General features: G+C 29.6%; 7 protein-coding genes across 8 annotated transcripts; 2 read left to right on the forward strand and 5 right to left on the reverse strand.

Moving 5' to 3' along the window:
• The first annotated feature begins 42,032 nt into the window (after nt 1-42,032).
• Nucleotides 42,033-218,830, forward strand: stw (straw). The gene is made up of 9 exons (XM_065513470.1): nt 42,033-42,166; nt 184,750-185,224; nt 193,804-194,088; nt 194,183-194,658; nt 209,357-209,541; nt 213,316-213,511; nt 213,579-213,791; nt 218,334-218,564; nt 218,639-218,830. The coding sequence occupies exons 1-9, from the start codon at nt 42,055-42,057 to the stop codon at nt 218,785-218,787; spliced, it is 2,322 nt and encodes a 773-aa protein (XP_065369542.1). The 5' UTR covers nt 42,033-42,054; the 3' UTR covers nt 218,788-218,830.
• Nucleotides 117,801-118,309, reverse strand: LOC135960599 (chymotrypsin inhibitor-like). Its single transcript, XM_065511922.1, has 2 exons — nt 118,177-118,309; nt 117,801-118,101 (listed from the first exon to the last, which is right to left on the reverse strand). The coding sequence occupies exons 1-2, from the start codon at nt 118,244-118,246 to the stop codon at nt 117,932-117,934; spliced, it is 240 nt and encodes a 79-aa protein (XP_065367994.1). The 5' UTR covers nt 118,247-118,309; the 3' UTR covers nt 117,801-117,931.
• On the reverse strand, nt 122,236-122,782 carry LOC135960598 (chymotrypsin inhibitor-like). The gene is made up of 2 exons (XM_065511921.1): nt 122,624-122,782; nt 122,236-122,478 (listed from the first exon to the last, which is right to left on the reverse strand). The coding sequence occupies exons 1-2, from the start codon at nt 122,697-122,699 to the stop codon at nt 122,306-122,308; spliced, it is 249 nt and encodes an 82-aa protein (XP_065367993.1). The 5' UTR covers nt 122,700-122,782; the 3' UTR covers nt 122,236-122,305.
• A 24,742-nt stretch (nt 218,831-243,572) lies between the features above and the next one.
• IFT20 (intraflagellar transport 20) lies at nt 243,573-244,060 on the forward strand. Its single transcript, XM_065513799.1, has 2 exons — nt 243,573-243,851; nt 243,919-244,060. The coding sequence occupies exons 1-2, from the start codon at nt 243,573-243,575 to the stop codon at nt 244,033-244,035; spliced, it is 396 nt and encodes a 131-aa protein (XP_065369871.1). The 3' UTR covers nt 244,036-244,060.
• A 39-nt stretch (nt 244,061-244,099) lies between these two features.
• On the reverse strand, nt 244,100-245,346 carry LOC135962062 (INO80 complex subunit B). 2 transcript variants are annotated; one of them, XM_065513797.1, is made up of 2 exons: nt 245,222-245,346; nt 244,100-245,155 (listed from the first exon to the last, which is right to left on the reverse strand). In XM_065513797.1, the coding sequence occupies exons 1-2, from the start codon at nt 245,241-245,243 to the stop codon at nt 244,122-244,124; spliced, it is 1,056 nt and encodes a 351-aa protein (XP_065369869.1). In that variant the 5' UTR covers nt 245,244-245,346; the 3' UTR covers nt 244,100-244,121. The 2 variants fall into 2 exon arrangements, with proteins under 2 accessions (XP_065369869.1, XP_065369870.1); XM_065513798.1 differs by having other exon boundaries at nt 245,218-245,339.
• A 1,431-nt stretch (nt 245,347-246,777) lies between these two features.
• LOC135960489 (BTB/POZ domain-containing adapter for CUL3-mediated RhoA degradation protein 3) lies at nt 246,778-248,764 on the reverse strand. The gene is given in 1 exon segment (XM_065511791.1): nt 246,778-248,764. A coding segment is annotated over 1 exon segment (981 nt). The 5' UTR covers nt 248,391-248,764; the 3' UTR covers nt 246,778-247,409.
• A 22,460-nt stretch (nt 248,765-271,224) lies between these two features.
• LOC135961401 (uncharacterized) lies at nt 271,225-275,288 on the reverse strand. The gene is made up of 5 exons (XM_065512900.1): nt 275,204-275,288; nt 274,846-275,138; nt 274,601-274,772; nt 271,674-271,814; nt 271,225-271,601 (listed from the first exon to the last, which is right to left on the reverse strand). The coding sequence occupies exons 1-5, from the start codon at nt 275,286-275,288 to the stop codon at nt 271,225-271,227; spliced, it is 1,068 nt and encodes a 355-aa protein (XP_065368972.1).
• Nucleotides 275,289-282,502: the final 7,214 nt, after the last annotated feature.

Below are 282,502 nucleotides of genomic sequence, written 5' to 3' on the forward strand. Positions count from 1 at the left end.
TAATCCAACATCCAGTTTCTAATATTACAGCTGAACCATAAGGCTATCAACATTTGAAAATGTCCGTCCATCCGTCCTTCCGAATTTAGAAAATATATACAACATTTCACTATTTTTAAAAAAAGGATATATGGCAGCTATGTAAATCCTTGCTAGAATTGAAATGTTAATAACTAAATTAATGCTTGGTTCCAAAATATAAAACGATTTTTACGAATTTTTAAAAACAAAATTAGATGTTATACAGGATATTGAAATCTTGATGTCTTGGAATTATGAATATCCTTCCGATAAAATTTTCATAATTTTACATCTAATATTATAAGAGAACAATAATTTCTGAAAATTAATAATTTTTCAGGTTTATATGTTTTTTAAGGAGAAGGATGTATGGCACCTACCCGAATCCTTGCTGCGATTGTAATAACAATTTTCAATACAATACCTTTATTAAAATGATTATAACCAAATTTTAAAATGTTAGGAGTATAACTGTGAATTTTATTCAAAATTATATGTTCAGGATATATGGGAGATACCCGTGTCCTTGCACGGATTTTTTCAAGAATTATATTTTTTTCTTAATCTTACCAAATGTAATATTCTACTAATTTTTATTCGTCTGCAATAACTCCTTCTATTTTTGTACATTGCCTATATGAAAACAAAGCACTGTGCGTTAGCTCGTCCATTAGCTAACCTTTTCAGCACTTCATATCGTGTCGCTGTATTTCCAGTATGTTGAAAGGTTTCTCATATCACGCCAATTCCTGAAAAGAGAGAGGCTAATAACCTTGAAAATTACCGTCCAATAGCTGGTAAATTATTTGCAGTTCAACAATTTATTTAATGACTGCCAGTATTGCTTTTGTAGAGGACGCGCTACGGGAGTTCCTATCGGAAAAATTCACCGTCTTGGCGAAACTAAAGTGGTGGGTCTAGATGAGGGGTGCCGTAAGGTAATTCTCTGTATTTTTTGGGAGCTGCTGAAATCTGACCAGATCCTCACAGAAAACCTGTTTCGAACCCAACTGATTCGTTTGTAGAGAGCATTGACCGAAAAAAGCCCATAATAAGAGGTCATACACGAAGCCGTAATTTTCCATCATGACAACGCTCGGTCACATGTTGCAATACATTTTAAAATGTATTTAGAATGAAGTGCTTTGGAAGATATACCTCACCCGCTTTATAGTCTAGACAGTTCTCCTTCCGACTACTATTTGTTTAGATCGATGCAGAACGCTTTCTCTGGGATACGCTTTACTTTAGAAAAGAGTATCCGATATTGTTTTGATTCGTTCTTGACCTCAAAACATGAGCAGAACGCTCTCAATGGGATACACTTTACTTTGGAACAGAGTATCCGATATTGGCTTGATTCGTTCTTTGCCTCAGAAGAACTGTTCTTTTGGATCGGAATCCTTATGTTGCCAGAAAGATGGGTTACGGCCATAGTTATCAATGGTAAATAAACTTATATTGTACAAATGTTTCAAAATAAAAGCTAAAATTAAAAAAAAAAAAAAATCAGCTTTTTTAAGTCAAGACAGCAAAATAAAAAACAGAAGCATTTTAAGTGAGTCTGTTTTAAATACTGTAGGCCTCATCATAATCAATTTTTCAATTTATCAATTTGTTTAATAAATTTAAAGATTAATTATGAATATGGGGAATACAATTATAAATTTTGGCACTCATTGCTTTACAAAATGCCCCCCAAAATATTTTTGCTGATTAACTCCAAGACCTTGTATTTAGTCTTCTTTGTGAGGACCTTTGCTTGGCCATAACGGCATTAGACATTCATTATTTTTTTTTTTTTTTTGTTTGCCTACAAGTATCTATACCCTAAAACAGAGCATGCCAAAACATGATTTATTGTGTAAACTTATTGAAAGGTAGACCAAAATAAAAATACAAAAAAAAATAACGTATTTAAGGCGGAGTTTAATTTTAATTGTTAGTCGTCATTACGAAAATTCCCCAAAAAAAAAATTAAAACACAAACAAATGGCAATAAACTTAAAATTTAATTAAAATTTCAAATTAAAGCCAACTTTAAATAAATTGAATTTAACAAATCAATATTCTCGGGGGTAAGACATAGCTGGGCTATCTATGTATGTACAATATGTTACTTGTTTTTGTGTTTTAATAAATTTTGCACACATGATTAATTAAAGAAAAATGCTTCCGTTTGAATATCAAATAGAATTGAACAGAAAACAAAAATAAAAAAAGAGTGATTGAAAGGAGTATGTGAATATTTGACACATAAGCGAAAGGTACACACATAAAATTGGCCTTGTCTTTGGGAATAAATACGAAATAGAAATAATAAGTTTTAATTTATTACAATAAAGTTTGGAATGTGTTCAAAAAAATAAACTTTTCATATTTACAAACATTATTTACAATGACCCTTTCAAGTTCAAATGAAACATCTGAAATGAAGTAACAATTTTAACAATTTTATCTAATTTTGAAGTAACTTTTTGTTTGTTAAATTAACAATTAAATAAAACATAAACCGTTATATAGTTATCATTAAATTACAATTGTTTAAATTAAAAATATTTAAAAAAAATTGTAACGGAAATTATGATCTTTTGCTAGGGTTCAATTTATAAAATACTTTGATTTTCATATCAGCATGTTTAAATAACCAAAGAAATAAAACAAGGTTATTTTATGATAGCCACAAAAAGTAAATAATATTTATTGTTTAGTTGAACACAAAAAAACAACTTGTAAATTATAAAATTTTTACACCCCTGCCCCTTTCATTTAGAAAAAGGGCGTTGGCTTGAAGCAGCAAATGTTAAAATAAAATGTTGTATATTACAATTACTGACAGTTTGTTACAGCATACTGTTGGTTTTTTTTATATTATTTACCACAACTACTTAATATTATTATGAATTTATTCGAAATAGTTTTCAAGTGTTAAAAGTATTGTTTAAGTAGCTGGATAAACAATTTTTTGGCTACTCCACTGCTTAAAATAAGTTGTACATAAATATGTAGAGTTGCTTGTTGTTATTTGTAAAACCATTCTTGTGGCGTAAGTCTTTTGTTTTTGTTTAATTTTTAAACAATATGTAATGATTGTATGTTTACCACAAAAATTTTAATTACATTTAATCATGTGATATTAAGAACAAATAATACATTCAAATTTCAGCTGAATATTTTAAAATGTGGAATTTTAGTAAAATAATATTAAGGCTTTAACATTGCAATAGATTTATGTGGCTCTTATATTGGGCTAGCAAGATTTAAAATTATTCTCCATCATTTATAAATCGAATACTGAAAATTTTAAGAAAATCGAATAACGTTTAAAGGTTGTACCTTTTATTTGAAGTTCCAGTTTTGGATCAAATTACAAATATTTTCTGAAATATTTAGAAAATTAAAAAATATCATATTTTCAGTCTACTACTAGGTGGGCTCATAGCCTCTTGCATGACACACAGATTTTTTTATAAAAAGTGATTTTATTTTTCTCCTTTGAACTCTATGCACTTGTCCAACGTTTCTCCAATTTTGTTATCCATTACAAATAAATAATATGTCGAGGTCATCAAAATAGATATTTTTGTCAGATCGTTGGAGTCAAATCTTTTTCTGCCGAGATATTTCTTCAGGTTTGGAAAAAAAAATAGTCACTCGGTGCTAAATCCGGACAATAGGGCGGAAGAGGGGGCATTTCTTAGCCAAATGCATTGATTTTTGCAATGAAAACTTAACATCTGTGTACCCTTTTATCTACCCGATTGTTAGCAAATGCGGCAGCCATCTTGCGGAAAGCCAACTCATACTCAAGTGATCATTCAAAATTGAAACCACTGAGCCATTTGAGATGCCTGTGACTTCTACCATCTATCGCACTTTCAATCTCCGATCGACCAACATCATCTCGTGATATTTTTCAATTGTTTCGGGTGAAGAGACATCAACGTTCGGTATCCGGCCACAACTAAATTGAAGAAACCAATATTTTACAATTGAAATTGATGGTGTAGAGTTCCAATAGTATTTATGTACCTTAGGCCTTATTCAAATCAAGTATTTCACGTTTTTCCAAATTCGCCTCAAATCAAGAGATACTCTACTATCAATTGCTGTCACACACAAACTAACTGACGCAGCTTGTTCAAATTTAGACAGGATTCAATTGACAACAGTCTGTTGGCAGGACTAGTATTGCCCTTGCAGTTTAGAGCAGGGGAATTCACAAAGTTGCGGACTTATTGAGCCAACCTCGTTAATATTAAATAAAAATTTAAAATTTAAGAGCATAGTCTCCAAAACTGGCGGATTTCGAAGAAACTTATTTTTTTTAACTTTTTATTTATTTATTTATTGAATCTGACTATAACATTAGGCCTAACAATAAGTATTTAAATCTTATAGCTAAAATTAAACTAATTGCTCTCTAAAGAGAGCATTGCTTGATGCATGGACCTCATCTTAGCGGGGTGGTAGATCTCCTCTACAAAGTCTTGATCTGGTTTGGCTCTGTGCGAGAAGCCAAGCAAGCGGATTTGGGTGGGATTGCAGTTTCAGTATATATTTATCGCGGACTTTCTTAAACTCATCCTTCACTAGTGGCACTTCCAAGTCCCTGTGGATGTTTTCATTTCTTATGTAGCATGGTGCACCCGTCATGGTCCTAAGAATTTTCGACTGGGCGCTCTGTATAATCTTAATACTGGAATTACTGGCTGTTCCCCACAATTGGATTCCATATGTCCAAATTGGTTTTAAATTTTTTTTTTTAACCTCATGTGAAGTCTCTTGGTTTCTATATGACGGCGCCAAGTAAGTCTTCTATCTAAGTGAATACCTAGGTATGTAACATAATCGGACTGAGGTATATTAACATTGTTAAGTGTGACAGGTGGACAGCATCCCCTCCTCAGTGTGAACGTAACATGTTTGCTTTTTAACTCATTTACACGTATTCTCCATTTGTTTAACCATGTTTCCACACATCTTAAGTAGCCATCTAGTAAACTAGATGCTATATATGGGTTATCATGCGAGCTAATAATTGCGGTGTCATCAGCAAATGCAAAAAGGATTTTCTTATCTCTCCGGTTATACGATTAACTTGTTCGATTGTTCGGTGGCGTTCCCGGAAACCAAATTGATGAACTGGGATTATATTTTTCTCATTTAAAAATGGTATGATTTTCTTTTGGAACACTTTTTCGAACAGTTTCGATAAGCAAGGAAGCAAGCTTATTGGTCTATAGGAGGATCGTACGGTCAAGTCTTTACCTGGCTTTGGTATCATTATTATCTGAGAAGTTTTCCAATTTGTCGGAAAAACTCCATGTTTTAAGATCGCATTAAATATTGTAGACAGCACACTTAGTTTTTGATCACGAATTTCTTTAAATTATTGGATGTAAGGCTTAAAAATGCGTAATGTTTTAATATTTTTAGCTTCTCTTTTGCAACATTTGTACAATATAAATTTATTTTAAATATTTTCCATTGTTAGCTATGACATTTTCAATCTTTCGAGCAACATATGGATTCCGAGCCAAAAGAACTGCTCATCTTTTGAGGCTAAGAACGAATCAAGTCAATATCAGATAATTAGTTCCAAAGTGAAGCTTATCCCAGAGAGAGCATCAATGGAAACAAATAACAGATGGATGGGACACGGTCTGGACTATAAAGCGGCTGAGGCAAAACATCACAACCACTTCATACTTAATACTTTTTAACAGATATTGCAACATGATATGATAGAATATTACGGTTTCAGCAGCTCAATTTGTACCCACCAACTACATAGCATTACCTTAGAGCCATGGATATTTGGCTTTGGTGTCGATTCGGCTGGTTAGCCGGGCTTCACTCTTCGGGTTATCATAGTGGATCCATTTTTCATCGCAAAAATTACTTTCTTTTGTAACGTTCAAGCAGCATTTCAGATATACAAAATCGTCTTTCAAAGTATCTCAGCTTCAATTCGAATGGTACCCAATTCCCTACTTTTGGATGAATTCTTCTGCTTGCAAATGTTTTGAAATTGCTTATTGTGTAGGTCCCAATTAATTTTCAAGTTCTTGTTGAGTTCGACAACAATCTTCATGGAGTAGTTCCTCAAGTTCTTGGTATTCAAACTTGTTTGTCTGGGCTGGGCGATCTTTGTCTTCCGAGTCAAAATCACCACTTAGAATCGATGGAACAAATTCGCCATAATCTTTAATGAGCAGCGGACCTTTTTTCAAATAAAAGAAGTAACGCAAAACTTCCCGCATGTGACACTTTTTTAGCACAAAAAAAACCTAGTTTTTACACTATAATGTTCTATAACTAAGTGAGAATAAATTACAAATATGTATCCTTCATGACATATAAGTTATTAAAAACAAAAACTTCGTTCAAAAGATACGCCATCTATTTTAAATCCCGCATTTTTAAAGTCATATAGCCAATACTTAGAAATCTATGTGGCTACTATAAAATACAGATATTATCCTAGAAATAAAACAACAACCAGTTTAGTAGTTATTTTTATGTTGCATTCAGCAGCTTCAATTTGTGACACTGACAAATCGATTTAATTATTTATTAACTCTAAGATAATTTGATTCAATTTATTATAATACCCACTCCAAATATGGGGGTATATATTGACTTTGTCATTTCGTTTGTAACATATCGAAATGGAACCAAAAAGTATATATATTCTGGGTCCTTATAAAGTTCCAAAAATGTCTAACTGTCCGACGGTCTGTCCGCATCACTGTCTGTATATCTGTTAAGGGCACGAAACGGACCACAGGAAAGACATAGGAATAAAATTTGTCTCAAATATTCTATGTTGATAAAAAAAAAGTTTTGTATTGAAAACGGTAGAGGTATGATACAAAATGTGAGACAACATTTATTTGTCTCATTTGATATTTTTGTTGATATTTTTTTAACTTATGTAAGGTAATAGTAAGGCCAAGCTCTGTTGAAAATGGTAAGAATCGGTGCATAATTTCTACCAGCCCTCATACAAATTCCTTTCCGGAATATGGCTCTATGGTACATACATGCCTATAAGTATATTGTAGTAGTATCTGCACAACATTTACCAGAAATTTGTTTCATGTAAAAAGAAAACACAAAACGATATTTTGGATCGGTTCATATTTGCATATATCCCCCATATAAAGTCCACGAAAATCACTTAAATCTCTTATAAATATCGTTATCAGGTTAAATTTATACAGATCGGCCCATAATTGGTGCTAGCTGCCTTATAAGGACCACTTTCAAAAACACATTAGTCTACATAAATATCTTACATAATATAACCCTAATCAATTTTCGTGTAAATTTCCCACATTAATAGCAGGAAGCTTTTCTCCTTCTATAATTGGGGTAAAAATACATGTTGTGTGTAAATTCAAATATTTTTTGATAACAAATGGTTTTTGTTTACTTTAAAATTAGTTTACACACTTTATGTGTAAAATTTCCATTTGTGCACAATATATGAAATTTTAAACATAAAATGTCTATTATATTATAAAAATTTAAAATACAACATTTTGTTTATATTTTTGCTGAAAAAAATATGTTATTGATTTTGATAAACATATTTGGGGGATTCAAACTGCCTCCTATTAGGTCGTATTGTCATAATGCCATAAAATATTTTTTTAGTTTAAATAAATTTTTGTTGGGTTTCAAACAAAAAAGTTATAAACTAATAAGACTTTTAGAACTATGTTTATTGGTTTGTTATAAAATAACACTTTTTTTGTTTGCAGCACAACAAGAATTTGTTTAAATTAAAAAAATATTTTACGACATTATGACAGCACGACCTAATAGAAGACCGTTTGAATCCCCCAATTGTGCTTAAATTTACGCATATTGTGTAATTTTACATGAAAACTTACTTACTTTATAGTAGTAGATTTATATGAATTTTTTAGAGTGTATGTAAAAATAAAATTTTGTGAATATTGGCTCAAATATTAGCTAACTTATGTATCCAACAATAGGTTGAATCATTAATAAGTTTTGCATCGAAATATATGAAAAACTTTATACGATATTAATAGAAAATATAAAACCAAAAAAAATCGATGCCGTTTTACATTGGTGGTGGGTATATAAGTTTCGGCACAGCCAAATATTAAAACATCTTACTTGTTTTCTATTTAGTTTATAACTAAATATACAGGTCTGGTAAATTTGCATACACTCGTAAATCATACAGATCAATTCACATGCAATCTATCACAGCAGTAAATCAAAATAATTAAATTTCTAAATTTCAAACATTATTTTCTATCATTCATCTAAATACTTTGGTGTATTGCAGCTACAGCTGTATTAGACATATTTTCTCATATCCATAATAATTTGATACTAAAAAATAACAAAACTTCATACAAAACTTCATCTCAAATCCATATTTTACATTATCAAAATTTCTTTTTAAAGAAATTTCCAAAAAAAAATTATTTTAAAAAACAATTTAAATTTTGGTCACAAACTTGTTAAAATTATTTCTTAAAAATACATTTCGTAGCCTATTTTCTATACTTTATTTAAGATTCTTTATTTAGGTTGCTTATTTATGATTTTGTAATTTTAAATTTCTAGGACATTGTTAACACTTTTAAATCTGCGATTAAATTTACCAGACACCACCAAGACAAATTATTAAAAATTAAAAATTTATTTAATTTCTTTGATCAAAATCAACAACAAACTGAAAATTATAAAATCTTGCCGTTTTGTAATATATTTCTTTGCACTGCCTTGCCGACTGCTGCATAACCAAATACCGGTGAGCACTACAAGATGAAGCTAATTATTTTGAGTTATGTATTTTGAAGTCATTAATGAGACTAGTGGAAAAGAAAAGATATACATATTATATATCAACGTGTAGGAAATTATGCCCTCTTTTCAAAAATGTACAACATTTTTATGAATTAAAAAAAATATAGAAGACTTTTTTCAAAAATCTGGGAATAAAAAATGATTTTTTTGGAAAATTTTAACTTTTAAAATGCAATAAAAGTTTTTTTTATGAATCGCTTTTAATGAGATTTTACACTTATATAGAAACTTTTTATCTCACTCCAAAAGTGAAAAAAATATTTGTAAATTGTTAATGACAATACCACAATTCAAAAAAACTTTCCAAAAATCCCAAAATTAGGATTTTTTGATTTATTGAAGGCACCAAGCTCGGGGCTATGAAATCCCTTTGCATAATCTTGAAGAACATATTATGTCCCAAACAGGTCTTAATTTTTTAAAAGCAGCTATGCGATTTGAGAAAATGTTTTCTAAAGGTGAAATTTATATAAAAAATAGGTCTACTTCGGAAAGCTCTGGACCACGTAATAATACGAATTTTGATATTATTTTGCTTTTATAGTATTTCACGAAATATTGTCTTTCAGAAAAATATAAATACACTATTTATCTCTTTCTTGTTTTCTGTATAATTTAAAATTAATGTAAGTACTTTTTTCGAAAAAAATGGCGCAAAAACGATTTTTTATTTTTTTTAAGTTTCAATGCACATAACTTTTGACTACGTAGATGTTTTTAAACAATTCTTTCATACTGTTATTAATACATGTCTTGCTAATTCAAAAAATTATATTTCAAGAAAATCGGGAAAGAATTAGATCTTAGCAAAATTGGTTATTTGCAAAAAACCAGACTAAAGTAGGTAAATAAAATAAAATTTTACTTTTCAAATGCAAATAACTAGTAAACTATAAGCAATAGTATATGTAGATCTCGTCTAGTAGATTCCATATATATAAAAATCTTTCATATCGGATCGCAAACAAAAATTTGGCATCATTTTTAATTTTTGATATACCTGAGGTGCCCCACTTTGGGGCATTGTGGCTCGGACCCCCCCCTGTTGTTATAAGCCCAAATTGAAAACTTAAACTTATCAATACCTGCTCTATAGCCACGGGGTTTTATTAAAATCGGGCAATTCGTTTAGAAGTTACAGATTTATTTCCACTTTTTTTCTCACTTCCCCCTCTGTGCGATAGTGGCCCTAGGATGGCGGTATGTCTCAAACGGCGACAGCAGCCATTGATTTTTTGAAATCAAAATATGACGGTAAACCGATTTCGAGTAATAGACCTGTCAATTGACCTCCAAAGTCATTTTATTTGACACCTCTCGATTATTTCCTATGGGCTACGTGAACCAGTTTATGCTGATAAACCAGCAAAAATTGTCCAAGGTGTCAACCAAAATTGTTCTTGTTATTTGCGACATACTACCAGCAATGCTCAAAAAAGTTGCCAAAAATTTGACATCCAGAACAGCAGCGGTGGCCATATACCTGAAATAATTTTCAAATGATAATGTATTGTAGTGATCTATCGAATAAAATATTGTTTTGATTAAAATTTCGCATGTTTCAATAAATTCAACGTAATTTCATATTTGATTTCAAATTATCTATGTTTATAATGCAGTTTATTGCAAATAATTTGCAAAGAAAGTTTTGTTTGTCAATCTTATTTTGTTCATGTTAAATTTTGAATTAACTTGAAATTAAAATAAACAAAAGTTTTTGTTAATATGTGGATTTTTTTCTTTATACCGATACATAAATTAAAACCCCGAAAATATTTTGTTAATCGTGAATTGTGTTTATTAATGATAATCATAAATATTATTTGGGGTTTTGTAGTCTTATAAAACAACCCAATTAAAGTTATTTATGATTAGATGACGAGTTATTTTCGAAATAAATTAAATTTATAATCCTTGACATTTAAAGGGAATTAATTAAATTGGTAAATTTATTTATAAAAAAAGTTGAAAATAAATGTTTGCTGCAATTAGAAATTTCAGGTGATTAAGTTGATTTGCAATCAACTAGAAAGTGCATACTTGTTTAGAAAACAAAAGAGTTAAAGAACACAATAACAAATTGATAACAATAAAATTAATAAACAAAAGCAACTAAATAATAAATAACACTTTGTCAATATGCGTGGGTTTAGCAGGAAATGTTTGTGAGCATTAGAAAAATTAAAATTTAAAACTTCTTCTATTAAATTGCAATCAATTAAAGCTAAATATATAATTTTTTATAATAATAAAAACTCTACACACATTCCGCCCACCCTCCACCCTCCACTCTCCCCTTCCATCTAAAGTTATTGACACACTTATCAAGTTTGTCGCTTAACTTTTTCGTTTTTGTTTGTTCATTTGTTTTCGATCAGCGCCTCTGCACACATCAGTGTCATAAAACATGAGTTTATTCGATAATTAAACAATTTCTTAACACCTTGACTCAGGCGCTATTTTTAAAGCAGTTTTTTCTTTTATTTCTTTCTTTCTTTATTTATTTTGTAATTTTCTTACTCGTGCAAATCTTTGTGCAAATGAAAAGTTTAAATAATTTGTAGCTAATTAGCTAATGCTCAATAAAAATAACATCGAACTTTGCAATCACAACATTTGTATATAATTAAACATATTTTTACCTGAGAAATGGCAAAAATTTTAAAATAATGACGTTAATATTGATTAGAAACATGTGATACAGTAAAAAAAGGCTGTTAGTTTTTGTAATGAAAAGAAGAAAAAAAGAGGCATTTTAATTGTTATTGAAGACACGAACAAAAAGCAGTTGGTTAGACAAAAAAACTTCGTAGTGTGACAGATTTGAAATAAGACGTTTTATACGCACTAAATTACTTGGGCTGAAATTAATTTTCAGAAGCCCTTATAATCAACAATACATATGTTCTACCGAATTCGGCCCACTGCATAGTGTTTTGGAATCAAAATATTTCGAAAATAAATCTGACATTTTTAGCTGACATATCCAATTGAAATACAATTTCGTATAGACGTTGTAGAGCAGTATCCCAGTTTAAGCTTTGAAAACGGACTCCAAATACTTCTCAGAAGCCGAACTATGGTTTTAAATTAGAGCATCGGACATGCAAAATGTTTAAATGACTTTTTGTGGTTGGACCTTAAAAATCATGCTTGCGTGTGCTATTTACCGCTTATGTATTCGCGACTTATACGTATCTGGAAATTCAACATACAATAGTGGGCACAATGTAAAACCGATTTCATTTGAGTTAAATAAAAAAAATCAAAAAAGAAGACCAAAAATTAATGAAAATTGGTTTAGCATATTATTTAATTATAATGCACATTCTTAAATTGAATAGAAAACTGCTAAACTCTTGTTAGTCAGTTGCTAAATAATCGTCAAGATGTGAAAAAGCTGTTCAATGTCAACATTTATAAAAACACTAGTTGACCGCATCTGCTTCGCCCGGTAGCAACCCTGCCAGTTCTTATTTATTTGCAAATAAAATATCTAAATTTGTGCTGCATACTTTAGGGGCTTTTTTATTACAGTTGACTGGATTCAAAAAATCCGGTTTTAGCCGTAATTATTTAATTTTTTTTTCTTTACAAACCATCTCCTGAAAATTTCGAGTCGAATAAAAAAAATAAGCCAAATCCCTTCAGCCGTTCTCACGTGATGACATTACATACATGGACCATTTCATTTTTATATATATTTTTTTTTCTTGGACCAGCACTCAGGGGATGACCCCTACTCATGCAAAGCATTGTGTTGGAACTAGGAAAATAGGTTATGGGAGGGAGGATACAGGGAGTAGTGTTTGTGGACATATGATTTGAATTTTCCTATATTGAAAGTAACAGGAAATACTTCAGGAGGAAGCTTATTCCACATACGGACAGTACGGCTAAAGAACGAATTTTCCCTGTAATGTGTTGTGCGATCTACTGTCCAGTCGACAACGAATTGATGTGTCCTTGCCGAAGAGCGTGTGTTGCGTAAAAATCTACGGGTTTCGGGAACAAGTTCCCTAAAAAAATGTGTTTTGTCCAGAGGACATCGCACTGAATACTCATGCCTAGGACATAAAGAGCTTCTGATTCCTTAATATTTACACCACCCATAAAAACAGATAGAGCAACATGATCTATTGTGCGTTTGTGGGTTAACATACAACATTGAGTCTTGCGTGCATTAAATCGACTCTATTCGCACAACCCCATTCAGAGATTGTCACAAGATCTTCGTTGAGCGTATCATTCATATTTTGCCTCATTGTCCCAATCTCCGACAGGCTTGATCTATAATTGAATGCATATGAATGGCAAATGTTGCTTTCATCTGCAAAAGAGTAGATAGGGTTGGTAGTTTGACGTAGAAGGTCGTTTATAAAGATAAGAAATAGAGTAGGAGAAAGGACGGAGCCTTGCGGTACCCCTGAATTGATCTTGAACTCGTTTGATGAAATTCCATCTATAACAAGGAGAAATTCCATCTATAATTAGGAGTCCGTTATCGGTTAAAAAAAAATTAGAAATTTCCTGAAATTTTACTTTCATTTCAACTAACAGTATCTCGTTGTTGACTCTATAATTTTCTTGAACTTCAGCTAACAGTTTCCCGTTGTTGGCTCTACAATTCCCGTGAACTTCAGCTAACATCTTGTCGTTGTTTGTCTAGAAGTTTCTTGAAATTTCTCATTTGTTTCTCTGTTATTTATTTAAAGTTTTTCCATCATTAACTCAAACATTTTGCTTAAATCCATGGTGTTTGTTAACGCATGGGTACAGACCTTCATTTATTCCTTATACTCAAATTCATAAGTTCCGATGTCAATAATACGTCGCTTGAATTCATCTATCAGCCTCTTTTGCAATTCTGCTTTATTTCCTGCTGCCGGAAACTCCAACTTAGACACCAATACATTTTAAAATAAACATTATAAACACTTTATTTTCAATAAATAAACCGTATTATTTTGATTGCAAATAAAAAAGTTTAGTAGTTTAAAATTGTAATAACTCCTTATTTATTCAAATTTATAGTCACTTTCTTTTAATACACACACTTTATAATGTACAAGAATATACTGGTAATGCAGTTGATATTAATTCTAGCCTCGCCTATGATAAACTAAACTGATTGCAATTTTCTGTTACTATTTATATACACAGTGCCATCTTCCATTAGTTTCATGAATTATCTATCTAATGGATAAAATCAGAATGTTCTATTTCTTGAGCTTTTAGCAAGTATGTTCATTAGAGTGTCCTTTAGAATTAAATTTTTCGAAATGTTGAAACAGTACCCGCTGAAAACTTTCGTAATGACCTAAAATACCATCAAACAAAATTATTTTTGGGTATATTTTGGTGAATGCGCCCAATTTCCTTAATGTTATTAATTTTAAGTAAAATCTGTTCTGAATATTATATTTTAGGAAATTCTAAATATAGTCTAAAGTTTTAACAGCACAAAAATGGAAATTAACACTTAAGAGCAATTGGGATTAAAATGACCCTCAACTTTTAAAATCACGAAAAACACTTTGATACTAAGTGCTCTTAAGGGTTAAATTCCATTTTTGTGCTGTTATTGTAAATACCATTTTTAAGAAAATACTTTGTTTTTAAAGTTTATTTAAAAAAGAACAGAATTAATAATTCACGAATAAACAAATAAAATTAAATAACAAATAATTTTTCAGTATTTTTGTGTTCTAATTGGATAGTTATTTAAAAAAAATAAAACAAATCGTTCAATTACATTTAAAACCAAAGAAAAATGTTCTTTGTTACTGTGTTAAAAATAATTGTACAAAATAAATAAGCTTTGAATACTTACTTGAATAATTAAAATTAAAAACTATTTTTCTTCAAATTTCAATCTTAATTTTTTCTATTCTTAGGATAAGTTCCTTATCCAAACATTGTATTTCCAATTCTTTCTGTTTAATACAAAAATTCAATAAATTTAGAATTTAGGCCAAAACTTCTAAAATAGCAAAACAGGCATTCCAAAATTAGTCAATAAGTCCACGACTTTTTTAATTTAATGTCTCTTCACTGAATGGATAACACGGCAAATGTTAACTGGCTTCCATCAAAATCTGCTTCATTTAGTTTGTGTTTGACAGCCATTAATAGTTGTCGAGACTTGATGACAAATTGGAAAAAGGCGAATTTCGTCTGCGCATTAGGCATTATTTTCTGAGAAAAAAACATTGTTCAAATAAATGCTAAGCTTGTTAAATACCATAGGACCTCTTCACCATCGATTCCAATAATAAACAAGTAAGAAAGTATGGTCGGTCAAGCCCGACCATATAATACCCTACACCAAGTAAATGAGTAAAAATATTGTTCTTTTAAAATATCAATAACTTATATTCATGAGTGATTTTCGGAAGTGGGCCTTATATGGGAGCTATGACCAATTATGGACCGGTCACCATAAAATTAGGTCGTGTGATTTATGTCTATATTAAAGTTAACTATGTTGAATTTTGTGTGTATACCAACATTATTAAGTGATTTAAGCACGTTAAAGTGATTTTCGGAAGCGGGTCTATATGGGAGCTATGACTAATTATGGACCGATCGTAACAAAATTTGGTGACATGAATTGTGCATATACAAAACTTATTTGGAGCGAAATTTGTATAGATACATAGATAAATTAAACATTTATGACCAATAAAGTCCAATTTCGAGGGGACATTTGTATGGGGGCTAGGTGAAATAATGGACCGATTTCAGCCAGTTTCAATAGGCTTGGTCCTTGGGCCGAAAAAGTAATATGTACCAAATTTTATCGAAATATCTTCAAAATTGCGACCTGTACTCTGCGCACAAGGTTTACATGGACAGCCAGCCAGCCAGCCAGCCAGCCAGCCAACCAGACGGACGGACGGACGGACGGACGGACATCGTTTAATCGACTCAGAAAGTGATTCTAAGTCGATCGGTATACTTTAAGGTGGGTGTTAGACTAATATTTTGGGCGTTACAAACATCTGCACAAACGCATAATACCCTCCCCACTATGGTGGTGTGGGTATAAAAAGTGGTTCAGTGAATTCCATTGTGGCAGTAAAAGCACGGAAGGTGCCGACCCGAGTTGAGGTATCTAAATCCAAAATAATTGAAAAACATCACAATATAATGTTAGCCAATCGGAGATTGATAGTACGAGTGATTGTGAAAGCCATATTCATCTCAAATGGCTCAGTGGTTTAAATTTGTGATTGATCACTTGGATATGAGAAAGCTTTTCACAAAAGTGTACACACGTGTGCAGTTTCCATGGCGAAAATCCATGCATTAGGCTACTGAATTCTCTTATTTTCGCATTATTCTCCGGATTTAGTCCCGAGTGACTATTTCTTGTTTCCAAACCTTAAGAAATGTATCGGCGGAAAAAGATTTAACTCTAACGATGAAATCATCTCACGATGAAATCATGACCTCGACAAATCTTATTTTTTGGAAGTGATAAACAAATTAAAGAAACGTTGCACAAAGTGTATAGAAAAATAAAATAATTTTTTATTCAAAAAAACTTATGTTTCTTTCAAAAACGCATGGACTTTTTGACCCACGCTCGTATATTGTATTCCAAATAAATTATATTATTATTTTACCAGCTCCAAACCAAATATAAACTTTATTGTTTATAATTATTATGATTTATATTACTAAGTTCCACTATCACAAATCTAGAAACACAACCTGAGTATTATAATTTATTATAAATTTAACCCTCTAAAACCCACCCAAGATACTCATCGCAAAAATGACAATAAATGCAAATATAACTGATTTTTCATTTCAAAAACTCATGTAGCATTTGTTAAAAAATGTAATTAAATTATTTTAAAAAGCTTTCAACGTTTTTGAAATGAAATATCAGTTATATTTGCATTTATTGGCATTTTGCGATGAGTGCCTTGAGGTATGCTTAAGCATTAGAGGGTTAAAAATATTTCCTCTCAAAAAGCTAAAAATGTCTACTCCTTGTAATAAATTTGTATCACTATATCTGTTTCCTTCTGTATACTGCGTCAGCTAGAAATGATGACAGGCAATGATCGAAATAAGTTTTATTTTTAACAGTTTATGATCTACTTGTACAAACTACAAATGTGCATTAGTAAAGGCAATTAACACCAATATTATTTAGAAAATTTACAATATTAAGTTTTTTTACCCCAAGTTATATATAGTTTTTTTTATTATTATATGCTATTTTGATTTGATTTTTATATTGCAATTTGTAATTATTGTTAAACTTGCTACAAAATATGTAACATAAAATATATAAAAAAAACTTATACATTTTTTTTTTTATAAAACAAGAAATTAAAAAAAAATATCTAATAAAAATTACAAGAGCAATAACTTGGTATGTTTCAGTTTACAATAATAAACGGAGGCAGTAGGAAAATATTGTTGAAATCTTAAAAGGACTATAGTTGTTAATAATTAGACTTACATGCGTCATTAATTACCCACTCAGACTTACCCACCTACGACTATTAATAAAATAGATCAGCTTAAAGAGATTTGGCTAGAACGAATCTAATGTAATTGTTGGTCTATTGCTATCAACAGTTTGAATAATTGTAACATTTGGATGAGAATTGTAATAGCTGAAGTTATTTTAGGAATTCAATACTTGTAGTGCAGGATTCGAACCCGCAACTCTCAGACTAATAGACGATCAACTTGCTTGAAGAAGTTGATTAAAAATTAATATTAAAAAGAGACTTTAATTCAAAATAATTCTTCAGTTTGGCCTCGTATTTAGTACGTCATTATGTGAATTTATACGTGAGTTCGTGTGAGTATTTCTATACACACTGACACATACTCTAACGTCTACACGTTAGTTTTTGTTATTGCTATTGCAGCTTATGAAGAAAGACATCAACCGACAACAAGAAAGTTGCAACATGCGTGCCAATTTTATTATTTTTGTTATTGTAATGTTTCTTTTATGTTTTCAAAATTCAATCTTTTTATTTTTACTTTATTTTGATTTGCAACAACCAAGTACTATTGTTACTGTTGCTGGTGAATGCGTGAGCAAGACACATATTTTCACATTGTGCGAATTATTAGTGACTTGAGAGTGTCTTACGAGTGTCTTTGTTTAAGATTACTGACAGCAGCGAATAAATAATTTATCGATTTATAGCTAGATGTCGATAAAGAGTCTACAGACATTGTAAAGTTGGAAATATTAAAGTAATAGGTCGAATTTGAAATGCCTTTTAGAAAAGACTAACTTAAACAAAAATGGTCATTGGAAATTTTCATTTTAAACACGCACAGTAATAGATTTGAAAATTTGACAGCAATATTTATGTATTATAAAATCAAGAGCAAATATGAAGTCACGATGAATTCTAAATTAATATAACAGTCTGAATTTCATGAGAAATATTATTAAAATATCCTATCGATGATTTTATAATACTCAACTATATGTCTCTATGATAATGCAACAAGTCGTAAGCTAAGGCTACAAATCGTCTAACCCATTTAATATACCTTTCTGTTATGAAGTTAAACCTCTCAATCAATGCTTGTGAATATAGAAAAATCGTTATTGCTTTAATTAAAAACAGTTGGTATTAAAATAAATTGAGGTGCATATTTGTTTTTTTAATGGGTCATACGTAACAATAATGAAGTTTTTGAATTGATAATTTCTTTGCTATTATCATACTTTGGTGAAGATATTTATAAGGAATTTTTTTAGGTTTTTGCTAGCAAGGCATGCATTTTTGGTCAGCTAATAAAAAATATATGAAATAACAATAAGTAATAAGACAAAACTTTTGTACACTACACAAAAAAAAGCAATTTCAGCGAACATTTTTAGAAGTTCCCAATAAGCATTTATACTGGAATTCAAGTTGAATGCAAGTGTAATTCAAGCCTTTAATTATAGTCAAGCAATTGAATTACAGTTATATTTCAATAGCATTCTCCAGGAAACATAAATTCAAGCCATATATTTTTTTTTGTTTGAAAATTATTTAACCCTTAAATGCATGATTTTTACTTTTATTTTTCTATAAATTACACTAGTTTACATGGTTTTTGCTCATGAATTGACACATAAGGGGATTTGTGTATTTAGGTCTTCTAACTTCGGAAAAAATATTTAAAAAAATCCTGGACGTCAAACTTTTGAGATATTTATTAAAAACGAAACATAAAAAAATGTGCATTAAATTAGGACAAAACAATTAAAAGTGAAGTGTTTAGTCCTCTTTTTATAATTATTTTTATTTGTCTCCCTCACGACACTTCAACAGTAGTTTCCTAGCATATTCTGATCCCAAAAACCTTGATAATTCCTCTCGAAAAACTTCAAATCTTGATGGAAACGCTCTCCATGTTCGTCACTCATGTGTCCTAGGTTTTCCGGGAAAAAATCCACATGAGAATGTAAAAAGTGAATTTTGATTGATATATTTACATCCATCAGTTCAAAATTATGAAATAAATTCGCAACAAAATCTCTGTAATTTTGACTTTTCTTATTCCACAAAAATTCTTGAACAGCAAGTTCAAAAGAATTCCATGCTGCATTTTCAACATCTGTTAATAGAAACTCAAATTTGGTATCAACCAAAATTTGTTTTATTTGAGGACCCACAAATATGCCTTCTTTTAATTTAGCCTCAGAAAGACTCGGGAACACGCTGCATAAATATTGAAATGCTCGTTTTGTCTTATCTAAAGCTTTTACGAAATTTTTTAATGTAAATAAGCATTTTGCAGTGTTTGTGTTATAGGAAAACCTCGATTTGACTAAATAATTTTTCCGCAAATAAAACAAAAATGACCAGGTTTATTTTACACTTTCTAGAAGACATTTTAAAATAGTTTTTACTTTAGAGTTTTGTATTTAATAGCGATTTATTAACGTTTATCTACAGGAAAGATGTACCTTTAAAAAGTATTTATTTTTTCCCCGTTATTTTTTTTTGGAATTTGTCATAAGAATACAACTCTGAATGTATCTAGTAGCTTTTCCAGAGTGTTGAGTACGCAAAAACGATGTAAATACTGAATTACTACAATTCGGTACACTACAGTATGCATTAGTAGTACTCAGGGCAGGTGAAAAATAAAAACCCATTTATCTCAAAATTTTGACGTATAGGTGGGAAACAAAAAATGGTCAATTAACTAGCGTCCCTAGCTCTTCTCAAAAATATAAGTTTCATTCCATGAGCAAACAAAAATGTTTGATTTGTAAACTAGTGTTATCAAATATTTAGTTGGTTTTTATTTATTATATTTAGTTTATCTTTAGTTTGATTTAGAATTTCTTTAAATGAAACTTTTCGTACTCCATTTGATTTTTCTGAATTAGAATCTGAAGTAGTATCAAGGTTATATTCGTCTAAAATAATTGGAACTGGAATGTAGACAATTGGCAACAATATGCATTAAAGGGTTAATATTTTGAAATATCTTTCAAGTTTAAAACACAATTACATTTGCATTCAAGCCAAATTCCAACAAAATGTTCAAGCGCTTGAATTTTTAAAGCTTTGGTGCTTATTGGGTTATTTCAAAATCTCAAGTTCTAGAACGTTTATAATCAGAACCAAATTAAATTCATAATATGATATGATAAAATCTACAGATGTTGCAACATCCAAATTAATCAAATTTCTGGTTAACAAATTTTAGTATAACTTTTTTTCTTTTTTAATAATTTTGAACATAAATAATTTTTGCCAAAACATTTATTTTGATATATATCCCTATCGCATCCCACTAAGTGTAGGAAAAGACCTAAGCTTTCTTTTGAGAAAAAAAAGCAAAACAAAAATTGCCCATTTTGTAAAAAAATCAAAAAAGCTTTTGCTTCCGGAAAAGAATTTATAATTATACCCCTCACCTTCGTGAGAAGGGTATATATAAGTTTGTCATTCCGTTTTTAATTTCCACAATATAATTTTCCGACCCTATAAAGTATATATGTATTTTCCGGAACCTAATAGATAGCGGAGTCGATTAAGCCATGTCCGTCTGTCTGTCTGATGTTGAAATCAATTTTCTGAAGCCCCCTGATATCTAAGGGATCCAAATCTTCAACAATTCTGTCACACATGCTTTGAAGAAGTTTCCTATTTAAAATCAACAAATGGCTGAGATATGAGGAAAACATTTTTGACCTATATCTGGATTACTAAGTCATTAATATTGACAATATGGATATCTAATGATAGATATTTCAAAGACCTTTGCAACGACGTATATAAAACCATAGTAAGTTGACCTACAATGGGTCAAAATCGGAAAAAATATTTTTTAACCCGATCTTTTTTTATCACCAAAAAATTATTTAAAAAAAAATATTTAAATTTAAGAAAAAAAAAATTATAAAAACAACTTTGGGAAAGCAAATAAATTTTGTTTACGTAAAAATATTTAAAATTTGTATTTTAAAGTATAATTTGGTGAAGGGTATATAAAATTCGACACAGCCTAATATATAGCTCTCTTACTTGTTTAATTTACACTTGCTTTAGTAAGGTGATATGGATGAAAAATCTTGACACGTATTCTTTTATAAGAACCATATGAATTTGCAGTAAGAAGTTTTTGGATTCTGTTGATATTATGCCTAAACTATTTAAAGATCTGTGGTACCAAACATCCTTGAGTTGTCGAATGTCCATAGAAACAGATATGATACAAACTAATAATATTCGCAAATCAATTACCATTACTAACAGTTAATAATCATTCTCGAGTTCTTCTAAATTTGTTTGTGTTTTTCCAAACTAATATTTATAAACCGTAAAATTAAAGAATGCCTAACATTTCCTACTAATCTACTAACTTAGAAACCACTTAATTATTTCACTTTAACAACTTTTTGTACTTTTGTACAAGTATTCATTCATTCCTATTATTTCCAGTTTTCTCTAAATTTAATACAATTTTTCTATGAAACTGAAAGTTATTTATGTGGTTCTTCCATGTGAGCTGTTCGTTCAGATTTATACACAAACTTGGTTTTTTTAGTAATTTTTTTTCTCGTTTTTCTCTTAGCGTCTTCATTCTTTAAGTGCCATCAGTTTAAATCTGTTCAAGTCACGTTCTTGTCAGACGTCAGTCAGTCAGCCAGCTAGCCAGCATGTGTTCTAGGTCAAGTTGCCGTGTGAGTCTCAGGCTGTATTTAAACATTTAGTTGTTCTGTATTTAAAAGGTAATCTTTGATTTTGTCGAATATTAAACGTTTTGTACAAGCGTATTGTATGTGTTGTTAATAGAGAATATATTAAAAAAAAGTAATAACAATCCGTTTAATTTATTATTATTTAACCTATTTAACTTGGTTTTGATGCGTGTCTGTTGATTTACAATCAGTTTTTAGATATGTAGTGAATGTTTATCTATTTGTTATTCTCAATTAATTACACTTTAAAAAGCTACATATTTAGTATAGTATAGAATCCACTTTACTTAATTTATATTTAATAAACTACTTAATTTTGAAATAACTCTGTTCACAAACTAACGGATCTTGTTGGTTTGTCTCAAGTTTCATTCGGAATAGTTTTTTTTTAAATTTAAGCTCGAATTTATTGGAAATTTAATTACTTACCAGAGTTTTGTTTGATATGGTTCAAAAGAAAATTAATACCAAAGTTTAAAAGTCAATCCTTATAATAGGAGCCAACGAAGTAGCTTTTTACGATACTGAACTTGATTGCGGTGGATCTAATGGATAGAAAATTTGCTCGATCGGCGCAGGTAGGCATCGTATATGGAAATCGGGATGAGGATGAAAGTATCTTTCACTTTCCTTGCCATTGTCCGGCACGTGACATGTTGTTAGGTCATCATTCCATCACATGGCAACACATAACCAGAATAGTAAAATATGAATTATATTTTTATTTTCAAACATATGTACAATATAAATTTATTTAAAGTATTGACTATTGTTAGCTATGACATTTTCCCATCTGTCTGGCAACATATGGACTCCGAGCCAAAGGAACTGCTCGTATTTTGAGGACAAGAACGAATCAAACCAATATCAGATACTCTCTTCCAAAGTGAAGCGTTCTGCATCGATCGAAACAAATATTAGTCGGACAGGGCACGATCTGAACTATAAAGCAGGTGACCCAAGACTTCCCAACCACTTCATTTTATAAAAAATGTGATTTTTGAAAATTTGATCAGAAGTAAATTATCATTACTCGCAAACTATTATCGATAATTCGATTCGAATTTTTTTTGTTATGTTGGTAAGATAATGGTCTTTAAGAACTGGTATGATTTGTTACTGTACCGTTTACACCTGCTGTGTTATTACATTTTTTCACAGGTACTATAATTTAGTCAAATTTGAATTTCAGTGGAATAAAAGTGCTTAGGGTCAAAAGGGGTTAAACAAAGTTTACTACCATGAGCAAGGCCAAAGTATCCTCTTTAAGCCCATATATACTTGTCGACCTGTTTTGACCTGTTTGTTGAACACTTTTTTCATTTGAATGAAATTACTTCCAAATTTTTATACCCTTCACCTTCGTGAGAAGGGTATATAAGTTTGTCATTCCGTTTGTAATTTCAACATTTTTCATTTCCGACCCTACAAAGTATATATATTCTAGATCCTTATAGATAGCGGAGTCGATTAAGCCATGTCTGTCTGTCTGTCTGTCTGTCCGTCTGTTGAAATCAATTTTCTGAAGACCCCAGATATCTTCGCGATCCAAATCACCAGATATGCTTTCGAGAAGTTTGCTATTTAAAATCATCAAAATCGGTCCATAAATAACGGAGATATGAGCAAAAAACCGGGACAACCTCTATTTTTGATCTATATCTGGATTACTAAGTCATTAATATAGACAATATGGATATCTAATGATAGATATTTCCAAGTCCATTGCAACGATGTAGATAAGGCTATAGTAAGTTGGACCTACAATGGGTCAAAATCGGGAAAAATATTTTTTAACCCAAATTTTTTTTTATCAAAAAATTTTTTTTCAAAAAAAAAAAATTAAAAAAATTTTTTTTAAAAAAATTTAAAAAACAATTAAAAAAAAAAATTTGTTTACTTAAAAATATTTAAACAAATTTATTTTAAAGTATAATTTGGTGAAGGGTATATAAGATTCGGCACAGCCGAATATAGCTCTCTTACTTGTTTTTTCTAATTTAATTTTACCTGTTCATATGACTGGCGCAAAGTACAAGTCGCAATTTTGAAGATATTCCGATAAAATTTGGTACATAAATTTTTTTTAGTCCGAGGACAAAGTCTATTGAATGTGACTGAAATCAGTCCATTATTTCACCTAGCACCCATACAAATGTTCTCCCGAAATTATACTTTATCTATCGTAAATGGTTAATTTATATAGGTATCTACACAAATTTTGCTCTAAATATAATTTATATAAACTCTATTAATATCACCTAATTTTATGACGATCGGTGCATAATTAGTCATAGCTCCCATATAATGCCAATTCAACACAAAATTCAACACAAATATATTCCATTTGTATATAATTAGTCATAGCTCCCATATAATGCCCTCTTCCGAAAATCATTCACGAAAATAAATTATGGTGTAGGGTATTATAAGGTCGAGCTTGACCGAACCTACTTCCTAACTTGTTTATATCAGCTTATAACTTTTTTATAAGTAAACCTGATACAAAAAATAAAAAAATCCGATATTTCATACTAAATGCTATAAAAAATTAAAAGTTTAACTTTAACCTTAAATTGCTCAACAACTGCTGAACCGATTTTAATTAAATTAAAAGTGGAGAAAAATTCAAGAAGTCCATCAAAAAAAAATTTCTAAAATATCTCTATCGGTGCAAAAGTTACAGAATTTTGGCCGATGAAAAACGATAATGAGCCACTGTGCGCGTTCACCATGATGCCTAAGTTGAGTTTTACCTCCTTCGTCCAGGTGGTGAAGCTGACATCGTTGGTGATAACTGCAGATGAAGATATTATGGATTTCGTTGAGATAACTATTTACCATTTACGGCTTTGGTGTCGAGTCGGCTGGTTAGCCGGTCTTCACTTAAGATCTGCTAAGCTTCGGGTTATCGTGATGTATTAATTTTTCATAGCAAGTAATGATTCGGTGCAAAAGTTTCTTTTATAGAGTTCAACCATTCGGCCATGCAAAATCGTCTTTCAAAGTCACTCGGCTTCAATTCGTATGGTACCCAATTTCCCAGCATTTGGATAAATCCTGATGCTCGAAATCTGATGTTTCAAAATCACTACTTCTGAACCTATCAAACCATCTCTGGCACGTTGGAAAGTGCTTCAGATGCACTTTTTTCAAATTAAAGAAGCAAAAAAAACTTTGCTGTAAATTTTAACATTTTTGGCCAAACATGTGTTTTTTCTCATTCATGTAACTTATTACCTATTGTTCATATCCAAATGTTGTTCTGTCCCAAATAGTATAGATAGCTATTTCTTCAGTCTTTATTTAAAAAATATTAAAAAAAACAAGTAAAAAATCTATATTCCGAATCTTATATACTCGAATCTTATATACCCTTCACCAAATTATACATCAAAATACAAATTTTAAATATGTTTAGGTAAACAAAAGTTATTTTCTTTTCCCAAAGTTGTTTTTATCATTTTTTTTTAAATTCCAAAAAAATTTTTTTTTAATTTAAAAAAAATTTCTTTTTAAATTTTTATTTGGTGAAAAAAAAATCAGCTTATAAAATATTTTTTCCGATTTTTGCCCATTGTAGGTCCAACTTACTATGGTCTTATATAAGTCGTTGCAAAGGTCTTTCAAATATCTATCATTAGATATCCATATTGTCTATATTAATGACTTAGTAATGACTTGGAATCCAGATATAGGTCAAAAATCGAGGTTGTCTTGGTTTTTCCTCATATCTCAGCCATTTGTGGATCGATTTTGCTGATTTTAAATAGGAAACTTCTTCAAAGCATGTCTCACAGAATTGTTGAAGATTTGGATCCCGAAGAAAATTGATTTCAACGGACAGACAGACAAACATGGCTTAATCGACTCCGCTATCTATAAGGATCCAGAACATATATACTTTATAGGGTCGGAAAATTATATTGTGGAAATTACAAACTAAATGACAAACTTATATGTCTATACCCTTCTCACAAAGGTGAAGGGTTTAAAAAAGATGAAATTTTAATTTCGCTTCCATTGAAAACTTAATTTCCTTTTAAAGCAAAAAATATCAGGAGATGAAAAACTATATGAAGTGTGTATGTACTGTAATTTCAATACGCTAAACAAATATTGAAGAGTCATTATTTTAAAAAAACAAACACAATTAGCCCCTATTTAAAATTCTATATAGATTTCTTTAATTTTCCTTCAATGCACGCTTCATTCTAGCCATAAAAATATTATTCTTTGTAGCCATAAAAACCAGACTTTATGATGACATCTTAGGTAGTAGTGAATATCTTAAATCTTAAGATGACTTAGAACATTTTGTTAAACTATAAAACAACTAAGAAGATCATACAAATCACTCGTATCATTAAACTCTATAAAGATCATCAACATGCACACGTCACATGTGTTGCTAACAGCAAACAAAAGACAAAAAACCCACACAATACACGTTTGTTTGTCGTCTACGTCTAGATATTTTGTTCGAATATAAAATAAAACTAATGATTTTGTTTAATGTTTATAGTCTAACAAAGTTAGCTGTGATCTTTTGTTTTCTCGTTTGTAATTCTTCAATAAACTGGAAAAACTGAATGAAAATCATCAAAAATTATCATTATAAGTAAAACATCATTATCATCTTCAACGTCAAGTACGTTTAACTTGGGGCAGATAATAACTAGAAAGCGGAGATGGAAAAGTAAGGCTTTATTTATTAACAAAAATTAAGTCCACAATCATAATAAAAATAATAAAAAAAAAGTTGTTGTGCCAACAAAGCGTCATATGCGGGAAGTTTTACTTTACTTCTTTAATGTGAAAAAAGTACCACTGAAAAACACCGATTGCTCACCAATGTTTTCCATCGGTTTAAACGTGCTAGAGATGGTTTGTTTAATTCAAAAGTCCAGACCCGCCAAAAAAGTTTGAAAACCAAGAATTGGAGGCAATACTCCATGCAGATTGTTGTCAAACTCAACAAAAGCTTTACAAATCATTGGACGCTAATCAAGCAGCAATTTAAAAACATTTGCCAGCACCAGGATTCATCCAAAAACGAATTGAAGCCGAGAGACCTATTTTGCATGACCGAAATGATATTTAATCGCTATAAAAAATAATTTTTGCACCGAATTATTACTTTCGATGAAAAATGGATCCATTACGATATCCCGAAGCATAAGAGATCATATGTGAATCCCGGCTAACCAGCCGAATCGACACTAAAGCCAAATATGCAAGCTGCTAAGGCAATGCTCTGTATTTGGTATATGACCAAAAAGGTCATATTTATTATGAGTTGATGAAATCTGGTCGGTCCATCACAGGGAATCTCGGCCGAAAAACGCTCCGAATATGCGGCCAGACATGAAAACATAATATTCCATTATGACAACTATTGTTTCGATCGATTTAGATTGCTCTCTCTCTCTCTCTCTCTCTGGAATAGACTTCACTTCGGAACAGTATATACGAAGTTGGCTTGATTCGCAGTTTTTTGATGACCGTAATTCCAAATATTTCCCGATTTTCTCCATTTTTCTTTCATAGGATTAACAACAGATTAATATATCAAATAAAGAAAGACTGTTTAAAAATCATGACAGAGTCCAAAGTTACATGCATTTGAATTTTAAAAAATAAAAAGGCGATTATTCGCTATTTTTTGGGGAAAAAGTATTTATTTTCTTTTTAAGTTATCTAAAAAATTTCTAAAAGGATGTATAATGAATTTATACATTTTGAAAAGCTAACTTTACGCCAAATATTTTAAATGAAAAAAAAAATTATAATTTTTGATACCGAGGGGACCAGGTCCATTCAAAAAACGCCTATTTTTTCTTTAAAATTCAAATTTTGACCAAAAATTCTCAAATCGCATAGTCGATATCAAAATATAGTAACCCACTTTAGATGGCCCAATATATTCTTAATTATTTTGTAAAGGGTTCCGCTAACCCCGCCCCTGGTATGGATATTATAGCCAAAAAACGAAAATATCCCATTTTTGGAATTTTTCAATACTTTTTTGGGAATTGCGGGATTCGTGATTACAAATTTTAAAATTTGTTTTTATTTTTGCATTTACAATAAAAAAATCTACATATACATATAAGTGTAAAATTCAATTAATAAATATTCATAAATGAAAATTTTATTACGATTTGAAAAATTTTTATCTATGCAAAAACTTAATAAAAAGCATTTTTGTCATATCTTTCAAAAAAGTATTCCATGAATTTTTTAATTGTCAAAAGTTGTATACATACACATTTGAAAAGTAAACAAAATCCTCTATCCATTGATATATAACATGTATACCTTATGTTTTTTACGTGGCAAAATAATTAGGGAAAACTTAACAACTGGCAGGTGACTCAGTGACGACTAAACAAAATAGAATAGGAATGTGTGTATTTGTGCACTTTTTTATAAAAAAAAAAATATTTGAAAAAGCTTCTATTTTCTAATGACCGCAGAGCTAAAAAAAAGTATTTTTGGAAACAAAATAGTAGAAACATTATTTTTTGTCAATTTTTTTTATAAAAAAGCTGTATGTTGTTTAAAAATTTTCTTTTTTAAAGACAGCTCCTCATTCATTTTTTTTTATCAAAAAATATTTAAAAAGCTCTTTTCTTAAAATAATTGTTTATAAAAATTATTTTTCAAGCTTTTTGAATAGGTACTTTTTGAACAAAATGACAGTAAAGCTCTTTTATGTAAATAAAGCTCACCACAAAATCGTTTTATTTTTTTTTTTACTTTTTTGTTATAAAAAAAAGCTTTAATCTACCTTCAAAAGCTTTCTTTTCTGTAAAAACATTTGTCACAAAATCATGTTAAGCTACGTACACACGGTTGTCAGATCTTACAATATTGTCAGAAAAATTTTCAGAAAATGTCTAACAACCGTGTAAACTTACAATTTTTGTCTTACAACGTTGTCAGAAAAAGTATTGTCAGTACATTGTTGGACAATAATATTATCAGACATCTGACAATCGTGTAAACACCTTACGTTGCCATTGCCAGATCATTGTAAGATCATTGTCAGAAACTTTTTATTGTCATATTTGCGAAGTTTATGCATCTGACAATGGCATCATTGTCAGTGCAAAAAACACACGATCATGGCCCTATACTCAGTTTGTCCATTTTGTTGACCAATTTTTATTTGTATGGGCCCCCAAAGATTTTGAAAATCAGTGGGCTCTCAAAAAATGGTGTCATCAATTTTTGGCCAAAAGTTAATTCAGACTTGGTGATACCGCTTAACTTTATACGGTAAATCTGAATAACTCTTGTGCACTATGAACGTGTCTAGTCCCTCTAAATAGCACATTCGTTTTTACTATTTTTTGACGCTAAAACAAAGATTGTTTGTTGAAATAGTATGATCAAGTCCACACTTCTATGTTGTGCTGTATTATTTAGTCGGCTGAGGTGTTCGGAATGGGGATCAGTGGGAGGACCCTTAAAATAACACATTTAAAAAAAAATCGCCAAAATTGATCAAATTGTTCGGAGACCATTCGCAATAAATTATGATACAACTCCGGCTCGTCAGTTCGTAATTGGATGAGCAATGTAGCGTAAAATCCTTCCTACTGATGGCGAAGTACCCAATCCTTTACCCAAACTTTGCGACGATTTTTTGCTATTTTGCCTTCATCCGTCATGCAATGGCTTTTTCTGTTCCATAATAATACTTTAAATTTCCGACTTTTTAATAAATACACACAGATGACAATTAAAATTGTTTGTAAAAAGCAAGGCGTATTAACAAGGTGAGTGCGTCCCGGCAACAAATACAACAATGCAAAAACAACAGGCAATTTGTTTTTGTTAAAATGTACGGTAAATGTCAAAATCAAGGCGAATTAAAATATTACTATGTTATTTACAATAACAAATGTAAACATAAACAAAGTTTGACATATAGTGTACATAAAACCACAGCGAATTAAGAAACAGCTGATTTTATGCACTCACCTTGTTAATACGCCTTGGTAAAAAGATTTGAATTTTCTTCTGACAATGTCTAACAAGAGATCTGGTTACCTTTGCCATACAACAATCTGACAACCGTGTGAACTGACAATTTTTGTTGGCATATAAATTTATTGTTTGACAATTGTCTGACAATGAAATTGTAAGGTTTTCTTACAATCGTCTAAACTGACAATTTACCTTTTGGTAATAATATTTCATTGTCAGTACATTGCGAGCACATTGCCAGATCTGACAACATTGTAAAATCTGACAACCGTGTGTACGTAGCTTTAGCTTTATTATCATTGCGAAAAGGGAAAGTTTTCTTTAAAGAATTTATTTTTTTCTGTGAAAGAAAAGATAAGTCCTAAAAGCTCCTTATGTAACATGCTAAAAATTTGTTTCGCTTTATATACAGTTTATCCTATAGAAAAGACTGTATTGTGAAAAAAATATTTTTTTTGGACAAGTCTTTAAAAGACTTGTTACGCCTTTTTTATCTGAAAAAGTTTGTGAAAAAGCTTTTTGTCATGGAATCGCTGTTATTAAAAGTTAGTTTTATTTATTTTCAAAAATTTGTTTGAATAAATTGTTGAAATTGTTTGGATGATAAGCTAGTTGCTCATCGGAAAACTTTTCCAAAAATATAGGAAAACTAGAAATTATACTTAAAAATAAATATTATTATTAAACAAAATTTTTTTTCAAAAAGTAAAAAAATTTTTTTTTTTACTTTTATTTTTTTTTTACTTTTGATTGCAAATAAAAGCCGTTTAGTAGTTTGAAAATTGTAACAACTCTTTATTTCTTTAAAATGTACAACAGTATTAAATAGCCACTCAATGTTTTTTATACACGTTTATAAATTCTCAGGAATACAGACACAATTTATAATGTACACGAATTTACTTGAAAAACACAACACACTTTAAGGTACTTAGTTGATGTTTATTCGAAAAGCGTCTCTGATAAACTCACTAACGACTGCAACGACTGCAACCTCTGCCACTATTTATAACACTGCCATCTGCACTCTAGATTGCTCTTTAACTGTCAAAGTTCATATATTCTAGAGCTTTCTAATACATACGCCACACAGTGCTTTGTTCAATGGACAAAAATTAAAAACAAGATCATGTCTTTGATGTTAATGAAATTTATATTTTTCAATAGACAACTAAATAACTCATTCGTGTAAAAAAGACTTTTTTATAAATATCTCTTTTTGTCGTCACTAGAGGTCGCTAAAGTTAGTACATTTTCAACATAAATTTTATGGAGAAAAATATATTTTTTTTAAGGTTAACTAAAATCATTGTTAAAAGTTCGTTTTAAAAGATATAAACTCGCGATTAGCTGCAAATGAAAGAATATGACTGTGGAATTATGGAAAATTACTGTTTTTGTCAAAAAGGTTTTAACAGTTTAATCTGCGCAATTTTTAATAATTAACATTTTTTTTATTGTAAGCCTGAAATTCTAAAACTTTGTTGGAATATTAGTAAAATACGTGTTAATCTATTTTGATTATGTTTTACTATAGAATAGCCATAAGTATTATCTATAAGAAAATGTAGTCATTAGTTGTCCTTTCGTATGAAAACTATTAAAATTTTGTTTTTGTTTAAATGTATAAATTACCATTTCGTAAATTTTCAATTTGATGCTTTGGGGAAAGAGCTCCAGATTTTTGGTTTTTTGTAAAATAATACCGTTTTTTCTTTTAAATAACTAAGAAATATTGCATTATTTAACAAAAGTAGTTTAATGGCATAAAGTGTATTAATAGGTCTTTATTTGGTTCTTGATGTTGTATGTTTTTTTGCTGAAATCAAAAAAAATTCCAAAGTTTGATTTAATTTTGAAAAAAAACATGTTAATCAATTTTAATTTTTCTTTAATTTTATCTAATGCCTATCTCTTATTTATTATAATGTGAAATCATTATTTGTCCGTTTTGACTAGAACTTTAAACAAAATTTGTTTTTGATGGCACCCATAAATAATACATTTTTACCGTAAATGTAAGTAACTCAATAATTGAATATAACCTACATATCCTTAGATTGAGATATTAATATGAGCTTCTGCTGATATTATGAACACTTAAAGTATAATCCAACATCCAGATTCTAATATTACAGCTGAACCATAAGGCTATCAACATTTGAAAATGTCCGTCCATCCGTCCTTCCGAATTTAGAAAATATATACAATATTTCAGTATTTTTTTTAAAAAAGGATATATGGCAGTTATGTAAATCCTTGCTAGAATTGAAATGTTAATAACTAAATTAATCTGATATTATAAGAGAACAATGATTTCTGAAAATGAATAATTTTATTCAGGTTTATAGGTTTTTTAAGTAAAAGGATGTATGGCAGCCACCCGAATCCTTGCTGCGATTGTAATAAAAATTTTCACAAACAACAATAACTTTATTAAAATGATTATAACCAAATTGGTTCCAAAATAAGAAACGATTTTTACGAGTTTTTTTAAAAAAAAATTAGATGTTATACAGGATATTGAAATCTTGATGTCTTGGAATTATGAATATCCTTCCGATAAAATTTTCATAATTTTGCATCTAATATTATAAGAGAACAATAATTTCTGAAAAAAAATAATTTTATTCAGGTTTATAGGTTTTTTAAGGAAAAGGATGTATGGCAGCCACCCGAATGCGTGCTGCGATTATAATAAAAATTTTCACAAACAACAATAACTTTATTAAAATGACTATAACCAAATTTTAAAATGTTAGGAGTATAACTTCGAATTTTATTCAAAATTATATGTTCAGGATATATGGGAGATACCCGTGTCCTTTCACGGATTTTTTCAAGAAGTATATTTTTTCTTAATCTTACCAAAAGGTAATATTCCACTAATTTTTATTCGTCTGCAATAACTCCTTCTATTTTTGTCCATTGCCTATATGAAAACAAAGCACTGTGCGCCATCTGTGGTGTACTTTCTACAATGTTCTTTAACTGAATATTCGAATTCGAATATACGGTCGCAGCAAACAGCGTTACCATACTTACAATCAATGGTCAACTGAAAGCTTTTATTCAATGTTAATAATGCCCACAGCTATGTTACAGTTTGCTATTACAGCACTGCTATTTGAAAGCATTATGCTACTTTTAAATCAGCCGTTATAATCGTTATATTTGAATTCAAGTACAATTTCGTAACAATATCCATATTGTCTATATTAATGTCTTAGTAATCCAGTTATAGATCAAAAATAGGTCAAAAATCGAGGTTATCCCGGTTTTTTCCTTATATCTCAGCCATTTGTGGGCCGATTATGTCGATTTTAAATATCATCCGAATCGGAAGAATTCCCGATATATTGATATATGAATCATGTATCTAAGTAATTTGGGGGCTACGGAAAGTTGATTTCAACATACAGACTGACAGACGGACAAGGCTATATCGACTTCGTTATCTATAACGATCCAGAATATATATACTTTGTGGGGTCGAAAATGAAACATGTAGAAATTACAAACGGAATGACAAACTTATATATGGCGATGGGTATAACAATAGTTTTTCCTTCCTCGAATAGCTTTAATAACTGCGTTATTTGTGAACAAACCTTATTATTTTTAGTAGCGAAATCAACAAGAACATTTGAAGCAAAACTTAAGCACTTCCTTTACACTATCCAAAATTACGTTTGAGTTTAATGTTAAAAAGCCCGCTTAGAAATATCTGACATATCATACAAATAATTTCTGAGTTAGCTGTGATGTAATGTATAAAAAATATATTTATTGATTTCTAAAGACCATATAAAATCATTTTGGATTTGTGAATTTGTAGCAGTGAATTCAAAAGTGAAATATTTTACTTTAGTTTCCTTATAATTTTGAAGTTATCCAACTCTGACAGAGACTCTACAATAAAAATACTAAAAATCCGTCATTATTATTGTTATTATTATTTTCAACAAACTAAAGTTTATATACATTTATATTATTACATATTACATACTTGCTTACACATTTACAAAATATACAGACAGGCAGACAGACAGACGATAAAACAGCCATTGACTTGTCGGCTTTTGTATTTATTTATTTAAAATTTATAAATTTAATTCGTACGATCGTTAGAGATCTAAACATATGTGTGTTCGTGCATTTGTATATATCTACAACAATAAACATCTCGTAGTAAAATAACTGTTTTAGTTTTCTTTATATGTGGACGACTAACTACAACAACACTATCATATTACATAGCTAGAAAAAGCTTTATTTTATTTATTCATATTTTATTCTTTACAAGCTGCTAAATTGTTAAAGAAACGAGCAAAGACAAATCTTTGTTTTATCGTATACGTGATTTTAATAAAAAAACTCCATTTTTGTCTCTCTCTTTAATGCTCCCATAATAAAGAAACACAATAAAGCTTTTGTGCTCAAAAGTTGTGTTTAAAAGAAAATGAATTTAAAACGGTACTTTATGTATGTTGCCACATGTGAGAGTGAGTTGCTGCTATAACTGGAAAACTAGAAAATAGTTTTTCTGGAAAGACAAGAGCGTGGAGAAAAACTGGATTTTACTTAAGAGACACATTGGATTTGTTTTGTTTTGGAGAGGGTTAAAACGAAAGACTTAAGAAAAATGAACATGGAAATCAATATTAATAATAATAATATGCAAAGATCTTAAGGATAAGAGAGATATGGGAAAATAAAACATTATAGCTGAAAATATATTGAGAAGAAAATCCAGGATTTTTCTAAACTCAATTTAAATATTTCATATTGAAACCAGCCATAATAAATTCTCATATATTTTGTGAAAAGTCAGCAGATCAAAATCTTGAGGTTGTGGTTTCATTTTCAGGTCAGTTATGGAATGAAACAAAAAATCATGTTAAAGTTGAAGACTTAGGAATTTACTTTTATAAAGGGCAAAACATTTTTTTAGAATGTCTAGAAATATTTTCCAAATTCAAATGTTTGGGATGTAACTAAAACACCTGCTAAAATTTCAGCTACCTACAAATACAGCTAACAGACATATTTATTTGAAAACTAAAAACCACACAAATGTATTGTATATTTAACATTTGTTTGCTTTCAAACATCATAAACACCTTTTTTAAAAAGCCAAATTATGAACATTAAAAAAACACATTCATAAAATCTTAATCTTCATTTGGCTTTTGTAGTCAATAGACAACACAAAGAAGAAAAAAAACCAACTTACTACACAAAATATTATGAATGAACATGTATAGAGTTGGACAGCATCTAATATTAATATTTATTGTTTTAATTAATCATTTTTTAAAAGCATTTATTTGCAAACTTATTTCCATACATATGTTCAAAAATTGACCCCATTAATATTCAAATGTCTGAATATGATTCTGAAAACAAAAACATAAACAAAAACAAAAAATAAAAAACTTTAGAAGGGAGTTAAATAATAATAATAATAGACTAAGCATATTTATCACTTTCTTTTAAGCGATTTAACGGTAGGTTTATACAAATCGAAACACATTTGCTGCTTTATACTTTTTTTTTATTATTTTATTTGAAATAATATTAGTTTTATTATGATTTGTTAAAATATTTTATATTATAATACATAAGAATTGTAATATACATATTAACTAAATTTATTATTAGCTTTTGTTTTATTTCCTTTCTATACAAATTGACTTTGAATTATCTATTGTAGCTTTGGTTTTTAAATATTTTTGAAAAGAATAAACAAAAATGTGTTGAGGCATTATATATAGCAAAACTATTTTTAGTCAAAAACTGAATTTAATTTTAATAACTGGCTTTGAAAAGAAATTATAGAGAACATTAAGCAAGAATTATAGATTCAAACTAGACGAATTCCAAATATAAATATCACCGGCTAAAGTTATAGAAATGACAATCGAACTATAGATTTATTTGCCTCTATATAGATCCACTAAGAAGAGATTTTGAAAAATTCAAAATGCTTAAAGTCCGAAAAATTTCAAATACTAGAAAAAAAATTAAATTTTGTTCTGCTCTTTGCTAATTTTAAATTTAAACATTTTATAACTTCTTAATATGGTCTGAATTTGGTACTTTTTTCAAAATATAAAATTTAAAAATTTTATATTTTTTGATAGTATTAAAAAAATCGACTTAATTAGAAAACCAGTTTTCGGGATATTCGAAAAATTACATTCTCAAAAAACAAGGCTTCGAATACGGTTTTAGCTGAAAATAATCAATTAACTGGTTTTTCATTATATGTAGTATTACTCTACATCTAGTTATTATTGACATTAAACTAACTTCATTTAAAAAGCTAGTTCTTGGGTAACTTCGTGTAGTTATACCCGTAATTTCAACAAAGAGATATCTACGGTGTAAAATATTCAGCAGATAAATTTCCCAAAAAAGTAGCTTAACATCAATTTCAAATTAATATCTAAGGGATAAAATTCCCAAATATTTTTACTCCATAAGTACTAAGCTCTAAGAGATATCTATTTGTTGAAGTTTTTCTGATATTTGTATTGCTTTTGCTGATATTAGTATCGCTGAAATATAATGGATCTTAAGGATCAATCAATCTGTTGGCTGGTTGACCATGAAAGCCTAATTTTGTAAATACTTAACCCTTTAATGCAGCGATCGGCAGACATATTCTACTACATTGGTAGGCGTTCAAATTGTTGAGATTACGAACATTTTCGTGAATTTACACGTACACAACCCGAAAGTAAACAAAACACACAGCAAGAGCGTAAAAAATACAAATAACTCATTTAGTTGCAAACAATAGAGCGTAAAAATACAAATATTTCATTCTGTTGCTTGATGTTGTTGCGGATTTTTTATTTTTAACCCATATATGCACACAAACTACAATTTCTCTTTTTGCGCATCCCTGTTCTACTACATTTTGCACTTGTATAAGTGTAAGAGCGAAAAAACAAGAAATGAGAAATAGTTGTACTCTCATCTTCACTACAAGACAGGCATGGAAAACTGAAATTTAGATATAATACTAATCTGGAACAATAATAATACTGTTTTAGTTCAAATGTAGTAAATAATTCCGAAAAATTAAATGGATTACGAAAAGTTTCAGCTAAAGAAATTCTAAATCAAACTAAAGCTAAAGAAAATATAATAAATAAAAATCAACTAAATATTTGATACTTTATAGAAAAATAAATGTAAAAATCATGCATTTAAGGGTTAATTTAATATTATTTTGGAGCAAAGACGAAGACTATATTATCTCATCTACCCCTATATAATTATTTTAAATTTCTTGTGCACAATTACTAACCGCATTCGAAAATCGTATCTCTAACTGAGGTAGCGGTTTTAGAATAGATCTACTATTTCTATTTTCAAAAAAATAAAACTTTTTCAACTATTTAAAGCCTTGGTCCACAAGGGATTAAATAACACACAAACCATATCATCCAGAGAGAATTTGTAGAAACTTTCAGACAGCTAGCTCCTTTTATTTTAGGCCTATCATGCTTTTTTTTGAACAGTCAGACAGACGGACGGACGAACACAGCTAGATCGTCTTAGAATCTTGAGGACCCAGAATATATATACTAATACTATTGATGTGTTACAAATGGACCATCTGTTTTGATGGTGGGTATAAAAATATTGTGTTTTAATATAAATTAATAAAAGTTTTAACAGTTTTTTTGATACCAAATTCGAACACATTTTTTTCTTATTAAAGCTCTGTAGCATAACATAATGATATGGTAAATATGCATTTACCAGATGATTGAAATTTTAACAACGTGTCTCTATCAAATGATCTATTGAGTATGCACTACAAAAAGTATTACAACACATTGAGATATCATTTCATCTGAAGATATATACTATGGCTAACAATATCGCTATCTGACCGCTTCTTAAATCAATACGCACCAGGACTTATTAAACCGGATCATGTTAGAGAGCCAATGGAAGAATTTACGAATATGTCGAGAAACTTCGGATAAGGGTATTGGACTATGAAGGATTTGGACCATGATTGATTCTAGACTGTCTTCTAATAAGGAGAAAAATTTATATTATTTAAATCATAAAGATTGTAAATCCGGTCAAAAAGGAACAAAGGGGTATAAGCAAATCATATCTTACACAACAAAACAATTTAAATATTAAACTTGGTCAACGATAGTCACACCTCGGAATTAACAATTTATTTCCAAGTTTATATATCATTTATCAAGCAAATTTAAAACTCCTTGCTTTCTTTGTTGATAAGTTTCGGGCTCCAGAAATAAATGGATCCGAACTTAAAATGAGCCTATTTAAATGATATGTATTTGTAGCAATGCGCGATGTTTTTCATGTATGTTGCAATCTAAACTGTTTTATATCCTTATTTTTCGGTTCAGCTGCTTCCTCCGATAATTCACCTATTGAGACTAATGCATGCTGGATCACCTCAGCTCCATGGATCAGATGGAGGGAGGTAGTACCAGGAATACTTCTCAAAATGTTTTCTGGCTGTCTTTACAGCATATTAATCATACTTTTCGGAATCAATTTCAAATCCAGATTTATAGCTTGGAGAATTGTGGCGCATCTTTGCAAAATGCCCTTATCGATTCCTGTTATTTTTGATAAAAGATCGCCATTTTGAAAAAATCTCTTCGCTGTGTTGCCATCTTTCGAATTTCCAAAAGTCCCATTTCGGGCTAAAATCGTTGTTGTATAACTTGTTTTCTCTTCAAAACACTTGAATTTTCGTTCTTATTGGTCTTCCATTTTGTTAGCTCTAATTTGTACGATTACACAGTACGTTAAACAGTAAGTTTAAAAGAAATAGTACAAAACAAAATTCGATTATTCATTATTTTTCGTCGGATGACTATGCAAATCACATCCATGTGCGAAAATATGCAAAAATCCGCGGCCACAATATTTTTTAATTTAAAGAGGGGAAAAAATCCACAATTTGGTGTATACGAAGTTGTGGGCAGATGAGGGCCAAATATCTAAAAGTCTACATGAAAAAGTAGTTTTTAAAAAAAGTGTGTTTTGAAAAGGTCAAAAAAGTATTCTACAGGGATTATTAAATGGGCTTATATTTTTGCAGCTTTTATTATTTAATTTGGTAGAAAATAAGTTAAAATTTAATGTTTTTAGGGTTTTTGAAGACTTCTGCCACAATATCGCGAAAAACGTTTTAGATAAACTTAAGTTTTCTTTTATGATAATATAAAAATTTTATATGCAATATAAACATACCTTCACTTTCAACGGACACAAATATTAAATCTCGCAAAAAAAACAAAAAAATTTGTTAGATTCATGAAATTTTGAGTGTTTCCAATATATTTAGTGCAATAAAGCTTAGAAACAAAAAAATTTTTTTTTTGGTTTTTGCCTATGAGGGAAACCACTGTGCCATTTATGGCAGCTGTGACTAATTATGGACTGATCGCCATGAAATTAGGTCGCGTGAATTCTTATTATATAAAACTTATGTGTGTTGCATTTTTTCTGGATACTTAGCTTAGTTGTGATTTATTTGTATATAAAACTTATTTGTGGAAAAATTTGTGCGAATATCCATAAATCAAGTATTTATGGCCGATACAGTCCTATTTCGAGAGGAAACTTGTATGGTGGCTAGGGAAAACAATGGACCGCTTTTCACTTCTTTCAAAAGGCTTCGTCCTTGGACTGAAAATAATATATGTATGTACTAATTTTTTTCAATATGTCGTCAAAATTTCCATCTTTATTTTTTGGTTTAGTAAAAACCAGTAAGATTTTTACTTATATTTGGCAGTGCCGAATCTTGTGCATTTGATTTAAAAACATTTGCCAAATTCACAAAATTTGGTTATTTAAATTTAAATAAATAACTATTTATGCTAAATTTTAGGTTTCAAAGTCTCCTCGTTTAATTTTTTTCAAACGTTGGACAAATTTTGATCTAACATATCTTTTTCTTGTGGGTTGGGTGTGCAAAATCTGTGTCCATTTTCAATATCAAACATTTATGATCAGCAGAGAATATTTGGAAATATATCATCCTTATAGGTCATTCCATCTAGGCCCTATCCGTACTGACATAAGCAAGGATATAGCTAGATAGTCATAGAATTTTATAAGTATCCAGAATATATAATATTTTGTGGGTCTACAAACGAAATAATAAAATCAATATCATCTTTTTGGTGGTGGGTATAAAAATGTTATCACTACTAACCTCATATGATAAACATAAGCTTAAGAGATACTAAAAGAAAAATCTCTTCTAAATCTCAATTTTCCAAGAATGAATTTTCTCTCCAACCTCTCTGCAAAAGCAGCATTTTCTTAACATTCATTTCTTCCAAAACATCATCAAATCTCTGAGTATTTGAAGCTAGTAGCGCATAGATTTCGAATGTTTTACTCATATTTGTATAGATTTAGTTGGCTTGACTCCACTTTATATATCGTACATGTATTACCTTGTCTTTCCCCAATTCAAGTGGTGGCAACTGCGTTAGTTGCTGCTGCGTCTGCGTTTGCCACACCACTAAAAAGAAAAGAAGTACATACCACCAATAACAATTACAACAATAATAAGAAAAACATGAAGAAAAAAAGCTTTTGTTTTCAATAGCATAAAACGAGCGTAATAATGTGATTGCAGCAAAAGCAGCTAATAAAATAAAATATGAATGAGTGAATGGCTGCTGGTGTGGATGGAATGGCATGGATTGAATTGGATTGGCTTGGATTTTTATATGTTTTTATAACTCGCTAAAGTAAACGCTTACGTTTAGCAGCAGCAGCAGCGGCCGCAATAAATGACTTAACCAGGGATTTAATATCATATTTATTTGTCGTTGTTGTTGCTTTTGCTTTTGTTTATTAACAATAATAAAAACAGAGCAATAGCAATAACAATAACAACAATCAAACATCATAGCCTGTTTAAATAACAACTTTTTCTCTGGCTCTAAAACAGCGTTTTGTTTTTGTGATTCATTTTCTTTATAACTTTTTACGTAGTCTTAGAGTCTTGTGAGTTTTTTTCTTTGTAGCTGTAGCTGTTTGTATCTGTGTGTTTCTTTTATATGAATATTTTATTGTTGTTGTTTTTGTTTATAAAATTAAAAAACAAATCAAACCAAACCAAAGGCATAAATGTATCCGTTACTGTTACTCTGATTTTTGTTACTGCCTCTGTTGCTGCTGCTGCTATTGTGTTTAGCTGCGGCCGCAGCAGTTTCAGGCGTCAGCCTCACTTTAACGCCAACTGCATGCAGTTGGCCATTAGATAGAGCTCTAATGTTTTACGTGGTGGTGGTTTGCTTCAATTCAATTCGTTATTTGGAGGTTCATTCAGAAGGTTTTATATATCCGTTCGTTTAACGTTTGGAATTCAGTTTGGTGCTTAAACGCGGGGCGCGAATTTCGTTCTCTGGATAAGCTGAAAAACCGTGGTCTGGCGTTTTTTCTTCTACACACATTGGATTATTATTAATTATATTTTTGTTTGAAATTAATTTAACTAAAGCAACACAACCAACAAAAATTGTGCACTCCAAAAATATATTAACAGAAATACAAAAATACAAAAAAAAAAAAAAACGAAACAAATTTTGAAATTAAAATTTTCAACTTGAATGGTTACATGCATAAGTTTTTAACCATTTTTATTTTAATAATATTTGTTGCTTACCAGCAGCAACACACCACTGTAGAAAATAAAAACAGTTTCATAATTAAACTGCAACTGTTTTTTGCGAAATAATTGTAAAATTCATTTGTTTAAACAAGAAAAGAAAAAGCAGCAATAAAAAACTAAATTTATATTCAAAGTGTTTATTGGAAAAGCAGGCAAAAATTTTTTAATAAATTATAAATAAAAATAAAAGTGATTTTGTTTATAATTCAAAAAGTAAATATCTAAAAGGATTGTCCAAAAAATTATAAAAAAAAAATACAAAATGTCGGTAAAGTGGACATTCAATCTACTGCTAGTAGTGTTCTCTATATTTGTGGATTTACAATTGACAGCTGCAGTGCGTGTAGCAGGGCAACAGCCTCAACGTTTAAAAGGTAAAAAATAAGGAAATAACTAGTGTTTGAAATATAAAAAGGATTTAAGAAAAAAAATTAATAAAAAGGACCTTTCAGAGACATTTTAAAAGAAAATATTATTTAAAAAAATCCTTGAAACCAAGAAAAAGGACTCGTTTTATTAATCCAAATATTTGGGCCAAATTTGTAACAAAAAACAAAGCAACCCAGCCGGTTTAACAAAAGTTAAAAAAAAAATAGAAACTTTATCAATTTAAACAAAATCAAAAGAGCTGAGAAACAAACTCTCGAATTAATTAAAAGTTTAAAAAAATTGTGAAATTTAAATTAAAAGATTTGTTAAATCTCCAAATACTCGCATATGTTTTAAAAAAAATGTGTCACAAAAATGATCAGTTTTTCGATTACAATTTTGTTTAAACAATTTGTGAAAATTTTTGTTTTATTCGACTCTTTAAAAATGCTGCAAAAATAATCTTAAACATTAAAGCCAGAAAATCCTGAATCCTGTAACAAATAAATAAATGTCAAAATTATGTTCAAGATAAAAATTTATACGATATAGCGAATAAGCATTTTTAATGGAATTCAAGTGTATTTCAAGCCTTGAATTATAGTCAAACAATTGAACTACAGTTGCATTACTCTTTAATTCAATAGCATTCTCCAGTCAAATTTTTCAAATATTTTTCAAGTTTAAAACATAATTACGATTGCACTCAAGTCAAATTCCAACAAAATATTCAAGTGCTTGAATATTTGATGCTTATTGTTTATTAGTATTATTGATTCATTATGATAAAATTGTTAGTGTTTTTGAAAAGAAAACTTTGTCTTGACAACAAACTTCATTTATTGTTACGATAAATATTTGTCAAATGTAGACAGAGGGAGGTAAACTATTTAAAACTTATCAATAAATAAAATCGAACAAAATTGATCTACATATGTTCATACATATTGAATTCACCTATCTAGTTGTCATTTATGGTTTAAAAGTTTATATTCAAAATTGTGTTTATGTCTTGTGTCTTTCTTATACCAGAGACGTTTGAAGATTATTATACAAATACACTTTTATTTCACTAAAAGTTTAGAGTCATGAATTTGAAATAAACAAAAGACCTATTGAATTAATATATTATACTTTGTCATTGTCAAAAATTCCTGTGTTTCCAACACTAATAATTCAGAAAAGATCTTACTAAACAAACAAAAGATTTAAGAAATAAAATTCATAATTCAAACTCTTCTGTTCTAGTATTAAACAAAACTTCTTTAAAATTCAAAAAAGGAAAAACTGGTTATTTTTCAGTTAAGCAATCTAAATCAAAAGCAGCATCAAATACATTTTTTTAGAAACAAACTGAAAGGAATTAGAAATGACTGGAATTATTAAAAAAATTCTTAAAATTACACTGATCATTTAAAATATATTAAAGAAAAAATCTTAAATATTTCTCTGAAGATTTTGAATATCCTGAATAGTTTTTGAAGTAATAAAAATGCCAAAAAAAATAATCAGTAATCAATTGATATACAAATGGTTGTAGAACGTCAAAATAACCTACGGTTCGATATTACTTTTTTGAGAACTGTCATTTGTTTCATATCTATAATATAAAATCAGTCGAATTAAATATTCCTAGTTGCTTTCGTTTATGTCAGAAAATATTTATTTTTCTATTGTTTTTTTTTTTTACTTAATTGAAATATTTAGTTAAAAATATAAATCAAATTAAAAAATATAGAATCTTCGGTGATTTCAGTGAGTAGGTTCGTATCATTTTAATTCATAGTTCAAAAATTGAACTATATGATTTGAACTAGTTTATTTAGTTCAATCAAGTGAATCGTTCAATTGAACTAGTTCGTTCATGAACTACACAAGTCTTCTTTAGAATTCTTTCTATAACACTCTGCTACAAAATGACACTTTTTGTCAGAACTTGAAAAGCGATCTAATGGGGGTTGTAGACCTAGGTGAGGACATACTAAAACCGTTTTCAAAGATTTTGAAACACCCTCAAAATTTTGAGGTTAAAGGTCGTAGTACTTTAGTACCTCTAACTCACACATTTTTAGACCGATTTCAAAATTTTAAACAATTATGGATAGACAAAGAATTAAGCTTTCATAAAATGTATGCACAAAATGTATATAAAAAAAATTTCGTAAGTTTTTATAAACATTTTCGCTTAATTTTTTATTTTTTTTCGTAATTTTTCATATTCAACAATAGTTAATTTAATTTTTTTCTGTAAAAACTTATTATTTTTTGCACAGCGTTTTAAAGACAACTTTATATTTGAAAAAATGAGATATTGCTTGTTAAAATCGGTTTATATTTGCAAAAGTTATTAAACTTTTTTGAAAAAAGTTCGAACAAATTTACCTTGTAATTCAAAATTTTACAAATATTTTTTTTTTCTACAGTTTTTTGTTTATTTTTATTTATATACGCTGGAGGAGAAAATACTAAAAATGGTGTTAATTAAAAGTTGAATAACTTTTCATCCGATTTGAATAATTAAAACCATGTTTTGTTAAGAACTAAATTTCCTATGTATGTTGGTATAAATTTTTATAAACTTTCATATCAAAATAAACAATGAAAAGCGACTAAAATCAAAAATGTTGATAAATTTTGTTTTTCATTTAGATATTCTTAACAAAAACAAGTTTTCCAAGTTTTTTTCCATCGTAGCACCGTGTAATTAAGAAATATTTTAGATTTTGGTTATTGATAACTTAGAAACCTTCCCATCGGAACATTTCTTGAGATTTAATATTTACGAAACTTTCCCTTTAATAGCTCTAATGTGTGACCCCATGCATTGCATGTGTCTTCTTCTTGTAGAAACCACATATCACTGATGTCTTGTCCATTTAATTTTGCCCAAAAATAGCTTTACGCGAAAGTCATTGAACTTCACTTGGTGATCATTATTATTAAAGAAAAAAATACTTTTCAATCATAACTCCGGCTATAGTTTTGCATACTTTTCAAACATTGATCGTTCGAGAACTTTACCATGATAGACATTTAAACATTAATTGATATTTCGACATTTCCAGATCATAAAAAAGTATGTTTTTTAAATGGTACTTTTAAAAATATGATTTTTTAGAAAGGTACTCTTAACAAATTTCTCCTAAAATTAGTTTTAAATATAAATCATAGTATTATTCTAGAGAACCGTACCCTTTTTTAAGGTACTTATCTGCATTGGCTTGTACTTTTTCACATAAGTCATATAAGTGAAAAAGTATTTTCCTACAAAAAGTACTTTTTCAGAAAAGTACTTTAAAAAAAGAGAAAAAAATATATTTTTTTTTGGGAAGACACTTATAACAAATCAATTATTTTCAAAAAGTAAATTTTTAAGAGTTTCTCTCTATAAAAGTCATATTTTTAAAGTATTATTCAAGAGAACAGAACCCTCTTTTAAGGTTCTTTTCTGCATTGGTTTGGTACTTTTCCATATAAGTCTCCTTATGCATATAATTAATGGATTTTAAATAAGGGATATAATCAGGAATCAAGCTGGCAGTACTCGTTATAGATTTGAGTGGCTTAAAATCCTCTACTTCTATAAAAGCATTGGGGTTACCCAACCGCTTTCTTGGTATCATTTTGGAAGCATTCATCAACGATTTTAGCTAGAAATTGACACCTTTGGAACTAATGCTACACAAGCTAGAACAAGTTCTGGTAATCTACAAATATTATTCCATTTTCTTTATCTCATTGCAGAGAAATTATCTACGTAATGCAATTCTAAGTAGTTATTTGGAAAAATTAATACATTTTGTAGAAAAAGCATCCTAAAATATATTAAAAAAATCCCTAACATGTACATTTTGGAAGGTACAAATCACTTTTGTAAGCATTCATTAAAAAGGAACAACAAAAAACACAATTCAAAAAGCTCATTCAACCTTAAACGTCATTCAACAAAATGTGAACTATTGCTCTTATCTTCAATCGATTCAGCACACTTTTTTCTTGGAATACGTATACGGTTCGGGTATTCACCCATGCAACATTAAAGAGTTGTTAGAGTTTGAAAATCAAAAAGGGACTTTCTCACAAACAGAAGAGTTAAAAATGTTCTGATAAAGTATTATTCTAGAGAAAGTACTTTATAAAGTTTGAAAATTAAGTTTAGTTTTTCTTCAAAAAATGTATATCTACTACAAAAATAAAGGAAGTTGAAGTGAAACTTAATTCACGAAGGTAGTGATTAAATATATTTTAGAAATACTACCTTTAGAGAGATAAAATGGGGTAAAAACTACGTTTTGGTACTTTTTCGTACTATACTATTGTTCAATTCACAAGGTCTCTCTCTTGTCAGTCATAATGTCCTAATATTTCAGCATTCGGCGGCTCGGCTTAACCGACTCTTAGGCGTTCGGTGCAGGTCTCTGCTGGTTGATTACGATAACACAATAAAAATCGCATACAGAGTTGTATTATTTTAAGATACATTTTGCTTGAATGGCAATAACAACATTTTCAAACCATTGTGAAATATTAGGATATTATGACAATATGACATGATAAGAGACCTTGTGAATTGACATTTGAATTGAAATTTAAGCCAGACGGTACTAAAATTGGTTTATTATTCTGTTAAAGGTACTTTTTGAATTTTCTAAATATATAAACATAGAACTTAAATTCATGATTCGATTCGATTAATTTAGAAAATTCAAATAATACCTTTAATAGAATAAATAGGTACCAATGACTCAATTTTTGCTCCGGTCAAACTTAAATTTATAAAAGTTATTTTGGATTAATTAGTATATTCCTTAAATGGACAATTGATGGTATTATTTCATTCTTCAGATGTTACTATTTGAAATAGTACTACACATACAAATGTATTTACGAATTGGCTTAGTCTGTAAAGCAAACGTTCACATCAAATTTAAAGAATGTATGACAAAGATCATAGAATTCAAATTTAAGGTTTGAAAATTAATTTTATTTAAAAAAAAAAAACATTCTTTATTCTTCGTTGCCTTTAGAAAAAACATGATAATATCATTCGATTCTCTGTAAATTGTTTGAAATAACAGCTAAATAAAAAAACTCGTGGTTCTGTAATATTTAACTTAGGTTACCTTTCATTCAATACTAGTGACAACCTAGTGATTTTTATCTCGAGACTTCAGATTTATATAGAGACACATCCTACATCTGACATCCAATAATATTTAACATGCAAGAAATCTTCTTAAAATCTTTACTTTTTTTAATTTAAAAACTCATTAATTCATGTTGTCGTCGTCAGCAGCAGCAATTTCAATAACAGTGACATTTTATTATTCCAAAAAAAAGCTAAAAAAAAAAATTATATAAAAAATGAAAGTTTCGTTTTTCATAGACATTTCAATTGATAGTGACTGAATTGTTTTTGAAAATACTAAACAATACATGTACGAAGAATACAGAAATATATACATATTTATTCATTTTCTTTTATAAATGAATGAAAACTTTGTTTTGTTTTTCAAAAAGTTCATAAACGTTTATATTTCTATTATTTTGCTGGCATTATTGAACTTTTTGTGGCATTGTTTCTTTTCGATGTTTTGTCTTAGTTTTGTCTATGAAAAGGTGAATTGTGAAAGATTGTAATGAAATATTGGCAGGGTTATTTAAATATTTAAATTGTTGAGTGTTATATAACTTAATTTAAAAGGGATTAGAGAGTAAAAAATGTATTTAAAATCATAATTTATATTAGTTCCTTAATTAAGAGCCATTAAAAGTCATAAACAAACTTTAAACAATAATTGTCGGTGGCTAAAAGTTTTCGCTGGGGTTGGAAACAAAATGATTTAAATTTGAAACGAAAGTAGTTCAATAAATAATTCATGTAATGAAAGAGTTTTGAAAAATTGGTTCAAAATTTCATTTTTGTAACCTCTTGAACCTAAAACCTTGTTACTAAATAAGGCAGTTTATCCGGAGACTTATTTAAACTAAACTAATTTTATATTGCAACCGAGAAATGTTAAGAGTTGTTAGGTCTATAATTTTGTTTTGGTAGCCTAGTGTAATTTAAGATAATTTAACAATAGTTTTTTTTTATAACTACAATGCATGTTAAGAAAAATATGAATAATTCCTTAACCATATTCCATGCATAATTATGATTACTGTTGTCTGTATTTACAATATTCGTATTCGATTTTCAAACCAGTTCTACACAGATTTTAAAGTTATTTATTTCTTAATATTCGAGCGTGCTCCGTTAGTAGTTGCAGCATTAAGAAAATTTTTGAAATTTTTGTTTGTAATTCAATTAAATTAACTTATTATGTGTAATTTACAATTCATATACTTACTTACATACAGATGTATGTATAATTTTTCACAGCTATTTGTTTTATAATTATAAATTTTTGCTTTGATTTAACAAAAAAAATAAAAGACTGCCAGAGACCTAGAATGAAACATAAATTTATGTTACGGGAAATAGTAATTTAAATTAGAATTTATGCACATTCTTGGGGTTTTAAATTTGTTTCTTATTAAAGCTGCAATATAATTGCTTTAATTACTAAACTGGTTTACACAATGTTGTTCAAAAAAATGCGTAAATTATTATCAAAATGATTTTATTAAATAACAAGTCTGTCTGTATTTTCATAAGCAATGAATTATTTACACCAAACCATATTAAAATTATCAATTATCAATTTAAAGTCTCTGTAGGAATATTATTATTTGTACACAGAGAAAACAGATTCGTGATAGCAACCGAATTTGTTGCCAATCGAATGATTCTACCTTAGTGTTTTACAGTTCTGGTTACAACATTTTAGAAGGAGTATCAAAAGTTTGTTTGCTTTAACCGAAATTCTTCTTTATCAACTAACTTTCTGTTGATATAACCGAAAATAAGGCATATACTCAAGAAAACCGATACCACATCCAGAACTAGTCCTCTAATGCAAACAGTATACGTTATAGATTTGCGTTGCTTGAAATTGTCTACTTCGGAACAAGTTCTACGAAAGCGTTGTGTTCACACGACCGGTTTTTTGGTACTGCTAAGGAACCATTACTCCTTGCACATTAATGAATGGAATTTAAATAAGAAATGCACTCAAGCACAAATATATTAGTTCCTGGAACTAGTTCTCTAATGCAGGCATTACTCTCTATAGATTTGCGTTGCTTGAAATTGTCTACTTCGGGGAACAAATTCTACGAAAGCTTTGTGGTTATACGAACTCTTTCTTGGTATGGTTATGAAACCATTTCTATAATCAATGATTTGGAACTAACTCTGCAGAAGCTAGAACAATTTCTAGTTATCTGCAAATATATTCATTGCAAAGAAATTTTCTACTTAATACAATTATAATTATTGGTGTATGACTTAAGAATACGGGATTTACAGTAAATGACGTATCTTTTGAACGCCGTTTTTTTTAATAACTTATCTGTCATTTTGAAGAGTAAATATCTGTCATTTATTCTCACTTGGTTATTGAATATTATAGTGTAAATAACAACGTTTTTTTTGCTTTGAAAATTTTGGATTTTGTGCCAACAAAGCGTCATATGCGGGAAGTTTTGCTTTACTTCTTTACTTTAAAAAAAGTGACGCTAAAGCACACCGAAGATTATTGTGAATGTGATTCATCGGTTTCAATGAGCGAGAGAGGATTTGTTCGGTTTAGAAGTGGAGATTTTGACACGGAAGACAAAGATCGACCAGGCCAGCCAAAAAAGTCTGAATATTAAGAATTAAAGGCATTACTCCATGAAGATTGTTGTAAAACTCAACAAGAGCTTGAAAAATCATTGGGAGCTACTCAAGGAGCAATTTCAAAACATTTGCGAGCAGCAGGATTCATCCAAAAGCAGAGAAATAGTCTATCATACGAATTGAAGCTGAGAGACCTTGAAACAAATGTTTGAAGACCAAGAATTGGAGGCATTACTCCATGAAGATTATTGACAAATTCAACAGCAGCCTCTAAAATTATTGGGAACTATTCAAGCAGCAATCTCAAAACGTTTGCTAGCGGCAAGATTCATTCAAAAGCAGGGAAATTGGGTACCATACCAATTAAAGCTGCGAGACCTTTAGCATGTACGAAATGCTGTTTGAATGCTATAAAAGAAAATCACTTTTGCACCGAATCATTACTTGCAACAAAAAATAGATCCATTACGATAACTCGAAGCGTATGTGAAGCCCGGACAACCAGCTGAATCAACAAGAAAGCCATTTACCATGGCGCTAAGGTAATGCTCTGAATTTGGTGGAAGCAAAAGGGTCCTTTTTGTTATTAGCTGCTGAAATCTAGCCAGAACATCACAGTGAAAGTGCACCGAATGCAACTGATTCGTTTGAAGCGAGCTTTGTCCGAAAAACAAATCGTAATATTCCATCATGTCAACTCTCGGCCACATGTTGCACGTGTTAAAAACAATTTAGAATGAAGTGGTTGGGAATGTTTGATTCACCCGCCTTATAGTCCAGGACATGCCCTGTCCGACTACTATTTGTTTTGATCGATGCAGAATGCTCTCTCACTTTGGAACAGAGTGTCCGAAATTGGCTTGATTCGTTCTTGGCCTCAAGAGATGAGCAGTTCTTTTGGTTCGGAAAGATGGGAAAAGGAAGGCAATTTTAGGTCAGTTCCTTAAGAAACTTTTTTTCTAGGAATCGATGAGTAATTTATAAACAAACACAAACCGCCAAGATCTTGAGGCTCTCTGGGTGTAGAGCCTCTGGCGGGAATCGAAACCGCAACCCTCAGATTGATATCCCAGCATATTATCGCCTGGTCTATCGGGGCACCCATTGCTACTAGTCGGTTAAAAAGATACGAAAATTCTATATTTTCCCAATTTTCAGATTTTTAATGGATTAGTTTCGGTTTCTTAGAAGATGTTTAATTAACAGGAACTAACAGGAACAATAAAAATTCATGACCTGATTGTGAAATTATAAAATTTAAATATTTATTTGTCTATAACTAACTATGAGAGATAAATAGCAAACAAGCATGTTTTCATAGGCCTAATCGAGGGCTTTGATTTTGGTCGAATTATGCATGTCTCTACTTTGAGACCCCATTGAGCCGCCCTTTAAGTACTTGTAGAGCACGTTGCCAAAACAGAAACTTCAATATTCCTTTGCTATGTCTGTGTGAAATTTCATATCAATCGAATCAGCCAGTTGGAAATGACAGATTTATTGACACAATTTTAGAGCTAATACTACAATAATTGTATTAAATATTAGACCAATTTATAAGTAATTTAACACCTTTAATCTTTACAAAAGGCATTGACTTAATAACCACTTAATGGCTTTTAATTGTTAATATTTCAACAAAATATTACTTTACTTAGTTCTATACAATATTCATTTTAATCAAAATTCCATATGTGATTTGCCAAAATAATTAACTGCACTTTTGAAAACTTTATTCTAAATGAAAATATGCTTCATAAGAAGTAATTTTTCTCCATCATATGTTTCAATGAGTTAATATATTTCGCATTTTTTAATATTTTTCACACTTTTTAATCCACAACGATTAAAATCAGTAAAAAGTAGTAATTTAGTCAACCTGCTCTTTTTGCCTTGACAACATTTTTTGTGCGTATTTTTTTTCTCTTAAAGCTTGAAAAACATTTCATCGTCTGGTTGTAAGGTGTTAACAAAAAAAAACAACTTTACCAACATTTAAACTGGATCAAAGATAAAAAAAACCAAATGACTAAATATTTTAGTTACACTTACTAATCTAGTTTACTTATGAATACTTATAAGAATCCATAGATGATAAAAAAATAACAAGCAATAGATGAATGTAGTCGGCTGTGACTAGACTTAAATACCCTCCAGTTAAAACTAAAAACTGCACAAATTACAATATTTTCAACATTGATACTCATTTCTACACATGCAGGCGTTGCTTTTACTTAAACTATGTTAAATATTCAACAACAGCAAGCATTGAACTCATGTTTTCAAACATATAAAACTTATAAATCCTAAATTACAATTGCGTGAGCCAGTTCCAGTAACAGTTTTCCGAAACAGCTGATATTTTAAAAAGCAAAGTTACTTATTGTATCAATTATAGCAGCATTAGCTCTATTTTTTGCACAATTTCCTAACATTAAACATTTTTTTCGAGGTTTCGAGAATTTTGGTTCATAACTTTTTTTTAAATAAATCAGTTTTGTTAAAATTCAATACCAACAATTCTAGGACAATGCTCAACATTCCAGAAAATTTTCACTAACTTCGGTTTTGTAGTTTGAACGTAAATGTGATTTACACATACAAACTTAACAAAATTATCTTTGAATTTTAAAAGAATCCCTAAAACTAAATATGTGAATATTTCTTAAGTGTCACTCATGGAATGATAAACCTATAATAAATAACTTTATACAAAATACTTTAAAATATGCGTAATTTATGCAAAAATAAATGTAATTTATGCCTGAATACAAGCTGTTGCTAAAACATACCTACATAAGCATTCAAGCACAGTTTGCGTAAGTGGTTTTACGGAAAATCTTGTAAATAATCCACTAACAATTAGCTTTCAACTAATAATTTACAAGAATGTTGTAAAACAACTAACTAATAACAAGATGGAAATGCAGTAACAAATTCTTATCAAATTAAACTAAAGCAATAAAGTGAATTTGTTGCAAAACATTAATAGCAACGCCTTCTAATTCTATATTTAAAATACATATGCATATAATTAAGATAATAATAAAGTAAATAAATGAATGAATGACTGAAACAATTTGAAACATTGTTGTATTCATCAGTTTAAAACAGTGGTCGGCAGTTAAAGCTACCAGGGTCCGAACATGAAGCTGAAGACAACTGGAATATCAAATGAAATTCATTCATTCATCATCATTTGAAAACCAGAGAAAGGAAGTGCTTATCATGTTATTATAATTCATGTTCGATCTCTTTATAGCCACCACTGGTTTAAAAGCATGCGCCACAACATTATGAGTGTCAGCTATAAATTGTTAGCTTTCTTCAAGAAACACAAACTTTGATAAAACTTCATTAATTTGATTAATTAAGTGGCTTCATCATTTATGATAAAGTTAGGAAAGAAAAACCGAAACACTTTGGTTTCTTAATATTATTTTGTTTTGCGAATGCTCTTATTAATATCTTATCTAGCTGCTAAAGCTGGCTAGATAAAAGATTAATGATTGTTGTATTATAAATAAAGAAATATTTTGAGTGTTAAAAGAGGTTTTGTTTAATATATTAATCAAAAATCACTTGAAATATAAATAAATATTTTGCCAACTCATTATTGCTGAGTGTCAATTATTTAAGATGATGGTTTTTTAGTATTGTTAAATTAAGCTTATTAAATTAAATGTTAAATTATTTATTTTTTTTTTAACAATAAAAGTATTTATTTGAATTTTCGTCACATGCTTACCCATAAAACGTTTAAATGACCACCCATGTTAACCTGTTTATTGGCTAGCACAAGAAACATCAAATTATATTAATGGTTTTAAGCCACTAATTGACAACCACACTAATCTCTGGTATTAAAATAAATCACAGATTAAAGTTACAAATTTACTTGTTAAAGATAATTGTTGAAATCTTAAATGCTGTTGTAGCAATATAAAATTTGTATAATAGGTTTGTTTCAACCTAGTTGTTGATATTAAAACAAAGTCATTACAAGTACCGACGTATTAAACATAGGCTAGGTTAGGTTAAATAGGCAGCCGCTTTATGGAGACAGGAAAGAGAGCAGTTCACTTGAGATCAATCAACCTTTGAGTTCCCTGAAAATAAATATAAAAAAAGATATAAAGGAAAAAAGAGGGGGACAGTCAGATGAAATAAATAGGTAGAAGATGTGAAGAGGAAGGAGGTCAGAAGAAGAGTGGAGAGGAATATTATGCCCCAGTCAATTGACGGATATTAAGTCTCTTCGTGATATTATGTCTCTAAAAAGAGGGACAAATAGAAATGAAAAGAGCAGGGATCAGTCAGATGAAATAAAGAAGTAGCAGAATTGAAGAGGAAGGAGGTCAGAAAAAGAGAGGAGAGGAGAAAATTGTACACCAGTCAATTGAGGAATATTAGGTCCCTCCATGTTTATTCCCGTGTCTGGCTTGATTAGCCAATTGCTATTCCTGATAAAGGCATTCATGCACACTAACTACATGTCCGAAAGCTAAGGAAGTCTCTTTAAGAAACTAAGTCCCAGAAACCTTAGGTGCAAGTCATAAGTTCCTTTGTGTTACCTGAAAATAAATATAAAAAGAGGGACATATAGAAATGAAAAGAAAGGAAGGAGGACAGATGAAGAGAGAAGAGTAAATTATATGCACCAGTCAATTGACGGATATTAGGTCTCTCTCTTGGGCCAATTGCTATTCCTGTTAAAGGCATTGATGCACTCTAACTTCATATCCGAAAGCTAAGAAAGACTATTTAAGGAAAGATGTTCCAGAAATCTTGAGCGTAGATCTCATAATGCCGGAAGATGAAAAATGTTCTCATCATTCTCCTCATTTTGATAACTTCTACATAAGTCGTTATAGGGCAGACCAAGTTACCGCGCATGGCTGTCCGGTTATCACCGCCACTGCATTACTAAATTGTGGGCATGTCAGACCAGGAAGATATGTTGTCCGCCCTAGCACAGTGGGGCAGAATTAAATTTTTTTGGCATTTTTAAAGGGCTGATCGGAATCAAATTTGATGTAGGCGTAGACAAGGAGTATTCAAGTTTAACATAATAAAATGGACTCTACAAATGCTCCAAGGGTGGCGCTATGAGTACTCAAAATAGGGTACTTCAACATGCAACATTTTTAAACACGTGCCATTTTCTTGTTTCCCATTCGATTTCAAGGATTTTTATATTTTTGGAAAGCTCTCGGCTAGGTCTTGAAAACATGCTTGCGTGTGCTATTTATCTTCTATAATTTCCGAGGTATTCTTAGTTAGACAACTAATTTACCAATAATATACAAAAGACTTCAGAGCAATATCAACTATGGATCCAAAGATAAACGTTTTTCAATTTAAAAATTAAAAAAATAGTAGATTTTTGCTGGTTTTTTTGGCGAAAAGGTGACTTAACTATTTTCTTATTAAAAGAAAACATTCTTTAAGCACATATAACAATTTTATGTTTTTCTAAAAGGCATCTTTACGGAGAACATTTTGAAGTGAAAAACAAGTCCTATTTTTCGAATACGTTGCACTTACGCCCTTCGGAATTTGATCTATTTTTTTTTTGCAAAATTTCAACTTTGGGTCACATGTTCTAAAATCCCAAAGCTGAGATAAGAAAATCAAAAGCAGCTTTGGAAACCTTGATGTGTTCCCTATTTATTCCCAAAGTATTTTCTGGGCCCCAAAGGAAATGTGGAGCAAAATTGTAGAAAATACTATTTTTGGGATTTTTGCTCCAATTTTTAGGAATTGCGATATTCCCTTTGATCTTTACACTGTTAGATCTTTACACTTTTAAGGTCTATATTAAAGTTTTTTTAAGCAATTTATGCACGTTAAAGTGATTTTCGGAAGCGGGTCTATATGGGAGCTATGACTAATTATGGACCAATCGTAACTAAATTTGGTGACATGAATTTTGTATATATAAAACTTATTTAGAGTGAAATTTGTGGAGATATATATATAAATTAAATATTTATGACCGATAATGTCCAATTTCGAAAGGACATTTGTATGGGGGCTAGGTGAAATAATGGACAGATTTCAGCCTATTTCAATAGGCTTAGTCCTTGGGCTAAGCCTAATTCATCGAAATATCTTCAAAATTGCGACCTGTACTCTGCGCACAAGGTTTACATGGACAGCCAGTCAGCCGACCATCCAGACGGACGGGCGGACGGACATCGTTTAATCGACTCAGAAAGTGATTCTAAGTCAAACATCTGCACAAACGCATTATAGTCTCCCCAATATGGTGGTGTAGGGTATAAATATGTCACTTTAAAACTCCGTCCTTCAAAAATATTGCACTAGAATCCTGCATAGGAAGTCTATGTTAGATCCACCGGGATACAGTTTAATATAGTAAAGAGCGACTTTGTTGCAGTCGTTCTTAGGGCTCCTAACAGTGTTTTACACAGACCGATATAATTAAAAAAACTTAGAAAAATAAATATCAAATGTGTACAAGCCCATCATGCCCTTATTAGCATCGACTTTCAATGCTCCTGTTCTCCGTCAATATAAAATGCAATTCTGACAATTTTAGCCAAATCGGATAGCGTTAAGAGGATAGGGTAGAAACAGAGGCGCATCTGAGAGTATGCTGAGAGTAAAAATAATTAATCTTTACCTTGGGAAATCCAAGGTAAAATAAGGGCCCCTGTTATACACATTATACAACAAGTTAGGCAAATATAATTTTTTTTTTTGAGGTTGTGTCATATTTTGGTCCATAAGTTTTTTTTCTTTTCAAGCGATCTTGCTGATTTTGAAAAGCAAGATACTTAGAACAGTAACGAACATTCTGCATGAATTTCATTAATTTTGGTATTATAAATGGCAGATGAGAGTGTTTTACACACACCAACAAAACTGAACCCACTTAGAAAAAAAAATCCAGAAAAGTTATAATAAGTATGTAGGTGGAAAACTAGACAAGGATTGATAACAATTTCCCTGCTATTCCACTTCGTAACTAAAAGAAACCCATTTATTCTACAGAACCAATTACTTCTACAGAAAACCCAATTTCCCTTTAAATGCTACCTTCATTTTTAAACAAAGAAATCTTTAAAATAGTCTTATTTTAATTGTTTTCTAAAACAATTAAATTTTTGAAATAAAAACACATTTCATTCTATTTAAAATGTTAAAAAAAATGATCACAAGAAAAAGTTATTTTAAAATTTGTATGAAACGTGACAATTTGACACTTCAAGTCATCTGTATTTATTGACATTATTTATTAATGAACATGTTTAAACAAGAAAAGACATGCTTACATATCACCAGATAAGGATCAAAGCATACAAGCAAACATAGTATTTATCTAGATTTTTAAATGAAAAACCAGTTAAAGAAATTGAGAACATCTAAGATCTCTTTGTTTTCTACTTCAGGACAAACACTTAAAGACACATTTAAACAAAAGTGTGTTAGCCAGTTTTGCTAAACGTTTAAGAAATCAGAAGTAATACTCGTACATAAACTTTCTCATATACAAAGTACCAAATAAAAAAAATCACAAAAAAAAATCTACTTGTTTAGCTAAATATAAATTGCATTTTAACAATTAAACTTGTTTTCATATTGACATTTAACAGATTGTTTTTTTTTGTAGCTTTTTTCCGTTTTCTCAGAGATTGAGTTTTATTTCTTCTACCATTTATTTTTAAAGAAATCTAAACAATGAGAGAAATAAACTGTTAAACCACTTTATAAAGTTTGTTAATTAATTAAAAAATACCATACAATACAATACAGAAAAAAAAGTATTTTTAACCTTGTTGTTTGAAACAAAACACTACAACTGCGTATAACATGAATAAGTGGCAATAATGACAAAAATAGCGCGGAAAAAAAGAGAGTAGAAAGAAATACAGTTGCAGATTTAAAAACAATTTCAAAAAAAAAGAAATAATGGCTAATTAAAACAATTTAATACTTATGATAACGTGGTAACAGTGGCACGTGTGCTGACGATGTTGGATGCCGTTATGGATTTTAATTTTGGTTTAATATATTTTTTTTAATAACTTATATTTATGATTTAACCGTAAATGTTGAGTTTTATGAATTTTTGTGGAATTTAATTAAATAGTAAGAAAACTTAGTTAGAGGCAGATGTGTTTTAAATGATGTTTCTTAGAGCTAGTTTTTTACTTATTAGTTATACGCAGTTTAACATACTGTTACATTGGCACCTCGATTATCCGTATTGGTCGGGACCGGAAGCAATCCGGATAATCAATTTTCCCGGTTAATTGAGTACTAATTTTGAGTAGTTCTTTAAAGGATTTTATGTACATGTTTAAATAATATAAGGATTTTATTAAATTTCGGACGTATGTATGACCACAGCATTTCATTTTCTGGGCAGAGTAAGTTATTCTACGCATTTTTCAAAACTGCAGAAGTAACAGCGTTCCAAACATTATTAAATGACAAAAATGCTTTCTTAAATTCTTATCTATTGATTGACGTGAATAGTTTTTGCACTATAGTTTTTCGATGACATTTAAAGCTCCCTATTGCACCCTGATCTATCGGCTGGATCAAAGACGTCACATTTGGTTTGGAAAATTGTATAAATCGTTCATTGCTAAGTTTTTCTATTCTATTGATATGAATTGTGGCAGCTATATAATCAGCTGAAGATTTTTGTCCTAAGTTTGTGAATTCCATGTCGCTTTTTTGTTTAATTTTGAGTGGAATATTTTAGCCTTTTCATTCACTATTAATCCAGAACTTTTGGTTCTTCAGCAGTCTTTAAATATTTTCAGTTTCGAATGGGGAATTCCTCTTTTTCGTTTTATTCACATTGTGTTTGTTGTTCAAAAATAATCATGCTTATAATCCCGGATAATTGAGGTAATTACGGTTAATCGATGCAAAAGTTGAAATCGATCCAAAATTTGTTTCTTTTTCTTTCACGGATAATCGAGGCCTCACTGTAAGATAAACTTGAAACAAATTTAGGCAGACTTAAGCCAATGATTGCATTATATCATTAATGGATTATGAACTGTCGTTTCTTTATATATTGCATTTTAATCGGCTCAGTAGTTTCGAAGTTATAATAACCAATTGAAGCAAAAAATATATTTTTTATGTTAAAATAGCAAATTTTTTTTGTTTTAAAAAAATCATGAAAAATCGAAAATGTTAAAAATTATTCAGATTTATTGCTTTATCGTAAAGTCACGTGTATTAGCAACAAAATGAGATATTGATCATAAAAATCGATAAATTCCTTTCGAATTTGTTCACAATTAAGTGAATTCGCTCATTTTCACAAAATGTTTGCTTTTTGTTTGATATACATAAAATTGAGTAGTTAATGTTCTTCTTTCGATTAATTGAATTTTGAAAACATTTTCCCATGCTATGTACAGATTTTCACATATATATTATGTTTTAATCGGCTCATTAGTTTCGGAGTTATAATAACAAATTGAAGCAAAAATATTTTTTTTTATGTGAAAAATGCTAATTTTTTTGTTTTCAAAAAATCATGAAAAATCGAAAACGGCAGAAATTGTTCAGATTTATTACTCCGTCGCAAAACCTCACACAATAGGAACAAAATTAGATATCGATCATAATAATCGATTGATTATTTTTTAATTTATTCACAATTAAGTGAATTCGCTTATTTTCACAAAATTTTAGTTTTTTGTCTGATGTACATAAAATGTAGAATTCGTTCGATTGATTGAATTTTGAAAACATTTTCCCTATTATATAATAATTAGTGAACTAATCACTGATCACATGATAGCTTTCCAGGCAGAGCATTGAGTAAACAATTTTGCAATTGATACATTTAATTAGTTTTCGTAATAATTTTTTTTAAATTAAACCATTTTCTGTAAATTATTTACTAATAAATTTTATTATTTCTTTATCTTTCAGGTATGTACCAAAATTACTAATGAATGAAAATGAAAATAGACATGTAAGTAGCCAAATTTTTGTGTAGTGAAAAAGTTTTCACTAGAATCACCTACCAAAATCATACATATATTGAAATGTTAAATTTCCCATGACCCTATTCTGAGCACACGTAAATTATTTTTAACTTATTGAGCAATTTATTAATTTTTTCATAACCGTGCTACTCCAGTCATTACTTAACTACTTCCAAGTAATGCAGATGATGTATACTAGTCACTGAAAAGTAATCCAGCAGTTTTAGGAGATTATCCTAATTTATTTATAATACTTGCTCAGCTTCATAACTAGTTATTTTAAAATAAACTGTATGAGAATTTTATCAACACAAAATTGTATAAAACCAGTTTGTACAAATTACTCACAAAACGTTTAAAGTGACTACATTATAGATTACTTAAAGGCACTTAAGTGGCAATTGACTTAAGTGTCTCTAAGTAATCTATGTATAAGTAATGTATAAAGTAACCAATTGTCTCTCTATACTACACAGGGTACATACGATTCTAATTACCCAAACTATATCACTTGGAGTTAGCCAAATGATCAGACATTAGTGACAATTACTGTCTATAAGGGATATATGGATTACTTACTTGATTACTGGGAAGTTAATCAGTAATGACATAACATAACATTAGCAGGTTTTTAAGTATTAACATAAGCTGGAGATGATTAGTCACTAACTTCAAAGTACGAATGAAAAGATTCCAATTCAAATGATACCAATAAGTCACAGTTCAGTTTACACTATGTATTTTTTATTTAACTAAACTATTAATATCATAAATAACAATTTATAACTTTGTATAATTAATAATCGTTCAATTATCTTTGCCGTAAAATCTCATGAGATTTAAAATACAACTTGTGTAAACTTCTTAACATGGCACAGCAGTTACCTTGAAGTTTAAACGTCCTTGCAAAGCAATTAATCTTAATTGCTTTTGCACCTAAACGCTTTAACTAAAGTGTTTAATTTCTTTTACACACCACGCCATTAGTTGCAGATTTGCTTACTTGTTAAACTTGTTAGATTGTCAGAGGTTTTAAAAGTCAGATTAAAATTTCTTTTCTTTGCTCATTGAGAAAAATGTCATGCTAATTGAAATGGCTTTTAAACAACTAGTAATTAGTTAGGAAATCTAACTAGATAAGGGGTCAAAAAACTAAATGGAAAGTTAATAACATGAAGTTAATAACACGACTTAAGTACAATTTAATAAAAATAATTTAAGAGTTATAATTCAAAATTATTTAAAAATATTAAAAAAATATGGGCTTATCTAACTTGCTCTAGTTTTTGAGATCTTTTTTTTAGAAATTTAACATTATTGTTCTTTGTAAAAGTATTTGCCTCTAAGCAATTCATATAATAAATGGGGATAGGTCCAGGTTTTCAATTCATTCAAAAATATAATAATTTAGTGAGTGAGTAAATTATTCAGCCTAACTATAAAACTAATTTTGAAGTTAATTTTTGTTAAAAAAGCTTTCAAAACTTTTTCCAACTCATATGTTCAAATAAATGAAAATATTTTTCAATGAATGTAAATTTCAAAAAATTAAAACAAAAAACTTATTTTAAACTAATAAAACGACATTTGAGGAGCCTCTGAACGAAAGGTACTTTTTCGAATTTTTTATTTGGGTTGAAATCTTCTAGAAAAAATCAACTTCCCAAAATTTTAAAATTTTCAAAAAAGTACCTTTTTAAATTATATTTGAAATTTGTTTTATGGTACGAAATTTAGAATAATAGTCAACTTTATGGACTTAAAATCGACTTTAAGGCTTTTGTGGTTAGGGTGATTGCATTTTTGAATGAATTGAAAACAAATTTATTATTATATGAAGGCTTGGATGATTTCCGTATAGATTATTAAAACATTTTTAAAAAATATTACCAAATTTCTTTTAATTTTTCCCACCGTTCCTTGCATTTTGAAACTTTGCAACTGCAGTATTGTCTTCTCTAAGCCATTTACTTACACATTAAAACTATTATTTCATATTCGAGACATAAAACGAGTCATTGACATTTTATTTATAATTACAAAATGAACAACAACTAAAAAAAAGAAAATGAAATAATGATTTCTTTTTATTTTTTCATTTTCTTTCAATTTCCATCATCATTTAGCAACGAAACATTGAAGCGTGAAAAATCTTGACAGTATTCCATTAAAATTGAAATTAAAGAAACAGCTGAAATATAGTAAAATTAAGAGAAAATTTCATAAACTTTAAATGAACTTACAGGTTATGCACTTTTAAATAGCTGCCTAAACACTTATCCGTACTTATGTATAGCTGTCATATTTCTTTTTCATATGATGAATTATTATTTTTGTTAAGCTCCTGTAGCAAGAAATATGATAAATATTACTAAACAAATGGGTTTAAATGGTCAAGAGTAAATGTGGAAATATTTTTTTTGATTGTGTAATTTTAAAGGAATGGTTGGTTTTTGTGTAAAGCCAGCAAAACTCCCATTAAAATTACGTACTTTGTGAATAAATGGTAGCAGTAATAGAGGGCGTATACGTTATAATAAACTATAGTTTTGTATTGAAAAGGAAATGAAAGTTTAGATATTCTCTCTGTAATATTAGAAAACTTTATTTATAAATGTACCTTTAGAGTGCAGGTAAATTTGTGAAATAACAGATGTACATATGAACATATTAATCTTACCAAATGATAAGACTCATTACTTTAGACAAATTATCTATTGGAAGAAAGAAAAAGTACCAGTAACTCCCTTTTTGTGTGATGCCTACATCACCCAGCAATATACAATACATGATAACTTTTGTAGTTTTAGATCTGACCAATTTATATATATTGGGTATTTTGACACGTATGTGCTCTTTGTAGTGCAGAGTGAAGACAATTGGTTACATTATACATCCAATTGTCAATTGTCACTTAAATATCTCTAAGTAACTTACAGTGTAGTCACTTTAAAAGTTTTGTGAATAATCCCCCAGCAGTTAAGCAAGTAGATAATGTATCCCTTATAGACAGTAATTGTCACTAACGTCTAACCACTTGGATGACACCAATTTATAAATTTTGTGTATTTTGACACGTATGACCTCTTTGTAGTGCAGAGAAAAGTCAATTGGTTACTTTTTACATCCCAGGTAATCTAGCGTGAAGAGAATTGTCACTTAAATATCTCTAATTAATCTAGAGTGTAGTTACTTTAAACGTTTTGCGACAGTAATTTTTTTATAGACAGTAATTGTCACTAATATCCGACCACTTGGCTGTCTCCAATTTTTATATTTTAGGTCACTTGACACACATGCGCTCTTTGTAGTACAGAGAGAAGTCAATTAGTTGCTTTATATATCCCTGGTAATCTAGCATGAAGTCAATTGTCACTTAAGTGTCTCTAAGTTATCTAGAGTGTAGACACTTCAAACATTAGTTGTGTACTGCATGTTTTTATGATCAATTCGTATAAACTGGTTTTATATAATTCTCATACACTTTATTTTCTTTTAGCTCAAGTATACTGACATATCATGTAACCTTGCGTGAAGTCAGTTGTCACTTTAGTGTCTCTAAGTAATCTAGAGTGTAGTCACTTTAAACATTGTGTGAGTACAAACTAGTTTTATTTAAATGGTGTTGATATGAAAATGGTAAAATTTCAATTCTACGATAGATTTTTAAAAAAAAATTAAATTAAATTAAATTATAACTTTTGTTAGAGGTTCCTCCACATAATTAATAAAAACTCAAAAAGGGTTAGTCCGATGTTATTAAAATGAACTAAGAAAATATTGAGACTTATACAACCTTTAATCCGTTTATATATATTGCGTTAGAATCGGCCCCAGTTTCGGAGTTATAATAACAAATTGAAGAAAAAAATATATTTTTTAGGTGAAAAAAGCAAATTTTTTGTTTTAAAAAAATCATGAAAAATCGAAAACGGCAGACATTGTCAGAGATATTACTTTATTGCAAAGCCACATGTAATAGGAACAAAATGAGATATCGAACATAATAATCGATATATTCGTTTCGAATTTATTCACAATTAAGTGAATTCGCTCATTTTCACAAAATTTTAGTTTTTTGTTTGATATACATAAAATTGAGTAGTTAATGTTCTTCTTTTGATTAATTGAATTTTGAAAGCATTTTCCCCATGCCATGTACAATTTTCACATGTATAATGCGGAGTTATAATAACAAATTGAAGCAAAAAAATATATTTTTTACATGAAATTAGCAATTTTTATTGTTTTAAAAAAATCATGAAAAATCGAAAACGGCAAAAATTGTTCATGTTTATTACTTTATTGCAAAGCCACATGTAAGTGGAACAAAATGAGATATCGATCATAAAAATCCATTAATTATTTTCGAATTTATTCACAATTAAGTGAATTCGCTCATTTTCACAAAATTTTAGTTTTTTATTTGATATACATAAAATTGAGTAGTTAATGTTCGTCTTTCGACTGATTGAATTTTGAAAATATTTTTCCCATGCTATGTATAAATTTTCACATATATATTGCGTTTCAATCGGCGCAGAAGTTTCGGAGTTATAATAACAAATTGTAGCAAAAAATATATTTTTATGTGAAAATGGCAAATTTTTTTGTTTTAAAAAAATCATGAAAAATCGAAAACGGCAGAAATTGTTCAGCGTTATTACTTTATCGCAAAGCTACATGGAATAGGTACAAAACGAGATATCGATGATAAAAATCGATGGATTATTTTCGAATTTATTCACGATTAAGTGAATTCGCTCATTTTCACAAAATTTTATTTTTTTGTTTTATATACATAAAATTGAGTGGTTAATGTTTTTCTATCGAATGATTGAATTTTGAAAGCATTTTCCCCAGGCTATGTGCAATTTTCACATGTATAATGCGTTACAATCGGCCCCATAGTTTCGGAGTTATAATAACAAATTGAAGAAAAATATATATTTTTTAGGTGAAAAAAGCAATTTTTTGTTTTAAAAAGATCATGAAAAATCGAAAACGGCAGACTGTCAGAGGTATTACTTTATTGCAAAGCCACATGCAATAGAAACCAAATTAGATATCGACCATAAAAATCGATTAAATATTTTTGTTCTTATTCACAATTAAGCGAATTCGCTCATTTTCACAAAATTTTAGTTTTTTTTTTTGTTTTTTTTTGTTAAAATTGAGTGTTTGAATTTTAAAAACATTTTCTCATGCTATGTACAAATTTTCACATATATATTGCGTTTCAATCCTCTTAGTAGTTTCGAAGTTATAATAACAAATTGAAACAAAAAAATATATTTTTTAGGTGAAAATAGTAAATTTTTTAGTTTTAAAAAAATCATGAAAAATCGAAAACGGCAGAAATTGTTCAGATTTATAACTGTATCATAAAGCCAATTGTAATAGTTACAAAATGAGATATCAATGATAAAAATCGATGGATTATTTTCGAATTTATTCAGAATTAAGTGAATTCGCTAATTTTCACAAAATTTTAGTTTTTTTGTTTGATATACATAAAATTGAGTAGTTAATTTTCTTCTTTCGAATGATTGAATTTTGAAAACATTTTCTCCATGCTATGTACAAGATGTCTACCAAAAAATGTTTGTAGCCAATTTTGTTTTTTTTATCAAAATAAATTTTTTTCACCAACCTTTTATTCTAAATTTTTTTTTCTCCAAAAACAGTTTTTAATATTTATCTAAAGCTTTCTCACTTGTTTTTATATTTATTTTTTGTGGATTAAAAACTAAAAACTGACAGTTATCTTTAGTTTTTATTAAGCTTGTCCGCCATTAAATGATTATCATCATAATAAAAATTGTATTTATACGCAATTTAAAATGTCCTTCCGGTAACTACTCATAGTGTTTATTGGCATAAATCTTTACTCAGAAATCGTTGTATTTAACACGAATTGACCGAAATTACCAATTTCTTGTTTAAATTAGTTGTAAACGTTTTTGTAGGCTACTGAAAAATTCATCTCACTTGCAACATTAGCAGCAAACAACTTGTTTCAAGCAATTAAATTTTAAATTGCCAGCAAGATATGAGCGTAAAACACACAAAATAGTTAAATAAGTTTGTTGGTAATTGTTATAATAAATGCTTAAATTTTGTTAGAAAACCGCTTTATGGTAAAAGTGGTCTTCTTTTGACTAAAAACCTACTTACATAATGATGCACTAACAAGGAAATCTGCTGAACAAATGCAAAAAAACACTTTCTCAAAACGGATTTCCATACATGAGCGTTCGTAGTATAGTTTTGCCGCAAGTAAATAATGTTTAAGCAAAAAAACGTGTTCGCTGCCAGGTTACGCCAGCGAAATAAAGGCGTAACTACTACAGGAAACTGGGTATTGGTTAGAGTCACTTGTTTAATAATAAATTCCTCAATTGGTATTTGTTTATTTTATTTATTTATTCATTTATTTATTGCTACTATTATTTTGCTCTTTCTCTCTCTATATCTATGTGAGTTTTAACAATTATTTTCTCAAAACAAAACAAAACCTATTGCTACAACCCCACCTTTAAATTAGATTCGTTGTAATAGTAATAATATTACATACAACGTGCCCCAGCTAGTGGCATGTTCAGATTTTAAGTAAATACATTGTTACCCTTAGGTTTTAAAGCTAAAGTTACCTGCATTAATATTTTATTTACTTTTGGACCAATTTGCTGCAAAAAATAATCATAAATAATGTAATTTCTTCTTTTGAATTTTCAATCAAGTTTCTATTTACAAACAATTTGCTCCACTTTTCATTCAATTTTTTTTTGTTTGCTTCTTTTAGTTTTTCATTATTTTTTTCACATTTATTTGAGTCTGTATTGTGAACTTTTGTATGTGTGTTGATTTGTTTGGTGCTTATAAACACATGTTGTTTTCAATTTTATGTTGCATGACTCGCTTGGCTGTTGTCAACATGTTGGCAATTCACTATCAGTTTTTTTTCTACTTATTTTTATTTGTATGAAATTTTGCTTTTATAAACTTGTCTTTTTGCTACTTTGCTAGTTTTTTTCTCTTGGTTATTTTTGTTGTTGCAATATTAACACATTCTTTGTTGCTATTGTTGTGTCAAAGTACAAGTATTACATTTGTTGTACGTTTTTTCTTCTATGTCTTGTCTATTAACAAAAGCTATGTTACGTTAAGTATTTGGTTAACAGTTTTTTTGTTATTCTTCTATTATATCGTTTACTAATAATGTCTTACTTATTGTTAAAATATATAGAGCATATAAGTAGAATGACATAAAACATGTACTTAGTAGAAGAGACTTGCCACAAGTGGCAAGAAAAAAACATAAACGTTTAGGAATTCGCTTTACGTTTAAAATATACTTACTATGGGTACATTTTTTGCACACTCATTAGTATGTATAACTTTTTTAAGTATTAGCTGGCAAAAGCGACTATCTGTTTCCAACTTTAGACACAAACATGTTTTCAAAAGACTATTTTTTCATATTTGAAGACAGAATTACTTTTTTAAAGCTATAATTACTAAAAACAAATATTAACTAATCAAGGATTCTACTTTAAAAATATATTATCCCGCATTTAAACTTATTTTCGCAACTCCAAAAGATCGTTGATCGTTTCCCTAAGAGCCAAAAGCTTTAAATCTGATAACTCCATACCATTCGATATCTTCAGTTTTTTAATATCACTTGCCGCAACACATATTTTCGTTGTGACTTAAAATCCTAGCTTTACGAATCCCCTGTATCCAAACACTAATGATAACTGATCATGTATCTCATAAATTTAACGATTTTTCGTAGTATGGCATAAATCGAATGACTGCAACATGTCCAATTTCAAAGGTCTTCATACAAAAACAATTTATATTAGATTTAACTCGTCATAAAACGCTTTGCTGACGAATTTTCTTAAGATGCCTCCATCTTCCAAACTAGATCTTCGTCTTCGGTTTTAATCGAAACCGAAATCGCGGTTTATCAATGCCGAAAACCGACAATTATTCTTCGGTTTTTACTTTTAAACTATTTTCAGTAGAAAAATTCAAAATTTAGAAATGACAAACAAACATTATATTTGTATGGAAAAAACAGTGAACAACAGCATTTTAGATTCTGATGATTCATCCAATTTCTCTAAAAACATATATTTAATAAATTATCACAAATCCGAAACCGATCGGTTTTCAATTTTTTAAAACCGAAACCGCGGTTTTGAAATTCTTCGGTTTTTTGGAAATCCTAATCAAAACTATTATTAGGATTGATAACCAATTTTGAAAAATAGAACTAGAACCTGAACTAGAACCTGAACTAGAACCTGAACTAGAACCTGAACTAGAACCTGAACTGGAACCTGAACTAGAACCTGAACTAGAACTGAACTAGAACCTGAACTAGAACTGAACTAGAACTAGAACTAGAACTGAACTAGAACTGAACTAGAACTGAACTAGAACTGAACTAGAACTGAACTAGAACTGAACTAGAACTGAACTAGAACTGAACTAGAACTGAACTAGAACTGAACTAGAACTGAACTAGAACTGAACTAGAACTGAACTAGAACTGAACTAGAACTGAACTAGAACTGAACTAGAACTGAACTAGAACTGAACTAGAACTGAACTAGAACTGAACTAGAACTGAACTAGAACTGAACTAGAACTGAACTAGAACTGAACTAGAACTGAACTAGAACTGAACTAGAACTGAACTAGAACTGAACTAGAACTGAACTAGAACTGAACTAGAACTGAACTAGAACTGAACTAGAACTGAACTAGAACTGAACTAGAACTGAACTAGAACTGAACTAGAACTGAACTAGAACTGAACTAGAACTGAACTAGAACTGAACTAGAACTGAACTAGAACTGAACTAGAACTGAACTAGAACTGAACTAGAACTGAACTAGAACTGAACTAGAACTGAACTAGTGAACTAGTACTTTGTATTTGAAACAATAGAGATACTGTTTCCCTCAGCTAGATGGAAAAGTTTGGATTTCCTGAAGTGCTCTCAAATTAGTTTGGAAAAAACTTCGAGAAAAAATAGTTTTTATCGGCAAGACAACCATACAATCCATGTTTCCACATCAACTAAGAATATATATTATATGTTATTGAATCGTTGATACTTTTACGAAGTCTTAATGCTATGGAGAACATGTAAAGACTACCATTAGTATTATTCGGCTAAATAGCTGAGAAAAACACAAGAACATTTTTTAAATTATATGCATAATCGCATTTATAAAACAATAAAGAAAATTACTCAATGGATCAATTGAATAATAAATCAAGATACGTTGTTTTATTGCAATAAAGTACACATAATATGCATATGATATTTTGGATTATAAATAGTACCAAAGGTCGAAAGAAAACCGATTCGAAAGAATTTAAAAAACTGAGTGTTTTTCATACAAATTTTTTCGACTCATTTTTCTTTCGACATCATGGAACAGGCAGTAAAACTAATCAAATTAGACATGGGGTATCTACCCTTTTAATTGATTAAAACAGGAAGGATTTTCGAATAATAATTTGTGACTATCTGGTCATTCACTTCATTTGATTTGTGTGAAATTAAATTATACCATAAGTAATAAACTTTATTATTATTCATAAATAATTTGATATCTACAACAATAATGGCAAATTTTAAATTGAATTTTACATTAGGACTTTGCAGCACGAATTGAGTACTAAATTGAAAAATATATACTGGCGGTCACATGTTGACACCTTGTAGCTGACAACTTTCTCCTCTAGAGATAAAGATGACAAAAAATATTGTAAAATTATTGTCATTTACGTGGTGTCAACATGTGACCCTCGATATATTGTTTGCAATTTAGCAGCAAATTTAGTACAGATGAACCAACTTAAAATAATATTTTTTATAACATCTTAAATATAAAACAATAGTTTGCTTTGTATTGCAAAAGAATGCATGTATGTATATAATTTTGTTTATATTAGTTTCAATTTCAATGGGATCAGCAACTGGATTTTATAATAATAAATAAAAATAAAACTAATTAAACCAAATGACATTAAATAATAACATGAATAACTAGTTTGTCAACAATAAACATTGTTTATGATAAATATGTGTAGAAAAACATTAATTTAAAGAAGATTAATGGATTATAGAGAAGAAGATTTTAGAAGCCATGGAATAAAAATAACTTAGTATTTGTGGTTGTGTTAAATCATAATAAAGGTCATATTAATAAGAGAGTTTTTTAAATGTTTTAGAAACACTAAAACGAATTCGATATCAGCTAAACTTTCTAAACTGTCACATAGAATTGGTAAAATTTTCCATATATTTTTCTCAAAGAGCAAGCATTGGAGGCATTTCTCCATGAAGATTGCAGTCAAACTCAAAAAGTGTTTGAAAAATCATTGGGAGCTACTCAAGCAGCAATTCCAAAACGTTTGCAAGCAGCAGGATTCATCCTGAGCATACGAATTGAAGCTGAGAGACCTTGAAGGGCGATTTTGTTTGTCTGAAATGCTAATGATCGCTATAAAAGAAAATAATTTTTGCACCGAATAATTACTTGCGATGAAAAATGGATCCTTTCCGATAACCCGAAGAGTAAGAGATCGTATGTGAAGCCCGGCCAACCAGCCTAATCGACACCGAAGCCAAATATCCATGGCGCTAAGGTAATGCTCTGTATTTGGTGGAAGCAAAAGGGTCATATCTCTATTATGAGCTGCTGAAATCTGACTAGACAGACTCGTTTAAAGCGAGAATTGGCCGAAACACGTCAAGAATATGCGGCCAGAAATGAAACCGTAATTTGTACATAGCATGCGGAAAATGTTTTCAAAATTCAGTCAATCGAAGGACGAACATTAACTACTCAATTTTTTTGTATAGCAAACAAAAAAGAAAAATTTCGTGAAAATGAGCGAATTCACTTAATTGTGAATAAATTCGAAAATAGTCAATCGATTTTAATGATCGATATCCCATTTTTTATGCTATTATATGTGGCTTTGCGATAAGTAATAATCCTGAACAATTTCTGCCATTTTCGATTTTTCATGATTTTTTTAAAACAAGAAAATTAGCTTTTTTCACGAAAAAAAAATATTTTTGCTTCAGTTTGTTATTATAACTCTGGAACTACTGAACCGATTGAAGCGCAATATATATGCGAAAACTTGCACATGGCATGAGGACAATGTTTTCAAAATTCAATCAATCGAAAGAAGAACTTTAACTACCCAATTTTATGTATAACAAACGGAAATCTAAAATTTTGTGAAAATGATCGAATTCACTAAATTGTGAATAAATCAGAAAATAATCAAACGATATTTAGGATCGATATTTCATTTTGTTGTTATTATATGTAGATTTGCGACAAAGCAATAAATCTAAACAATTTCTGCCGTTTTCAATTTTTAATGATTTTTTGAAAACAAAAAAATTTGCTATTTTAACGTAAAAAATATATTTTTTGCTTCAATTTATTATTATAAGTCCGAAACTACTGAGCCGATTGAAGCGCAATATAAATATAAAAGTTTGTACATAGCTTAGGAAAAATGTTTTCAAAATTCAATCAATCGAAAGAAGTACTTTAACTACCCAATTTTATGTATATCAAACAAAAATCTAAGATTTTGTGAAAATGAGCGAATTCACTTAATTGTGAATAAATTAGAAAATAGTTAAGCGATATTTAGGATCGATATTTCATTTGGTTGCCACTATATGTGGATTTGCGATAAAATAATAATCCAGACCAATTTCTGCCATTTTCGATTTTTCATGATTTTCTGAAAACAAAAAAATTACTTTTTTCACGTAAAAAAATATTTTTGCTTCAATTTGTTATTATAACTCCGGAACTACTGAGCCGATTGAAGCGCAATATAAACATAAAAATTTGTACATAGCTTGGGGAAAATGTTTTCAAAATTCAATTAATCGAAAAAAGAACTTTAACTACCCAATTTTATGTATATCAAACAAAAAAATTAAATTTAGTGAAAATGAGCGAATTCACTTAATTGGGAATAAATTAGAAAATAGTCAAGCGATATTTAGGATCGATATTTCATTTGGTTGATACTGTATGTGGATTTGCGATAAAGTAATAATCCAGACCAATTTCTGCCGTTTTTGATTTTTCATGATTTTTTTAAAACAAAAAAATTACTAGTTTCTTGTAAAAAAATATAAATTTTGCTGAAATTTTTTATTATAACTCCGAAACTACTGACCCGCTTGAAACGCAATATATATGTGAAAATTTCTACTAGCATGAGGACAATATTTTTAAAATTCAATCAATCGAAAGAAGAACTTTAACTACCCAATTTTATGTATATCAAACAACAACCTAAAATTTTGTGAAAATGAGCGAATTCACTTAATTGTGAATAAAATCGAAAAGAATTGATGGATTTTTATGATTAATATCTCATTTTTTTGCTATTATATGCGGCTTTGCGATAAAGTATTAAATCTAAACAATTTTGCCGTTTTCGATTTTTAATGATTTTTTGAAAACAAAAAAATTGCTATTTTCTTATAAAAAAATATATATTTTGCTTAAATTTGTTATTATAACTCCGAAACTACTGAGCCGCTTGAAACGCAATATATATAGACTTGTGTAATGAAAGCTGTTGTAGCTTATTTAATTGTCTCACATTTACTACCTTTTAAGCAAACTGCCTAACTCTCATTATGTAGAGGGCTTGGCATGAATATAAATTTTAGATAATATTTAAATTTCTTAATTATTGAATGAATAAACAATTTTAATTTGTTTTTCTATCTTAGAGAAATAAAAAAACCTGATAATATTGATCATTTTTATACACTGCTTTTTTATACTTCCTGTTTCTCTTTTTCTGAGTATTTGTATTTGCCATATAAAACATTCTCATGCATTTATTATGACAGAAATACATACAAATAAAATAAAAATTCACATAATTAAATAAGACTTAAACAAAAAAAAGAACATTTTCAATATGTTGTTGAGCGAAAAACAAATACAAATATGCATTAGTACATTTTAAGCTTTAAATCACCCCAGCCAACAAACTAATAATTCGCCAGCACATTAAAACTGAAAAAGATTTATTAAGTAGATCAAGATAAAACTGGAAACATATTAAAATTGCATTAAAATCAATTTGAAAATTAATTACACACACAGTTAACGTGGCTATTTAGCAGGTTTGAGAGTACAGAGTGTGACACAATGTATAAAATATTTTTGTGTTGAAAATATTTTCAATATTTTTTTTTTCATGTTTTTGTGGGATTGCTAGATTTCGTCATAGATTTTATTATGTTCAGGTATTTAGTAATTGAAATAGTTGTGTTGTGGTTACTCTAAGACTTAATGACATATGTATATCAGAAGAGGGAAAAGAGGTCTAATAAAGTACACTAACTTCTTCTCTAATCAAATTTTACATTTCTATATAAAAATCCGAAGCTTGTGTTCCTACCATTTTAACATATAACCTAAAATTGGAACTTTTAACTCCCCAACTCCTAGACAAATTAATACCGAAAGTAAACAAACTCTTAAAAACATATTCCCGCTCATATTTGCTAAAATATTTAATTAAACATTACTTCACAACAGCAGCAGCCACAAATATATGTCTCAATCATAATCTACCATGGAAATACATGTTAAATAAATGAAAAACTAACAATTTGCAACCTGTTTACAAAATTACCAAATGGTGTGATTTGATAAAAGCCACAAAAAAACAAAAGACATAAGCTGCAAACTTCAATATAAATATGTAAATTGTTTTTTATTCGCCATGCTTTTCACTTTTCCTCAACATTTGACCACACAATATATGTATCTATGTGTGATTAAATCATTTTATTTTCCCTGCTTCTTTTGTATTTCATATAATAATTATATTATTTGGTAGCTGCTTTAATGCTATTGTCGCTAAGCTGCAATTAAGAAAAATATAATAAAAAAATTACGCAAACTTATGTGTTAAAAGCAAAATATGAAAACAAAATGATACAAGAAAGTTTAAAAAAAAAATAAAGTAAAAAGAAAAATGTGTTTTTAATTTAACATATCATTTATAAACTATGTAATAATTTGTTTATTTATTATTAAAAACAACATGTAAAGGGGTAATTATAGTCTATAAAGTGACAGTGTTATGAGAGTTAAGAAAAACAAACACAGTACTTTTTAATTTCATCATATAAAATGAAATTAGAAAATTAAGTGAGTCTTGAGTTTTTGAAGAATTTGTGGAAATTTGAAATTTGGAAAAATTTCATAAGAGTTTAATTTAATTTGTGAATTTAGTAGTAACTTAAGTTATTACTAAAGGACGGATTTATATGCAAATGCTTGTTATTTCACCAACATCCCAATAATATGAAGACTAATTAACAGGAAAACCAGAATCATGCAAACGCAGGTTATTTTTTATCGATTTGTTAGTGCATATTTTTGCTTTTAAAAGCATATTTTTTTGCATTTCTTTGTTTCTACAGAATAGTTATGTCATACTTTGACTTTTTAGATCATACTTGGCCTCTTTATGGCATATTTTTTTAATTCTGTATATTTTTCTCGAATTTAAAATTTAAATTTTTATATTAAATTTTTTTCATCAAAATTTATCATCAAACATTTTTCATCAACATTTTTTTTTCACAAAATTTTGTTACAGCTATAAATGGTTTCTAATCTTTATCTTTTGTGTATAATATTTATACCCTACACCACCATAGTGGTGGTATTTAGTCTAACACCCACCTTAAAGTATACCGATCGACTTAGAATCACTTTCTGAGTCGATTAAACGATGTCCGTCCGTCCGTCTGGTCGCAATTTTGAAGATATTTCGATGAAATTTGGTACATATTATTTCTTCGGCGCAAGACCAAGCCTATTGAAACTAGCTGAAATTGGTCCACTATTTCACCTAGCCCCCATACAAAGTCCTTCCGAAATTGGACTTTATCGGCCATAAATGTTTAATTTATATATGTATCTCCACAAATTCCGCTCCAAATATGTTTTATATATACAAAATTCATGTCACCAACTTTTGTTACGATCGGTCCATAATTAGTCATAACTCCCATATAGACCCGCTTCCGAAAATCACTTTAACGTGCATAAATCGCTTAAAAATGTTGGTATACACACAAAATTCAGCATAGTTACCTTTAATATAGATATAAATTACACGACCTAATTTCATGGTGATCGGTCCATAATTGGTCATAGCTCCCATATTAGGCCCACTTCCGAGAATCACTCAAAAATATAAATTATTGAAATTTTAAAAGAAAAATGTTTTTGCTGTTTTACTTAGTGTAGGTCGGGCTTGACCGACCATACTTTCTTACTTGTTTTCAAATTAAAGAAGTCAAGCAAAACTTCCCACATATGAAGCTTTGTTGGCATAAAATTCGACAATTTCGAAGCAAAGAAAACTTAGTTTTTTACACTATAATTTTCAATAACGAAGTGAGAATAAATGACAGATAAGTACCATTCAGAATGACATACAAGTTATTAAAAACAAAAACCTCGTTCAAAAAATACAACATCTATTGTAAATTCCACCTTTTTAAGTCTTACACCCAATAGTACTACGGAGATGCATCGAGTCCCAGGACATGTCTTGTTGGATCGATAGTGAGGTCACTAATGTGGCTGTGATTTAAACCCCAAAGCGGGTCGAAGATCGTTAGTTAAATGACTGATGTTTGTGCTAGTGACAAACTTCGGTCAACCAATTGTATCTTACTAGTTGCTGTTTGCTGAAACAACAGGATATGTATTGGAGTGTTGCCATTAGGGATGTACTGATTGTTGGGCTTAGTTCTCGATCGTGGTTTATTGTGTGTGGAGTCAGAACAACATATCGGACTGGATTAGCAGGCCGGATTTTGTTGCCTTCACTGACATTGTCTCTATCCGGTGGTCTCATCAACAAAAGCCCTTTTTATCAACAGCTTTTTATAATATTGATCACATATTGATTTTGGTTTAAGTATAAGGTACATACGATTAGGTACAACTTCCCCATTTGATTTTATTGTTTCGTTACACTGTTAATAATTGTTTTATATTTTAGCTGAATATAAAAAAAAGTAATCACAGTAACTTATGTTGTTATACAGCAAATGCAATTAATTGAAGTCAACGATCGTACTCAGACTTTAGACATTAATATTAATATGTTTATATACTAGCCATGTGTGAGTTTTAATACAATATTTTCTTCGATATTTTTCTGCTAAATAAAATTGTTTAATATAAAATATAACAAGTATTGAAGTCATTGTAATATTATTTACATAATACTTATGTATAATAAACAGGGTATTTGTAAAAGTTTTTCATTTGATTTGTAGCAAAATTAATACAAATTTTGTACAATTAACAGTAATTTCGGGAGTCTTTTAAATATAACAGTATCTTTCTGTGTTCGTCTTTGTTCTCAAACTAAAACCGTGATAGGCGTTCAAATTGTTTAGGTTACGAAGATTTTCGTCAATTTACATGTACATAACCCGAATGTAAACAATAGAGCGTAAAAATACAAATATTTCATTCCGTTGCTTGATATTGATACATGCACACAGATTAAATACCTCTATTTGCCTAGCAAGGGACTAAAGCAATGGTGGCCAACGAGAGAGTGCTTAAAATGCATATGTAGTAGTGAAAAAATAAAAGAGTACACAAATGGAAATGCGTGTGCTTTGCACTGAAAAAATTGTATGAAATTGTTTTTGTTTTGAGTTTACTTTGTGTTTTTACTCAGAACATTCGTATTGCGTATGTTTTAGTGAGAATAACATAACTATCCCGGGGTCAAGGCGAATTTATACAAGGTGGAGTCAGTCAAACAGCTGATAATTTTTTTTTTCGCTTTTTGGTTCTAACAACTGTCAAAGCTTGTTTTTATATTTAAATATGTACATATACTAAGCTTATTAACAAAATATTTATTGTTTACATAAATAAGTAAAGCCCTCACTATTCAATTATATACACTATATTAAGTTTAAATATTTATTTGTTAATTTTTTTATTTTGGTTTTTTGACATTTGTTAAGACCAATCGTTGTTTTTGTAGAACTGACACCACCTTGTATGAATTCGCCTTGCCCGGGGTAGTATTTGGCCACCAACGAACTAAAGCATTAAGATTACTGATGGGCATTCATAGCCTTCGGGTCGAATGATATCTGCAGAAGAGTATCTTTCTGTATTCGTCATTGTTGTCTGACTAAAGCACTTACATCAGTGATGGGCATTCATAGCCTTCGGGGCCGAATGATATACACGATTACAAATTTAAATTTTTTTCTCTAACTTTTCAATTTGCTTGTTTATTAAACTCTTAAAATCTCTATTAAAAGATTTCAATTGAATATTAGATTCCACCTAGATTATGGCATATTTTTTGGGGTATTTTTATCAAAGTTCCAAACCATTTTATGCAATATTATATATCAAGCTTTATTTTTAATGGTTATATTATTCAAGCATTATTTCTTTATTATTTAAGTTAAATCCTAAATTCTACATGTTACCTGCACTATGATTAATTTTGTATATTCTCCACATATACCGCCACTCAATCTCCTAACCGACCAAATTAAGTGTTAATTTTATATTACGAAATCCACATCCAAGTCTGTCTCTAACTAAAAGCAATAAATAATAATTTTCTTAAAAGATTTTCCATAATCAAACCATAATTTTCCAAAGCTGTTTTATTTAAGTATATTTTGTTTGTAGATAGATAAACGCTAAATCTGTTTCCCCAAACAAAATCCATATTTGATTGGCCATATTATTATCTCAATTTACAAATTGTAACCTATTCTTTACGGGCAAAATACAAAGAAAAACAAAACAAAATTACCATATTGTAACAAGTACATAATGTGTAGATAATAATCGACTAAAAAACACTTTATGTTAAATTAAAACCATAATAAAAAAAAAACCAAGATTTTGTAAATAAATTATAAATGAAATCAATACATAATTGGAATTTCGAGAAGCATTAAAATGAAAAACGTAAAAGATTATTGTTTGATTTTATTATAATTTAAACTTAATAATGAAAATCTTTAAGTTTAAATCTTTTTTTTGCCAAGCAATTGTATGGTTTTCTTTTTATGTTAAAATCTTTATTGTTTTGTGCTCTATACCAAAATTTGTATAAACTTTTTTAAATGTCAACTTTTGCCTTTAACCACAAGCGTGTCATGCACGCGTTGATGTGGCAGCTAAATTGTTTTGAAGAAGCTTGAATTCTCTTAAACTATTGAATTTACACAAAAATATGCAATCACGAAATGTCATAAATTTCAACTGATTGTCAATGACATTAGGTTGTTTTTGCCAATATGTTGGGTTTTTGTTAAATCCACAATAACAAAATAAACTTGATACTTGTAAAGAAACCAAAATAGTATGTGTTTTACATAAAACTTAATTTATATTTATTTTTTGTTTAGTTTTTTTTTTTATTTGGAACTTGAAAATCATCATGTTTAATTTTTAGTTATTAAAATGTCACGAAAATTATTATTTTTGCTGGAGTTTTATTGAAATAGTAAATAGTTTTTGAATTTTAACCCTTTTTGTTAGTAAATACAGGTGAGGGTTTAGGGGGTCAGTTTGTAATTTTTTCAGCTGGAACATTTTTCAGTTTAGAGTAAATAAAATTAAAGAAAGCTGAAAGTAAACGAGGTTTTAAAAAGGAATTTTGTATATAATGCTCTGAAACCATCTCTTAATTGAATCGTTTATTTCAAAAATCAGTCAAGCAACAAATTATTGTTTTTAAATAAACCAAAGAAAATTTCCTAGCAAACAAAAAATTACTTTTACAAAATTGATATTTTTCCTATGAAACTTATCCATTTGTGTAACTGTTTGATAAACATATAACCTATTTTATCTATATTAACATATATTTAAATACGAATATAAAGTTTGCACTTGACTGGTTTCTGCAACAAACAACCATCACACTATTGTAAATTTTATACGACATATTCTAATTTTTAAATCTTTTAACATCATATTCATAGTTGTACAATGTAATTCTGCTACCATTGTAGGCCATTTAAAAATATTCCCATAAAACTGTTCAAGTAGAGTTTTAGAGCTTATAAATCTTTTATTTTTTCACATTTATTGAGTATTACACGGTATAAAATAAATCACTTGACTTCTTTCTGCACTAAACACTGATTTCTCGGCTTTGCTTAATAGTCCAATAACTCAACCAGTCAAGCAATGTTTTGTTGCTTGACTGGTTTTCGAAATAAACGATTCAATTGCTATCACCATTGTCTTCTTGTACGAACATCAATTTCGAAAAATACGATGAAGAATTCCGGCTTCATAATTGTAAGTTTGGAATGATTTAATGATACCCGTCTTAGAACATTACTACATCTCGTGAGATTATTTTTTGTGCATTTCGAATCTCAAATTGCTGCTTTTTCGAATTCTATCGTTGTGTTTGATAACTCAAGAGTGAATTTCGTAAATTAGTGACAAATTTTGTCACTATATTGACCCAAAAAATTACTGTTTTCGGTAGTAACAATGATAATTTTCAATAATTTCGCGAGAGAATGTAATAATATCAAATTCTAAAATGAGGGTTTTTAGAAGATGGTTCTTTGCTACCTTTGTTGTGGTATTTTGCAATAAAATAATTTCTAATGAAACTGGATATGGAACTGTTGAAATTTTCGGGGCAATATCTGGAGAAAATCTGTATACTCTCTGTCAAAAATTGGGATCGACATAACCAGAAGTTGACTCTGAACTTGTGCTGTTCTCGAGAATATACTCACCCTAAGTACTTTTACAGCTACAGACAGACTTCAGTAATGATAATCGTATAATCGGATAGTCGTATGATAATCTTATGGGTGGATGATAACGCTGCCTATGGTACTGGAGAAACTTTGATCTGGATGAACTCCAGATAACACAGCTTATCGTTCATCCAAACTCTTCGCGATCAATTTTAATGTGTTGATCGCGAATGGACAAACTATCTTCCTAGGGAATCCATTTGAGATCTTCATTCACGGTTTGAAATCGGTTTTTAAATGACTGGAAGATATACAAATATATATAGGTAATCAGCCAGCCTTGAATATCTCCTAGAATATCAAGCATCTCCAAACGAGATAGCGAGTAGTTTGACTCTATTTGATATGAGGGCATTTCAGATTTATTGACTCATATTCAAATATGAGTTCGACCGATTGATCTGTTGGAAAATGTGGGCTCCAGCTGGAGACTACTTGTTTGGCGAGGACTGGTTTTGACTGTCGTCGATCGGCAACACTTATATGTAGATATAACGCTTTGACAACTGCGGAATATTGTATCGGTAGTCACTGTAATCTGCTTGTTCAGTGGGTCCAGTCTAAATTCCTTATTAAATTAATTTGGTAGATTTTATCATGATGAATTAACAGAGAAAACGATGAGCTTCCTTTTATACAACTACTTAGCTCTACATGACGTGATATTAGTGAATTTACATATTTTTTCTTTGTGATCTATCGAAGATATACTTCGGAAGGATAAAGGCATTCATTCGTATATCGAAATGGTTTAGGGTAGGGACTCGGACTGTTTGGATGGAAGGCTATTTATGACTGTCATCGACGATCGATACTTAAATATATTATGCTCGATCAACTACAGTAACTTCCTATAAAATTATTTTGGTAGAAACAATGATACTTCATTTCATTGAATACATGGTTTTTCCAAAATGATCTGTCGGAGACAAACAACGGAAGAATATACCCCTTCATCCATGCTTCGGAATGTATTGGTTATTAAGTCGGACTAAATGATTGGATATTAGGGAAACTACATATTTTTTCTGCATGCTCTCTCGGAGACATAATTCGGAAAGTTAAATGTTTTCAACCGTGCATCTGAATGGTTTGATTTAGAACTCAAAATGGTAGGATGGGATGCTGATAAGGCTATTTTTCCTATTTCCCACTTATCACAACGAACGCTATGAGAGACCCTAGTCCATGCAGTTGATTTGCTGCTTAAGCAGACCTAAACTTTTTACAATAATAATTTAAGACCTTTTGAAAAAGTAGTATATAAGTACTTTTTTTAATTATTTACAAAAGTGTAGTTAAAAAACTAACAACTTAGAGCGTTTATAAAAGCATTATTTTAGTACTATTTAAAACAGTAGTATTTTTGTATTTATATATAATTTTTAGTTCAGTACTATTTAAAAATGTAGTATTTATAAACCATAAACCAAGTAATTTTACTACTTTTTTAAAATTTCATTATTTTGTTATGTTTTTGGGAAATTAATGTTAAATTCTTTATTCAACTTCTTTGATTTAAATTCATAATTATTTAAATGTGTTATTTACTCAAGAATATTAAGCTAGCCTAAGAAATTTACAAAAACAATCTACTTTTGAAAAGTAGTATCAGTACTATTTTTTAAATTGCTATTTTTTAGTACCTTTTGATAATGTGTAGTTAAAAAAGTACTATTTTAGTACTTTTTTAAATATTTTAGAACTTTATAAAAAAAGTATTTTTGAATTTTTTGAATCTTCTCTATAATCTCTGCTTTTACGTTCTTTTTATAAAAAGTAAATTTCAAACAGTAATAATCAATTAGTACTTTTTAAAATTTTATTACATTTTTGGAAAATTATCTCTTTTGTAAGCTTCAGAGTTATTCAATAGTGGAATTTTAATAATTATTAAAATCATTTGTTCACAATAAAAAAACATTACAAAAGTGTATATGAAATTTAATCACCCTAACCATAGAGAATTATACATAGAGACGACCCACTACTATTTGTCAAACAAAAATACAACAAAAAAATATGTTTGATAAAACAACAAAATACATTGACTAGCATGTATTTTGTTGTTGCGAGAGATAGGTTTTTGACAACAGACTTAGGTTTTTGACAATTATGTCTCGTCTCTATGACCCTAAATATGAATGAAATTTAAAGTTAATTTTTTTTAAAGTCGACTTTTTTTTAAAATAGAACTTTTGTTTTTATTTAAAAAAAACTTCAAAACTTTTTCCAATATATACATTCAATAATTGAAAATATTTATCAATGAATGTAAATAAAAAAAAGAAATTTCAAAAAATGAAAAAACAATATGTTCATAAAAGTTCAAAACATAGAGAATAGACATAGAGTGTAAACTCTGCTGTCAAAGACCTAACTCAGTTGTCAGAAACCTAAGTAGTGAGAATAATCACACTCGTATGTGTGATTATTTTGAGAAATTTTTTGTTTGAGTTTTTTTCTAGTTTCCGCTCTATGTTTCTCTATGGTTCAAAACAAAAAGCTTTTGTAAATAATAAAGCAACATTTCAAATTATATTTGAAATTTGTTTTATGGTACGAAATTTAAAATAATAGTCAACTTTATTGACTTAAAATCGACTTTAAGGCTTTTGTAGTTAGGCTGAATGTTTTTAATTTTCCTATTTTGCTTGTTTTCTATACAAAAATTATATTAATTTTCATTTTCTTTTTTTCTTTACAGGTAATAAATAATTCTAAAGAAATCATATAACTATTTTGGACATGTAGGTACATACATATGTTAATAATTAAAACTCTTTAAAATTTACCAAATAAGATCAATATGATAAACAAAAATTTGCTCTAAAACATTTAACTTCCTAGATCTCAAACTAACCTTGATTTTTAATTTAGCAGTACTATTAATTAAACACAAGCATTTAAATTTAAATGAATATTTTAAATATTTGCACACGTTTGTTATTTTTTAAATAAAATTTAACATAAAATTGGCAAACTTTGTATTATACAATAATTTATTATTATATTTGCAAAATATTACAAAAAATAAAAGGCAAGGTTACCTAACAAATGCAATTTTTATGTTGATGACCATAAAAACGTATACAAATCTTAATAAACTTCAATTTATGGCAAAACATTTATGGTCGTATCTTAAATATTTTGCACCAAATGTTTCAAACAAACTAAATCATTTAATGTCACTTTGTTTCACGCACACCCAAACCAGGGTGATGATGCTAATACAATGATTTAAATATGGTGAAGATATTTATAATTATTAACATATTTGCAAAAAATTTTGCAAATTTTAGTTTGAAACAAAAGTCGGTTTATTTGATATTTTTAAATTTTTTGCTTCAAAAGATATTGGACTGGTTTTTATGTTACACTTGACCTAAATGTTGATGATTTTGTCAAAGAAATTAATTTTTTGCAAATTTGTTTCTTAATTTTTTGCATTCTGTCATCATAGTAACGATTTCTTTTTTTTTGGTTTGCAAAAATTTTAATAATTAATTAGTTTGTTTATGCAAACATTTAATTACTTTGCAAACTTTCGTTTTCTTTTCGGTTTCAAGTTTTGAATTATTTATAAATTTATGGGGGGAATAGAAACTGAAACTAAGTAGATGCTTAAACACATGAATTGTTGATTTAGGACAGTTTATACCTCTAAGCATAAAACTTGTATTAAAAAATTCAGCAAATTTTTTTAATGTTGCTGATTTTGAATTCATTAATTTGACTAGTGGAAACACAAACTAAACATATTATATACCAAAGTGTAGGAAATTGTGTCACCTTTTTAAAAATATATAAAGTTTTTAATAATTAAAAATTGCACGGAATACTTTTTGCCAAAAACAAGACAAAAATGCTTTCAGTTGATTCGTTTTTATTATACAATAAAATATTCAATTATAAATGTTTTTGAATAAAATTTTGCAGTTTTATAGAGTTCTCAGTTCTCAATGCTATATTTGAAATAAAGTTTGAGATGTGTAATTGCAAATCCAACAATTCCCAAAACAAAATTTTCAAAAATCCCAATAAAGGGATTTTTAATATTTTTGGCAATATTTTCTACACTAAAAAGGGGAAAAATTCTGTTGTTAATTAATTAATTGGCCACATAAAAAAATACTAGGTAGACATGTTATATATCAATGGATAGCGGATTTTGTCTATTTTTAAAAAATATATATAAATTTTGACTTAAAAAAAATTCATAGAATACTTTTTTGAGAAATATGTCAAAAAATTAGTTTTTATTTAGTTTTTGCTAAGATACACATTTTTTCAAATAGAAAATAAATTTTTATTTATGAAAATTTTTTAATGAAATTTTACAGTTTTATAGATTTTTATACTGAAAATTAAAAAATAAAAACAAATTTTAAAATATGTAATCAGAAATCCCAAAAATAAATTGAAAAATCCCTAAAATGTGATTTTTTTTTGTTTTTTCGCTATAATATCCAAGCCATGACCAGGATTAATGGAACACTTTACAAAATAATTAACAACATGTTTGGCCTTTTAAAATAGGTTACTATATTTTGATAGCTCCTATGCAATTTGAGAATTTTAGCCCTAAATTTGAATTTTACTTAAGAAATAGGCGTTTTTTTAGATGGAACTGGTCCCCTTGATATCATTAGTTTTCAAATTTGTTTCCATTTGGAATAATAAATGTAAAGTTGGCTTTTCAAAAAGTATAAATTCCTAATTCATCTTCTTAGAAATTTTTTAGATAACTTATAAAGAAAAAAAGTACTTTTTTCCCAAAAACTAGAGAAAAATAAACTTTTCTAAAAATGTTTAAATTCAAAAGCACATAACTTTGGACTCAGTCACGATTTTTAAACAATTCTTTTTTGTTTGACATATATATTTGTTGTTAGTTTAATAAAAGCAAAATTCGGGAAATATTTGGACCCTCTGTTATCAAAAAACCGGAGTAGGATGGGTGAAAATGTTGAAAATTTAATTTTCAAATGCGAATATCTCCTAAGTTATAAGAGATAGTTGATAATATTTGTAGTGCTCGATATATGAGTTTTTTTTTCAAATCGGAACACAGACGAAGAAATATTTTTGTTTTAAAAATTTAAAAATTAAATGTTGGGCCCATGCGATTAAAATTCAAAACTTAAACTCGACAACACTTCTTCTTTGAGCTCGTCAAACTTCATTCAAATCGAACTAAGGATTTACAAGTTACAGATTTCCCTCTTTTTATACCCTACACCACCATAGTGGGGAGGGTATAATGCGTTTGTGCAGATGTTTGTAACGCCCAAAAATATTAGTCTAACACCCACCTTAAAGTATACCGATCTACTTAGAATCACTTTCTGAGTCGATTAAACGTTGTCCGTCCGTCCGTCTGGTTGGATGGCTGGCTGTCCATGTAAACCTTGTGCGCAGAGTACAGGTCGCAATTTTGAAGATATTTCGATCAAATTTGGTACATATTACTTTTTCGGCCCAAGGACCAAGCCTATTGAAACTGGCTGAAATCGGTCCATTATTTCACCTAGCCCCCATACAAATGTCCCCTCGAAATTGGACTTTATCGGTCATAAATGTTTAATTTATCTATGTATCTACATAAATTTCGCTTCAAATAAGTTTTATATATACAAAATGCATGTCACCAAATTTTGTTACGATCGCTCCATAATTAGTCATAGCTCCCATATAGACCCGCTTCCGAAAATCACTTTAACGTGCATAAATCACTTAAAAATTTTGGTATACACACAAAATTCAACATAAATAACTTTCATATAGACATAAATCACACGACCTAATTTTATTTAGATCGGTCCATAATTGATCATAGCTCCCATATAAGGCCCCTTCGAAAAATCACTCAAAAATATAAATTATTGATATTTTAAAAGAAAAATATTTTTACTCATTTACTTGGTGTAGGGTATTATATGGTCGGGCTTGACCGACCATATAATACCCTGGTTGGATTCGGCTGGTTGGCCGAGCTTGACATACAATCTCTTATATTTCGGGTTATCGTAATGGATCTATTTTTCATCGCAAGTAATTATTCAGTGCAAAAATTATTTTCGCACATGCAAAATCGTCTTTCAAGGTGTCTCGACTTCAATTCGTATGGTACCCAATTTCCCTGATTTTGGATGAATTCTGCTGCTCGCAAAAGTTTTTAAATTGCTACTTGAGTAGCTCCCAATGATTTTACAAGCTTCTGTTGAGTTTTATAACAATCTTCATGAAGTAATGCCTACAATTCTTGGTCTTCAAACTTTTTTGTCTAACCTTGGCGGTCTTTGTCTTCCGTGTCTAAAAAAGACACTTCTGAAACTCACAAATCATCTCTCGCACATTGAAACCGTTGGAACACCATAAGCTTTGGTGAACAAGCCCTGTGCTTTAGCATCACTTTTTTTCAAATTGAAGAAATAAAGCAAAACTTCCTGCATATGACGCTTTGTTGGTACAAAATTCGACATTTTCGGTTCAATAACTAGATAACTGAAAATAAATGACAGATATTCAAAAGATACGCCATCTATTGTAAATCTAGCATTTTTAAGTCATACAGCCAATAGTAAATTTTCATAAAAAATGTGTTTTAGCACAATACAAAACAAATTAATTTAAATAAAATTTATTGAAAAAAATCTACTTTTATTTATTAGTTTGGCAATTATTCTCTAATCAAATTGTTTAAGGAAATCAAGTTTTTGCATTCTTTTTTGAGCCTCTATATTTAATAAAAAACATAAAATTCCAATTTACTATTTCTTCATAGTAATTGCATATTTTTCTGTTACTCTCCTAATTTATATGAATTTTCTATACATAATTTTAAATTTAAATATAAGAATATTTGTAAATAAATAAATATGTATTAGAAATATACAATTATAGCTCAAAATATTAGCAAATTTCAATTACTTAATCGTGAAACTGGTACAACTTGTATAACTGCTCCTTAAACAAACATGTGCAGCGTTTGGCTTTTAGAAATAAAAATTTTTAGCTGTTGGCAAAAAAATATTGGCAATTCCACTAAATTATAACGGCTCTACTAAGCACTTCTCCTAACAACAAATATTCTAAATTGATTTTTTTTTTATTTTTGTATCTAACTTCAACTGTTTATTTAGCAGTTTATAAGTTTTATATTTATTGGAATTTGTGTTGACATTTAATATGCATAAATTTATTAGATGGCTGTAGCGAAAACAAAAACAAAAAATAGATTTATATATAGAAAACTTGATAATAAAATCAATCTAAATATCTCTTTCTCTCTCTATCTATCGTTGTGTGTGAGTTAGTCAGGAAGGCACGATCGAATGCAAGACCACCTTGCAGCATATCCAAATCAAATATTTTTGATATCATTTTAAACATCTCGTTGGCAAGACGATCATTTTTTTTGGCATCGAAATACTCTATAAAAATACAATTATTTTTATTATTATTTTTATTACTAACTATTATTTGATTTCCAGTTTCCAGTGTTACATATCTTTGTTCTCTTATGTTTATTTTGCAGATAGCTACACATTCATATTCGTATATACATAATTACCATATTGGTCAAAACATGACAACCACAATTTGGGTCATTCTAAAAAGCAAAAATTTTAGTCTCGTTTTGCTTTTTTTTTTTGTATTGACCAAACTAATATGTTTTAAAGAAAACCAAAATAAAATTTACTGCATTAAGAACAAACAACATAACATGTTGCTACAATTGAATATCTTAAATCTCTAGACTTATAGAGAAATATACTTAGGAAAATCAACAAAAAAATAACAAAACGACAACCACACTTTTATCTAAGTGTTTAGATACTAGACATTTTATAGAGTGGTCGTTGTCTAGTGTCGACAACCAAACCAAAACCACATTTTATATTAAGTACCCTACAAGCACTAAGCTTGTTATAAAGTTAAATGTCATTTACCTATAAATACCAAGTTTGTTTATTAAATTAAGTTATATTTCGTCCCAATAACGTAACGATATTTCAATTTTCTTTTGGATTTAGGCTATATTTGGGCAGTAAAATGTTGCCAACCACAAAAACGATTTGACAGCTGACAGTTTACGGTTAGCAGCAGTACACAAGAGAATAACTCATATTCGTAGTTGAACGATATTTCAAAATTAATGGAAGTTTCACGAATAGTAAAAACTTTGTTTGAAATTTCGAGCATAATCAATCTAAACGATGAAACGCATCAGTTCGATTTGGTGTTCAGAGAACCTACAAGTGATTGTCCAAAAACAAATGCATTCACAACTTGTAACTTTTTGGTGCAAATATTGGGCTGGAGGCATCATTGCGTCTTGCTTCCTCGAAAATGATACGAAAATGTACTGTTTCATTTCGACGATCAGAATTGACCTCCATGATCATGAGATTTAACACCACTGGATGTCTTTTTATGGAGCTATTTGAAGTGAAAAATCAATGCGAACTAGTCATAAATCCCCCGTGTTTTCATCCATATTTATGCAAAATGATCAGAAAAAATGTCCACAAAAGACTACATGTGTCAGCAAAGCAATTATGGTCAGTGTCCCGATGTGTTAATTGATACATAACCATATCCATGATCTAAAACTTGATGGCTATTTACGTGGTTATTGATAAAATCATAGCGAAGTCACAGCAATGCCAAGAGGCATTATATGGGGCTTAATCGGTCGTCTCGAAGACCTGTACCTATGATATGCAGTCGAAATTGAGAGACATGGGAGTCGAGGTAGCATCATGTGCTCTTAGGATAAACATTCCTTAAACATGATAATCAATGCGACAAATTCGAATAACTTCACGTAACAACTACAGCATCTCTGAGGCCAGTCGTTTTTTTACTTGGGCAGTATAATAACAGCGAACGGAGACTATGAATATGGGCTGGCAAGCATATGCCCAACTAAATCACGTGTGGAATTCCCTAAATATTTCCAGAGCCACCAAGTTGAACATTTTCAGTTTTGTGAAATCAAATGCCTTGTACGGTTTCAAGTCATGGAATGCAGCTGGCTGTGATCTCAAAATAATGTATGTTTTCATTAACATTGGCCAAATATTATCAGCAATGAACTACTTTGGCACAGACTGGACAGACACCGTTCAGTCGTAGGAGTAGCCGACTCAGCCATACATGGCGCCGATACTTGTATAAAGAAGCAAAAATCCAATAAATCGTGGAATGAGTTAATGAATATAGCAACAAATAAATGAGAAAGGAACACAATCGTTGAGGTTCTATACTCCTCAGAGAAACAAGTTTCAAGAACAAAAATATTTGAAGACCAAGAATTGAAGGCATTACTTCCTGAAGATTGTTATAAAACTCAGCTAGCAAAATCATCACTCAAACAGCAGGATTCTTCCAAAAGCAGGGCAATTGGGTACCATACGTATTGAAGCCGAGAGACCTTGAAAGATTTTGCATGTCCGAAATGATGCTTGAACGCTGTAAAAGAAAATAATTTTAGCACCAAATCATTTACATGCGATGTGATGCTCGGCCAACCAGCCGAAGCGATACCAAAGCCAAATATCCATGGCGCTAAGGTAATGCTCTGTATTTGGTGGAAGCAAAAGGAAGCTGCTGAATTCTGACCAGACCAACACAGGCTACCTGTACCGAACGCAACTGATTCGTTTGAAGCAAGCACTGGCCGAAAAATGGCCAGCCTATGCGGCCATACATGAAACCATAATATGCCATCATGACACGACAAAAGTTATATATAGTCCAGACCGTGTCCCTTTCGACTACTATTTGTTTCGATCGATGCAGAACGATCTCTCTGGGATACTCTTCACTTTGTAACAGACTATCCGATTTTGGCTTGATTCGTTTTTGGCCTCATAAGATGAACAGTTTTTTTTGGATTCGGAATCCATATGTTGCCAAAAAGATGGGAAAATGTCATAGCTTAGAATGGCTAATACTTTGCATATACTTATAATGTACAAATGTAAAAAAAAAACCAAAAATTTTAAAATATTCCATATTTTTAAGTCATACACGCAATACATTTTTCATTTAATTATAGATAGCTGACTTGATATGGTCATGACCGTCTGTTTGTTGAATTCAACATTCCGAAGCCTTACATACTATACGATTGATACATTAATATATCCGCTATAGTCCTGGATCGGTTTCTATTCATAAATTCGGAATTTTTTTTGCACCAAAAAAATTTTGCACCATAAAATTTTGTTACATGACCATAACACTTATTTATCTATAAGTATACTTTAGTCAAGGGTCTCGTATTTATTATACCCTTCACCATCGTAAGAAGGGTATATATACGTTTGTCATTTCATTTGCTATTTCCACAATATAATTTTCCGAGACTAAGTTTATGGGGGATTTCACGTCAAGTGAACCAACTTTAAAAATCGATGTCTTCCGATCGGGATGAAATTTCCATCCCGGCACAATTTTTCAACAAGATCGGTCAAGAACTCTCGGGGTTAGAGGGAGTCAAAATTTGACATTTTGGCCAAACATGTGATTTTTCTCATCCATGTAATTTATTACCTATTGTTTTTAGCAAAATGTGTCCCAAATAGTTTACATAGCTATTTCCTCAATCTTTCGAAAAAAAAATATTTAAAAAAAAAATTAAAAATTTTTAATATTTTTTTCCCGAAACCAAAAACTTTTTTGATTTTGTTTTCAAAATGGGCACTTTTTTTCTTAAAATAAAGCTCAGATATTTTCCTTGAAGACCTATTTAGACGCTTAGTGGGATGCCAGTGGGATATCTATCAAAATAAATATTTTGTAACTCAAAATATGCAATTTTTTAAGTTTGTTTTTGCAAAATCTAACTTTTTTTTAAAATGGGGCCTTTTTAAAATTTTTTTTTGCTGAAAAGAAAGCTTGTGTCTATTGCTTTATCAAAATAAATATTTTGTAACTCAAAATATGCAATTTTTAAGTTTGTTTTTGCAAAATCTAACTAAAATTTTTTTCGCTCAAAAGAAAGCTTGGGTCTATTGCTTTAAAACCTATTTGGTTGCTTAGTTGGATGCGAGCGGGATATATAGCAAAATAAATGTTTTGTAAATCAATATATACAATTTTTCCAAATTTTCTATAATCCAAATTTTCTATAATTCTATCAGACATGCTTTCGAGAAGTTTCCTATTTAAAATCAGCAAAATCGGTCCACAAATGGCGGAGATATGAGGAACAATCCAGGACAACCTCGATTTTTGATCTACAGTCAGAGACTAAAGTTTAAATACACCTCAAAAATATTTAAACTTTAGTTTTCCTTTAAAGTAAACAATCAATATTTGAGATTGTATTTAAACTTTAGTCTCTAACTGTATATCTGGACAACTTTGGAAAAAAAAAATTTTTTGTTTACCTAAAAATATTTAAAATTTGTATTTTGAAGTATAATTTTGTGAAGGGTTTATAAGATTCGGCACAGCCGAATATGGCGCTCTTACTTGTTTTTATTTGGTTTTATCTCAAAAGATACTATTATGCATGTAAATGTTTCTAATAAACAAATTAAATTGGTAGCGCACTTGGTGCCGCTGCATGACGATATTCTATTTATTAATAGTTGAGATCATTGCTGTTTGAAATTTAAGGAACATTTCGTTGTTATAGTTTTTATTTTTATTACTAAATACATTTCCCAATAAGCATTTTTACTGGACTCCAAGTTGAAAGCAAGTATAATTCAAGCTTTGGATTATAGTCAAGCAATTTAATTACAGTTGTAGTACACTTTATTTCAATAGCATTCTCCAGTGAAAAGGAAATTGAAATTCAAAATGAAAATTTGCATTCAAGTCAAATTCCAAGTGTTCAAAGTGCAAGTGCTTGATTTTTTGGGGCTTTGATGCTTATTGGGTTATAAAATTGTTGTATTCGTTATTGTCATTGACTACTGTCAACCATAAATTTAAAGCAAAGTATTTGTTTATATGGCATTTTATTTAATTTTAATTTTTTGTTGGTTTTTGGTAGATTGTTCTTTATGGTGTGTTAGAAATGCTATAAAAAATTATAAATTTTTATTAAAATTTTTACTAGACATAGCACCACTCACCTCATAAATAAAACTTTTGAATTACATAGGGTGCTGAATAAAAAAGAAACGATTGTAAATTTCATTAGTTCCTCTAATTATACGAACAGACAGCTTCAAAAATATTGTAATTCAAAATATTTGTTTATAAATTCTACTAACAAGTTCCAAAATTTACCTTAGCTCTGCTATAAAACTAAAAAATTCTATCTGTTCTTTAATTCAAATTATTATGGCCAGATAAACTAGACAATAGAGCTGGACTATCAATCTGAAGGTTGCGTGTTCAATTCCCGCCAAAGACTCTGGGTGTATCAGCAAATAAGCCTAAAGACTTCGCAGTTTGTGATTGTTTAAAAAACTATCTATTTCCCAATTCATTAATTTGAACATTAGTAATGATAATGATCTAACTCTTTTGCTACTTATATGCCATGTATTGATTAACTAATTAAAATGGTTAAACAAATCTTTAATATACAACTGATATTTAATTAAACCTCATTAAATCCACTTACAATTACCTTAAATATTAAACCAAATCATACCAATTATGAAGAAAATCAACAAAAACAAAAAAATAAGACAAAAACTCCTTTAAACATTTGTGAACAAATAGATTTCGATTCAAAAAACAAAATCTAGTTTATCGAAAAAACTCACATGACGAACAACATGGTTTTACTGTGTTTAAGCGTTGACACAGCGTCATGTTGGCTGTCACAAAAGAAATACTGAAAAAAATAAAACTATTATTGTAATATAACTGTGGTACGAATGAACATTTTAAGACAAATCTAAAGTTATGTTGACAATGCTCAAATATTTGATGGAATAAGTGGGATCACTTAGAAATCGAATCTTTGAGCAAATATTACATAGTTGCCCCTACAGAAAGTCATATGTGTAATTTTTAAAATTTGTATTATTCAACCATCTGAAAGATTTATTGTTCCTCTATTTACTTGCTAAACTATTCTGAAATATGCCCATTGATTCCAAAGTGCTGCCCCACTGTGCAGAATAAAAAATTTTTGGAAATAAATCTGGCATTTTCAAACGGCTAGTCCGATTGGGATACAATTCAACGTGGTCATAGCCAAGGAGTAATCGAGTTTAAGTTATTGAAATTAGCCTTACAAATGCTCCAGGGGTGGTGCTATAGGGGCTCAAAGTAGGATATGTAAAATGTTTAAACACATGGCATTTTGTTTCCTATCCTATATTAAAGATTTTTATATTTTTGGAAAGTGCTCGGCTAGGTCTTGGAAAAATATCTGTGTATGTGTTATTTATCTCTTATAATTTCCAAGTTATAGGCTTTTCCAAATAGATATTTTAAAATTTTGCCATACTTTGATCCGCTTTCGAATTTTTTTTCGAAAGTTAGACAACTAAATTATCAACAACAAACAAAGATCTCAAAGCAATAGCAATTATGGATTGAAAAATAAACAATTTTCAATTTAAAAATTCAAAATAAAAGTAGATTTTGCTGATTTTTGGATGAAAACAAAAAACTTTCTTTAAGAACTTAAAATAATTTTATGTTTTTCTGCAAGATATCTTTACGGAGAACATCTATATATATAAAAGAGTAACGTTACTGACTGACTGACTGACTGACTGATTCATCATCGTACAGCCCAAACGGCTGAAGCTAGAATGATGAAATTTTAACTGTGGGTTCCTCCCTCCCCAAAACGATCCGATAAGAAGGGATTTTTGGAAATTCGAACGTTTAGGGGGTAAAAAAGGGTAAAAACGGGTAAATTCGGTAACCTTATATCTTAAAAACTAATAAAGATACAAAAAAACGTAAAATTGCATGTTACTCCATTCAAAAAATAAGCTGACAGGTGTTTCGTACTTTTTCGAAATTCGAAACTTTTAGGGGAGAAAACGGGTAAAAACTGTATTTTGGTACTTTTTTGGCACCCTATGTATCTTTTAAACCAATAAACATGGAATCAAATTTTAAATCGTGTTCTTTACTTATCAAAAAATAAAAAATATAAGTTTGGTACTTTTTGGAAATTCGAACCCTTAAGGGATAAAAATTGTGTTTATTTTTGGTACTTTTTCATAAAATATGTTTTTCTATAATTTGACATAGACATACGAATATTTTATTATGAGCTCCCACCACGTTACAGAAATTTATTTAAATAAAATTGTACCACCTCAATGGGGATAAAAAAGGTACCAAAAAGGGGATAAAATCGGGAAAATTGAAATTATTAAGCCAATTTTGATAATTTTTTAACGTTGGTTCCTGGATTCATACAAAAATTAACTAACAGGGTGTTATTTGGAACTCGAGTATTGGGCCAAATCCGGGTAAACAGTTTGGTACTTTTTTTAAAACATATTTATTCTTGGGCACATTAACACAGATTTTAATATTTTGAGACATGCCTATAGCATAAACAATTTTGGCAAAATGGAATATTTTTAAATTTCAAACTTGAGGGGTGTTCAAGGAAGAAAAGGGAAATTGGTACTTTTCTCCTAATGGTACTTTTTTAACATTTTAAATTATTTCAGTTATTGACATTAAAGTTAGCTGATATGTATCTGAGTGAAGTTAGTGTTAGGAATAGGGGATAATATTTAGGTACCAAAATGTGTGAACTGAACTATTGGTACTTTTTTGTTCTTCTAATGGTACTTTTTTGAAATTTCTATAACAATGGACTTAGAAACATGAAATTAAACATATATGGTCCTAAGTGAGTGAGAATTCTAGGAGGAGACTTTTTGGTACTTTTTCTTTATTGGAATGGTACTTTTTGTTATTTCTTCACCAATGAACCTAGAAACATGAAATAAAGCTTATATTGGCCGAAGTGAGCGGGAATCTACAAGTGACTGCTTTTTGGTACTTTTTCTATATTCTAATGGTACTTTTTGAATTTTCTGTAATAATGGACATAGAAATATGAAGTTAAGCATATATGGTCCTAAGTCAGTGAGAATTCTAGGGGGAGACTTTTTGGTACTTTTTCTTTATTCTAATGGTACTTTTTTTGAATTTTCTATAACAATGGACTTAGAAACATGAAATTAAACATATATGGTCCTAAGTGAGAAGTCTAGGGGGAGACTTTTTGGTACTTTTTCTTTATTCAAATGGTACTTTTTGTAATTTCTTCACCAATGAACCTAAAGCCATGAAATTAAGCTTATACCCGAGTGAGTCGGAAACCACAAGTGGAGGATTTTTGGTACTTTTTATATATTCTAATGGTACTTTTTTGAATTTCCTATAATAATGGACCTAGAGTTTCCAAAAAATCGAAGAATTTCAAAACCACGGTTTCGGTTTTAAAAAATTAAAAACCGATCGGTTTCGGTTTTGTGATAATTTATTAAATATGAAGTATTATAGAAACAAAATTAGTTGATAATATAGGAAATGATATACAAATCTAAAATTCAAACTTATGGTTTAGTGAATGCGAATTTAAAAGTGATAATCGATGGTACTATTTCCTTATTGCAATGGTACTTTTTGAATATTTTAAATAATAAACCTAAAAATTTAAAATTAGGAACACATTTTGCATTTTCTATAATAGTGAACCCAGAAATATGATTCTAATTGGGGTGGCGAAGCGCACCGGGTCAGCTAGTCAATAATAAACAATGATCTGAAACAATGATCTTAAAAATTCAAAACAATATTTGATGTTTTGCTGATTTTTGGATGAAAACAAAAAACTTTCTTTAAGAACTTAAAATAATTTTATGTTTTTCTGCAAGATATCTTTACGAAAAACATTCTATATAAAAAAACATGTCCTATTTTTCGAATATGTTGCCACTGCTTCCTTCGGAAATTGACCTTTTTTTATAAAAATTTAAAATTTAAGCCCCATGTTCTAAAATCCCAAATCTGGGATCAAAAAACGGAAAGCAGCTTTGGGAACCTTGATGGGTTCCCTATTTATCCCTAAAGCATTTTCCCAGCCCCTAAGAAAATGTGTACCCTATGGTCAAAATTGAAAAATATAACATTTTTAGGAATTTTGGGATTACCTTTGATTTTGTGACAAGTTTTTTTATACCTTGTTATTTAGAATGACAAATTTTAGACAATTAAATTGTCAATAATATATAAAAGATTTCAGAGCAATAGTAATTTTTGATCCAAAAATAAACGATTTTGAATTTAGAAATTAAAAAAAATAGTAGATTTTTGCTGATTTTTGGATGAAAAGATGACTTAACTCTTTTTATATTAAAAAAAAAACTTTTTTTAAGAAGATATTACAATTTTATATTTTTGTGAAAGGTATTTTTACGGAGAATATTTTGGAATTAAAAACACATCGTATTTTTCGAATATGTTGCCTTTACTTCCTTCGGAATTTAACCTATTTTTTTATCAAAATTTCAAATTTGGGCCGCATGTTCTAAAATACCAAAGCTGGGATCAGAAAACGGAAAGCAGCTTTGGAAACATTGATGTATTGCCTATTTAGGCCTAAAGCATTTTCGCAGCCCACTGAAGGAAATTTTGACCCTATGGACAAAATTGTAAAAAATACCAATTTTGGGATTTTCTCTACAATTTTTAGACATTGCGGGATTCCCTTTGACATTTTGACAAGTTTTTTTAGACATGTTTATTTAGAATAACAAATTTTAGATAATTAAATTGTAAATAGTATACAAAAGATTTCAGAGCAATAGCAATTATGGATGGAAAAATAAACGATTTTCTATTTAAAAATTAAAAAAATAGTAGATTTTTGCTGATTTTTAGATGAAAATATGGCTTAACTCTTTTTTTATTAAAAAAAAACTTTCTTTAAGAAGATATTACAATTTTATATTTTTGTGTAAGATATTTTAACGGAGAATATTTTGGTATAAAAAACATGTCCTACTTTTCGAATATATCTCCCCTACGCCCTTTGGAATTTGACATATTTTTTATAAAAATTTCCAATTTGGGTCACATGTTCTAAAATTCCAAAGCTGGAATCAGAAAACGAAAAGTAACTTTGGAAACCTTGATGTGTTGCCTATTTATCCCTAAAGCATATTTCCAGCCCACTGATGGAAATGTTGACCCTATGCGCAAAATTGTAAAAAATACCAATTTTGGGATTTTCGCTCTAATTTTTAGGAATTACGGGATTCCCTTTGACCTTTTATTAAGAATTTTACACCTTATGTTATTTAGAATAATAAATTTTAGACAATTAAATTGTCATTAATATATAAAAGATTTCAGAGCAATAGCAATTATGGATCCAAAACTAAACGATTTTCAATTTAAAAATTAAAAAAAATTGTAGATTTTTTCTGATTTTTGGATGAAAATATGACTTAACTCTTTTTATATTAAAAAAAACTTTCTTTAAGAAGTTATTATAATTTTTTATTTTTGTGTAAGGTATTTTTACGGACAATATTTTGGTATTAAAAACATGACCCATTTTTCGAATATGTCGCCCCTACATCCTTTGGAAATTGACCTATTTTTTTTATCAAAATTTCAACTTTGGGCCACATGTTCTAAAATCCCAAATCTGGGATCAAAAAACGGAAAGCCGTTTTGGAATCTTTGATGTGTTCTCTATTTATCAGTAAAGCATTTTCCCAACCCCAAAGGAAATGTGGACCCTATTGGCAAAATTTTTAAAAAATTTAATTTTTAGAATTTTCTCTCCAATTTTTAGGAATTTCGGGATTTCCTTTGACCTTTTTATAAGTTTTTTTTTACTTTTTTGTTATTTAGAATGATAAATTTAAGAAACGTTGAAAATTTCATTGAGTTTTATTAATAAATAAAGATTTTATTGCATATTACATATTTATTGAGTTTCTAAAACTAAAATTTGTATCAAAATTTCAATTGGATTGCAAATATTAGGAAAAATTTCATCCACATTTATTCCGAATTATATTTTTTGTTAAGATCAGTTAATTTTTGGTCTTACAAAACAAATTTCAAGTCAATATCTCAATTAGATTCAAAAATATGCCACTTTAAACTCCGTCCATCAAAAATATTGAATTTGGCCACGTCAAATTTTATCACGATCGGACCAAGCTGAAAAGAACTATTGAAAAGAATCTGTTGGAAAATGTAAATGTAAACAAATCTCTACATGTTCTCACACAGAAAAAAATTACGACAAATTAATTGTCATATTAATTATTAAATTCGTCAATACAATTAATTTTTTAATTAAAAAGGCACCAACAATCATTTTTGTAAATACAAAAAGTACACATAAAAAACTATTTCTTAAACCGTTTCAATTCAAATATTTGTCACATATTGAACTGGTTTCAATTATTTCATAATTAAATCAAGTACTCATTTGCTCAAAAACAAAATTTCTTGATATTTTCTATTGAATTTTGAGTTTTGAATTTGATTATTTTGACAATTTCGAATACAAAAATTATTGAATAGATAATTTTCGTAATTGAAACACAAAAAATAACAAAAATGTGTTTTCAATTACGAAAATTATCTATTCAATAATTTTTGTATTTGAAATTCAACCAATAACGAAAATTGTATATTCAATTGTCAAAATAATCAAATTCAAAACTCAAAATTCAATAGAAAATATCAAGAAATTTTGTTTTTGAGCAAATGAATACTTGATTTAATTGTGAAATAATTGAAACCAGTTCAATATGGGATAAATGTTTGAAATGAAATGGTTTAAGAAATAGTTTTTTCTGTGTACGAAAAGTATATTTGTTACTTAAAATTGTTAACACCCAACCATTTTTTTAATAATGAGTTTGTAATATTGAATAAAAAAGTTGTTAACAATCAACTAATTATATCTTAACAATGATTTTGTGATATTGACCAATTATATTCTTATTAGTTTACATTTTTTCTGTAAATTTTCCACCCTTAAATACTAAAGTAACGCAATCAACATTTTGTTTAAATATGTAGCTTTATTTATATTTTATTTAAAATATCTAATGTTAACAATTCATTATAGGACAGAAATTATTGAAATTGTTTAATTATTTCTCTTTGAGAAAATATATCATTAGCAGCGAACCTTCGTGAACCCTCACTTTGCGAGCTCTCTGAGCTTTACAATGGAGGTCGGCAGCCTGCCCCATGTTGGCTAGGAGAGCCTACCACTGGTCTAGACCCTAAACTATGTACTTTAAATTGAATATTTCCTCTTACTACCAACCACATAGCAAACTCATTATAACTCTCATGTTTTTCCTTGGTGGACATAAAAATGTGACCAAAACTCTGCTATAAATAATGAAAAATATAAAAAAAAAGAATTTGTGATTTAATGTCTTTGTCTTGTCAAGACAAAATGTATGTTGCAAATCTCTCAAGACATTCAGGCATTTGGGAATTTTTTTGTTTATAATGACACATAAAAATGTGAATTTTGTATGTTGCATTCAACATGCTTAAAATTTAATTTATATGTTAGTGGGTTGTAAAATAGTAACAGGACACAGGCCTATAGACAATACAAAAAAAACATATTATTTTAGATACTTGGAGGTATTTGTAGAAACATTTGTAATATAAAACGATATATTTTTCTGTTTGAATTTAACAATTGTTATAAATTTATAAAATTGATTGATTAATATTTTTTTTTCTTTTCTTTACAGGTATGTTGCATTTGCCATGATTGGTTTAATTTAATGTATGTTTTTAAATAAGTTTCCATTAATTATATTTTTATCTTAATTTAAGTAAAACTTATCTCTTAATTGTATTCATTTTTCTATACAAAAATAAAAATAGTTTCCTATAGAAGTTTGTTTTGTCAAAGTCAGTTTATTTCTAAATTACCTTACAACCACAATTATTTTACACAATATGCTCTCATGGTAATTTAACATTAGTTTTTTTTATTTATTTTTACGATTTTAGTTTTATTTTTATCTCAAGCTCATTGTTAAATTGTTATTTTTATTTTGTTTAGAAATGCAAAACTAGACAGTTTTTCTTGGTGGTTTTTTTGCACAATCTACATGAAATGCAGAATTTTTTGTTACACAACATTTGTTAGTTGTCTGAAATTATCTACTACAATACTACTACTCGAATATGTATGTAGTTTATGCAAAAATCCAAGACAAAATTAAATGTATAATACATATAAATATAAATAAAATACAAAACATTTGAAATAGTGTAAAGGTTATTAAAATTATTTTCTGTTTAAAGCTTGTTGTAGCATTAAATTCACACTGATTTTGTTGAAAGCAGTTAGTTAGTTTGTGGTTGCCACAAAGGAGAACAAACAGCCACTTTGTTACTTTGAGAAGGTCATTTATATCTTTGTCAACTTATGTTGTAATATCTGTAAAGTCTGATTCCTGTTAGAAAAAGTTATGATATAAACACAACTATGGCTAACATTAATATAAATGTATGAGTAATTTAGCAAATTGATGTATTTAATGTATCAAAAGTAATTAAAATGGTAATAAAAATAGAACTTGCTAACTATTAAATAAATGTACTAGGGTGGCTACCAAGGTCTGACGTTCTTCGTCATACATTTTATTTGAAATTTTGAGATTTGGATCAAAGTTAAAATGTTTTCTTAAAAATTTTTAAAACTAAATGTCAAACTTGGTACCAAAAAAACTTGATGACAAAGTATATTTTAAGAAAAAGATTGAAAATAGTTTTTTGTGAATTTTTTTTTTCTTTAATTTGAGAAGAAACCTGGGACCCTAAATAACGGTTGTCCTGAAAATTTAAATTCAATAAATCTCCATGCTAAAGTCAACAGAGACCCATACTGTCATATATTTACCAATAGATTCGTACTGAAAAGAGAGAGCGGTCATAAAAAAAACTCATTTGAGTAATTTTATTTTTCCCGTCTAAAATAAGTACATTTCAAGAGTTTTATTTTTCCCGTCATAAAGTAAAACTCATTTGAGTTTTATTTTTCCTGTCCTTTTTTCAGTATCTTTCTTTATAGTATATTTAATAGGAATCAAACAATAAAATATTAAAATCCCACTTGTTTTTATTTCAATGACAATTTATTAAATTAAATCAGAGTTTTATTTTCTGACGAGAAAAATAAAACACCTTAAATGAGTTCTATTTTATGACTATAAAAATAAAACTCCTCAAATGAGTTTTATTTGATGCAGGAAAATTAAAACTCCCTTTTTAACAGTTTCATCCCAGCTTTTATTTTTACGTTGAAAATAAATAGTTTAGATGGATTTTTATTTTTAAAGTTACAAAATAACTTTTACTTTAACCGTTACGGTCCCTGGGAGAAAAATTTTTTTTTTAAATTTATTTCCTCGATTTTAAATGGCAACTGAACCGGGAGTATTACGGATATATTGATGTATGAATCATGTCTGTAAGTTATCCGGGAGGCTAGGGAATGTTGATTTCAATATACAGACGGAATACGAACATGGTTATATTGACTCATCCTTTCAATAACTATCCAAAATATGAACTTTATGAAGTCGCAAATGAAAAATGTAGAAATTATAAATTAAAAGACAAATCTTATATATACCGTTGCCACTCATGGTGAAGGGTATAAAAATGTCATGAAATTTCATGCATATCTCAAATTCCAAATTTTACATTTAATAAAATTTTATTTAACGAAATTTCGAAAAATTTAAAAATTTGTCTTTGATTCTAATAAATGCTAAATTGGGATTAAAACCACAAATTTTAATTATTGTTCCTTTTATTGGTCAGCCTGAAGACCGATTTGAAATTGGTCAACAAAATTTAGTTTGTTAAAATTATTTCTTTAACACATATTTCGTTTCTACATTTTCTACTGTGCAAGATTTTTGAAGAACGGAGTTTTAAAGTGGCATATTTTTTAATCTAATTGAGATATTGACCTGAAATTTTTTCTTGCAAGACAAAAAATTAACTTATCTAAACAAAAAAATTAGCTCGGAATAAATGTGGATCAATTTGTTCCTAATATTTGCAATCCTGTTTACATTTTTATGCAAATTTTAGTTTTAGAAACTCAATAAATATGTAATAAAATATTTATTTATTAAGAAAAAAAACTCAATTAAATTTCCAACGTTTTTTAAATTTGTCATTCTAAATAACAAAGTGTAAAAAAACTTGTTAAAAGATCAAAGGGAATTCCTAAAAATTGGCATGAAAATACCAAAAATTTTATTTTTTACTATTTTGCCCATAGGGTCCACATTTCCTTTAGGGCTGAGAAAATACTTTAGAAATAAATAGGAAACATATTAGGCTTTCCAAAACTGCTTTCCGTTTTTTGATTCCAGCTTTGGGATTTTGGAACATATGGCCCAAATTTGTAATTTTGTTCAAAAATAGGTCAAATTCCGAGGCCAACATATTGGAGAAATAGGACATGTTTTTTATACCAAAATGTTCTCCTTGAAGAACCTTACAGTAAAACATAAAATAGTTATATGGTCTTAAATAAAGTTTGTTTTTTAATAACAAAAGAATTAAGTCACCTTTTCGTCCAAAAAACAGCAAAAATCTAAATTTTTTAATTTTTAAATTTAAAATCGTTTAGTTTTGGATCCATAATTGATATTGCTCTGAAATCTTTTGTATATTATTGATAACTTAGTTGTCTAACTAACAAAAAAATCGATTCGGACCAAAAGTACGATTCGGACTAAAAGTATTTTTAAAAAAGCGGACAAAAATATGACAAAATTTTAAAATTTCAATATTGAAATGCCTATAACTCGGAAATTATAAAAGATAAATAGCACACGCAAGCATGTTTTTTTCAAGACCTCGAAATCGAATGGAAAACAAAAAATGGCATGTTTTTAAAAAATTTTACATGTCGAAGGTACCATACTTTGCACCCCCATAGCACTGTCACTGGAGCATTTGTTGGGTCCATTTTAATAACTTCAACTCGAGTACTCATTGGCTACGACAAGGTCAAATTTTACCCCGATCGGAGCAGCCGTTTAGAAATGCCAGATTTATTTTAAAAAAAAATTTGATTCTGTGCACTGTTATTTTCATTCATAAAAAGGTCGTTGAACATATTTTTTTTATAAATTTCCATGTTAGATAAATTCTCTGCGAGACATTAAGTTTTCCCTAATTAAACATAATGGCCACTCTAATGCTCATGTATGTTTTTAAGCCTTAGAATAAGGAGCTAAACAATATTTTGTGGTCGTTCAAGTTTTGCGCCTTGGTTTAGTTTGCAATTCAAAAATTTGGATGCTGACATTTTGAATGGAATTTTTTGTTTCTAAAGGCTTTTGTTTGGCTGCAAGAACTTTCGATAAATAAATTCAAGAATCTTTAGGTACTTTATTATAATATTTTACTTCAACATAAATATAAAACAAATTTTATTGAATTCTAAAAAACGCGTTTGTTTTCCAACTCTTTTGTTTTTAGGTCATGTTATGTATATTTTTTCTATTTAAACCGAATCGTAGTATACCCCGAAGACCCCAATCGAATAATACTGCCTTAGTGGCTGAATTGTGCAGTTGTGGCTACAAAATTTTAGAAGGAGTAACAAAAGTTTGGTTGCGTTAACCGAAATTCTTCTTTATCAACTGATTTTCGGTTGATAGAACCGAAAATTTCTATGTGTGCAAGCGAATCATTCTATTGGCAATAAATTCGGTTGCTAATACGATTCTGTTTTCTCTGCATAGAAACTAATGATTCCTTTATTCCTTATAAAAATATTTATGTCTATATATTTTCTAAGACTTTTGACAATTAATGTCAAAACAAGTTTGGTTTCTAAAACTTTTTTTTTGCAATTTTCAGCTGTTGTTTAGATTTAGTTGTAGAGTTTTGTTTTTTTTTTAACTTAATGACATAATTATGTGAATAAAATTTAATGTTATTGCATCACTTTAATAATAACAAAAAAATACCTAAAGCAGTAGTAAGTAACATTGGGTTTTTTTAATGAAATTGAAAGACATAAATAATCAGTTCATACATATTTGTGGGTATTAAAGTGGTCATTAAGATCATCTTGCCGATGACCCCAAAAGTTGTAAAACGGTTAAATGTATGTCATTTCATATGTAACAATTTTCATTTCATTTGTTGTGTGAGATTTTTAGTCTTTCTGTTTGTTTTAATGTTTTTTTTTTTAAACAAATTGCTGAGAACTACATTGCTTGTTATGGCTGTTTAAAGTTATTAAAAGTGTAATTACTTAATTTATATGTCTGTAATGTTTAATGTACATACATATGTTAAGTAATTGTGTTTGAAACTTTGAAATAATAATGTTTAAATAAGGTGCTATAAACGAATTATAAAAGTGTGAAATACCAACCATAAAAGTGAAAATTATTATTTTTTTCTATTTAAAATTTGAAAACTTTAAAATATTTTATCAACTTAAACATATTCCACAAAGCAGAGAAACATACCTGTTCAAAATTTGTTAAAACTTGGTACACAGGCTCTTTATAGTCATTTAAAATTAGAATTTGCTTAGAAATTTTAAATTCGATTTGGTTTGACTTTTATCAAACTAAAACAAGTAAGAGAGTATGGTCGGTCAAGCCCGACCATATAATACCCTACACTAAGTAAAAGAGAAAACATTTTTCTTTTAAAATTTCAATAATTTGTATTTTTGAGTGATTTTCGGAAGTGGGCCTTATATGGGGGCTATGACCAATTATGAACCGATCACCGTGAAATTAGGTCGTGTGATTTGTGTCTATATGAAAGTTTACTATGTTGAATTTTGTGAGTATACCAACATTTTTAAGCGATTTATGCACGTTAAAGTGATTTTCGGAAGCGGGTCTATATGGGAGCTATGACTACTTATGGACCGATCGTAACAAAAGTTGGTGACATGAATTTTGTATATATAAAACTTATTTGGAGCTCAATTTGTGGAGATACATTTATAAATTAAACATATATGACCGATAAAGTCCAATTTCGGAAGGACATTTGTTTGGGGGCTAGGTGAAATAATGGACCGATTTCAGCCAGTTTCAATAGGCTTGGTCCTTCAACCGAAAAAATAATATGTACCAAATTTGATCGAAATATCTTCAAAATAGCGACCTGTACTCTGCGCACAAGGTTTACACGGATAGCCAGCCAGCCAGCCGACCAGACGGACGGACGGACATCGTTTAATCGACTCAGAAAGTGATTCTAAGTCGATTGGTATACCTTAAGGTGGGTATTATACTAGTATTTTTGGGCGTTACAAACATCTGCACAAACGCATAATACCCTCCCCACTATGGTGGTGCAGGGTATAATCATGGACCGATATTGCACATTTTCAATACCGAACAGACCTTATAAATAGTGAGTATTTGTGAGAGTATTTCAGCCAGCTAGCTCTAATTGTTTGGACCCTATCATCTTCGAATTTCATACACAGAGAATACATATTCGTAATAGCAACCGAATTTGTTGCCAGTCGAATGATTCGGTTGCACACATAGAATTTGTCGGTTCTATCAACGGAAAGTCAGTTGACAAAGAAGAATTTCGGTTATAGCAACCAAACTTTTATTACCTCTTTTAAATTTTTGTAGTAACAACTGTAAAATTCGGCCACTAAGGGAACAAATTCGATTGGCAACAAATTCGGTTGCTACTACGAATCTGTTTTCTCTGTGTAAGGACCCAGATTATATATACTTTTGTGGGTCTGTGACAAATTTTTTGATGAGTTATACAAAATCAATCATTTTTGATGATGTTTATAAAAATATTTTCTTAAATTGCACACAGAGAAAACAGATTCAAGAAAGCAACCGAATTTGTTGCCAATCGAATGATTCTACCTCAGTAACCGAATTTTACAGTTGTGTCTACAAAATTTTAGAAGGGCTAACAAAATTTTGTTTGTTTCAACCGAAACTTTTCTTTATCAACTGACTTTCTGTTGATGGACCCGAAAATTTTATCTGTGCAACCGAATCATTCGATTGGCAACAAACTCGGTTACTATAGGAATCTGTTTTCTCTGTGCATTAAGCATTTTTCCTGGAATTCAAGTTGAAAGCAAGGGTAATTCAAGCCTTGAATTATAATCAAGCAGTTGAAATACAGTTGTATTACATTTTATTTCAATAGCATTCTCCAATAAAAAGGAAACATAAATTCAAGCCGTATGTTTTTTGATTGAAAAAAATTTAAGTTTTCAAATATTTTTAAAGACAAATTCCAACAAAATGTTCAAGTGCTTGAATTTTTGGGATTTTGGTGCTTATATGGCTACTATGATGCAAATATAAAATTTTTATCAAGCTTCAAAAATAATTACTTGTGTAAACACAATATGAAACTGATTTAAATATGAAGGTTTCTATTTAGATTTAGAGCAAATGATAAATCTCCAACATAAAGTAGCAGTAGTTTCACAACAAATGTTTTGTTAGAAAATAATTACATTCCGCAATTGTCAAGAAAACACCATGATCATATCAACCCCAACTGGGCAGAGCCAGAGACAGAGTGTGATTGTTGCCTGAGCAAAATCCAGCCCCAGAAAACAAATGTTAAAAAATCAATAACATGACAATAAACATGACTTTTTAAGGAATTTTTTTTCCAACTTTTAACCTCTCTGAAGCCGGTTGCTGGTTTGGCTGGCGGTTACCAGCTTGTTTTGCCCAAAACTTTACAATCATTTATAAGATTATTTGTTCAAACTTACCAAATACTTAGTTAATAAAATAAAACTATGAAATAAATTATCGCTTGCCAGTCGCCTTAAGTGTAGTTGCTTGGTTTATTGGTTTATTTATTCGATTTTTTTTATTTTTTGTGTAATGAAAACAAAAAAAAATAAAAAATTGACATGACATGAAACGTTACGTGGCAATATGGTTATGTTATAATATGGCTATGGTCATAATGACAACTGCCTTGAAAATGTCAAACTCAAATGTTTTGAAAAACAATTTTTTTGTTTTTCTTTTGTTTGAGCTAGAATAAAAAAAAAATTATTAGAATTTTTGTTTGGCACCGCCAAAAACAATAACACACAGTAGTTGTAATCTTAAAAAATTTAAAAAAAATAATACATTTTTTTTTCTAGTAAAAAAATTTTTAGAATTCAAGGTTAAACAAATGATTTTATTTTACATTTTAAAAAATTCAAACTATTTTTTTTAAATAAAAACAACTCAATTAGAAACAATGCATGTGAGAAAATGATTTAGAGTACGAGAGCAAACACTTTTTATTACAGAATTTTTAATTTTATTTCAATATTTTAGAAATAATTTAACAAAAACTTGCATTAATATTCTGGTACTTCACTACTTACACATTTTTTTTCTGTTGAAACATACAAAATCTAACAAGCTTTTTGGCTTGTCTGCAGAAAACACCCAGAGTTTTTGGTGGGAATCGAACCCGCAATCCTCAAACTGATATATCAGCACAGTATTATCAAGTCTATTGGGAAAACGAAAGTGCTAATAAATCTATGTCTTGTAAACTACTGCTCCAATTGCAAAATAATGTACCATAATGTACTTTCATAAAATAAAATGTATGACTACCCTGTTAAAGTGCAAGGCGAGTGACTGGGTGTTAAAATCGAACACCTCTAGAGTGCAAAAGTTCTCTGCTAGATGTTAAGTTTTCCCTAATTAATTTGCCACATCAAAAACACAAGGCAGACATGTTATATATCAGTGGATGATGATTTTATCCGTTTTCAAAAATGTATATAACTTTTGACTATTTAAAAATTCATGGAATAATTTTTTGACAAATATGATAAAAAATTATTTTTATTGAATTTTTGCAAAGATACAAATTTTTCAAATTGAAATAAAATTGTTATTTATAAATATTCCGATCGGCTAATAATCACTTTCTGAGTCGATTAAACGATGTCCGTCCGTCTGGCTGGCTGATTGTCTGTCGCAATCGCAATTTTGAAGATATTTCGATAAAATTTGGTAAATATAGTTTTTTCGGCCCAAAGACCAAGCCTAATGAAACTGACTGAAATCTGTCCATTATTTCACCTAGCCCCCATACAAATGTCCTTCCGAAATTGGACTTTATCGGTCATAAATGTTTAATTTATAAATGTATCTCCACAAATTGCGCACCAAATAAGGTTTATATATACAAAATTCTTGTCACCAAATTTTGTTACGATCGGTCTATAATTAGTCATATCTCCCATATAGACCCGTTTCCGAAAATCGCTTTAACGTGAATAAATCTCTTAAAAATTTTGGTATACACACAAAATTCAACATAAATAACTTGCATATAGACATAAATCACACGACCTAATTTCATGGTGATCGGTCCATAATTGATCATAGCTCCCACATAAGGCCCACTTCCAAAAAATAGTCACGAATATAAATTATTGATATTTTAAAAGAAAAATGTTTTTGAACATTTACTTAGTGTAGGGTATTATATGGTCGGGCTTGACCCACCATACTTTCTTACTTGTTTTCCTATACCACTGTGCAGTGTAGAAGATTTTGTAAAAATAGTAAATTTTCCAGTAGAATTTTATTCAATTGCATCAAAATTAATTTTTTCAAAATTATTTTATCTTCTATTCATTAAAAGCATACCTTAAACAGGCATTTTATTATAAGCATTCAAAACCTCTACAAAGTTTTACAAGCCATGGGTAATCGACTTTGACACCCTGTATTTCACCATGTTTTCTAACAGACTTGTCATAAATTTAATATTCAGAAAGGCTATGTTCTGCTCTAGGACATATTTGCCCAATTCACAATCGGTGTCGTAGCGTTGTATCGTTGTATGTCGTAATTTTTTTATTAATATTTTGTTTTTGTTTTGGAAAATTTAGTTTGAAAAATATTTATGACAAACAACTTACAACGCTACGACACCGATTGTGAATTCGGCAATTGTATGTACGATAATTGAATCGTTTATTTTAAAAACCATTTAAGCAACAAAAAAATTCAATAATTGAATCGTTTATTTCAAAAACCAGTTAAGCAACAAAAAAATTCAAAATTGAGTTAGTGGGCGATTACAATTTTGTAAAGGTAAATGCATCGTTTAATGCTAAAACAACTAAATACTGCATCCTATTATTGTAAAGCTAAGCTGAGAAATCTATGCTTAGTGCAGAAAGAAGTCAAGTGACAGCGTTTGATTGGATCTACTAGGCCCTAATAATAAATGTGAAAAAATAAAAAATTTACAAGCAGAGTTTTATGGGAATATTTTTTAATGGCCTACAGCGGAATCAGAATGCACTGTAGAACGGGTGAATGATGACGAATAGTTATTTCAGAACAAATATAAATATGATGTTAAACTCTTTAAAAAGTTCATTTGTCATTTTACTTCTGAAATTCCTAATAAAATTAGAATATTTCGTATGAAATTTACAATAGTGATAGTTGTTTATTACAGAAACCAGTCAAGTCAACACTTTATATTATTTTTATATCCTTCACCATCGTGAGTTTGTCATTCCGTTTGTAATTTCCACAATATAATTTTCCGACCCTATAAAGTATATATATTCTGAATCCTTATAGATAGCAGAGTCGATTAAACCATGTCCGTCCGTCTGTCTGTCTGTTGAAATCAATTTTCTGAAGACCCCAGCTATCTTCGAGATCCAAATCTTCAATAATTCTGTCAGACATGTTTTCGAGAAGTTTCCTATTTAAAATCAACAAAATCGATCTACAAATGGCTGAGATATGAGGAAAAAACCAGGACAACCTCGATATTTGATCAATTTTTGACCTACATATCTGGATTATTAAGTCATTAATATAGACAATATGGATATCTAATGATAGAAATTTCAAAGACCTTTGCAACGACGTATATAAGACCATAGTAAGTTGGACCTACAATGGGTAAAAATCGGAAAAAATAGTTATTAACCCGAATTTTTTTTCACCAAAAAAAAAATTTTAAAAAACAAAAAAAAAATTTAAAATTTAAAAACAAAAAATTTTCAATTAAAAACAAAAAAATTTAAAATAAAATTCAAAAAATTCTTTTATCCAAAAAATTAAAAAAATAAATTTTGTTTACCTAAAAATATTTTATATAAAAAAGATTCGGCACAGCCGAATATAGCTCTGTTACTTGTTTAAATATATGTTAATATAGATAAATTTATGTTTATCAAACAGTTACACAAATGTAAAACTTTCATAGCAAAAACTATCAATTTTGTAAAAGTAATTTTTGTTTTACTCAAAATCAATAATTTGTTGCTTGACTGGTTTTAGAAATAAACGATTCAATTACAAAGTCATCAGTATATTTTCACTGGAATGTTAAAAATAATACAAACCATCAAAGCCAAAACTTGTTAATTATTCGAGATTACTGCTTAACATACTTTTGCATTATTAGCAAGTAGTTTAGTAATTGCTGGCTTATAATCTCCTATTTATTTAACATAATATGTATTTACTAAGCTTCATTTATATTAATCAGTATGATTGCTTATTATTTATTATAAATGTTTATTTTGCTAATAAATTCCTTAATCCAGCTGTATTTTTCTAATCAAATCATAACAAATATTTAAGCATGTATTTTAAAAATAAATGAAGGGGCTCTTCAAACACTATTGCTAACAATAGTTTTGCTTCATTTCAATTTATTTTCAAACACTTTTTTGCTAAGTTGCCTTTTTATTTAATTTTAAATTAAGTTTTTTTTCCTTTGTTTAATTAATTCGCTCAAGCCTATAATTTGTTTGTTGGTTTGTTTTTTTTTTTTTTTGGTTTCAAACAATTTCGAAATTTCATGTTATTTTAGGTTTTTTTTTAACTTTTTCTAATTAAAAATGTCTCACGCGATTTTTATGTTTTTTGTTGATTTTTTTTATTTCAATTTTTTGATTGATTGGAAACTTCTAAATACAATGAAAAAGGCATAAAATATTTGTTGTTTTTTTTAGCAATTTACGTAATTTTAAAAGCTTTAAATTAAATTGCACTTAAACAATTATATTATTAATTAAAATATGTGTTAATTTTATATTAAAAGTTCCATGTACAATATATTTTCTAAGTGTTAAAATAAATTAAATTAAATTGTGTTTAAAATTTTAAAATTTAATTATTTATTTGAGTAACTAATCTCAGGGTTTAATTTAATTTTATTATATTTTGTATATTGCATTTATGCTGATAATTGTAATGGCCAAAACATCACTTTCTAATACCTGTAACTTCAAAAAATAGATAACTATAGTGTAAAATACCTAGCAGTTACCTAATTAAAATCTAAAATCAATTATTTATACTCCATAAGTAACTAGGCTGTGATACATATATATTTGTTGAAAATACGGGCATATGTCGATTTAATATACGTCCGTTCGTCTGTCTGGCTTTCCATTTATACATTGTGGCCAAAGTAGAGGTTACAATTTCGAAAATATTTCGATAAGATTTGGCACATGGTCATGAAATCGCTGAATTATTTCACACTCCCCAAATAACACTTTATTGCTTATACATAAATGAGTGAGGTTCGATTATCAATTCTACAGAATTGATAATGAATTGATATGCAACAACGCAATGCAAATAATTGAATAGTGAAAACTCGAACTAAATGAAATCAATTCGTCTTGACTGTGTGATATTTTAAAACTGCTCAGGAGACCCAAAAATAGTTAAATGAAAGCCAATATATATTTGGGAGTAATTGAACAGATGACGAACAAGGTTTACAAATGGGCAAATTATCTTCTATATAGTTGGTAAAGTTAGCATTTGAACGGAATTATATTAAAAAAAACATTAAAAATTAGATTTTGGATTATTTAAAAGCGCAAAAAGCGCTAAATTGACCTCATTGCCCAGAAGTTCTGATGACTGTCCCCAAACTAACGAATTCAATGATTGTGCTTTGCTTTTAGACTAGACTATAGTGTGCTGGACTATCAATCCAGGAGTTGCGGGTTCGATTCCTGCCAGAGACTCTGGGAAAATTTTACACATTTATTGGCGTAAGCGAATGCCAAGGCCTATAGATGCCAATGTGCAAATGTCCGCCGGCTTCGCTGGGTGGAACAATGATTCATCTAATTCAGGCCAAAATAAATTGGACATCATCGTTCTCAAAATCCGCACCAAACAATGACTTTTTCGGGATGCATAGAATGAGTTGTGTAAATTGTTGTCACAATCACTTGTTTTGGAGGAATATAGAAAATAATTCTTAAACAAATTATTGTTTTCAAATACATTTGTCAGTGTTTAGTTGGATCAATTATGACAAAACTACAAACTTATTACCTACTACCACAGGACTATTCGAGCCAAGTGTTTCAATTCCAATTTTATTTGTTTTATAAACTTTATTATCACATTATTCATTTTATTATTATTAATAAAACTGTTCATCATTAAAATCAACATTCCGCCGGTGTTACACACTCATTTTGATTATTAAGCACAAAACCTGGTTTACACCGGCAACCAGCAATACACTGTAAAGTACAGGCTTTTGGGCCATCATCATTGCAGTGGGGTGAACAGGCCGAACCACAATTTGTGAATTCCTGATTCTTAGGACAATATCCTATTTAAAAAAAACAATAACAAATTGAAACGGTATTTTATTGAAAAACCCAACTCCCATTAAGCCTTTTAGACACACCTTGAGATTGTATGGCCACCACCATAACAACTAATGCAAATAGCAGGAACATTTCTCTGGATTTAGTCATATTTATGTTTTATTAATTTTTAAAATAAAAATTTTGTTTTTTATATGACAACTAAACAATCACAACTAATCTGTTGCATTGCTAATTCTATAGTTTTTATACAGCAGCAATTATTTGATGAACAAATTAAATATTTATTAGTTTTTTTTATACGTTAGTAATTAATATTAGAGTCATTGTGCTAAAATTACAATTTTATTATCTAACTATCACTAGCGTATCCAAGTGGAGGGGTTTAAACAAGGAAAAGTGTGCCAAAACAAAAACAAATTATTATAAATGGGAGGAAGCTGGTACCCGTTACTGTGCTTAATATATCTTCTTAGTACATATACAGAAAGAATTATATTTCAATTCAAATATTTGTCACATATTGAACTGGTTTCAATTATTTCATAATTAAATCAAGTATTCATTTGCTCAAAAACAAAATTTCTTGATATTTTCTATTGAATTCTGAGTTTTGAATTTGATTATTTTGACAATTGAATATACAATTTTCGTTATTGGTTGAATTTCAAATACAAAAATTATTGAATAGATTATTTTCGTTATTGAAACACAAAAAATAACAAAAATTTGTTTTCAATTAAGAAAATTATCTATTCAATAATTTTTGTATTCAATAATCAAATTCAAAACTGAAAATTCAATAGAAAATATCAAGAAATTCTGTTTTTGAGCAAATGAATACTTGATTTAATTATGAAATAATTGAAACCAGTTCAATATGTGACAAATATTTGAATTGGAACGGTTTAAGAAATAGTTTTTTCTGTTTAGTTAAATATATTTTTATATTTTATTAAATTTCTAAGAACATCTGTGTTACAAAACAAACTTCTCACACTATTCATATCTAAAATAACTTCTTGAATTTATCAAATTTAAACCCTGGGTAATTTTGATATTTTTCCAAATTTTCCCTTTTAAAATATTTAAGTTAGCCACGTTTCTGTTTACAATCAACCGCAAATCGGCATAAGTTATTACATTCGGGATGATTTGTTTTTTAGATATTTTTAAAAGTGTATAACAACATGTAAATATGTATAATAATTTTACAACTTGTTTCTAATTTATTGCTTAAACAAAATACCCTATTTAATCATTAAAATTTGTAATTTCTTACAATGAAAATCCCCTTTAAAAATTATAGAGTTCAATTTGTTGAAATTCATGAGATTTAATTATTTTCTATTTCGATTATGCCGAATCTTAATGCATCTTAGTTTGCAGTAGACATGTTAACGAGTCAGGTTCGATTCTCAATTCATAGCAGTACAAAACAACTAAATGAAAATAATCGAGCAGTGAAAACATTAACGTACGACATTGCGAAGAGTAAATTAAATGCAAATTTACAAAAATGTAATAAAAGCCGGCTCATTGATGCTTTTTGCTTTTACACGATCAGTATGATGTAAGTAAGATAAAGGCTGTTAGTGTTTCTAGTTTTGTGACACTAATCTAATAAGACTTGCTTGTCTTTTGAAAAATTTCAAAAACTAATGAAATTTTTAGCAGATTTCCTGTTAAGGACTTTTTGATCCTTGTATTTTTTTTTAATCTGCATTAGCTTTAACTTATCTTACCAAATAGTCCAAGTACAGAGCTAACCGGACTGCTTTCCTACAGGCTGTTTTATGAAAGTGTTTTCCATTTATTGGCTTTAGAAACATCATGTGAACCATTCCTTCTACCTGAACCATGGTTTCTATCAATGGACAAGTTCTCCCTATACTGTTGAATAACATTGGAATAAGTTTGACGGCAGACCTTGGATTGTTTTGCCAACTTTTTATAGGACCAATTTGGGTTTGGATGAAAATATTTATTTATTTTAGTACACACTTTTAGCTTGTCACTCATTTTAATCATATTAAGAACAAATGAACATAATTGACATTAAACATAATAACTGACATGCCTTACAAAGGTAAATTGATAAAATAAATCAAATAATACTTGGGTTAAAAGTTTTAATGAAAAACGTGTGTTAAGAATTTTTCGATCTCAGTCCTTATCTGGAAACAAACAGTTCAATAGTTGCTTCTTGGTTCTCTGGCATTGTAGTTTTTATCATCACATTTAGGACAATATGGGGAAGATTTATGCCAATTTTTACTTTATTCCTCATTAAAACTCCAATTTAACTAAACTATATATCTATGGTCTTTTCACAAAACAACTTATGTGGAATTTTCACAATTTTCAGGAGAACGCAAATAAGAATTATACAAAGCATTTTAAATTATTTAAGGACAAATAATATAAATAATTGTCGATCAATTCAACAGTTTTTAGGCTCTTCTGAAAAATTTTTAAAATTCACTTAAGTTGTTTTGTTAAAAGTCCACATTTATGTACCAAAAAACCTAAAATGCACTACTTTTCATAGCAAATCGCAAGTTGTAATAGAAATACTGTCATAACCTTTGAAGCCAAGGGAGTCCCATTTTATAATTTTCGCTCAGTAATTATAATTCTATTGTCTATTTGGTGAAAACAAATTAAGAAAATAAGAAAAATCCTTTTTTGAGGTATTCAAGGATAAAGGATATTTTCCAATTTTTGAGATTATTTTGATATAAAATATTATAGAATATTTTTAAAGATAAAAACGAATCCTTTCTAAAGACACCACGTTTACTAAAATCGAATAACGCCTTCCACATTTATTCTATACTGAACATTGCTAATTTTTCACACTAATGTCCGAGATGTACAACTTTAGAGGTATATCAAATATGAACCATATATGAAATGGTCCTGGACATAATAAAATCAAACAAGAGAAAATTTTAAAACTCGAAATATTTTGGAATTACTCAGATGTCTAAAGCAATACAATACACATAGAGCGGAAAGTAGAAAAAAACTCATACAAAAAACAAGTAAGAAATTATGGTCGGGCTTAACCGACCATATAAAACCCTACACTAAGTAAATGAGCAAAAACATTTTTCTTTTAAAAATATCAATAATTTATATTCGTGAGTGATTTTGGGAAGTGGGCCTTATATGGGAGCTATGACCAATTATGGACCGATCACCAATCAAAATTTAGTGACATGAATTTTGTATATATTAAATTTATTTGGAGCGAATTTTGTCTTTATACATTTATAAATTAAAAATTTATGACCGATAAAGTCCAATTTCGGGAGTACATTTGTATGGGGCCTAGGTGAAATAATGGACCGATTTCAGCCAGTTTCAATATTCTTGGTCCTTGGGCCAAAAAAATAATATGTACAAAATTTTATCTAAATATCTTCAAAATTGCGACGTGTACTCTGCGCACAAGGTTTACATGAACAGCAAGCCAGCCAGCCAGACGGACATCGTTTAATCGACTCAGAAAGTGATTCTAAGTCGATCGGTATACTTTAAGGTGGTTGTTAGACTAGTATTTTCGGGTGTTACAAACAGCTACACAAACGCAAACGACTCAAAATAATCACACATACGAGTGTTGTTTTTGTTTTAACATAGTTTTTTATGAATACATTTTCAGCACATAGGTTTTTGACAACTGAGTTAGGTTTTTGACAAGAGAGTTTGCGATCTATGCGTATTTATCTATGACAAAAAACTGGTACCTTTTGGAAGCAAAATTATTTAATTGCGCTAGTCTAAATAGGCAGTACAAATTGGTATAAATCTGGGCAGTACAAATTGGTATAAAATCACCTTTCCAATATCAAATAAAAATTATTTAAACATTATTTTGGAGGCATAGAGCTCTGGGAGATACTTCTCAAACAAATCAATGTTTTCCAATGTATTTTTCAGTGTTTAATATAAGATTAATTATGACAAATTTAAATTTAATTTGTTTTATAAACTTTATTAACACATTTGGGGGATTCAAACGGTCTGCTATTAGGTCGTATTGTCGTAAAATATTTTTTTAGTTTAAACAAATTCTTGTTGTGCTGCAAACAAAAAAAGTGTTATTTTATGACAAACCAATAAACATAGTTCTAAAAGTTTTATTAGTCTATAACTTTTTTGTTTGAAACCCAACAAAAATTTATTTAAACTAAAAAAATATTTTATGACATTATGACATTACGACCTAATAGGAGACAGTTTGAATCCCCCAATTATTTCTTTTTGTTATTTTAAATAAAACTTTTCATATTTTTAAACTCAACATTCCGACCGTGTTACACACTCATTTAGATTATTAAGCACAAAACCTGGTTTACACTGGCAGCCAACAATACAAGGCCATAAAGGATCATCATTGCACTTGGGTTGACAGGCCGAAACACAACTGGTGAATTCCTGATTCTTAGGACAAATTCCTATTCCCAAAAAAAACAAATTCAAACATTATTTTATTGAAAAACCCAAATCCTATTAAACTTTTAGGACACACCTTGAGCCTGTATGGCCACCATCATAACAACAACAGCAAATAACAGCAACATTTCTCTGGATTTAGCCATATTTATGAATTATTAATTTTTAAAGTAAAAATTTTGTTTTCTATGTGACAACTGTATAATCACAACTCATCTGTTGCACTGCCAATTCTATGCTTTTTATACTAAAGCCAATATTTGTTTAATTAAAACCGGCGAAGAAAATAAATATTAAATATTTATTAGTTTTGTTTACATTTTCTTTAATATATTTGTTAGTAAATATTATAATATGGATTGTGCTAATTTATTGTCTACGAGTGGAGGGGTTTAAAAAAATAAAATTGTTCCTAGCCAAAATAAACTGCTAGAACATACTCCGCGTTGCTACTACTAATTATATTCTTAATATAATTTTTTTTTAATTTAAAATCAAAAATATCAATATTTTTTTAAAACAAAAGTTGCCAAATTTATTTGTACGAAATAGGGTATCTGTGGGATATAAACAGAACTTCTCACACTACTCTACACCACTACCTACACCACCGTAGTGGAAAGGATATAATGCGTGTTTTAATTTCAATTTAATTTGTTTCACAAACTTTATTATCACATTATTCGTTTGGTTATTTTTATTGCCTACGAGTGGAGGGGTTCAAAAAAATAAAATTTGTCCTAGTCAAAATAAACTGCTAGAACATACTCCGCATTGCTACTCCTAATTATATTCTTAATATAATTTTTTTTAATTTAAAATCAAAAATATCAATATTTTGTTAAAACAAAAGTTTCCAAATTTATTTGTACGAAATAGGGTATCTGCGGGACATAAAAAAACTTCTCACACTACTCATTATACCTTACATCACCATAGTGGAGAGGATTTAATGCATGTTTTAATTTCAATTTAATTTGTTTCACAAACTTTATTATCACATTATCACTTTTCGTTATTTTTAATAAAACTTTTCATCATTTTTAAAATCAACATTCCGATGGTGTTACACACTCATTTTGATTGTTAAGCACAAAACCTGGTTTACACTGGCAGCCAATAATACACTGCAAAGTACAAGGTCTTGAAGGATCATCATTGCACTTGGGTGGACAGGCCGAACCACAACTATTGAATTCCTGATTCTTAGGACATTCTCCTATTCAAAAAAAATAAAAAATTTAAACATTATTTTATTGAAAAATCCAACTCCTATTAAGCCTTTTGAGCACACCTTGAGCCTGTATGGCCACCACCATAACAACTACAGCAAATAACAGGAACATTTGTCTGGATTTAGTCATAATTACGATTTATTAATTTTTAGAGTAAAAAATTTAGTTTTCTATATGACAACTGCACAATCACAACTAATCTGTTGCATTGCCTATTCTATAGTTTTTATACTTTAATTATTAACCGGTAAAGAAAATAAATATTAAATTTTTATTAGTTTTGTTAACATTTTGTTTAATGTATTTGTTAGTAATTATTATAATATGTATTGTGCTAATTTATTATCTACTTTCACAGGCGTATACAAGTAGAGGGGTTTAAAAAATTTTAATTTTTCCAAACCAAAATAAACTGTTAGAACCCAGAATCCTAATTCTATTCGAAATACATATTTTTGTAATTTAAAATAAAAAATTTCAATATTTTTTTAAAACAAAAGTTGCCAAATTTATCTGTACAAAATAGGGTATCTATGGGACATTTCATTTTCAATATAAGTTGTAAGTTTATGGGATTTTTTATATTTCTTCTCTTTTAAATATTTAAGTTAGCCACGTATCTGTTTACAATCAATCACAAATGGGCAGAAGTTATTACAGTCTGGATAATTTTTACAAAAGGGTATGTAACGTGAATATATTTATGATGATTACTTAGACAAGTCTGTAACTTAATAAAACAATTTTACAACTTTTTTTGTATTTATTACAATTATTAAAAAAATTATAATTTATTAGAACAAAAATCCCCTTAACAAATTAAAATAGCAATTTGTTGCTATTTGTAATGCTAAATTATTTTCTGCTGTTGCCGCCTTCATCTTAAATTGCAGTAGATATGTATATGAGTAGGTTCGATTTACAATTCACAGCATTGTGCAACAACTAATTGCAAATAATTGAACAGTGAAAATGCGAAAGACTTGGAATGAATTCGTGTGGCCTACAAAAAGTCCTATGTGTTATTTAACAACTTTTCAGGAGACCCAAAAGCCATATATATTTTCGAGTATATTCGTAATTGAATAGATGACGAACAAGCTTTTCAAATGGTGAAAATTATCTTCTAGAAAATTCAAACCCCACGTTTCAAATCACTTACATATCCCAGAAGTTCTGATGACTGTTCCCAAACTAATGATTTTATCTACCATTTTGGGTCGCCTCTAGTTGAGGTATGAATGAGCATTGCAAGCAATTATTTCAAGTAATATGCAGAAATCTGCATAGATTAGAATGATACTGTATGGTATCTGGTTCGATGTAGTCTACGCATGGCTTACTTGTTACTAAACTACCTATTTAACTAGTTATTTTAACATAAATGTATCCTAGGAGGAAGCAGATTGACTTCAATCTAAGAGATTCAATATAGAAATTTCCAATTTTCCATGGCATACATATTGGCTTTGATGGCCTCTGTGGTTTGTGGCTTATTCGCATATACCTGAGACTTAATACAACCCCACAAGTATAGGTCTAACTGGATCAAAACAGACGATTGCGGTAGCCAATTCACATCACATCTACGTGAGATGACCATGCCCTCAAATCGATCATGTAGACTGTCCAATGTGGCATGAGCTGTGTGGCACGTATCACAGTCCTGTTGAAATCACATTTCGTTGGTGTCCATAACATCCAATTCAGGTCAAAAAAAGTTGGTAATAATGGGCCTATAGCGCTCGTCGTTAACTGTGATGGTTTCAACGTCGTTCTAAAAGAAATATGGACCGATGACGCCATCAGCCATAAATACACACCAAAAAGTGCTCTGGATCTCTTGGATTGGTATCATCCCAAATTCTACAATTTTGTTTGCTGACGTACCCATTCATCCTGAAAAATTACTCATCGCAAAGGATGAATTTTTGATGAAAATTAGGATCAGAGTAGATAACCCATTTTTATAAAACACTGTTATCATTTGCATGTGCCTTTGAACGCTGTATTATGCTGAGTTGGCAAACAAACTGAAAAAATTACAACTGATTCGAATGGAATATCAAGTTTGGAAGTCCCTCTTGGAAGACCCTTTATAATGCCCTAAAAGATAGCTCATCCTATAGTATAATGGACAGTTCCTAATGATATATTTAACTAATGTTTCTAACTTTTTACTTCATTGTTTACTTACACAGAGAAAGATTCGTAATAGCAAACGAATATGTTGCCGATCAATTGATTCGGTTGTACACATCAAATTGTATGATTCCCTCAACAGAAAGTCAGTTGATAAAGAAGAATTTCGGTTGAAGGAACCAAACATTTGTTAACCCTTCTAAAGTTTTGTAGCCATAACTGTAAAATTAGGTCACTAAGGAGAATAATTTGATTGGCAACAAATTCGGTTGCTATCACGAATCTATTTCTCTGTGTAAGAGAGCTACAAATAATATGGTCCTCGAGCTTTAATTTCCTTTAATTTTAGACGTATATTTACATTCATATGAGCAGATTTGTAGCTTCTTGTTTCTTGAGAAAATACCCGTCAAAAATGATCATTACCTAGTAATGTGTTTAAATGCTTATATTTTGACACTTCACTACTTATGCAGTAGCATTTTAATTCATTATTATAATACGGCGATGTCATTGGAGGCATCACAGCAGCTTATAAATAAGTCAACTGAAACTAGTTACAAGTAATTACTTTAATAACCCATTGTCCGTAAGATCTATAAAGTTATCAGCAAATGCAGAATATTCTAATCCATATGACATTATAAATAAGTCATTAGTCGACTACTTCTAAGTAATGTAGACTGTAAGTGGTAGACATTGAAAACTATGTTATTCAGTAATTGAAAGTCATTACCTAGTTTATGCTGGGTAGTTCGTATATTTTCATGATTCCTGTTTCTCTAAATGGAGTAATAAAATTTAAAACAATTGACTTAACAGTAGTAATTTATCTCTTTTCACTAATGAGTTTAGCTCTTTTGCTATTTTATGTCTCTAAGTAATCTAGAGAGTAGTTTGTAAAATTTTGATTTTTATTACACGAAGTTTTCTATTGTACAGCCAATTGCATTTAAGTGGCCTTTGGTAATTCAAAATGTAATCTATATAGGGTCAATTGACTTCCTCCTTAATCTTATCATATCATCTTACTCGTAATCTTACTCAAAAATCTGAGACCCTGCTTTCAGTTTGTATTGTGTGCTTTAAGTACAAAGTTAATAATGTAATTAAAAATATTTTTTTATACACATAGTAATGAGAAATGTTATTTTTAGATATTTATATACTTTAAACGTGATAAATGATAAATAGTTATTTATTATTAAATACACCATTTCTAAAAATGAATTAAACCGTACATATAGCTCTAATTTAAATGTTTTATTTTTGGAAATCTACAATATTTTTCTGTTAATCATTCCATTACCCTAAGTCTCCACGTTGCAATATTTGATTGAGTCCATAAAAGTTTACAATGTGTAGACCGCAATTGCTAAATGTAGGAATCCATTGCGAAATGATTGCTATACTGATTGATTGAGCAATAATTGTTAAGCAGTAAGCTGTCAGTTCAGCTTTCATTAATGTAAAATTTCTTCTTTATATGATTCGGTGTAATTAATCATATAAAAGTTTTTCATACAACTTTTCGCGTTGAAAATTCTGTATTTGAGACGAACGTTTTCTCTATCTAAAGTAATCGCTGCCCTGTTGTTATCCCGATGTTTAAAAAAAATTGTTACGTGGAGACCTAGGGTTAATGAATTCATATTTCCATAGTACTTCAAACTTGCTGAATTCATTACTTTGAGAGTTAATTTCAAAACAAAACTTAATGAATATACAAATATTTTTGTTCAATTTGTTCAATTTGTCTAATATTTGAATTAACATAAATTGAATCATTCAAAGGTTGAATGAATTTTGTTATGAATTAATTCAACAATGAATTATATTTGAATGAATCTAAAGAATTGGTTTGGGAATAGTTATATTGAATGAATTGCTGAAATAATTCAGGAATTCTTAATTAAGATTTAAGTGAATTAAGCTCTATTTCAAAGATAAATTTTGGTTCAATATTGCCCACAACATTTTAAACTTTTCATAATAACATTTATTTTTTTTTTTAATTTCAATAACAATTCAATACAGTTCCATTAATTAACAATCTCTTGTGGCCACACATTGACCATTGGACTTTAGCATAAAGCCATCCTTGCACTGGCAGCCAACAATACATTGATAAGTACAGAATTTGGGAGCAGGTTCACCACACTTAGCAGGACAGGCAGTGCCACAGGTTTTCCATTCTTGGTTAGGGGGACACTGTTTGCCTGAAAATGAAAAACAAAATTTAAAAAAATTTCTTTATAAATTAAACTGATATGAAAACTAACTTATAAACTTTAATATTATATGTTTAAAATTTAGAATTTAATTTTTTATAACAGCTTTGAGTCCACTTCATTCCTTAATTACCTTGAGCTTGTATGGTCACCACAAAAGCCAAAACGATGGCGAATACTAAGAAAATTTGTTGAAATAATTTTGCCATTATTTTATTAAAGCAATATAATAAGTAAATTAAGTAAAGTGTTTGATTTTAAGTTTGAATAACAACTAATTTGTTTGTTATCAATACTGTGGCTTTTATACTTAGAATTTGTATTTAAATATTCATATTCAATATTATTTTTCTATACACAAATCTGTATACATTTTACGAAACCACTTTTTGTTTGTTTGTTCTATTTCTTAATACGATTCTGTGGAACTTGTTATTTGTAGATTATTATTTCACCGAAATATCATGTTTCTAATAAATAAATTCTTGATAATGTGATGATGTTCTAGGCGAAACAGTGTGAAAGAGAATAATTTATACACAAACTGTTAGATCATAGGGGGATATACATATTAAACTAAAACCTGAAACAAACAAATTATTATCTCGTGATGTTTTTCGTCTTAACCCTTAGTGGTAAAAATTTACTTTTTTATACATATTCCCCCCACCAAGTACACTTTAAGATAAATATTGAAAACTAGTTTTGAAAAAAATTGGAAAAAAATTTGGGTGAAACAAAATTTTTTTTCAAAAAATTGTTTGATGAAAAAAAATGTTGGCGAAAATAAGTGAAAAACGTGGTAGTAGTGGCTTCGTGATGATTGCTTCTTTAATTTCCAATTTTGTGCTAAAAATTCTATGCTACACTATAATTTACTTGCTCATTTTGAATCTCTCAGATGATTATTCAAAAGCTTTTAATTATACTTTAAGCGATAAGACTTTGATTGTATGTGTAAATAAGTACCTAGCTAAGATTCAATTCATACTTGATCCAACCTCAATAATTTTTAACAACTAGATCCAAATAAAATAATTGATATCCAAAAAGTTATTTTACAACAGTAATTTTGTGACTTTAAAAATAACAAGTAAGATATAATATAATCTTATATACCCTTCATCAAATTATACTTCAAAATAAAAATTTCAAATATTTTTAGGTAAACAAAAATTTTTTTTCCAAAATTCTTTTTTCATTTTTTGCAAAAAAAGGTTTTTCGAATTGTTATTTTAAATTTTTTGTTTTTTAAATTTGAAAAAAAAAAAATTTTTTTCCAAAGTAGTTTTTTTTAATTTTTTGGAGAAAAAGTTTTTTCGAATTGATATTTAAAATTTTTTTTTTTAAATTTGAAAAAAAAAATTTTTGGAGAAAAAAAAGTCGGTTTAAAATTTTTCTTTTCTGATTTTGACCCATTGTAGGTCCAACTTAATATGATCTTATATACGTCGTTGTAAAGGTCTTTGAAATTTCTATTATTAGATATCCATATTGTCTATATTAATGTCTTAGTAATTCAGATATAGGTCAAAAATCGAGTTTTACTGGTTTCTTCCTCATATCTCTGCCATTTGTGGACCGATTTTGCTGATAGGAAACTTCTCGAAAGCATGTCTGACAGAATTATTTAAGATTTGGATCCCGAAGATATCTGGGGTCTTCAAAAAATTGATTTCAACAAACAGACGGACGGACAGACTGACATGGCTTAATCGACTCCGCTATATATAAGGATCCAGAATATATAACTTTATAGGGTCAGAAAATTATATTGTGCAAATTACAAACGGAATGACAAATTTATATAAATCCATCTAAAACAGTTCGCATGAAACTCTTTAAAAAAGAGTTTTAAATAGCCGTCATTATAAAAACTCATTTGAGGAGTTATATTTTTCCCGTCAGAAAAAAAAAACAAATTTTAGGAGTTTTATTTTTTCCGTCATAAAATAAAAGTCATTTGAGGAGTTTTATTTTCTTATCTTAAGAAAAGAGTTTTAAATAGCCGTCATTATAAAAACTCATTCGAGGAGTTTTATTTTTCCGTCAGAAAAAAACTAATTTTAGGAGTTCTATTTTATTTCCGTCATAAAATAAAATTCATTTGAGGAGTTTTATTTTTCCCGTCAGAATATAAAACTCATTTTATGTGAAGCTTGCCGCTGATCAGATCATTACATTTTGTAAATCACCTTCATTGCAATTGAATAAATAAAAATAAAATCAAGTGGAATTTTAATTTATTATTGTTTGATTCCTATTATCAAATTATTGTTGTTTTTTTTTTCTTAAACAACTAAATTGCTACGAACATTGTATCAGATAGACTCAATAAAGAAAGATACTGAAAATAAACGAAAAGAGTTTTATTTTCTAAAGGGTAAAATAAAACTCCTCAAATGAGTTTTATTTTATGACGGAAAAAATAAAACTCCCCAAACGATTTTTTATTACGGGAAAAATAAAACTCTTCAAAGAATTTTAATTTGTTATTGTTTGATTCCTATTATGAAATTGTTTTTTTTTTCTTAAACAACTAAATTGCTAAAAACATTGTATCAGATAGACTCAATAAAGAAAGATACTGAAAATAAACGAAAAGAGTTTTATTTTCTAAAGGGTAAAATAAAACTCCTCAAATGAGTTTTATTTTATGACGGAAAAAATAAAACTCCCCAAACGATTTTTTATTACGGGAAAAATAAAACTCTTCAAATGAATTTTTTTTATAACGGCTATTTGAAACTCTTTTTTTTAGAGTTTCATGCGAACTTTTTTTTTACGTTGAATAATAACTGTTAACTGTGAAGTTGAGATCATTTTATCACCATAGATTCTGAAAGAGCACAACAAAACGAATCTATTGGTATATAAAAGTATAGGTCTCCGTTGACTCTAACATAGAGAGTTCTAGATTTCAAATTTTCTGGATAACCGTTATTTGTCCATTAAATAATTAAAATGGAAGGTTTAGGATTAGAAGGCGTGGCACCTCCCATACAAAGTAAATAGTTATTCTTGATTATCTTCAGAGCTATTTATATAACATTTAAAGGATTTCAACTTTGAATTTTACAGATTTTTGATAATTATTTAAACTTTTTATTTTGAATAGTTTGAAAGTAAATTTTTAATTTTACTCAAGTTCATTTATTATAATTACGCTGTGATAAATCAAAGAATACCACAGTAGAATAATATTTAGACAATTGGCTAATTGGCAAATTGTATGACGCCAATGGCGTCATACAATTTATTGTCCAGGACTTTTGTAAATATCTATTTAACATACTATTTCTTTGAATTATAATATGGGAAGCCAAATTAATGTTCTTTCATATGTTTTTTTTTGTAATTTAGAAGAAATTTCACTTCTTGATAATTGTACGTACTTTGGCTGAAAAGGGGCAGGATTAATGGGCATGGTTTATAGCTTGGAAAGTAAATAGTTATATTTCAATATCTGCAAAACTATTATAATTAAAGCTTCAAAATTTGACAGCAGTTATTTTCTTACTATTGTATTTAAATGAAGTGAAAATTGGTGGGATTATTACAGTGGGCGTGGCACCTCCCACAACAAATATATGGTTACTTTAATTGTGAGAGTTTTTAAACTTTTTGTAAATTATTTTTATGCCAGTTAAAATGAGAGGGGTGTGGGTTGGCCCCTGTCAACACAGAATATTTGGAGAAAATTTAAAAATATATATTTAAATACAATTAAAAACAACTTACTTAGGGTTTGATATAAATTTTCTCAACTTTGGAGCACTTTTTCAGTTTTTTTTTTTAAATTTTCCAAAAGGTCGCAGACAATTCCCATAGTTTGTCATATAAAATTTAAATCATAGCATTTCCAACTGTTTTTTTTTACATATTTTTATAACATTTTTAAGAAATTTGTATGAATTTTTAATAAGTTTTAACTGGTTATATTAAAAAGTTAATTTTATTGCAAAAACTTTTATAAAAATTTGCAATTTCATTATGCATATTTAGTAGTTTGCATTTTAAACGATTAAAATGAATCATTAATTAATTTAAATTATTTAAATTTAAAAGAGAAGTTTATAAAAACTTTCACTTTTTAAGCAAATGAATTACTCATCAATTTATTGCAAAGCAAGAACAAAAACCTTTAATAAAACTTTATGGCGGTTTTTTAGGATCAATAAAAACAAATCACAAAATGTTGCTAACAGTTAATAGCAACATGTTGCTAAAGCAAGTTAATAAAATAAACTTTCCTTTGTAAAGTTATTAAATAGAAAAATTATAGTTAACTGTGATATAAGTAGTGAAAAAATGTTTATAAACATTTATATGTTTGAAAACATAAATGTATATGTTTGAATAAATTTCACATTTCCGATGGTTTTTTATATGGATTTTAACATAGTTTTAACTTAACTTAAAAACTAAATTTATTAATTATTTCACTAACCATAAGGAAATTTACTGATGCCAAAACAAAGTCCCTGCTTTTAGTAGTGAAATTTTATAAACATGTTGCCAGCCACACAGTTTTTACATTTGTAAGGACAATTTAAAAAGAATAGCCAAAATAAATAGTTTGTTGCTTTGTTTTTTATGTTTTATAAAACTTTTTTTTAATATTATGTATCTCACGTAACTCTTAAAGTATCCAAAACAAAAGCAACATGTTGCTTAGTACAATAATAACAATATTTATCATTATTTCATCGTTCTTCTACTTTTCATAGTTCTTAATTACAAAAACTTGTTTAATTTATACAAATTAACAGAAATTTGAAATTTTATTTATAATGCTTTAAAAAATTATGTTGCAGCAACATGTTGACAAGTCTTAAGATTCTTTATTTTCCATCTAGAATAGTATTTTAGCTCATAATTTTTAATTATTTAAATATTTTTGTTTTTGGCAACAGTGTTCTAAAACTCATTTAACTATGAGCATGAGAACTGAGATTTAATGCTATTTTTACTGCTTTTTTCAGTTCATTAAAATATTAATTTTGTTTGCATTTAATTATTTAAAATAAAAATTTCAAACAAAATTGTGGCAAATAAAAACAACACCTTTATTAACATGATGGAAATTTATGGTATTTTTTTAACACTTTATATTTTTTTTTTGTTTGTTTGTTAAACAAACATACAATTACGGCTAATATTTGTTGAATAATGACAAGTTTAACAAGTTTTATTTAGTTAATTTATTTAAATATTAGTATGTGCAACTAAATTTAAAAAAAAAAAACGAAATAATAAATAAAATTTATTCTCGTACACACACAAATTAGATTTAATTAATTCCTAAAATTTGTTTGGGTAATTCCCTGATGTCTGGTTGCTAGATATTGCTAGACTAGACTTATTATTGCAACGTTTTTTTTAAATGTAGTAGTGTAATTATTCTGATTAAACAATAACAAAAATAAAACAATTTGATTAAACAGATGTTGTCAGTACATTTAATCACCGCTACTGTTTGTGTTATCAGCTTAAAATAAGTCAATTCAAATGAATTTGTTTTAAGGTTCAAATGAACTTTATTGTAATTAGGTTAGATTAAAGAATTTGTTTGTTTTATATATTGTATTTGACAAAATTTCAAGGTCTTTCATTTAACATAGTGGGAACGTTAGAAAAACAACTTATGTTAATGAATATACAATAGAACGTTTAAATTAGAGATTGAAATTGTACAAAACTAAGAGTATCAAGAGGTAAATATTTAAAAAATAGCTTGAACTGTATTAGTATTTTAAACATGATCAGCTTTGTTTTAGAACAAGTTATGTACTCTCTCAACATGTTGCTGCCGTTAAATTCATGTTTTTTCAAACATATACCCACTATAATTGTATATTTTAGTGTTTTAGTTTGTTTTTTTGAAAAAATCTTAGATTCTGGTAATATTTATTTCAAAAAATACTTTAGCAACATGTTGCTTATCATTAAATTGCAATATTTTTCAAAAATATCAAATCATGTATATATAATTGTATATTTTTTTGATTTACCTAAAGAAATGCGAAACTATAGAAGGCCATATTAATAGATTTACTAAAAACCTGCCACAATATGTAACTAAACACTAAAATCTAGCAACATGTTGCTAAAGCATAGAACCCATTTCCCATGAAAATTTGTATCAAAATCCATAAAAGAAATAATATGGTTTTGTCCAGATATTTTTCCATCAAACTTAGTGCTTTGGGATTCATCTTAAAATGACTTAAACATGTTGCCAGCAACATAGTTTTCACATTGATTTCAATTGTACTAACAATTTAGATTTGTGTGGAATTTTGACAAACAAAACATAAAGAGAGTAATAAAATTGCTTTTTCATGTTTTTTAAACAATGTTGATAAGCATTTTTCGACAATAATCAATACATTGAAAAAAGGACTACCATAACAACATGTGACTAAACACGAACATATAGCAACATGTTGCTATAGTATTTCCAATGAAAATTTATATCAAAATCATTAAAAAAAATAATATGGGTTTGTCCAGACATTTTTTAAACATTTAAACATAAAAAATTCATTCAAAAGATATTATTCAAACAATATGTGACTAAACACGAACATCTAGCAACATGTTGCAACAGCATAGAATCATATTCGATTTTCCATACAAACAAATTTCAGACAAACAAAACACAAAGAGAGTAATAAAATAGCTTTTTCATGTTTTTTAAACAATGTTGATAAGCATTTTTCGACGATAATCAATACATTTGAAAAAAATACTACCATAACAACATGTGACTAAACACTAACATGTTGCTACAGTATTTTTCCCATGAAAACTTATGTCAAAATCATTAAAAAAATAATATGGGTTTGTCCAGACATTTTTTAAACACATTTCATCAAAGTTAGTGCTTTGTTTTTCATCTTAAAATATCTTAAACATGTTGCCAGCAACATGGATTTCATGTTGATTTTAATTCTACTAACAATTTAGATTTGTGTGGAATTTTGGCAAAGAAAACATAAAAAGAGTATTAAAATAAACATTTTAAACATTTAAACATAAAAATTCATTCAAAAAATATTCATGACTATTCCTGTTTTCACTTTCACCATTCACCCTATTTTTGAAAGCATAATTACAACAATATGAAATAAAATTTCGAAAATTATATAACTAATCTTAAAAAAATCACGTGTAAACATTTATAATTAGAAGTGCAGAGAAAATTAGATACTATTGTTGTAAATATGCTTCCAAAAATAAAATGAATGATGAAAGTGAGAACAGGAATAACCCTGATTATTCAAACAAGATGTGACTAAACACGAACATCTAGCAACATGTTTCAACAGCATAGAATCTTATTCGATTTCACTTACAAACAAATTTCAGAGCCAGAATATGCGGCCAGACATGAAACTGTAATATTCCATCATGCCAACCCACGGCAACATGTTGCAAGACCTGTTAAAAAGTATTTAGAATGAAGTGATTGGAAAGTTTAGCATAACTCGCTTTTTAGTCCAGACCGTGTCACGTCCGACTACTATTTGTTTCGATCGATGCAGAAAGTTCTCTCTGGGATACGCTTTACTTTGGAACAGAGTATCCGATATTGGCTTGATTCATTCTTGGCCTCAAAAGATGAGCAGTTCTTTTGGCTCAGAATCCATATGTTTCCAGAAAGATGGGAAAAGGTCATAGCTAACAATGGCCAATACTTTGAATAAATTTATATTGTGCAAATGTTTTATAATAAAAGCAAAAAATATGAACAAATCTCGCATTAGTTTAGGTTAAGATTTTAATACTTAATGTAAATTTCTAAAAAGAAAGATTCAATAAAGAAAAAAAGATATAAAAAAAAAATCGCTTTACTAGTCATACACCCAATATTTTTCTTAAAAGGGAAGGAATTTTAAGTTAAGTTGTTAACACTCTGCAGGAGGTTTTCAGCTTCAGAAAAGTTTTTGGGAATTTCGTTATATGATACTTAGAAATTTAGTTTTAATAATAAAATTTATTAAATGATCAACTTTTGATATTAACATTTCAATTTGAATTCCATTGAAATGTAACTGAACATTGTTTTTTATTGAGTTTATCGTTATTTTTATTTTTTATCAATTTTCACATGTTGCTTAAAAAATTAGAATTGTTGCTAAACATTTTTTCGCCACTTCGTACAGAGAGAGGCGTAAGTACTATGTTTTTCATCGTGAAATGTTGCTAGCTACATTGTTTTCATACAAATTAAAATTGTAGCAACAATTTATAACAACTTATACGGATATGAATCAGCTGGTTTCATTTGATTCATATCTGTATTAATCTCTGAAATTTATATTTGTGTGGATATTTGAGAATTAATTTTTAGAAATTAAAAAAGTTTTCATTTCATGTTTTGTTTCTAAACATTTTTTCACAACTTCGTACAGAGTACGTGATGTAGTTTGTACTGTTGCCAGCAACATTGATTGCTTGTACTTGATTTTATGTTGCGAATAAATGTTTATCCAGCAACATTGATTGCTTGTACTTGATTTTATGTTGCGAATAAATGTTTATCAACATTACTCACAATTTTGTGAGACATATGTGAAAATTTAACATCAATTCTTTTAATTTTTGTATTGAGACTGTCAAATAAATGTTCTCACTAAAATCAACCAAATACTTTAAGCTTTAAGATTAGAAAGAACTATTTGTATTATAAATAAGAATTTTTCTAAAAAAAAACACAAAAAGCTATTGTCGGTATTAAGCAACAAACATTAGCAATTTCAAACTTTAGAATAAAAATCTATAATTTTATTGACAGTTTTTGAAATTTAGTACAGCAACATTGTTGCATGAAATAAATCTGAAATTCAATTTGCAAAAAATAATTAAAAAACCAGCAAGAAAAAATCCAAAATAAATTAAAAAAAAACAAAAGTTAGAAAAACTCTAAAATACTTTCAATAAGTTATAATGAATTCATTTAAAGCCTTTATTAAAGACACAAATAAAAAAAAAACATGTTAACAAACTACTTAAAAATTTGGCTTAGATTTTGTGGTTTGTAACTAATTCTTCAACAAAAAAAAAAGAATTGAAAGATCTTAATCAATTTGTTAGATTTGAGTTGGCGATAAAAAATAAAAAACCGCAATATTTTGTATTATAAATAAATAAATTACAACAATATTAATGTATTTATTCTTAAGGTGGCACTTAACATGATCAACAACAGGGGTATTGAAAATATTGTATGGCATATTTGTGGCAATTAGCGTGAGAAACTTTTAACAATATGAATCTTTCAAACCTAGACAACCGTTTAGTTAACAATTTAATATGTTATGAAGGTCAATTGAAACTTAATATTGCAAAATTTAATATAAAATATAGGAGAACATGATGTAAATATAAATAGGGAAGTTGTGGTGATTACATGTCATGTTTTTAAACACTTGTAAAATTTTATTAATTATGGAAATTGCTTAGAATTATGTTGAATTTTATAAATATTTTAAAATGTAAAAAGAAATTTGAATAAATTAACATTTCCTTTATTAAGCTGGGTATTCTGTTCAAAGTCTTGAACAAATGTTTAAAAAAAAGGCAATTGCTGTGAAATTTATTGAAATTATTATTCGGTTTTTCATCTTGAAATATTGCTAGCAACATGGGTTTTAAACAAACTTAAATTTTTAATAAATTTCACAGCAATTTCATGGATTCTGACATATTTTTTCACATAAAATCGAAATAGAATATCGAACTTAAAAAAAATGCTGTTTTAAATTCAAAATTTTATTTAAACTACTTTGTAATAAACCATTTGTTGTATAACATTTTACTAATTTCTAAATTTTTCTATTACTCTTTGCAGGTAATTTCCACAACCATTAAACTAGACCACCTTGTTGGTTTTTTTAAAACTCCTAGCCAGTGACATGAAACCAAAAATGGAAATTTACTTGAAAATAAAAGCCATACCGCTGCCAATTGACAAGAGAATGCCGCAGACAAGTCTAAAGTTTATATGTCATTGAGCTAAAATGCCACCAAAAATTACAAAATAACTTCAATTAAGTTTGGAAAATCGAAACGAATTTATTTAATTTAAAAAAAAATTTTATTTTATTTTTATTTTTGTTGCTCCAGCTAACCGAACAACATCAATCAATTAAACTGAAAAAACTACACGGTAGCAATTAATAAACATAAAACTCTAATAAGAGCTAAATATGAATGAATTAAATTGATACATGTATACCGCCTTAAAGATAAATACAGGCAATAAACCTACATTTAGATAGATTTAGTTAGATGTTGGTATGAAATGTATCTATGAGGCACACACAGTTTAAAATTGTTTATAACTAATGACACGTTTTGGCAGCCAACTTTAAATTTATATGGGTAAAAACTAAAACATTATAGCTGTTAATTAATTAAAAGGGAATGTATAATTAATTGAAATTATTATGACAGTCATTTGTTTCTTTGGTTTTTTGGAGTGACTAGACAGTTAAGTTGTTAACACTCTGCAGGAGGTTTTCAGCTTCAGCAATGTTTTTGGAATTTCGTTATGTGTTACTTAGTAATTTAGTTTTAATAATAGAATAGTTATAATTTGTTAAATGATCAATTTTCCAATTTGAATTTCATTGAAATGTAGCTAAACATTGTTGCTAAACATTAACCACAAATGTTTAACAACAAAAACGTAAACATTTGATGATATAAAACAATTAAGCAACAACATTTATCACTGAGCTTAGGGTAGAACTAGAGGAGCAACTGAGAGTAAGCTGAGAGGAAAAATAACACCAGACAACAAAATCGAACAAATTTTAAATGCAATTTTGATGAATTGTACTCCAGTAGAACAAATATGGACCAAATTTTAAATTCTATGAACATAAAAATTTTTAAGTAAAATTGTAAAATTTTTTAGACGTTTCTCCACATAATTAATGATAACTCAACAAGAGTTAGTCGGATGTTATTCAAATAAACATTTAATCCGTTTTAGTCGCCTCAATAGTTTCGGACAAATTAAAGCAAAAAATATATTTTTTATGTGAAAATAAAAAAAAATTCGTTTTAAAAAATTCACGAAAAATCGAAAGCGGAATAAAATGTTCAGATTTATTGCTTTATCGCAAAGCCACATGAAATAGGAAAAAATGAGATATCGACAATAAAAATCCATGGATTTTTTTTCGAATTTATTCTCAATTAAGTGAATTCGCTAACTTTCACAAAATTTTAGTTTTTTGTTTAATATACATGAAATTGAGTAGTTAATGTTCTTCTTACGATTGATTAAATTCTGAAAATATTTCTACATGCCATGCACAAATTTTCAGTAGATTCGGAGTTATAATAACAAATTGAAATAAAAAATATTTTTTTTAAGGGAAAATAAAAAAAATGTTGTTTTAAAAAATTCATAAAAAATCGAAGATGGCAAAAATAGTTCAGATTTATTACTTTATCTTAAAGCTACATGTAATGGGAATAAAATGAAATGTTGAGCATATAAATCGCTGGATCATTTTCTAATGTATTCACAATTAAGTGAATTCGCTCATTTTCACAAAATTTTAGTTTTTTGTTTGATATACATGAAGTTGCGTAGTTAATGTTCTTCTTACTATTGATTGTATTTTGAAAATAATTTCTCCGTGACATGCACAAACTTTCATATATATATTGCGTTTCAATCGGCTCAGTAGTTTCGGAGTTATAATAACAAATTGAAATAAAAAATATTTTTTTTAAGGGAAAATAATTTTTTTTTTTTGTTTTAAAAAATTATGAAAAATAGAAAACGTCAGCAGTTGTCCAGATTTATTACTTTTTCATAAAGCCACTTGTAATAGGAACAAAATGAGATATTTGTGATAAATATGGATTGATTCTTTTTGATTTTATTCACAATTAAGTGAATTCTCTCATTTTCACAAAATTTTAGTTTTTTTGTTTGATATACATACATGAAGTTGAGTAGTTCATGTTCTTCTTACGATTGATTGAATTTTTGAAAATATTTTCCCCATGCTGTGTACAAATTTTTATATATATATATTGCGTTTTAATCGGCTTAGTAGTTTTGGAGTTATAATAACAAATTGAAGAAAAAAATATATTTTTTACGTGAAAATAGCCAATTTGTTTCTTTTAAAAAATTCATGAAAAATCGAAAATGGCAAAAATTGTTCAGATTTATTCCTTTATCTTAAAGCCACATGTAATGGAAATAAAATAAGATATCGATCATAAAAATACATTGATTCTTTTCGAATTTATTCACAATCAAGTGAATTCGCTCATTTTCACATAATTTTTGTTTTTTGTGTGATATACATAAAATTGAGTAGTTAATGTTCTTCTTTCCATAGATTTAATTTTGGAAACATTTTCTCCATGCCATGCACAAATTTTCATTTATATATTGCGTTTCATTCGGATCAGTAGTTTCGGAGTTATAATAACAAATTGAAATGAAAAATATTTTTTTCAGGGAAAATAAAAAAAAAATTTTGTTTTAAAAAAATCATGAAAAATCGAAAACGGCAGAAATTGTTCAGATTTATTACTTTTTCGTAAAGCCACATGAAATACGAAAAAAATAAAATACCGAACATAAACATCCATGGGTCATTTTCGAATTTATTCACAATTAAGTGAATTCGCTTATTTTCACAAAAATATTTTTTTTGTTTGATATACTTAAAATTGAGTAGTTAAGTAGTAGTCTTTCGATTGATTGAATTTTTAACACATTTACCACATGTTATGTACAAATTTTCATATATATATTAAGTTTCAATCGGCTCAATAGTTTCGGAGTTATAATAACAAATTGAAGCAAAAAATATATTTTTTACTTGAAAATAACCATTTTTTTTGTTTTCAAAAAATCATAAAAAATCGAAAGTGGAAAAAAATTTTTAGATTTATTACTTTATTACAAAGCCACTTGTAATAGCAACAAAATGATCATATCGATCATAAATATGGATTGATTATTTTCGAATTTATTGACAATTAAGTGAATTCGCTCATTTTCACAAAATTTTAGTTTTTTGTTTGATATACATAAAATTGAGTAGTTAATGTTCATCTTTTGATTAATTGAATTTTGAAAATATTTTCGCCATGCCATGTACAAATTTTCACATATATATTAAGTTTCAATCGGCTCAATAGTTTCGGAGTTATAATAACAAATTGTAACAAAAAATAATTTTTTTAAGGGAAAATAAAAAAATATTGTTTTAAAAAAATCATGAAAAATCGAAAACAGCTGAAATTATTCAGATATGTTACTTTATTGTAAAGCCATTTGTAATAGACACAAAATGAGATATCGGTGATAAATTTGGATTGATTCTTTTCAAATCTATTGACAATTAAGTGAATTCGCTCATTTTCACAAAATTTTAGCTTTTTGTTAGATATACATAAAATTGAGTAATTAATTGATACAAATTTTCACATCGAATTTACAATTTTAACAAATTCCAAGGTTTTTGCTTTTTTTAAATTAAACCATATCCTTATTCATAAAACTCCCAGCTGTGCGATGCCAGGGAAACCTTGAAAACATTAAGTTGCTACTATTTCTGATGTATTGCATTCAAAACACAAGAATGCATTAAACCATGACAACTGTGCACTAGATATTGTAGTTATATCTTGGAACTCAAATCTCCTCTGCGTTAGATAACATGACAATGACGGCGGTATAAACACAGCAATTCTTGGCAAATTTTAATTGTTTCAAATCAGATTAAACTTAAAAAAATGTTGCCTTAAGCATCATTTTAAAAAGCAATCATTCTCTTTGCTGCTGCTGCTGCTGTAGCTGTTGTTTAGCAGCTACCATATTAGTAAAATATTGTATTTAAACTGCTAATAAAAAAGATTATTATGATTTAATTTGAAAGATTATAATTTATTTGAAAAGTAATTTGTGTATAAAAGATTTAGAACACACCTAGTGGATGTTAAATCAAAGACACGAAAGATAAATTTAAAGATTTATGATTTGTCATACAATGAGAAATAAAACCATGGGGTTTTTTTCAAAAAAAAAAAAAAAACAAATTATTAATTGTGATTGGTATTGAGTTTTATTGTTATTAATTTGTATACTATTTATTTATTTGTTTGAAATATTTCAAAAGTAATTAGCAAGTTTAAAAAGTTGGTCAGTTGTTTTGTTATTTTTTATTCTTTTGGTTTATTGTATAATTATATGGCCATTTCATTATATATAATTAATTTTATATATATAAATCGGTATTTAAATTTCAAACTAAATGTTTTTGTTTAACTGTTCGCGGTTAATTATAAAGAAGAGAATGTTATTAAATGATGTAGGAATTAGATATGACACACCTCATTGAAATATTCACTGAATATGTCATTATTAATATTAAGTTATTAACATTTGGTAGCTGTAAGGTGGCTGGCAACATGTTGCTGATTAATTTGATAATCAAGGGTTTGTCAAAACCTTTATTTAAATATCAAACACTAAATGAAGCGTTAAAATTTTAAAGATTTGTTATAGTTTAGCAAAATGTAATTAAGGAAAGTCAGTAAAAATGGATTTTACATTATTTAGCAACATGTTGCAATGAAACATAATCCTTAAAGCTTGCGTATTTGCAACATGTTGATGTAAAAATGTTGGTAGCAATGAATCAACCACAATTCATTACATAAAAGATAGAGCAACTTTGCAACTGAAATATGTCATAATTTTTAATTGAAAATAACAAAGCAAATTTTGCCTGATCTTGCGTAATTGCAACATGTTGATATAAAATGTTGCTAGCAATGAATCAATCACAATTCATTACATAAAAGATAGAGCAACTTTCCAACCAAAATGTGTCATCATTTTTAATTGAAAATAACAAGACAAATTTTGCATTTGCAATTCTGCCACATCATTTGCATTAAGCTCTGAATAATATTGTTGTATTAATAACAAAGTAACATGTTGCCTGAAATGTATATATAGTACTGCTAAGATTTATGGGAAATTCAATATTAAAATCAAAACCATATAAAGCAGTAATTAAATATAATTAGCTCACAAATTTCCCATGGAAAAAAATACACACAACTTTTTAAAAAACTAATCCCTTTAAACAATAATTGAATATGATTTTTAAAAAAATCTAATAATTACAACCTTAAACCAAAAATTAAAATAACCAACAACCAAATTCAAAGCTAATATTAATCAAGTTTTCTTTTTTTTTTGCTAAACAACCTTTAAGATACAGCACACAAATGCTACGCTTGACTAAACTAAAAGAAACTCTTAGAAAATCATTGAGTTTTCCCAACAAATTACTTGTTTTAAGGCAAATATTGTTTAATAAATTTTATTAACATCTTTTTGGCAAAAATGTCTAGAAGCTACTAAACGTCTGTGAATGTCTTAAAGCTGTCAGCATAGACACCACTGGATGTTGTATAAATATTTGAAATAATTATTTAGCTTCAAATCAAAAAAGTAATTTTCTTGCCAATGAAGGAATTTCATTGGCAACATTGTTTTTATTTTTATGGCTTTTGACAGACTTCGACAGATGTACTTTTATGTCTATGACAAGGTTGTATTCATTAATAGATTATTTTGTTAGAGAAAAAATAAAAGCATGAAAATATTTATGATAATAATGATCATTGATAAATGCTGAGAAATAAGTTTCCAAATATAAAATATTAAAAACATAACGTTTAAAGTTGATGGAAAATGCCTGTGAGTGGAAAAAATTCAATTTTGTGAAAATGAGCGAATTCACTTAATTGCGCATAAATTCGAAAGGAATCTATCAATTTGTATGACCAATATCTCATTTTGTTCCTATTATATGTGGCTTTACGATAAAGTAACAAAATTGAAAAATTTCAGCAGCTTTCGATTTTTTAAAACAAAAAAATTTGCTATTTTCACATAAAAAATATATTTTTTTCTTTTATATGTTATTATAACTCCGAAACTACTGAGCCGATTAAAACACAATATATACGTAAAAATTTGTACATAGCATGGGAAAACGGTTTTCAAAATTCAATCAATCGAAAGAATTACATTAACTACTCAATTTTATGTATATCAAAAGAAAAACTAAAATTTTGTGAAAATGAGCGAATTCACTTAATTTTGAATAAATTCGAACAGAATCAATCGATATTTATGATCGATATCTCTTTTTATTTCTATTACATGTGGCTTTGCGATAAAGAAATAAATCTGAAAAATTTTTGCAGCTTTCGATTTTTCATGATTTTTTCAAACAAAAAAAATAGCTATTTTCACGTGAAAAATATATTTTTTTTATTCAATTTGTTATTATAACTCCGAAAATAATAAGCCGATTGAAACAAAATATATAAGTGAAAATTTTTACATAGCATAAGGAAAATGTTTTCATAATTCAGTCAATCGAAAGAAGATCATTAACTACTCAATTTTGTGTATATAAAACAAAAAACTAAAATTTTGTGAAAATGAGCGAATTCACTTAATTGTGAATAAATTCCAAACCAATCAATGGATATTTATGACCGATATCTCATTTTATTTCTATTACATGTGGCTTTGCGACAAAGTAATAAATCTGAAAAATTTCTGCCGTTTTCGATTTTTCATGATTTTTTTAAAACAAAAAAATTTGCTATTTTCCCTTAAAAAAATATATTTTTTTCTTTAATTTGTTATTATAACTCCGAAACTACTGAGCCGATTGAAACACAATATATACGTGAAAATTTATACATAGCATGAGAAAACGGTTTTCAAAATTCAATCAATCGAAAGAAGAACCTAAACCACTCAATTTGATGTATATAAAACAAAAAACTAAAATTTTGTGAAAATGAGCGAATTCACTTAATTGTGAATAAATTCAAAAGGAATCTATCAATTTTTATGACCAATATCGTATTTTGATCCTATTATATGTGGCTTTGCAGTAAAGTAATAAATCTAAACAATTTCAGCCGTTTCCGATTTTTCATGATTTTTTTAAAACAAAAAAAATTTCTATTTTCACATAAAAAATATATTTTTTGCATCAATTTGTTATTATAACTCTGAAACTACTGAGCCGATTGAAACGTAATATATAGACGGCTTAAAGGTTATGTAAATCTTAACTTTTCTAAATTTATTTTATTAATATCGGACTAACCCTTTTTTAATTATCATTAATTATGTGGAGAAACCTCTAAAAAAATTATAATTTTAATTAAATATTTAAAAAAAGCCTCTCCATAGAATTTAAAATTTGGACCATATTTGTACTACTGTAACTACAGTACGTCAAAATTGTGTAGTGGTTTAAAAAGTTTTTAAAATTTTTCGATTTTGTTGCCTTATAATTTATGTAATATTTATCATAAAACGTAGTGTTTACTAAAAGATGTAGTCTTTACTTAAAGAGTGGTAGTAAGTAGTCTTTACTTAACCCTTTAATGCATATTGTTGCCCATTGTCTATATTCCAGTTCCACTTAATTTTAGAAGAATATAACCTTGATACTAATTCAGATTTTAATTCAGAAAAATCAAATGGAGTACGAAAAGTTTCAGCTAACGAAATTCTAAATCAAACTAAAGCTAAATGAAATATAATAAATAAAAATTAACTAAATATTTGATACTTTATATGGTTGAAAACGTAGTCTTTACTTAAAGACGTAGTCTTTACTAAAAGATGTAGTCTCTATCTGAGATCAATTCTCTGTGTACTACGTCGTTAGCTAAATACGTAGGCTTTACTTAAAGACGTAGTCTTTATTTAAAGACGTAGTCTTTATTTAAAGATGTAGTCTTTACTTAAAGACGTAGTCTTTACATAAAGACGTAGTCTTTATTTAAAGATGTAGTCTTTACTTAAAGACGTAGTCTTTACTTAAAGACGTAGTCTTTACTTAAAGACGTAGTCTTTACCTAAAGACGCGGTTTTTAACTAAAGACGTGGTCTTTACCTAGAGATATAGTCTTTACCTAAAAACGTAGCCTTTGCTTAAAGACGTAGTCTGTACTAAAAGCTATATCTGAGATCGCTTCTCTGTATACTTTTCATTTTTCCCAAATCACTTATTGTAATATTTCATGCATTTCATGTCTATAAAAATTTATAATTTGTTTTCACATTACAAATGTGCACTAACCATTTTCTCTTAATTTCACTTTTTTTTCTTCGTCTTTCTTGAAATCTGCATAAGCTAAAAACACTTGTCATGTAAAGTAATAGATATGTATGATTATTGTTGTCAAATGTAATATGAATCGTGACCTATTTTGTTTATTTTTTTTTTTCTTCGTGCAACATTGTTTACAAACACCATGTTGCTAGCATGACGTTGCTAATGATCATCATCATTATTATTGTTTGGAGCATGAAACAACATCTGTTATAAACTGTATTTACCCCAGGGAAAATTTAAGCTAATAAATCATTAAACTAAAGTCAGTTTTAGGCAACCAAGTAAATGTCAATTAAATGAAAACAAACAAAAAAATATATATATTTTGTTCAACAAAAACTAACCAAAATAAAATGTAAATATCAAATCCTAAACAAATAAAATCTTGGTATTACAAAATCTAAACAAATATTAAAAATAAATTAAAATAAAAACAAGTATTATTTGTTTATATGGACTTCTGCAAAAGAATTCAAACTATTTGTTTTGAATTTAATATAAATTCAATTTTTCAAATTCACACCTTTATCAGCTGAGTTGTTTATATAATTAATGACTTGGATTATTGTTGGCTTAAAACATGATATCTAAGGATTATACAGCAATTTTTTCCTTATAATATTTAATAAATTATAATGGCTAATAATTTGTATTGTAATCTATTTTAACATTAAACTTGCTTTTGTTTTGTTGCTACATGTGTTTGAAGCAAATGTTTCTAAACATTTTAACATTAGTTTTTCGTTGGTAAAGTTGTTTTAAACTAACGTTTTGTTTAGTTTTTTTTATGATTTTGTTTACATGAGTTTTATTTAAGGTTGGGCTGCAAAATTGCTTTATCTTAGACCTTGACTAGAAAAGTTAAACTGCATGTTTGGTTTACATTAAATTCTATTTATATTTATGGTGTATTAAAATGGCCAAAAATTTTAAAACAAAACAAATGCTATTAAATTATTATCATGTATGTTTTGTGACCTTTACAAAAATGTTAGATTTAATATAAAAAAAACTAAATGTTACTTATAAAGAAAATGTCTATTAAAATTTATTTAATGGGTTTGTTTAATGATTTATAGTGTTAAAGGGGAAGTAAGTCGTAAAAGTTTTATTTTCTTAGTTTTAAAAATATATAATTTTTAACAAACAATAACAACATAAGTATTTATCAACACACTATTTGGTCGGGCAGTTGTTCATTTGCCAATTAGGCTCCATTTTCCATCTGAGACCCTGGCACAATGATACTAAAAAGTTTGTCACTTAGCTATGCTGATTACTACTTTCATACAATATATAAGATTAATATCAATAATGCATTTTTGAAATGCAAAAATACAATTAGAAATATTCAAAAATGCAACCGGATGGATTAAAAGAAAACCCCAATCAAATTTTTAATAGAAACTTTCTATATAAGATTCAGTAAACTATATGTATGTTTAATACCCAAACACTAAATTTCTTAGAAAGCTATTAAACAAAATAGTTTTTTTTAAATCTTAATTGGAATCATACACACTTAAAGTTTTAAAGGCTAAACTTATCAAATAAAGAAAAAAGTAAAAATCTTGAATTTGACACAAATTTCGCAAACAAGAGTATTAAACAGAGAGTTATAAGTATTAAATCTACAAAAAATAATTAATTAATTTATTTTTATTTACTTTGAGCTCTTAAATTTCAATATAGTTTATCCCCAGAACACACATTATCATAATTATCAATTACTCTAGAAAAATTCCTAGAATTTCCTTTTGTTTCAGCAAAACAACAAAGTTATTAATTTTCATATACCCAGACGTATGATTGATATTAATTATTGACTTTTTATATAAAAATCTTCATAACTTTTTTAAATTGACAGCAATTAATTAAAACTAAAAGGTTTCTTAATAGCAACACAACAAGCAATTTAATGGTTTTATAAAAAAATTTCTAATTATGTTTAAAACCCTGAAAAAATGTAGGTTTATAAAAACCAATTATTTTTAAAAACTTTAATTTGTTAGTGCTATTGGAAAATTCCTAAGATTTGAAGTCTAACACATAAATATTATGGTATATATTTAGGCAAATTTCTTCATTCTATCAGATATATGATTTTGTCCTTTGAACTCTTTGTAAATCCAATAGTTTCAAAACTTATTGCTATGCAAACTGTCCTGAAGATGTATTCATTGCAAGACATTGTAGTGATGTTTAATTAACCAGAGAAATTTTTTAAGAATTTCCCTTTATTTCATTCAAATAAGAAGGTTTTTACATTTTTATATACTAGAGCGTATGATTAATATTAATTATTGATTTTTTAGTAAAAATTATCATATTTTATATAATTTGCCAGCAATTGAGCAGAACTAAATGGTATTTTAATTATAACACCACAAGCAATTAATGGTTTTATAATGAATTTTCAAATTATATTTAAAAGTTTTGAAAAATTCAATAAAGTTAATTAAAAAATAAAAAAATATTTAAATCAAATTTATTTTTTTTGTACTTTTGGAAACTTTTGGAAATATTTGAAGTCTTTAATATTCTGCAAATTAATACTTGATTTAAATATGAAATAATTGGAACCAGTTCAATATGGGATAAATGTTTGAATTGAAACGGTTTAAGAAATAGTTTTTTCTGTGTATATGTAAATTAGTAAGATGACATAGAGTAGAACAATTGAAGTAGGAAAAGGACTTATAAAATTTCAAAATTACAGACAAATTAAGGTTTTTAAAATGGTTTTATTTAATTTTTTCAGTTTTTTTTTAATATAATTTTAAAATATATTATAAAACCATAAAACTCCTATACTGTTGCTGTTAGGATTTCATTTAGTTATATTCCATTGCTTTCAAATTAAAAAAGTCATAGTAATTTTTATGTTTACAAATCAGTAATTAATATTAATCATACGCTCCAGTATATAAAAAATTTAAACCTTTTTATTCGAAAGAAATTAAGGAAAATTCCTAAAACGTTTCTCTAATTAATTAAACATTATCATAATGTCTTCGAATACACATATCTTCATGCTGATAATACTGCCATTGTAATTGTGGAATAAATAAGAAATTGAAATATAATTTTTTCTGTATATAAATAACTCTTATTAAAAAATTTTCAAAACTAATGACAACAAAAACTGTGCAGAAGATGTGTACATTGCAAGGCATTATAATGATGTTTAATTAACCAAAGAAAAGTTTTATGAATTTGCCTTTATTTCATTCTAATAAGACTTTTATTTTTTTATATACTAGAGCGTATGATTGATATTAATTACTGACATTTTTCATAAAAATTGTCCTAACTTTTTGAATTTGAAAGCTATTGAGAAAAACAGAATTACATTTTAACACAGACACTATACACTAGAACGTAACTTAAACAAAAATCACCGTACACACTCTTATATGAAGTATTTTTAGAAGGCAGTTTCGATTTTTTTTTTTGCCTAACGATGGTATACTTATATCATTTTCATTTACAGTCTGATCTTAAACTATGATATATAAATATTTTTGTATCGAAAAGACTAATGTTTTGCTCTAAGGGCCATTGACTTCAAATATCACATTCTAGTATTTATCCACCGGTTGTCTGTTTCTACCACCCTAATGTCAGAAAATTAATCTGGTAGATAAATAGTGGAACAAGCACATTTTTTTTGCTTGTAAGGTCTTTTGCTCTACTGTACACAGTTAATAATTTAATAACACACACAAGAGATTTATGATAAAAAAATCAACAAAATTAGACAGAATACCTACAATTTTATAAAGACAAAAATATAGATTATGGAAGTTTAAAGAAGCAAAAAGTTTATAATATAATTAACAAATTCGAAAAACTTATATTTTATACGCAAAACAGTTTCCTTAAAAAACACTTTTCTGTTCAAGATGAAAATTAGCCCCCTAATGTGAAGTTGCTGCTGCAGGATATCTGAAAATCAGCTTAAATAAACATAATTAAATTATTTCGGAAGTTAATAGTACATTTGAAATGTTTGTTTGGTATTCGACCGAATATTAGGTTCGATTTTGGAATAAAATCGGACTCTTTTGAACTCTTTTATGATAACTCCAACCAAATAAATATCAAATGCCAATATAAATCATTCCAAAGATATATAACTCAAAAACCCTGTATCGATAATAAATTAACAAAAAAAAGTCTTTAAAATTGTCTTTGTTTTCAACAAAATAAAGAGATTTTAATTTCCATGTACCTGGGCGTATGATTGATTTTAATTATTCACTATTTATATAGAAATAGTCATAGCATTCTTAATTTTAGTTGGATATTAACATTTTAAATGTCATTTTAATAAAAACACCACAAATAATGATTTTGTATAAAAAGTTTTAAAATTATATTTAAAATCCTGAAACAAATTAACAAAAATCTTCAAACAATTTAAATTTTGAAAATTTTTTTGAGAAAAATAATTTCTTTCTCACCAAGTTTTTGCTAAATTTTCTTAAAAAATATTAATTACTTATAGTGTTTCTAATAAAAATTCCTTGAAATTATTCAAAAATTAATGATTAATTTTTTTACGTAATGGAAATACCCGATATTACAGTTTTTCGTTTGTTTTGTTTTTCCAAATAACATAATCCGTGGTTCATATGAGTAATATTTAAAATTGTTGTTAAAATATAATAAATTTGATATAAATCAACTTAAAGGAGTAGTAAAGAAAATACAATAAAAAACTGGTATTCAAAATCTTCAACGTTTGACTATAATTTGAACTGTTAAATACAAAAAAAAACAAGTAAGAAAGTATAGTCGGTCAAGCCCGACCATATAATACCCTACACCAAGTAAATGAGTAAAAATATTTTTCTTTTAAAATATCAATAATTTATATTTTTGAGTGATTTTCGGAAGTGGGCCTTATATGGGAGCTATGACCGATTATGGACCGATCACCATAAAATAAGGTCGTGTGATTTATGTCTATATTAAAGTTAACTATGTTGAATTTTGTGTGTATACCAACATTTTTAAGCATTTATGCACGTTAAAGTGATTTTCGGAAGCGGGTCTATATGGGAGCTATGACTAATTATGGACCGATCGTAACAAAATTTGGTGATATGAATTTTGTATATATAAAACTTATTTGGAGCGAAATTTGTGTAGATACATAGATAAATTAAACATTTATGACCGATAAAGTCCAATTTAGAGGGGACATTTGTATGGGGGCTAGGTGAAATAATGGACCGATTTCAGCCAGTTTCAATAGGCTTGGTCCTTGGGCCGAAAAAGTAACATATACCAAATTTGATCGAAATATCTTCAAAATTGCGACCTGTACTCTGCGCACAAGGTTTACATGGACAGCCAGCCAGCCAGCCAACCAGACGGACGGACGGACGGACGGACGGACATCGTTTAATCGACTCAGAAAGTGATTCTAAGTCGATCGGTATACTTTAAGGTGGGTGTTAGACTAATATTTTTGGGCGTTACAAACATCTGCACAAACGCATAATACCCTCCCCACTATGGTGGTGTAGGGTATAAAAAAAGATCTTGAACTTGACATACGTTTTTGTAAACAACTACAATAGCAAGCCAAATCATTATAACAGATATGTAAAAGAATTTATTCATTTATTGATAAGAGTATTGTACTTTTTAAGAAGCAACTAGTACTTTTAGGTTTGCACTGCCAATTGCATGTTCTTTTCAAAATGTTGTCATTAATGATAAGAACGTATTTATTCGTATCCTTGTGTAATAATAGACTTGTTATGATTTCTTTTTTAAATAAAATTTCTTTCATTTTAGTTAGTTTAAACAAAAGGTCTATTAATTAGATCTGTGCAACTCTACACCAATATAAAAATAGGCTTTTTGTTTGTGTAAAACTTGTCAAAAAAACAGCTGGCTACAATACCAAGCCAAATATATATATTGAGGCGAATTCAATTTAAGGTTAAACGATCACCTGCTTAGTTGAACAAACTTTATTAATAGACCTTTGTTTAAACATATCTAACAGATAGCTGCAGTTTATAGTTCCGTTAGTACTCTAGGCAATTCTTGTGATATAATTATGTATTTTTCTGACTTTAAATAACAATATTGTGACAGATCATCTTTGAACAAGTATTTGATCATTCTTGAGCAAAGAATCTACATAAAGTGGTTAAAATTTTTATTTCCACATCAACATTAAAACCTAAATCAGGGGAAAATGTCTTATTCGATATCGAATGCCATGATCTCAAATAAGAAAATTACACAGAGAAAACAGATTCGTAATTGCAACCGAATTTGTTGCCAATCGAATGATTCTGCCTTGGTGACCGAATTTTACCATTGTGGTTACAAAATTTTAGAAGGGCTAACAAATGTTTAGTAGCTTCAACCGAAATTCTTCCTTATTAACTGATATTCTGTTGCTAGAACCATAAAATTCTATGTATGCAACCTACTACGAATCTGTTTTCTCTGTGTACGATAATTTTAACTCTATATCTAATGCTGTAATTCAGCTTCAGGTTTAGGAAGATTTATTACATTAACACTAGAACAATAATTACTTATTGTGCTAAAGAAATAATTCATTTCCAACCTGTACCAACAAACATCGTTTGAACAAGCGAAACGAACAAGTTCATCAACAACAACTAAAAACTTGTACAGCATCAACAGCAACATGATCATCATTTTCGAAAACAGTAGCAACCAAAACTCATCCGTAAACAAACACACAACAATAACAAAACAACAAAAGTCTTAAGACAACAACAACAACAATCCAATAGAAAACCAAATGTGTTGTAGTAAATGATCAGTTTGGTTTTTAATGTTATTTGTTTTTTTTTTACTTTTTTCAAGTTTAAAATCATTGTTAAACATGTTGCCCACTTTAAGTCAATGAACTTTAAGCTTTGTCTAACATCTGCATAGAGAAAAAAGTATTTAAATATATACAATTTGTTTTAAATCAACTAGAGCTTAACAAAAAAGAAAAAAACATTAGTGTTAAATGTTTCAGCTAAACTGTAGGCTTGTCCGTCTGTTTTTTTTTGCCTGTCAGCCTATTAAAAGGTGTTAGAGGCATGTTGTATCTATATGTATGTTAAATTAATGTGAAACTTTAGTGCGTAAATCTTGGCTCAAACAATAGAGCAAAATAAATGTCAGTTATCTCTACTAGGCGTAACGCTATAAATTGTTTTTAAAGTATAGATTTACATATTTTAAAAACAGCAAATTGAATTTGCTAAAAAAATATATAAAACAACAAACCTTAAGCTGTTAACAGATAGATGTTGTCTTAAATGATAGTGGTAATTTGGTGGAGACAATTTTTTTCATTCAAATTAATATTAAAATATAATAATACTGAGAAAACAGATTCGTGGTAGCAACCGAATTTGTTGCCAATAGAATGATTCGACTTTAGTGACCGAATTATACAGTTGGGGATACAGAGTTTGGGTGCTTCAACCATAAAGAATAGACATAGAGCGGAAACTCTCCTGTCAAAGACCTAACTCAGTTGTCAAAAACCTAAATGGTGACAATGTGTTAGTAGAAAAAACTATGTGAAAACAAAAACAAAACTCGTATGTGTGATTATTTTGAGTAATTTTTTTGTTTGAGTTTTTTTCTAGTTTCTAGTTTTCTGTTGATACAACCAAAAAATTCGATGTGTGCAACCGAATCATTCAATTGGCTACATAATTCGTTTGCTACTACGAATCTGTTTTCTAAGTGTAGAAAATATCAATATCATGTTTTCAATTGTTGGTAAGATGTGCAGAAAAATTCTTTAATATTCTTTAATTGGCAAAATTATTTTATAATAACTCATGACTCTACAACAAAGACCACTGATTAAACATGCCTCTTATGGGGGGGTCAAATAAACCAATCTATATATATATATATTGTAAAATTAAAGCGAATTTTTTAAATAATTTCTGGTTTTTTAAACACTAAAACAAGAATGCATAAACATAAAAATATACTCTGCAAACACACTTATCCAATTATAACAAACTTGAATTGAATTGAAGTCCAAATTTGGCAAATACTTACATACATTGATAATAGAGATTGTTTAAATGTTACTTTTTCAGTACACAAATCAACTTTAAGTAAAAGAAATTTACGTTTTGTAGCAATATTATATGTTAGTGATAATGTTTGTATCGCCTAATAGTAACACACCCACTTTCAAGTAAAACAATCGACTAAGAACCTATTTCAGAGACGATTTAGCAATGAAGAAAAATTCAATTCTATAAGAGATTTTGTCTAAAATGACCAAATGGGTAAAAGACTTACATAACCACTATACAGGAAATGTGCACAAGGCACACTGCTACACATTTTGTTTGTGGAATTCCGAAATTAAATTTGTGATAATTTTAAAATTTCTTCCAAAATTCAACATTGACAATCTTGAGTTTTATGAGGGATTTTGGAAAAATAGGCCAGACCCCTACATAACCACTATATGGGAAATTTGTAACAGAGCCACTGCTATGACATATTTTTTATGGAATTCCGGAATCGAATTTTTAAAAATTTAACAAAAAAAAAAATATTGAAAATTCAATATTGACAATTTTGGGGTTCAGTGAGAGATTTTATCCAATGTGAGCAAATGATTTAGTGACAACTATATAGGAAATCTGTACAAGGGTCACGGCTATGATATGCTGTTTATATAATTACGAAATTGAATTTGAGAGAATTTGAAAAAAACTTTTGAAAATTCAACATTGACCATCTTGAGTTCTATGAGGGATTTTGGTCACATGGGCCAGAGACACGCATAACCACTATATGGGAAATGTATGCAAGGTTCATCGCTATCAGATGCTGTATTCCGGAATTAAATTTGAAAAAAAAATTTTGAATTTGAAAGCTATCGAGAAAAACAAAATTACATTTTAACAAAGACACCATACACTAGAACCTAACTTAAACAAAAACCACCGTACATACTCTTATATGAAGTATTTTTGCAAGGCAGTTTCGATTTTTTTTTTTTTGCCTAACGATGGTCTACAGTCTGATCTTAAAGTATGATATATAAATATATTTGTATCGAAAAGACTAATGTTTTGATCTAAGGGCCATTGACTTCAAGTATCGCATTCAAGTATTTATCCACCGGTTTTCAGCTAGCACTTTTTTTTGCTTGTAAGGTCGTTTGCTCTACTGTACACAGTTAATAATTTAATAACACATTTTCCAAAAAATCAATAAAGAGATTTATGTTAAAAAAAATCAACAAAATTTGACAGAATACCTACAATTTTATAAAGAAAAAAAATAGATTATGGAAGTTGAAAAGACCAAAAAGTTTAGAATATAATAAACAAATTCGAAAAACTTATATTTTATTCGCAAAACAGTATACTCAAAAAACACTTTTCTGTTTAAAATGAAAAATCCAGATTAATAGCCTCCACAATGTAAAGTTTCTGCTGCAGGATATCTAAAAATGAGATCAAACAAACATAATTAAATTATTTCGGAAATTAATAGTACATTTAAAATGTTTGTTTGGTTTGTTTGTATTCGATAAAATCGGACTCTACCGACTAGGTGTCTTTCATATATATCTTTTGAACTTTTTTATGATAACTGATACCAAATGAATATCAAATGCTAATATAAATCATTCCAAAGATATATAACTTAAAAGACCTTGTATGGATAATAAATTAACCAAAAAATGTTTTTAAAATTGTCTTAGTTTTCAACAAAATAAAGAGATTTTAATTTTCATATACCTGGGCGTATGATTGATTTTAATTATTCACTATTTATAAAGAAATAGTCATAACATTCATAATTTTAGTTCGATATTAACATTTTAATTGGCATTTTAATAAAAACACCACAAATTATGATTTTGTATAAAAAGTTTTAAAATTATATTTAAAATCCTGAAACAAATTAACAAAATGTTCAAACAATTTAAATTTTAAAATTTTTTTTTTTGTAAAATGTTTTCTTTCTCACCGAGTTTTTGCTAAATTTTCTTAAAAAATATTAATTACTTATACTGTTTCTAATAAAAATAACTTGAAATTATTCAAAAATTAATGATTAAAAAATGGGAAATTTTTGAAATATCGTTAAAAAAAATTTTGAAAATTTAAAATTTGGGATTTGAATTATGAATGAAAATAACCCATTAGTTTATAAACTTATAAACTAATGGGTTATCGATGTCATAAAGTGTTTATATTTTATATTTAAACATCTAATAAATATTGGGTGTACGACTTAAAAATGCGGGATTTACAATAGATGGCGTATCATTTGAAGGTAGTTTTTGTATTTAACAAATTATGTGTCATTTTGAAGGGCACATATCTGTCATTTATTCTCATTTAGTTATTGAACGTTACAGTGCACAGTAGTGGCAGAATCAAATTTTTTTGCAAATAAATTTTTCCTTTCTAAACGGCAGGTCCGACCGGGATCAAATTTGACGTCGGCGTAGGCAAGTAGTATTCGAGTTTAAGAGCCGCTATTTGGGCTCAAATAAGGATACTTTCGACATGTAAAATTTTAAAACATGTTCCATTTTTTGTTACTATCCGATTTTAAAGATTTTTATATTTATGAAAAGCGCAAACCTAAGTCTTGAAAAAACATGTTTCCATGTGCTATTTATCTCCTATAATTTCCGAGTTATAGGCATTTCAAAATTGAAATTTTAAAATTTTGCCATACTTTGGTCCGCTTTTTTTAAAATATACGGCGTACTTTTTGACCGAATGGAATAAAATTTTTTGTTGTTAAATACACAACTAAATTAGCAATAATATACAAAAGATTTCAGATCAAATACACAACCAAAAATTAACGATTTTCAAATTAAAAATTCCAAAAAAGTAGATTTTTGCTGTTTTTTGGGCGAAAATGTGACTTAACTTTTTTTTATTAAAAAAAACTTTCTTTAAGAACATATAACAATTTTATGTTTTTCTATAAGGTATCTTTACGGAGAACATTTTGGTATAAAAACATGTTATTCTTTTCGAATATGTAGCCCCTACGTCCCACAGAGGGATGGCTTCATAAATTTTTTGGCAAAAATTATAAGGAGTGGTCGTAGAGCGCTGAAATTTGGCAAAACTAAGAAAAAAATAAAATTTTATCAAAATCGACCACGCCCAATGCCCAATGCCCACTGCCCATACAGTCCAAATGGATTTTTTCGCGTAAAATTGTTCCTATCCAAGTAAAAGTCTAGAAATGTGGAACATATATTTTCTGAAACAAAACAAGAACGTATGCCGAGTTTCAATAAAATCGGCCCAAATGCAATACATTTTTGTATAAAAATTATAAGGAATGGTCGTAGAGCATTGAAATTTGGCACCGAGAATTAGATAGACTAAATTAAGAAAAAAAAAAAATTTTATAAAAATCGACCACGCCCAACGCCCACTGCTCATACAATCCAAATAAATTTTTTGGCGTAAAATTGTTCCTATCCAAGTAAAAGTCTAGAAATTTGGTACATATATTTTTTGAAACAAAAGAAGAACGCATGCCGAGTTTCAATAAAATCGGCCATGCCCACCGCCCACGAAACCCATACATAGATTAGAATTTTTTTGATATTTCGTTTATTATTCGACAAAAAATTTTAAGTTTTCATCCTGTTCCGAAAACTTCCGAAAACTATTTTTTCTTTTAATCGAAACAAGACACTTCCAACTTTCATTTTATTAAAGAAACAGCTTGGGAAATGGAAAATCAAAAATAAAATAATGTTTAGAGACTTATAGATTTGGGCATATCTTCTTAACGGTTTATGATATCCCTATAATTTCTTTTTGTTTTTATGGAGAAATGTTATATTTTTAAAATATGTTAAAGGTAAATAGTATTATTAGGAAAATTATACATATATAAACCACTGAATTGAGTGAAAATATAAGTAAATTTTTGCTAACACCCTTGCATGGACTTTACTTCAATTTTTTAAAAATAAAATAAAATTTTTCTTAAAATTATAAGTGTACATTTCATCTTTAAACATTTCTCTACAAAACTGCATCATTTGATTTTTATACCCTACACCACCATAGTGGGGAGGGTATTATGCGTTTGTGCAGATGTTTGTAACGCCCAAAAATATTAGTCTAACACCCACCTTAAAGTATACCGATCGACTTAGAATCACTTTCTGAGTCGATTAAGCGATGTCCGTCCGTCCGTCCGTCCGTCCGTCCGTCTGGTTGGCTGGCTGGCTGGCTGGCTGGCTGTCCATGTAAACCTTGTGCGCAGAGTACAGGTCGCAATTTTGAAGATATTTCGATCAAATTTGGTACATATTATTTTTTCGGCTCAAGGACCAAGCCTATTGAAACTGGCTGAAATCGGTCCACTATTTCACCTAGCCCCCATACGAATGTCCTCCCGAAATTGGACTTTATCGGTCATAAATGTTTACTTTATATATGTATCTCCACAAATTCCGCTCCAAATAAGTTTTATATACACAAAATTCATGTCACCAAATTTTGTTACGATCGGTCCATAATTAGTCATAGCTCCCATATAGACCCGCTTCCGAAAATCACTTTAACGTGCATAAATCGCTTAAAAATGTTGGTAAACAAACAAAATTCAACATAGTTAACTTTAATATAGACATAAATCACATGACCTAATTTCATGGTGATCGGTCCATAATTGGTCATAGCCCCCATATAACCCCACTTCCGAAAATCACTCAAAAATATAAATTATTGAAATTTTAAAAGAAAACTTTTTTTTGCTCTTTTACTTAGTGTAGGGTATTATATGGTCGGGCTTGACCGACCATACTTTCTTACTTGTTAAAATTGAGTGTTTGAAAAATTGACTTTTTGACACCAAAATCCCTCTGTGCGTCCTTCGGAATTTGACCTATTATTTATAAAAATTTCAAATTTAGGCCACATGTTCTAAAATCCCAAAGCTGAAATCAGAAAACGGAGAGCAGGTTTACAAACCTTGAAGTATTCCAAATTTATCCCCAAAATATTTTCCCAGCCCCGAAGAAAATGTAGACCTTATGGTATTGTAATAAATACATACCATTTTTGGGATTTTCTCTCCAATTATTAGAAAATGCGGGATTCCCTTCAACGTTTGACAAGTTTTTTTACACTTTGTTATTTATAATTACAAATTTAAACAACTAAGAAAGTATGGTCGGTCAAGCCCGACCATATAATACCCTACACTAAGTAAAAGAGCAAAAAAATTTTTCTTTTAAAATTTCAATAATTTATATTTTTGAGTGATTTTCGGAAGTGGGGTTATATGGGGGCTATGACCAATTATGGACCGATCGCCATGAAATTAGGTCATGTGATTTATGTCTATATTAAAGTTAACTATGTTGAATTTTGTGTGTTTACCAACATTTTTAAGCGATTTATGCACGTTAAAGTGATTTTCGGAAGCTGGTCTATATGGGAGCTATGACTAATTATGGACCGATCGTAACAAAATTTGGTGACATGAATTTTGTGTATATAAAACTTATTTGGAGCGGAATTTGTGGAGATACATATATAAATTAAACATTTATGACCGATAAAGTCCAATTTCGGGAGGACATTCGTATGGGGGGTAGGTGAAATAGTGTACCGATTTCAGCAAATTTCAATAGGCTTGGTCCTTGAGCCGAAAAAATAATATGTACCAAATTTGATCGAAATATCTTCAAAATTGCGACCTGTACTCTGCGCACAAGGTTTACATGGACAGCCAGCCAGCCAGCCAACCAGACGGACGGACGGACATCGCTTAACCTTCGCTTTACCAATACCCACCCGGGTGACCACATCGATTTTATTGGTTTAATATTTTTTTTAATTTTGTTTCGATTTAAATGAAATTTGTACTCACTGAACAAATTCTAGAGTTCTATGGAATTTAATAGAACCATTTTAAACTTTTTATAAGGGTTTTTAAATTTTTTAAAATTTCGTTCATCGCATATATTTATAGAAGTGTAGTGTCACCCGGGTGGGTATTGGTAAACCATGTACATAAAAAACCTTTGGTAAAGCGAAGGTTAATCGACTCAGAAAGTGATTCTAAGTCGATCGGTATACTTTAGACTAATATTTTTGGGCGTTACAAACATCTGCACAAACGCATAATACCCTCCCCACTATGGTGGTGTAGGGTATAAAAATGTTGAAAGTTTCATTCAGTTTTGTTAATTAATAAAGATTTTATTACATATTTATTGAGTTTCTAAAACTACAATTTGTATCAAAATTTTAATAGGATTGCAAATATTAGGAACAATTTGATTCATATTTATTCCGAACAAATTTTATAGTTTATTTGTGGTCTAACAAAAAAAAAATCAAATCAATATCTCAGTTAGATTCAGAAATATGCCACTTTAAAACTCCGTCCTTCAAAAATATTGCAATTTTAAAGCGGATGCCATTTCGTCCAACAAAAGTACAATTTTAGCAAATTTGAAAAAATAAAAAAACAGTATCAATCTCTTCTTACCCTACAATACTGCATTTAGAGAATATAAAAATTTTTCCTCACTCAATTTTTATATACATAAGAAAATGTAAGCAAAAATAAAAAAAAATTATATGTTTGTATTTGAAAATCACAATTTGTAATGCTATGAATAAAAACTATCGAACAAAATGGAAATGTTGTTTTAAGAAAGGTTTAGGAAATTTAATTAGCTTTCTAATGCATGTAATTAGGTTCAAATCCGTTAAGAACTGCTTGAGTTACAAGCAAATTACTAGAGCAAGATTTTTTAATTGTTTGGAAAAAATGCATTTTACGTAAAAAACGAAAAAAACTATTTGAGAGACCACTTCCCGTTCATCAATCAAGAACCAAAATTCTTGTTATACACCAAAATTCTCTTAGAGTAGATTAAGAAAATCGATGTGCCTGAAGGAATTTCGTGTAAAACTGAGACGGTCTAGTCAACACCTCAATTGGATTAAAAAATATGCCACTTTAAAACCCCGTCTTTAAAAAAAAATTCACTTTTTCATATTTTAATGTGACTAAGTCAGCACCAATGAATTGTTATTGAATATTATTAATAAAATTTATACAATTTTTTTTAGTATGAAAAAGTTCAATAGTTTTAATATTTCATCATGACAATGTTGAAATACCTATTAAAAACTATTTATAAAGAAGTTGTTGGGGGGTTTTGTCTCACCCGCCTTATAGTCCAGACCCTGCCTCGTCCGCATACTATTTGTTTCGATAGATGTTCAATGCTCTCTCTGGGATAAGCTTTACTTTGGAACAGATCATCCGATATTGGCTTGATTCATTATTGGCCTCAAAATATGAACAGTTCTTTTGGCTCGAAATCCATATGTTGCCAGAAAGATGGAAAAAGGTCATAGCTACAATGGTCAATATTTTGAATGAATTTACAATTGATAGATGTTTCAAAATTAAAGCCAAAAATTTTAAAAACTCTCGCATTTTTAAGTCATATAAACAATAAAAAAAACTATTTTTAATTGGATTTAGTTTTCAGCATTTAATTTTTTGAAAAATATTGTTGTTTTGACCCAAAACACACAACTTCAAATAACATATGCAACCGATCGTGTTAAAATATTCATCATTTGGTTTCTAGATGATGGAGAAAAATTTTACACCTTGGCAGCATCGAAAATTCAAAAAGTGCAAAATAAGGGCCACCTTAGTATATAACTCTATTTATGAACTCAAAAATTGTATGTTTCCAATAATTATTTTATTAAAAATTACACATATAGGGTACTGAATGGTCAGTCTTACCCGCCTATAATCTCTTACTGTTGTGTTACAATTCTATTTAACGGTGCATTGGAAAATGAAAACATATAAAGCCTGATGTTTGGATTATTTATAGACTTCAAATTTCAAACAAGTTTGTGGCTTAGCTCTTTTGTTTGTGCATACAAATAAAACTAAAAAAATATAAGCAGCCCACAAATTATGTTATCGGTTGGTTACCTTTCTATTCTCTCACAGTTTGCCAGCATCAATTGTACAGCTACATATATTATGTATTTGTTTTCTTAAGCCATAAATTTTATGTCTAGGCAACCTCAAGGGACATGTGTAACATAAAGTGCTCCATATTATTATGTAACAACAAGCTGTATGTTAGAAAAAACCCCTTAACACCAAAAAAAAAAAGAAACAATCATACGGGTATAAAATATTAAAAATGAAACTATCATATCTCTATATAATTGCTATTATAGATAACTAGATCACTACAATACAACAAAAAACACAATTGTTTATATGTAACCGTGTGAAAATTTACAATACTTTAGGGATTATTAGATTTAAAAAAAATAAATAAAAACATAGAAAATTTAAACAGAAATTGTATAAAAGGTGTTGATTGCAATTAATGTTATTTTAACTTCTAAATATTTATTTACTACCATGATTAAGTTGTCTTTTTAGTAATGCTTTGCTATTATTTATTGCTTTATAGAAATTTGAAATTAATGATTAATAATAATTAAATAATTGTTCGCTAGCAATTAGTTCTTGCAATTGTTGTTGTTGTTTTTGTAGTTGTTTTCCTTAATAATAAATTGTTAAATTAATTGTGGCAATATGATTAAGAAAATTATATATAAACATGTAAACATACATACATATTTATATATGTATGTATGTACCAACCTACCTACTTGCAGTTGCATAAATATTTATATATTTCATTTTATTGGTATAATTATATTACACAATTTGCTTGGCTTTTTTGTTTTCTATATTAAAGAAAAATTAAAAAGCTAATTAAAGTAAACAGAGTAAGTTATGTTAGGTGATGATGAATACTGTAATACCCTTTTTAGAGAATTAGTCTGGATATTTGGAAAAACTACTCATAACTGATTCAAATCTCGAAATTTACTGTAACCTTTTCATCATTTTTAACGATCATAGTACTATTTACATCATTGTGATAATCATACTATGGTTAATTTACGAGTCACATGATTGTATCAAACATATATATGTTTACAGTAGACAAGTATATGTTTGTGACAACCATTTTTATGATTTATCTATTTGAGTACTTAAATGTCCACCCAAATATTGTATCATAAAAAGAGACCATATAATTCTCATTTAGTTCAGAATATTTAAAGCATTAGTAGTTCTAATTTAACGAAATACAGTGAAGAGTTTATTTTTTGTCCCACAGAGAAATACAAATAGAGCAGAAACTCAAAAAACAAAATAATTACTCAAAAAAAATCAAAAAATCACACACATGAGTGTTTTTTTTTTGTTTTCTCAACAGTTAGATTTTTAGCAACTGAGTTAGGTCTTTGAAAGGAGAATATCCGCTCTATGTTTTGTCCGCCGTTTAAGGTTAAGTTGATTTAATTTACTCATCATTCTATGCATTTCGAATAGTTTTACTACCTTCATATTTCAAGTTCTCTAGATTCTGCAAGAAAAAGAAGAAAACATTTCCTGTTAGTGATGCGAATTCTCAGAAGAAGTGATTGGTGATCTCCTCTTTGTCAGCACAGCATCTGCAAATATATTCTGTACATAGTTAAATGTTATGTAATAATACCACATACATCCTGAGGTTTTATCATGCCTAACATTCTCTTCGATGTCCTGTTGCCCATAGATTTCCACAAGAAATTTGTCTATATCAAGCCAGAATTAATACTTTAATATCTTGTATGCAAAGCTAAGGCCGAGTATATATCAAACGCCACTCCGAACTGTACTAATTTATTCGCTATTTTATTACCTCCAACATTAAAACAAAAATTATTCATTCGATTAAAAAATATATTTTTTTCCACGATTATTCGAATAAGAAATATAATATATCACGCAAATATTTCAGCATGAGTCTCTTAATCTAGAGCAATGTATAATCCTCAACCTCTCAAAATAAACTTCACTTCCCTTGTCATCTCTTTCCATCCAACGTCAGTAAATACTTCATTAACTTCAGTATTTATATTTAGTTATCTACTGGAGGAGTACTATGGCGATCTCCACTGAACTGCAGATTTTATATAATCTGTTTTTATGTTCTCAAGATTAGTATCCAGATCTTCCAATATTGAGTTTATCATTCTGTTTCAGTCTGATTTGAGTTCTAAAAACATAACCCTGGACGTATAAATGCAATGTATCGATTTCCAGTATGTGGGAATATACGTCTATAATCAGCCATGTGTCATTATTGGCCTAATTATCGCCGTATATACATATAATCATCTAAAGCTCCTTCCAAATCCGTTAACATATCGATCCATAATAACTAACTTTCAATTACTCTGCCGCATAGATTCGGTTGAATTTTAGCGTTGGTTTAGGTTATTTTTATTTTGATCACAACACGAAAGAACATAGCAGGGTCAAACCTCACGATCTTGTTGGCCAATTTACGTCACCCCCGCAAGAGATTACCATACTCTCAAATCGACCACCAATGTATATTTCATTTAATTATTTAATTACTTTTATAAAGTTACTTTTTGTGGATGGATTGCCACTTGGGGAACCTCTGTTTTTTTTATGGAAGCGATCGTCTAGAAGTTGCCGTCATACGTTGGAGAATTAAATGGTCATAACGCCCACAACTTTTGTACTAGCGAATACTCATTTTGATTATAAATTTCTATCAGTTTTGGACACGGTTACTCTCTTTACTTAAAATGTACTTATCTAATTACACAACAAAATGATTATTTTAACAGGGAGCTGTCAGTGGAGCCAAGTGCTTACCACAATTGCTTATAAATACTTATAAAACTAGTTACAAGTAGTGACTTAAATAGCTTATTGATATTTAGGTCTCATAGAAGCCGTTATCATTAACAACAGATAACAAATAAGTCATTATACGACTACGAATGCATGCAGACTGTCAAAAAAAATATTTCCAACAAATTGTTTAATTGCTTTTATTACGTCCTAAATATTTTATTAAACGTTCTTATTTAATCATTATTTTTTTTCTTTCCAGGTATGTTTAACCAAAATCGATTTATTATATCTTGGTTGGTAAGATTGTAATATAAAACTTTTAATAACATTTCATTTCATTTATTATAAATTAAATGAAAAAGTCCTTGGTGGGGTGTTTAAAATTGAAAATGATTTCGGACATATGGCCACTGCGGCTGTTCTTGAGGAAGAGCATTCTGGACGTCCAATATTGGGCCACTTTTTCGAGCATTACTGGCAGTATGTCACGAATAACACGAACAATATTGGCCTACAACACTGGTTTATTAGCATGGACCTTGGAAACCAATTGACAGACCGATTTTCGAAATAAATTTTGATTTCAATAAATCGATGGTGGCGATCGCTGTATGGCTCGTAGTGCCATCATATTGTAACCACTTCTCGCCCGGATCAATATCATTGATATTTCCAAATAAAAACGATCACCATTTGACCATAATGCCATCTGCGAACTTCGGAAAGCTGACTTCAATAGATAAGACAACATACGAACTTCCTAAATGATTCTCCTAACTATATTTTGTAGGAAAGCAAATTATCACTCATGGTGAACATAAATTTATGTAGAATGTATAATTTTGTTTAGTATTATCCAGAATAGCATCCACTTCAACTTTTGAACTTGGATTTTTAAAATACAGTCTCGCCATGATATTTTCATGACAAATCTAGTCACTAACTTAAAATACCTTTTACTGTACATTCGAGTAATAATATAAGCAAAAAAGTTGTTTTTAACAATTAAAAAGAGAGAGAGCGGGAAACACAGAAAAAAACTTATTAAATTGGTATTTTTAATTAAGCAAAAATTACCAAAGCGTTGAAGCATGAAAATCCTTATAATTTTCAATTAAAATAATAAAATATAAATCAAATTTAATAAATAAATAAAAAGAATAACCAAATCATATTAAAATAAAACTGGATTTAAAAAAAAATTCACAGTCTGTCAACGCTTCTTAAATAAAAATTAAAATTTATCATGGGAAAATTTTTGCAATATTTGAATATAAATTAAAACACACCTTAAATTTTAATACTTATTACTAATAATAAGTATAAACACATGTAATGAAACTTAATATCATCTTGTTTTATTAAAATCAAAAATTAATCTCATTTTATAGGCTGTTAGATGATATTGTTATTATTATTATTAACATTTGTCTTATTTAATAAGTATGTGTTAATGTTAATTTGCAATTAATTTAAAACATATATTTTTTCAAGACGACTCTCTTATATAAATGATGTAAACGTGCCTAAAAGTATTAATAAATTCAAGGTCTGTTTCATAATCTTTTGCAAATAATAATTGTAATAAATTGAAATTTGTTTTAATTAAAAATTGCTTAATTTGTTTTGTTATTTTAATGAGCCCGCATACAGTTACTTTCTTAAAATCATTTCAATACAATTTTAATGAGTTTGCTAAATTTTTTCTAATAATTAACAAAACAAGTAACGATAACAGAAAATATTGTATTTAAAAAACAGCCTACAAGAAATAATTATAATAATAACAAGTTTAAAATTTCAATTTCTATTTAAAATTTTTGTTGGTTACTAGGTTAAGTTCAGTTTGTTAATAGAATACTGGTATTTGGAATTGCTAAATTATGTTGACTTGCTAAATAACTTATTAGATAATTAGAAACAAGCTTTGTTATTTCTTATTTAATATTTTTTAGGGTGGTAATGTTTTGGGGGAGCCGAATTAAGTTTTCAAGGCTCCTAATTGAAATGGATAAAAAAAATATTTTTCAAAGATATTACGAGCTTATTAAATGAGTCGTTGGTCCAAACTAATAGGCAGATCATTACCAACAAAAACACCATTACCCAAGAAAATTTTAAGAACTTGTTTCAAAATCTCTAGTTCTAGAACAACCATAACCTGAACTACTTCAGATTCTTTGATAACATCCATAAAACTGATCATATAACAACTGATTCTAGAAACCGTTCTGAGGAACAATATTGTGATTCTTAAGAAATTCTATAGAGTTTTATAGGAACTAGTAACACATTGGTTCTAGACTTGTTCTATGGAACTAGTTCTGAAAAAACTTCATGGAACCACTAGAAAAATTTTTTCGAAACAATGTATGTCGAATCTTTTGGCAAATATTTTTCTACAGCATTTCAATTATGGAAATTTATAGAAATGAATGCAACAACAACTCAATGTAACTAAGAATCATTAGCCATTGTTTTAAAAGACTTTTTCTTGTAATCTAATGAAAGAAACAAAGAGTTTTTAACTGCTTCCCAGAACTAGTTCCAATTATGACAATTTTGAATAAAAAACATTTATGACAGAACTAGTTCTAGAACCCGTTCTTTATATGGTGTGTTAGTTAATTATCATTTCCATTGAATTAGTTCCAAAGTAGACAATTTCATGCAGAAATAATTGATGAAAGAACTGGTTCAAAACCCATTTCAAGGAAGGATTGCGGGCTTCGTAACGATTCCGTAGATCAGTTCCAAAAGTGGGAATTTCAAACAAAAATCATTTGTATAAATCAATTCCATAGAACTAGTTCCAAAGTAGACAAATTCATGCAAAAAAGAACTGGTTCAACAGGATTACGGGCTTCGTAACGATGCCGTAGATCAATTCCGAAGTTAAGAATTTCGAACAAAACACATTAGTCGCTACTCCAACTAGAAAGAGTACTGGCTATATACTTGCGTTATACTCCCGTCAACAGGCATGTGTCAGTTCACTCTTGTCAAAATTTAAACAAGCTGCTTCACTTAGTTTGCGTTTGACATCTATTGATAGCAAATTTAATTTTTGCGGAAAAAACAATCCTTCAAACCAAGGCTAAGCTTGATAAAAAACTATGGGAACTCTGCACCATCAATTTCAATGGTAAAAAAGTGGTTAACTGAAGATGCCGAATGTTATGGATGCCCAGTTGGGGTATATATACCCAAAATAATTGAAAGAAACGATATAGTGTTGGCCGATCGGAGATTGAAAGTGCGAGAGATTGTAAAAGCCATGGGCATCTCACATGACTCAGTAGTTTCAATTTTGAATGGTCACTTGGGTATGAGAAAGCTTTCCGCAAGATGGCTGGCGCGTTTTCTCACAATCGGGTGCACATGTGAAGTTTTCATAGCAAATGTCCATTAGAGTGTCCCAAAAAAATTTTGGGATTCTCAAAAATCGCAAAATTTAAATCGAAGGTACGGACAAAACTATAGGAGGTATTGACATAATTTTTCAACATTTTTATTCTCTATTTTGTTGACAATAAATTCCCAAGTGATGATCAACAAATTCTGAAATTTGTTTAAAAAAATTTTTAAAAATTTTAAATTTGAGTTTTGAAACTGCCGTTAAAAAAAATATTTTTTTTTGGTCATACCTGCGAATAGGTTAACGGTATCCTATGAGGACAAAAACTCATTTATAAATAAATATGGATATATTTTCTTATTTTAATATTTCTCAAAATATGTTAATTTTGTTCCTACGTTTCTTGTTCTAGTGGCCTGAGACACGTTAATGGCCTGGCGATTTTTCAATAACTTTAACATTTTTTAACTATAGTTTTATATATATAAACAAATTAGAGGGTATGGGTTCCAAAATTCCATGGACACTCTAATGTCCATGAATTGGCTTACGAAATGCTCCCTCTTCTTCCCTATTCTCCGGCTTTAGACCCGATTGACTAGTTTTTGTTTCCAAATCTGAAGAAATGTTTCTTTTAAGCTGCTACAAATAAACTCTAAAGAACTTCACAAATTTTCCAAATATTAAACAGCAATGTTTTATAATTGTAGAAAATAAACAAATAGAAGAAATAACTGCCTTTGTTAATAAATTAATAAATAAATAACTTTAATTTAAAGTATTTCTCAGACTTCTACAAATAGTTGTACTGATAAGTATAACCCTCTAACTGGCTGCCTACCTGCATGTCTGTCTCCCTAACTGTCTGGCTGCTTAGTTTAAACGCTTAAATGTCTGTTTTTAAAGTTTTTCTTTTCTTCTATTTTATTTAATTTAATTTAATTTAGTTTTTTGTATTCTGTTTTAATGTTAATAGATTTTTTTGTTTTTCATTTTCGGTTACGGTCTCATTGTTAACAGACCATATTGCTGTTTTTCTTTATTGTTTTTTTCGTTTGTGCATTTTGTCTGTTTGTTTTACGCTACTATTATTGTTATTATTAAATTTTTAACATTTAATTTAAGTAAAAATTTATAAACAATTTTACTACTGTGTTGTTTAATTTTATGTTTTTATTATAAAAATATAATTTCAGTTATAGTTTTTCCGCTATTGCCTCCATCTACTATATATATTTACTTATATTTCTTATATTAGTTGATTATTTATTTTCAATTTATTGAATATGACCAGCCTGGGCTATTGTAGAATTTCTATGAAATATTTATTGATGATTTCACAATTATTTTATTGTAAATAGTTTACGTTTGATTGGTTTTTTATATGAATTTCAAATGTCTATAGCTATTAATATTATATTTTGGCATTTTAGTATGTTTGAATCAGTTATCTGTTATTTTCAATAGACATTTATGAGTTGTTATTACTGTTTAGCTTTTGGGCCTAGAAAAACAGCAGGTGTAGAGCTTGTGTGCTGATTTATGTTGCAGCCTAAACATGAGAGTTTATAATTTTATACGAAGCAGCGGTTGGCACAAAGAGAACTATGTACATATGTGTCCACTGTTTATGTTCAATTGCATGCTGTAAACTTCTACACATTTTTGTTAAACTTCTAACATTATCAAGCGGTTATTAATGCTAATAAACTTTTTATTTATTTATTTTTTTTTAATTGCTGAGTTTCATTGATATTCGGTTTATTCACTCATGTACAAAGACAACTGCTCCAGCTCATATTGCCTATAGATGCCAACCTCTGATATTAAGCTACTTTTACACTATGTGAGTTAAACAACTGAGACAAATCCGAGCATTTCTGATTTTGATAAATTTTGGTCAACGTTTAATATCAGTTACGAGGTGTCAACTGCTAAATAACTTAACTGAGTAGTAGATAATTACAAAACAAGCTTTGTCATTTCTTATTTAATATTTTTAAGGGTGGTAATGTTTTGGGGGAGCCAAATTAAGTTTTCAAGCCTCTTAATTGAAATGGATAAAAACAATATTTTTCAAAGATATTACGAGCTTATTAAAGTCGTTGGTCCAAACTAATAGGCAGATCATTACCAACAAAAACACCATTACCCAGGCAAATTTTAAGAACTTGTTTCAAAATAACTAGTTCTAGAACAACTATTTTTTGATAACATCCATAAAACTGATCATATAACAACTAATTCTAGAAACCGTTCTGAGAAACAATATTGTGATTCTTAAGAAATTCTATAGAGTTTTATAGGAACTAGTAACACATTGGTTCTAGACTTGTTCTATGGAACTAGTTCTGAAAAAACTTCATGGAACCACTAGAAAAATATTTTCGAAACAATGTTTGTCGAATCTTTTAGCAAATAATTTTCAACAGCATTTCAATTATGGAAATTTATAGAAATGAATGCAACAACAACTCAATTGAACTAAGAATTATTAGCCATTGTTTCAAAAGAATTTTTCTTGTAATCTAATGAAAGAAACAAACTGCTTTTTAACTGCTTGCCGGAACTAGTTCCAAATATGACAATTTCGAATAAACAACTGAGACAAATCCGAGCATTTCTGATTTTGATTAATTTTGGTCAACGTTTAATATCAGTTACGAGGTGTCAACTGCTGACCGTTAGAAATATATAACAATTCTGCAAGGATATGTTATTGAGTGTATGCTTAAAAATGGGGTATTTTCAATAGATGGCGTATGAATGCGGCTTTTGTGATTTTGACATGGTAGACAAAGATCGTCCAGGCCAGCCAAAAAAGCTTTGAAGACCATGAGTTGCAGGCACTACTCCAAGAATATTGTTGTAAAACAACAAGAGCTTGCAAAATCATTCGAAGCTACTCAAGCAGCAATTTCAAAACGTTTGCAAGCAGCAGGGTTCATCCAAAAGCACTTACTATACAAACAGAAGTCGAGAGTCCTTGAAAGACGATTTGGTATGTCCGAAATGGTGCTTGAACGCCATAAAAGAAAATAATTTTTGCACCGAATCATTACCTGCGATGAAAAATGGATCCACTACGATAACCCGAAGCGTCAGAGATCATATTTTAAGCCCAGTCAAGTAGCCGAAGCGACACCAAAGCCATATATCCATGGCGCTAGGCAATTCTCTGTATTCGGTGGGATCAAAAGGGTCCTATCTATTATAAGCTGCTGAAATCTGGCCAGACTACATCAGGAAACCTGTATCGAACGCAACTGATCCGTTTGAAGCGATAATTTTCCGAAAAACGACCAGAATATGCGGCCACACAGAACGCTCTCTCTGGGATACGTTTCGCTTTGGAACAACGTATCCGATATTGGTATGATTCGTTCTTGGCCTCAAAAGATGGGAAAAGGTTATAGCTTACAATGGCCAATACTTTGAATAAATTTATATTATGCAAATGTATCAAAATAAAAGCTAGAAATTTGAAAAAATTCCGCCAATAATTTAGAGAGAATTTAGCCCTATTCCTTTAAAATGAATTTATTGTTCTTAAAACTGTATAAAAACAATCATATTTAGCACAAATTACATATTTAGCGATTCACAAGTTATTCTATCATTTCCCATTGTCATAATGTTCTAATATTTCAAGACTCGGCGGTTCGGCTCGGTTTATCCGGCTTTTAGGCGTTCGTCGCGGCGCTGGTCTTAAGTAAGCAAGAATGTGTCGGCGCAGAGTAATATTATTTTAGGATATATTTAGCATGAAAGGTATTTATAAACCATTGTTAAATATTAGAACATTATGACAATATGACATAATAGGATAACTTCTATTCTCTTTTAACTTAAACAGGAGTTATAAATCATGAAAATCACATAGTATATTAAGTATAATTGTGAATTTTCGTTTGTTAATATTCGTTATAGCCTAATATATCACTCAAACTGGTTTATTTTAATTAATTGTTATTATTTATTTCATTATCATTTAATAATTTAAAAATTAAATTATCCAAAAAAATACAATCTTTTTATTTAAACCCGTTAAATATAAAAGTAGATTAAATTATAATTTCACATTTCAGTTATAATTACTAAACAAGAAAGAAATTTTCAAATAAAAATAACAACAGAAATTATTAAATTATATTTCTCAAATGTTAAAGAAAACAACAACTTAATTAAATTTTACATGAAATTATTTAATTAAATAATTCCCCACACACAAATTCAAATTTTTCTCACACAAATTTAATGGTCTGTACAGAAATAGATCAACGGTTAGTGATTTATATATAAACAGCTAATGCTTTAATTTTAACACAGTCATTCAAAAAGTTTCTTTCAGTCATTAAAATTTTGGTCATCCTGGTGTCATTAATTGTATTAATGCGTAACAACTGTCAAGTTAAACAAGACATAAATTGTAAATTTTTTTTAACCGAATTTTTTCATGGCTGCTTTATGAAGATCTGTAATTTAAAGAAGTTGTGAGAAAAATATATTTAGTTTATAAATATTTTGAACATGTCTTGTGTGGACTCTCTGGTATGTTTAAAAAATCAGCACCCATTCATTAGTTGTTGAAAATAATTTATGAAGTGTTAAGAAAAACACGTGTTATAGAGCATTTTAAAATGCTGGTTGAGAGTGCTAATGTTTGACCAAAAAAAATATTTAAATATAATACAACAATACAATAAATACAAGTAGTAAATAAATTTAAAATAATAAAAAAAAAATAACCTTAATACAATTAAATGTCCGTCTGTCGGTCTGTCCGTCTGGGTAACGAATCGTTTGCATCTATTGATTGCAAAAGTCATTAGAGTTTTCTTTTAACAATTGTTTTGCATTTTGTCTTGTTTTAAAGTTGCATGAGATGTTTTGCTTCAGTGTTTGAATGTCTAGCTGCCATTTAAATGTTTCACATACAAAATTGCATGTCCATGCAGGTCTTGTGATTCGATAAGTGTAGGAATAGAAATACGTTTGGGGAAAATAATACGAGACAAAAAAGCCAGTCTTGTTAATGCACTTTTTTGTCGTATTGAGCAAGTTAATCTGGCATGTTATAAAAGCAGCTATTTGAAATTTGTCTTCGACTTTTTTTGTCTTCATTTCACTGAAGAGCTGATTTTGTAAAACAAAATACAAAGCATAAGAAAACAAGTTAGAATAATTGTATATTCATCTATGACGAATCTTAAATACCCTTTATCCATTTCGATGGACCCCTTGGGGTCCATGTTTCCCTCACTTAAGGGCCAATTGAGCTAGGTGATAGTGAGCTAAAATAAAGTTTCTTACATTTCAATAAGCGATTACCTATAAACGATTAGCAGGGGCTAATATTTACGAAACGTGGACCCCAAGAATTATTTTTCGAACCCCCAGTGGTCTATGTACCCCCTAATGAGAACCATTTAGCCAACCAATAGGGAACTAAAATAAAGTACCACTTATAATTGTACATTCATCTACGACGTATTTTAAAAACCCTCCAACCGTTACTATGGACTCCTCCTGGACCCCAAGAATTTTCTTACCAACCATTTAGCCAACCAATAGTGAACTAAGATAAAGTACCCCTTATAATTGTATATTCATCTGTGCCGAATTTTAAATACCCTCCAAACATTACTATGGACCCATCGGGGTCCATGTTCCCCTCACTTAAGGGCCAATTGAGCTAAGATAAAGTTTCTTACACTTCAATAAACGATTGGAAGGGGCCAATTTTTAAGAAACGTGGACCCCAAGAATTTTCTTACCAACCCTCAGTGGTCTATGTACCCCCTAATGAGAACCATTTAGCCAACCAATAGTGAACTAAAATAAAGTACCCCTTATAATTGTATATTCATCTATGACGAATCTTAAATATCCTCCACCCATTTCGATGGTCCCCTCAAGGTCCATGTTCCTCTCACTAAAGGGCCAATTGAGCTAAGATAAAGTTTCTTACACTTCAATAAACGATTAGCAGGGGCCAATTTTAACGAAACGTGGACCCCAAGAATTTTCTTACCAACCGCCAGTGGTCTATGTACCCCCTAATGAGAACCGTTATATACGGGAAAATGTCCAAGAATTTTCTTACGAACCCCTGGAGTCTGTGTACCCCAACTAATAGTGAACAAAGATAAGGTACCTCATATGTCCATGTTTACCTTCTATTCAGCTACTTTGTTTTTGCAAATAAACTTTTCTTGCAACAACTATTTTTCTTAAGTTTCCCCCTTGTCAGCTATTGCAACTTTGCTAATAATAAAACTTAACTATTGATTAGGCCAAAAAAAAGTATACAAAACCAGCTCAGCTTAAAAGTAAGAATGACTACATAGCAAAAGAAGCCAAGAAAAATGTGTCAGAGCATGTTGCTGCTTAAAGTAGGTTAAATTTAGCAAATGTTTATTAAACAACAATCGAGTAAGTGTCTGTCTGACTGTCTTTCTCTGAGCCTCGTTAGCTGACTGCTTTTTTCTATTGCCATAGCTTGTGATTTTTTCATTGGTTCATGTAATTTCAAAATTAACCATGCAATTGTCGTCTAATGACTAGAAATGGTCAATGAGTTTTGGTTTTGAAAGACACAAGACACATCATTGAACTTATATTTTGTTTAGTAAAAGTTAAAGCAATTAGTAGTAGAATGTTTAGCTAGAAGAAGTGGTTACATGTTTCTACCAACTTGGCAAGTGGAAATGCTGTGGTTTTAACAGAAAAAACAACAACTCATTTTAAATAGAAATTCTTGAGTATGAAATTTTGTTGTCACACTTTCAGCGTTAATTGCCGTTAAAAATTTATGAGTTTGATTTGAAGAAGTGGGATGGTAATTGGAACGGTTATATTTGAAATTTAGTTGGACTTAAAATTTCAAGTTGTGTTAAAGAAATTGTGATAATTTTAAAAGAAAATATAAGAAATGAAAGATGTTTGTACACTTTCTTGTCAACTACAACCTTCGTCATTATTTTGTGGGTCCTTGTAGACCAGTGGTGGGCATAAAGAGACCTTGAATCTTGGATTATAATAACATTTTATTTACATTCTTTCTTAATTTATAATTGTTATGATCTTCATTGACATTAATGTTTTTTACATATAAAAAACGATCATAGTGAGCCCCTGATGACTATGAGTGCCGACCACTGGTTTAGACCAGAGTTATGCAAACCTTAGGCTCTGTGCCATTTATTTCTCTTGCTCTCACACTAACGTATTAAACGAAACTTAGCGAGAAAAGTGGCTTATAACCCCCTTCTACTCCACTTTGTTTTTTTTTATGAAAAATGATTTTAAATTACTGCCCAACTGTAAATGAAATGTTTTTCAAAATAAATCGGCCTTTAAAGATAGCAATTAAGTTTGATATGGCTTTCATATAAAACTAACGTTACTGAGTGACAGACTGATTCAACATCACCCAGCCAAAAAAACGCCAAAAGGCAGTAAAATGAAATTTGGAATAAATTTGGATCCAGGGGGAATGAAAAAATGGAAATCAACTCCCCCCCAAAACCGAAAAGTTTTAATATAAAAATGGAAAAAAATGTAAAATAAATTTTACTTCATTTCCCTACCCCCAAATCCGTGATCCGTGCCTTGGTTCCCGTCTCTCTATGAAGATGCACTAAGAAGAGATTTTTGAAAATTCAAATTTGAGGGTGAAAACGGGTAAATTCGGTAACCTTATAGTTTCTCAAATAAAACAGATAGAAACAACATTTAAAATACATCTTCATCTGCTTAAAAAATCAGCAGACAGGTTTTTGGTACTTTTTGAAATTCGAAAATTTTGAGGGAGGAAATGGGTAAGAACTATATTTTGGTACAATTTTGACAATTTACAATTTAAAGCAATAAATATAGAAATAAATGTTCAATCGTATTCTATACTTATCAAAAAATACCAAATATGAATTTGGTACTTTTAAGAAATTCAAACCTACAAGGGAATAAATTTGAATTTATTATTGGTACTTTTCTTCATAAAATACGTTTTCATATAAATTGATATCAACACAATAATATCTTATTATGAGCACTATGATACTAAAATTTATTTGAATAAAATTTGTATCATCTCAATGTGAACAAAAAAGTACCAAAACGGGTAAAATGTCAATTTTGTATCCAAAATTAGTATAACAATTTTCATAAAATTTTAAACGTTAATTCCTCCAGTCATGCAAAAACTAACTAACAGGTTGTTATTTAAAACTAGAGTGCGAAGGTGTAGATTGTGCCAAATCCGGGTAATTTGGTTTGGTACTTTTTTAAAACACATAATTTTCTTGAGCAAATAAATACAGAATTGAATGGTTTGAGACATACTCGTATCTGTGCCACATACAAATTCCTCCAAATTTAGTAATTTGAAATTTAAGGGGTGTTCAAGAGAGAAAAGATAAATTGTCCTAGTGAGAAGGAAAATATGTGGCATAAATGCTGAATTTGTTATTTGTCACTGGCAGCTTTTGAGTTTTATATTATTCCTTACAGCACTTTTCTATTGGGTGTATGATTTAAAATGGAAAATTTTTTTAAATTTTTAACATTTATTTTGACACATTTATACAGTACTAGTTATCGCCGCGGCTTCGCCCGGTAGCATTTACTAATGTTAGTTCTTCAAGTTTCTTCAACCCAATCACTCCATCCAGCCTGTTGTTATTTATTTGCAAATAAAATATCTAAATTTGTACGGCATACTTTAGGGAGCTTTTTTATTACAGTTGACTGGACTCACAAAAAAAGAATTTCCGAGTTTTAACCGGATTTTTGGAATTTTTTTCTTTACAAACCATCTCCTGAAAATTTTGAATCGCATAAAAAAATATCAACCAAATCGCTCCAGCCGTTCTCACGCGATGACATTACATAGATGGACCATTTCATTATACCCTACACCACCATAGTGGGGAGGGTATTATGCGTTTGTGAAGATGTTTGTAACGCCCAAAAATATTAGTCTAACACCCACCTTAAAGTATACCGATCGACATAGAATCACTTTCTGAGTCGATTAAACGATGTCCGTCCGTCCGTCCGTCTTGTCGGCTGGCTGGCTGTCCATGTAAACCTTGTGCGCAGAGTACAGGTCGCAATTTTGAAGATATTTCGATCAAATTTGGTACATATTACTTCTTCGGCCCAAGGACAAAGCCTATTGAAACTGGCTGAAATCGGTCCATTATTTCACCTCTCGAAATTGGACTTTATCGGTCATAAATCTTTATTTTATATATATATATATCTACACAAATTTCACTCCAAATAAGTTTTATATATACAAAATTCATGTCACCAAATTTTGTTACGATCGGTCCATAATTAGTCATAGCTCCCATATAGACCCGCTTCCGAAAATCACTTTAACGTGCATAAATCGCTTAAAACTGTTGGTATACTCACAAAATTCAACATAGTAAACTTTCATATAGACACAAATCACACCACATAATTTCATGGTGATCGGTCCATAATTGGTCATAGCCCCCATATAAGGCCCACTTCCGAAAATCACTCAAAAATATAAACTATTGAAATTTTAAAAGAAAAATGTTTTTGATCTTTTACTTAGTGTAGGGTATTATATGGTCGGGCTTGACCGACCATACTTTCTTACTTGTTTTTATATATATACTAGTTGATCGCCCCGGCTTCGCCCGGTAACATTTACTAATGTTAGTTCTTCAAGTTTCACCAACCCACGCACACCAGCCTGTTCTTATTTATTTGCAAATAAAATATCTAAATTTGTACTGCATACTTTAGGGAGCTTTTTTTATTACAGTTCCAGTCAACTGTAATAAAAAAATAATTTCCGAGTTTTACCCGGAATTTTTGAATTTTTTTTCTTTACAAACCATCTCCTGAAAATTTCGAATCGAATAAAAAAAAATCAGCCAAATCGCTTCAGCCGTTCTCACGTGATGACATTACATACATGGACCATTTCATTTTTATATATATAGATATAAGATAGATTAGCTGACTGTACCAGCTTCGCTCGGTAGCTATTAATAAATTTGTACTTCGTATGGGAGGTACCACGTCCATTGTACCTATATAGGTCAATTGTGAATCTAAACCATCCAACCACCCACTTAAACGCACACAAAAAATTTCATCGAAATCGGCCCAGCCGTTAAGGAGGAGTTCAGTTACTAACACACGTACAGAAGAATTATATATATAAAGATAAATCTATTCAAATTATTGGTCATTGTTAACTATGACCTTTCCCATCTTTCTGGCAATATATGGATTCCGAGTTCAAGAACGATTAAAGACAATATAGGATAATCTGTTCGGAAGTGAAGCGTATCCCAAACAAGGCATTCTGTATCGATCGAATCAAATAGTAGTCGGACGAGGCACGGTCTGGACTATAAAGCGGGAGAAACAAAACTTCCCAAACAAGTAAAGATTCGGTGCAAAAATTATTCTCTTTTCCTACATGCAAAATCGTCATTTAAGCGATCTCGGCTTAAATTCTTATGGTACCCAATTTCACTGCTTTTAACTGAATCCTGCTACTCGCTAACGTTTCGAAATTGCTGCTTGAGTAGCTTCCAATGATTTTGAAAACATTTGTTGAATTTTACAACAATCTTCATGGAGTAATGCCTCCAATTCTTGGTCTTCGTTGTCAAAATCACCACTTCTGAACCTCACAAACCATCTATCGCAAGTTGAAACCGATGAATTACATTCACCAGAAGCTTTGGTGAGCAATCGGTATGTTTTTTTTTCATTTTATTACGATTGACCGGCGAAGTGCACCGGGTTAGCTTGTATAACATATTTATTTTCATAAATTGTTATCCCACGTTTATAACTTTTTGCTTAACTGTGGCAATGAAAACCAACTTTTATCTTTTCTTGAATTACATACATATATATTTCTTTTTATATCCTGCCATTAATTTATAATTTCCTTTGGTTTTTTTTTTTTTTTTTGCTACAGCCCCAAAACTGAAACCTTTTATTTTATTACCATTGATTAGTTTTAATAGCGTTTTATTAAATTGTAGCAAAGTTTTCTCCCAAACCTAAAATATATAAAACACGAAAACCTCTTATTTTTCATTTTCACTTTCGTTTAACCAAGAGGAAGGAAAGAAAAAAAATGAAATGAAAATTTGACTGGAAATAAACTAAAAACAAAAAATGTTTAACTTAATTTAACCTTGATTATTATCGCATTTAAATGATAAATTATGGTTAATAAAATATGAGTGTTATATTATTTAAGGAAAGAAATAAAAAAATTAATGTTAAACTGTCTGTTATTTTTTGCATTTAATTTAACTGGTTTTTAAGTTTTTTTTTTAATGAAATTGTTCAACAATATCATTATGGGAAAATTTTTAAAACGTTTCTTATATATTTTTGAATTTAATATAATTTCATTTGTTATACTTTCACTCTTTTTAAACAATTTCATTTCGCTAAGGTATTTTATACTAAGTATATTGTTGTTTAAGGCCTACAAAAGCAGAAAAAAGAAGATTTAGTTTCATGGCTTGTTAGCATGACTGACCAAAAAAACTAAAATAAAAATAAAAATATTAAAGTAAATAAGTTTTCTTATTATTGTTAACAATATTAAATAGGTTTTAAGCATGAAATTGTAGTAACAAAAATTTAAACAGATAAATTTGTGCTTCCGTGTGTAACACTTGTAGTTAAATCTATTTAAGATATACATACATATGTGTATAATTCTTAGTGTGTGTAAAACATGTTCATGACTAAAATATACAATCGAAATTAATGAGAATTATCTAAAATATTAGCCACTGTCCTAAGCAGTTTGCTATTGAAAATTAGCCAAATCTAATAATTAGAAAAGAAGTTACTAAGTAAAATAAGAGCCCAGCACTTTCGGCATAAATAAACTTATTTAGTCAAGATTCTCTATCTCTCCAGCAGTTTCAAAAATCAACTTTTCCAATATGGAGTGTTTTTCGTAAAAGCCAACGAAATACTTTTATTCATTGTATTTATCTGTTTCTTTTTCTCGATCGTTCCAACAAAGTGTATTTTTGAAGTCTTTCGTTTTTCTTTTAACACATGCAACCATATTTCTATTTACATTTCACTTCAAATCCGTACAGCTAATTTGATTTTAATTGTTGACAATCATTCACATTAGGATGGTTTATAAAAATAAAAATTTAACTTTTATAAACAATAGACAATAATAAAATATACAAATTTTGTAAAACACTTCACCTTGAACGCGGTTTTTGTTTTTAATAACTTATATGTAATTTTTAAAGATACAATGACAAATTTTGTACCAACAAAGCGTCATATGCGAGAAGTTTTGCTTTATTTCTTTACCTAACATAGAAATTCATAAAAGAGTATGTTGCCTGCATTTCTCTGCGAGTTTTTAAGTTTTCCATAAATAATTTGCCACGTAAAAAACATAAGGCAGACATATTATATATCAATGGATAGAGGATTTCTACTTTTCAGAAATGTATACAACTTTTTCATGGAATACTTTTTTGAAAAATATGACAAAAAATGGTTTTTATTGAATTTTTGCATAGATAAAAATTTTTCAAATTGAAATGAAATTTTTATTTGTGCATAGTTTTTAGTGAAATTTCCCAGTTATGCAGAATTTTCTATTTAACATGGAAAACTAAAAACTAATTTTGAAATTTATTATTAACAATGCCGCAATTCCCAAAAAACTGTTGAAAAATCCCAAAAATTGAAATTTTTAGTTTTTTGGCTATAATATCCATACCAGGGTCAGAGTTAACGGAACTCTTTACCAAATAATTAAAAACATATTGGGCCATCTAAAATCGGTTGCTATATTTTGATATCGAATATTCGATTTGAGAATTTGTGTCCTAAAGTTGAATTTTACATAAAAAAAATGGACCTGGGCCCCTGGGCATCAACAATTTTAAAATTTTTTCTCATTTAGAATATTTAATGAAAAGTTGGCTTTTCAAAAAGTTTAAATTCTTCACATCCTCTTAGAAATTTTTTGCGATAACTTAAAAAGAAAAAAAGTACTTTTTTCCCAAAAAATTAGCAAAACATCGCCTTTTTTAATTTTTTAAATTCGAATGCATAGGCGGGCAATGTGGTATAGCTACTTATCTCTAAAACTAAGAGCATATAAGTAACGGTACCAAGCTTAAGAGTTTTGTGATCTCAGAAATTAACATTGGTTGAGTGTACTTCATTTTTGCAGGTCATGGAAATAGTCAGTTGTAAAAAATCAGTGTGATCTTGTGGTAGACTTTTTTTTGTGATTTGTTAAAAATTAATTTTTTTCCAAAATCACGTAATTTAAACATCATTAATTTAATTTTAAAGTCAAATTGGAATATTTTGCTATTGAAAAACACATTCAATAATATAGCATATTTAGTGTATATGTATGTTTAATTTTATAATAATTTCAACAAAATACGTGGTCGGCAAATGTTTTATAGCTAAAGAATTTCAAACAAATAATATTCCAAAGAAAGGTGAAGTAAGAAAATGGGTAGCGGAAGATTTGAAGAAAGCTATCTTAGCTATTAGAAACAACGAGATGTACATTATTTTCACATCAGTCATTCAATGTCTCCTACGAAGCGAAGATTCTATTAAGGAGCTTCTGGTAAGCTTGGTCAACCGCCATTTACAAACTAAAATAAAAAACATCGGTTATGTGGTTTAGTATACAATATTAAAAGAACATGGTATACCACATTACCCGCCAATTTTTTCAATGGCTTGATTTTGGGTTTTTTCTCTTTTTCCCAAATTAATCTGAAACTTGAACTTAAAATATTTTTTTTACTTTCAAGGATGTAAACCTAACAATTGTAGCAGAACACCAGCTGAGAACTGTTCCAATCGAATTAAGATTCTAAAAATTATAGTCAAATAAAAAATAGGTATACCACATTACCCGAACTTACTCTATAACTTTGGACTTACACATTATTTTTAAACAATTCTTTTTCTGTTTGACATATACGTGTGTTGGTACTCCAATAAAGGAAAACTGAAGAAAATTGGGAAATATTTGGATCCGCTGTTATCAAAAAACTGGAGTAGGGTGGGTAAAAATGTTGAAACTTTAATTTTCAAATGGGAATATCTCCTAAGCTATTAGAGATAATTGAGGTTTTTTGTAGTGCTAGATGAAGAAATTCTATATGTGTATTTTTTTGAAATCGGAACTCAAACGAAGAAATAGTACTGTTTTAAAAATGTAACATACCCGAGGTGTCCTACCTTGAGGACCCTTTGTAAAGCACCTGGTGGGCCCATGAGGCCCAAGATCAAAACTCGACAATATTTCCTCTTTGTGCTTGCGAAATTTCATTCAAATCGGACTTACCGTTTAGAAGTTATATATTTATGTCCCTCTATTTATACCCTGCACCACCATAGTGGGGAGGGTATTATGCGTTTGTACAGATGTGTGTAACGCCCAAAAATATTAGTCTAACACCCACCTTAAAGTATACCGATCGACTTAGAATCACTTTCTGAGTCGATTAAGCGATGTCCGTCCGTCCGTCTGGTCGGCTGGCTGGCTGGCTGTCCATGTAAACCTTGTGCGCAGAGTACAGGTCTCAATTTTGAAGATATTTCGATCAAATTTGGTACATATTATTTTTTCAGCCCAAGGACCAAGCCTATTGGAACTGGCTGAAATCGGTGCATTATTTCACCTAGCCCCCATACAAATGTCCTCTCGAAATTGGACTTTATCGGTCATAAATGTTTAATTTATATATGTATCTACACAGATTTCGCTCCAAATAAGTTTTATATATACAAAATTCATGTCACCAAATTTTGTTATAATCGGTCCATAATTAGTCATAGCTCCCATATAGACCCGCTTCCGTAAATCACTTTAACGTGCTTAAATCGCTTAAAAATGTTGGTATTCTCACAAAATTCAACATAGTAAACTTTCATATAGACACAAATCACACGACCTAATTTCATGGTGATCGGTCCATAATTGGTCATAGCCCCCATATAAGGCCCACTTCCGAAAATCACTCAAAAGTACAAATTATTGAAATTTTAAAAGAAAAATGTTTTTACTTTTTTACTTAGTGTAGGGTATTATATGGTCGGGCTTGACCGACCATACTTTCTTACTTGTTTTTAATTTGCTATGTTGCACATCTAGGTTTAAAGTGAAGTACTTTACATATAAACATTTCTCTAATAAAGGGCAGAAAAAGGGCAAAAAGGGTGCAAATTTTTTCTTTTTGAATTATGGTTTTTAAAGTATTCTTTAAAAAATTAATTATAAGAGCTATCCTAATGGATGGCTTCAAGACGAATAAATATGCTTCTCAAAAAGTAGAAAAACTACTTATTATTTTTTGGGGAAATTTTAAAGAAAAATTTCATTAACAATGACTTGTTGAATTTAATTTAATATAAAGCTGTTTGCTTAGCATCAACATAAAATTCATTAACAATATAAATTTTTTCAAAAACTCCAAAATAACTTTACATTTTAAAACCAAAATATAAAAAATAAACAAGAAAACAATTGTACAAGTAATAGTTACTACTTTAAAACAGACATGACAATATAATAAAACAATTTATACATGCCAGCTCTCGTTTGTTGTACTCGTATTACTATGATTATTACAATTATTTTATCTTTTAACATTTTAACTGGCCTCAGGCAAGGTTAACTGGAATTGTTGCTTATTTTCACTTTTTTTTCAATTTTATTTTTTATATTGTTTCATTTTAAAATATTTTTTTACGTTTTAACTGATCTAATTTTGGTTTTCGTTTGTTGTTTGTTTGATAAGTTTATTAAATGTTTGTTTTCATTATGATGCTGACTAAATAGTTGTGGTGTCATGTTGCATGTGTTTTTCTTTTTTTTATTTGTTGTTTTGTTATTGTTTTGGTGGTATGTTGCCACTCTAAAATGTAATGAAATCTGGGCATGTCTTGTTTGATAAAGTGTTTTTACAATTTGAGAGTTACATACATGTTTTGGTTAATTTTTTTTAAGAAGTTTTGAGTTTTATTTATTACTCTAATAGTTAAACTGCTGTATAGATCTAAATGTGCAAAAATATTTTAAATAATGACTGGTAATTTATATTTCTTAGGATTTCTTGTATGCTTAGATTTTTTCAAACGACATGACTTTTGAAAATATTTGCGAAAATTATGTCAATATCAAGTAGTATTGAAAATGAATGGGTTGAACAATACATATATCGCTCATTTGTGACAAAAGGTCATAACTCAAAAAATATAGCTGGGAATAAAATAGCTTGACACGGAAGACAACGATCGCCCAGGCCAGCCAAAAAAGTTTAAAGACCAAGAATTGCCGGCATTACTCCATGAAGATTGTTGCCAAACTCAACAAGAGCTTGCAAAATCATTGGAAGCTACTCAAGCAGCAATTTAAAAATGTTTGCGAGCAGCAGGATTCATCAAAAATCAGGGAAATTGGGTACCACACGAATTGATGCCGCGAGACCTTAAAAGACGATTTTGCATGTTCGAAATGCTGCTTGATCGCTATAAAATAAAAAAAACAAGTAAGAAAGTCGGTCAAGCCCGACCATATAATACCCTACACTAAGTAAAAAAGCAAAAAAAGTTTTCTTTTAAAATTTCAATAATTTATATTTTTGAGTGATTTTCGGAAGTGGGCCTTATATGGGGGCTATGACCAATTATGGACCGATCACCATGAAATTAGGTCGTGTGATTTGTATCTATATGAGAGTTTACTATGTTGAATTTTGTGAGTATACCAACATTTTTAAGCGATTTATGCACGTTAAAGTGATTTTCGGAAGCGGGTCTATATGGGAGCTATGTCTAATTATGTACCGATCGTAACAAAATTTGGTCACATGAATTTTGTATATATAATTCTTATTTTAAGATCAATTTGTGGAGATACATTTATAAATTAAACATTTATGACCGATAAAGTCCAATTTCGGAAGGACATTTGTATGGGGGCTAGGTGAAATACTGGATCGATTGCAGCCAATTTCAATAGGCTTGGTCCTTGGGCCAAAAAAATAACATGTACCAAATTTGATCGAAATATCTTCAAAATTGCGACCTGTACTCTGCGCACAAGGTTTACATGGACAGCCAGCCAGCCGACCAGACGGACGGACGGACATCGTTTAATCGACTCAGAAAGTAATTCTAAGTCGATCGGTATACTTTCAGGTGGGTGTTAGACTATAAATACAATAACCCAAACTGTAATAGATCATATGTGAAGCCAGACCAACCAGGCGATCAACCAGACATCAAAGTCTTCCGTCTCATTATGCCCTACACCACCATAGTGGGGAGGGTATTATGCGTTTGTGCAGATGTTTGTAACGCCCAAAAATATTAGTCTAACACCCACCTTAAAGTATACCGATCGACTTAGAATCACTTTCTGAGTCGATTAAACGATGTCCGTCCGTCCGTCCGTCTGGTTGGCTGGCTGGCTGGCTGGCTGTCCATGTAAACATTGTGCGCAGAGTACAGTTCGCAATTTTGAAGATATTTCGATCAAATTTGGTACATATTACTTTTTCGGCCCAAGGACCAAGCCTGTTGAAACTGGCTGAAATCGGTACATTATTTCACCTAGCCCCCATACAAATGTCCCCTCGAAATTGGACTTTATCGGTCATATATGTTTAATTTATCTATGTATCTACACAAATTTCGCTCCAAATAAGTTTTATATATACAAAATTCATGTCACCAAATTTTGTTACGATCGGTCCATAATTAGTCATAGCTCCCATATAGACCCGCTTCCGAAAATCACTTTAAAGTCCATAAATCGCTTAAAAATGTTGGTATACACACAAAATTCAACATAGTTAACTTTAATATAGACATAAATCACACGACCTAATTTTGTGGTGATCGGTCCATAATTGGTCATAGCCCCCATATAAGGCCCACTTCCAAAAATCACTCAAAAATATAAGTTATTGATATTTTTTTAAAAGAAAAATATTTTTACTCATTTACTTGGTGTAGGGTATTATATGGTCGGGCTTGACCGACCATACTTTCTTACTTGTTTTTATATGAGCCAGATAGATAACTATTTTTCCTAGAATATTTTAATCCTTAAATGTCCTTTTTTGATTTTCTAGAAAAAAGGGTCAAAGAGAGAGGACTAAGATCTTCCACAAAAATGTTCCCCATAAAATTCCACAATGTAACGCGGCCTTTCTGATTTATAGAGTCTCTATCAGAGCTGTAAATGAATCATTCTTTTTTGATTTTAATTCATTATGAATTAGCTAAATTTTGAATTAATTCATTGAATTGAAAAAATTAATTGAATGAAATTTGAATCAATTCAAACGAATTAGGCAGAAATTAATTTCAATTCATTTCCAATTCAAATGAATTTGTAAAAATGAGTTGCAATTCATTTACAATTCATTTGAATTGAATTGATTTTGAATTAATTCAAATGAATTAGAAAAAAGAATTAGCAATTCAAATGAATGATTCAAAAATGAGTTGCAATCAATCAAATTCAAGAGCAGATCTCTAGGGGGAATGAAAGATTTCTCCTACCAAAATGAAAATATCCAGTACAAAAATTGAAAAGCCTTGTCCTGTATACGCGCCTGATCAATGAAAACATGGTCTTTGGAGTTTATTTCTTCAAGAAGAGCTGATTTTTATTTTGAAATACGCTGAACGACAAAACACATTTAATATTCAAGAAGCAATTAATAATTTTTGAAATTTTGTGACCCACGACCACCCAACAACAAACTTTATTAGATTTAATTAGAATGCATCATTCACCTTAAACAACAATAGCTTTTCAAAATTATCATCTGAAAGAAATCCACGTTTAGGGATGTTTAGAATAGAGGCGTACGAAAATAATCTTTCAACACCAGCTGCCGATGGTAACGGCGCATTATATGAATTGAATTTATTCAAAATCAATTCAATTCATTTGAATTGGAAACGAATTGCAATTCATTTTTACCAAATTCATTTGAATTAATTCAAAATCAATTCAATTCATTTGAATTGGAAACGAATTGCAATTCATTTTGACTCAAATTTCATTCAATTCATTTTTTTGTGTGAATGATTCGCGAATTAATTCAAAAATGAGTGATTCATTTACAGCTCTGGTCTCTATTCTGTTCCAAAAATGCTGTTGAACAGTGTTATGAACCGATCATCATAAAATTAGGTGACATGATTTTGTGTATATAAATATAAATAAAACTTTTAGGGTGGACATTTGTATGGGGGCTAATGGACCGATTTTAGTGAGTTTCAGTAGCAAAATGTACTTTCGGCATATGTACAGCCAGCCATCCAGATGGACGGACGGTCGGACGGACGGACATCATTTAATCGACTCAAACAGTGATTATGAGTCGATCGGTATACTATAAAGTGGGTTTTAGATTAAGTAATATTGGGGTTACAAACATCAGCAGAAACTCCCCACTATGGAGGTTTTGAATATAAACATGTAAGCATGCGTTTAAGTGAAAAATAAAATTTTCTAGAACTTAACAAGTTTATGCTGTTTTCTAAAAATTGCTAAAACTTAAATGCGCAATTAAAAACACCCAAAAATTCCTTTGACATTAAATTTTAATTTAAAAATGCAGTTTAAAGCTCGTTTTTTTGGCTAATATTTGCAAACAATTTGTAGGTTGTCTTAAAGCATTAATTATTCAACTAGTTTTTCACTTTTAAAGCTTAATTTAAACGATTCTAATTAAATATGCTAAATATAAACTTTTTTGCGATAAAATAAAAACAAAACAAAAAAATGCTTTCTTAAGCTGAATTTTTAATATTTCGTTTAAGTCAATGAAAACAAAAGAGTTAAGACACATACTTTTTTATATCTATAGTTTTTGTTGTTGTTTTTTTTATAAAGCAAAATTTTACTAATGTTTGGACTGATGTTTTTAAGCTGTTTAAAGCAAACACTTTAAAGCCTGACAGTGACTAATAGTTTTAAAGCTACAAAAATACAATTTTCAAGTAAATATTTGTAGAGCTGCTAAAATTGTTGCACCTGCTGTTTTTTTTGTTTGTTTCAGTTTGTGTAAAATTGTTTGTAAATATAAACAACAAAAACGAAAGGTAAATTTGCTGCTGCTGTTGTTGTTATTGTGTCTAAAACAACAATCATTTATTTCATTCAACTGCGTTACTGGGTTGTTTTGGTTTTGGTTTTTGCTGTCCGTCCATCAGTCTGTCTGTGTTGTTAGTTTTTGCACTCAAGTGCGAAATCATGTTACAAAGTCAAGTTTATGCAAATTGTTGGAAAACAGTGAATGAAGAGTGAGTGTTACTAATTGTTAATTTTTCTATAATTTAAAACAAAAAAGAAAACAACAAATTTCATTAAAACCACATTAAATTATATTGTTAATAGCAAACGGAAATTAATATCCTTTAAATATTATTAATTGTTGTTTTTTGAATAAGTTATGGTAAAAAAAACATTTCCTTTTGGTTGGTTTTTTTTGTTTGATTTTATTGCTAAATTATGTTGGCTGTAAATAATGTTGACATAAGTGTTATTTGATTTTGTAATTGGACCAGTTCCAATAATTAAATATTGCACATTTCGCCTCACCTCTTCCATTGTTCACAGAGAAAGTGATTTATGATGGTTTGTTGTTGAAATTGTGTTGGAATTTTCAAAAATTTTTATTATTATATTGATGTTTGAGAAAACAGAAATGACGAGTTTTTGCCACCCCTGGGAGTAATATTAAAAATGAATTAATTTCGAACTGGATGTGAATGTTGCAAAGAAAGACTGGTAGTTTTTATTAGATTTAGTAAAAGTTCAATGTTGGGAAGATGATAAGTTATTATAATTTTTATACCCTACACCATCATAGTGGGGAGGGTATATTGGGTTAGTGCTGATGTTTATAACGTGCAAAATTATTGTCCTAATACCCACCTTAAAGTATACCAATGTGCCCAAGATCACTATCTGAGTTAAGCGATGTCCGCCCGTCCGTCCGTCCATGTAAACCTTTTAATAAAAGTAGAGGTCGCAATTTTAAAGATAATTCAACAAAATTTGGCACAAACATTTACATTGCCCCAAGGACTAAGTCTATTGAATTTGGTTAGAATAGGTCCACTATTTCTCCTTGCCTCCATGCAACTGTCCTATCTTAGTGCATGCACAAGCATGATTGTAGAATTTTTTAAAATACTTATTTATGTGAATTTGATATATTGATAACTTTACCTAAAATTGTCCTAGGGTGCATCTAAGATTCTTTAAACAGTCTTAAATATTTAGCTTTAAAACTTAAATAAATTTTGTTAAAACTTAAAACATGATCTTATTAATAAAGTATTGTTAAGTTTTTATTTATTTTTTTTATTTCAAGTTTGATACATAAACAATATAAAATAAATCAACTAAGAAAAAGAACCCAACCCAAAACATAATGTTTAATAAGCAAACAATAAGCTAAAAAAACAACACTTTAATTAACTGTTAATTTAAAAGAATTAAACAAAACAATGAAATAAGTGTTTAAGAAAATCAAAAATTAAATTTCAAAAAAAAAACACTGAAAATAAAATAAAAGCTTTACAAATACATATTCAAGGTAATAAATGTTGATTTTCGACATTTAATTTTCTGCTCTAAATCATAAAATTGCGCAATATTTATTGAAACTAAACAAAACAAATTTTTAAATAAAAAAAAAAAAACTAAAATACATTTAACACCTTTTAACTATTTTTTATCAAACCAATATGAAACCAATAATATAACAATAAAATTTTAACTTTAACCTTCTTTTGTTAATTTTGTTCACCTTTTGTTTTTTGTTACAGATAAACTAAGCGATCAAACGCCAGCCAGTTCATTTTGGCAATCTCATGTAGTCACACCCTCCTCCAGTACACCCTTTGAATCACCCTTCTTTTCGGCCACTCATGGCATTGTACAAACACATCCCTCCCTCAATGGCAATATACCAAGACCGGTGCCTTTGAATGGCAATAGTTTGGGTCCTGGAAGTAAACCCACTTTAACAGCTGGCAGTGGATATTTGAATTCTCGCGGTAATTTCCCTTCCTCGGCTCGTTATCCCAATGTGCCAACACCCTCGATTGCGGGTACTGTGGTGAATCCCAATCCCAAGTCACCATTTAGACATTTAGATTTCTCAACCAGTGCCACGGCAGAATTGAGACGTAATCCAGCGCTATCGGCTCCGGATGAGTGTGCCAGAGCTTGTCGTGAGGGCGAACCACCAAGAATCTGTTACTATCATTTCACTTTGGAATATTATACCGTTTTGGGAGCGTAAGTATTAAATTAATGATGTTTCTCTACTCAATTTGAAGTGAAAGGAAATGTACATTATTTATTTTAGGAAATGTCTTCACTTTAAATAGCTAAACTAATATAATTTATAACTCTTGTCTGTAGAAAATCATCCTTATAATTAGCTCAAAACTTTCGCTAAAAATTTTCAATGAAATCTTGTTTCTTTTGTGGACATGTAAAAATTGTTCATAAATATGTAAATAAATCATTTATTATTATGATTATTTTCATATAAATCTTACATTCATTAACATCAGTTGATTATCATTATGATCATCTATATAATTATATGATCATTTATTAGCATCAACATAAAGACTTCCTAAAAATAAAACAAATATGCGAACAGACAATACAAAGGCTGGTAATACACCTGTTACAAGCTATACCAACACAAACTTACATTTAAACCAAACCAAAAAAAAAATCTGCCAGACTTTAAGCTGTCAGTTATCATATTGTTAAATGTCATAAATTATAATCTTTGTTATACATTTTAACTTGTTTTAAATACACATACGTCGACTATTGTTTTGTTACACTGTGCTTAAAGTTTATTTTCATACAAAATCCAAACAAAAAAAAGAGCATTTTTCTTTCATTTCTTTTTGGCTAACTCTATATTTATTGCTGTAACAAAAGGTGTTACAACAATTTGCCAGCAATAATAAATAAATGTTTTGAAAATAATCGTAAATCGTATAGAAATGTAAAGAAAAGAAAAAACAAAAAGAAAGATAGCTAGAAATATTGTTATAAATATGAACAAATAAATTATAGAGCAGAGACCCATGCAAAGTGGATGAACAAATACAAATATCTATTAAAGAAGTATTAAGTAGAAACAAAAGCATATATTTTGTAGGGTAATAAAGTTTTTACAATCCATTGACTTTTTCTTTTCTTTGTTTGTTAATAATTGTTTAGTTGATGTTTTATATTGTATTTATACATAATTTTAAAGAAATAAAATAACCAATTTATTGGCTATTAACACAGCTGTTTAAAATTTTGATTGTGCAAAAATGCCAATGTTTATCGAGAGCATATATTCAAAAAATGTTAACTCAAGAAAATAGTAATGAAAAAACATTTTAATTCGCAAAATATTGTGCAAATAAATAGTTCCTTTTTAACTCCAATTTTAGCTTTAATCGTTGATCATTTTAAACTCCATTTCAAGCTTTAATCGTGGTTCTTTTTAAACTCCATTACAAGCCTTAATCGTGGTTCATTTTAAACTCCATTTCAAGCTTTAATCGTGGTTCTTTTTAAACTCAATTTCAAGCCTCCATCTTGGTTCTTTTTAAACTCGAATTCTACATTTAATCGTGGTTCTTTTTAAACACCATTTCAAGCCTTCTTAAACACCATTCAAGCCTTCTTTTTAAACTCCAATTCCACATTTAATCGTTGTTATTTTTAAACTCCATTACAAGCTTTAATCGTGGTTCTTTTTAAAGTCCACTTCAAGCTTTAATCGTGGTTCTTTTTAAACTCCATTTCAAGCCTTAATCTTGGTTTTTTTTAAACTCAATTTCAAGCCTCAATCTTGGTTCTTTTTAAACTCGAATTCTAGATTTAATCGTGGTTCTTTTTAAACACCATTCCAAGCCTTCTTAAACACCATTCAAGCCTTCTTTTTAAACTCCAATTCCACATTTAATCGTGGTTCTTTTTAAACTCCATTTCGAGCTTTAATCGTTGTTATTTTTAAACTCCATTACAAGCTTTAATCGTGGTTCTTTTTAAACTCCACTTCACGCTTTAATCGTGGTTCTTTTTAAACTCCATTTCAAGCTTTAATCGTGGTTCTTTTTAAGCTCCATTTCAAGCTTAAATCGTGCTTCATTTAAACTCCATTTCAAGCTTTAATCGTGGTTCATTTTAAACTCCATTTCAAGCCTTAATCTTGGTTATATTTAAACTCCATTTCAAGCTTAAATCGTGCTTCATTTAAACTCCATTTCAAGCTTTAATCGTGGTTCATTTTAAACTCCATTTCAAGCCTTAATCTTGGTTATTTTTAAACTCCATTTCAAGCCTTAATCTTGGTTATTTTTAAGCTCCATTTCAAGCTTTAATCGTGGTTATTTTTAAACTCCATTACAATCTTTAATAGTGGTTCTTTTTAAACTCCAATTCTACATTTAATCATGGTTCTTTTTAGACTCCAATTCTACATTTAATCGTCCAATTCCACATTTAATCGTGGTTCTCTTTAAACTCCAATTCTACATTTAATGGTGGTTCTTTTTAAACTCCATTTCAAGCTTCCATCGTGGTTGTTTATAAACTCCATTTCAAGCCTTAATCTTGATTATTTTTGAACTCCATTTCAAGCCTTAATCTTGGTTATTTTTAAACTCCATATCAAGCCTTAATCTTGGTTCTTTTTAAACTTGAATTCTACATTTAATCGTGGTTCTTTTTAAACTCCATTTCAAGCTTTAATCGTGGTTATTTTTAAACGTTAATTTCAGCTTTAATCGTTGTTATTTTTAAACTCCATTTCAAGCTTAAATCGTGGTCATTTTTAAACGTTAATTTCAGCTTTAATCGTGGTTCTTTTTAAACTCCATTTCTAGCATTAATCGTGGTTCTTTTTAAACTCCATTTCAAGCTTTAATCGTGGTTCTTTTTAAACTCCATTTCAAGCTTTAATCGTGGTTCTTTTTAAACTCCATTTCAAGCTTTAATCGTTTTTCTTTTTAAACTCCATTTCAAGCTTAAATCGTGGTTCTTTTTAAACTCCTTTTCAAGCTTTAATCGTTGTTCCTTTTAAACTACCTAACATTTGTGAGGGAGTAATTATTTTTACTCTCAGTTGCTTTCTTTTGAAATAAAAAATTTGGTTCATAAAACATTCAGTTGTTGACTGGAAACTAAAAACCATAATTATCACCTGTTGATGGGTACTTGCGGATTCATCCATAAAATATGTATGGTTTTTTTTTTATTTGGATTTTTTACCACACGTGCTATTGTCAGTTACACACATTATTTAGGAATACATAATACATAATGATGGTATATAAAACAATTTTTTTTAGGAATTAATCTTATGTCATATTTAGTAATTGTTGCATTGCAACATTTGCCTCAACAATATTGAAAAATATAAAAATTAACCAAACAATAGTAATAATAATATCATCTAAACTTAGTTTTGTGCAAACTTTTGTAGAGTGGAAAAGTGTGGAATGGAAGATGATGTGGTTTTAGCTGAAGACATAATATTACATCTATTTAATGGCATGTCTGCCAAAACAGAAAGCCAGCCAGTTCCGTTGCATTTATGTCTTACAATTATGTATCTTCAGTTGTTTATATTGGATTTGTTGAGGTACTTACTGATGAAGATGATGATGCAGTTAATTTGTAATTATGCGGTTTTATAAACCAAATTTATTGCGTTTTCTATAAGATGCCTGCGGGAATGTTTGAATAATTTTTTTATAGCTATTCGTACTATTTTCATATAAATTGACAAATAAATATGTATATATGTATATTCAAGCTTCCGCAGTGAAGGCTTTTGTTTAAAAAATATTTCATATAGACATGGAAATATTCACTGTAGTTTGAAAAATAAAATAAAGTGCAAATGAAAGTTTGTTGGTTGACTTATAATTTTTATTGTTATTGAAAGTAAAACGAAAAGAAAAGGCATCATAAAAACTATATAAACAAATGTTTATTAAACATAAGTTGGTTTAGACACATGTTGGTTAATTGGAAATAAGTGCTCGAAAAAGACTTTAAACACTTTTTTAAATGAAACTAAAGTTTATATTTTTATAGCTTTATATATTGTAAGTCTCGCAGTTTTATAGAGATGTGTTCTGTATTTGAACTTTAAAGATTTAAAGTTCAAAAAGCGAAAAAACGAAGGATTTATAACACAAACATAATTTTTTAATTCATAATTTTACTAACTCCAATTTTATCTTTAATCGTGATTCTTTTTAAACTCCAATTTTAGCTTTACTTTTGGTTTTTTAAACTCAATTAATTCGTGGTAGCTCTTTTTAAACTCCAATTTTAGTTTTAATCGTGGTTAATTTAAAACTCCATTTCAAGCTTTAATCGTGGTTCTTTTTAAACTCAAATTTTAGCTTTAATCATGGTTCTTTTTAAACTCCATTTCAAGCTTTAATCGTGTTTTTTTTTAAACTCCATTTCAAGCTTTAATCGATGTTCTTTTTAAACTCCATTTCAAGCTTTAATCGTGGTTTTTTTAACTCCATTTCAAGCTTTAATCGAGGTTCTTTTTAAACTCCATTTCAAGCTTTAATCGTGGTTCTTTTTAAACTACATTTCAAGCTTTAATCGTGGTTTTTTTAAAATCCATTTCAAGCCTTAATCGAGGTTCCTTTTAAACTCCATTTCAAGCTTTAATCGAGGTTCTTTTTAAACTCCATTTCAAGCTTTAATCGTAGTTATTTTTAAACTCCATTTCAAGCTTTAATCGAAGTTCGTTTTAAAGTCAATTTCAAGCTTTAATCGCGGTTCTTTTTAAACTCCATTTCAAGCTTTATTCGCGGTTCTTTTTAAACTCCATTTCAAGTTTTAATCGTTGTTCTTTTTAAACTCCATTTCGAGCTTTAATCGTTGTTCTTTTTAAACTCTATTTCAAGCTTTAATCGTTGTTCTTTTTACACTCCATTTCAAGCTTCAATAGTGGATCTTTTAAACTCCAATTTTAGCTTTAATCGTGGTTCATTTTGAATTCCATTTCAAGCTTTAATCGAGGTTCTTTTTAAACTCTTTTCGAGCTTTAATCTTGGCTAATTTTAAACTCCATTTCATTAATCGTGGTTCTTTCTAAACTCCAATTTTAGCTTTAATCCTTGTTCTTTTTAAACTCCATTTCATGCTTTAATCGTTGTTCTTTTTAAACTCCATTTCATGCTTTAATCGTTGTTCTTTTTAAACTCTATTTCGAGCTTCAATCGTTGTTCTTTTTAAACTCCATTTCAAGCTTTAATCGTTGTTCTTTTTAAACTCCATTTCAAGCTTTAATCGTTATTCTTTTTAAACTCCATTTCGAGCTTTAATCGTGGTTCGTTACTTGATCAGCTACATAACTAGTTACTTTAATATATACGGGTACTAATTAACCTCAAATCGTCAGTGAAAAACCTCTCGTAGACAATACAATAACCGATTTCTTATAAACAAACCGTCCTCCGACAACTATCCAATAGCTTACTTCTGGTGCGTAAAATAACTACTTTTAATAATGTAAACATTTAAAGTGACTACACTTTAGATTACTTAGAGACACTTAAGGGACAATTGTCTTCACACTAGATTACCTGGGATGTACAATGTAACCAATTGACTTATATCTGCAATACAAACAGCACATACATGAGAATTGAGCCAAAATATATAAATTGAAGTCAGCCAAGTGATCATATAAGGGATACTTTGACTACTTGCTTAACCACTGGGTTATAAATTACTCAACAACACTTCATTTCATCTCTGGTATTAACCAAAACTACATTAGTAATCATCACTTCAATGCAAATCACAAGGAAAACCATATTTCCTGTTGCCAAAATTAGCAGCAACATTAAAATATTTACTTCTACCACAAACATTTTTAGTGTTTTTTTGTTTAACAGTTCAAGTTAATTAGATATGTTTAATAAACATTAGTTAATTGCAAATATTTTGCTTTACCTTTAATGTTTCAATGCAGTAAAGATGTTTACAAAAGCAACATGATAATTTTGATTGCAAAAATAAAAAGAAAAATACCCATCATCATCAGTAACAATATTGATAGTTTACTTTCATGCATTTAAAGTCTAGTTAAGTAAATAGTAGTCAGTTATTTAGTTATAGGCTTTAATCAAATAAACCACAAACATATCGTTAGACAGTCGCTCAGACAAAAGAAAAACATTCACTTTTCACAAAGTATGTTTGTGGTTAAACACGAGTGTAGAGTTTTCCAAAACATATTTCTGTTTAAAGCGTTAAGTAATAAATTAACTTGTTAAGTTTTTTTTGTTTTTCTAAACTAATATGTTTAAATAAATATAGGTTTATTGTCTTCTATTGTTTAACATAAATGAAAAGTATTACGGCTGGTAGTTGTGTTTATACAAAATGCTTTGTTTTTTTAATCGCCCCTTTATGGTTAGAATATAAAACAGCTTTTATAGTTAATTTAGCTCATTAGAGTTATGATGCTTTTAAGTATTTTTACTTAATTCAAATTCGTCCTTGTCAAAAGCAAAGACAGCCAACATCCAGTCTCTTGAACTAGAACCCGAACTAGTGATTTTACCCAACTGACTTTCTTTTGTTAGAACCGAACAAAGCTGTGAATACAATAGAATCATTAAATTGGCTTCAAACGGTGGCCCTGTGACGGTCTGGTCAGATTTCAGCAGCTTATAACAGATAGGACACTTTTGGTCCACAAAATACAGAGCATTACCTTAGCGACATGAACATTTGCTTTTGATGTCGATTCAGCTGCTTGGCCGGACTTCACACACGATCTCTTACGCTTCGGGTTATCATAATGGATCCATTTTGCATCGTAGGTAATACTTCGGTGCAAAACTGATTTTCTTTTATATCGTTCAAGTAGCATTTCAGACATATAAAATCTTCTTTCAAGGTTTCTCCACTTCAGTTCGTATGGTAGCCAATTTCCATGATTTTGAATAAAGTCTGCTGCTTGCAAACGTTTTGAAATTGTAATGCTTCCAATTCTTGGTCTTCAAACTTTGTGGCTGAACTGGGCGATCATTGTCTTCCGTGTGAAAATCACCACATCTGAAAAGCACAAACCATAAGGTTCGGTGAGGACGATGTGTTTCACCTGCACTTTTTTGAAATTAATGAAGTAAAGCAAAACTTTCTGCAAATGCATCAGTGTTGGCACAATTTTTGAAGCAAACGAAACTTTGTTATTTTATTCGACTATTCGATTAATTGACAATTATTGATAGAATAAATTTTTATTCTAAATTGAAAAAATTAATTCATTTGAATAAAAAATATATATTTTTCTCGATTATTCGAATAATTTTTATTCGAAAGACAATCCTAAGTTTTTATTCGATTAAAGATCCTGAGCTAACTATTTATACCAACCAAATTACTGCCAGAGCGTTATATTGCAATGTTTTTAAATGTCACATTATTATAAATTTAATTCCTTTCCGCCGATACCAAATATAATCGGTCAGATAGCAGAGGGCAACAAATTCGAAAAAAAAATTAGTGTGAAAATGAGCGAATGATGCGAATAAATTCGAAAAGAATCAATCGATATTTATGATCGATATTTTATTTTATTCCTATTACATGTGGCTTTGCACAAAGTTTTCGATTTTTCATGATTTTTTTAAAACCCAAAAATTTGCTATTTTCAAGTAAAAAATATATTTTTTTGCTACAATTTGTTATTATAACTCCGAAACTACTGAGCCGATTGAAACGCAATATATGCGTGAAAATTTGAATATAGCATGGGGAAACTGTTTTCAAAATTTTATCAATCAAAAGAAGAACATTAACTACTCAATTTTATGTATATCAAACAAAAAACTGAAATTTTGTGAAAATGAGCGAATTCACATAATTGTGAATAAATTCGAAAATAATCCATCGATTTTTATGACCGATATCTTATTTTATTCCTATTACATATTGCTTTGCGATAAAGCAACAAATCGGAACACTTTTTTCCATTTTCGATTTTTCATGATTTTCTTAAAACAAATTTTTTTTTTATTTTCACGTAAAAAATATATTTTTTGCTTCAATTTGTAATTATAGCTCCGAAAATAATGGGCCGATTGAAACGCAATATATGTGTGAAAATTTGCACATAGTATAGGGAAAATGTTTCTAAAATTGATTCAATCGAAAGTAGAACACTAACTGCTGAATTTTATGTATATCAAACAAAAAACTAAAATTTTGTGAAAATGAGCGAATTCACTTAATTGTGATTAAATTCGAAAGGAATCAATCAATTTTTATCACCGATATCTCATTTTGTTGCTATTACATGTGGCTTTGTAAAATAGTAATAAATTTGAAAAATTTTTGTCTTTTTCGATTTTTCATGAGTTTTTCAAAACAAAAAAATTTTCTATTTTCACGTAAAATAATTATAACTCCGAAACTACTGAGCCGATTAAAACGCAATATATAAACGGATAAAAGGTATATTTCATGTTTCCAGTACAAATCTAATCTTTTCACATAAAATTTCCATGAAAAACTTAAGATTTATAATTCACATTTGCCGGAAACATTATTAATCATAAATATACAGCAATATCTACTAAATTATAAATAATACAATGAACCCACTATTATGGAAATCTTTGTTTAAAACTCTTCAAAAACCTTACATATTTTTTAAATGCATTTATTATTTTTTCTTTTAAACAATTAAACATTCGATTTTATTGTTCCATATCATGCATACTTTTTTATTTTGTTTTTTTTTTTACTTGAAAATATGTTTTCTCACCTTAGCGTTTTTTTCATTTAATTTAATTTTCTCACAGAGCTTGTCAAGTTTGCACACCCAATGCCACCAACACAGTATGGTCTCATTGTCAATGCGTTTTAGCCGATGGTGTTGAGCGTGGTATTTTAACAGCCAATCGTATGATACCCGGTCCTAGTATACAAGTGTGTGAAAATGATAAGGTTGTCATCGATGTGGAGAATCATATGGAGGGCATGGAAGTCACCATCCATTGGCATGGTATCTGGCAACGTGGCTCACAATATTACGATGGTGTACCATTTGTTACACAATGTCCCATTCAGCAAGGCAATACATTCCGGTAAGTTTGGAGAGAAATTCTTAGGTTTCTGAAACTGATTATTTTATTTAAATCAATATTATTTATTTTCAAAATCATTATTTTTTTCTTTTAGTTATCAATGGACCGGTAATGCTGGCACCCACTTCTGGCATGCCCACACAGGTTTACAAAAATTAGATGGTCTCTATGGCAGTATTGTTGTAAGACAGCCACCTTCCCGTGATCCCAACTCTCATCTGTATGACTTTGATTTGACAACCCACATTATGTTGATCAGTGATTGGTTGCACGAAGATGCTGCCGAACGTTATCCCGGTCGTTTGGCTGTCAATACCGGTCAAGATCCCGAGTCTTTGTTGATCAACGGTAAGGGTCAATTCCGTGATCCCAATACTGGCTTCATGACAAATACCCCCTTGGAAATATTCACCATAACACCTGGTCGCCGTTATCGTTTCCGTATGATCAATGCTTTTGCTTCGGTATGCCCGGCACAAGTAACAATTGAAGGTCATGGCTTGACAGTGATTTCTACAGATGGCGAACCCGTACATCCGGTTGACGTGAACACGATTATATCGTTCTCTGGTAAGTGGTGTTATTGATTTATATTTTTGTTTTTTTTTTTAAAAATTTACATAATTTTTTTTGTTGTTGTTGTAATGTTCTACTGTTACAATTATTTTATTTATGTGTAATAAAAGTCATGGCAAAAATGCTTAAGTTTGTGGAGAAAATGAAAATAAATCCGTATTTGTCATTTGCTATTTGCGAGACAATGACATGGTGGCAAGAAATTTACATAAATAAATAAACAAACCAAAGGCACAGTGGGGAGGAATGACACTTATATTGATATCGTCGAAAAAGTATTGGGTTTATGACTTAAAAATGCAGAATTTACAATAGATGACGTATTTTTTGAATACAGTTTTTCTTTTTAATAACTTATATGTCATTTTGAAAGGTACATAGCTGTCATTTATTCTCACTTAGTTATTAAATATTATAGTGTAAACAATAGAGTTTTTTTGCTTCGAAATGTCGAATTTTGTACCAACAAAGCGTCATATGCTACAAGTTTTGCTTTACTTCTTTAATTTAAAAAAGTGTGGCTGAATCACACCGATTGCTCACCGAAGCTTATGGTGAATCTGATATTGACACGGAAGACAAATATCGCACAGTCCAGTAAAAAAGTTTGAAAACCAGCAATTGGTGGCATTATCCATGAAGATTATTGTCAAACTCAATCGAAGCTTATGTGTTCTATCGGTTTCAGAGTGCCAGAGATGGTTTGTGTAGTTCAGAAGTGGTGACTTTGACATGGAAGACAAAGATTGCCTAGACCAGTCAAAAAGGTTTGAAGACCAAGTATTGGAGGCATTACTCCATGAAGATTGTTGTCAAACCCAACAAGAGCTTTCAAAATAATTTCAAAACTATTTCAAGCAGCAGGATTCATCCAAAAGCAGGGAAATTGGATTCCATACGAATTGAAGTTGAGAATCCTTGAAATTTTGTATTTCTGAAAAAAAGAAAATTTTTGCATAGAATCATTACTTGGAATGAAAAATCGATCCATTATGATAACCCGAAGCGTAAGAGATCGTATGTGAAGCCCGGCCAGCCTGCCGAATCGACACCAAAACCAAATATTCATGGTACTAAGGTAACGCTCTGTATTTGGTAAGACCAAAAGAAGTCCAACCTATTACAATCTGCTGAAATCTAGCCAGACCATTACTGATTCGTTTGCAGCGAGCATTGACCGAAAAACGTCCAGAATATGCGGCCAGACATGAAGCCGTAATATGCCATCATAGCAAAGCTCGGCAACATGTTGCAATATCTGTTGAAAACTATTTAGAAAGAAGTGATTGGGGAGTTTTGCCTCACCCTCCTTATAGTCCAGTACTTTAACCAGAGACCAGTGCCGAATAAGTTTCACGGCGGCGGCGGTTGGCTCCAAAAAAGGTCCAAAAAACTTAAAAAGTGTAATTCCGAAAATTTTATGAAATTATTACTTGACCTTTATAAAAAACGGCGGCTATTTTGAAGTCAACAGCCGTTCTGCGCAGTTCTCTGCCTTGTTCCGTCCGACTACTATTTGTTTCGGTAGAAGTAGAATGCTCTCTCTGGAATACGCTTCACTTCGGAACAATTTATCCGATATTGGCTTGATTCGTTCTTGGTCCCAAAAGATAAGCAGTCCTCTTGGCACGAAATCCATATGTTGCCCGAAAGACGGGAAAACGTCATTGCTAACAATGTCCAATACTTTTAACAAATTTATATTACATTGGAAAAAATCCCGCATTTTTAAGTCATGCCTCTAAATTTGTATAGTCCTAAACAAAAGGCCTTTAGAATATATTTGCCAACATCTAAAAAAATCGCAAACTTGTTTCAAAATTGCCCTATTACAGCATAACCCCGGTGGGTTATTTTCGGTACCTTCTCAGAAACTAAGCAGGTTTGTTTTCAAAGCATTTTAAAACTTAAATTTTAAAATCTTTTTACAATTGTAAAAGATTCGAAGTCCCAAAATTTTAATTGTAAAACTGAAGAACTTAACTTAGGCATACATCTGTTCAATTCACAAGGATCATATCTTGTCATAATGTTCTAATATTTCACGACTTGACGGCTTGGCTTAACCGACTCTTAGGCGTTCGGCGCAGGTCTCTGCTGGTTAGTTAGATAACTTATTTTAGGAAATTTTTGGCTTGAAAGGCAAGAACAACATTTTTAAACCATTGTGAAAGGATAGTAAACCTTGTGAATTGAACAATCGTCTATTGTATTTTCATTAAGAGTCTGAAAGCTTGTAAATTATATATTATTCTCTACTGATATTCCAAGTTTTGAACAGATCATTGCAATAGTTTCTGAGATATATACTTATTCATCATGACTCCTATTTTAAGAATTTTCTTTAACTTTGTTACTCTGCAGCTCAAACTAAATTTAAATTCAATATCTTTATAAATTCTAATTTAAAAGCTTCGTACATATCGTACACAGAAAAAACAGATTCGTAGTAGCAACCAAATTTGTTGCCAATCGAATGATTCGGTTTCACATATGGAATTTTTTGGTTATATCAACAAAAAGTCAGTTGATAAAGAATAATTTCGGTTGTAGCAACCAAACTTTTGTTACCACTTCTAAAATTTTGTAGCCACAACTGTAAAATTCAGGCATTAAGGTAAAATTATTCAATTGGCAACAATCGAATGATCTGTTGATATCATTCTGTGAATTATTAATTTAGAACTTGTACATTTATTAGCATTTACCTATTCTTTTTTCTCCAGTCCCACTGTGAAACATTACAATATGAATTTAAATTTCAATTTGCATAAGATAGTAAATTTTTCTTACACCCTCTTTAGTTGCAAATTTTAACTAAACAAATAGATATATATTTATGTATGTTGATAAACATTTTTATTTATTAATTGAATTTTTTTTTGTTTCTATAATAACATTAAGCTAATGTTAAATTGTTTTTAAGCTTGCGATCTTTTTTATTACAAATATTTCATTTCCATGCTTTTCAACAGCTGAAACAAACAACAATTTAGTTAATATTTCCTCCAAACAAAAGCGAAACTTTTTTCACTGATTTTGTATTTTAAACACATGTTTGAAGTGGGCTTTAACTATTCACATAGTTTGTTAATGAGCAGGTACCCTACAGCTGGAATAAAAGGCAAATGGTATTTAATTTAAAAGTTGAAAACAAAATAAAAACTTATTCGGAAATCATAAATGTGTTTAAATTCCCAGCAATATTTATTATTATTTAAATAAATTCATTTAAATTTATTTTGGGGGATAATGAAAAAAAATTTAAATTTTATCAGTTCTAAATTTACTCCAGAACTGAGAAGCATTTCTGAATCAGCTAATTGATCTGCTCTATCTAAACTAGTCTCAGTTGCTCAACTCCGATAAGATTTCAAATGGAGAAAATACAGATTTATGCAATTTTCACGACAACACTACAAAGCTACATGACCACATTTGCTGATGTATCCAAGTTAAACTAATTTTAATTTTCGTAGGCGGCAATGAACAGATCTGTCGTCAGCTGGTTACGATGTTGTTGTCGTTTTCAAAATAACAAAGTAGCTGATTACAAGGCAACAATTGTTGCTAGCGGCATTTGTAGTCTTGTAGTCCGTAGACTGCTGTGCTTGATGATTTCAATTAATTGTAAGGTGTTTAACAAAGTCGTTGTGTATTTGATTTTCTTAACACTTTTACTTATTAGTTTTTTAAAATTGTTTTTTTTTACATTAATATTGTACATACAAACATACTTGTATTGATTGTACTAGATATTATGCACCAATTGTTATTTGTTTAAAATTCATTTAATAAAATGCATGATTTCTTTAAAAAAATAACAACCAACAACACATGTTGGCGAAAAAAAAGTGAAAAAATTACAATAGAAAATGAAAACTTACAAAGGCAAAAAATGCATAAAATAAATAAAATGAAATCAATAAAAAAAAATGTATTTAAAACATAATAAAACAGTAGCCAGCAGAACTCGTGTCAGTAGTAATGTTTTGCAATATGGGAGTACTACGTTATTATTGCTGCAGTTTGGAATGTATTTAAGAGTTCTATACGAACACCACTAAGTGATAAAAGACAAAAAAGAAAGACCCGTGTTTCCCAGTTTTGCCCAAAGTCATGCACTTTTTTTTATGGGCCCTCAAAGATTTGGGCCCTCGGCGTCAATTTTTGCAAAAAAAGTGATCATTATCTCAGGCTCATATCTTGCAAACAGTTCGGAGTTTTGATTTACTCTCTGAGGCAAAGTTGTAGCCCTTGTCATAAAGAATAAAAATTGTGAACATATAAAATCAAAAAACTTCATCTTCAAGATCAAAATCGCAAAAAACTTACATACATTTTTTTTAAAGCTGCCTAAAAGTATGCTTTAGTTTATAATAATTTAACACTTAATTCCTTTAGTTTTTTCTTACTAACTTATATTGACCTACCTAAACGGTGTTAAGAATCATTCCTAGGAAGTTCATATGTTCTAGAAAGTTGATTATTGAGATCTTAGGTACATTTTTGTAGTTGATTGTTTCCTTGAATTTTGAACGGTTTGCAACCTATGGACCTGAACAGTGGAATGGCTTGTTTACAAGCAATAGTTAATTGGGCTGTCTGTTATATGTATTTTTAGCTGACTATTTGAAGCCATGGTAGGCGTTCATATTGTTCAGGTTGCGATGATTTTCGTCAAACAACCCGAATGTGAACAAAAGAGCGTAAAAATACACACAATTCATTCAGTTTCTTGATGTTGTTGTGGATATTTTATTTTTTACCCAAAAGAGCACACAAATTAAATGCCTTTTTTTGCCTACCAATGATTTGAAGTCACTTAGCTCCCGTACATGTTAAAATAACTAGTTATATAGCTGATCCAGTAACCAGTAAGGTAGCTAGTAAGGTAACTGACGCTATGTAATCCAATGCGTTGACTACTTTGGACCAGCTATTAGACAATCTCATTGTAATCAAAAACGGTCAATTGACCCGCTGCTTAGGACATGCACGTGCTGAAAGAACTAGCCACGTAGCTATTTATGTAACTAATTGTCTCCCTAAATGATGGGTAAAATCACTAGTTCGGATCTGTCTCCTAGAACTGCTGGGACGTCATTATTGCTGCAGTTAGGAATGTATTTAAGAGTTCTAAGTTATTCTACTCACATCTAAGGAGAGCGTCGATAAAAATTTCTTACACAGAGAAAACAGATTCGTAATAGCAACCGAATTTGTTGCCAATCGAATGATTCTGCATTAGTGACCTAATTTTACAGTTGTGGTTACAAAATTTTAGAAGTGGTAACAAAAGTTTGGTTGCTTTAACAGAAATTCTTCTTTATCCATTGATTTTCTGTTGCTAGAACTGAAAAATTCTATCTGTACAACCGAATCATTCGATTGGCAACAAATTCGGTTGCTATTACGAATCTGTTTTCTCTGTGTAATTATTTCTTCTGTCATCAACATAAAATGCTTCGGCATTCTTACGACAATATATTTTTGCGATCGTGTTTGCTTCGGTTCCATGCTTGCAATTGGCTTCAACATTAGTTATTCGTCGTTTATGGTGTAATTCGATTCGAAAGGAAAATCTTTCGAATTTGTACACAAAGACAACTGATTCGTGTTGCCAATCGAATGATTTTACCTTAGTGACCGAATTTTACAGTTGTGGCAACAAAATTTTAGAAAAGGTAATAAAATTTTGGTTGCTTCAACCGAAATTCTGCTTTATCAACTGACTTTCTGTTGACTGAATCGAAAAATTGTATGTGTGCAACCGAATCATTCGATTGGCAACAAATTCGGTTGCTATTACGAATCTGTGTTCTCTGGGAATGCTTAATACATGAAAATTCGAAAATGTTTTCTTTCGAATCAGATCTCCGCATGTTATAAAAATAAATGACGATACCTTCAACTTAATTCGGTACCTATAGATCTTCTGTGCAACTGATTATGATTTCGGTGCTTAAGGGAGATATTGTTAGTTTTTTTTCCAAATCCATTTTGACTTTCCCCCTTTTGTAAACGACATACATTTTATCTAAGCCCTTCCTACATTACACTAAAAATCCTTGACATTTCAAACACTTAATTACAGTTTCTGTTCAAAATTCCAAAACTTATTACTTCATCTAAAAAAAATGACTTTGAAAATTAACACTAAAGTAAAGTAAAAAAATGTACTACAAGTACTTGACCATGACTTTAAAATTGTAGTTAATCACTAAATAATTAAAGTTTCTAAGCAGCATTGCCAGGCACCACCTCAGCCGTCACAATAAATGCGCTAAAATAATAAATTATTAAAGCAAATTTAGCGAAAACCTTTATTTGTCATAATAATGACACAGTAGTACATCTAGTAACTCTAGTAAAATACAACAAAACTAAATTTGTTTTAATTTATTTCTTTTATTTTTCATAAAACGCCCGCCCTTTAAAAGCATAAAAAAGTAACTGAAAAAAAGCTAAGAAATAAATGATAATTAAAGTTATAACAACTAAATTATATTTTTGTAATAAATTGTTTAACATTTATTGTTGAATTTGTTTAAGACAAATCAAAGCCAAGTGCAATATACGAAATAAAAAAAAATATAAGAGATTTATTTCTGGGTTATTAATAATAATTTGTATTTTATTATTGTTATTATTTGTATTTTTATTAATATTTAACAAAATAATTTATTTTATTTTTTTTTTCGTTGGATGCAAGAATCCAGTCTTGTATAAAGTCATTAAATGTATTAGGTGTATGATTTGTTTGTAATTTAATTAAAACTAAAAGAACTTAAACTTGACCTCTTAACGAGTTTGAAAAAACACACACCTGAAATCATAAACTAGAGCTTTGGAATCTATAATTACACTGTGTTACATACTTTTTTTCTTATATTGGGTGTATGACTTACAAATGGAAGTTTTTCAAATTATTAGGTTTTATTTTGATAAATATTTCAAAATATAAATATGACCTTTTCCCATCTTTCTGGCAACAATTTGATTCCGAGCCAAAAGAACTGCTCATCTTTTGAGGCCAAGAACGAATCAAGCCAAATCGGGCTCTGCTCCAAAGTGAAGCGAATCACAGAGAGAGAGTTCTACATCGAACGACACAAATAAACGGTTGAGGCAAAACTTCCCAACCATTACATTCTAATTCCTTTTTAAAAGGTATTGCAACATGTGAAATATTACGATTTCATGTCTGGTCCCATTTTCGGCCAATACTTGCTTTCGGTACAAGTTCCCTGTGATGGTCTGGTCAGATTTCAGCAGCAGATTATTTCAACATGTAACCGAGCGTTGTCATGATGGAATATAATGGTTTCATGTATGGCCGCATATTCTGAACGTGTTTGGCAAATGCTCTCGTTCGGTATAGGTCCATTACAGGTCAGATTTCAGCAGATTTCATAATCGATAGGACCCTTTTGCTTCCACCAAATACAGAGCCATACCATAGCGCCATAGATATTTGGTTTTAGTGTTGATTCGGCTGTTTGGTCGGGCTTTACATACGATCTCGTATGCTTCGTGTTATCGTAATAGATCCATTTCTCATCGTAAGTATTGATTCCCATTATTTCGGACATGCAAAATAGTCATTCAAGGTCTCTCGGCTTCTATTCGTATGGTACCCAATTCCCCTGCTTTTTAATGAATGCTGCTGCTCGCAACCGTTTTGAAGTTGCTGATTGAGTAGCTCTCAATAATTTTGCATGCTCTTGTTGTGTTTGATAACAATATTCATGGAATAATGCCTCCAATTCATGATCGTCAAACTTTTTTAGCTGGCATGGGTGTTATTTGTCTTCCGTGTCTCTTCTGGACCGCACGAACCATCTCTCCCAAGTTGAAACAGATGGAACACATTCACCATATGCTAAGTGTGCTACAGCGATACTTTTTTCAAACCTTTTTCGCTTTGTTGGTACAAAATTCGACATTTTCGAAGCAAAAAAACTTTGCTGTTTACACTAATATAGTTCCTACACCAGTTTCCCATGCCGTTGTAATCAGAAAGAATGAAGATATTGAGATTATTGCTGGCTACTATATATGATCTTATGTTACATGCGAAACCTTTCACGATGCAGCCAGTGTTTTTGGATAAGTGCGAGCTCCTCCCCTCTCTCAGACATCAGGAAGAGCAGGGCAGTCGAAGCTGCTTTGTAGTAGTGAAGGTTAATTTGTGTGACCTTCACCATCTCCATTTTTGGCGAAGATTGTGACGTTGACGTCCTCTGGTCCGAATGCAATCAACTATATCGTACAATTGCCCAAAAAGTTCACCCATCAACTCAGAGTTAGAGTGGGTGTCATCGCAGGACATGTCTTCGGGTATAGGTTCATTGTCATCATGAATAGGTTAATCCTTATCGTCCCCTCGGTAAACTCGAAGAAAGATCGACTCGAAGCCGTAGTAGATATTTCCTAGACTTTCCTTCTATATCCACTTTCGGATTTGGAGACCCTGACTACCATCCAATCATGTGTTGGGATCTCAGGATTTCCTATACGAAGGAGTTCCAGTATTTCCTCCGGTTTCGACGGTTCATCGGAAACACCGGCAATGGACCTTGGACACGGCGTGGTATCTCGTCAACAGAGACCACTTTCAGTCTAGCTTATTCCCAAAGGCCATCCAACAAAGCGAAAGCCTGCATGAAAAGCAGGGCACATTTCTCGTTTGAACAGGCCATCAGTTTTACCCGACTACCATACCAAGTGGCATCATCACACTGAGTTACCAACCGGCTTCATCACACCGGGTTCTCTTTAAAAACTAGCCAGAATACTTCCATAAGTTTTCTGCGCACTATATCCCAGTTTGCATGAGATCGGAGTCGGAGTCGCTCCAAGATGACCTTAGGTCACCTCGCTGAAGGATATTTTAAACGATCGTTGGGGCTTGGGACGTTTCGCCTCTGTTGCTTGCTTAGCCTCCTCAAAACGTTGACGTTTAGGCGCGTCCTTAGACGCGAGAGGAGGATTTTTCAGATCAGCTAGGATGGTCTTTGTCCAGTTATATCCACGGCAGGTTTTTTACCTAGCCGGTCAATAAATTTCTCGGCGGCTCATCATCTCAAAAAGGCCTTTCTGGTGGGATTTTTATAGCCCTGTTGGGTAGGAGGGACAGCTTTGGGAACCCGAAGACATGTTCGCAATCGGCACTGGGTTAGCTGTGACCTGAGTTTTCAAGCTCTAATAGCTCTTAAAACAGGGCTTGGATTGAAGTTCAGAGGCATCTCGCTGCATTTAGACTTGCATCCTTTGTTAGAGGATGCCTTATTCAGAGGATTTGGCTTTCCCCAAACCTCCTCTTGCAGATTGTTGAACGCCAGTAGCTTACAGATTAGCTCGGTGTGTCCACCAGACTAACCTGGATTATAGGGTAGCGTGGTGACTGATTTAAAATTGGTGGTTTTTGATTAATTTAATTTTTCGATTTTAAATTTCTAGAGCATTGTTTATCCTTTTATATCAGGGGTCAAATCTGTTCATGAGAGCTAATCTAAAAAAATATGTCGTTTTGCTTAAAACATTTCGTTTTGTACCGTCAGATGCTTCATAAAACATTATCGACAGAGATTTACAATTTTCTGCAAGAACGCAATAACCTACACTATGTAGTTAATTCAATTTATTTTCACTGTAACACAGTGTTATTAAATACCTACCTGTGGGATGTATTATTATGTCTAGAGTTTACAATGTTGTAAAGAATTTAATGAAAGTGAAAGGTTTTTTTTATAAACATAAAAGTTCTCAATAGGAAATTGTCATAAACTACTGGCCAGATCTAATCAAAACTCAGAACTTTCTAGAAGGAGCAGCGACACTTTTAAAGTTAAGCAGACATTTAAAATGTAATCAGATGGATTGGAAAAAGCAGAGCAATTTTTTGCGAGATTAGATATTGTTGCAAAAAACTGGGAACCGAGTAATATCTTTAAGTGTTTCCTTCTTTTAGAATATATTGCTGCTCCACTGTATCTTAGGTTATTATTGCTAAAAAGTAGTTTAACTAATTAGCTGTGAATTTATTGGGTGTCAACTTAAATATTTCCTAATAAACATTTTTGCTTATCCCAATAAGCCGCTAATTACTCTGTCTTTACTAATGGACATTTAAACAAAAAATAAAATAAAAAATTGTGTTTTCTATATGAAATCAGGAAATAATTTCCAACTGACATCTTAAAAATATAATCCATTCACATCAATCAGCCATCAATTAGAGTGACAAATCTGTATTGAAACTATAAACTATAAACATAGTGGCATGTAAACCTTAATGACTATAGTTTTACAGATTGCCAGTTATTTATGGATTTAATAAATAATAAATAAAATATTTGAAATTCAAATATGACAAGGTAATTACACAAAAACAAATATGTTTTTAAGCGAAAAATAATGCATACAAATTTAATCAAAATTCCAATTTTATCTGTATGTACTTTTAATTTAGTACGTAAAACCCATTATTAAGCCCAAAAAACCCAACAATTATAATTTTAATAATTATTAATTCATTTTACAATAAACTTTTTTAGTGAGTAATCACAAATTGTTTAATCTCGTTTTAAGTGCGGTTTAATTTGTAACAATTTCATTTATCTTAAGTTCAGCCGGCCTACGTGTTGCTACTTCAATTTCATTTGTCATAAAATGTTTTAAATCAAATTGAAAAATTCAGCTGCAGCAGCTTCAAATATTGTGCGGCATTATCTTTTGTTTTTTTATTAGAAATGCAATCGATACTTTCAATTTATTTGTTCCATTGTAGGATTTTGCGGTTTTAATTTCGAATGTATTTGGTGTGCGTTAATGTGGTTACGAGCACAAATGAATTTGTTCGATTTCTAATAATTATGTTTAAATACAAATTGATGTTAAGCAGACAAGTATGTAATTAAAATAAATATTAAAAGATTTCCTGGAATACAAAATTAATTTGATTGAGTATTTAACATATGGAAATTTTTAAAAATCACTTAGATTAGCGTAGTGAGTCAGAGATAAGAAGGATTAAATGTATTTGAATTTTAGACTTTAAATTAAATGTTTCTTTCTAAAAAGGAAATGCAACAAAGAACTTTGATTTAATGCTTTGAAGAGAGTGTAATTGATTGAACAATACATATTGATACTGAATATTGATATTAAATTGAAAACACTAAAAAGAAATCACTCTTGTAAAATCTTAGAATACCGGAATAGTTACAAGTCATCTATTGAGAAAGCTCTACATTAAATTTTCCAGTACTTTCATAAGCCACCCGATTTAGGAATATAAACATATACCAGCTATATTCTTAGCTACAGACGGACCTTTTAAATATGGATCTGACCTAAAGTCTTATGAACTTGGTAGTTTGGCTTAGAGCGGGATTTTGTTGTCTTGATCACCGGATAATATTCTATCTCCACTGCAATGGGTAACTTCAATATCCAATAACCTCATCCAATCCGATATTTAAACTGTTTTGCTATTCAGAAATTCCAGGGATACTAACAAGGGAAAAATAATTTTTATGAAAAATTACAAAGGAGTTATTTGGAATATCCTACGATTGGGCTATAAATAGAGTATAAACCCCGTTCGCAAAACAAGGAGTACATTTATCATAAATGGTCCTGGAGAGGCCTTTTTGAGAGAAAAACAATACGCCAACCCTGATGTACGCTTCAGTAGTCGTTGGCTCTTGAGAACATCATCTCAATACTCCCGATCGAAATTCATATAAAATATAAAGCAAATTTGGCAGCTACCAGACTAATAGAAATGGGAGAATGATAAGTTAGGGAATAATGAACAGGCACCAGATGATAACGAAAAAAGTCGGTTTACGACAATGACCCAAAAATCCCAAATTACGAGCGCCCCGCAACATTGTAGTTCATTTATCATGAATGGTCATATATTTTCGAACAGTACTCGATTGGAGACTGTCCTGGACAGCAATTATTGAGAGCTGAACAATATGACAAACCTGATGTATGCTTCAGTAGTCCTTACTCATCTTAAGAGACGAAGGCAGTGTGACGCTATAGGAACTACTTCATTAATGACTCTTGAGAACATCATCTCAATATTCCCGATCGAAATTCATATGAAATATAAAGCAAATTTGTCAGCGACCAGAGAATGGAAGAATCGTTACTCAAGGACAACTAACTTCGTCTTCCAGATGACGATATAGTCTTTAAATCTGAATTTATGACAATCACTCAATCTGCTATCGAAATACTAAGAACGAAGTCTGTAAATCTTTGAATTTTCTGGAATGTAAAATCAATTTCTACATTATTTGGACATCTTAGTATCATGGCAAATGAAAAAAATACTTTCTTTCCATAGAATATCCAAGTACGTCAAAGTTCCTCATTAGAGGACACGGTCTTATAGGCTGAATTTATGACAATCGAAGGGGGTTAAATGATTAAAGAGCAGCTACCCATCTCGTTTTTTCAGGGACACTCGAGCTATTATAAAAATAGTAAAAATGGAATAATGAAAGCAGCTGAGACTCTGCGTATTTCCTTGGAATACCGAAGTACCTTCGTATTCGCCAGAAGAGCACATGGTCCTACATTAGTTTTTTCAGGGACACTCAAGCTGTTATCAAAATAGTAGAAATGGAGTAATGAAAGCCCAGTTCGTTTTGTTCTGGAAACTCAAGTTGCTATCAAAATACGACTACTAAGAAGGAATTCGTTAAATCTTGGAATTTTGTGTTCTTACGTTCTGTAAGACAAATTTCTACATTATTTGGAAATCTTTGAATCTTGGGAAATGAAAAAGAAGACTTTCTTTCGCCAGAAGAGGTCACTGTTCTACATCAGAAAGGATTAAATAATTAAAAAGCAGCGACCCAGTTCGTTTTTTCAGGGACACTCAAGCTGTTATAAAAGCGGAGTAATGAAAGCAGAGGCCCAGTTCGTATTTACTTGGACATCTTTGTAACATGGGAAATGAAAAAAAATACTTTCTTTCCATTAAATAGCGAAGTACCTTTGTATTCGTCAGAATAGGACACGGTCCTACATCAGAAAGGATTAAAAAAAACTGTCTGTCTATGAAATATCGAAGTACCTTCGTAATTGTCAGAAGAGAACACAGTCCTACAACAGAAAGGATTAACTGATGGAATAGTAAAGAGCAGCGCCTCAGTTCGTTTTTACAAGGACACTCAAGCAATGGAAGCCCAGTTCTTTTTTTCCGGGAAACTCAAGTTGCTATCAAAATATGAGTACTAAGAAAGAAGTTGTTAAATCTCAGAATTTTCAAGAACGTAAGGAAATTATGTGTATCCGAGAGGCTCTGGGTATCATGAAAAAAAACGACCAGCGACAGGAAACAGAGCAGCTCTATTGGGTCCAGGCAATATGTCTTAGCTGAAAATAAAGATAGAAAAGAGGGATAGATAGAAATGAAAAGAGAAGGAGATAGATGTAATAAGAAGTAGAAAAAGTGAAGAGGAAGGAAAAGTGAGTACAGGAACATATTAAGCAGTCAATTGACGGATATTAGGTCTCTCCGTGGAAAGTCCCGTGTCTGGTCTGGTAATTGCCTGCCATTCCTGATAAAGACATTGATGTACTCTAACTTCATGTCCAACAGATAAGAAGGACTATTTAAGGGACGATGTCTCAGAAACCTTGAGCGTAGATCTCCTAATGCCGGATAATGACTAAGAATATAAAATATGCTCTCATTCTCCTCTTCATTTTGGAAACTTCTACAGAAGTCGTTATAAGGCAGGCCAAGTCTCCTCGCATGATTGTCAAATGGAATAGGCAAGTACTATCGTCTTCGTTAGATGGGCACTCAGTCGTTCAGGCTGAGTTTATAGCAATGACAGGAAGGATTAAATGATTAAACACTTAAGCTGTTATCACGGAATTTTCAAGAAGAAAAATTTGCACATTATGTAGATCCGAAAGGTTCTGGGTATCATGGGAAAAGAAAAGAACGTCTTTCCTTCCATGGATTTGGTTAGGTTCTCAGGCCTTATGTGGATCCCAGTGTATCAACGGAAACGTAAAAGAAAACTTGTTAAGCCATTTAAGGAGTTCAGGAAAGGTATCAAGGAAAATGGACGAACTTGAACGTCCTCACAACTCTTGTTAGGACGAGTAACGTCCTATTAAGAAATGCCAAATCGAAAACTAATTAATGAAATTATGAAATTAATAGACCAGCTCTGAGAAGTCTAGTTTGTCTAATTTTTGTATAACTTTCTGATACTGTGATTTGTAGTTAGGACATGCGAGGAGCAGGACGAGATACCCAAGCATTTCTTTTTTATATGTCTTGATTTTAATATATTAGAAAAAAATATATTCTAAGGCCCACAGTGCTTAACTAAGAAGGCCTTATATGTTTCGATTAAGCTTTTTCTACATTTTAGAAATGTTAAAATAAGTATCTGTATATTTTTTAATACAAAAAATAAATGCTAAATGTTGCAAACTACAATGCAAACTAATATCACCAATAATAACATCACTTAAAATAGCATCTAAACTTATAAAAATCACCATAAATTAACGATCTTAGATGTCATTTGTGTCGCATGTTACATAAATTTTTATATAAATTTTCTCACCATTCAAGTTTAATTTAATTTAGTTTAGAATAATTAATGATTTTTTGTACGTTGTTTTATGTCAATTACAGGTGAACGTTATGATTTTATTATAACAGCCGATCAACCTGCTGGTGCATATTGGATACAATTGAGAGGTCTGGGCGAATGCGGTATAAGACGTGCACAACAATTGGCCATATTGCGTTATGCTCGCGGACCCTATCAGCCAGCATCAGCGCCACCAACTTATGATGTTGGTATACCTCAGGGTGTGGTAAGTAAAGCATTTTAAATAATTAAATTAATACAACAAAACGTTCATTAGAACTTGTCTATGTACTCTATGTACTATGTATGTTAAACTAAGCATATTCAAATTACAAATAGTTTTGTAAAGGTTTTAAAAAACAGTGCAGCAACATAAAATAGCTAAATGGTTAATACAATAATAGCTTAATTGTTATTTAAAGTTGTAATTTTAGTTACAGTTAACGAAGCAAAAACAGTAGATTTAACTAGAGTAGGATTCGTTGAAATACGAATTTATTTCTAAATCATTGAATCAGTTTACCAAAAGAATTTTTATCTCATAAATGTGGGCTTTAATTGATAATAATTTTGGCAAACAATTTTTAAGTTTAAAGTAAAACAAAATGAATTGTATTAAGTTTAGATAATTTTGGTGAATTTACAACCATTTATTGGCAATAAAATTGATTAGATCAGTTTGTAAACGATGGTTAATATAATGGATGTTGCCTTTAAAATTAGACACCTACAGTAGTTTTTGCTTGAGTTTGAGTTCGTTTATTAATATTTATTTATTATTTCATTTATTCATAAGAATAAAAATCACTATAAACTATTGTTTAAAGGTAAGTACTTGTTTTCATTCATTTTTTTTAGTTTGTAAGTCATGTATAAAAGTGCAAGATAATGTAAATAATAAATTAAAAAGAAACAAATATCAATTGATCAAATATTTATGATCAAAATATTAGCATAAGTAAGAAATAGATCCTTTATATTCTAAGAATAAGTCTTAAATAACAAATAAGAGTGTTAAAGTCGGCTGTGCCGCCAGAAAACAAAATCCTCACAAAACTGTCAGACATTATTTGAAAACTGAATGATTTCAAAATTGCGTCATTTAAAAAATATGTATGAAAATCACTCTGTTTCCAAACAATTTTTAAGTATTTTTCTTACAAAATTGTTGAAATTATTTTCCATTTGTGTTTCTGAATAAGGGGTTTAGGCCATAGAGAATAGACATATAGCGGAAACTCTCCTGTCAAAGACCTAACTCAGTTTTCAGAAACCTAAGTGGTGAGAATATATTAGTAGAAAAAACTATGTGAAAACAAAATCAACACTCGTATGTTTGATTATTTTGAGTAATTTTTTAGTTAGAGTTTTTTTCTAGTTTCCACTCTATGTTTCTCTATGGTTTAGACATAGAGAAATACACATACGGCGAAAACTAGAAAAAAATTAAAAAAAAAATTACTCAAAAAATCTGACATTCTTTTTTTATTAATCATTCTCACCAGTTAGGTCTTTGACAACTTAGTTAGGTCCTTGACAGGAGAGTTTCAGATCTTTGTGTATTAATCTATGGTTTTAGACAATACTTTTTTGGAATATTAATAACACAAGGCAACAAAATCGAAAAAAATTTAACCACTAAACAAATTTTGATGTATTATGGTTTCAATAGTACAAATATGGTCCAAATTCTATGGAGAGGTTTTTTTTAAAAAAAATGTTTAAGTATAATTATAAATTTGTTTAAGACTTTTCTCCACATAATTAATAATAACTCAAGAAGGGCTAGTCCCTTCATTTACATAACCTTCAATCCGTTTATATATTGCATTTCAATCGGCTTAGTAGTTTCGGATTTATAATAACAAATTGAAGCAAAAAATATATTATTTAAGTGAAAATAGCTAATTTTTTCGTGTTAAAAAAATCATGAAAAATCGAAAACCGCAAAAATGTTTCAGATTTATTACTTTATCTTAAAGTCACATTTAAAAGGAATAAAACAAGATATCAATCATAACTTTCCATTAATTCTTTTCGCATTTATTCACAATTAAGTGAATTCGCTCATTTTCACAAAATTTTGGTTTTTTGATTGATATTTATAAAATTGAGTAGTAAATATTCTTCTTTCGATTGATTGAATTTTGAAAACATTTTCACCATACTATGTAGAAATTTTAACATATATATTGCATTTCAATCGGCTCAGTAGTTTCGGAGTTATAATAACAAATTGAAGCAAAAAATATTTTTTTTACGTGAAAATAGCAAATTTTTTGGTTTTAAAAAAATCATGAAAAATCGAAAACGGCAGAAATTGTTCAGATTTATTACTTTATCGCAAAGCCACATGTAATAGGAATAAAATGAGATATTGCTCATAAAAATTGATTTATTCTTTTCGAATTTATTCACAATTAAGTGAATTCGCTCATTTTCACAAAAATTTTGTTTTTTGATGGATATTTATAAAATTGAGTAGTTAATGTTCATCTTTCGATTGTTTAAATTTTTAAAACATTTTCCCAATGCTATGTACAACTTTTCACATCTATACTGCTTTTCAATCGGCTCACTAGTTTTGGAGTTATAATAACAAATTAGAACAATAAATATATTTTTTACGTGAAAATAGCGAATTTTTTTGTTTTAAAAAAATCATGAAAAATCGAAAACAGCAAAAATTGTTCAGATTTATTACTTTATCGTAAAGCCACATCTAATAGGAACAAAATAAGATATCAATCATAAATATCCATTTATTATTTTCGAATTTATTTACAATTAAGGAAATTTGCTCATTTTCACAAAAATTTTGTTTTTTGATCGATATACATAAAATTGAGTAGTTAATGTTCATCTTTCGATGGATTGAATTTTAAAAACATTTTTACAATGCTTTTCACATATATATTGCATTTTAATCGGCTCAGTAGTTTCGAAGTTATAATAACAAATTGAAGCAAAAAATATATTTTTTACGTGAAAACAGCAAATTTTTTGGTTTTAAAAAAATCGTGAAAAATCGAAAACGGCAGAAATTGTTCTGATTTATAACTTTATCGCAAAGCCACATGTAATAGGAATAAAATGAAATATTGCTTATACAAATTGATGGATTTTTTCGAATTTATTCACAATTAAGTGAATACGCTCATTTTCACAAAATATATTTTTTGCTTCAATTTGTTATTCTAACTCCGAAACTACTGAGCCGATTAAAACACAATATATAAAGGGATTAAAGGTTATGTAAATTTAAATTTTTCTAAGTTTATTTAATAATATCGGACTAACTGTATTTAATTTTACTTAAAAAAATCTCTCAATAGAATTGAAAAATTTTACGATTTTTGTATGCATCAAATCTATATAGTTATTCAAGCCTTTTACACCTGTGTAATTGTAGTCCTTTTGAAAATCAGCTAAAAAATTAAAAAAGAACTAATGTTTAAAATAAAAAAAATAAAATAAATTTACATTATCTATATTCTATTATCTATAATTTACCCTATTTTATTTATCTTTTATATAATATTTTTTTATTTTTAATATTTTGTAAATAATAAAAACCAAAAACTTTGTATAAAAACAATCTACAATTAAAAAAACCCTTATTAAATTAATTATTTTTCTTTTTTTAATTCCATGTAAAATAAAACCACCACTACCACCACAACCACCAAAATAAAACCTTAAACCCTTTTTGTAAAATAAAAACCAAAAAAAACAAACCCACCTTTTTTACCATTCCCCCCTTAAAAAAAATAATAATAATAAAAAATTAAACAAAAACTACAACACCTGCACAACGGTGCTTGTTAAAAAAAAAATATATGTAAATATGCACTATATGCTTTTTTTATATGCCCTGAAAATGTGTATATAATAAACTCAAACCATTTTAACTGGCTGCAAATTGCACTATATATTGTACCACTGTACAAATGACCCTACCACCACTGTGAAAAAAAACTTTATTGCAACCCTCCAAAAGGTTATGAATCCTTTGGATGCCCAATGTAATCGTCAGCGTAATGATGCCATTTGTGTCAGTCAATTGAAGAGTGCTTTGGAAATTGATCGCGGTATCTTGGCGGAAAAACCCGATGTTAAGATCTTCTTGCCCTTCCGTTTCTATTTGTACAGACCCGAAGAGTTGTTCCAGCCTAATACCTATAATAGATTTTTGGGTAAGTTTTTGATTATTAAAATAAATAAATAACAATTTAATTTATTGCAATATTTTATTTATTTTAGTGGCTCCCACTGGTGATCATGTCATTTCATTGATCGATGAAATTTCTTATCTTTCGGCACCTGCTCCTTTGACTTCACAGTTTAATGATATTAATCCCGAACAGTTTTGTAATGGTGATAATAGACCTGCTGATTGTGGTCCTAATTGTATGTGTACCCATAAAATCGATATTCCATTGAATGCTGTTGTTGAAGTTGTTCTCGTAGATGAAGGTAAGTTGAGTTATTCTTATTTATATAGGAAATTGCACATATCATGACCGATTATAATTAAAACAAGTAAGAGTGTTATGTTCGGCTTATATTCATATGAATACCCTTAATATTTAAAATATTTACAATTCACATAAACTTTGTTTAAGATCACCATACCACATTTCATCACCTATTGCATTATAAAGCAATAAGTTCCTTCCTTTTTAAGTAAAAAACAATCATAGAAAAATTATAAAACAATTGTACATAATTACACCCACATGAAAATTGTACTCACTAGAAAAGGTACCAATTTTTAAATGTTTCCGTTACCATAGCAAAAAAAACAGCAATAACCAACTAAATACAACCATTAAAAGACTCCAACGCATGGTATTGTTGAGTTTTTAATAATAAAAATAAATTTTCAATAATAAAATAAATTTTCGCGGGAAAATTACAATAGTCTAACACTTAAAGAAATAATCATAGAGTACACCAAAAAAAATACACCAAAACTATAGGAACATTTTTTTTCTTTATAATGTCTATAATTTATATGTTTGAATATTTTGTATCTAGTTATTATATGCCGGTCATTTATAGTACATATTACGAGTATGATTGGGTTTGTTTATAAACAAAAGTTTATTATTGTTCAGTTGTTGTTTTACTGATTGAAAAAATAAATAAAATCTATAATTTCAATGAATAAAATACAATCTGAATATAAATAGTATCTAAAGTTAGGTACTTAATACAAACTGAATATGAAATGCTCTAGTTTAACTGAGAAGCAAAAAAAAAACTTATATTTAGTTATGTTTTTATCAACTATTGTTTTGCCTAACCCAGTTTTATTTAACCAAGTTTAAAAACCATTCAAACAATACAAATAGTTCCAAGTATTATTGGGTAGGGTGAGAATTTATGTTTAATTCAGTTTAAAAACGTACTGGAAAAGGAGGTCATTATTAAAGGAGGAAATAATATTGAAAAAAACGACGTTTACTTTAGGAAATATTAAAACCTAAGCAAATTAATACTAAAACTGCTAAAATATTGTGCTAAAGGAAGTACTAATTCTTTAAAAACTTACACTTTGAGAAAAAAGCCTTTGTACCTACTTACGAAGAATTTTTGCATCGAAGATTAAATGTCAATTAATAATTAGTAGTGAGACACTTGTGGCCATCATAATAGGTGTCGTTATGATACCAGGAAAGAAAGGGTTGAAGTTAGGAGTACTCTGGTACAGGGGCCGGTGTTTATATGGTCGACAAGGATATGAAACGATCATATATACTCTCTAACTGTGTCTTTCAGACAGAGATCTTCGCGATCCTGAAAGCCACGGAGTTGATAAAAGCACACGTCACTGAGAGGTCTGTAGTGACTATTTATGTGGACAGTCAGGCGGCATTTAGGGCTCTGAAATATAACTTAATAAATTCTTAGTGGAAGACTACAGAAGAGCTCTCAAAGAGTTATTGGTACACTACTCAATCAGATTGTGGGTCCTGTAACATACAGACCATTGTACTAGAGAACTGGGGATAAGACCTCCGATATGTCACTACTACAGGCTAATATTTAAAATACTCCGTGACTCCATCCAACCAATCCTGGAATAATTATGAAGTATCCAAGACCTTTTGGTCAAAACTGGATGCAAACGCCACCAAAACACTAATTGGATTGTATAGGTGTATTCTCAGAATTATAGTAGGAGTGATAACCGGACACTGCTCAATTGGGGCCTTCATAGGTAAATGGAATAATGGCACACAGGATTTTTGTAGGGTATGTGGAGGATTTGGAGACAGTAGAGCACATTATGTGCAACTGCCCAAGACTACAGAGACTCAAATGGCTAGGTAACAGATTTTTGGATGAACTTGGGAGTGTAGCTGGCTGTAAAGTGATACTAGGTTTTATGAGTAGAATAGGTTGGCTATTTAACAGATGAATTCAAATCCGTAACCAATTATCTTTTTCTCTTTATGCTGGTTTGGAGAGAAAACTTTTTTGTTTCAACTTTTGCTATCTCAAAAACACTACCTTTCTTCTTCTTCCTTTCATCATGCCCCCTTCTTTCAGGAAGGGAATACTTTTTCTCTAAATATGACTCTTGAAGGGAATCACATGTGTACATAGTGCACACCTCTTAAAAAACTAAACTAAAACTAGAAGTACAAAATCAGTACTCCATACAACCTTAGTGAGTTCTTACCCAAACCATTTAGTCGTGCGAACGACCATCTCCGACAGGATCGTCGGGTCATGCAAAAATAGGCAGCTTAACGTGCCAAATCTCAGATCCGCTAGGGCCGTACAGTGACTGATCTTCCTCGTTATTCCAACTTCTATAGAAATCGTGAAGTGGAAGATTCAATCTCCTGGTATAAAATACAAACAAGCAGTGACCAGTGATATCTGCAGTAGAACTCTCGGAATGTTCGTCATATCAATCGACCGAAGATTGCCATATTGCACTTGCCGTCCTACAAATAGTCTCTGAGGACCACATTGTCTGTGCATAATTGTAGAATCTATCTAAAATCATTAGGCTTGCTCCAGAAAATCGGACCCCGACTAATCGATAGATTTCCACTTCTAAGAGCTAAGAGTCTTTACCATACTATCCGCGCTATGATCACCTGGTATAATTTTGTGCCTAGGTATTCAGTAGAGTCCAAGTGTGTAATGTCTCCTTAAGGGATTCCCACCTTTCCAGGACCATGACCAAATGTGGCGTCTTCACCGCCCACACCTTCCCATCTCTTTGAAACTTCAATGAAAAACTCAAATCCACCATATTCCATGTTCCTGAAGCATTGATTCTAATCGCAGAGTTAAGAACAACTGCCTTTGCTATCAGACCAGAAGGCATCCAGTTCACCATGGCCTTTGATGGTATTGTACCTACAATCATAAGTACTGAAGTTCGTAAGTTTTCCTCTAACGATGGGTGACATACAGAAGAACCTCAAATAGATTTTCGTGATAAGAGTAACCCATATAATTCTGATCATTCGCGATAAGTACAGTTCGTAAGATTTTCTCAAACGATTTACTATGTGTGAATTACAGAAGAACCTTCCAACAAACAAGTACACCATACATCAGTATTTAAGTAATTCTCCAGGCCATTCTACATGAATAAATGGCCGTAGCCGACCTAGACACCCTAGAATAAGTGCTAAAATGTAATGACAGTTTCCAAACCAATTTTATATCCTGATATTTTCCGCTATAAGAAAAATTAAGCACCACCCCCTTTAAGCGATGTACAGAGATATTTTCTTGAAAACAGTACAAGGTCAGTTTTACTAGAGTTATCACTGAGTCCATACTTATCACCTCAGGTACAGAGTGTCTGTAGTACCGATCCCTTTATTTGCGATACAGTTCCAGATATTTTCGAGATCCTGCCAGACATCATCCTCTTTCGCAATCGTCCTAAAATCTATAGAATCAAGTTTCTCAAGAAATTAATTTATTGCACCACCAGCGCCATCCTAGAGATGGTGGTTTCCCTTATAGTAGAGGCTATGATCCTACGGGTCATAAGTCTCTGTTAAAACAACAGTGGATTAGTCTACAGCAAATCCGTTCGGATCCGATATAATTGACATGGATAGCATTTCTAAAAGCTTTCTCAATATCCAGGAAAGCAATGTCCATTACCCTTACTCAAGGGTTTTCTCAATATAAACCACAACAGATTTCCGCTTAATATAGGATAGTTAAGAGGCAGAGAGGTAGCTTAGTTTTAATCAATGTTCTCAAGTGAACATCAATTACTCTTTCTAAAGTTTTAAACACTTATTGGTATGTAGTGCTTCGTATGAAAGGTCAACGAAGTTTTTAGTATATTTTAACAAGACCCAACCTTAACAGACCTAAATTAAGACATTAAATATAAAATTGCACACCTTTCGTTAGATAGTTGCCAAAAAAAAGTAATCACAAAGGCAGTCAGTTTTTCATCAGCTCTGACGTCGATCACTTTGGCTTAATAGTTGGTAAAATCATTAGATAACACTTTACCATTTAAACAAATTTTGCATTTTAAAAATATTTAATTTTGGGTTATTAAAAAGAGCTAAATGGGCAACGATAGTCTTACCACCTTAACGTATAAAAACCACATTTAACACTGTCAATGATTCCGAATTATGCTCCAAATCGAAGGGATAGTACTGTCTGAACTCGGTGATTTAAACGTCTTAAAACTATCGAGGGTCCAAACTACCAAATAAAGCGAAAAATCGACATCTTAAAAACTACATTTAAATATTAATCCTTATTTAATCGCTAATCTTTAAGTCAAAAACTTTTTGGTACATATTTCGTGAATTAATATCAAGTTTAAAAAACCTTCTTCTTATCCTTAATTCATTCCAAAATACAATCAAATTAATAAGTTTTTATGAAATTGTTTAAATATAAAAAAAATTATTATAATCGGTCATAACAAGAATTGTAATTTATTAAACTATAATTTCCTTTAACATTCATAAATTAATTCCCATATTTGTACACTTTCTTTTTTAGTCCAACAACCCAATTTGTCACATCCCTTCCATTTGCACGGTTACGGTTTCAGTGTAGTGGGTATTGGCCGTTCGCCCGATACTAATGTCAAGAAGATTAACTTGAAACATGCCTTGGATTTGGATAGACGTGGTCTCTTGCACAGACAATACAACTTGCCACCCACCAAAGATACCATTGCGGTGCCAAATAATGGTTATGTGGTCCTGAGATTTAGAGCTGATAATCCCGGTAAGTTAAACTTTAACAAAATCAGCCACATTTTTAACAAATTAACTAATTTTCTTTTTTTTTATTAATTAAAGGTTTCTGGCTATTCCATTGTCATTTCTTGTTCCATATTGTAATTGGTATGAATTTGATTTTGCAAGTGGGTACAAATGCCGATTTGCCACCAGTGCCACCAGGTTTCCCTACATGTGGTGATCACACGCCCCCTATACCAATTAATTAAATACAATATTAAACTAATTACTACCAATTAAACAAAAAAAAAACAAGAAAAACCCAACACACAACAACACAAGAACTAAACTAAATAAAAGACAACAACTAATAGGTGTTAGAGAAAATGATTGACAACGAATTAGAATTTCCTTAAAACGAAAAATTTTGTTGAAAACAAATTATATAACAAATCTCAACATTTTCTAGGTAACACATGTACAAAGTTTTAGAAGACATAGACAAAAAATAACAAAAGTGTATTATAAAAAAAAACAAACAAAAAACTGCAAAAACTGTTTCTATTATAAAGCAGCACTTAAAAAATAAACTTTAAAGCTTGTTAAAGCTTTAAGCTTTTATTTTTTCTATATAAATAACGAAAGCACTATTTAGGTGTATATAATGAAGAAGAAAAAAGACCCTCTACTGACTAAACAATTATGTATTTGAAATTATTTTATTACTATTCTTATTTGCGCTTTAGAAATATGTATTTAGAACTTTTAAGGCTAAATAAAGCTTAAATATAAACAACTTTTTGTAAAATTGTAAAAAAGCCATAAAATATGTCTAAAAAAAAGCTGTTTATATATAAGCTTTAAAAGTTTAGCTGATTTAAAGGGTTTCATATTTTTAACAAACTTTTAAGGGATCATGTTTTTAATATATCTACATATTCCCGGCGCAATAGTCATAAAACTATGAATTATTTTTAAACATTTTTTTTATTCGAATACACTTTACCACAAATGTAGTTAATTTTCTAGAAACCATTACAATGCCCCTGACAACTTTTTTTAATATTACTTTAGTAGTATTTATAATAAATTCCTTTGTTTTGTTTGTAAATTAAGAAAATTTTCACCTTTACTTCCTCAACTTGCCCTTTAATTTGTTGACTATATATGTACTATATAATTATTATTAACTGCAAAATTTTGAATTTCCTTAACTTTTAAAGCTCTTTCCTTTTATTTAACCTTTGTGTATAAAACAACACGTTAAGTAATTTGTACTTGTTTGTACTCTTAGTGTATATTTTAATATTTTTATTTTTAAATACAGAACTGCAATAGTTTATGATTATTTTTATGTTTTTTAAGTTTTTTACTTTTGTAAAAAATTTTTAAAAATGTAACTGGTAAAATACTCTTTCCTCCTCCCCCCTTGCCTTAACTTTTTTGTATTAATTTTTTATTATTTTTTTTTTTATTTTGCACAGCTTATTTAAATGTTAATTTTTTATTATTTTTTGTTTTTTATGTTTGAATAAATTTAAAAAAAAGATGAGATAATTATTGTATAAAGACATGTAAAATATTAAATATTATTATTATATTTTTATACGAATATTACTGCCGTTAATATTAAATTTAATTATTTTTAAAATAAAAACAAAATAAATTATATATAAAAAAAAAGAATTACTATTTGGCTGTTTAAGTTTGCACAATTATGTATTGTTGTAAATACAAATATTACAATAATTGAGAAGCCGCAGAACAAAAGGTACTTTTTTGAAAATTTAAAAATTTTGGGAAATTTATTTTTTCTTGAAGATTTCAAGCCAAATTATAAAAATACCAAAAAAATCTATTTGTAAAAAAACTCTAAAGAGTTCCTTTTATTCTGCGGCTCCTAAATTGTTAAGTTAGTTGATAAGATTAATGGTACATTTTCCCGCCTTTAATCATGTGTTTACCAATTTTACTAAAATCATCGTTCTAAAATTCCACAAACAGTTTACCTGGAAGCTAATTTCTCTGAGAATTAAATGTATTTAACTCCGGCCTTGGTATGGTACTCTAATTCGGTTTAAACGGTAACCAATCGTCCTAATTTTATCCACCATTCGTTTCTACAGTGTTAATAGGATTCCTAAATTCCCGGAAATAATAATATAATTCGTTAAATCCCGGAAATTTCCGAAAAATTTTTGATACTAAATTAAGACAACATTTTTCAAGGATGGCTACCGTTACCACTAATCTCCCGTTACCCCTAAAATGTAATTTCAGCTCAACTACCCTTATTGCTAAACTATCGTTACCGAAATAACTGAAATTACCGTTACCGCTAAAATTCCATTACCGATAAATACCATTACCTAAATACGTTACCGATATTCTATAAAGAATTTTAAATTATAAAAATAAACATATTTTATCATGACAATGCTCGGCTACATGTTGCAATTAATTATACCCTACACCACCATAGTGAGCAGGGTATAATGCGTTAGTGCAGATGTTTTAAACGCCCAAAAATATTAATCTAACACCCAGCTTAAAGTATACCGATCGACTTCGAATCACTTTCTGAGTCGATTAAACGATGTCCGTCCGTCCGTCTGGCTGGCTGGTCGGCTGGCTGGCTGATCGGCTGGCTGGCTGGCTGTCCATGTAAACCTTGTGCGCAGAGTACAAGTCGCAGTATGGTCGGGCTTGACCGACCATACTTTCTTACTTGTTTTTAAAATGTATTTAGAATGAAATGGTTGTAAAGTTTTCCTCTCCCACTTTTTAGTCCAGACCGTGCTCCGTCCGACTACTATTTATTTCGTTGCATAAGGTTCTCTCTGGGATATGCTTTACTTTGGAACAGAGTATCCGATATTGGCTTGATACGTTCTTGGCCTCAAAAGATGAGCAGTTCTTTTGGCTCGTAAGATGGGAAAAGGTCGTAGCTAACAATGGCCAATACTATGAATAAACTTACATAAGGTCTGTTCATTTACTTTCCCAGTAATAATCAAGAATAAAATCAAAATTTACAAAATTACTCTTTTAAATTCTCAATAATAGTAAAAAGTAAATGAACGCTTTTCCAGTAACAATTGTTTTATACACACAATTTTCTTATTTTATTCCTTTTAAAATGTATAAAAACTCACATTTTCTTTAATTTTATTGAAAATTCTTTTGTTTTGGCATTTTTTCACCACAAAAATAAAATTTTAAATAAATAAACAATAACACAAAACATATAAAATATAGAATATAAGCTGCTAACTATTACGAGTTCAAAATAGAACTTGTAATAGTTTGCAACGAGAGAACACTCTCTAAAATTTATACGCTCTTGATTTTTTCTCTACTTGCAAGTTTTTGAGTTAATGAACGCTTTTCCAGTAACAATTGTTACTAACTAGTAACAACTTTTAGTTATTGAACATAGCTATATATTGTACAAATGTTTCAAAATAAAAGCTAAAAATTTATGAAATATGAAATTTTGTTGAACAACATTTGAATATTTCACGGGAAAAATAATATCCCCTTATCGGATTTATTCAAATAATTGAAAATGTAAATAAAGTTTTTTTTAAATTTTTGAAAATAAAAAATAAACCATTTCATAAAAATGTTAAAATGTTGAGGCTTACGAAGATTAATACAAAATGAAATAAAGAATATTTAAAACCATAACGCATTAAAATGAATAGCAAACATTTGAAACTCCAGAAGTTCAAAGAACTCAATTATAGATAGACACTATTAATTTACATAGTAGTGAAACGAGAGAATTTATTACCAAATTGCATATTTGAAGTTTAATTTCACCACAGGTTTTTTTATTCTAGTAAGTTAAATAAAGGATATATACAATTCTTACATATAATGCTGACCCAGATCATAATAAAAAATTAAAAACCTCTCATTCTACTAACAATCAAATAATCAATTTTTAATATAATAAAATTACTTATAAAATAATTGCAATAATACTTAATATTAAACTTGAGGTTAATTAGAAGATAATTTTATTTAATTTTTTTTTTAATTCTTATTTCTTATTAATTAAAATTTATAAATTATTACAAAAAACTACTTACATTTTCAAAAATTAGACTTCATTACCTATCCATTGATGTAAAATATGTTATATCTGACTATTTATTATAAGCTAAAATAACACTTGTAAGTCACGCCTTTTGAAAAATTGTCTCTTATTTACTTATAACACTAGCAATGCTTACTATGCACTTCTCATTTTTACATGTACCATTTGTTTTATATTGTAGACTGCTTTGTTGTTGATTTTTGTGAGTGCGCATGCGTTTTAGTTTGTTTTGTCTCATACTCTTAACTGAGCTTAAGTAAACTTTGATTGACGAAAGATTCAACTTTTTTGATTTGATTTTTCACTAAAATTTTGATTTTTTATTAAAAATTTGATTTTTCACTAAAAATTCTATTTTTCACAAACAATTTAATTTCACCAAAAATTCGATTTGTTACTATGAATTTGGCTTTTCACTAGAAATTAAATTTTTCACTAAAATTATTTTACTAAAAATTCGGATTTTCACTAAAGAAATAGATTTTTCACAAAAAATCAATTTTTCACTAAAAAAAAATTCACTAAAAATGCGTTTGTTGACAAAATATCATTTGCTCACTATAAGTCCGTATGTTAACTATAAAACCGATTGTTGACTCAAAAACAGTTTACTCACTAAAAAACCGTTTTCACACTAAAAAGTATTTTTTCACTAAAAACTTTTGTTGACTAAATAAACGTTATTCACTAAAAAAAATAGCTTGTTAACTTAAAAAATGTGTTATGAACTTACCACCCATTTGTTAACTAAAAAAAACGTTTGCTGACTAAAATACCGTTTGTGAACTAAAATACAATTTTTTCACTAAAAATCCGTTTTTCATTACAAAACCTTTTCCTGGCACCATTTAGACTGAAACACGTTTAATGTCTGTCTAAAAAACCATTTGTTATCTAACTAACTTTTTGTTTCTTCACTCAAAAGTCGTTTGTTCTTTAAAAAAATCGTTTGTTCACTAAAAAACCGTTTATTCACTAAAAAAAATACGTTTTTCATTAAAAAAATATATTTTCCACTACAAAACTGTTTGTTGATTAATAAACCGGTTAATAACTAAAACCAGTTTATTGTCTAAAACAACGTTTGTTATCTAAACCACATTTTGTTGGAAAAAATTTGTTCTTATGAAAAAACGGTATTTTAGACAGCAAACGGTTCGTTTTTTAGTAAAGTGAATAAAGGGTTTTTAATAAACAAATAATTTTTTAGTGAATATTTTTATTAAAAATTAAATTTCTACTAAAAAATCTAATTTTTTGTGAAAAATTTAATTTATAGTAAAAAATCGAATTTTTAGTTATTAATCAATTTTTTAATAAAAAACAAGTAAGAAAGTATGGTCGGTCAAGCCCGACCATATAATACCCTACACCAAGTAAATGAGTAAAAATATTTTTCTTTTAAAATATCAATAATTTATATTCGTGAGTGATTTTCGGAAGTGGGCCTTATATGGGAGCTATGACCAATTATGGACCGATCACCATAAAATTAGGTCGTGTGATTCATGTCTATATTAAAGTTAACTATGTTGAATTTTGTGTGTATACCAACATTTTTAAGCGATTTATGCACGTTAAAGTGATTTTCGGAAGCGGGTCTATATGGGAGCTATGACTAATTATGGACCGATCGTAACAAAATTTGGTGACATGAATTTTGTATATATAAAACTTATTTGGAGCGAAATTTGTGTAGATACATAGATAAATTAAACATTTATGACCGATAAAGTCCAATATCGAGGGGACATTTGTATGGGGGCTAGGTGAAATAATGGACCGATTTCAGCCAGTTTCAATAGGCTTGGTCCTTGGGCCGAAAAAGTAATATGTACCAAATTTGATCGAAATATCTTCAAAATTGCGACCTGTACTCTGCGCACAAAGTTTACATGGACAGCCAGCCAGCCAGCCAGCCAGCCAGCCAACCAGACGGACGGACGGACGGACGGACATCGTTTAATCGACTCAGAAAGTGATTCTAAGTCGATCGGTATACTTTAAGGTGGGTGTTAGACTAATATTTTTGGGCGTTACAAACATCTGCACAAACGCATAATACCCTCCCCACTATGGTGGTGTAGGGTATAAAAATGGATTTCTAGTGGAAAATCTATTTTTTAGTAAAAAATTAAATTTTTAGTAACAAAATTAATTTTTAGAGAAAAATAAATTTTTTTGTGAAAACTTTTTTTTTACTGAAAAATAAATTTTTTGCTATCATTTACTTACATGAATTTTTATGAACCAAACAGTTTCAAATCTATTCAATTGATCAACGTTAATTGAAAATGTTGAATCTTTCGTCAATCAAAGTTTACTTAAGCTCAGTTAAGAAATTCGTATGAGACCAACTAACGAAAACGCATGCGCACTTACAAAAAACAACAACAAAGCAGTCTACAACATAAAACAAATGGTACATGTAAAAATGAGAAGTGCATAGTAAGCATAGTAAGCATTAATAGTATTATAAGTAAATATAGAGGAAATTTTTCACTAGGTATGATTTACTTGTGTTATTTTAGCTTATAATATAATAGTCAAATATTACATATTATATATCAATGGATAGGTAATGAAATGTAGTTTTTGAAAACTTAAGTATTTTCTATAAATTGATTGATATTTTTTAATTAAGTGATAATTACTAAAAAAAATTAATAAAATTATCTTTTAATTAGACTCAAGTTAAATTGTATTATTGCAAGACATTTTTTTTAAGAAATTTCATTATATTAAAAATTGAACATTTAATTTCTAAGGTTTTTAATTTGTACATATCCTTTATTTAATTCACATGCACTTTGAGTTATCACATGCACGTTGACGAATCTAGGCTAGAATACAAAATCTGCGGCCAAACTAAACTTCAAATATGCAATTTGGTAATAATTATGGCACTGCTATGCAAATTAATAGTGTCTATGTTGAGAAATATAAAAATCTAGAATTGAGTTCTTTGAACTTCTGGAGTTGACTTTATAGGTTATCGTTAACTGTTTTACCGTTTTGAAAATTATAAATTCCCCGGAAAAAATTTTTCTGATTAGGAATCTTAAGTGTAAGGGAAATATTCTCCAAACTCAGTAAATTATCGTATTTTTTGAAACTATAAGGAGTGTGACAAATCCGTTAACAAGAGAATAAATAGAAAGAACATTAAAGCGAAAAATTTCAATTAAAAAAAAATAATTTCTGAAACTTTGCTCTTCTGAATTCGATAATATTTGATATACATGGTTATAAAAAAGATTCAAATTTTTCCAGAATTTCGAAATTCTCTTTACTTTGGTTTTGTGAAAGTTGATATATTGTAAAAGATGAGTGAAAGTTACATAAAGTAAAACTGTTTCATTTGTCGAAGTCATCAAAATATGTATTTTTTATGAGACGATTTCATCGTTGTAGTCAAATCTCTTTCCGCCAAGACATTTCTTCTGGTTTGAAAACAAGAAATAGTCAATCGGAGCTAAATCCAGAGTATAGGGCGGAAGAGGGAGCATTTCGTAGCCTAATTCATGGCCATCTTGCGGAAAGCTTTCTCATACCCAAGTGATCATTTAAAATTTAAACCACTTATTCCTCTCTCGAACTTTCAATCACCGATCCACATGCATAGAGCACTGCTATGCGTTCAACATATATTGTGATATTTGGATCGCGATCTGGATTTTAGAATATTAGGCTATTCTGTGATCCATGAACACTTCAATAAATATCGCGATACTGAATTGCGGTCAATATATTGTTACGTTTTAACCTTTTCAAAACGTTGGTTTATTTCCTTTAAATAAACCGGATACTTTTGATTGCAAATAAAAGCCGTTTAGTAGTTTGAAAATTGTAACAACTCTTTATTTATATAAAATGTACAACAACAGAATTAAATAGTCACTCAATGTTTTTCTGTGTAATTCGCAGAAATACAGACACACTTTATAATGTACACGAATTCACTTGAAAAACACAGCACTCATGCATTAAACACATTCAAGACAGCAGGCTACCAACTTCAATCTGTCAAAAATAAAATGCACACGTTTATATGGAGACGATTATTTTAACGACAGCACAGCTACACGGCCACACGACTACTCATGCCGATGTAGCCGAATTAGGCTAATTTCTATTTTTGTCAACTACAAAACAGAAATAGTGTTGCTAATATAATAAAAAAAATGTAAATCAAATTAGTGCTTAAAAAAATATATATTTTACTTAATTAAGAGAAGTTTCTGATAACCATATTGAAATAAATTAATAACAGGTACATAATTAATTATAACCATATATATATTTTTACTCAAAATAATTGTTTCAGTCTTAATTACTTTGGAATTTTGTACGGTTATTTTTTATTCGAAAAGCGTCTCTCATAAACTCACTAACGACTGCAACCTCTGCTACTATTTATAACACTGCCATCTGCACTCTAGATTTCTCTTTAACTGTCTAGAGATTTCTAATACATACGCCATCTGTGGTGTACTTTCTACAATGTTCTTTAACTGAATATTCGAATTCGAATATACGGTCGCAGCAAACAGCGTTGCCAACTTACGATCAATGGTCAACTGAAAGCTTTTATTTCAATGATAATAATGCCCACAGATATGTTACAGTTTGTTATTTGAAAGCATTAGGCTACTTTTAATTCAGCCGTGTTAAAATCGTTATATTTGAATTCAAGTACAATTTCGTAACAATATATTGAACGTGTAGCAGTGCCCATAGACTTTGTTTGAGTGATCGTTTTTTTCGCAAAAAATAATGCTTAATGGGCACACGAAATTAACTTTTTTCCAATTTCTCCTCAAGTTTCTGTTGACAGGAGCAGTTAACTTAAGAGCTGGGAAATTCAAAGTGTGCTTTTACACAGGGCAAGTTTTCTTGCCGCAAGTCTGAGTTTATAGGAGAGAGAGGCCAGAAGAAAGGGGTACACACAATTTTACAAGGTGGAATTTATACAAGGTGGAGTCAGTCAAACAACTGATAATTTTTTTTTCGCTTTTTGGTTCTAACAACTGTCAAAGCTTGTTTTTATATTTAAATATCTACATATTCTAAGCTTATTAACAAAATATTTATTGTTTACATAAATAAGTAAAGCCCTCACTATTCAATTATCAACACTATATTTAGTTTAAATACTTATTTGTTTAATTTTTCATTTTGGTTTTTTGACATTTGTTAAGACCAATCGTTGTTTTTGTAGAACTGACACCACCTCGTATGAATTCGCCTAGGATACACACTTGCTTGTACTGGCAAGTCTCTTCAATTCTCTTTTGTTTTCTCATTTTCACTATGGCGTCTATTAAGTTTTGACACACAAAATTAAACACAGACTTGCCGCGTGTAAACAGACGAGCAAGTTTGTATTTGCAGGCCTGTCACAGAATACCATTCCGATCGAAAGTGGAATTAATTCTGTTTTTTGCTTCTTCAGAAAAAGTAAAACGAAAATTTCTTTCGGAATGAAACCACTTGCAGTTTTCAAAGTGGAATTGATATGTTTTTGTAATTAATTGTTTTTCTAAAATTTTTAATCAGTTTCTGCACCAAAAACTTCACTTTAGCTTTAATACAAAAAACGCTATCAAATTAAAATCAGAAATACAGAATTATTAAATATTTTTCGAATTAATAAATTACACGGAATCTGAAGAACCTAAAACGAAATCGATCGGAATAAAAAATACGGAATTGAAACCATTCCGAATAAAATGTGTGACAGCCCTGTTTGTATGCCATGAAGAAGCTGTGTACTATGTTTTAACAAATTTGGAACGAGTAAAGTCCGATGATTTTCAAAGATTTTTGTTCCCTTCCTTCAATAATTGAGCTTATTGAAATCTGAAGAATATAAAATGTGATTTAAAATTCCAATGTTGGCTTATTTTTAATCACGAAGTCAAACTGAAATCACCGATATCATTAAAATAAAGTTACCGAAATAAAAGCAAATACCGTTACAGCTAAATCATCGTTACCTAAATAATATAAACAATGTTACCTTTAACCCTTAACCGTTTCGAATAGCCAACCTTGAAAAATATTTTTTTGCAAAAACGTAACAAATCCAATGTGTTCCCTTGTGAAAGCATTTCCAAATTTCAGAGCTGATGCGGTTTAACATTATACGATTTGACTCAAGTTTTATCAGAATAATTTAAGAGAATTTACAAATTCAAATGATCATAACAGGCTTCAATCTTCTGCGATCGTGTAAATAACATAAGTGTTCCATAATAAATTAACTTTATTAAACAACAATACTATAATTTTACATCCTTAATAAGAAAGGACAGAATTTTGTATCAATTTCCAATAATGGGGAACAATTTGGTACCCATCATCCCTTCTACTTCCAATGTAAATAAACAGCACTTGATTTTTTAATCAAAGCTCAAGTAAGTCCTTATAAAAACTAAACAACAAGTAAGTCTAAATATCTAGTTTTACTAAGTGCAATAGTCTTAAGTCTAAAGAAAACTTGTTCAAATAATTATTAAAATTGTATTATTCAAATACTCTCCTACAGGTACTTAATCCTTTAGATGCCATCTGTGATCGTAAACGTGCCGATGCTATCTGTGTATCGAATTTGAAAAATGCCAAGACAGTGGACAAAAGTGTGTTGATCGAAAGGCCCGATGTGAAAATCTTTTTACCCTTCCGTTTCTATGTTTATGAACCAAAAAATCTATTTATACCCAATACATATAATAAATATTTGGGTAAGTTTTTACAGCAGCATAATATGCAAACATTTTCTTGTTATAAATATTGAAAAATATGTATGTATTTATAGTTTTGTATGTTTGTTTTGTGTAAAAAAGTTCGTAAATTATATAAATAATTGTAAATGGAACCTGAAATGCCCTCAACAAAAAAGGGTTAAACGTTTTTAAGACTACTAAAACAATCCCGGAAAACGTTTGTGGTTCCTTTACACCATTAGATCATAAGTTAATGTTATATTTTCTCTTTTTTCATATTGTGCATAAAATAAAACTGTAAACTTTTAGTGGCTCCTAGTGGTGATCACTTGACATCGTTAATAGATGAAATATCGTATGTATCACCACCATCACCAATGCTCTCGCAAATACATGACATACCGCCAGAGCTTTTCTGTAATGGTGATAATCGTCCACCAGATTGTGGACCCAATTGTGAGTGTGTCCACAAAGTTGATATACCATTAGGAGCGGTTGTGGAAGTGGTGTTAGTCGATGAGGTACAACAGACAAACCTCAGTCATCCATTTCATTTACATGGTACGGCATTCTATTTGGTGGGTTTGGGTCGTTCTCCCGACAAGTCTATCAAGAAAATCAATTTGAAACACGCCCTGGAATTGGATCGCATGGGCATGATTGAGCGTGATTTCAGCCATCCGCCCCTGAAGGATACCATTGCTGTGCCCAATAACGGTTATGCTGTCATGAGATTTCGTGCGGATAATCCTGGCTACTGGATGTTCCATTGTCATTTTCTGTTTCACATTGTTATAGGCATGAATCTGGTCTTTCACATCGGTACTCAAGCGGATTTACCGCCCGTACCCGACAAATTTCCCACCTGTGGCCATCATAGACCACCGGTATCATTATTTTAACTCTCTCTCTCTCTCTGTTTAACTACTTTAAAACATAAGAGGGAGGTTTGTGTCTTAACTTAAATTATTAATTATTTGTTTATTTAGTTTTAAAGAAAATGAAACTAGTATGAGAAGAAAGGAAAGTGTGGAAAGAATATTAATGTCTTAGGAAACAAATGAGAGATAGAGATGAAGATGGAAAGAGCGTGCCAAGTCATGTTGTGTATATATTAAATGAAACTTTTAAATCTTGTTATATACTGATTTGCAAGATAATTATTAAGCAGGCTCTTAACCAAATTTTGTATACTAATCATACATATCATCCATTTAGTCATCCTAACTAAATTTACTAAAAAAAAACAAACAAAATATGTTCCAAAAAATAATGTAACTAACATTTCTCTTAAATATTTTTTTTTAATTTTAATAACTTTTTTTAATTTAAATAACTTCTCAAAAAGTTTTACAATAAATTTGCTTTTATTATATAATATTAAATGCGTTTTATATTCATAATTAATTTTTCTTATGTTATTTTTTTATTTCATCTATAACTTGCTGTGTTCACGTATTGTTAGATTTGTAAATTTTTAACATAATATACAGTAATACATTCCCTAGTTCGAAATTCATTTATAATTTGTTGTTTATTTTTAATTGTCACCACTTTTATACTCTTTCTAAGTAACTCCAGCAAATCTGTCACGTACGTGATCACAGCAAATATGTAGTGATATTTCTTCTGTCAATAACATTTAAGTCAATATGTATCTGTTTATTTTAATTATTTGTTTTTGTTTTTATTATGTTTTGTTTTTTAATTTAACTAAATTAATAATAAATTTTTTATATATAAAAAAAAATAATTCATATCTGCTTTATGTAAAAAACTTCAATGTTATAAAACCTTATTAAGAAACTAAACTGCCAAAGCCCTATATTCATCTAAGGGTAAGTTTATTCATTATATTATTTATTTATTTGTGATTTAACCAAAAAACATCAACAGAATAAAAAAAACCACACACAGCAGTATTATAAACTGTTACATCTCATACTAATGTAAAACAAAATAAACTAAAACTTCCAAAAAAAAAATACCTACCAAATACATACTTCCTAGACATCAACCCGACATTGCACGAGACAACGATTTTACCTATTACTAAACTAAAGACTTTAATTTTAATACAAAGTTTAAAATTTATAATATTTGGGACTTTTCATGAAACTACATGTAGACAAATATTTCTTGAAGTCTTATCATTCAAATAATTTTCTGAGGGGGACCTATCAGAAAATTATTTGAATGATAAGACTTCATATCTAATACTGCTCAAACTGTATCAACATATCTAATACTGCTCAAACTGTATTTCGGGGGACCATTTGCATTGGGACCCATTTTCAACACCAAACAAACTATATCATCGGAAAGTATTTGTGGCTCCTTTCGTTTGGCCCTATCGTATTTTCAACAGACAGACAGACAGACAAACGGACATAGCTAGATCGTCTTAGAATATATATTGTGTGTATGACTCAGTATATATTGTGTGTATGACTTAAAAATCCGGAACTTACAATACATGGCGTATCTTCTGAACGCGGTTTTTGTTTTTAATAACTTATATGTCATTTTGAAGGGTACATATCGGGCCTCAAAGCTTCATATGCGGGAAGTTTTGCTTTACTTCTTTATTTTGAAAAAAAAATGCCGATGAAGCACACCGATTACTCACCAAAGCTTATGGTGAATGTGTTCAACGTGCGAGAAATTTTTTTGAGTATGAAAAAGTGCAATATTTTTGAAGGACGGAGTTTTAAAGTGGCATATTTTTTAATAGAATTGGGATATTACTTGAAATTAAAATTAACTCATCCAAACAAAAAATATAACTCGGAATAAATGTGGATCAAATTATTCCTAATATTTGCAAACCTATTCATATTTTGATACAAATTTTAGTTTTAGAATCTCAATAAATACGTAATACGTAATAAAATCTTTATTTTTTAACAAAACTCAATGAAATTTATATTACATATTTGAAAAATATAACATTTCTCCATAAATAAAAAAAAAATTATGGGGATATCATTAACTGTTAAGAAGATATGCTCAAATCTATAAGTCTCTTAAAATTATTTTATTTTGGATTTTCCATGGAGAAAAAAATGTAGCCCCACTTTCCCCCAAGATGTTTCTTTAATAAAATGAAAGTTTCGGAAGTTTTCGGAACAGGATGAAAACTTAAAATTTGTTGTCGAATAATAAACGAAATATCAAAAAAAATCTTATCTATGTATGGGTTTTGTGGGTGGTGGGCATGGCCGATTTTATTGAAACTCGGCATGCGTTCTTCTTTTGTTTTGAGGAAATATATGTACCAAATGGAACAATTTTATGCGAAAAAATCTATTTGGATTGTATGGTCAGTGGGCGTTGGGCGTGGTCGATTTTGATAAAATTTTATTTTTTTTTAGTTTAGTCCATATAATTTTAGGTGCCAAATTTCAATGCTCTACGACCATTCCTTATAATTTTTATACAAAATGTATTGCATTTGGATTGCATGGGCGGTATGCGGTGGCCATGGCCGATTTTATTGAAACTCGGCATCCGTTCTTCTTTTGTGGTCGATTTTGATAAAATATTATTTTTTTCTTAGTTTGGTCCATATAATTCTCTGTGCCAAATTTTAGTGCTCTACGACCACTCCTTATAATTTTTGCCAAAAAAATGTATGAAGCCATCCCTCTGTGCGACATACTCGAAAAATAGGACATGTTTTTATACCCAAATGTTCTTCGTAAAGATACCTTATAGAAAAATATAAAATTGTTATATATTCTTAAAGAATGTTTATTTTTAATAAAAAAATAATTTCGTCCAAAAAAACACCAAAAATCAACTATTTTTTGAATATTTAAATTTAAAATCGTTTAGTTTTGGATCCATAATTGATATTGCTCTGAAATCTTTTGTATGTTATTCATAATTTAGTTGTCTAACCAACAAATTCGAGTCCAAGCGGATCAATGTATGCCAAAATTTAAAAAATTTCAATTTTGAAATGCCAAAAATATAAAAATCTTTGAAATCGGATGGGAAACAAAAAAATTGCACGAGTTTTAAAATTTTACATGTCGAAGGTAGCCTACTTTCAGCCCCATGGCGCCACCCGTGGATCATTTGTAGTGCCCGTTTCAATAAGTTAAACTCGAATACTCGTTGGCTACGCCCATGACAAATTTCATTCCGATCGGATGAGCCGTTTAGAAATGCCAGATTTATTTCCAAAAAATTTTGATTCTGCCCCAATGTGCAATGTTATGAAAAGTATGCTAAACTACCATCAGGTTAAATATTTTGTGTCCAACAATTTATTTAACGACCGCAAGTATGGCTTCTGTAGAGGACGCTCTACAGGAGACTTGCATTTTTATCAAAACTTATTGTTTTTGGTGTCGGAATTAACATCTCTCGGATCTCATCAAACGAGTTCTACATAAATTCAGGTTCCTTTATTTTTGCTACTCTATTACTTATTTATCTAAACGACCTTCTACGTCAAACTTCCAACCCTATCTATTCTTTTGCAGATGACAGCAACATTTGCCATTCATATTCATTCAATTATATATCAAGCCTGTCGGAGATTGCTGCAATGAGGCAAAACATGAATGATTCCCTTAATCAAGACCTTCTGACAATCTCTGAATGGAGTCGTGCGACTAGGATCGCTTTCAACGCTCGCAAGACTCAGTGTTGCATGTTGACACAAAAACGAACGGCAGACCATGTCGCTTCAGCTGTATTTATGTATTTATGGGTGATGTAAATATTGTGGAATCAGACGCTCTTGATGTTCTGGTCTAAACACATTTTTCAATTGTCGAAATAAGCATTCAAGTGTCTCGGATTTCTAAATCGGTATAGGAATTACTTCACTCCATCTGCTCTCCTCACTATTTATACCACCTATATCCGACCGAAAATGGAATACAAGTACCATATATGAGCCGGTCCTTCAAAGTCTATTTTAGAGCTTCTCGACCATGTACATGATCCAACTCTATTGATTCGCTGGATCACCGTCGCAATGTGGGCTGTTACATTGTTCTATCGGTACTACAATGAAATGTGTTCAGATGAAATTAGGAAACTTGATTTTTAAATAATACACGTTTTTCATCAAGAACACATCCCTTTGTGGTCGATTTCAGAAGACCGCACAAAACACTACACGGAAAATTCGTTCTTTATCCGTACTGTACGTATGTGGAGAAAAAAATGTTTGCACCGAATCATTACTTGTGATGAAAAATGCATCCATTACGAATTGAAGCTAAGAGACCTTGAAAGACGATTCTATATCTCTGAAATCCAGCTTGAACGCTATAAAAGAAAATCAGTTTTGCACCGAATTATCAGTTGCGAAGAAAAATGGATACATTACAATAACCCGAAGTGTAAGAGATCGTATGTGAAGCCCGGCCAACCGGCCGAATCGACACCAAGAGCTAGTATTTGGTGTGACCAAAAGGGTAATATCTATTATGAGCTGCAAAAAATCTGTCCAGACCATCACAGGGAAACTGTACCGAACTAATTCGTTTGAATCGAGCATTGCACGATGGGGCCATTTAAAAACAAAATAATAAAATAAGTAATTTTCTTAAATGTATTAATATGAATTATTTTGTTTATTTAAAGTAAGTTTCTAAATAAATGTATCTTGAACAGACTGATGCAATTATCGCTTAACTTCAAGATCCGCTTATAGCCATGCATATATTTCCTGTCACTAGAGGTGGGTGTGTCAGTAGGCGGATTGACTTAAAATGATTACTAAAGTCTTAGGTGAGCATTTATGTGACCTATTTGAAACTCAGGAACTTATTATTTCCCGGTGATCATCAACCGCAGTAGTACTTTAATGCACCTACTGGAAATGGGCGTGGCACTGCCCGATTGACTTAATTTTTTTACTGAAGACTTAAAAGCTCATTATTATCATCGAAATATGTACGAAATTTGAAAGGTCTAGCTGTTTCCTGTGATTTAGTGCCTCAAAAACTGGTCATTGGCCCCATCGTGTATTGGCCGAAAAACGGTCAGACATGAAACCGTAATATTCCATCGCACATGTTACAATAACTTTTAAAAAGTATTTAAAATTTCGTGGTTGGGAAGAAGAAGCTACTATTTGTTTCGATCGATACATAAGGTTCTCTCTGGGATACGCTTCACTCTAGAACAGAATATTTTTTTGGCTTGATTCGATATTGGCCTCAAAAGATGAGCAGTTATTTTGGCTCGGAATCCATATGTTGCCAGAAAGATGGGAAAAGGCCATAGCTAACAAAGGCCAATACTTTTATGTTTCAAAATAAAAGCTAAGAATTTAAAAAAATCCCGCATTTTTAAGTCATATATCCAATAATTCATAATAAAATTCATTCAATCTTTCAATGTTTGTTAATTCAAATCTAATACAAATTGCTTTTTGTAATAGATTTGTATTGAAGAAAAATTTAATCATTCAATTCCTTGATTCAATGAAGAATTAATTCTACAAATAATGAATTCTCTAAGGAGTGAATTCAATACGTTTGAACTATTAATCTTGAAGAGAAGAGGTAAAATTCAAACGTATTTCCCGCGATTTTTCATTTCCGGAAAATTGTTAACAAAATATGTTCATTTCCGCGGATTTTGTAATACTAAATTAAGACAAAAACCAAACCATATTTAGGCCCGAATTTTATGTTTAGTTTATGTATCAAAACTTAAAGAAGAAGACTTATAAAGGAATTTCCAAAAGTTTCCGAAAAAAATCTTCAGAATTTCCAGTAAAATGTTGACGATTCCCAATCGTATTAGTTCAACAACTATTTGAAAAACTCATGGATAAATCTAGTGATCTAATTTGGTTTCAACGCAATATTTTAGGTTTTAAAATGTCAGTTCCGGGACTAATTTTATGGAAGCATTACGAAGGTAGCACTAGGAAAGCTCTATGGACCAAACACACCTTCTTAGGAACAGTTCTGGAACTAGTTCGACGATTTAATAACCGTAAAATTGAAAATATATTTAGTACTCTGAGGAAAGAGCCCGGTTCACAAGACAATTATTTCATTACTTTGAGGATTTTGGTTGGAAAATGTGAGATTTTCTACTCTTTCAATGTAACAAATTAGCTTAAAAAATAATAATTTTACAAAGACCATAACGTATACTCCCAAAATCTAAACGGACCAATACAGAACTAATCACACATTGACCCCAAGTCTTATTAATAACTAAATTCTAATATATTTCTGGAAATTCTCATCCCATACAGTTGCCTCCGATGCTGATCATTTGACATCTTTAATAGATGAAGTGTCTTATATATCACCTCCCTCGCCTGTGCTCTCACAATACGATGACATACCCAAGAGTTACTTCTGCAACGGTGACAATCGTCCCGCCGACTGTGGCGAGAATTGTGAATGTGTCCATAAAATAGATTTACCACTCAATGCTGTAGTCGAAGTTGTATTAATTGACGAGGTGCAACAAATCAACATTAGTCATCCGTTTCATTTGCATGGCATACCATTTTACGTTATCGGTATGGGTCGATCGCCAGATGAGGAAACACAACGCATGAGTCTAAAACTAGCACTCGATCTAGATAGACGTGGTATGTTGAATAGGAAATTTCAGATGCCCGCGCTGAGAGATACTGTGGCAGTACCCAATAATGGCTATACGGTTATAAGATTTCGTGCCGATAATCCGGGCGTTTGGATGTTCCACTGTCATTTTCAATATCACATTGTGATTGGCATGAATCTACTGTTTCAGGTGGGCACAAAGAAGGATTGGCCACCGGTACCAGCTAATTTTCCCAAATGTGGCAATTTTGTACCGCCCATAACGTTAAATTAATGCAACGTGAACGCATTTTAATGTATTAAATATGGGGTAGTTGTTGAGTGTTCCGCATATTCAAGAAATATAGTATTTATAAAATGAAGAAATATATATTGAAATTCTATTATTTAGTTAAATATTTTGTTGTGTTTTTGTTTTAATTTTTATTAAATGTTTTATTATGTTGTTAAAAAAGAGTTATAAAAATGTAATAATAATATTAAAGAACTAAATTTATAGGAAACAAACAAAAAATATATTTAAAAAAAAAAAACTTAAAAAATTGTAAACATTTTAATATTAATTAATTATTTTCTCTCAGTGTATTCTATATTTTAAGTATAGTGAAATAAACTTCTGATTCTTCATAAAATGTCAAAATTTAATTCAATTTGTGTTTTTATTTTAATAAAGTAAGTAAAACAAAGGCAATTTATACTATCATAATTATTAAAAATTGATTTTATAAACAGTTTTCGGGAATTCTGGAGGGTGAATCACGGAAATTTCCCATCCCAAAACCGAAAAGTTTTAATATAAACAAGAGAGAGATATTCGGATGTGTCGAATCTTATATAGCCTTCACCATTGTAGAATTAGCAAGGTACAATTATTAGAAAGTATGTTCTCAATTATACATTCCCTATAACGTCAAACAAAAGAAAATGAAAAAATATCAAAAGGAAATGTTTAAAAAAAAATAATTGAATTAAATTTTTTGTTACGAAAAAATTCAATTTCAACCATAAATTCATTAATAATTGCAGAAAAACTATATTTTGTTAAATAAATGTATACTAATTTCAATTAAAACGTTTAAAATGTATAAAATATCGCGGTAACAAATTGAAAAAAGGTAAGTAATTAAATATATAGTTTGACGTTTTAGGGTTGAATAATGAAAACTCTCTCTAATAATTGTACCTGGTAACTGATTGTACCATGGCCTTCACCAAATTATATGTACATACTTTAAAGTAATTGTTTTTAAATATTTTTAGGTAAACAAAATTTAGCAACTGATTTAAAAATTTTGAAAAAAAAAAAAATGGTTCAACAAGATCTCATATGCGACTCCATATCTTTATATATGTATATAATTCGTCTGTACGTGTGTTAGTAACTGAACTCCTCCTTAACGGCTGGGCGGATTTCGATGAAAATAGTGGGAGTCTTCAAACTTTGTGTGAGCTATGGCAGAACTACGTTTGCCGGGACAGCTAGTAGTATATATAAGTCGATGTAGCCATGTCCTTCTGTCTGTTGAAATCAACTTTCCGAAGGCCCCAAATTATTTATTTTATACGTTTATTATAGTACTAGATGAACCGACAGACGTTGTCCTGTCTAAATTAAAAAATACTTGTGTTCGATTTCTGAATTTGTGAGAAGCGGTTTGAAATGGGTAAAAATTGTTAAAAAGAAAAAAAACGTTGTTACTGAAGAAGCGTTACTGTGAGACAAAGAACATAAGTCTGTTGTCAAAAACCTATGGCTTGCAACAACAGACTACATGTACATCAGTGTACATATTTTTTGGAATTTTGGTCTGAAGTGATCACAGATCGAGCTCCTTTTCTTAATTAAACGCTTATTGGCCAAGTAATTAGCGAATTAAGACATTTTGAGTTTTTATATAAAAAATCGATTTTTGGTCAGAAATATGAGTGATCACAGAACGTGTTCCTTTTCTTGATTAAACGATTAATGGCCAAGTTATTAGCGAATTAAGATATTTTGATTTTTGGTCAGAAATATGAGTGATCACAGATTGATCTCCTTTTCTTGAGCTCCTTGTCTTGATTAATCGCTTATTGGGCAAGTTATTAGCGAATTTAGAGTTTTTATATACAAAATCAATTTTTGGTCAGAAATATGAGTGTTCACAGATCGTGCTCCTTTTCTTGATTAAACGCTTATTGGCCAAGTTATTAGCGAATTTAGATATTTTGAGTTTTTATAGAAAAAGATCGATTTTAGGTCAGAAATATGAGAGATCACAGTTCGTGCTCCTTTTCTTGATTAAACGCTTATTGGCCAAGTTATTAGCAAATTTAGATATTTTGAGTTTTTATATAAAAAATAAATTTTTGGTCAGAAATATAAGTGATCACAGATCGTGCTCCTTTTCTTGATTAAACGCTTATTGGCCAAGTTATTAGCGAATTTAGATATTTTGAGTTTTTATATAAAAAATCAATTTTTGGTCAGAAATATAAGTGATCAGAGATCGTGCTCCTTTTCTTGATTAAACACTTATTGGCCAAGATATAAGCGAATTTAGATATTTTGAGTTTTTATAGAAAAAATCGATTTTAGGTCAGAAATATGAGTGATCACAGATCGAGCTTCTTTTCTTGATTAAACGCTTATTGGCCAAGTTATTAGCGAATTTAGATATTTTGAGTTTTTATATAAAAAATCGATTTTTGGTCAGAAATATGAGTGATCACAGATCGAGATCCTTTTCTTGATTAAACACTTATTGGCCAAGATATGAGCGAATTTAGATATTTTGAGTTTTTATAGAAAAAATCGATTTTAGGTCAGAAATATGAGTGATCACAGATCGAGCTTCTTTTCTTGATTAAACGCTTATTGGCCAAGTTATTAGCGAATTTAGATATTTTGAGTTTTTATATAAAAAATCAATTTTTGGTCAGAAATATGAGTGATCACAGATCGTGCTCCTTTTCTTAATTAAACGCTTATTGGCCAAGTAATTAGCGAATTTAGATATTTTGAGTTTTTATAGAAAAATGCTATTTGTAATGCAGAGAGAAGTCAATTGGTTACTTTATACATCCTATGGAATCTAGCTTAAAGACAATTATTACTTAAGTGTCTCTATGTAATCTATAGTGTCTCTAAGTTATCCAAAATCACTAGTTTACGAAAGTCTCGTTGAAATGACTGTCAGGAGCGGTAACTGTGTATGTGAACCTTTCGATAACGAAATCTCTTATAAATCGAATTTGCAATTAAAACAAATATGAATGTTTTTCGATACATTTAATGAATTTTTGATACTTAAAAAAACTAAACTATTTTGAAGAAAAATGTTTTGAAATGATAATTTTCAATTACTGTTAAAGAAATGAAGAACTTAATGCCAGTTTCTCGATGTCGAAAGAAGTTAGTTAGTAAATGTTATCTACTGCTATTTCTATAATAAATTCGACAAAAAAAAATTGTTGTCGAAACAATGTATTGCCCATTAATGACAAAAAATTATATTTTTATTAAAAATTGGCATAATATGCATATAAATATGCATTTTGAAGTAAAATATAACAAAATATGCATTATCAATAAAATATGCAAAAATATGCACTAACAATCGATGCCATTTTGCAGCAAAATGTGCGATTCGGATAGATAATTGGTCTACATTGTATTTGGACGTTCGAGAAAAAACATACATTTGCATATAAATCCGCCCCCTAGTGATCACAGAACGTGCTCCTTTTCTTGATTAAACGATTAGTGGCCAAGTTATTAGCGAATTTAGATATTTTGAGTTTTTATAGAAAAAGATCGATTTTTGGCCAGAAATATGAGTGATCACAGATCGAACTCCTTTTCTTGATTAAACGCTTATTGACCAAGTTATTAACGAATTTAGATATCTTGAGTTTTTATATAAAAAATCGATTTATGAGTGATCACAGATCGAGCTCCTTTTATTGATTAAACGCTTATTGGCCAAGTTATTATAGAATTTAGATATTTTGAGTTTCTATAGAAAAAATAAATTTTTGGTCAGAATATGAGTGATCACAGATCGAGCTCCTTGTCTTGATTAATCGCTTATTGGCCAAGTTATTAGCGAATTTAGATATTTTGAGTTTTTATAGAAAAAATCGATTTTAGGTCAGAAATATGAGTGATCACAGATCGAGCTCCTTTTCTTGATTAAACGCTTATTGGCCAAGTTATTAGCGAATTTAGATATTTTGAGTTTTTATAGAAAAAGATAGATTTTTGGCCAGAAATATGAGTGATAACAGATCGAGCTTCTTTTCTTGATTAAACGCTTATTAGCCAAGTTATTAGCGAAATAAGATATTTTGAGTTTTTTATAAAAAATCGATTTTTGGCTAGAAATATGAGTGATCTCAGATCGAGCTCCTTTTCTTGAATAAATGCTTATTGGCCAAGTTATTAGCGAATTTAGATATTAGCCAAATCGATTAGCCAAATAAGTGCAGCCGTTTTCCGATTTTAGATAAATCGAAAAAAGTGGGCTTAAAAGTGGGCGTGGTAAATTTTTCATTCCGTAAAAACCTACGTTGGACTATGACCAACATTTTGACAAAAAAAAATTGTCTAAATCGGTCTTGCCGTTCTCAACTGATGCAATTACCAACGAACGACATTTGATTTTTATTTATATAGAAGATATGGATATCTAATGATAGATATTTCAAAGTCCTTTACAACGACGTATGTCGTAATGGGTCAAAATCGGGAAAAGTATTATTTAAACCCATTTTTTTTCTCACCAAAAACAAATTTGTTATAAATATTTTTTCATTAATAAATTTAATTAAAAAATTAAAAAAAAAAATTTTAAAAAAATATTACTTAAAAATATTTAAAATTTTTATTTTAAAGTATGGGTCTAAGAATTTTGGATTGTGTTCTTAGAAGTGTGGTATTGCTTGCTGTTCCCCCCTAATTGAATTCCGACTATCTTATACAGAATGCCTTTGCAGTTAAGGCTTAATTTCGATTGATAGTGGATTAGCCAGTGTCAGAGGTGTATAATAGGTACAGGGTTGGTCCTAGAACACTTTCCTGAGGTACACCAGCATTGATCGCATAATCGCCGAACTTTATCTTAAACAAGTGATCCGATAGGTAAGATTCTAGTATTTTGTGTGTTCTAGAAGGCAGTAGTAGGCATTTTATCTTGTATTTATGCCAAACCTTGTCAAAAGCCTGGACAACATCTTCAAATATTGCCGATCATTACTTTTTTAGTTCGATAGATTTTCGTATGTCTCCTGTTAGGCGGTTACTTGCTCAATTGGAATCCGAATTGATTATCTGAGATAATATTTTGACTATTTAAGAATGTTAAAATTTGTCCTTGGATTATTTTCTCAAATATTTTAGACAAACAAGGCAATAGGCAAATCGGTCTGTAGGATGATGCCAAAGGCAAATCCTTTCCTGATTGGTTAATTTGGGAGATTTTCCAATCATTCGGAAAAATTCCAAGAGACAAGATCGCATTGAATAATACTTTGAACACAACAATTGCCACATCTGGTAGTTTTCCAATCATGGAAAGTTTTCGCACATGGTACTGGTTAATCTTCAATATAGTTTCGATTTCTGCGATCCTCTTCCGAATGAAGGGCTCTTTTTAGTGTCTTACTTGCAGCGGACAGCCTCTGTTGCCAATTTCTTCTACATCTCTATAATTCTGTATAAAAAATATACATTTTAGGTTTAGCATGAATTTGACACTTAGAGTGATCCAAGGCCGAAAATATTAGAGACTTGAAGTCTCTGATACAATTGTTGATATCTTCCTCAAACTGTATGTTAAATTCAGTGTCGATATGGCTGCTTATGTATTTTTTATATTTAAACCAATTAGTCTTGAACAATGAATCGTCTCATACAGAAAATGGACATTGACCGTAATAGTTTAGTACAACGGGAGAATGATCAGAATATAGTTCGTATGATATTTCTGCAGAAATAGAATTTCTATTTAAATTCCTTGATATGGCAACATATGTATGTATATTAGATCAGGAATTTCACCGAAGGCCCTAAACAACTATCAAGTATAATTCATAAGTACTTCAATATATCCGCTATAGTGAACCTTAGCTTGCTATTTAAATGTGTGAAATAAACAATAAATCTCGACTACATCGATTTGTTTATTTTTTTGTTCACCAAAAAAAATTTTAAACCAAAAATTAGTTTTTCATGTTTTTAATAATGCATAACTATGTAGTTTGGGAAATAAAAATCTGTTTACTTTTGCTTAGAATGCCAACGAAGTCTTTCTTACGATATAGTGTAACAGTCTTTTTATTTTCATATGTATCGGTATAAAAATATAAAATAAAAATTTAATTTTTAGAAAAATATCCATCTACAAAAAAAATATTTGCAATACTATCGCATAAACAAGAACTGCAATTTCCGAAACGATTTCTTGACATACCTAAAGATTCCAATATTTTAAATTCGAAAAGTATTAATACACAGTGTATTGTCGTCTGTAAATACCCTAAATACTTTCAACAATTATTTAAGGGAACTTGTTGGAGACTTCAAGGTCTTATGAGCCTTAGTGTAACCATGGTAACCCAGCAAATGAAAACACTATTATATTTTTATTGAAAGTGAATAAAATTGGTTTTTCTTACCAAAAATGACTGAAGAGTTACAAAAGGCAGGACTATTTATTGATGATATTTATAGATTACGGGTGCAAGATCCCCGCATTGCCACCGAAACTAATGAACTGAGAGAAGAATGTTTGGAGTATGCCGAAAAATTGGATGAGTTTAAGAAGTTGGCCATTGAATTTCATAAAATTGTCAATAATTATGGCAAAGATGTGGAAAAGGAAAAGTTAAGAGCTATTGGCACGCAAAATATGTTGAAAACTATGGCCAAACAAAGACAGTCAGAACAGCAGTTGTATCAGGTAAAACATAAACGTTTATTTTTAAATTTTTTATTGTAAAGTTCTTAATAATCTTTTTTGATTACAGAGTAAAATCCATGAAAAGAATTTAGAATTGGAGCGTTTGAAAAGTGAATATCAGTATTTACAGCGCATTGAATCCGAACAACAGGAACTTATAAATAACTTTTTGATGAATCAATAAAAAAAATGTGTGTAAATGACTTAAAATATATTATGCCTTAAAATAAATCAAAGACAAATAAAAAATATAAGAAATTCTTTTAAAATTTAACATATAATTTCTTTAAGAGATTGTACATTTTTACGATAACAAGCAAAACTGCATAAAGGTAAATTTGTTTTGGAGCAGTTATACACCTTGGGATTATTACAACCTGCTATGCCGCACATTTGCTGTTTGGGTGGTTCTTTGGGTGTCTGGGCTGCCAAAGGAAATTCTACGCCCACCGGCAACTGTACAACAGCTCCTTCTAAAGTATTTTTATAACTTATCATGGGTATTGCTTCTTTAGCTGATTTCGGTTTATTACCCGTTCTATATTTACTTTCTTGCTTCTTAAGTAAACGTTCCATGGTTTTCTTTTTGTCCTTTTCCCGCTTTTCATCAGCCTGCTGTTTACGTTTGAGAATTTTCAAGGCCGCCTTTTGCAATTCTTCGGCGGTTTGGGGTTTCTCTTTCTCTTTGTAACCAGTTGGTAGAGCCATCAATGTTTCCGAAAAGCCCGGGGCGGATTCTATGTCATTATTGCGATCATACATAGCTCTTTGACGGGCGGTCATTAATTTTGGATCTTTCATTTTACGCAATTCAACATCTTCAATTTCTTCTAGTTTACCTGATTCTACAGCAGTCAGCCAACGTTCTTCTTCACTAGAGGTGCCACTATCACGCCGTCGTTTGTTTTTCTTGGCCATGTTGGTGGATGGCGTAACTGGCATCTTTGTGTTTAACACTTCTGTGTCATCCAACTTCTTAACAAATTTCTTGGAACTTGTAGGCTTTTCTACTTTTAATATAGTCTGTAAGGAAGATGTGTCTTCAACTTTTGTTTCCAATTCCATACTGTCTTCCATTAACTCTTCTTCAACTTCAACATCAATATTTTCCTCGTCGTTGGTAAATGATTCTTTGCTAAGATTCATGCTATTGGGTGTGTCATTCCTATCATCCTCCACATCGATATCTTCGCTATCTTGTATACTAGCTAGGGATTCATTAGACTTTTCAAAGCTGTGTGATTTGTTTCTGGAGACCTTGTGATGTTTATGCTTGTGCTTCTTGTGTTTTTCTTTGGAATGTTCTGAAATGAATTAAAATTATTTCAATATTTTGTATAAAAATAACTCTGTCAAGAGTACGTACATACCTTCTTTATCTTTTTTAGCCATATTTATGTGAATTTAGTAAAATTTCCGTAAAATGTTGTATGAAAATTTAATTAAAACATAAATAATAATAATGTAAACAAAAACATAATGCAGCTGTTTAAACTATTCACTTTTGATTGATAACACGTTTTCAATGGTATTGCCAGAAGGAAATTATTAATGCCTTATTAGCAGAGCTGGATAGTGCTAACTAAATCCAAGATCATGGAAGAATTTTATTTACCCCTATCGCGAATCAATATTTCACACGAATTTCACAAATGTTGCCTCTTCGCATTTCTCGTTCATCAATTTTGTTAACGTGAAAAAATTAAACAATATACAGCTGTTACGAACAAAATCAAGTCAAGGAACACAACGTCATGTTGACGCAACAGTTCCTTCTAGGATGTCACCGGAAGAGTCATCCAAACTTCAACATCACACAGTTGGAGTCTACACCGAGGTATGTCATGCAGTACCCCTGATTGGATATTAATTGTAAAATTGTTTATGCTGCTACAACAACAAAATCAACTATTGTGAATGAAAAGTTCATGGAAATATCACGATAGCAATTTTAGCAAGGCGTATTTAACTAGGTGACAGCAGTGGTGAATTGAAATAAATACAGGCGAATTCACTTATTTTTTTATTTATATATGTAGTTTGACATTATCGCGTGCTAGTTCTGTAGTCAGCTGTGCTCCCGATGGCACCTTATTAAATGCACCTTGAATTTTAGCTTTTCAAAATGTATAAGTTCCTTATAAATCTTCTTAGAAATTTTTTAGATAACTTAAAAAGATAAAAAGTACTTTTTTCAAAAAACTAGAGAAAAGAGGCTTTTTTAAATTCTAATGCATATAATTTTGAACTCAGTCATAATTTTTAAACAATTCTTTTATTATTTGACATATACATTTGACGTTAGTCCCATAAATGAAAAATAGAGAAAATAGGGACATATTTGGACCAGCTGTTATCAAAAAACTGAAGTAATGTGGGTAAAAATGTTGAAAATTTATTTTTCAAATGCGAATATCTCCTAAGCTATAAGAAATATTAATAGATACGACGAGGAACACAACGAAGAAATAGATTCGTTTTAAAAATGTAACATACCCGAGGTGTCCTACTTTGCGGACCCCTAGCCGCTCCCCTAATGGGCCCAGAAACTAACCGTTAAAAACAATAATAATTATTTTATTATTTGACATATATGTACATTTGTCGTTAGTCCCATAAATGAAAAATAGAGAAAATAGGGAAATATTTGTACCAGCTGTTATCAAAAAACTGAAGTAATGTGGGTAAAAATGTTGAAAATTTATTTTTTAAATGCGAATATCTCCTAAGCTATAAGAAATATTAATAGATACGAAGAGGAACACAACGAAGAAATAGATTCGTTTTAAAAATGTAACATACCCGAGGTGTCCTACTTTGCGGACCCCTAGCCGCTCCCCTAATGGGCCCAGAAACTAACCGTTAAAAAGTTACAGATTTATTAACCTCTTTTTTGTCTATACCTCTGTGTGATGTGAATTACATATTATTTTTCATATTAATACAATTTATTTTTTATTTTAACAGTTTTTTTAAGATTGTTGAACATTTTTAAAAGTGTGTACGTACATAAACATGTAATTGATACATTAACAGAATAAATATTCAATATTTTTTTATTTTTCTTAAAAACATACGAGTAGTATCAAAATTAAAGGTTTCAAAAATAAAAATACTTTATAAAAAAGAAGTTAATACAATATTCATTATGTCGTTTTAGGATAATAGAAAATAAACAGGAAATGAATAATTAAAATATGTAATTGTTATAAGCTGCTTTATTATTAATGGCTGAACATACAAATTTCGTTTTATGGATGAGGAGGATGTTTTTTTATAGTTCCTTGTGCCACTTTATGTTGGCACATATTATTATAGGAAATAAAAACATTTAACAGCTATTGTTTATTTGTTATTGATGAACATATTAAATATTTAGAATATGCTTGTAGATTTAGCTTGTTGGCTGTATTTTTGTTCGAGTTTTAGAACTGAAACCCTGAAACTTTTTTTATAAATCTCTGTTGGAGTAGCTTTTTTTTAAGCACTATCACTACCACTGGTACGCCATAGTTAGGGAAGTATGGGTCGTGGTCGCACCACATAATGGGTTACAAATCATGTAGGATTATTGCGTTTATTTGAACGCAAACGAGCCAGACCAGTACGTTCTTCCTCTTCATCACTTGTATACTGATGCATACCACTAGATCCCGCACCTGAGGCACCCGACGATGAACCACCACCCGAAGGATTACGTACCGAGGAGGTGGCTTGTAATAGCTCCTGATCGGGAGCATTACGATTTTCATACAACAACACCTGTAAGGTCTCCTCATATATACGAGCTTCCGGAAATTCTACCTTAGTATGTTTACGATCTGTAGCATACACGATGGAAGTACAACAAACTTCGGCCACCTTTTTGCCATGACCATAAAAGGACCAGCAGCATATTTCACTCGGTCCAATGACATCTTTTATGAACAAGATACGCTCATTGAAACGCAATGACAGCTTATCAAACAGTTCTATATTCTTCAATAGATTATCGTCCGAATTGCTGGTATATGAATACTTGTTGTTTTGTCGTTGCACCACCAATATTACGGCTGGTTTCGATGATGAACTTATCAGCATTTGTTCTTCTTTCTGCGATGTTATAAGAGGAATGCGACAAATTGGTTTAGGTTCTTGATGTGCCAATAAGGCACGTTCACATGACATGGCCAACTCAGTGATACAGTAGTATTTTGCTTCGGCTAGTAGTTCGGCAATTTCTCGATGAGATTCCGGCAGGGGGACAGTACCATCGCGCAGATAATTAAGAATGGTGCCAAAATGTTGGCCACAGCGATCAATAAGAATCCAACCTAAAAATGTATTAAATTCATAAATATTTTTTTTTCGTATTATTCAAATTCACTTGCCTTCCGAATCGGTCAACACCTCCATGCGCCCACTGAACATGGCACTCAACATGGTGTCATTGTGTTTTGTCAGCGTTCCAATTGTGGTGTAATACAAACGGCCACCTACATTCAGTTTCACATACTGAGAACTATGACCCTTAATTAAAGTCTTTTGATCTCCGGACATTTTGGACGTGGTCACCAATACCAAATCGTCACAAGGACTGGCAGTCAATTGTAATTTACCCTCGATGGCGCGGGTAACAGCCACTAAACAAGTACTGTTACTGCCACTGGGATATGATCCCGACGACGTTGATTGTTCTGTCTTTGCCTGTTGTGTTGTGCTACTGCAGCTAGCTCCCTCTACCTTTGGCTTAGTGGTGTTGGAGCCTTTGCAAACGCTGTCTTGGGCGTTGCGTGTGCTCGCTAAAGGTGTTAGAGTAGCAATTTTGACGATTTATTGTGTAAACTCGTTGGCAAATGTGTCAAAAGTTTGTTTTTATCTTCCAACACCATTCAATTCAAAAAAACCTTTGTTTCTATTTTGTCTTAATAAAGATCACTTTGTTTTAATTTTGTTTAATATTTAATCTTTTGTTGGTGAAGACGCCCTTTTTTATTTTCTTGATAAAGTCTACTGTCTGCGATATGTCAATGAATCTTGGCTGGCTTTTTATCTATTTAACATGAATCACCACTTAATTTATGAAGTTCCATTGGAAAACTGTTCGTATTGTTTATATTGATAACAATAATTTATTTATGGTTTTTTGTTAGTTTTTATCTTAGGTAATTTTCTTGTGTATGTTTTCCTAATAAAATTATTTAGGATTCCCTAGAAAATATGCAGCTAATGCTTCTTCTTTGTTTTAGAGTATTTTTGGCATTCAGATGGAAGTGGTAGCATAATGTATCATCACCAGGGTGAGGAAAAGTATATGATTATAATGAAGCTAAAATTAGGGGTTTCAAATTTGTATACCATTCACCATTAGAGGAAAATCGGGCGAAAAATGGCTAGAATATAGGCAACAAATCTCGACTGCGGAAAATATATTTTTTGGTCCATGGACACATCAACTATTCAAAAACTATTTAGTTCATATTAAATTTCCACATCAACGTACGATTTTGATAGGGCACGACAATTCTGAATATTTAAGTATTTCCAAGAGAAAATAATGATTATGACAAAAAGGTCTGATATGCCAAAATAATTCTATTTTTAATCTCACATACATATCAATTTTTAAGTTTCTGAAAATTTTAAAAATTCATAGTGAATAAGGTCTTTAGTAAATCTACATAAATAAAAATCAAATGTCGTTCGTTGGTAATTGCATCAGTTGAGAATTAGAAATTTTTTTCTTTAAATGAAAAATTGACCACGCCCACTTTATTCGATTTATCTAAAATCGGAAAACGGCTACATTTGGCTAATTTTTTGTTTAAATGTTCGTAATTATCCAATTTAAGTTTTTACTGAAGGAAAACTTGACCACGCCCACTTTTTTCGATTTATTTATAATCGGAAAGCAGCTGCACCTATTTGGCTAATTTGTTTTTAAATGTTCGTAGTAAAATTCGTAAGTAAAATAATGCGAAACTTTTTATAAAAAAAAGTTAGAGGTACTAAAGTCCTACGACCTACAATAAAACAGTTTTTTCAAAATAACTCAAAATTTTGAGGGTGTTTCAAAATCTTTGAAAATGGTTTTAGTATGTCCTCACCTAGGCCTACTACGCACCTAGGCCTACTACGCATTAGGTCGCTTTTCAAGCTCTGACAAAAAGTGTTATTTTGTAGCAGAGTGTTATTAATTAAAAATCGAAAACGAGATCACGAGAAAATATCCATTGAAATAAAATTACTCATTCCTTATCATACAAAAAAATTAATTTAGAGGATGCAAACACATTTTTTATATAAGGGAATTCCCTAAACTTTAAAAATCTAATTAAAAATATATATTTCAGTGTTGTCAACATTCTAAATCCGCTAATAACATGGCGTTTAATCAAGAAAAGGAGGTCGATCTGTGATCACTCGATTTTTTATATAAAAACTCAAAATATCTAAATTCTTTAATAACTTGGCCAATAAGCGTTTAATCAAGAAAAGGTGCTCGAGCTGTGATCACTCATATTTCTGAACAAAAATCTATATTTTTCTATAAAAACTCAAAATATCTTAATTCGCTACTAACATGGCCAATAAGCGTTTAATCAAGAAAAGGATCTCTATCTTTGATCACTCATATTTCAGAACAAAAATCGATTTTTTATATAAAAACTCAAAATATCTAAATTCGCTAATAACTTTGCCAATAAGCGTTTAATCAAGAAAAGGAGCTCGATCTGTGATCACTCATATTTCTGACCAAAAATCGATTTTTTATATAAAAACTCAAAATATCTAAATTCTCTAATAACTTTGCCAATAAGCGTTTAATCAAGAAAAGGAGCTCGATCTCTGATCACTCATATTTCTGACCAAAAATCGATTTTTTATTAAAAAAAATTCAAAATATTTAAATTCGCTAATAACTTGGCCAATAAGCATTTAATGAAGAAAAGGAGCTCGATCTGTGATCACTCATATTTTTTTTATAAAAACTCAAAATAAATAAATTCGCTAATAACGTGGCAAATAAGAATTTAATCAAGAAAAGGAGCTCAATCTATGATCACTCATTTTTTTTTTTACAAAGACCCAAAATAAATAAATTCGCTAATAACTTTGCCAATAAGCGTTTAATCAAGAAAAGGAGCTCGATCTGCGATCACTCATATTTCTGACCAAAAATCGATTTTTTATATAAAAACTAAAAAAATATCTAAATTTACTAATAACTTGGCCAATAAGCGTTTAATCAAGAAAATGATCTGTGATCATTTTTAGTTTTTTGACAACATACTTAGGTTCTTTGTCTCTCAGTAACGCTTCTATGTATATTTTATTCTATGATCATAAGATTCATTGTGCATATTTTAAAATAAAATGTAAATCAAACATAAGCCAAACAAACCTATGTTAATAAAAATTATATTTTTTTTCTTTTTAACTATTTTTAGCCATTTCAAACCGCTTCCCATAAATTTAGTCGGGTCAGCTAGTTTAAAATAAATTTTTAAATATAATATTGCGAATAATGTAATATTTTAAAAATAAATTATATATGGAATTGTAGAAGATAGAATTTAATAATAAAAAGACGAAATAAACAGTTGTTAGCAATCCTGGAAACATGTGTTTTCTTAGATAGAGGGTTTTGAATATAGTCCCTTGTTAAATTTTTCAATATAAAATTGAGGAATTTTCAAAGTAACAATTTAATTTTTTTTTTAAATTTTATTAAAGAAAATTTAGGATTTTAACGATTATGTCCCATTTATCACAATTAAGAGAAATAAAGTGAGATAGAAAATTATAAATTCCATTTCATTATTATGAGTTCAGTTCAATGAGCATTTATTATAATTTTTTTCTATTTTTATACACTCTGATGTATGTATGTATATACGAAATGTATTGCATGCACATTTTGATTATTTTCTTTTTATGTCAAATTAAGAATATTTGTAGCATTTAAAGTAATTGAAGTCGGGACAAGTGAATCAAATATTATAAAAATACTTAAGCAATTTTGGGCTGGTAATGGAAAAACTATTTATGCGGTACATTTATAACAGTAGTATTATACATTTTTTCTGGACAACTGCAAAAAGAAGTAAAAGCAAAAGTTGGCTACAATTACCATATCGTTACCGAAATAATTGAAATTAACATTACCTATTTAATCGTAACTAACGTTACCGTTACTATTTTCTATGATGCAACATATATCAGTTTAAATAAGCGTTACCGATATATTTTTACTGTTTCGAATCGGTAGCCAACCTTGTTGAATTGAATAAAGCCATTTTTTGTTGAATTCAGGTGGATAACAAAATTTTGGGCCAATATTCCAAAAGCATTTCTAGAAGTTGTTAAACATAACTTAATGATTTAAAATAATTCCAAATCAGCAATAATTTTAGCTATGTTACCTCTTGTATCAAGCTAAGTTAACCTACATATTTCTAAATGTAGGGTGAAAAACGTTTACATTAAACATTTGTTAATACAAATATTGTTAAACAACAAATTGTTTAAATATGTATTTACAAATACATCATCATCTTCAAACTGTATTTTGATTTATTTTTCTATTCAAAGTGTTAGAAAGTATTCATAAAATATTTGTAAAAGATCTTTGAAGACCGGAAGATCATAGAAGATCATATAAAAATTATTTATTTTAAATATTTTTGTAAAATGTTTTGGTTTATTAAAATGATTGCAATAATTATAAGTGGTAGTTTAATAGGCAAATGTAAATGTCAATTAAATAGTAAGTTGAATTATCCAATATATCTATAAGCGATTGCAGATCTAAATTAATTATTAAAATTTTATTAAAACATTTTAGTGACTTCCTACATTAGCATGCCTCCCTTATACATTTTTGAGGACTACAATGAATGTTTGCTTAAAAATAATACAAATTTACACCATGTATATTGCTTGACTTATGCGGAAATAATACCAGACAATTTATCTCCATTGTGGCAAGAAATTGAACAGTTTTCCAATTCCTACCAATTCCACTTTAGACATGATCATTTATTTCGTGGTTTGTGTTTAAGGAACTTTATTAATTCTAGCAGCAAACATACAAATTGGAAATATCAAACATCTAAAAATGAGGTAATACAAGTACATTTTAGTTAAATTTAATAAAAAAATTAATTTTGTTTTATAATTAATAGATAACTGACATTTTTAAGCAAATTTTTAATAATTCCCAAAATGGTTATTTAAATTTGGATTATGAAGGTGAAGTACATAACCGTTTGAATGAAGAATTTAATGAAAAATATAATTTGAGCTTAGAAACTTTAACACTGTATTGTGATAGTCCAGAATATGTCAAAGAAAAAAGTAAGTTCTAAATCTAAACTTAGCAAAGCGGATTTTTTTTCAAATTCCAAATTCACAATTTTGGAGAAGAATATGTTTTTAAACCTATGTATTTGAGACTTTGACAAATGAATATGAACAAAAAATCAAGAATTCTAAATGTGAATCAATTGTAGCAAAATTGGTACACGGGATGATACGAAAAATGCAGATAAAAAACAAGTAAGAGAGCTATATTCTATAATCTTAGATACCCTTCACCACATTATACTTACAAATATTTTTTTTTAAATATTTTTATTTAAACAAAAATAATTATTTTTTTTAAATTGTTTTTAAAAAAAATTTTTAAATTTTTTTTTAGATCTGTTAGTTTTTTAATGAAACGTAATAGCATAGAAAATTTTCATTGAACAAAGGATATCTCAAAAATGTTATCAAGCTTTTTCCAACGTTTTTTCTGAAACGATTAAAAATATATATAAAATTCGGAATGGGACCATGGGGAGTTCTCGAAATAATTGAAATATAGGAATTTAGGGCCCCTTTCCGTATCATATATAAATTATATATATAGTCCCAAAGAAAATTTTTGTCTATAAAAGCAAAAATAATTTTTTTGGGAAAAAAATTAAAAAAATACGGACCATTTTACATGCTCCAAATTTGGACGAGATAACTGTTAGCTAGTTTTTTTATTTTATACAGAATTTTATTTAATTTTATATAAAAAAATTGTTAAAAAGATCGATCAATATTAAAAAAAAAAATTAATTAATTAATAAACCTAAATATCACTTGAACTAAAAGAGGCAAGCTGTAAGCCTTTTTTTGTAGATCTTTTCAAGGACTACTTATATTTTAAATTTCAACTCATTCGGATCATAAATTAATTTTTGGGAATTTTTAAAAAAATATAACACCCAAGGTGACCAACTTTGAGGGTTCACCCACTTGCCTGCATTCTGCATACCAAGCTGAACTGTAAATCAACCTCACCTACAATCTTGTGAAATTTCGTCACGATATCTCCAATAGTTCCGAAGATACCGAATTATTAAAAAAACGTGCGTACCTTAACTACTGTAAAACTTTATTACCTCTATTCAACGCTTGTTTCTTAAGCCTTTTGATTTCTTACAGTTTTTTCAAGAATTGATCTTGTTTCTTAAGTCGTTTGTTTTTTTTAATCTATTATAATAATAGCGATTACTTCTTAAGTCTTTTGATTTAATAAGCTATGTATGTATATCGAGATGAGGCTATATCGATTTGGAATTGGTCCTAAACCCACAAAAGTATATATCTGGGACTAAGACGATCTAGCGATGTCTGTTGAAGACACAATAGTGCCTGATGGAAGGAGGATGATTTTTATCATTTTTATTTATCAAGAATGTTTGGTATTCTTAATGGAAAAATCTGTCTAGTAGAACCGGAATAGTATATATAGGGCCTTCCGACATTCGTGCGATTTTATCTCGTTAGACTTTTTTTGTGATCATTTCTTAAGTCGGAGTTCTACTCAATTCAAATTCAGCCTGATTTATGTCATGTAAAATTGGACATTTGGTATTTAAATTTTATTGGAGGAGTATAACGTCTCACAAATTGCCAGGTTACCGACGTTGATTCAATTAAGTCTCTTCATCATATGTCGAGTTATAAATGGTACTCCACCAGTATCAATGAGTCTTCACCAAGGTTTATCCAAATTAAAAGACACGCGGTTGTTGTACACGATGTAGAACAGGAACCGTTTTACGAAGCTTTACATCACATACGTCATATCTGTTGTTTTAGTTCGGAACAGAGGGGCAATTTTAATATAAGAAATGTATCACTCGTTTTTTTTATAAGTAGGTAGTTCAAAAGTCAAAAAGAGCGATTGTACTAGTTCATTTTTGAACTATGAACTAAAATGAGCGATCATTGAAATGAACTATTAAGCACAAGTCTTATAATTATATTATAACTTTTAAAAACAATATATTTTTCGATTTTGTGCCATCGATTTTTTTTAAAAAAAGTTCCACTACGACATATCAAAAAAAAATAAAAACATTTGCCAAAATTTAATTTTTTTAAATCTGCTGATTTAATTTTTTTAAAATATTACCTTTCCAAGGTGAAATTGTACGCTAAAAATTATGGCGATAGCAGATTTTCCAAAAAAAATATTTTCTAGAGGTCTAGGGAGTTGAGTTTGGTCGAAAAGACCAAATAGGTCTTAAAGGAATAGACCAAATATTTCTTTTGAGCTAAAAAAAAAGAATAAAAAAGGTTCCATTTTGAAAAAAAGTCAACAAATTTATTGATTTTGAAAAAAAATTCAAAAAAGTTATGTTTCGAGTTACAAAATATTTATTTTGATAGATATCCCACTCGCGTCTTCAAGGAAAATATCTAAGCTTTATTTTAAGAAAAACAAAGGCAAATTTAAAAAAAAAAGTAAAAAAAAATTTTGATTTCGGAAAAAAAATATTAAAATTTTTTTATACTTTTATTTAATATTTTTTTTCGAAAGATTGAAGAAAGAGCTATCTATGCTATTTGGGACATATTTTTCTAAGAACAATAGGTAATAAGATACATGGATAAGAAAAAAACACCTGCTTGGCCAAAATGTAAAATTTAGACCCCCTCTAACTCAAAGAGTTCTCGATCGATCTTGTTGATGTTGTGTCTGAGTTACTATCCAATAGAACTAACCTTGGTGCAAATTTCATCCCCATCGGAAGACATTGATTTCAAAAGTTGGTTCACTTGACATGAAATGCCCTATATACTTGTCCCTCTTTCAATACCACAACCATTTTTACATTTTCTTTTGTTTGTTTTCTATTGTCATATTACTGGAACCAGCTGATTCATATCTGTGTATTCTTTGATACTTTTTAATAATTGTACCTGGTGGATTGTACCACGATTAGTAGTATTACTTTCCAAAATTGTGAATTTTGAGTTATACATATTTTCAAAACTAAGTTCTGGCGAGGAAGTAATTTCACTTTAATTGTAATATTAAACTTAATATATTATAATTTATTTTGATGAATTTCAGCTTTTGGTTTCAAAATAACAATCTCTATTTGTGTGATAATAATTGTAATTAATATTTTATCATCCATATATGATGGCTATATAAAATCCCTACAAGCAATAGAAAATAATAATAACTATTACAAAAGAATCCATACAAATCAAGGTAAATCGTAAAACAAAATCCTTTTATAACACTACTACGTAATAATAACACACATTTATTTTATAATTATCTTTAGTTTCCAGATATTTAACCACCTTTTCCATATACCGAAATTTTTGCCGCCTATTAAGCCCTAATAAAAGCTGTATTGCAAAGGACTTAAGCTTTCTAGATGGTTTTCGTACTATACTTTCATTTCTCATAGTTTATGAACATTCATATTACTTGCAGTTTATGCATTTGAAAAATCCCGAATATTTTGAAAATTTATATCATCAGTTTTTTATGAAATTTATGCTGCACGGCATGGTCTTGGTAGAGCTATTTTTTGTATTGAGCGGCTTGATGCTCTATATTAAAATGGAAAATGGTCAATATATAAACAAGAATACAAAGTTACGAGTTTGCTTAAAAGTGTATGGAAAATTATTGTTTGCGAGATATATGAGGTAATTTCGGGCACTTTTGTATGTGAAAATATAAATATTTGTATTAATGAAATAATGAACTTTAATTCTATGTAGATATTTACCTTCTTTGGGATTTTTTATTTTATTTGTTACCAACATTCTTTGGTATCTACAAACTGGACCATTTTGCAGATTTATGATGGAATCGACTTGTTTTCTGTGCAGAGAATATTGGTGGAAAAATATGTTAATGTTTAACAATTTTGATATAAGTAATACTGTAAGTACATACAAATGTTTGGGAGTTTTAACAAAAATCCCTTTCCTGATTTCAATACTTGTTTAAGGACCCAGAATATTTTTGGTGGTGGGTTAAAAATATATATTTGGATCCATTTAATTTATGCATAGTTCTTATTTGAATATGTTCCTAATTTTGGTTTTATTTACAGTGTTTAAATCATACTTGGTATATAGCTGCCGATTTTCAATTATATGCATTTTATCTGCTAATATTAATCTTAGTTGCAAGGTAGGTTTAAAACATTAAATTAAATGATCAAAAATTATAATTTATTTGGCGAACTCTTTCTATTCCATTCCCAAGTAATAGTGTTATATTCGTCTGTGCCAAATCTAGATAATATACCCGTCACTAAAGTATAATCTATATATATAAAAGAGTAACGTTACTGACTGACTGATTCATCATCCCAAACGACTGAAGCTAGAATCATGAAATTTTAACTGTGATTTTCCTCCCTCCCCAAAACGATCCGATAAGAAGGGATTTTTGGAAATTCGAACGTTTAGGGGGTAAAAGGGTAAATTCGTTACTCCGTTTAAAAAAAAAGCTGACAGGTGTTTCGTACTTTTTCGAAATTCGAACAATTTCGGGGAGAAAACGGGTAAAAACTGTATTTTAGTACTTTGTTGGCACCCTATGTATCTTTTAAACCAATAAACATAGAAACAAATTTTAAATCGTATTCTTTACTTATCAAAAAATAAAAAATATAGGTGTGGTACTTTTTGGAAATTCGAACCCTTAAGGGATAAAAACTGTGTTTATTTTTGGTACTTTTTCATAAAATATTTTTTTCTATAATTTGACATAGACATACGAATATTATGAGCTCCCACCACGATACAGAAATTTATTTGAATAAAATTTTATCACCGCAGTGGGAATAAAAAAAGTACCAAAAAGGGGATAAAATCGGAAAAATACATTTTATTTGAATTTATTAAGCCAATTTTGAACATTGGTTCCTGGATTCATACAAAAATTAACTAACAGTGTGTTATTTGGAATTCGAATGCCAACGTGTATATTGGGCCAAATCCGGGTAAACAGTTTGGTAATTTTTTTAAAATATATTTTTTCTATGGCACATTAACAAAGATTTTAATCTTTTCAGACATGTCTGTAGCATAAACAATTTTGGCAAAATATTTTTTTTTTAAATTTCCAACTTGAGGGGTGTTCAAGGAGGAAAAGGGAAATTGGTATTTTTCTCATAATGGTACTTTTTTAATATTTTAAATTATTTCACTTATCGACATTAAAGTTAGCTGATATGTATCTGAGACAAGTTAGTGTTAGAAATAATATTTAGGTACCAAAATGTGAGAACTGAACTAGAGGTACTTTCTTATTCTTCTAATGGTACTTTTTGAATTTTCTATAACTATGGACTTAGAAACATGAAATTAAGCGTATATGTTCCTAAGTGAGTGCAAATTCTAAGGGGATACTTTTTGGTACATTTTCTTTAATCGAAAGGTACTTTTTGTAAATTCTTCGCCAATGAACCTAGAAACATGAAATAAAGGTTATATGGACCCGAGTGAGTGGAAAACCACAAGTCGGGCTTTTTGGTACTTTTTCTATATTCTAATGGTACTTTTTAGAATTTTCTATAACAATGGATTAGAAACATGAAATTAAACATATATGGTCCTAAGTGATTGAGAATTCTAGGGGAATTTCTTCACCAATGAAGCTAAATACATGAAATTAAGCTTATATGGACCCGAATGACTGGGAAACCACAACTTTTTTGCACTTTTTATATATTCTAATGGTCCTTTTTGAATTTTCTGTAATAATGGACATAGAAATTAGGCGTATATGGTCGCAAGTGAGTGAAAATTCAAGGGCATACTTCATGGTAACTTTTCTTTATTCTCATGGGTACTTTTTTGAATTTTCTATAATAATGGACCTAGAGTTTCCAAAAAACCGAAGAATTTCAAAACCGCGGTTTTCGGTTTTGTGGTAATTTATTAAATATTAAGTGTTATTGAAAAAAAATTAGTTGATAATATAGGAAATGCTATAAAAATTTAAAATTCAAATTGATAATCAGTTCTTTATTGCAATGGTACTTTTTGAATATTTTGAATTTGAATTAAAAAAAGGTGACTTTAGTGGTAACTTTCTTTTGCATTTTCAATAATAATGGACCCAGAAATATGAAATTAGACATTTACAATTAGATTCACAAAGGGAGACTTATTAGTACTATTTCTTTCTTCTAATTGGGGCGGCGAAGCGCACCGGGTCAGCTAGTTGAAGATAAAAATTAAAAACAACTTATCTTATCTTTACAGGTTTCCAAAATATAAAATGTGGACATTTTCAATAATTGCTTTTTTGTCAGCAATAGTACCAGTTTTTATAAATTATAATCTTAAATTAGAATCAATTGCTTATATGAGACTAGAGTAAGTATTTGTTTTAATATTTTATTTATTAATAGAATTTACTGCAAAATTTTGGTTTTTATATAAAACAGATATTAATTCAGGATTTATATCCAATTTAACTCATCTGTTAACAAGTGCTTAATACAAATAAAATTTTATTTTCTATTTCAGAAGTTTTCGTTATTTTTATATCATTGATATTGAAACGGGTGCCCAATTGTATTTGCCATCATATACAAATTTACATGGTTTTCTGATTGGCATTGTATGTGGAGAATTGTACATGAAATATTTAAGAAAAAATCCAAAAGCTAAAAAATCATTTGCAGAAATTTTAAAATATTCTCCCTATATAGGATGGCCTTGTATAATGGTTATATTTTATGTGGGTACTATGGTATTGTGGCAACAGCCGTCTATATGGACCGCACTCTATGGCCTGTTGCAACGACATGTCACCATAGTTATACTTGCGGCTACAACTATATTGCTAATGATGTGCAAACCAGGAAGTAAGAAAACTTTATTTTTATCAGATATTGCACAGTGGGGCAGAATCAAAATTTTTGGGAAATAAATCTGGCATTTCTAAACGGCTGGTCGAAATAAAATTTGAAGCGGGCATAGCCAAGGAGTATTCGATTTTAATAATTGCTCCAGGGACGGAGCCGTGAGAGCTCAAATTAGGGTACCTTCGACATGTAAAATGTGTAAACACGTGACATATTTTTGTTTCCCATCCGATTGCAAAGACTTTTATATTTTTGGTTATATAATTTCCGAGTTATAGGCATTTCAAAATTTAAATTTTAAAATTTTGCTATAACTTGGTCCGCTTTTTAAAAAATATAGGGCGTACTTTTGGACCGAATGTAATCGATTTTTTTTAGTTAGACAACTAAATTACCAATTATATATAAAAGATTTCATTGCTATATCAATTATCAATCCAAAAATAAACGATTTTCAATTTAAAAACTAAAAAAAATAGTAGATTTTTGCTGTTTTTTGGTCGAAAAGGTGACTTAACTCTTTTTTATTAAAAAATAAAACTTTCTTTAAGAACATATAATAAATTTATATTTTTCTTTAAGGTATCTTTATGGAGAACATTTTGGTATAAAAACTGTGTTCTATTTTTAAAATATGTCGGCCTTACGCTCTTCGCAAATTGACCTATTTTTTTTATATAAATATCAATATTGGGCCACATGTTCTAAAATTCCAAAGCTGGGATCTGTAAACGGAAAGCAGTTTTGGAAACCTTGACGTGTTTCCTAGTTATCCCCAAAGTATTTTCCCAGCCCGAAGAAAGTTGTGGACCCTATAGACAAAATTGTTAAAAATACCATTTTTGGGATTTTCGCTCCAATTTAAATATTAAAGAATGAATTTTTGATGTCGGTTTTTTAATATTTTATTGTTAAAGAAAAACAAAAAATAACGATAAAGTTAACAACTCAAGTATTGATAATGTTAAAAAAAACATTCGAAAACAAAGTCCATCATTAAATTTTAACAGAAATATTCTGATCGGAATAACTCCCGAAAAATCTACAAAACAATTGACTAGCAAACCCTTTAGTTTCCGTTTTGGCATGATCCTGAATTCAAATACAATATAAACGTATTAAGAACTTTTTATGTCGTTCATTAATTCCGATTTTAAATTGAGTAACTAATTCTTTAGTAAATTAATTATTCACTATTTCTAAATTATTTATAACAAATTGTATTATACATCAAGCTCTATCAACGTTGCCGAATCTTTGCTTAATAAAGTGGTCTTGGGGAATTACACAATAAAGGGAATCTGTGCATGATTGGCGCATTTACAAATACGCAAAAAGTTTATTACCATGTTAGACAAAGATGTCCAACGATGTTTAATATCATCTATAAGACGAACTCCTTGCTTTTCTTGCAACAAAACGTTAGTTTGCAATATTTGTGTTTATCATTCGATTTATTAAATATTGTGCAACACTTACGTATGCGGTTAATAACATCACTTATATGCATATATTTTAAGATCATGGCCTTCATCTATTTCAATGTAATCATTATAAATGTCATCCTCAATATCACTTTCGACGTCCGTTTCAAAATCATATTCTCCATCACATTCAACTCCACTTGAATCTAAGTTAAAATTTTGATTATTAATTGCGATTCTTCTAATATTTCGCCAGCTAAATAACAAATATTTTATTCCGTACCTTTTATTTTCATTGGTTCAAGTCCTAAGTTAAACATTTTGAAAGATTTGTTTTTAGAATTGTAACTTCTTGCAGTAATATTTATATATTTATAGAAGGAGCTATCGGAACACTCATCTACAGTGACCGAAAGTCCCTTTGTCTTTAGTTATTTGTCGAATTTCAGTAACAATACAATTTTTGTGAGTCATTATTACTTATTTAAATTTGGAATTATGAAAAATTTTAAGCAAAAATTTAAATATATAAGAACATTTATTCGTTTTATTCGATTATTCTACATAAAATTGTTCGAATTATTCGTTATTCGAAAATGGCCATTTTTAAATTGTTCGAATAATTATTCGTAAGAAATTATTCGATTAATCGAACGATCATTAGTCGAATAAATACCCTAATTAGGACCAATTTGATCCACATTTATTTCGAACTAATTTTTTAGCTAATTTTTGGTCTTACAAAAAAAAATTTCAAGTCAATATCTCAATTAGATTCAAAAATATGCCACTTTTAAAACTCTGGAGCAAAAATAATTTAAACTCGAATACTCTTGGCTACGCCCACTTACAATTTTATTCTGATCGGACCAGCCGTTTAGAAATACCAGAATTATTTCAAAAAATTTTGATTCTGCCCCTTGATTATTTTTTTAAAGGGTCTTTCATTAAGTGCTTCCTATCTTTAAATGTAAATAAAACAAAGTGTGTGTGTGAGATATAAACGTAATTTCTTATTCGATGTCCGACATTATGCCTGCCGCGGCTGCGCTATATGGAGCGCCTCCGAAATTAACAATTTTCCAAGACTGGCAATGTTGGTTTGAGGGCCGCTGTGGTTTGTGGTTTATTAGCATAGACCAGTGACTTAAAAAACTACAGAAGAAATAGTCTCATCACCTTCCCATGAGATGACCATGCCCTCAAATCTCTCGTGCAGAATTTTCAATGTAACATGAGATGTGTGGTACTGTTGAAACCACATGTCGTTGATGTCCATATAATTCATGCCAAAATAATTTGGTAATCATCGACCTAGAACGTTTACTGTTGGCGGTGATGACCTGGTCATCGTCATTCTCAATCAAATGTGGACCGATGACTTCGCCAGCCCAAAATCCACACTAAACATTGACTTTTTCGGGATGAATTAAACGCTCTTGGATCTCATGTGAATAGATATCGTCCTAAATTCGAAAATTTTGTTTGTCGACTTATCGATTCATCCAGAAATGGGCCTAATCGTTGAATATGAATTTTTTTATGAAAATTATGGTCGGAAAAGAACACCCATTTTGATAAAACGTTTTTATTGTTGAACGCAATATCCGTCCATAGTGATTTGGCAAAACAAATTCAATAAATGACAGTCAATTTGACAGTTGTAGCCTCAACAATATGGCCGCTATCGATTGTCAAAGTTCGAAAGTCCCTATTGGATGACTCTTTAGAAATCACATTAATAGAGCAATATCTACATCTTTCAAATAAGGTTTTAATTTTTCCAAATACGCAATAAATTTCATTCACAACTGTACTTATTAACTTAATACAACCATTTAAATTACAGCAATTTCCAAAATTCTCTCCTCATTGCCGTTTCGTTTATTGGCCCGAATCTCATATCAAGTATATTTATGGCATTTTATTATTGTGCTAATGATTGCAAATTATTTTAGCCAGCCCATTAACGTAACGTATTATTTAATAGTGAGTAAATTTTAATTACAAATATTAATAACAATTACCACAAATTGTTTAATAAAATTAAATATATTATTTTTTTACAGTTAATCGTACTTTTGATGACATATATAAATGCGAATTTGTTCGCTTTAATTGCTGCTGTAGCGATTGAATATCCTGTTGCGGAAATTTTGAATATACTAAATTTGAAATAGGTTGTTTATTTTTAAATAAGCAAATTTCTATTATCATTTTATTGATTGTTACACTGACGTCTTAGTTCACTTTATATTAGAGCAAAACGTGTTATTAATTGTTGACTAAAACATTGTTTTAATTTTAATAATAATGCTTCACATATACTAATTGAAATAAATGGAATATTCCCATGTGCACCTCGTCTGGTTTTTATTTTTTAGTTTTTTCAATAAAGTCCATGTTTACTAGTGTTCAGAGAATCAATCTGAGAAGAGCGCAGTGGTTAGAATTTTTTTTTTAGAAATAAATATCTTAATGAAATTTCACATAGTCAGTGTTGATGTGTTTTGATTGGTGGCTAGGGCAGCCCACCTGCAACACACAGTGGGGCAGAATATTTTGGAAATAAATCAGCAATATCTAACTGATTGATCGGATTGACATCAAATTTAACACAAGCATAGCTGAGGAGTATTCGAGTTTAGTTTCTGAAGAAGGATTCCAAAGACCGCTCAGGAGCACTTTAGGCATTTAAAAAAAAATATTTGCGAAAATCAAAATAAAGTCAAATCGAAAATTTCCAAATCGAAACCTAAATATATTTTAAGGTATAAGATATAACTTAGTGAAATAAATATATTGTTTATATTATCCCATTTGCTTTACAAAAATTCATTGAATATCTGTCCCTATTTGTACAAGTTACGAGTTCTACAAAGCAATGCAAACTAAAGGGGGTGAACTTTGACACCCAGTGTCTCACCTTGTATTCTAATAGGTCTAACAAAAAGGTTTCAAAAGGTAAAAGTGAATACCGTAATTCCTAAAAATTGGAGCGAAAATCCCAAAAATGGTAGTTTTTAAAATTTTTCTCATAGGGTTCACATTTCCTTCGGAGCTGGGAGAATACTTTGGGGATAAATAGGGAACACATCAAGGTTTACAAAGCTGCTTTCCGTTTTCTGATCCCAGCTTTGGGATTTTAGAACATGTGGCCCAAAGTTGAAATTTTGATAAAAAAAAATAAGTCAAATTCCGAAGGGCGTCGGGGCGACATATTCGAAAAATAGGATATGTTTTTTTATACCAAAATGTTCTCCGTAAAGATAACTTACAGAAAAGCATAAAAGTGTTATATGTTCTTAAATAAAGTTTTTTTTTTTAATAAAAATCGTTTATTTTTGGAATTAATATATTGTTACGAAATTGTACTTGAATTCAAATATAACGATTTTAAGGGCTGATTTAAAAGTAGCATAATGCTTTCAAAGAACAGTGCTGTAATAGCAAACTGTAACATATCTGTGGGCATTATTAAATAAAAGCTTTTAGTTGATCATTGATCGTAAGTTGGCAATGCTGTTTGAATTCGAATATTCAGTTAAGGAACATTGTAGAAATAGAGCTTTCTAGATGGTAATGCAGTGTTATAAATAGTGGCAGAGGTTGAAGTCGTTAGTCAGTTTATCAGAGACGCTATTTGAATAAACATCAACTGATTGCCTTAAAGTGTGCTGTATTTCGGATGGGAAACAAAAATGGCGGGTGTTTAAAAGTCTTACATGTTGAAGGTATCCTATTTTCAGCCCTCATAGCGCCGCCCCTGCAGCATTTGTATGGCTCATTTTTATAAATTAAACTCGAATACTCCTTGGCTACGCCCACGTCAAATTTTATCCCGATCGGACCAGCCGCTTAGAAATGCCAGATTTATTTCCAAAATGTTTTGATTCTGCCCCACTGTGCGAAAGTGAAAAACGGTTGATCCTCGGAATAGTGAAATAAATGAAAACAAACAAAAGTATGTAGTGGGATAAGAAAAATAGTTCGAATTGTTTAGCAGTCTATATCTCTAATTACACAGAAATTAACCATCTATTCGGTTATGAATACAAAATGCAAATGTAAGGAATATTGAGCAGTTTTTACAATCGGCTAAATTACAACGAAGTCAAGAAGAATTCGGGAGTTCTGGAATTCAGCTACAAATGTATAAAGAAAAAATCTGAAGATCTTACTGTCGGCTAAATGTACACGAAGTCAAGTATAATTCGTGAGTTTTTGAATTCGGCTACGAATACAAAAATACGAATTTAAGAACAATTAATGGGTTCTAACAATGGGATAGATAAACTACAACTAATTTGGGAGTTTTTGAATTTGGCTACGAATGTATTAAGAAACAGTCGGAAGTTCTTAATGTGGGCTTAAGTACAACTAATTCAAGAAGAATTCGTGAATTTGTCTATGTAAGAACAATTCGGGAGTATTTACAGTCGGCAAACTACAAGAGCAGGTATTGGGTTACATTCGGGTTGTACTTCGGAAGTGCTGCACGAAGGCAATAATAGCTCTCTACATATAAATAATTTACGAATATCGTTTCAAACTTTATTACCATTTTTTTCAATTTTACTAATTAAGTTAATATTAATTAGAATATTTATATTTAATTTTATATTTATAAAAATGACTTTTTTTGTACAACAACAAAAGAATCCATGCTGTTGTACCCATATGTTGTACTATTTCTTATTTTATTTTTGGTACTTTTAAGGTGACTATTCATATTTCTAGCTCTATGAAGTTTTTATAGGTTTGATTTTCTCTGCAAAAAAAAAAATCAAATAAAATCGTTTAGAAATTTTCTTGAAATTGTTATTTAAAGTTGAAAATACTTACTTTCTATATCAATAATATTGATAATTTCAGCAATTGGATATTCCATAGATACAGCAACCACAAATGAAATTATATTGGTGGAAATATATAGCAATACAAAAACCATGGACTTTAAAGTAAACAAAAAAATAAAAATTTCATTAGTATTTATAATTAGTAACAGTAATTAGTAACTTTAATGCGAAATAAAAGTAGACCATTTTCATAGAGGGTTGTGAAATTAAATTTAAACCAATCTGATAATACTTAGGGGACTTTAAGGTACTTTTATTTTGCGTAGCAACTTTTTATTAAGGCACTTACAACTAAAAAGACATTAACATGTATAGGTTCATTCATATTTGCCATTAGATGCAACATTAGAACTATTTGCCACAAATAGACTTGGTAGGATATGCGAGCCAATAGGCGGAAAGGAGTTGATTTAAAAATGCCTTAAAATAAAACAAAAGAATATACAAAATAATCTATATAACCAAACAAACTAAACAAACTTACCTCCACCATTACAAATGCCTCTTAATATGACTATAATCGCCACAATTGATATGCCCACATGACGTTGCAACAAACCATATGCTGCCGTCCATATTGTAGTCTCTGTATTCGCAACTATTGTTGTACCCAAATATAATATAGCTAATATGCAAGTCCAGCCAATGTATGGTGCATTTTTCAATATTTCACCCAAATATTTTTTATTTTCAGGATTCTTTCGCAGATATTTCATGTAGATAAAACCACACACAATGCCCACCAGAAAGGAATTTATATTTGTATAGGATGAAAAGTATAAATATTTGGCAGTATCTATATTTTGCATATAGAAATAACGATATGATCTGAAATTTAAAGTAAAAAATAATGATAATTTCATATTAAAATGTGTTATTACATCAATAGTTCCCAATATAGATGTTTAGCTTACTCTGGCAACAGCATAAATATCGAGTCTAATTTGAGAACATAATTAACACCAAAATTAATGCCTGCTGCTAAAATCGCAACTCCTACTAATATATGTATTTTGAAATTGGGATATCTGTGAATTAAAAATTGTATACTTTATATAATTTATCATACTTTTATTATTGTGACTAAAAAAATATCTTATTTTTAATAATTCAAGGAATACACTGAAAAATTAATTTAGAGGCTTAGCAGTCTTCAATACATTCACTTCCCCCTAGGATCTCCATAAACAATCATCAATAATACAGGGCAATAAAACCGAAAAAATTTTGAAGGCTTTTTAAACCACTACACGATTTTGATGTATTGTGGTTCCAGTAGTACAAAAATGGTAAAATTTTTAAATTCTATGGATAGATTTAATTTTTTTTTTTTTTCTAAAATTGTGAATTTTTTTTAAATGTTTCTCCACATAATTTATGATAACTCAAAAACGGTTAGTCCGATATTATTGAAGTAAACTTAGAAAAGTTAAAATTTACATAAGCTTTAATACGGTTATTAATCGGCTCAATAGTTTCGGAGTTATAATAACAAATTGAAGCAAAAAATATATTTTCTACGTAAAATTAGCAAATTTTTGTATTTTAAAAAACTCATGAAAAATCGAAAACTGCAGAACTTGTTCAGGTTTATTACTTTATCGCAAATCCGCATGTAATAGCAACAAAATGAGATATCGAAAATAAAAATCGATTGATTCTTTTCGAATTTATACACAATTAAGTGAATTCGCTCATTTTCACAAAATGTATCTTTTTTGGTTGATATACCTAAAATTGAGTAGTTAATGTTCTTCTTTCGATTGACTGAATATTGAAAACATTTTTTCCATGCTATGTATTTTCAAATATATATTACATTTTAATCGGCTTATTAGTTTCGGAGTTATACGAACAAATTGAAGCCAAAAATAAATTTTTTATGTGAAAATATCAAATTCTTTGGTTTTAAAAAAATCATGAAAAATCGAAAACGGCAGAAATTGTTTAGATTTGTTGCTTTATCACAAAGCCACAAATAATAGGAATAAAATGAGATATCGATCATAAAAATCGATGGATTATTTTTGAATTTATTCACAATTAAGTGAATTCGCTCATTTTCACAAAATTTTACTTTTTTGTTTGATATACATAAAATTGAGTAGTTAATGTTCTTCTTTTGAATAATTGAATTTTGAAAACATTTTCCCCGTGCTATGTACAAATTTTCACGTATATATTACATTTTAATCGGCTCAGTAGTTTCGGAGTTATAATGAAAAATTGAAGCAAAAAATATATATTTTATGTAAAAATATCAAATTTTTTTGTTTTAAAAAAATCATGAAAAATCGAAAACGGCAGAAATTGTTTAGATTTGTTGCTTTATCGCAAAGCCACATGTAATAGGAATAAAATGAGATATCCAAAATAAAAATCGATTGATTCTTTTCAAATTTATTCACAATTCAGTGAATTCGCTCATTTTCACAAAATTTAACTTTTTTATTTGATATACATAAAATTGAGTAGTTAATGTTCTTCTTTTGAATGATTGAATTTTGAAAATATTTTCCCCATGCTATGTAAAAATTTTCACATATATATTACATTTTAATCCGCTCATTAGTTTCGGAGTTATAAGAACAAATTGAAGCAAAAAATATATTTTTTATGTAAAAATATCCAATTTTTTTGTTTTAAAAAACTCATGAAAAATCGAAAACGGCAGAAATTGTTTAGATTTGTTGCTTTATCGCAAAGCCACATGTAATAGCAACAAAATGAGATATCGAAAATAAAAATCGATTGATTGTTTTCGAATTTATTCACAATTAAGTGAATTCGCTTATTTTCAGAAAATTGTGTGTGCGTACAAGCGTGTACATCGAGTGTACATTTTATATGTGTTTTTTATACCCTGCACCACCATTGTGGGGTGCTAACACCCACCTTAAAGTATACCGATCGACTTAGAATCACTTTCTGAGTCGATTAAACGATGTCCGCCCGTCCGTCTGGTCGGCTGGCTGGCTGGCTGTCCATGTAAACCTTGTGCGCAGAGTACAGGTCGCAATTTTGAAGATATTTCGATCAAATTTGGTACATATTATTTTTTCGGCCCAAGGACCAAGCCTATTGAAAATGGCTGAAATCGGTCCATTATTTCACCTAGCCCCCATACAAATGCCTTCTGAAATTGGACTTTATCGGTCATAAATGTTTAATTTATAAATGTATCTCTGCAAATTTAGCTTCAAATAAGATTTATATATACAAAATTCATGTGACCAAATTTTGTTATGATCGGTCCATAATTAGTCATAGCTCCCATATAGACCCGCTTTCGAAAATCACTTCAACGTGCATAAATCTCTTAAAAATTTTGGTATACTCACAAAATTCAACATAGTAAACTTTTATATAGACATAAATCACACGACCTAATTTAATGGTGATCGGTCCATAATTGGTCATAGCCCCCATATAAGGCTCACTTCCGAAAATCACTCAAAAATATAAATTATTAAAATTTTAAAAGAAAAATGTTTTTTCTCTTTTACTTAGTGTAGGGTATTATATTGTCGGGCTTGACCGACCATACTTTCTTACTTGTTTAGTATGAAAAAATGAAATATTATTGAAGGACGGAGTTTCAAAGTGGCATATTTTTTAATGTAATTGAGATATTGACTTGAAAATTTTTTTGTAAGACCTATGAAAGGCACCGATCGGTGCTAAATTTGGTAGTGCGAGTTCAGGTTATATAAAAGTTATTTGTGCTGAATTTGGTTAGGATATCTATTATGAGAGCTTAACTATTTTCAGATAGGACAGTTGACATTTATAATTTTTCACGGCTAGGCAGACGGAGTTAGATATTTCCAAAAGCTCTTTTACGTGTTTTTTTAAATTTTTTAGAAATAAGAGGATAGTTTTATAAAAAATCGAAAACAAAGAAAAATCAGTGAAAAAAACAATCATGTCTTTACCTTCCTACTTCATTTTTTATGTACAAGGTTTTTCTATCCAGAGGTGGTAGACTTTGGTATCATACGATTCAGATTTATTACCACTTTTTTAACTATTTAATTCAAATTACCACTATTTAACTCAGTTGAGTAGTGTATAAATTACTTGTTCAATGTATTCTTTAAATTATTACATACAAATGGACTTTTGAGTTAGCATAATAAATTTACTTCGTATTAAATGAAAAAAAATTATAAGTTATTTTTCTAATTATAAAATAATTGTTTTAACTTACTTTGCCATTATAATTAATATGAGTAGAAAAAGTCCGTATAGTTGAAAATCAGCTGCAATATACCAGGTATGCATCAGACACTATAATTGTTAGTTATAAACATAATAAACCTGATTATTACGAGTAAATATTTACTAAAGTACAAAAAAAACGTAAATTGCTAAAAGAAAATTTAAAAAACTGGCAATATTTTATTCAAGACAATTATAAAAACTGAAGGTTAAGTATCGATTGAACTTGTGAAACATTAATTCGATGGACACAAAACATGTAATATTATGTATTAAATGAAAAGTTAAGTTATACAGCAGTTCACTTGCTTAAGATATTTTCAGAAATATAAGTTGTTTATTAGCAGTGAGTGAAAATACAATGGAATCTTTTTCTGAAACAATATTGCGTAATTAAAAATGTTTCTATTAAAATATAGAAAAAACCAATAGAGAGACCCCTTATATACAAAATATTCCACTACCAATCAAACTTACCGAACTTTTCATGTCAAAATTATTAATCATAAAAATATTTTGCCACCAGCTATCACGACAGGCCAAACAATTCGGATCCATGATTAATCTTGTAAATGAACCATGTTCGTTATAATAAGAGATATTAGCAGTAAATATTATTACAAAAACTAAAGAGGGTAGATATCTAAACAAAATATTAATTAAAATAATAGAAAATTAATTAAATTCCAAAATTAATGAAACCCCTAACTTACCGCAAATATCGCGAAACAAGCAGACGCACAAAAACATGAACACAATCCATGAACGATGACTTAGGCGTTATGTATTGAGACTTTTCGAACTTAACAAACATCAAGAGACCACTCAAAACAAAAAACAATTCCAACCAAACAAATGCATGAATGAATAATTTTGTGCCCAATTGACTCCAAGTTGTCTCTAAGTAATCGGGATTCTCGAGGTGGGCGAATTGTACAAGTAGCGAATGTTCGAGAATAATTAGTAGACATAAAATTGCACGAAAGCCGTCTAGAAAACTCAAATCCATGCCAATGTCACTTTTGTTGGCCACCACCAAACGTTTGTAATTCCGGTATATAGAAAATGATGTCAGATATCGGTCAACTGTTAAAGACAAATTGAAAGTGAAATTAAATGAATGCATATAATAAATAGTTAGTATGAAAATACTCATACCTTTATCATTATGTTTAACTTCATAATATTTGTCATCAGGTTTTAATTGTTGGGCTTTTACAATGCCATCATATATGGATGAAATTATATTCAGCAGTATTAATATGATGATCACAAGTATAGTTAAATAAAAATAAGTATCTGCAAAGAAATATTAAAAACATTTGTTTTTAATCCACACAAATTATATTTGGATATGCCGAATCTTATATATCCTTCACCCAATTTTGGAAGTAGTCCTAACATGGAGGCTATGTTCAAATATGGAACGATATACCCAAAATACATGTCGACAATTCCATGTCATCGTACGTGCCATTCGTACACCTATATAGTGGAATAGATTTTGCAGAACTAAAAGTATCTGAAAAATAATTTGGTCTTTATGTTCCATTCAACAAGTAAGAGAGCTATATTCGGCTGTGCCAAATCTTATAAAAAAAATTTTTTGTGAAAAAAATATTCGGGTTAAAAAATATTTTTTGACCCATTGTAGGTCCAACTTACTATGATCTTATATACGTCGTTGCAATGGTCTTTGAAATATCTATCATTAGATATCCATATTGTCTACATTAATGATCCAGTAATCCAGATATAGATCAAAAATCGAGGTTGTCCTGGTTTTTTCCTAATATCGGTCCACAAATGGCTGAGACCGATTTTGCTGATTTTAAATAGGAAACTTATAGAAAGCATGTCTGACAGAATTATTGAAGATTTGGACCCCGAAGATATCTGGGGTCTTCAGAAAATTGATTTCAACAGACAGACGGACAGACAGACAGACAGTTCTGCGGTTTCATCTTCTTCGGAACATTGCCGACAATTCTCCCGTATATCCGCAATGTCCCGAAGAAGATGAAACCGCAGAACATGTCACATGTCCAATCCTTTATTGGGGAAACCCCAGAGGAGAGCTGGACCGCAGTGAACACGCATATAAGCGGCATCCATAAAGCACTTCGTGAAGCAGAGGAATGGCGACCGTTAGAGGACCGCTGACACGAGTAGCAGCGAAAGCTACCACCCCCGCGACGTAATATCTACAGACAGTCCCGCGGGGTGGGTGAGTAGATGGAGGTGGTTTTAGTCGGTATGAATCCGACATACCCAATTCGGGACCTGTGTAAGGTTTCCACCTCCAACCTAAAAAAAAAAAACACAGACAGACCGACAGACAGACGGACATGGCTTAATCGACTCCGCTATGTATAAGGATCGAGAATATATGTATATACTTTATAGGGTCGAAAAATTACATTGTGGAAATTACAAACGGAATGACAAACTTATATACATATGTATACCCTTCTCACGAAGGTGAAGGGTATAATAAATATCGAGCGAAATAAATTTTGAAAAATTTCCGAATCGTGAGAGGCATTATTTTTTCTTAATTTCTTATACTAAACCAAATATTTTTCCTTTACAATCCATCATATTTAAATAAAAACAGTCTTCGGATGATTTTATAATAAATAAAATTTAATATAGTACGTGACATATCGTTCGTGACAGATTTTTCTCTTACATTTTCTGCCAACAAAGCGTCATATGCGGGAAGTTTTGCATTACTTTTTTAAATTTGAAAAAAAGTGCCGTTGAAGCACACCGATGGCTCACCAAAGGTTATGGTTAATGTGTTCCATTTGTTTCAACGAGCGAGCGATGGTTTGTTCGGTCCAGAAGTGGTGATTTTGACACGCAAGTAGGGTTTGGGGTCCGGGAATTCCCGTTTCCCGGGAACTAAAATTATCCAGGAAACTCCAAACCCTACACGCAAGACAAAGATCGCCCAGCCCAGCCAAAAAAATTTGAAGACCAAGAATTGGAGGCATTACTCCATGAAGATTGTTGTCAAATTGAGCAAGAGCTTGTGAAATCATTGGGAGCTATTCAAGCAGCAATTTCTAATTGTTTGCGATCACAAGGATTGATCCAAAAACAGAGAAATTGGGTAAGATACGAATTGAAGCCGAGAAACCTTGAAAGACGAGTTTGCATGTCCGAAATGATTTTGGAACGGTATAAAAGAAAATGATTTTTGCACCGAATTTTTACTTGCGATGAAAAATGGATCCATTACGATAACGATAAAGCCAACCAGCCGAACCGGCCAACCAGCCGAATCGGCACCAAAGCCAAATATCCATGGCTTTAAGGTAATGCTCTATATTCGGTGGGAGCAGAAGGGTCTAGTATGAGAACCTGTACCGAACGCAACTGATTCATTTGAAGCGAGCATTTGGCGAATACGACCAGAATATGCGGCCGGACATGCAACGGTAATATTCCATCATGACAACGCTAGGCCACATTATGCAATACCTGTTAAAAACTATTTAGAATGAAGTGCTTGGAAAGTTTTGCCTCACCCGCCTTATAGTTCAGACCTTGCCACGTCCGAATACTATTTGTTTCGATTTGGAACAGAGTATTCGAAATTGGCTTGATGAGATGAGCAGTTCTTTTGGTTCAGTGTCCATATGCAGTACGCTATCTCTGACATACGCTTCACTTTGGAACAGTGTATCCGAAATTGGCTTGATTCATTCTTAGCCTCAAAAGATGAACAGTTCTTTTGGCTCGGAATCCATATGTTGCCATAAAGATGGGAAAAGGTTATATCTAACAATGATCAATAAATTGAATAAATTTATATTGTACAAATGTTTCAAAATAAAAGCTACAAATTTTAAAAAAATCCTCATTTTAAAAGTTTTTCAGAAGTGGCGTCTATATGGGATCTATGCTCAATGTCTGCAAAATTTCATGATATTACCCCCAATAATTGTTGTGTAGTGGATAGTAAAGGGAATATTAGAAAAGAAAAAATAATTGTTGCTATTTTGCTTAGATGTCTATTAAAAATTACTTGCATATCTTTAAATTTAATGCTAAAAAACATATGTACTTTAGCTTACCTTTTTGTCTGCTTTCTTTAGGATCCATACAATAACTGACAAAAGTCTTTGTACTTAAATTATAGTTGTCCAAATATTTCTGGTTAATGCATTCATGAATTTCATTGTGATACTGATAACGCATGGTATGATCCAATGAATTATTGTGATATTGTTGAAATATTTCCGTTTGCTAAATAAAGAAAAAGATAAATAGTTGCAAATTCAAGTTTATCTCTAAAATATATCGGTATTAAGAAACTTACCTCATTAGTTAAAAAACCTTTATCTACATTTATTTTATTTTCATTATTTACTAGAAAATCTTTACATCTTTCCATGCACACACCCCGAAATAGATGATCATGACGGTACTTAAATCTATTTGCACTTATTAACTCAATTTGTTGCCATGTTAAGGAGTTATTGTCCGGCTGTATTTCCACATACACCATACAATATTTAGCTGGGTACGCTAAAGGTTCAGGATCATTACGATTTACGCAGTTCTGATAATTGTCGAATTTATATAAAGCTGGCATGCGCTCATACTCAGTGACTGGGTGAAAGAGAAATTATTAAAAACATATTTTATAAGTAAGTTAATAATGGATATCTACTCACAGTTCTCTTGAGCTTGACAAAGTGTGGAAAAAATTAATATAACTTTTACAATTTTGAAAACAGGGTTGAAATTTGCGGTTGCCATGGTATGAATTCTAAAGTAAAAAAGATAAAAGGAAGGAAATATAGTTGTTATATTTGCATATGCTGAATCTTACTATCAATATATTACGAACACCGATTTTTGTGCATTTTGTATTCAAATATTTATGTAGTTCATCCGATCAGGATGATTTTCTATTACAAACAAAAGCAGTGCATAGTGGGGTAGAATCAAAATTTTTTGGAAATAAATCTGGCATTTCTATATAGCTGGTCCGATCGGGATAAAATTTAACGTGGGCGTAGCCAAGGAGTATTCGAGTTTAAGATATTAAAATGGGCCATACAAATGATCCAGTGGCGGCGCTAAAATTGATATCAAAATTTTAATAGGATTGCAAATATTAGGAACAATTTGATCCACATTTATTCCGAGCTATATTGTTTTGTTTAGATAAGTTAATTTTTGGTCTTAAAAAAAAAATTTCAAGTCAATATCTGAATTAGATTCAAAAAAAGCCACATTTAGCTGGGAATAAATGTGGATCAAATTGCTCCTAATATTTGCAATCCTATTAAAATTTTGATATCAATTTTAGCTTTAGAAACTCAATGAATATGTAATAAAATCTTTATTTATTAACAAAACTCAATGAAATTTTTAAACGTTTTTTATGTTTGTCATTCTAAATAACAAGGTGTAAAAAAACTTGTCAAAAGGTCAAAGGCAATCCCGCAATTCATAAAAATTGGAGCGAAAATCCTAAAAATGGTATTTTTTACAATTTTGCCTATGTGTGGACCCTCATTTTCTTCGGGGCTGGGAAAAAACTTTGGCGATAAATAGGGAACACATCAAGGTTTCCAAAGCAGCTTTTTGTTTTCTGATTCCAGCTTGGGAATTTTAGAACATGTGGCCAAAAGTTGAATTTTTAATAAAAAATTAGGTCAAATTCCGAAGGTCGTAGGGGCGACATATTTGAAAAATTTTACATGTTTTTTATGCCAAAATGTTCTCCGTAAAGATACCTTACAGAAAAACATAAAATTGTTATATGTTCTTAAAGAAAGTTAGTTTTTAATAATAAAAGAGTTAAGTCACCTATTCGCCCAAAAAACAGCAAAAATCTACTATTTTTTTAATTGAAAATCGTTTATTTTTGGATCCATAGTAGACATTGACCTCAAATCGTTTGTATATTATTACTAATTTAGCTGTCTATCTAACAAAACTAACAAATTCGAGTCCATTCGGTCCAAAATTACGCCCTATATTTTTAAAAAAGCGGGCCAAGGTATGGCCAAATTTTAAAATTTTAATTTTTAAATGCCTATAACTCGAAAATTGGAAGAGATAAATAGCACACGGAAGCATGTTTTTTGAAGACCTAGCCGAGCATTTTTCAAAAATATTAAAATCTTTGAAATTGGATGGGGAAAAAATGGCACGTGTTTAACAATTTTACATGTCGAAGGTACCCTACTTTGAGCCCCCATTTTAATAATTTAAACTCGAATGCTCCTTGGCTACGCCCACGTAAAATTTTATCCCGATCGGACCAGCCGTTTAGAAATGCCAGATTTATTTCCAAAAAATTTCGATTCTGCCCCGCAGTGTTACAATTTTTCAACAAGATCGGTAGAGAACTCTCTGTGTTAGAAGGGGTAAAAATTTGACATTTTGGCCAAGCAGGTGTTTTTTCTCATCCATGTAACTTATTACCTATTGTTCTTAGCAAAATGTGTCCCGAATAGTTTAGATAGCTATTTCTTCAATCTTTCGAACAAAAAATTAAAAAAAAAAGAAATGTTTAATATTTTTTTTCCGAAATCAAAAACTTTTTTGATTTTTTTTTTTCAAAATGGGCCCTTTTTGTCGCAAAAGAAAGCTTAAATATTTTCCTGGTCGCTTAGTGGGATGCTAGTTGGGTATCTATCAAAAAAAATGTTTTGTAACTCAAAACATACAATTTTTGATTTTTTTTTTGCAAAATCAAAAACTTTGTTAATTATTTGTTTGCTTTTGCTCAAAAGAATGCTTAGGTCTACTCCCTTTAGACCTATTTGGTCGTTTAGTGGGATGCGAGTGAGATATCTATTAAAATAAATATTTTGTAACTCAAGAGATACAATTTTTGACTTTTGAAAAAAATCTTTTTGGGAAAAATCTATTTTTTTCCAAAATAGGCCCTTTTTTGGTGCAAATTTCATCCCAATCGGAAGTTATTGATTTCAGAAGTTGGTTCTCTTGATATGAAGTGCCCCATATACTTTTGTATACTTCCACGACCAATAGTTTCATGTGGAATGCCAAAAACATGTATTTTTATTTTATTGAATAAATGTCTGAGGATATTGAGTTTTTCATTTCTCTTTCCAACATTGCTTAATTTAATTCGGTTATTGTTGATGAATTAGTAGCATAAATTTAAGTAAAGGCACTAATCGGTTAGGTTAACAGATTTAAGAATAACTAGAACTCGATTATAATTATGTTTTTACAATCTTCAACATAGAAAATAGTTTGAACCGTTGATTTTTTAATAACAACAATAAAATGTTGTTCCATCTAATTAAAAATTTATAATAGCAACTTTTATTTATTGAGAACTTTAGAAAAATTAACAAAACTTTCTTAACTTTCTGCTTTCAAAAGGTGAAGAACCAAAGTATGCGGCAAAATCTTTTGTTATATTTGATTTAAAATTTTCACTGATTTTAACATATTTTTACAATTAAAAAGCTCAAATATTTGCTACATTAAATACACCTGATACAGATTATCATAAATTTAATTTGTTTTTTTTTTATATTCCAATTTCTTTTACATTAATTGAATATTTTCGCAAATTTGATTTTATATTAACTTTTTTTGTCCATGTAATTTATTAGATTTTGGACAAAATATTTTAACCGGTTTGTTGTATTAACGTTTTTTTTACATTTATTTTATTCGAGTTAATGTAATTTTCAATATTTTTGATTTAGAACAGTTTTACAACTTACTTGTGTTGCGTTTTTTTTGTGTAGATTGATTAAGCGCGTATGAAACTAAACTGATTACTTACTACTGCTTAAGAAACTAAAATATAATAATGTTTTTCTATTTGTACTTTTCTTATTGTTAATTATTTTTGTAACTATATTTATAGATGCTGGACCTCATTATATATAGTTGATCTTGAATACATTAGAAGTTTTGCTATTAAAATTTGTATGATATATGCACACTGAGAGAAAACATTTTATAGTTTATAAATGTAATTATCTTTAAGAAATGAAAATCCGATATATAAAAAAATTCAAGTGGATTTCTTTAAATTTATTCCGCGATCTGTAAATATAGGGCAACAGAGGAGTGTTATAAACGAATATTATGTGACTAATCCAACTCTATATATTAAGAGCAGGCGCGGAGTCAGCTAAAGAGTTTTTTTTTTGGGGGGGGAGAGTTTTTTTATGTTTTCAAAAATTTTAAATTACTATCATCACTTTAAGAATGTATTGGCGAATCATAACTGTTCAGAATACTTAAATTAAATGTTGGCCTGGCCAACATCGTTCTCAAGTAAATATGGACTGACAAATATCCACCCAAACAATGACTTTTACGAGATTCATTTGACGCTCTTGGATCTCATATGGATTTGTTGTCGCACCCATTCAACCAGAAATGGGACTCATCGCTGAATATTATTTTGTAATGAAAATGTTGCCCGAACAGGCTGAATAAATGACAGCCACTTCGGCAAATGTAGCTTCAACAATATGGTCAACTGTCAAAGTTCGGAAGCACCTATTGGAAGACCTTGTTTTGTTTCAAAATTATTTTCATTATTTTGTTTCAAAATTATTTTCTCTAGAACTACTTATTCTTAATTGCTTCTGTTGAATAATCTAATCTTTACGAGAATTATTTTTAAAAAATTCATACAAATTGAGTTTGGAAATTTTCCCCCTGGGATCCGAACCTGAGTATGAATATCAGAGACATCAGAATGTACCAGCCATAGAGCAATACACATAGAGCGGAATCTAGAAAAAAATACTCAAAATATTCATACATACATACGTGTGTTGTTTTCAAATAGTTTTTTTTATACTAATACATTCTCTCCACTTAGGTTTTTGACAACTGAGTTAGGTCTTTGACAGCAGAGTTTCCTATCTATGTGTATTTATCTATAATATCAGGATAAAAGGAAAATAGATCCACGATCGGCAGAGAAATATTTATTTCAATTCTGCCAAATTTTACATAATATAAACAATTTTGTTTTTCGACGTGTAAAATAAAATTATAACCATAAATTATAATCAGATATACATACGTGTCTCCATAAATATTATAATTTACATTCTCAAAACACAAGTAATAAAGTTCATATTAAAAAGAGCCTATTTGATTTTTTTAAAAAATAAGTGTACTTATGAACCCGCTGTCCACAACAGTTTATGTGGTGTTTGCACTATAAAGGTGATATTTTTATAATAAAAAATATTTAAAAATGTATACTACTTGTTGTAATGTGTTAAATAATATTTTGTTAACATAAATAAAAGTCCACATGAAAAGTTTAAAATGAAACACACATTGAAGTGATGTTTTTGACGTAATGTCAATTACACAATGTTTTGGAGCAAAGCAATATAACTCAGTTTATAAGATAAATTTTATTTAAAATACTATAATATATTATAAATTATTAAATTATGTTGATAATGAGAAAATAATATTCCCACACCCACTTTATTCTCATCTACTCATAATCGATTTAATGATGATAAACCACTAAAAAACCTTGTGATCAAAGTACAAATTGTAATTTGAAAGATAATTTAATATCATTTTATAGATATTTTATACAACAAGATCAAAACTTATTGAAATTGCTTATAAACGATTTTTTTAGCCGCCATACAAATGTCCTCCGGAATAGGATTTAATCCATAGAGAAACATAGAGCGGAAACTAGAAAAAAAATCAAAAATGTGATTATTTTGAGTATTTTTTTGTTTGATTTTTTTTCTAGTTTCCGCTCTATGCTTCTCTATAGATTAAATCCTATTCCGGAGGACATTTGTATGGAGGCTTAAAACAATAGAAATAAATCTGGCATTTCTAAACGGCCGGGATAAAATTTGAATTGGGCGTAGCCAAGGAGTATTCGAGTTTAAATTATTAAAATGGGCCCTACAAAGTAGTGTACCTTCGACATGTAAAATTTTTAAACACGTGCCATTTTTATGTTTCCCATCCGATTTCAAAGAATTTTACATTTTTGGAAAGCGCTCGGCTATATCTTGAAACACATGCTTGCTATTGCTATTTATCTCTTATAATTTCCTAGCTATAGGCATTTCAAAATTAAAATTTTGCCATACCTTGGTCCGCTTTTTTAAAAATATAGGGCGCACTTTTGGACCGAATGGACTCGAATTTTTTTTGTTAGTTAGACAACTAAATTACCAACAATATACAAACGATTTCAGAGCAATATCAATTACGAATCCAAAAATAACCGATTTTCAATTTAAAAATTCAAAAAATAGTATATTTTTGCTGTTTTTTGGACAAAAAGGTGACTTAACTTTTTTTTTTATTAAAAAACAACTTTCTTTAACCAGGCAATTCCCATACCCTCGCCAAAGGGAGAAACAATTTGTTTTTATTAATTATAGTTTTTATTATTTATAGTTTACACTATAAATAAGTTTAAAATAAAAAAAAATATAGCTAGTTGCGATTTTATAGCGGGGTCACCAATAAGTGACACTGGGCAGAGAAAAAATAATTTTCTAAAAATACTTGCTGATGTTGTTAGCCTGAATATCTAGCAGTATTTATTAAAAAAAATGATTGTGATACTTAACCGTTTGGCATTTTTATAACAACTTATTTATCATAAGACACACACCAGTATATTAATATCAAAAACACTGCTTAAAGATTTTTAAAAATCCCTTAGTTAATAAAATTCTAGCGTTGCCAAAATAAAATCAGATATAAAACAGGATCTTGTCTGTATATAAATAATATCAATATTTATCAGTGATATCTGTTTCTATGTTTAAAACTACCGTTAATCTTTGTCACCTGTAGGTGACACTGGGAATTGGCGGGTTAAGAACAATTTTATGTTTTTCTATAAAGTTTCTTTACGGAGAACATGTCCTATTTTTCGAACATGTCGGCCCTACGCCCTTTGGAAGTTGACCTATTTTTTTACCAAAATTTCAACTTTGGGCCACATGTTCTAAAATCCCAAAGGTAGGATCAGAAAACGGAAAGCAGCTTTGGAAACCCTGATATGTTCCCTATTTATTTATAAAGTATTTTCCCAGCCCCGAAGGAAATGTGGACCCTATAGGCAAAATTGTACAAAATACCATTTTTGGGATTTTCTATCGAATTTTTAGGAATTGCGGGATTCCCTTTTCCCACTTTTGACAATTTTTTGTACACCTTGTTATTTAGAATGAGAAACTTAAAAAACGCTGAAAATTTCATTGAGTTTCGCTAATAAATAAAGATTTTATTACATATTCATTGAGTTTCTAAAACTAAAATTTGTATCAAAATTTTAATAGGATTGCAAATATTAGGAACAATTTGATCCACGTTTATTCCGAGCTATATTTTTTTGTTTAGATAAGTAAATTTTTGGTCTTACAAAAAAATTTCAAGTCAATATCTCAATTATATGCCACTTTAAAACTCCATCCTTCAAAAATATTTATTATTTATTTCAAATATATATATTATACTTTTTCATACTAAAGAATTTGTATAAATTTTCTTAATGTGAATATTCATGTTTTCTCGTATATTTGACAAGTAAAAATTTGGGTTAAACACATTTGAAAGATATTAATATCTATTATTTAAATCAGGTTTTATTTCTGAAATCGCATGATTTGTTGAAAATTTATTTAAGAAATAGTTTTGTTTTTTAGTTTTTTGGAAAAAGTACCTTTTGTTCTGCGGCTCCTCATATATTGTTTTAATATAAGAGAAAAATCTGTCGCGTACGGTATGTCACGTACGATATTCAATTTTATTTATTATAAAATCATCCAAAGATTGTTTTTATTTAGATATGATGGATTGTAAAGGAAAAATATTTGGTTTAGTGTAAGAAATTAAAAGAAAACATAACGCCTCTCACGATTCGCAAATTTTCGCATATCTCTACATGTAAAGGGTTTTTCAACAGGGAAGCTACAAAAATAGACTGATAGGGACAGCAAACGACG

Source organism: Calliphora vicina, chromosome 5 (genome assembly GCF_958450345.1).
Source record: "Calliphora vicina chromosome 5, idCalVici1.1, whole genome shotgun sequence".
Taxonomy (NCBI): Eukaryota; Metazoa; Arthropoda; class Insecta; order Diptera; family Calliphoridae; genus Calliphora; species Calliphora vicina.

Bases quoted from the DNA above. Each gene is read 5' to 3' on its own strand.
- stw (XM_065513470.1), top strand. From the start codon at position 42,055: ATGTCGGTAAAGTGGACATTCAATCTACTGCTAGTAGTGTTCTCTATA. The intron at 42,167-184,749 runs GTAAAAAATAAG...TTTTTGTTACAG, and splicing joins ACAGCCTCAACGTTTAAAAG to ATAAACTAAGCGATCAAACG. The intron at 213,792-218,333 runs GTAAGTTGAGTT...TTTCTTTTTTAG, and splicing joins AGTTGTTCTCGTAGATGAAG to TCCAACAACCCAATTTGTCA.
- LOC135960599 (XM_065511922.1), bottom strand. From the start codon at position 118,246: ATGACTAAATCCAGACAAATGTTCCTGTTATTTGCTGTAGTTGTTATG. The intron at 118,102-118,176 runs GTGTGCTCAAAA...TTTTTTGAATAG, and splicing joins GGTGGCCATACAGGCTCAAG to GAGAATGTCCTAAGAATCAG.
- LOC135960598 (XM_065511921.1), bottom strand. From the start codon at position 122,699: ATGGCAAAATTATTTCAACAAATTTTCTTAGTATTCGCCATCGTTTTG. The intron at 122,479-122,623 runs GTAATTAAGGAA...TTTCATTTTCAG, and splicing joins GGTGACCATACAAGCTCAAG to GCAAACAGTGTCCCCCTAAC.
- IFT20 (XM_065513799.1), top strand. From the start codon at position 243,573: ATGACTGAAGAGTTACAAAAGGCAGGACTATTTATTGATGATATTTAT. The intron at 243,852-243,918 runs GTAAAACATAAA...TTTTGATTACAG, and splicing joins CAGAACAGCAGTTGTATCAG to AGTAAAATCCATGAAAAGAA.
- LOC135962062 (XM_065513797.1), bottom strand. From the start codon at position 245,243: ATGGCTAAAAAAGATAAAGAAG. The intron at 245,156-245,221 runs GTATGTACGTAC...AATTCATTTCAG, and splicing joins GGCTAAAAAAGATAAAGAAG to AACATTCCAAAGAAAAACAC.
- LOC135961401 (XM_065512900.1), bottom strand. From the start codon at position 275,288: ATGGCAACCGCAAATTTCAACCCTGTTTTCAAAATTGTAAAAGTTATA. The intron at 275,139-275,203 runs GTGAGTAGATAT...TCTTTCACCCAG, and splicing joins TTGTCAAGCTCAAGAGAACT to TCACTGAGTATGAGCGCATG. The intron at 271,602-271,673 runs GTATGAGTATTT...TGTCTTTAACAG, and splicing joins AGTTAAACATAATGATAAAG to TTGACCGATATCTGACATCA.